Genomic DNA, 271,724 nt, shown 5'->3' with positions numbered 1-271,724 from the left:
ACTTTCTCTGTTACCCTCGACATCATGGTACCTGCAATACCTGGTCCTACCATGCAAAAGGCGACAGTAACACTGGCCGTCACCCCACTGGGTTCTCTTTTTAACAGGGGGTGAATGTGGTATTACCAGGTATTGCAGTACCTGAGAGGTGGATGTCCATTGGCTAGACCTAGGAGTCTACCGTAGGCCAACGTATGTAGCTCCGCCCTGAGAGGCGGGGTATAAGAACCCATGCCGTCCCAGCAGCCTTCACTTTCTGCATCAAAGCTGCTGGGTACAGTTCTAGCTGATTAAAGCCGATTAGTATGACTCCCCTTGTCTCACGAGTAATTGATTGTGCATCACCACTATGCTACCATGTTGCCCTTTAGAGACCATTGCTATGGGGAAAGAACAAGGCAACGGAATTATTACTGATATTTCAGCAAAGAACTGGAACAGATAGAATTGGCTGAATAGCCTCCATTAGTGCTGGGAATATTTCTGGTTCTTTCCCCCTCAACATTATTATCGCATTTTCACAGCAAAATGGCAGTTTCCATATATATCTCCAATTAATTGAAACTTTAAGCCTTGTGTGTGACATGAATGGGACAGTATGCACCAGGTCTAACAATTGCATAACAGATAAGTGTGAAGTTATCCACTACGGATGGAGAAACAGAAGGGCAGATTATTGTTTGAGTGGTGATAGATTGAGAAGTGTTGATGTAGAAAGTGACCTGGGTGTGCTTGTACACCAGTCACTGAAAGCAAGTATGCAGGGATGACTAGCAGGTATGGAGGCAACTGGTGCATTGGCCTTCATTGCAAGAGGAGTTGGGTACAGGAGCAAGGCTGTCTTACTGCAGCTGTACAGGGACTTGGTGAGGCCACTCCTGGAGTACTAAGTGCAGTTTTGGACTCCTTATCCAAGAAAGGATAAACTTGTCATAGAGGGAGTGGAGCAAAAGTTCACCAGATAGATTCCTCGGTTGGCAGGATTGTCATATGAGGAGAGGTTGGGTCAACTAAGCTTGTATTCGCTGGAGTTTAGAAAAATGAGAGGGGATGTAATTGAAAGGGTGCAATTCTGACAGGTTTGGACAGACTAGATACAAGGATGTTGTCTCTCCTGGCTGGTGAGGCCTAGAACAAAGGATCACAGGATACAGGACAGGCAATTTGTGATTTGGAAATTCAACCTAAAACAAAGTCAAATTTATTTCCAAGTGAGATAACACTGAAGCAGCAATATATAATAAGAAACTAAGAATAGTATATTTGGCTTAATTAATACATAAATTGTTCAGAGTAATAAAGAGATTCTGAGCGTGATTCAACCACAGCGTTGTGCCCAGTGCCGGTCTGGGCACTCTGGGTGAATAGCGGCAATGGCCTAAATTGTGCGCGAATCATTTTGCAATTCACTGGGCCCGCTCCTGATGGCGAGTTCTGGATCATGGCCAACAATGGAGAGAATATCATGAACCCACATTTGCATTAATTTCAATCTCATCAGCGAGATTGAAGTCGAATGCAGCGGCCTCGTGGGAATTACCCGAATCGCTAGCAGGAAGTCACACGGGTCGTTTATACTCCTTTTCAAAAATGTGTAGCTGGCGCAATGGCTACTGAGGGGAAGTGAGGCGAGTAGCCATTTTCTTTTTCCAACAGGGGCAGCACGGTAGCCTTGTGGATAGCACAATTGCTTCACAGCTCCAGGGTCCCAGGTTCGATTCCAGCTTGGGTCACTGTCTGTGCGGAGTCTGCACATCCTCCCCGTGTGTGCGTGGGTTTCCTCCGGGTGCTCCGGTTTCCTCCCACAGTCCAAGATGTGCAGGTTAGGTGGATTGGCCATGCTAAATTGCCCTTAGTGTCCAAAATTGCCCTTAGTGTTGGGTGGGGTTACTGGGTTATGGGGATAGGGTGGAGGTGTGGACCTTGGGTACGGTGCTCTTTCCAAGAGCCGGTGCAGACTCGATGGGCCGAATGGCCTCCTTCTGCACTGTAAATTCTATGAACATGTAGCTCAAGGGCAACAGATGAAGTCTGTGACGGTGGTGACATACTCATTTAAGTTGGTTGCTGAGTTCTTAAATATGGACCAGTCCACTGTCTCTAAACAGTCACGTAGGGGCAGTACGGTAGCACAGTTGGTTAGCACTGTTGCTTCGCAGCGCTAGGGACCCGGATTCCATTCCACGCTGGGTCACTGTCTGTGCGGAGTTTGCATGTTCTGCCCGTGTCTGCGTGGGTTTCCTCCGAGTGCTCCGATTTCCTCCTACAAACCAAAGATTTTCTTTTAATAAATTTAGAGTACCACATTTTTGTTTCCCAATTAAGGGGCAGTTTAGCATGGCCAATCCACCTATATTGGTACTGAGGGGAGGGTACCCTGTTTCTCCAATACAAAATTAGTGTTTGTACCGTTTGGCCTTGTATATATTTTTACTGTTTTAATAAAATGATATGGTCAATCCACCTAACCTGCACATCTTTGGGTTGTGGGGGTGAAACCCACGCAGACACGGGGAAAATGTGAAAACTCCACACGAACAGTGACCCAGGGCCGGGATTCAAACCCAGGTCCTCAGCGCCATAGGCAGCAGTGCTAACCACTGCACCACCGTGCCACCCCTACAGTCCATGATGTGCAGGTTAGGTGGATTGGCCATGCTAAATTGCACGTAGTGTCCAAAGGTTAGGTGGGGCTCCAGGGTTACGGCAGGGGTGGGGTGTGGGCTTAAGTGGGCTCTTTTTAAATAAACATTTTTTTGAGGTTTTTATGGTTTGCAACAACAAAATAAACAATATACATGAATTTACATACACAGTGTGAAAAGCTGTCTTCCTCCCTTACAGGTCCCACCTTTACTAACCCCCTACTCTGAACTAAGCTAACCCCCCCCCCCCTTCTGCTGATGATTAATTTTCCGCAAAGAAGTCGACGAACGGTTGCCACCTCCGGGTGAACCCTAACAGTGACCCTCTCAAGGCAAACTTAATTTTCTCCAAACAGAGAAAGCTAGCCATGTCAAATAGCCAGGTCTTCGGGGACTTTGAATCCCTCCAAGCTAATAATATCCATCTCCGGGCTACCAGGGAAGCAAAGGCCAGAACGTCTGCCTCTTTCTCCTCCTGGATTCCCGGATCTTCCGACACTCTGAAAATCGCCACCTCTGGACTCAGTGCCACCCTTGTTTTTAACAGCGTGGACATGACATCTGAAAACCCCTGGCAGAATCCCTTAAGCTTTAGGCATGTCCAGAACATGTGGACATGGTTCGCTGGCCCTCCCGCACACCTTGCGCCCCTATCTTCTACCCCAAAGAACCTGCTCATCTGGGCCAGTGTCATGGTGAACGACCTTGAATTCTATCAGGCTGAGCCTGGCACATATTGTGCATGCGTTGACTCTACTCAACGCGTCCACCCAGAGACCGTCCTCTTTTTCTCCTCCCAACTCCTCTTCCCACTTATGCTTCAGCTCCTCAGTCTGCGTCCCCTCTGACCCCATGAGTTCCTTGTAAATGTCAGAGACCCTCTCTTCTCCCACCCACACTCTAGAAACTACCCTGTCCTGTGTGGTGATATGCATCACTGTAAATACACAAGGGGTTAATGTAAATACACAAAGACTAAGGAAACACTAGAGGGAGCACTGGAGACATCATGACATGCAGACATACAGCTAATGAACACATAGAATAGAACACGACCAATGGGCAGTCAAGACACCCAGAGGTGACACTACCACAAGGGGACAACCCATATAAAAGGACAGGGCACACATGCTCTTTCTCTTTCCACAGGCGACACTCAGAGAGAAGGACAGGGGCAGATCAGAAGCATCACACCCACCGCATGGCTTAAAGCAGACTGGTTAGTTAGACTGAGTTACTATAGCAAGATTAGCAGGAGAGTCGAACTCAAGTAGGAGAATTGTTAACTGTTCAATAAATGTGTTAAACCTATCTCCAAGTCTGAACCTTCCTTTGTCAGAGCATACATCAAGGAAGCAGCTTAACACAACATCCTGTATCCCCCTTGGTGGTAGGAGCGGGAAGGTTGAAACCTTCTGACTAGGAAGTCCCACACCTGCAGGTACCTAAATTTGTTTCCCCTCACCAATCCAAATTTCTCCTCCAGCTCCCTCAGGCTAGGAAAGCTCCCCTCCATAATCATATCCCCCACACTCTCAATCCCTGCTCTCAGCCATTTCCGAAACCCCCCCATCCTTCCCGGGGCGAACTGGTGATTATTACAAATTGGAGACCACACCGATGCTCCCTCCGCTATCACATATCTTCTCCATTGCCCCACAGACCCGCCACCACCACGGGGCTGGTGGAGTACCGTGCCGGCGGGAATGGCAGAGGCGTTGTTATCAATGCCCCAAAGCTGGTGCCCTTGCATGAAGCCACCTCCACACACTCCCATACCGACCCACTCCCACCACCCACTTCCTGATCATGGCTATATTTGCCGCCCAATAGAATTACTGAAGTTCGGCAGCGGGAGCCCTCCCCCCGACTCCGCTCAAGCATCCCCTTTGCCCGCCCATACAAAGCCAGTGATTAGCTTATTGACTCGTTTAAAAAAGGACCGCGGAATAAAGATGGGGAGACATTGAAACACGAACAGGAATCTTGGGAGGACCGTCATTTTCACTGTCTGCACCCTCCCAGCTAGTGACAATGGGAGCGCCTCCCACCTCCGAAAATCGTCCTTCATTTGGTTCACTAGTCGGGCCAGATTTTAAGTGGGCTCTTTCAAGGGCTGGTGTAGACTTTTAAAAAAAAAATATTTATTAAAGTTTTTTAACACAATTTTTCTCCCTTTCTCCCCCCGTAACAAAAAAAAACGAGAAATCGCGCAGAGCAAGATATATACATGGCAAGATGATATATTTACACAGCTTTGTACACTGGCCCTCACCCGTACATGCCAGTTCCCCCAACCCTTCATGTTATCTCTTGCTCATCCACCCTCCCAGGCAGTCCCCCCCCCCCCCCCCCCCCCACCCCCGCCCAGGACGTGTGTGGTGTGTGTCCCCCCCCACCTGAGGTTGCTGCTGCTGCTGACCGACCTTCCTCTAACGCTCCGCGAGATAGTCTAGGAACGGTTGCCACCGCCTGTAGAACCCCTGCGCAGACCCTCTCAAGGCGAACTTAATCCTCTCCAGCTTTATGAACCCAGCCATATCATTTCTCCAGGCTGGGGGGGCTTCGCCTCCTTCCACATTCGCAAGATCCTTCGCCGGGCTACTCGGGACGCAAAGGCCAGAATGCCGGCCTCTTTCGCCTCCTGCCCTCCCGGCTCGTCCACTACTCCAAATATTGCTAGCCCCCAGCTTGGCTTGACCCGGACTTTCACCAACTGAGATATTGCTCCCGCCACTCCTCTCCAGAACCACTCCAGTGCTGGGCATGACCAAAACATATGGACATGGTTCGCCGGGCTCCCTGAGCACCTTCCACATCTGTCCTCTACCCCAAAGAACCTACTCAACCTTGCCCCCGTCAAATGCGCTCTGTGGACCACCTTAAATTATATCAGGCTGAGCCTGGCACACGAGGAGGAGGAATTAACCCTACCTAGGGCATCAGCCCACAGAACGTCCTCGATCTCCTCCCCCAGCTCCTCCTCCCATTTAACCTTCAACTCTTCTACCAGCGCTTCCCCCTCTTCTTTCAACTCCTGGTGTATTTCCGACACCTTGCCCTCCCCGACCCATACACCCAAGATCACCCTATCTTGAACTTCTTGTGCCGGGAGCAACGGGAATTCCCTCACGTGTCGCTTCACAAAAGCCCTCACCTGCATATATCTAAAGGCATTTCCCGGGGGTAGCTCGAACTTCTCCAGTGCCCCTAGGCTCGCAAACGTCCCATCGCTGAACAGGTCCCCCATTCTTCCAATCCCCGCCCGATGCCAGCTCTGGAACCCCCCGTCCATCTCCCCGGGACAAACCGGTGGTTACCCCTGATCGGGAACCACACCGATGCTCCCATTGCACCCCGGTGCCATCTCCACTGGCCTCAGATCCTTAGCGTTGCCGCCACCACCGGGCTCGTGGTATACTTTGGCGGCGAGAGCGGCAGCGGTGCCATCACCAACACCCCCAGGCACGTTCCTTTACAGGACGCCATCTCCATCCTCTTCCATGCCGCCCCCTCTCCCTCCATAACCCACTTGCGGATCATCGCCACATTTGCTGCCCAGTAGTAGCTCCCCAGGTTTGGCAGCGCTAACCCTCCTCGGTCCCTACTACGTTCCAGCAACCCTCCCCTTACTCTCGGGGTCTTATTTGCCCACACAAACCCCATAATACTCCTGCCTACTCTCTTATAAAAGGCCTTAGTGATCACGATGGGAAGGCATTGAAACACAAACAGAAACCTCGGAAGGACCACCATTTTGACCGACTGCACTCTACCCGCCATGGAGAGCAGTAACATGTCCCATCTTTTGAAATCCTCCTCCATTTGCTCCACCAACCTCGTCAGATTCAGTTTATGAATTCAATTTATCCCCAGATACTGAAAGCTCCCCTCCACCCTCCTCAGCGGTAGGTCCACTATCCCTCTTTCTTGGTCCCCCGCCTGCAATACAAAGAGCTCACTCTTCCCCACATTGAGCTTATAGCCCGAAAACTCCCCAAACTCCCTTAGAGTCTGCATGACCTCCACCATCCCCTCCATTGGATCCGCCACGTACAGCAACAGGTCATCCGCATATAGCGACACCCGATGCTCTTCTCCCCCTCGGACCACCCCCCTCCATTTATTAGACTCCCTCAATGACATGGCCAATGGTTCGATCGCCAATGCGAACAACGGGGGACAGGGGGCACCCCTGCCTCGTCCCTCGGTACAGTCGAAAGTACTCCGACCTCCGCCGGTTCATCACTACACTCACCATCGGGGCTCTGTAAAGGCGCTTAACCCAATTGATAAACCCTACCCCGAACCCAAACGTACGCAGCACCTCCCAGAGGTACTCCCACTCTACTCAGTCAAAGGCCTCCGCGTCCATAGCTGCCACTATCTCCGCCTCTCCCTCCTCCGATGGCATCATTATCACGTTTAAGAGCCACCGCACATTGGTGTTTAGTTGCCTGCCCTTTACAAATCCCGTCTGGTCCTCGTGGATTACCCCCGGGACACAGTCCTCGATCCTCGTGGCCAGCACTTTTGCCAGCAACTTTGCATCCACATTGAGGAGCGAGATCGGCCTGTACGATCCACATTGCAGTGGGTCCTTGTCCCACTTTAGGATCAAAGAAATTGTCGCTTCCGACATTGTCGGGGGCAGGGTCCCCTCCTCTCTTGCCTCATTAAAGGTCCTCACCAGTAGCGGGGCCAACAGGTCTGCGTACTTCCTGTAGAACTCCACCGGGAATCCGTCCGGTCCTGGGGCCTTCCCCGCCTGCATGCCCCCCTAAACGTTTTTAAGAAAAAGATAGATGCCTTTCTAAAGAATAAAGGGATTCGGGGATATGGAGCTGAGTCCACAAAGACCAGCCATGATCTCATTAAATGGCGGAGCAGGCTCGAGGGGCCAGATGGCCTACTCCTGTTCCTAGTTCTTATGTTCTTATGTTGTTCTTATGTTCAAACCCTTGCTCAGCTCCTCCAACCCAATTGGTACCCCCAAACCAGCCACCTCTTGCTCCTCCACCCTCAGGAATCTCAGCTGATCTAGGAATCGTCTCATCCCCTCTTCCCCCGCTGGGGGCTGGGATCTGTACAGCTCTTCATAAAAGGCCTTAAATACCTTGTTTATTTTCGTCGCACTCCGAACCGTGGCTTCCCTTCCATCTTTGACTCCCCCTATTTCCCTCGCTGCCATCCTCTTACGGAGCTGGTGTGCCAGCATCCGACTAGCCTTTTCCCCATACTCGTAGGTCGCCCCCTGTGCTTTCCTCCACTGTGCCTCCGCCTTCCCTGTGGTCAACAGGTCAAACTCCGTCTGGAGCCTTCGTCTTTCCCCAAGTAATCTTTCCTCCGGGGCCTCTTTCATTTCATTTCATTTCTGCGTATCTCCTGTCCACTCTCAAAATCTCCCCCACTAACCTCTCCCTTTCCATATCCTCTGTCTTCTCCCTATGAGCCCTAATGGAAATGAGCTCTCCCCTGATCACCGCCTTCAACGCCTCCCATACCACCCCCACCTGCACCTCCCCGTTGTCGTTGGCCTCCAAGTACCTTGCGATACACCCCCTCACCTTCCCACACACCACCTCGTCCGCCAGCAGTCCCACATCCAGCCGCCACAACGGGCATTGGTCCCTCTCCTCTCCCAGCTCCAGTTCCACCCAGTGCGGGGCATGGTCCGAAACGGCTATAGCCGAATACTCCGTCCCCTCCACCCTCGGGATGAGCGCCCTACCCAGAACAAAGAAATCTATCCGGGAGTAAGCTTTGTGTACATGGGAGAAGAAAGAAAATTCCCTGGCCTGCGGCCTTGCAAACTGCCATGGGTCCATTCCCCCCATCTGATCCATAAACCCTCTAAGGACCTTGGCCGCCGCCGGCCTCTTTCCAGTCCTTGATTTGGAGTGGTCCAGTGCTGGATCCAACACTGTATTGAAGTCCCCTCCCAATATCAGGCCTCCTATCTCCAGGTCCGGAATGCGCCCCAACATGCGCTTCATGAATCCTGCATCATCCCAGTTCAGGGCGTATACGTTTACCAACACCACCCACGTCCCTTGCAGCCTACCGCTCACCATTACATATTGCCCTCCATCGTCCGCTACAATAGTTTTGGCCTCAAATGACACCCGCTTCCCCACCAATATTGCCACCCCTCTATTCTTCGCGTCCAGTCCCGAGTGGAATACTGTCCTACCCATCCCTTTCTTAGCCTGACCTGATCCGCCACCATCAGGTGTGTCTCTTGGAGCATGGCCACGTCCGCCTTCAGCCCTTTAAGTGCGCGAACACGCGAGCCCTCTTCACCGGCCCATTCAGGCCCCTCACATTCCACGTTATCAGCCGGATTGAAGGCCCCCCCCCCCCTCCCCCTCCCCGCCGACTAGCCATCTCCTTTTCTGGGCCAGTCCCGTGTCCACGCCCCCCTCACACTCCAGTCCCCCAGAGGGGGGACCCCCGTCCCGACCACCTCTTCTGTGTCCCATTCCCTTTCGGCCAGTGCAGCAGCAACCCTTCCCCCCCCCCCCCCGCTTCCCCCCCTCCCCTCCCCCCGCTAGACCCCTGTCTTGCTTTTTTGCTCCCCCCATGTCATTCCCGTAAGTCAGCTGACACCTGCTGACCCCGCCGTCCCATTGACCTCACCGCGTGGGTGTCTCCCAATCCATATGCATTCCTTCGTTCCCCTTCCCGCCTTTCTTCCCGCACGCGGGAAAACACCCCGCGCTTTCCAAAGCCCGCTCCGCCCCCTCTGGCACAGCTCCTGCCTTGTCTCTCTCTCCCAGCCCATGTAACATTTCCTGCGTGTGATTGACCCCTATATACAACAACCATCACACATCAAACCCCAAAACATCCCCCCCACCCTCACAAACCCTCAGTTAGAGTCCAACTTTTCGGCTTGTACAAAGGTCCACACCTCTTCAGGCGTTTCGAAGTAATAGTGTTGGCCCTTGTATGTGACCCACAGTCGCGCTGGCTGCAGCATTCCGAATTTCACTTCTTTCCGGTACAACGCCGCTTTGGCCCGGTTGAAACCCACTCTCCGCTTTGCAACTTCCGTGCTCCAGTCCGGGTATATTCGGATCTCTGCATTGTCCACTTACTGCTCCGCTCCTTCTTGGCCCATCTCAGGACCCACTCGCTGTCCGTGAACCGGTGGAACCTCACCACCATCGCCCTTGGCGGCTCATTTGCCTGGGGCTTCTTCGCCAGCACCCGATGTGCCCCGTCCAACTCCAGCAGCCTCGAAGGGGGCTTCATGCCCATCATCCCCTCGAGCATCGTGCTCGCGTATGCCCCGGCATCGGCCCCCTCCACTCCTTCAGGGAGACCCAGGATTCGCAGATTCTTTCTCCTCGATCTGTACTCCAGGTCTTCGAGTCTTCCCGCCCACCTCTTGTGTAGCACCTCGTTCTGCTCCACTCTCACCGCCAGGCCCACGAGCTCGTCCTCGTTCTGACTGACTCTTTTCTGTACCTCCTGGATCTTAGCTTCGTGGGCCTTCTGGGTGATCCCAAGTCCTTCAATTGACGAAAGCATAGGCGCCAACATCTCCTTGCGCATCTCTTCGCGCTGCTCCTCAAAGCAGCGCTTGATAAACTCCTGCAGCTCCCCTTTGTCCCTGGCCGCCACCATTTTGTTTTCTTTCCCTCGCTTCTCCCATTGCTCCAGTGCCGCTCCTTTGGCCGTTACACTTCTGGTCCGTTTCATAGAAGTTGGAGGGGACCTCTCTCTTCCCTTCTCCACAGGTTGCGTCAAAAAAAAAAAAAGTTCAGTTGGGGCTCCTCTAACAAGCCCGAAAGTCCGTGGTAGCGGGAGCTGCCGAATCGTGCGGCTTAGCTCCGCATAGCCGCAACCGGAAGTCGAGTGGGAATCCTTTTGGCAGTGTTCGCTTCACCAGTCTGCCCCAAAAAGTCTATGGAAACTCCTGAAAAGGGTCTGAGAGTCGGTTCCAGACGGGAGCTGCCGAATGCGCGACCTACTCCTCCATGGCCGCCACCGGAAGCCTCGTCCCCACTTCTTCAATGGCCTTGGTAGATCTTTTCACAGTTGTTCCCTCTGCTGCTAGAATTCACCTTTGATAGAGGCCCTCAAGTCAGATTGCTTTAAGCTTTAAGCTTGCCCTTCCCCTGCCTGCATGCTGGAAGAGGCTTTTGTCTATTCCTGCAGCACAAGCCAAATCCTTTACTGTTTCTGCCGGGTCTGGTAGCCAAAAGACATAACATTCCTGGTGGACACTGTCAGGGGAATGCTGCAGTCTTCTTCCCACACCGGGAAATGTCAAACAAATGCCGTGGGGGCCCTGTAAAAGAGCCCAAAAGTCTGTTCCAAGCGGGAGCTACCGAATATGCGACCTAGCTCTGCATAGCCGCACCCGGAAGTCGGCTGGTGTAGACTTGATGAGCTGAATGGCCTCCTTCTGCACTGTTAATTCTATGAGCTGGGAGGCCAGAACATTGTTCCCAGTTGATCCTAGCTGCAGGTTTACAGGGTAACCCTGTTGATAGTCACACATCCTCTACAGAACTGCAGGATCTGTGACCATGTGAAGTGTGTAACCTGGCAAAAGCAGAAAAGACGAGCTCCATGCACAGCCCACACACCCCAGTCCCTGTAGTGTCCATCGATTGCTAAACCCCGCAAGCATTTCATATTATTAAGAGAAAATGATAGGGTAGATAAAAACTATTTCTGCAGTTGAGAAATCTAGGACAAAGGGACATGGTAAAACCAGGCCTTTCAGGAATAAAGTGGCCACTACAAACCACTACAGCACTGACTTCTGTGCTGATGTGAACCATCCATAATGTGCCATCTCACAAACCCCCACCCAATATTCTGGAGTCTTTGTGCGTCTACTTACAAAGTCCTTAGACCACTTTGTTGTCAGCGTGTCATGCATCCGTGTCGGGGTCCAGCTTCCTAGACCTCTGCTTTCCCTTTGCCGTCCATTGTTCGTGATCCTCAATCACCTTCTTCCCCTCTGCTTGCCATCATGCCCCCTTGCCCTCCCTGCTGCATTCTACGTTGTTTCTCATATCTTTGTCAACAACCCCCAACCTCTCACCCACCCCATCACCTCACACCCCTGGTCAAACCTCAGTTAATTGTAGTTAAGGCTGTATGAGTCCAGACAGATAATGGTGTGTGATACCAGAAGCAGAAGACCCCTGTACTCTCCAACCCCAGGTTCCGCACTGATCTGAGTCAATGAAACGCGAGGGTCCATGAGTCCAGCGACACAGTGCTGTCCAGCATGGAATCGGAGGGTATGAGCCGGTCTGCCACAGCATTGTGACATTTAGCACAGCAGGAACAGCGCAGTGCTATAGCAGGTAAGCTGTGTATGTTGCATTCGCCGCAAAGTCTCGAAGGAACTGAGGTCCACTCACATAATTTCAAAGAGATTTGAGGCCTACATGATGCATGATTGTGAAGGCCTGAAGGAATTCCGGCAAGCAGCTGTTTTAATTAGCATTCATGAGATGTAAATTAATTCAATTGCCGATCATGCCACCTGGCAACGGGAAAACTGACCTGCCATTAAACTGGCACTGGGAGAGCTTCAAACTATTTTTACGCCAGCGGGTTTCCGGCTTTTCGGCTCTTGCTGGATTCTCTGCTCCCACCCGCCTCCAAACTCACTGCGGGCGGGTTGGGAAAATTCATCCTTAGTCACAAGCACTCTTCTGGTCACTGCAGCGCTGTGGCTGGAGAGCTGCCGACCATTCTGATCGGCTCTCCAAGTCGGGACTGTCTCCTGGTGTTGGATGGAAGTCGCGTCTACTGCCAATCAGTGCTTATTAGAGCTTGAAATAGCAGAAGGCCTCTTGGAATCAGCAGCCAAGCCCCTGCCATTTGGAAAATTCAGGCCACATTGTCGTTCTTTCGACCAAAATGAATCATTTTACACTTCCCTGTATTAAATTGCATCTGCCGCTTGTCTGCCCAATTCACCAACCTGCCTGTCTTTTTGGGGTTCTACATTATTTTCCTCACAGTTCTCGATGCTTTCCAGGTTATATTGTCTGCAAATCATGAAATTGTGCTTTCTACACTAAGGTCAATAATATATATCAGGGAGAGCAAGAGTCCCCTGGGTTACTCCACTGCAAACCCTCCGCCAATCTGAAAATCATCTATTAACCTTTATTCTGATTCCTGTCACTCAGCCAATTTTGTGGTGCTGCTGTACCTTTTATTCCATGAGCTATAACTTTGCCGATAAGGCTGTTATGCGCCACTTTATCAAATACCTTCTGGATGTCTAGGTACACCACATTAACAGCATCATTACCTTCATCAACTTCCTGTTACCTCATCAAAAAACTCCAGCAAGTTTATTAAACATGAATTGCCGTCAACAAATCTGTGTCAGTTTTGTTTAATTAAACCCCATTTGTCCAAGTGGCAATTTTGTTTCAAATGATTGTTTTTAGAAATTTCCTCACCACCAAGCTTAAACTGACTGGCCTGTATTTGCTGGACTTACACTTATATTCTTTTTCAAAAAAGATGTAACATTTGTAATTCTCCAGTCCTTTGTTCATAGTATATGTAAATAATTTGTAGGAAAATGTAACTGGTCCGATTAGTAAGTTTGCGGACGACACAAAGGTTGGTAGAAAAGCGGATAGTGATGAGAACTGTCAGAGGATACAGCAGGACATTGATCGTTTGAAGACTTGGGCGGATAGATGGCAGATGGAGTTTAATCTGGACAAATGTGAGGTAATGCATTTTGGAAGGTCAAATACTGGTGGGAAATATGCAGTAAATGGCAGAACCCTTAAGAGCATTGATAGGCAGAGGGCTCTGGGTGTACAGTTCCACATGTCACTGAAAGGGGCAACGCAGGTGGAAAAGGTAGTCAAGAAGGCATACAGTATATTTGCCTTCATTGGCCGGGTCATTGAGTATAAAAACAGGCAATTCATGCTGAAGCTGTATAGAACCTTATTTAGGCTACACTTGGAATAAAGTGTTCAATTCAAATCGCCACACTACAAGAAGGATGTGGAGGCTTTGGAGAGGATACAGAAGAGGTTTGCCAGGGTGTTGTTGCCTGGTATGGAGGGTATTAACTATAATTAGCTATGAGGTTGGGGGCAGCACGGTGGCGCAGTGATTAGTGCTGCTGCCTCACGGCGCCGAGTTCCCAGCTTCGATCCCGGCTCTGGGTCACTGTCCCTGTGGAGTTTGCACATTTTCCCCGTGTTTGCGTGGGTTTCGCCCCCACAACCCAAAGATGTGCAGGCTAGGTGGAGTGGCCATGCTAAATTGCCCCTTAATTGGAAAAAATGAATTGGGTACTCTAAATTATTAAACAAAGCTTGAGGTTGAATTAACTCTGTTTGTTCCCACTGGAACAATGGAGGTTGAGGAGCGACCTGATACAAGTCTACGAAATTATGATGGGCATGGACAAAGTGGATAGACAGAAGCTTTTTCCCAGGGTGGAAGAGTCAATTACTAGGGGACATAGGTTTAAGGTGCAAGGGGCAAAATGTGCGAGGGAAGATTTTTACACAGATCGTTGTGGGTGGCTGGAACTCGCTGCTGGAAGAGGTGATGGAAGCAGGGACGATAGTGACGTTTAAGGGGCGTCTTGACAAATACATGAACAGGGTGGAAATAGAGTGTTATGGGCCCCGGAAGTGTAGAAGGTTTTAGGTTAGGCGGGCAGCATGATGCAGGCTTTGAGGGCCGAAGGGGCTGTACTTTTCTTTGTTCTTTGTTCTAATACCTCAGCCATGCCTCCTTGCATAAACCCCCTTTTTGGACCCTAATCAACTCCACCTCCTTTTACCACTCTTTCACTATTTATGGAAGACTTTTCAGAGATTCTCTTTTATCAGCACATTTGAAGCTCTTGCTTTCCTTCTCTTACATGTTTTTTTGTTTAGTCTCTCATCCTTCTATATTCAGCCTGGTTCTCTGCTGCATTGGCCACCGGACATCTGTCATAAGCAAACTTTTGCTTCTTCATCTTAATCTCGATCTCTTTCGTCGTCCAGGGATTCCGGATTTATTCATCCTGCTTTTCCACTTCACGGGAATAAAGGCAGCCCATTGTTTAGATGCTGTTTTGCCTGCCAATTTTAATTCCAATTTGCCTGAACTAGCTCCATTCTCACTCCACTGACGTTGATTTTCTCCCACTTAATTGTTCTTCGTCTGGTTTGTTTCTCGAACTTTTCCATAACCAACCTAAACCTTATGATACAATGATCATTGTCCCCTAAAACATTTTGCTACAGAAGCGTGATCCACTTATCCATCTAATTCCCAAGAGCCAGTTTGAGCTGTGCCTCATTTCCCATTGGATTGTGTGGTAAATACCACTAGTGATATATTATATGTATTACGGCACTGCCTGTGTATTACAAGTACTACGGTAAATCCCTGCCTGCTGGCTCCTCCCAGCAGGCGGCGTATAAAAGTGCATGCTCTCCTGCGCTGCTTCCATTCTGGTTCCAGCTGCAGGAGGCACAACATCTTGTGCAATAAAGCCTCGATTGTTTCACCATCATTCTCGTCTCGTGGTAATTGACGTTACATCAATTTATTGCACAAGATTTTAAAAGATGGTCTTCCTAATCAAGCTTGATCGCCTGCAGCTGATCCCTCACGCAGCCAACGCCACGTCCACCTTCGACCACTGGCTAGCCTGCTTCGAAGGCTACCTCAGAGCAGCCACTGAATAACTCTCAGACCCACAGAAGCTCCAAGTCCTCTACTCACGGGTGAGCCCTGAAATGTTTCCCCACATCCGGGATGCGCCCACCTACACAGAAGCGATGACGCTCCTAAAGGGACATTACGTTAAACCAGTGAATCAAGTGTACACCAGGCACCTCCTGGCCACGAGACGGCAACTCCCGGGGGAGACTCTGGACGATTTCTTGCGGGCCCTACAGATTCTCGGTAGGAACTGTGACTGCCAGGCAGTTTCGGCAGTCCAACACACCGAACTATTAATCAGAGACGCTTATGTCACGGGCATGAAGTCTACTTACGTCCGCCAGCGACTATTGGAAGGGGGTTAGCTCGATCTTGCGGAGACTAGGCAGCTTGCTAATTCATTAGAAGTGGCCTCCCGTAACCTGGAGTCCTACACCCCCGACCGTGCAGCACCCTCGTGGGCATCATGGGCCCCAACAGCTGCCGACTCCAGCTCACTGCAAGTCTGCGTCGCGCAGCAGCCAGCCAACTCCGGGGGGCCCAAGTGTTATTTTTGTGGACAGAGCAAACACCCCAGGCAGCGCTGCCCGGCGCGGAGCGTGACCTGCAACGGGTGTGGGAAGAAGGGCCATTTGTTTCTGTCTGCCAGGCCCGGTTGGTCGCCGTTGATTCCATGCCCGGCATTTCTACACCCCCCCATGTGCGATCCAGGGGCGCCATCATCTTCTCCACCGCAAGCCACGTGCTGCCCATGGGCACCGCCAACTTTGATGCCGCCCACCATGTGCGCCCACCATGTGCGAATGTGAGCGCCGCCACATTCGGCGCCATTTTGGACCGCGCCTCAGGACCTCTGCTCGTCTGGCCGTTCGCTGCCTACTGATGCCTCCGCCACCACTGATCAGCCCGGGACCTCCCAACATCTTCCGCAGCTCACCTCCATCACCCTGGATCAGTCTCGGCCCCGAAACCTCGCGACCGCTACAATGACGGTGAAGATCAACGGGCACGAGACGGCCTGCCTCTTTGACTCCCGGAGCACAGAGAGTTTCATCCACCCCACTACGGTAAGGCGCTGCTCCCTCACGGTACTCCCCGTCACCCAGAAAATCTCCCTGGCCTCCGGATCCCATTCCATTGAAATCCGGGGGTACTGTGTCGCGATCCTCACCTTTCAGGGCATAGGATCAGCAGCTTCAGGCTCTACGTTCTCCCCCACCTCTGCACTGCCCTGTTACTAGGCCTTGATTTCCAATGCCATCTCCAAAGCCTTACTTTGAAATTCGGCGGACACCTGCCCCCCCCCCCACTCACCGTCTGCGGCCTCACGACCCTCAGGTTGATCTACCTTCACTGTTTGTAAACCTCATCACAGACTGCAAGCCCGTCGCCACTAGGAGCAGACGGTACAATGCGCAGGACAGGACCTTTATCAAGTCGGAGGTCCAACGGCTTCTGCGGGAGGGGATCATTGAGGCCAGCAACAAGAGAGCTCAAGCGGTGGTAGTGAAGACTGGGGAGTAACACAGGATGGTCATTGACTACAGTCAGGCCATCAACCGGTACACGCAGCTCGACGCGTACCCCCTCCCATGCATATCTGACATAGTCAATCAGATTGCGCAGTATCGAGTCTTCTCCACAGTAGACTTGAAGTCCGCCTACCACCAGCTCCTCATCCGCCTGGAGGACCGCCAATACACTGCGTTCGAAGCAGATGGCCGCCTCTATCATTTCCTCAGAGTTCCCTTTGGCGTCATCAATGGGGTCTCGGTCTTCCAGCGAGAGATGGACCGAATGGTTGACCAATACGGGCTGCGGGTCACCTTCCCGTACCTAGATAACGTCACCATCTGCGGCCACGATCAGCAGGACCACGACGCAAACCTCCAAAAATTCCTCCATACCGCCAAACTCCTTAACCTCACCGACAATAAGGAGAAATTCATGTTCCGCACAAACCGCTTAGCCATCCTTGGCTACGAAGTGGAAAATGGAGTCCTAGGGCCTGACCCCGACCGCATGCTCCCTGGAACTCCCTCTCCCCCACTGCCCCAAGGCCCTGAAATGATGCCTGGGGTTTTTCTCATATTACGCCCAGTGGGTCCCTAATTATGCGGACAAGGCCCGCCCACTCATCGTCCACAGTATTCCCCCTGACGGCTGAGGCCCGCCAGGCCTTCAACCACACCAAGGCGGACATCGCCAAGGCCACGATGCACACGGTCGACGAGACCCTCCCCTTTCAGGTGGAGAGCGATGCATCAGACGTCGCTCTGGCCGCCACCCTCAACCAGGCGGGCAGGCCCGTGGCTTTCTTCTCCCGCACTCTCCATACTACCGATATTCGCCATTCCTCGGTCGAAAAGGAGGCCCAAGTCATTGTGGAAGCTATGCGACAATGGAGGCATTACCTGGCTGGCAGAAGATTCACTCTCCTCACTGACTTTCATGTTTAACAATACGCAGTGGGGCAAGATAAAAAATGACAAGATCTTGAGGTGGAGGATTGAGCTCTCCACCTATAACTATGAGATCTTGTATCGCCCAGGGAAGCTCAATGAGCCCCCTGATGCCCTATCCCGCGTTACATGTGCCAGCGCACAAGTGGACAGACTCCGGGCTCTCCACTATGACCTCTGCCACCCGGGGGGGTTACCCGGTTCTTCCATTTTGTCAAAGCCCGCAACCTGCCCAACTCCATTGAGGAGGTCAGGGCCGTCACCAGAGACTGCCAAGTCTGCGCAGAGTGCAAGCCGCACTTCTACCGGCCAGATAGAGCGCACCTGGTGAAGGCCTCCCGCCCCTTTGAGCGCCTCAGCATGGACCTCAAAGTGCCCCTCCCTTCCACCGACCGCAACGTGTACTTCCTCAACGTAATTGACGAATACTCCCGGTTCCCCTTCGCCATCCTGTGCCCCGACAGGACTACTGCCACGGTCATTGAAGCCCTGCACAGCATTTTCACTCTGTTCGGTTTCCCCACCTACATCCACAGTGATCGGGGATCCTCTTTCATGAGTAATGAGCTGCGTCAGTTCCTGCTAAGCAAGGGCATCGCCTCGAGCAGGATGACCAGCTACAACCCCCGGGGAAACGGTCAGGTGGAGAGGGAGAACGGGACGGTCTGGAAGGCCGTCTTGCTGGTCCTTCGGTCTAGAAATCCCCCGGTCTCCCGCTGGCAGGAGGTACTCCCCGAAGCGCTCCACTCCATCCGATCGCTCCTCTGCACCGCGACTAACGAGACTCCTCACGAACGTGTGTTTGCCTTCCCGAGGAAGTCCACCTCCGGGGTCTCGCTCCCAACATGGCTGACAGTTCCTGGCCCGTCTTCCTCCGGAAGCATGTGAGGAGCCATAAATCGGATCCCTTGGTCGAGAAAATCCACCTCCTCCATGCAAACCCGCAGTACGCCTACGTGGCACACCCCGACGTGCGCCAGGACACAGTCTCCCTCCGGGACCTGGCACCCGCTAGGTCCCCACCCACGACCCCCGACCTGACACTGCTCCTCCCCCCTGGTTGCCTCATTCACCCCTGCGCCACCCCCTTCCCTCCAGCGAACCTCACCGCAGCCCCCACCCCAGCAGGATCTGTCCTCCCACTGGATCCACTCAGGGGTGACGAAGAGGAGGACAACACGCTCCCGGAGTCGCAGGTGACGTCGGCGCCCACATCACCACCAGGACTGAGGCGATCGCAGCGGAGGGTAAAAGCCCCCAACAGACTTGATCTGTAATGTTTTCGTCACCCCCGTCACTCTTTTTAAACAGGGGGTGAATGTGGTAAACATCACTAGTGATATATTACATGTATTACCTCTGTCCGTGTATTACAAGTACTACGGTAAATCCCTGCCTGCTGGCTCATCCCAGCAGGCGGCGTATAAAAGTGTGTGCTCTCCTGTGCTGCTTCCGTTCTGGTTCCAGCTGCAGGAGGCACAACATCTTGTGCAATAAAGCCTCGATTGTTTCACCATTCTCGTCTCGTAATTGATTGTACATCAGATTGGAAATAAATTGCTGGAGAAAGATTTCCTGAACATACTCCAGGAACTCTTTCCCATCTCTGCTCTTTACACCACTACTATCCCTGTCTACATCATGATCGGTAAAATCTCCCATTGCAACTATTGTATAATTGTTGCCCCTCTATAATTCCCTTAAAATGTGTTCCTCTACAACTTTCACACTTATTTGTAGCCTATAGACTACACCAGGCAATGTAGTTGCATATTTTTTGTTACTTAGCTCTTGCCATATTCTGTCCTTCACCCCTCTGGGACATCCTCTTTCCCCAGAACTGCATCCTACATACCCCCCCCCCCCCTCTCTTCCGCCCACACTCCTTCCTTTCCAATCTTTCCTAAGCACCTTGTATCCAGGAATACTTAGTGCCCAGTCCTGCCTTTCTTTGAGCCGGCTCTCTGTTATAGTCACAACATCATCATTCACACAGGCTACTATTAATGTCCCCAGGAATAAACATCTTGCACCTTTCTCAGCAAAGCAAACCGGGCCCCCTTCAATCTCTAACAATCCCTCCCCGGCTTGCTGTCAGGCAGACTTCAGAACAGGTCATCATAAGTTAAAAGACACAGTCCCCAAATTGTAATTGTAACAGTCTTCATTGCAGAATGCTGCCTGTCTTTGAGACATCGGCAAAGTTGGATATGTGACTTTCTCTCACATCATCTAAGCAGGTTAAGAATTGCAGTATGGTAAATAATTGAGGCTACAAGACTGACTCCTGTGGGAAACTACGGGAGAGGAATTGGGCTATTACCCATTTTATACCCATAGTCTCCATGGTGTATCTGCTCACTTGTGAGACGAATTGCAGCAGATGCCATTCTAGGACATCCTTTTGCAATATTTATGACAGGAAATTAAAATATCCCTCCTCATCCTTCTTGATCTGTATGTAACCTTTGACATGGTTGTCCTCCTCCAATTCCCCTCCACTGTTATCCAACTGGACAAGCTCCATTGTTATCTACCTAATCATGGCCATGTCTTCTCATTCTGTTCTTACATTGCTACCATTGGCAGCCTCCCATTGACCCCACCTATTTTTCACTTACGGGATATCCCTCAGCAACACCATCCGAAAGCAGTGTTAGCTTGCACATCGACTCGAATGACACTGTTCCACCTCACAGCCGCTTGTCTTCACTCTCCCGCTATTGCTAGATTATCAGACACTTACCTGACACCCAGTACTGGGTGAGCAGACGTTTTCTCCAGTTAAATATCAGGGAGATTGAAGCCATTGCTTTTGCTCCCCAATCCAAATTCTGTTCCCTAGCTACCAACTCCATCCCTCTCCTGGCAACAGTCTGAGATTAAATCTGTTTGTTCACAACCTTGTCAAATCTTTCAGACTTGACACTGAGAGGCGCTACGGACTGCACATTCACACCTTCACTAAGACTGCCTATTTCCACCTCCGTGAAGTTGCCCAACTTCACCCTGTTTCAGCTCATCTCCTGCTGAAACTCTCATTCGTGCTTTTGTTACATCTAGACTACACTATTCTTGGCTGGTCTCCCACATTTTACCCAATGTAAAAGTCAGATCATCCAAAACTCTATTGTCCATATCTTAATGTGCACCAAATCCCATCCACGTATCATCCCAGTACTCACTGCCCTACACTGGTTTCTGGTCTTGATTTTCAAATTCACATCCTTGTTTTCAAATCCCTCCATGGCCTTTCAATCACTGTATTCTCATCTAGCCCCACAACCCTAAGATTCATTTAGTTCTGGTTCTGACCTCTTGAACATTCCTGATTTTAATCACTCCAACAGTTGCCTTGGCCCCAAGCTTTGGAATTTAATTTTTAAAAAAAAATTAATTTATGGAATGTGGGCGTCGCTGGTTAGGCCAGCATTTATTGCCCATCCCTAGTTGCCCTTCAGAAGGTGGTGGTGAGTCGCCTTCTTGAACTGTTGCAGACCCTGAGGTGTAGATACACCCACTGTGCTGTTAGGGAGGGAGTTCCAGGATGTTGCTCCGATGACAGTGAAGGAACAGCGATATATTTCCAAGTCAGGATGGTGAGTGACTTGGAGAGGAATCTCCAGGTGGTGGAGTTCCCAGGTATCTGCTGCTCTTGTTCTTCCAGATGATAGTGGTCGTGCGTCTGGAAGGTGCTGCCTAAGGAACCTTGGTGAGTTACAGCAGTGCATCTTGTAGATGGTACATATGGCTGCCACTGTTCGTTGGTGGTGGAGACTTTGAATGTTTGTGGAAGGGGAGCAATCAGGCGGGCTGCTTTGCCCTGGATGGTGTCGAGCTTCTTGAGTGTTGGAGCTGCACTCATCCAAACAAGTGGAGAGTATTCCATTACACTCCTAACTTGTGTCTTGTAGATGGTGGACAGGCTTTGGGGGGGGGGGGGGGGGGGGGGGGGTGGAAATCAGGAGGTGAGTTGCTCGCCGTAGGATTGCTAGCCTTTGACCTGCCATGGTAGCCACAATATTAATATGGCTATTCCAGTTCAGTTTCTGATCAATGGTAATCCCCAGGATGTTGATTGATTCCATTCCTATGCCTCTCTGTTTCTCGACCTTGACGAAGCTTTGGCCATTTGATGCAATGGCCTGGATTTAATTTCCTCGAGGCACGTAGGGGGAAGCAGGACATTTTCCTGTTCGCCTCACTGCCTCAAGAGAAAATATCTATCAAGACAGGATCTTCATTGCTGGGGCCGGATGCGAGCTGGAGTCAGACAAACCTATCTGGAAAAAGGTCTGAAGGAAGCAACAGGGCTGCCAGGTTCCAAGGTGGGCTGTCAAAAGGCCTACTTCAGTACCCTGCGACTTTGTCCCAATACAAAAAACACGTTTCTGCAGTCTTGATCCCTCACACCCCCTTCACTTTCCAATACTCCCCATACCTCATCCATGACCCCTCATGCCCACCCCTCTTCATCGCAGGCTCCTCATGACCGCTCTGCCAGGTCAATTTCACGATGATTGTTGACATAAGTCAATGGTTTCATGTGTTTGTGGTTCTTCAAATTTCAAAGGACCTGGACAACTTTTATGAGCTTGATCTTTATTTTTTTTTTCAAAATAAGGGAAAGTGATCAAAGGATTACATTTTTTTCAAAACATACACCTCCCACTTTATACTGTGGTGGACATTGGTTGTTGAAAGCATAGTGGGTCAATGGGCATGGAAATGCCAGAGCCTGGCATGGGGGCATAAAGGGACTTGTGGGTGAGCGGAAGGGCTGAGCCTGGCATAGGGTGCATGCAGGAGACCTTTTGAACTAACCTTTAGAGTTTAGAGACTAGATTTCATGATTCTTCTGGGGGGTTGAGAATCACAACTCCTTCAAAACCTGGCCCGACTTCATGAAAGTTGTGGAGGAATAGGAGTTACCTATCGCTGCAATGGAGCTGGCGAGGTCAGGAGTGCCCGGAAGCAGCCAGTATTCTTTAAGGGCACTCATGAAAATTGCAGTCAGGGAATGAGGTCAGGAATCTCGGAATCGGGACCCACCTGCCATTTTTATCGGGTACATGAGTCAACCTGACTCAGGGCAAATCCAGGTTCTCCTACGTGTCCTCAGTGTCATATTTTATTTTATAATGTCCCTGTGATGGCCCTTGAGATGTTTGGTTCTCTTAAAGGTAATATATAAATAAATTGTTATTGTTGGTTGAATGATAAATGTTGGCCAGAACAATGGGATAACTCCCCGTGCTGTTCCTCAAACTAGTGCCATGGGACCAGTTATATCCACTGGCGTGGGCAGCCAGCTCATCCAGAGTTTTGGGGGAGGGGAACGTTCCTCACCTACATGCTGGTGCCGGCAGCGGGATTCTCCATTCTCGCAACCGGCCAAAGGGATTTTCCATGCTGCCGGGAAACCTGTGGGCGGGGGTGCGCTGCCAGCGGAACAGAGAATCCCTTCGCGGAGAATTCACCCCTTGGTGTCTCACCCTCTTGGCACTGGACCAGCTCCTTGTCAAGTTTTTACTGAAAGTCTACCCCTTCAAATTTAGAGATCAGAACAAATGATTGCCCTTCGTACAATTTAGGTTCCTTGTAAAATATAATACATTCATCGTAATAAAACTGGATTTCTGAAATCCATTGGACGGAAGTCTTTGTGAATTTCTCAGCACATCATTTAATGTGTAGGGGAATAGTTCCAACTTCAATTTAGCGAACATGCTCAAATTAACTGTAGGTTTGATCATTGAGACCGATCTGCCAACACTCAAGTTTTCCTGATGTTCTCAGAGATGTGAAAACAGCCCTGAATTCAGCTATTTAGATCACTCATTCCCAAATCAAGTGGGGCACGGTGACTGCGGTTTCTCCTCTCCCACACCCAGAGCGTTATAAGTGCTGCGTCCCCAGTTCTTTCCAATGGCAAACTGATGACCTGCAAGGTAATAAAAAATAATCGATATATATTCATGAGTCATAACAACGCTCACACCTGGCATTGCTTGGTAACAAATTAATACTTCAGAGAAGTTAGGAACACATAAACATGAGCAGGCCATTCCATTCTCTAGCCTGCTCCACCATTCAACTAGGTCGTTGATAAAGATCCCACAGATGGCACCAGAATGGCTCTGCTGAGTTACTTTTATTCCCTTATTTATATATTTATTGTAGCCTCTTGCTTTTATTGTACTTAACATCTTTCAACTGAATCTCCAATCTCACCAGAACTCCCATTGCTACTCAACTTAGCAGATTTTTCAAACACTGCATGCACATGTTTGATAAATCTAATAGTTTCTTTTAATGAAATGGCCATTTGGTTGGATAAGGAAAACACTAGGGGCTGGAATCCCCCTTTCTGAGGCAAAGTGCCGGCGCGAACGGAGAATCCGCGGCAGGTTCACAACAGGAAAATTCTGGTACCGTGAAACTCCCGCAGATCGCCCCGTAAATGGGCAGAGCATGACCGGGTCCTGGGCCGCGCATGCGCACGACTGACGACCTACACCAGTCGCGCGTAAAACGCGGTGCTCAAACCCACCAACCGCGACCCCACAGCCCACCCCCTGGCCAACCCCCACCAGTCCCCCCCAGCCTGAGCAGAAGCCCCTCCGGCCAGCGGCACGGATCCCGGCTGAGTGTGATGGCGCTGGGTTATTGTCCGCAGCCGGTATGCCGGATTCCCGATCGCTGGGACCACACGCGGCTTGCGCAGTCGGGAACTCGGCCCATCAGGGGCGGAGCATCATGGGTGGGCTGATGCGGCAACGGCGTACAAACTACGCGCGGCGCGCGTCACAATGACGCGGGTTTGGAAGGGGTGGAACATGGCAGACCGGCGTCAAACTGGTGCCGGCCCCGATTTTGACGTTGGGCTCCGGAGAACACACCCCATAGTGTAGAACATAGAATTGGACTAGAAGAACATAGAATTCCTACAGTGCAGAAGGAGGCCATTTGGCCCATTGCAAGGTAGCACAGGGGTTAGCACTGTTACTTCACAGCGCCAGGGTCCCAGGTTCGATTCCCAGCTTGGGACACTGCCTGTGCGGAGTCTGCATGGGTTTCCTCCGGGTGCTCCGGTTTCCTCCCACAAGTTCCGAAAGACGTGCTTGTTAGGTGAATTGGACATTCTGAATTCTCTCTCAGTGTACCCAAACAGGCCCCAGAATGTGGCGACTCGGGGCTTTTTTCAGTAACTTCATTGCAGTGTTCATGTAAGCCTACTTGTGACAATAAAGATATTATTATGATTAAACAGCTCCCTAACTAGGCCCACTCCCCTATCCCCATAACCCCACATAACCTACACATCTTTGGTCACTAATGGGCAATTTAGCATGGCCAATCCACATAACCTGCACATCTTTGGACTGTGGGAGGAAACTGGAGCACCCGGAGGAAACCCACGCACACACGGGGAGAAAGGGCAAACACCACAGTCACCCAAACCTGGATCTCTGGCACTTTGAGGCAGCAGTGTTAACCACTGTGACACCGTGCCATCCTATATCAAGAAGAAAAAAATAATGGCACTAATATATGTTGATTATAAGCAGTGTGTTTATTGAAGGGTCGTATGAGGGGTCGGTTTGAAAAAGCAGGCATATGTTAACAGGAAATGTGGTAATCTAGATGGAAGGCCGGTTGATGGACAGATATGAGAGATTTAGGGTAAACAAGATGTTGCTGTGATTGGTGACAATTTTCAAGGGCTTGGGGTTGTGGAGCTGGAATTATAACCCTCAGGGTGAGACGTTGCAATTTAAAATATTTTTAAACAATGCCCAAACCCACAATTCTGGTTTTAACTAAACTGGATGTCGGACAATAATCTGATCTCAGGAGTTGGGTTGGTTGCTAAAAGATTTGAAGGAAATTGCACACCTCCATTTTAACGGTAATTTTATTTCCCAATCCATCACCATTTAAAGAATACTCTGCCATTCTGTTTCTTCATCCGAAGTGGATAACTTCACATTTATCCATGCATTTGCCCAATCAATTTGTCTAAATCATCTTGATTTATATCCCCTCAATAAACCCTCACAATACACCCCCACTTCAGCCTCTCAACTAAAAACCCATCTTTAGGTGAATGAAGAGGTGCGTTCCACAGCCACATATACAGACAAAGTCAATAATGCAAGATGGTACTTTGATCTTGGATTCATATCTCATTACATTTACCCCCCCATCATCTGGCCTGGGCTTGTGAAATCCTACCAACTGTCCTTGGTTGTGACAATTCACACCTCTTTAACCTGTGATTATCCCTCTCTCCAGTCGTTCCGTCTGGACCTGTAAAGACTTAATTACCTGCGATGACTCGCATTCAAAGTATCATCTTGCATCATTGACTTTGTCTATATATGTGGTTCACGAACATTGTGGAACCCACCTCTTCACTGACCTGATGAAGGAGCTGCGCTCTGAAAGCTAGTGATTCGAATCAAACCTGTTGGACATTAACCTGGTTTTGTAAGACTTCTTACAGTGCCCACCCCACTCCAACGGCAGCACTGGATAGAAAACTGGTTGGCAGAGAGGAAACAAAGAGTAGGGATTAATGGGACCTTCTCAAACTGGCAGGCAATAACTAGTGAGGTACCTCAGGGATCGGTGCTGGGACCCCAGCTATTCACAATATATATTCATGATTTGGATGAGGGAACAAAATGTAACATCTCAAAGTTTGCAGATGATACCAAGTTAGGTGGGAGGGTGAATTGTTAACAGGATGGAGGGATCTTACAGCATGATCTGGACAGGTTGGGCGAGTGGGCAAATCAATGGCAGATGCAGTATAATTTGGATAAGTGTGAGGTTATTCACTTTGGGAGCAAAAACAGGAAGGCAGATTATTACCTGAATGGTTGTAAATTGGGAGAGGGGAGTGTGCAGCGGGATCTGGGTGTCCTTGTGCACCAGTCCCTGAAGGTAAGCATGCAGGTGCAACAGGCGGTAAAGAAGGCTAATGGTATGTTGGCCTTCATTGCAAGAGGTTTCGAGTATAGAAGCAGGGATGTGTTGCTGCAATTATACAGGGCCTTGGTGAGGCCACATGTGGGAGTATTGTGTGCAGTTTTGGTCTCCTTCTCTGAGGAAGGATGTTCTTGCTCTCTCTCTCTCTCTCTCTCAAGTGCAGCGAAGGTTTACCTGACTGATTCCAGGGATGGCGGGACTGGCATATGAAGAGAGATTGACTAGGTTGTGATTGTTCGCACAGGAGTTCAGAAGAATGAGGGAATCTCATAGACTTATAAAATTCTAACAGGACGAGACAGGGTAGATGCAGGGAAGATGTTACCAATGATGGGGGTGTCCAGAACTAGGGGTCACAGTCTGAGGATTCAGGGTAAACCATTTCGGACAGATATAAGGAGAATTTCTTCACACAAAGAGTGGTGAGCCTGTGGAATTCATTACCACAGGACGTAGTTGATGCTAAAACTTTATATTCAAGAGGTGGCTAGATATAGCACTTGGGGAGAATGGGATCAAAGGCTATGGGGAGAAAGCAGGATTAGGTTATTGAGTTGGATGATCAGCTACGATCGTGATGAATGACGGAGCAGACTCGAAGGGCCAAAAGGCCTCCTCCTGCTCCTATCTTCTATGTATCTATGTATCTCCACATCACCGTGGCAGGTGGCAGAGGGCATGCCAGGGTGCCACCCTGTCCTGTCCCCGACTACCCAGGGGTCTCTGTTGGCATTGGAGACTCCCCCAGGAACTATTACGACTGGTTCATGTTCGTGGAAACCAGTACTAAACGCCGCCTTGTTAAGGTCTCTCAGGCATGGCCATTGGGTCCCGGGTGCTGGGAGAATCCTGCGAACGCCTACTTAAATGAGCTCATTTAAATCTATTGATCTGGATCTCACCAGTGAAAGCGAGATCCAGCTTGCGACGTCTTGCGAGACTCCATTAAATCTCGCGAGGCGTTTTGAATGTCACAAATCTCGCGAGATGCCTCTAGCGAGATCCAATGGCTTTGGCCAATACCAAGTCGGATGCGACGAGGACGTTAAATTATGCCCCTCGTCTTTCTGAAATTTATTCATTAGCCCCTTGAGTGAGAAAAAAAATGAAATGTGGATCCCTGCCCCCCTTATGAAAAGGATGGAGAAGCCTGCATTACATTGATCGGTATTCCAAGCCAAAACCTAATATTATTAAAAATCTCTTCCAACAGGGGACAGGAGTGCTCTCCTATGAGGTAAGGTAATGTAGAATGATATGTATCATTTGAAACATCATGGAGCTTAATTGAGATATGCCTGCTGTCATGCGAGAGTGCTTTTAAGAGCTGGATGTTTAAGCAATGTACCTTTAAGAAGACAGTGATGTCATAGAGTGGGTAGAGTGGTAAAGGAAGGCCCAAGGGAAGCGAAGGAGGTGCAAACGATTGTACAGCCTGTTCAAGAAATAATTGTTATGAAGGTGCCAGATGTATTTAAAGAATTTACTTGTGTGGCTAAAGTTTACTCATGTGTATCAGGAGGCGCAGGTAAAGAAGCCACAATTTTAAGAGATACAGGGGCTAGTCAATCTTTAATGATAAGAGATGAGGAATTATGTAGTTTGGGAAGAATGTTGCGAGGAAAGGTGGTGATATGTGGAATTCAGGGTGAGAGGAGTAGCGTTCCATTATATAAGGTAAGGTTGGAAAGTCCAGTGAAGAGTGGTGAAGTGGTAGTTGGCGTAATCGATAAACTATCTTGTCCAGGAATACAGTTTATCTTGGGTAATGATATAGCTGGATCTCAGGTGGGAGTGATGCCTACTGTGGTTGATAAGCCAGAGGAAAATCAATCAACTGAAGTGTTGAAGTACGAATATCCTGGGATTTTTCCGGATTGTGTAGTAACAAGGTCGCAAAGTCACAGGTTGAGACAAGAGGAGAAATCAAAGAGTGAAGATGAAGTTGAAGTGCAATTATCAGAAACGATTTTTGATCAGCTGGTTGAAAAAGAACGAGAACAGGTGGAGGATGAGGCGAATATTTTTAGTTCAGGAAAATTGGCGGAGTTACAACAGAAAGATGTAGAAATAAAACGGATATATCAGAAAGCATATACGGAAGAGGAATCTGAGAGTATACCAGAGTGTTTTTACCGTAAAAATTATGTCTTGATGAGAAAATGGAGACCTGTACATATGCAGGCGGATGAAAAGTGGGCAGAAGTTCATCCAGTAGTATTGCCGGTAGGGTATTGAAAGGAGGCGTTGCGAGTTGCACATGAGGTACCAGTGGGAGGTCATTTGGGAATAAGGAAAACTCAAGCTAAAATCCAGAAACATTTTTACTGGCCTGGACTACATAAAGATGTAGTTACATTTTGTCAATCATGTCACACATGTCAAGTGATAGGGAAACCTCAAGCAGTGATAAAACCAGCACCCTTAATACCCATTCCAGCATTTGAGGAATCTTTTACAAGGGTCCTAATCGATTGTGTAGGACCGCTTCCTTAAACAAAATGTGGGAATCAATATCTTTTGGCTGTAATGGATGTGTCTACTAGGTTTCCAGAGGCCATTCCAGTACGTAATATTACAGATAAAGTGATTGTGGAGGAGTTACTTGAATTCTTTACTAGATATGGACTACCCACAGAAATTCAATCGGATCAAGGAACAAATTTTACTTCAAAGTTATTCAAAGAAGTTATGGATAGCTTAGGAATAAAACAATTTAAATCAACTGCGTACCATCCAGAATCGCAGGGAGCGTTAGAAAGGTGGCATCAGACATTAAAGACAATGTTGAGGGCTATTGTCAAGATTATCCAGAGGATTGGGATAAAGGAATCCCATTCATATTGTTTGCAATTAGGGATGCACCTAATGAGTCTACCAAATGTAGTCCTTTTGAACTAATTTTTGGTCATGAGGTACGAGGACCATTTAAATTATTAAGGAAAAATTGGTGGGTGAGAAATCGGAAATTACACTATTGGATTACGTGTCAAATTTTAGGGAACGATTAAATAGAGCAGGTGAATTGGCTAGACAACATTTGAAAGTTGCACAAAATGTGATGAAACGGGTAGCGGACAAGAAATCCAAAGTTTGTCGTTTTGCCAGTGGGGATAAAGATTTAGTGTTGTTACCAGTGGTAGGGGAGCCTTTAAAAGCTAGGTTTTGTGGACCGTATCAGATTGAAAGGAAATTAAGTGAGGGGAATTATGTGGTATAAACACCAGATAGAAGGAAGACTCACCGAGTGTGTCATGTGAATATGTTTAAAAGGTACTTTGAAAGGGAAGGAGAGAAAAAGGACGTTTTAATGATTCTAACTCAAAGTGACGAACCAAATCCAGATGACTGTGAATTTGACAAGTTTGTAGAGATAAATTGGGAAGTACTCAAATGGCTATACATGATGTAGATGTGGGCAATGCTGTTCCTATCAAACAACATCCATATAGACTTAATCCTTTAAAATTGGCACAGGTTAACAGAGAGATTGAGAGTATGCTGAAGAATGGCTTAATTGAAGTGGGTTGCAGCCAATGGAGCTCACCCATAGTGATGGTACCTAAACCAGACGGTACCCAACGGTTGTGTGTGGACTATAGAAAGGTGAATGCAGTTATAAGAACGGACTCTTATCCTGTCCCACCATTGAAGGATTGTTTGAGCAATGTATCTTTAAGAAAACAGTGATGTCATAGAGTGGGTGGAGCTCAGCTCAGTTCAGCCATTTTGGGAGTTTTTGCAGTTTTGTTTGGGTTTTGCAGTTTAAAAAAATGCCTGGCTGGTTTTGCTGAGAGCAGCTTCAAAGTGCCTGGCTGTTTTGCTGTGAGCTCGATTAAAAGGAGAAAGCCAGTTTGAAAAGAGCTTGGGAGTGTCTGTGTGTTTCCAGAGAGCTGCAAGTTTGGAGGAAAAGAGCGGGGGGTGTGTCTGTGTTTTGCAGTGTCCATAATTGTAATCCCACACCTAGGAAAAAAGCCGTGTGCTAGGAAAAGCAACAAATACATTAAAGGGAGAGGTTGGTTGAAGTCCATGATACATTTTGGGGTTCTGAAAACGCCTCGCCCATAACACTGCCATGGTATGAAGAGTAAAATATACAATGAGATCTATTGTGAAAGGACTATCATCAATAAACATGTATTAATTAATTTTAACTACAATGTACAAAACCCAAGCCGGTCAAGACAGCATGAAGCAAACTAAATTATATTAATATGAGAGTGAGAGAAAGAGTTGAAGAAAGAATGGTCATACCTGGAACAAAACCATTATAAGTGGGATGGAGTGACGAATCAGGTCTATAAATGATCCTGCTATTCTGCTCCAATGGATTTTCATCTGGTGTTTGGAACGTATTCATTCTTCTTGGGTAACAAGGATCAAAAGGTGGTTCACATACCATGGGGATGAAAGTACAACTATCTGGTGGTCTTATTTCACCTGTTGGCTAAGCAAATAGAACGGAAATTGCATTATGTGTTACTTCAGACATCATGAACATATCTGTGCATCATAAAAACCCCACAGAGTCTTACAATAGCAGATGGAGGCCTTGATGACATATTTGGTGCAATTAGATCACTCCTTTTGCACTCCATCATTTCACGTTGTTTCAGCTCTTCTATCGTCTGAATGGCAGCTGTTGCTTCAGGATTGTTGTCATAGACAGAATGCTTCAGAGCAAAATGATATTTTCCATCTCTCGGATAGAAATAGCCTACAATTAAAGGTGACACAGTTATTTTCTTTTACTTAGTGAGGAAAGCACATTCATGATTTGTACATTCAAACAACACAATGGGGAATGGGGTGTGGAAATAACTGTTTACTGTTGTAACAATAATGATGTACCATTAATTGTAAGCCCTTTGCAATTTGCTGAAGAATGAATAAGGTAAAAGGCATATAATATAAAATAAAAACAGAAAATGCCAGAAACACTCAGCACGTCTGGCAGCTTCCGTAGAGAGAGAAACAGAGTTAACGTTTTGAGTCCATATGAATTTTCTTCAGCGTTGAAGAGGGAGACAAACGTGGTGATTAAGAATGGTGGAGCAGGCAGAGCAGAGTAGAAGGACAAGTGTTAAAACCCACCCCCCCATAATCAACCGATGCGTATCCAAATCTGGTGTCCTCGCTAAGACCTTCTTTACCACTGTTGCTTCACAGCGCCAGGGGCCTGGGTTCAATTCCCAGCTTGGGTCAGTGTCTGTGCGGAGTCTGCACATTCTCACCCATGTCTGCGTGGGATTCCTCCAGGTGCTCCGGTTTCCTCCCTCAAGTCCCAAAAGACGTGCTTGTTAGGTGAATTGGATATTCTAAATTCTCCCTTCGTGTACCCGAACAGGCGCACTCATGTGGCGACTGAGGGATTTTCACAGTAACTTAATGGCTGTGTTAATGTAAGCCTACTTGTGACACTAATAAAGCTTATTATTATTCATGTAGTCCACATCGTCCCAGTTAAAGGCATATACATTCACCAACACCATGGACGCTTCCTCTAACCTTTCACTAACCATCACATAGCTACCCCCACGGTCCCCTATTACATTACTCGCCGAGAAAACCACCCTCTTACTAATCAGCACCGCTGCCCACCTCACCTTCACATCCAAACCCGAATGAAACACTTGTCCCTTCCACCCTTTCCACAGCCTCATTTGATCTTCAACCCCCAGGTGGGGTTCCTGCATAAAAAACACATCCGCCGTCAAACTTTATAAATGGAAGAATACCCAAGGCCTCTTAACCAGCCCATTCAATCCCCTCACATTCCTTGAGAGCAGTTTGGTCAGGGGACTCCAAGAACCCCCCCCCGGACCAGCCCGATCAACCATATCCAATCCGAATGGACTGCACCAGACCCGCATTTCACCCACCTCCCAGGTCCTCCTAAGGTGGCCGTCGTCCCCCACCCCACAAGTCTATTAATGAACCTTCCATGTCAGCAACCCAATCCAACACCCCATCCCCTCTCCAAACATAGAAGTCTCCACCACTCCAGGCTCGCTGCCCCAACCCACACAAAGAACAAAGAGACCAGAAAAAACAACCCTCCCCTACTTCCGCACGCACCCCCCACCCCCCCTTCCCCAAAGCAGCCAGCGGCAAGTAGAAGGACAGTGACAGGTAGGAACTATGACAGACTGAACAACAAATGTTTAGGGCACCAGACAAAAGGAAGTTTAATGGGAGTGTTAAGGACCACAGAAGACGCTAATAGTGACATAAAGGTAAGAGAGCATAACGTGTTAATAGGAGAACAAATGTCAGTGAAAACAAAACTGAAGAACAAGTGACAGATGGCCCTGTGATGAGTGTGTGTGTGTGTGTGTGGGGGGGGGGGGGGGGGGGGGGGGTGCGGAATTGCATTGGGACAAAAATATTTTTGAATTTAAAAGGAGAAAGTTCACAGTCTAAAGTTGTTGAACTCAATCATGAGCCCAGAAGGTTGTAATGTGTCTGATCGGAAGCTGAGGCGTTGTTCCTCAAGTTTGTGTTGGAACATTGCAGCAGGCCAAGGACGGAAATGTGGGCATGGGAGGAAGATGGTGAGTTGAAATAGCAAGTGACGGGAAGCAGCCAGTACAGTAGACCAAATTAACAGTGAGGAGGGAGGTAAAGGGGCAGGCGTTGCACCTTCTGCGGTGGCATGGGAAGGTGCTGAATAAGAAACAGTTGATTCTCACTTCATTGAGCCCTGATAGTCAAATTTCAACCGTTGTTCAGTGTCTCTAGACAATCATCTGTTAGTCAAGATAACGGCAGTATGAGTAAAAACATCGACCGATTCTGCTCTGGCTCAGTGATTTTTTAAAAAAAAATATTTTATTGAAAATGTTTGGTCAACCAACACAGTACATTGTGCATCCTTTACACAATATTATAACAACACAAATAACAATGACCTATTTTATAAACAGAAAATGAATAAATAATAAACAACAAAAATGAAAACTAACCTAATTGGCAACTGCCTTATCACAAGTAACACTCTCCAAAAATATAATTTAACAGTCCAATATATAATTATCTGTAGCAACAACCTATACATATTATACAGTATATATTAACAACCCTGAGAGCCCTTCTGGTTCCTCCTCCCCCCCCCCCCCCCCCCCCCCACCCCCCCGATCCTGGGCTGCTGCTGCTGCCTTCTTTTTTCCATTCCATCTATCTTTCTGCGAGGTATTCGACGAACGGTTGCCACCGCCTGGTGAACCCTTGAGCCGACCCCCTTAGGACGAACTTAATCCGCTCTAGCTTTATAAACCCCGCCATGTCATTTATCCAGGTCTCCACCCCCGGGGGCTTGGCTTCTTTCCACATTAGCAATATCCTGCGCCGGGCTACTAGGGACGCAAAGGCCAAGACATCGGCCTCTCTCGCCTCCTGCACTCCCGGCTCTTGTGCAACCCCAAATATAGCCAACCCCCAGCTTGGTTCGACCTGGACCCCCACTACTTTTGAAAGCACCTTTGTCACCCCCATCCAAAACCCCTGTAGTGCCGGGCATGACCAAAACATATGGGTATGATTCGCTGGGCTTCTCGAGCACCTCGCACACCTATCCTCCACCCCAAAAAATTTACTGAGCCGTGCTCCAGTCATATGCGCCCCGTGTAATACCTTAAACTGAATCAGGCTTAGCCTGGCACACGAGGACGACGAGTTTACCCTGCTTAGGGCATCTGCCCACAGCCCCTCCTCGATCTCCTCCCCCAGCTCTTCTTCCCATTTCCCTTTTAGTTCATCTACCATAGTCTCCCCTTCGTCCCTCATTTCCCTATATATATCTGACACCTTACCATCCCCCACCCATGTCTTTGAGATCACTCTGTCCTGCACCTCTTGTGTCGGGAGCTGCGGGAATTCCCTCACCTGTTGCCTTGCAAAAGCCCTCAGTTGCATATACCTGAATGCATTTTCCCTTGGGGCAACCCATATTTCTCGGTCAGCGCTCCCAGACTCGCGAACTTCCCATCCACAAACAGATCTTTCAGTTGCGTTATTCCTGCTCTTTGCCACATTCCATATCCCCCATCCATTCCCCCCGGGGCAAACCTATGGTTGTTTCTTATCGGGGACCCCCCCCAAGGCTCCAGTCTTTCCCCTATGCCGTCTCCACTGTCCCCAAATCTTCAGTGTAGCCACCACCACCGGGCTTGTGGTGTAGTTCCTCGGTGAGAACGGCAATGGGGCTGTCACCATAGCCTGTAGGCTAGTCCCCCTACAGGACGCCCTCTCTAATCTCTTCCACGCCGCTCCCTCCTCCTCTCCCATCCACTTACTCACCATTGAAATATTAGTGGCCCAATAATACTCACTTAGGCTCGGTAGTGCCAGCCCCCCCCTATCCCTGCTACGCTGTAAGAATCCCTTCCTCACTCTCGGGGTCTTCCCGGCCCACACAAAACCCATGGTGCTCTTTTCAATCCTTTTAAAAAAAGCCTTCGTGATCACCACCGGGAGGCACTGAAACACAAAGAGGAATCTCGGGAGGACCACCATCTTAACCGCCTGCACCCTCCCTGCCAGTGACAGGGATACCATATCCCATCTCTTGAAATCCTCCTCCATTTGTTCCACCAACCGCGTTAAATTTAACCTATGCAATGTGCCCCAATTCTTGGCTATCTGGATCCCCAGGTAACGAAAGTCCCTTGTTACCTTCCTCAACGGTAGGTCCTCTATTTCTCTACTCTGCTCCCCTGGATGCACCACAAACAACTCACTTTTCCCCATGTTCAATTTATACCCTGAAAAATCCCCAAACTCCCCAAGTATCCGCATTATTTCTGGCATCCCCTCCGCCGGGTCTGCCACATATAGTAACAAATCGTCCGCATACAAAGATACCCGGTGTTCTTCTCCTCCTCTAAGTACTCCCCTCCACTTCTTGGAACCCCTCAACGCTATCGCCAGGGGCTCAATCGCCAGTGCAAACAATAATGGGGACAGAGGGCATCCCTGCCTTGTCCCTCTATGGAGCCGAAAATATGCAGATCCCCGTCCATTCGTGACCACGCTCGCCATCGGGGCCCTATACAACAGCTGCACCCATCTAACATACCCCTCTCCAAAACCAAATCTCCTCAACACCTCCCACAAATAATCCCACTCCACTCTATCAAATGCTTTCTCGGCATCCATCGCCACTACTATCTCCGTTTCTCCCTCTGGTGGGGGCCTGTGGCTCAGTGATAGCGCTCTCCCCTCTGAGTCAGATCACAGTGCAAGTTCCACTTCAGAGACTGAAGCACAATATCTAGGCTGACACTTCAGTGCAGTACAGAGGGAGTGTTGCACACCCAGAGGTGCCACCTCTCAGATACAACATTAGATTATCTTTTTGCTCATTAAGTGATCTCCAAATTTACCCCTCCGGGTGGACATAAAATAGCCCACAACATCATTCAAAGAAGAACAGCAGAGTTCTCCCAATAGCCTGGCTAACATCTGTCCCGCGACCAAAACTACCAAAACTATCAGATAATAGTCACATTGCTCTTTATGGGATCTTGCTGTGCTCAAATTGGCTGCAGCATGACCTACATTACATCAGTGACTACACTTCAAAATTACTTCATTCACTGTACAGGAACTCAGGACACCCCGGGGTTGTGAAAAATGTTATATAAATATAAGTTTTTTGCTTTTTTCACCCCATCTGCCTATTCTCGGAATGTCCTTAAACATTGTCCTGAATCCATCACCACAGACTGGGGATACAACCAGGTCTGTATGTCCCACACCATACAGTGGGCAGCACGGTGGCACAGTGGTTAGCATTGCTGCCTCACAGCTCCAGAGACACGGGGTCCATTCCGGCCTCAGGTGACTCTCTGTTTGGAGTTTGCACTTTCTCCCCGTGTCTGCGTGGGTTTCCTCTAAGGTGTTCCGGTTTCCTCCCACAGTCCAAAGGTGTGGAGGTTAGGTGGAATGGTCATGGTTAATTGCCCTTTCCTGTCCAAAAGGTTAGGTTGTGTTACAGGGATAGGGTGGAGGTGTAGGCTTAAATAGGGTGCTCTTTCCGAGGGCCAGTGCAGACTCAATGGGCCGAATGGCCTCCTTCTGCACTGTAGGGATTCTATGAGTGTATTTTCCCAGTGAGCCACTCATGGGATCCTGTTAGCACTTCTACAAAATTGTATATAGATCTCTCAAACGTCCAATTTGCTATAATAAAGTACAATGAATGTAGAAATCTGACCCAAGGTGATTGACAACTGCAAGGTGAGTAAAAATAGACCTGGCGTCAAAGGAGAGAGTTGGAGGGGTGGGAGGGCTTGATGAATGAAGTAGGTTTAGAGAAGGGTCTTAAGAATAGAGAGGGTGGTGGAGAGATCGTAAGACGGGTGGGAGGGGGAGCGTTTATAGATACATAGAAAATAGAAGCAGGAGGAGGCTGTTTGGCCCTTCGAGCCTGCTCCGCCATTAATTGTGATAATGGCTGATCATCAAGTTCAATACCCTGATCCCGCCTTTTCCCCATATCCCTTGATCCCTTTAGCCCCAAGAGCCAAATCTAATTCCTTCTTGAAATTACACAACATTTTGGCCTCAACTACTTTCTGTGGTAGTAAATGCCACAGATTCAGCACTCTCTGGGTGCAGAAATTTCTCCTCACCTCAGTCCGAAAAGGTTTATCCCTGTAATGACCTCCAATTGGCATTATTGGTTGGCCAATTGGAGTATGAGCTCCCTCAATGATAGCTCATTGAGGGGGCTCATATAAGCACCTGTGTAGGCTTTGTGAGGCAGTCTTAAGTTGACTGGAATGCTAGCAGCACTGTTTGGAGCTGCTCCTGTATATAAGTTATTGCAAATAAATACTGGTGTGGTGACGGAACCCCTGCCTCCTGTGGATTATTACAATCCCTTATCCTCCAAACCAGGACCCCTAGTTCTGGACTCCCCCAACATCGGGAACATTCTTTCTGAATCTGCCCTGTCTAATCCCAGTAGACTTTTATAAGTTTCTATGAGATCCCCCCTCAATCTTCTAAACCCCAAAGAACCGATTTAGTCTCTCCTCATATGACAGTTGCGCCAAAGGCATGATGTATGGCGTAAAGAAAGGAAAGGGAGGAGTATGGGTAAGTGGTCTGGGTCAAGGTAATGGCGAGTTCAGAGCTGGGAAATGGAGGACAGGAGCAGTTTACAAAGGCAGAGAGGCCAAAGGGGTTCTAAACACGGGATGAGAATTTTAAGTAAAAACCAAAAAGCAGTTGAACCGAATCAGATGTAATGTTCCTGCATAACCAATATCAAAAATGAACTAGCTGATGATTATCAGTACTTAAACACATGCAACAGTGAACTCAAGGAACATTTTTATAACATCTCAGGCAGTATTTTGGAGCAAATCTATACTATGGATAAGGCAACTAGGAAGCAGCAATAAATGCCAGCATTGCCAGAGATGTCTCCATCCCAAGAATTATTTTCATAACAAATTCAACTCTCCTTTGTATTTTCAGTTGTCTTGTTTGCAAATATATGCAAGCAACACGCGATCAGCAATCGGAGACTAATTTCAGAAGTATCTTCTTTCTAGAACTTGTAAAAGAAAAGAAAATCTTTTTCTGATACTTTGGAGCATTATTTTTTTTTACAGCATGAGATTACATTAAACTAAACATTCCTTGTGCCTCTTATTCATCTGTGAATTATTATAAAACAAGCCTCACAAAGACAGGGTCAACATCACCGTTTTTAATGTTTGTATTCTGCACCTGTCCCGCATACGTGGTAATTTCTGGGTGCCCGTAGGTCCTATTCAGCAGATGCCTTGGGACCTGGGGATTGTACAGTGGTTTTGTTTGGGTTAGGGTTAAACGCGGTGACTTGGGTTGCCCAGGTTCATATGACAGCAGTCCCAAAGTAGCGTTGCCATAGGTCTCCCCGAAGTGGCTTCGTAACTTTGGAATGTACCCTCCATACCTGCAAAATGAACAGAGGTTTCAAATCATTTCTACTGAGGTGGGGAGGGCAGATATTTCAGCCCCAATCTGACTATATCACAAAACACAGGAATTACTACATGAAAAAGATTACGACCCACCTAAATCATCTTCTACCATCGGTATGTTGAAACATGGGGACATTCAGCTATTCCTACCCTTCAGTTTGATCATGGCTGATCTGTATCTTAACTTCATCTCCTGGTTCCGTAACCCTAAATACCCTTGTTAACAAAAATCCATCAACCACAATTACATGAATAACTAATGATAATAACAGTAAATCTCTATCAATTAGCCCACAATGGACCCAGACATGGCAAGAGGAAAACTCCAATAGTGGGACAGCTTTTGGAACCATGGTCAAACGTCGCCCATTCCTCCCAAAATACTACACATACCAGGATGTCAGGTCTCCAATTACCTATTTACAGTATCGTAAAATGTTATGTTCTGAAAAGAAATTATCTAATGCTACACTCAGATACTCTTAGATTCATACATATATAATTTGTAGTAAAAAATAAATGGATAAAATATTCCCCTTCCCTACTGAATCAGCCAGGTATTAATTTTCACTGCTTAGGGCGCCGAGGACCTGGGTTCGATCCCAGCCCCGGGGAACTGTCCGTGTGGAGTTTGCACATTCTCCCTGTGTCTGCAATGGGTCTCACCCCCACAACCCAAAGATGTGCAGGGGAGGTGGATTAGCCACGCTAAATTGCCCCTTAATTGGAAAAAGAAATTGGGTACTCTAAATTACTTTTTTTTAACGTTTCCTCACTTGCTGTTGTTACATAGAAACATGAAGAGGCCATTCAGCTCCTCAGACATATTCCATCATTCAATTAAATCGTAATCTATCTCATTTCCATTTACTTGTCTTCATTCTATATCCTTTGACAACCTAACTTAATGCAAATAGGTTAGCCACAACAGCCTTTTGGTGGAAGGGAGCTGCAGATTTCCACTATCTTTTGTGTGACAAAATGCTTCCTAATTTCACCCTTGTTTCTTCCAGTTTTAGTTTTAATACTATGCCCGTTGTACTCGACAAAGTAGTTTCTCCGCATCTATCATATTGAATTCCTTTATCATTTTAAATACTTCCATTCAACCACCTCTCAACCTTCCAAAGCTGTCTACCTTTTTTTTTCTTCTTTTGTCCAGATTTCCCCCCAATTTTCTCCTTTCTTCTGAACATGGAGACTCATTTTGGGGTTTGTTTCCAAAAGCTACCGCTAGCACTTCTTCTACACTGGGTAAACACATTAACCAGGAACATCATTTGCAGTTAATGGGACCTTAGTGGCTGTGTTTGCCTAGATAATAATTTCAAAGTAATTAATCACTTTGGGATTCCTTGAAGATGAAAAATGCCACATAAAAATCTACTTTCCATTTTTGTTCCTCATAGTTTTATACCACTTAATAAATCCTATTTGTTGTTTTTGGCAGACGATGTATAATCTTTCAGGGTGTTGTTTGTCCATTTATTGAAGAGAATCCAACGTTGTGAAGCAGCTCATAATAGATTCAGTGCCCCTAACCTTATCAACAGTATACTACAACCAAAGATTGTCCTGAGGTGCTTCACTGATACATAATCAGATAAAAATGTCCACCAAGCCAAATAAGGAGATGTTAACTGGGGCAACCAAGGGTTGTATGAAGAGGTTGGTTTTAAGGCTTTCTTAATGGGGCGAGGCAGATAGATATAGAGAGAAAATTCCAGAGAATGCAGCTTAGGTGGCTGCGGGCCCAAATTCCAAAATGAACGAAAGGCCAGAGTGGGAGGAAGAAAAAGTTCTTGAGGGGGATTATTGGGATGGAGCAGATTACAGAAATAAGGAGGAATGAGATCATGAAGAGGGTTGAATGGATGAGAATTTTAAATTTGGATAACTTTGGTCTTCCCGGTGTTTAATTGGAGGAAACTGACTCATCCAAAATTAGATTTGGATAGTTTGACAACAAAACGTAGTGGAGAGATGAGTTGGTATGTGGAAACTAGCCTGCTTGGCAGTTTTAAAATTCCCCAGCAGGGGGTACCTGTCAATTACCTTTCCCCAACCTCGCCACAATTTTCACTTGGACAGCCGAGGCCGAGGCTGGTCCACCTGCCCTTGCCCTTTGGAGGTCCTTAAGTGGTCAGTTACCGACAACTAGTATGGGCAGTGATCTGTTCACCGCAAACTCTTTGGATGATGGTGGGGAAACCCCGCCATCCGAAAAATCCTGGCCCATGTTTGTAGACGTTGTTATGAAGAAACAGCAAATCGCTGTGGAAGAGCAGGGGGAACGTTGTGAAGGGTATATCCAGAAGTAATGGCGAAGGCGGAAAGAGAGGTCCTTGCTGGAGATGCACTCCCTCAGTAGAGCAGCAAAGTGTAATTTTAGGTTATGTGAGCAAGCCCCTGGAGTAGTACCTAAACCCACAACTTTCTAAAACAGCAGTAAGTGCTCTTCCACTGAATCATAAGAACATAAGAACTAGGAGCAGGAGTAGGCCATCTGGCTACTCGAGCCTGCTCCACCATTCAATAAGATCATGGCTGATCTTTTTGTGGACTCAGCTCCACTTACCCGCCCGCTCACCTTTTTAGTATTCAAAAATCTATCCACCTATGCCTTAAAAACATTTAATGAGGTAGCCTCAACTGCTTCACTGTGCTGGGAATTCCACAGATTCAGTCCTAGTTTCACCCGCCAGTGGAAAGAACCTCCCTGCTTCTATCCTATCTATTCCCTTCATAATTTTATATGTTTGTATAAGCTCCACCCTTATTCTTCTAAATTCCGAAATCACACAGCTCAGCATCTAATCTGACTCCATTTTTAAAGCTATTTTTCCCTGCCATCTCTTCTGATTGCCTCATCCCGAGCAAGTGGGTGAATTGGGGTTGAGTGTTCCCAAGCCCCACATTGTGCTCCTGTGTGGTGCTGGTTTGAGTTGACCTGGGCCCTGGTCTGGGGAAGTGGCAGTCAGGACTCAATGCATGTGCGTGCATCAGCCAGACCTGTGCCACTGCCATTTGGGGAGGAACATTGGATCAGTGCACAAACATACAGGGCTGCCTCAAAATGCAGCATCTCCACAACTTACTTTCAGAAAATAATATTTCTCAGATCTTACCCAGGCATGAAGTTCGGATCAAACGTACTGAATACATTCTCTGCTTTGAGAGGTAATGGGAACGGCATCTTAGATCAATCAATAAATAATGAATCTAAAAAGCAAAATCCTTGAAGTGATCGGTTAAGCAAAGGGTTGGCGTATCCCAAATTGCTCCTGGCTGTTAATCTGTAGTTGGGCTGAGGTGCAGCAGTAACCAGGCAGCGGCATCAATGTTACTTTAACAACGGCGTCACGGGACTGGTCACAAACATCCCGGGAGCTTGCAACAGAGGTCGCTAACTTTTACACCGAGAGCCCTGGACTGTCACTGCAGTCTGCACTGTGCTCCCAGTGTGAAGAGGAAGCCGCACTGAACATGCCAGTTTGTTTTGCTGCATCTAGTTATATTTGGTTATTGTTGCTAAGGAAACATCAAGTGCCTGGCGCTGTGTATCGAAAACCAAACACGCTGCACTTTAGAGAGTCCCATTAACATCCAGTCTGTGCACACAAATGAAAAGTTAGCGGTTTGTTTACATGATCTGCATATTGTTGTAATGCTCCGAAGTTAATTTACGTTTGTAAGGTGGCTCTCTTTAAAAAGTTCCAGCATGTGTGATAATGCAGGTTGTAAGATGTGAGGCAGACAGAGTAGGAATATAAATTAGGAGAGCGAGAAAGACGCCTTTTTACTCATCAGGTCGTTTCCTTGAATGAATTTTACTCTTCGATAGTCCAATAAACAATGTAAATGACTGGCAGTGTTGCCATTTGAATGCACTTTTTGACTGGCCAGCTGCACCTTTTATTTGCTTCCCTCTCTCACTCCATATTCTTACATGACAAAAATTAGTCACTCCCAGTCTTGATCATTTCAATGGACTCATTTACCAGAAGCCTTTTCGGGAAGAGCGGACCATATTGCCATTGGATTTAATGTGAACGAGCTGCTCCACATTTCAATCTTGGATGGCCCAGTTCTAATTTTAAGCCTACCCCATGGCCGATATTCCCCACACATGAAAATAGTCTCTTCATGTTTACCCCTTTCAATTCTTTGATCACCAAGCACATCAGGTTGACTCTTGTGCCCCCCTCCCCCCCTCCCGCGTGGTGAGTTTGTTGACAGGGTAGCCTCTGTCACCTTCCTGCTTACACGGCAATTAAGTCTGGGATGTGAATGCCCACAGACGGTTTTCCCACCCCAAGGCCAATTGAGGCCCTGAAGTGGAAACTTAATGCCCAATGGAAGGCCTCATCCCACTGCCGCTGAATCGTGGTCATGTGGGTGATTATGACATATTTTTAATATAAATTTAAAGTACCCAATTTTTTTTCCAATTAAGGGGCAATTTTGCGTGGCCGATTCACCTACCCTGCACACCTTTGGGGTGTGGGGGTGTGACCCACGCAGACACGGATAATGTGAAAACTCCACGCAGACAGTGACCCAGGGCTGGGATCGAACCCACTCCTCGGCACCGTGAGGCAGCAGTGCTAACCACTGCACCATCATGCCCACCTGATTATGACTCACGTGCCAGAGTTATAACATCTACAGGCCAATTGACCAGAGTGTGTACTCAGGTGATATCTATTCCAGAGGGGTCTATCGAATGGAGAGATGCAAATATTGTTGGACACACTGGGGAAGCTACAGGCAAGTTTAAATATTGCTTAAATGTTCAGGTGTGATGACCAAGAAGGAAGGTCCATGGGCTGACTGAATGGGGTGAAAGAGGAAATTAAGCAAGTGCTGACATTGGATCTAGACTCGATTCTTGCATCAGAAAACTATCACACACCAGAGAAAGATAGTGTAGGAGGTAGATCCATGCAGCAGTTGTCCCAGCACACTTAGATGTAAAAGTAAATGCTGTAGATTGAATAGATTATACAATGAAATAAAGGCCATAGAACCACCATGGAACGGAACTAGAAGCGTCAGTTCTCAGGATTGTGAAGTTTTGGTGGCTACCGATAAACTGGTGACAAACTAAAAAGATCGGCAAGGCAAAGGGAGTTTGATAGTTGGAGAGAATTTGGAATTTGTTCTGAGATATATCAATCAAACAGCTTTGCCAGTTTGGTGGACGAGTACTGAAAATGACGTTGCAGGTGGAACTTATAAGGCTGCTGCTCGAGGTTTTGAAACGTGAAAGGCTAGGATACACTAGTCTGCTGATTAACATCCGACCAGCAGGCCACACAGAAGCCAACTCTGGCCAGGTTGGACAACTGGCCCTTATTTAACCTGATTTTGCAGGGAAGAACTTGTACTATCTGTGAGATCTACCATGCGGATTTAGTGGCACTTGCGAACACTAAAACTCAGTAGCGAGTTGAGTTAAAACTTCTCAGGTACAAATAAGAATCTGTTTTATTTGTCTCTATTAATTACAATTGAGAATCATTTAAAGTCTTATTCTCTAATAAGTCCAGCTAGCAAAGGACTCAATAGAAGCAATCTTGTAGACAATTCAACTTTCAAGTAATACAGAAATGATTTTCTTGCTTAGGGCAAACAGCTTACAATAACTTCAAAATGTCAAAGTCAGAAAATGAAATATGAAAGATAGAGAGACAGGGAGTAAGTTAGATCAAAGTATAGATGATTAATGAAGTAGAAAATGGCCGTACGATTGATCACGGTTATGCTAAATCATATCAGACTTTAGCCATCTAGCTATACCCCAATGTAACCCTAATTGGTTTGGGTTAGAATCAAATAAGTTTGATTCGACGCTCAGCCGTCTGTCATTAATAGGGAACATTAACTTAAAATGTATTCTTGTATGAGCTATGGAATGCGATTCGGCTTCCTTATCGCATAAACTTGCTTGTTAGGACAATGGTCTCTATGCTGTTGCCATGGAGCTTGCCTTGTCCTTGGGTTACTTTATCTTGCAAATGTATTTGTTAGTTGCATAGGAATTTTGCTGTTCTGTGTTCTGTTTGCAGCTATGTTCTGAAATGCAGAATGTGTGTTTTGAAATGACCTGAGGTTATGAGTGAGGTTTTTAAATGTTCAATAGACCAGGGGCTTAATGCTAAATAACTATCTTTTACCTATCACTTTTACCTATAGAAAATAGCTGGCTTCTACAGTCGGCCCTTTTGATAAATCGAAAGAATAAGTGAGATATTATCACAATAAGATAAAAGACACTATTAATGCAATAGGATCGGTCATTCATATTGTCACTGCAGTTTTGATCAATAGAATGGATAAGCATTGCATTACAAGCATTTCAGCAATAATTATTATAATTCTTAAAGAATCATTATTATAAAATTACAATTAATAAATTAATCAAATTTGATTCTACTGGTTCAGTATTAATAAATTATACAATATGTTAATAAGACAGTCAAATAATTGATTGATCAGTAACATTTGAACAATAATATCTCATTTCAAGTTCATCTAATGGTGATGCAGTTGGGTTAGTGTGAATTATTCTGATATTTAGTCCCCTGCGCTTAGTGATTAGTTCTTTGATGCACTTAACACATTGGTATGTTATGTAAATGATGAATCCAGCTACACAGGAGAATAAGATTATTCTTACTATGGACATTCCAGTGTGTCCCAACCACCCACAAAGTTTATCCCAGAGAGGGATAACTGGGGGTGGATCAAGTTTCTTGATTTCTTATTGGATATGTGATGCAAGGTCTTTAACTTTTTTGAGTTATCTGGAATGAAGGTGCAACACTCCGCACCGCGCAGGTGCCACCTTTTTCAGATAGCACATAGTCAAGTGCCATTCGATTTTGTAATGCCATGGTTCGAATTGCTCGCATTTTGTCAGAGATTTTACCTAGGGCAGTGGCGGTGTAATCGGCTACATTTTGTATGATGATCGTTAGTTTATTCAATTCATTGCCCATTCTTATTTCCCAATAGAAAGGAATAATTCTAGCATAAATTGCATCTCTTCAGGTAATGGAACGTTTATTTCTTCGAGTGACTGGTTCTGAAACATAAGGGAGATGAGGAAGATGACAGATGGCAGGTGCTAAGTATTCTAAATAGCAAGATCCTGACCAGTATTTTGGGAGCCAGGGATATGCTCTATCATCACAAATAAAATAAGTCCCATTATAAGCAGAGTATAAGTAAATATCTTCTAAGTACCACTGATCTGAGAATGTTTTATTATTTGTGAGGTTACGTATGCCTGTTATTTTAGAGGACCGTTTAGTTCTTTGTAATGCATTTTGTTTACATTTATAAGCTGAGTAACATCTAAATAATTAGTACAAACACTATTGCCTACTTTCATCCCTTCAGAGTGATTACTAATGAGGCATATTGATCCTTTTTGTTTAATATTAGTTGGGAGGCTAATACATTGAGGATTTTTGTTAGGATTATATATGAGTTGGTGCCATCCTGAAAAGGTTTTTAGTGGATAGCCTGCATATTTCCATAAGTTGATGAATTTCTATAAATAAATTTTGTACCTTCCTTTTTCACATGAATATGCTCCAGAATGGACTACTATAGAGCAAGGGACGCTTTGATAGGTGTACCATTCTGCTATTTCTGAAGCATTAAAGGGAATAGTTAGAAAGGGAATACCCTCTCCTGAGTTAATAGGGGTTGCAATGCATATCCAACAATTGGAAATGTTGAAATGTTTAGCATATACCTTAGATGTGTAAAGGAATGTGTTCTTATTCAGTTCTGGTACAACATTTACAAGCCAATCAAATAACTGAAAATGAATATTACGGTAAACATTTTACAGATCTTAATATTTATACGCGTGCTTCACATGTGATGCGTGAATCCAACTTTTCTTTCCTCTTAACTTTACAGCGGATTGGGTGGTGAGAAGGATTACGAAAGGACCTTCCCACTTCGATCCTAAGTTTTGCAGCTTTTTGACGTATACTTCTTCACCGGGCACCAGTCGTGCCCACCTTCTGGAGGATCTCCCCACGCAGCTAACACCTGTTGAGAAGCAGAACTAACAGCATTTATTAGATTTTGACAGTAAGTCAGCAAATTATCACTCATTAAATGACAGTCTGCTTTCCCCAAATCTATAGTTCCTGGCAGAGACATTGGTCTGCCTGTGATGATTTCAAATGGACTCAGTTCATGCCTTCCTGGTTGTATTTAGACAGTCTTTCTTTCAAAGTTCGATTTATACCTTCCACTTCTTCTGATGATTGAGGATGATAAGGGCAGTGTAAATTCCAGTCAATGTTTAGTCGTCTACAGGCTTCCTTACAAACAGCACCTGTAAAATGGGATCCATTGTCTGAGTCAATGCTAGCTGGTACTCCCCATCTGGGGATAAAGTCTTTGCATAGCACTTTGGCTGTATGGGCAGCTATCCCTCTTTTAGCTGGAGCAGCTTCCACCCATCTGGAGAATTTATCCACTATTACAAGGACGTCATTGTATTGACATTTAGGAAGGGTGATGTAATCTACCTGTATATCCTGGAATGGACCTGCAGGAGCTCTTAATTGAGGCATTGATGTTTTGGACCCATTATTCTTTTGGCAGGGTACACAACGGTTTGCTACTAATTGTGCATGTTTTTTGAATCCTTTACCACATCAACTTTTATGGAATCGATCCATCATTTGTTGAGGGGATATGTGTCCCCATGAATGAATTTGTTGAGCTAAAAAGGGCATTAGTGATTGTGGTGCGACTGGTTTACAAGTTTGAACTTCTCTCCAAATTTCATCATCATAAGGTTGAATCCCTGATTCTAACCATGTCCATTTTTCTTCTATTGTACAACCATTCTGCATTTCACATAAATCATGTAATAAGGTGGTTACTCCCAATTTGTAAATGTGACTGGATTCCTGATGCCATTGAGAGGCACAAAGGGAGGCAGCTTCCCTTGCTGCTTGGTCCGCAAGAGCATTTCCTCTTGCTTCCATAGTGTCCTCATCAGTATGGGCTTTACATTTTAGAACTGATACTACTTTTGGTAAGGCCATAGCTTCTAGAAGATCTCGCACTGCCTTTCCATTTTGGATAGGCGTATCTGCTGTTGTGAAAAATCCTCTTTTTCTCCACAGATGGCCAAAATCAGGTGCTACTCCAAAACCATATCTGGAGTCAGTGTAGATGTTAGCAGTTTTATCTCTTGCCACATGACATGCTTCTGTTAGTGCCTTTAATTTGGCCTGCTGAGCTGATGTACCTGGGGGCAAACTTCCTTCAGCTAATACTTTGTATGGGCTTGTGACTGCCCACCTAGCTTTGCTGATACCCTTGTCAATAAAAGAGGAACCATCAGTGAATAGGATTAAATCTGGATTCTGTAGTGGCTCTTCTTCTACTTAGCGTATTTCTTCCATTTCCCCTATTATTTTCACACAATTATGCCCTTCTCTGTCCCCTCCCTTTTGTTCCTCTGGAAGCGGGAGCAAAGATGATGGGTTTACAGGACTGGCTTTGTGAAAATACAGGTTGAGAGCTTCCAAAACTGCTGTCCATCTAGCCCATCTAGCTGATGTAACTTGTGACACTCTGTTCATGGATAGGAGAGAATGGACTGAGTGTGGACATTAATAGTTAACTTCTGGTTTAGGACAAGCCTTGATGTTGCCATTACAGCTTGACATGTGGCTTCCATGGCTCGTAAACAGCTGCCAAATGCTAGTGTCACGTTGTCAATTTTTTTTTAATATAAATATTTTATTGAAAATTTTTGGTCAACCAACACAGTACATTGTGCATCCTTTACGCAATATTATAACAACACAAATAACAATGACCTATTTTATAAACAAAAAATGAATAAATAATAAATAACAAAAATGAAAACTAACCCTAATTGGCAACTGCCTTATCACAAGTAACACTCTCCAAAAATATAATTTAACAGTCCAATATATAATTATCTGTAGCAACGACCTATACATATTATACAGTATATATTAACAACCCTGAGAGTCCTTCTGGTTCCTCCTCCAACCCCCCTCCCCCCCCCCCCCCCCCCGATCCTGGGCTGCTGCTGCTGCCTTCTTTTTTCCATTCCATCTATCTTTCTGCGAGGTATTCGACGAACGGTTGCCACCGCCTGGTGAACCCTTGAGCCGACCCCCTTAGGACGAACTTAATCCGCTCTAGCTTTATAAACCCCGCCATGTCATTTATCCAGGTCTCCACCCCCGGGGGCTTGGCTTCTTTCCACATTAGCAATATCCTGCGCCGGGCTACTAGGGACGCAAAGGCCAAGACATCGGCCTCTCTCGCCTCCTGCACTCCCGGCTCTTGTGCAACCCCAAATATAGCCAACCCCCAGCTTGGTTCGACCCGGACCCCCACTACTTTTGAAAGCACCTTTGTCACCCCCGTCCAAAACCCCTGTAGTGCCGGGCATGACCAAAACATATGGGTATGATTCGCTGGGCTTCTCGAGCACCTCGCACACCTATCCTCCACCCCAAAAAATTTACTGAGCCGTGCTCCAGTCATATGCGCCCTGTGTAATACCTTAAACTGAATCAGGCTTAGCCTGGCACACGAGGACGACGAGTTTACCCTGCTTAGGGCATCTGCCCACAGCTCCTCCTCGATCTCCTCCCCCAGCTCTTCTTCCCATTTCCCTTTTAGTTCATCTACCATAGTCTCCCCTTCGTCCCTCATTTCCCTATATATATCTGACACCTTACCATCCCCCACCCATGTCTTTGAGATCACTCTGTCCTGCACCTCTTGTGTCGGGAGCTGCGGGAATTCCCTCACCTGTTGCCTTGCAAAAGCCCTCAGTTGCATATACCTGAATGCATTTTCCCTTGGGGCAACCCATATTTCTCGGTCAGCGCTCCCAGACTCGCGAACTTCCCATCCACAAACAGATCTTTCAGTTGCGTTATTCCTGCTCTTTGCCACATTCCATATCCCCCATCCATTCCCCCCGGGGCAAACCTATGGTTGTTTCTTATCGGGGACCCCCCCAAGGCTCCAGTCTTTCCCCTATGCCGTCTCCACTGTCCCCAAATCTTCAGTGTAGCCACCACCACCGGGCTTGTGGTGTAGTTCCTCGGTGAGAACGGCAATGGGGCTGTCACCATAGCCTGTAGGCTAGTCCCCCTACAGGACGCCCTCTCTAATCTCTTCCACGCCGCTCCCTCCTCCTCTCCCATCCACTTACTCACCATTGAAATATTAGTGGCCCAATAATACTCACTTAGGCTCGGTAGTGCCAGCCCCCCCCTATCCCTGCTACGCTGTAAGAATCCCTTCCTCACTCTCGGGGTCTTCCCGGCCCACACAAAACCCATGGTGCTCTTTTCAATCCTTTTAAAAAAAGCCTTCGTGATCACCACCGGGAGGCACTGAAACACAAAGAGGAATCTCGGGAGGACCACCATCTTAACCGCCTGCACCCTCCCTGCCAGTGACAGGGATACCATATCCCATCTCTTGAAATTCTCCTCCATTTGTTCCACCAACCGCGTTAAATTTAACCTATGCAATGTGCCCCAATTCTTGGCTATCTGGATCCCCAGGTAACGAAAGTCCCTTGTTACCTTCCTCAACGGTAGGTCCTCTATTTCTCTACTCTGCTCCCCTGGATGCACCACAAACAACTCACTTTTCCCCATGTTCAATTTATACCCTGAAAAATCCCCAAACTCCCCAAGTATCCGCATTATTTCTGGCATCCCCTCCGCAGGGTCTGCCACGTATAGTAGCAAATCGTCCGCATACAAAGATACCCGGTGTTCTTCTCCTCCCCTCAGTACTCCCCTCCGCTTCTTGGAACCCCTCAACGCTATCGCCAGGGGCTCAATCGCCAGTGCAAACAATAATGGGGACAGAGGGCATCCCTGCCTTGTCCCTCTATGGAGCCGAAAATATGCAGATCCCCGTCCATTCGTGACCACGCTCGCCATCGGGGCCCTATACAACAGCTGCACCCATCTAACATACCCCTCTCCAAAACCAAATCTCCTCAACACCTCCCACAAATAATCCCACTCCACTCTATCAAATGCTTTCTCGGCATCCATCGCCACTACTATCTCCGTTTCCCCCTCTGGTGGGGCCATCATCATTACCCCTAGCAGCCTCCGTATATTCGTGTTCAGCTGTCTCCCCTTCACAAACCCAGTTTGGTCCTCGTGGACCACCCCCGGGACACATTCCTCTATTCTCATTGCCATTACCTTGGCCAGGATCTTGGCATCAACATTTAGGAGGGAAATAGGTCTATAGGACCCGCATTGTAGCGGGTCCTTTTCCTTCTTTAAAAGAAGCGATATTGTTGCTTCAGACATAGTCGGGGGCAGTTGTCCCCTTTCCTTTGCCTCATTAAAGGTCCTCGTCAATACCGGGGCGAGCAAGTCCACATATTTTCTATAGAATTCGACTGGGAATCCATCCGGTCCCGGGCCCTTTCCCGCCTGCATGCTCCTAATTCCTTTCACCACTTCTTCTACCTCGATCTGTGCTCCCAGTCCCACCCTTTCCTGCTCTTCCACCTTGGGAAATTCCAGCCGATCCAAGAAGCCCATCATTCTCTCCCTCCCATCCGGGGGTTGAGCTTCATATAATTTTTTATAAAATGTCTTGAACACGCCATTCACTCTCTCCGCTCCCCGCTCCATCTCTCCTTCCTCATCCCTCACTCACCCTATTTCCCTCGCTGCTCCCCTTTTCCTCAATTGGTGTGCCAGCAACCTGCTCGCCTTCTCCCCATATTCGTACTGTACACCCTGTGCCTTCCTCCATTGTGCCTCTGCAGTGCCCGTAGTCAGCAAGTCAAATTCTACATGTAGCCTTTGCCTTTCCCTGTACAGTCCCTCCTCTGGTGCTTCCGCATATTGTCTGTCCACCCTCAAAAGTTCTTGCAGCAACCGCTCCCGTTCCTTACTCTCCTGCTTCCCTTTATGTGCCCTTATTGATATCAGCTCCCCTCTAACCACCGCCTTCAGCGCCTCCCAGACCACTCCCACCTGGACCTCCCCATTATCATTGAGTTCCAAGTACTTTTCAATGCACTCCCTCACCCTTAGACACACCCCCTCATCTGCCATTAGTCCCATGTCCATTCTCCAGGGTGGGCGCCCTCCTGTTTCCTCCCCTATCTCCAAGTCTACCCAGTGTGGAGCGTGATCCGAAATGGCTATAGCCGTATACTCCGTTCCCCTCACCTTCGGGATCAACGCCCTTCCCAGCACAAAAAAGTCTATTCGCGAGTAGACTTTATGGACATAGGAGAAAAACGAGAACTCCTTACTCCTAGGTCTGCTAAATCTCCACGGGTCTACACCTCCCATCTGCTCCATAAAATCTTTAAGTACCTTGGCTGCTGCCGGCCTCCTTCCAGTCCTGGACTTCGACCTATCCAGCCCTGGTTCCAACACCGTATTAAAATCTCCCCCCATTATCAGCTTTCCCATCTCTAGGTCAGGAATGCGTCCTAGCATCCGCCTCATAAAATTGGCATCATCCCAGTTCGGGGCATATACGTTTACCAAAACCACCGTCTCTCCCTGTAGTTTGCCACTCACCATCACGTATCTGCCCCCGTTATCCGCCACTATAGTCTTTGCCTCGAACATTACCCGCTTCCCCACTAATATAGCCACCCCCCTGTTTTTTGCATCTAGCCCCGAATGGAACACCTGCCCCACCTATCCTTTGCGTAGCCTAACCTGGTCTATCAGTTTCAGGTGCGTTTCCTGTAACATAACCACATCTGCCTTAAGTTTCTTAAGGTGTGCGAGTACCCGTGCCCTCTTTATCGGCCCGTTCAGCCCTCTCACGTTCCACGTGATCAGCCGGGTTGGGGGGCTTCCTACCCCCCCCCCTTGTCGATTAGCCATCACCTTTTTCCAGCTCCTCACCCGGTTCCCACGCAGCTGTATCTCCCCCAGGCGGTGCCCCCCCGCCCATCCCCTCCCATACCAGCTCCCCCCTCTCCCCAGCAGCAGCAACCCAGTAATTCCCCCCTCCCACCCCCCCCCCCCCGCTAGATCCCCCGCTAGCGTAATTACTCCCCCCATGTTGCTCCCAGAAGTCAGCAAACTCTGGCCGACCTCGGCTTCCCCCCGTGACCTCGGCTCGCACCGTGCGACGCCCCCTCCTTCCTGCTTCTCTATTCCCGCCATGATTATCATAGCGCTGGAACCAAGCCCGCGCTTCTCCCTTGGCCCCGCCCCCAATGGCCAACGCCCCATCTCCTCCACCTCCCCTCCTCCCCCCATCACCACCTGTGGGAGAGAGAAAAGTTACCACATCGCAGGATTAGTACATAAAACTCCTCTTTCCCCCCTTTTTAACCCCCCTCTTTGCCCCCCACATTCGCCCCACCACTTTGTTCAAACGTTCTTTTTAATAACCCGCTCATTCCAGTTTTTCTTCCACAATAAAAGTCCAAGCTTCATCCGCCGTCTCAAAGTAGTGGTGCCTCCCTCGATATGTGACCCACAGTCTTGCCGGTTGCAGCATTCCAAATTTTATCTTCTTTTTATGAAGCACCGCCTTGGCCCGATTAAAGCTCGCCCTCCTTCTCGCCACCTCCGCACTCCAGTCTTGATAAACGCGGATCACCGCGTTCTCCCATTTACTGCTCCGAGTTTTCTTTGCCCATCTAAGGACCATTTATCTATCCTTAAAACGGAGGAATCTCACCACTATGGCTCTGGGAATTTCTCCTGCTCTCGGCCCTCGCGCCATCACTCGGTATGCTCCCTCCACCTCCAACGGACCCGCCGGGGCCTCCGCTCCCATTAACGAGTGCAGCATCGTGCTCACATATGCCCCGACGTCCGCTCCCTCCACACCTTCAGGAAGACCAAGAATCCTCAGGTTGTTCCTCCTTGCGTTGTTCTCCAGTGCCTCCAACCTTTCCACACATCGTTTCTGATGTGCCTCATGCGTCTCCGTCTTCACCACCAGGCCCTGTATGTCGTCCTCATTCTCGGCTGCCTTTGCCTTCACGACCCGAAGCTCCCGCTCCTGGGTCTTTTGTTCCTCCTTTAGCCCTTCGATCACCTGTAGTATCGGGGCCAACAGCTCTTTCTTCATTTCCTTTTTGAGCTCTTCCACACAGCATTTCAAGAACTCTTGTTGTTCAGGGCCCCATGTTAAACTGCCACCTTCCGACGCCATCTTGGTTTTTGCTTGCCTTCCTTGCCGCTGTTCTAAAGGATCCACTGCAATCCGGCCACTTTCTCCTCCTTTTTTCATCCGTATCCAGGGGGGATTCCCTTCTGGTTTACCGCACAGAGTTTTTAGCCGTCAAAATTGCCGTTGGAGCTCCTATCAAGAGCCCAAAAGTCCGTTTCACCGGGAGCTGCCGAAACGTGCGACTCAGCTGGTCATCGCCGCACCCGGAAGTCCACGTTGTCAAGTTTAAGGGAATAGTATCCAACCGGTCTTAACTGATCACCATGTGTGGTGATACATCACTGTACTTCCCTACCATTGTACATAGTATATAATAGTTGTGTGTAACGTGGCCCTGTAATACTGTGTATTGTACTGTAGCTCTGTAGAGGTTCGGTCACCGGTAGGTAACCCGACCTGGCCACGGAGAGCTCCGCCTTAGCCACTCCCCCGGGAGTTAAGTATAAGAACCCGCTTCTGGGACCGGCCCCATTCTGTCTGGGGTCGTCTGTGTCGGGTAAGCCTCCCATGTAGTATATTAAAGCCTTAGTTAAAGTCTCACATGTCTTTGTGGTTCTTGACGCTTAGTGCATCACCATGTTCCTGAGCTAATACTGCAGTCATGTAACCATCTCTTTCATGAACAAACTTGGTAAAAGGTTTCCCGTTGTTTGGAATACATAAGGCTGGTGCTGAACACAGGGCCTTTTTCAAATTTAGAAATGATTGCTTCTGTTCTAAATTGAGATTAACTAGATCCTCTGATATTCTGTTTCCATTTCAAAGATCATTCAATGGCTGGGATAACTGAGTGTAAGAATCAATCCAATTTCTGTTAAAATTACAGTCCAAAAAGGATCTGACTACCTGTACAGTTGAGGGTTCTTTAGCTGCTTTGATGGCAGCCGTTCTGTCCTGAGTAAGTTCCCTTTTTCCTTTTGGATATTTTCTGATCTAGGTAGACAACTTCTTCTTGGGAAATCTGGGCTTTGGCAAAGCTAGCTTTGTGACCATTAGTACTGAGGTGGTTCAGGACCACTCATAGATCTTTCTCATGACCATCTTATTGATGGAGGCTATCAGAACATCATCTACATACTGGATAATGGTGGAAGGCAGATCAGGCAGTTTCCTGAGATGATTCTGTAGAGCCATGTGGTAAACAGTTGGGCTATTGTGAAAACCTTGCGGTTGTCTAGTCCATGTGTACTGTTGTTGATTAACTGTAAAAGCAAACCATGGTTGTACTTAGCTAGTGGTACTGACCAGAAACCATTTGCCATATCAATGAGTGAAAACCATTGAAGGTCAGGAGTTAAAGAGTTAAAGATTGTAGATGGATCTGCTACTAAAGGATCTTTTCTGACAATGGATTGATTTGCTCTTATGTAGTCAACAGTAAGGCGCGATGTGCCATTAGCCTTTTTTACAGGCCATGCAGGGATGTTTGATGAGCTGTGAATGCGCACTAAAATACCCCTTTCTTCAAGTTGTTTTATTATAGGTAGAATGCCTTGAATTGAAGTTTTATTAATAGGGTATTGTTTGATACAAGGTGGAGCGGATCACGTGAAAGTGACTGGTTCCATTTTCAAAAGGCCACAATCATTTTTGTCAATTGCCCAAATTGGATGATTTTGTATTTCATCTTTTTTGATGTGTCTAATGGATTTTTCCATTATTGAAACTCAGTGAATAATTTAGTTGTGATAAGATGTCCATACCTAGAAGTGCTTGTGTTAACGGACCTACCCAAATTGATGTCATCAGTTGATGTGGTCCAAATTCTAAAAGTGGTTTAGTCTTCCGAAGAGTAATAGAATCTCCTCCTGTGGCAAAAACATTAATTTTTCCTGCAGTTAGGGGAAAGAAAGCAGCATTCTGTTCAGTAACACAGGTAAGTTCAGCTCCAGTGTCAAATAAGAAATCGATATGAATACCTCCCACTCTTAGTGAAATATATAGTCCATAATTTTTCTGTTCCACGAGTGCATGGAGAGAAAAATGGAGAGAATCATCAAGAGTGGGGTCTCATAGTTTTTTGAATTATCATACAGAGAACGTCTTTGAGCTGGAGGACAGCTGTTTAACATTTCATTCATAGCATTGTCATCATCGTGTACGTCCCTACGTGGGTACGACTTGTCCCTACGTGGGAAAGGCTCCCCCTTGCGTGGAAACGGCTGGGAGGGTCTAGAATCCCTGTATGCAAGTCTGGGTGTGTCTTGTTGGAATGTAACCCTAGGTGTGTCTTGTTTGACCACGAGGTGGAAATGTATTGTAGTGAACATTGTCTACTTCATTATAATCTCTCGAATCCATCCGTTGTTTATGATAGCATGTTGCCATCCAGTGTCCTACTCTACCGCAGAAAAGACATTGTGGTATTTTCTTATGTGATTTTAATGGAGCAAGGGTACATGTTTGCCCTGATGCTTGTGGTGAAATTGTAGTAACTGCTGATATTCCTGCAGGCGCTGCAACTGCCGCCGCTGGAGCAGCAGGTAGAACAACACCTGCTGTTGGAGCAGCAGGTAGCATAGGCTGAAATTGAGCAACGGGTAACATAGGCTGAATTGGAACAAAAGGTACCATGGGCTGGATTTGAGCAATAGGCTGCATTTGAGCAGGTACCATAGGCTGCATTTGAACAAGTACCATAGGCTGCATTTGGGCAGGTACCATGGGCTGCATTTGAGCAACTGAAGTGTGAAAGATTGCCTGATTGTGCAGACCACGATCTATCTGAATGCATTGGTCAACTATGTCGCGACATGTACCAGCTGTGGCCCAAACCGGTAAAACCAAATTCAAGGCAGCAGAAACTTCAGTGTTAACACCAGCTATAAAAGCCGTTTTAATTGGACCTAAAGTGCTTGTGTCCCACATGTCAGTTTCATGTTCAAGTGCCATTCCTGAGTATTCCATCCAAGTATGTAAAAAATCTTTCTTCAAAATCCTGAATATCTTCAGTATATTTTTGAATGCAAGATGTGATCTTAGACCAATCAGTTCTCGGGGGTTAAATTGTAATAGCCAATTCTTGAGTGCTAGCCAACCAGCTTCTAAATTTTGCAAATCACTTCCAAGGACAACTTCTACCTCTGTACCAAGAGTTGCACTGACACGAGTGCCTACCATAATAGTCAGAATTTGTACTCCATCAAATGGGTGGAGATGGTAAATGGATTGTAATCAGTGAAGTTCATCCCATGTGGTCATACCACCCTTTTTAGGGTTGGAAGATCTTTGGACCAACCGTCTATTTTTTCAGGGTCTGCTGGTTCATGAATCCAATGGTGGTCAAATATGTTTTTAGTGACAGTTTCACCTTCCTCTTCTACTTTCTTCCAAATCTGATCAGTTTGCGTTTTAAAGGGGCCAGTCAAATTAATTTAGTATTTTGCATTGTAGGAAAACTTGTTGCATCACTATCTTCATCTGATTCAACTGGCAAATGAATTTTAGATTTTAATTTATTCCTGCCACTTGATCTCGGCTGTGCAATTGCTGATTGTGTCACTGGGGCTACTTGCTGAATTTGAGATGTTTGTTCAGCTGCTTGTTGAATCTGAGCTGTGCTTTGGTTTAAATTATGAGCTGCAAGACTGTCTGTCAGGAACTTGCAGTGTCCTTTAAAATTGTTAATTTCTCGTCCTTAAACACATCTTTCTTCGATTAATTTTCAATTTTCAATTTCAACTCGTCCAGATTTTGGTTGCAACTGTTGGTTTTTTGACTTCATTTCAAGAACTTAATGTTGCAATTCCTCAATTTGAAAAGATTGTTGCTGGACTTTAAAGGATTCGTTTTCCAATTCTGTTCCAATTTCATCACAATGCTCAAGTTTGGAGTATGCATCTCGTAATTCATCAACAACTGCAATTAGTTGATCTTTAATGGACTTAAGCTCATGATCACTTTTATTTTTAATAGTTATTTCTTGCTGCCTGTGTAGCTGTCCCATAATTGCAAGGGACCATTTTGCATGTTATTCACCGTGCAATCAGAGGGATTACTGCCATCTGGGGATATAATATTTTGATTCAATTTTTCTTGAGATTTCACATAATCTAAATTGTCTGCGAATGAAAGAACAAAAATCTCCCAATATATCTTCAATAGAGACATCCGGTACAGCACTACCACCCTTGGACGTTGTGGGGAGTAGTTCTCTGCTGGTTAAAGGTTCTGAATCTATCTTAGGATTTGTTTCAGCCATAAATTCAACTTTTCACCTAATATGTTTGGTCGCCGACTGTGTGTAATCTGTGTACACTACCGTGACTATTCTTTCAGCCCCGTTTTATAGTCTCAACGACCGGCACCTGATTGATTTAACACAGTCTATAAAAATGTCCTTTGCAGGGATCGAAGCACTGATTGATGCGGCTTTAGGCCTTTTTTAAATAAATATTTTTATTCTCCTTTTTCACATTTTCTCCCGAATATACACCCACCAACAATAAACAATAATCAGCAACAGATATGTCAATCCCCATAACAATAACAACGATCCCATCCTCCCACCAACCCCCAAACATCAGCCCGCATGTTTACATAAACAAATGACAAAAAGGAATCAGGGATTACCCGTAGTCATCCTTAATATACACAACCCCCCCCCCCCCCCCGCCCCCCCCCCCCCCCATACCCCCCAACTAATGTTCGATGTTATCCAGTTCTTGAAAGTGCATAATATATAATGCCCATGACATGTAGAACCCCTCTGAGCTTCTCCTCAGTTCGAACTTAACCTTCGCAAGGGTCAAATATTCCAACAGGTCCCCCCGCCACACAGGGCGCAGGGTGGAGAGGCTGCTCTCCATCCCAGCAGGATCCTCCTTCGGGCGATCAATGAGGCGAAGGCTATGATATCTCCTCCGCACCCTTTTCCAACCCTGGCTGGTCCAACACCCCGAATATGGCCTCCCGGGGACCCAGGTCCAATTTCACGCGCACCACCTTGGAAATTACCCTAAAAACCTCCTTCCAGTACTCCCCTAGCTTTGGACAGGACCAAAACATATGAACATGATTAGCGGGGCCTCCTCCACAACGCTCACACACATCTTCTACTCCTTCAAAAAATCGGCTCATCCTCGCCCTCGTGAGGTGCGCTCTATATACCACCTTCAGCTGTATCAGCCCCAACCTCGCACATGAGGTGGAGGCATTCACTCTCCGGAGACCCCCTCACCAGACTCCCTCCTCTTTAACCTCTCCCAGCTCTTCCTCCCACTTTGCTTTGATCCCTTCCAGTGGTGCCTTATCCTCTTTCAGAATAGCTCCGTACACCGCTGACACTGCCCCCTTCTCCAGTCCCCTTGTCGTCAACACCTCCTCCAGCAATGTGGAGGCCGGTTCCTCCGGGAAGGTCTGTATCTTCTTGCTGGCAAAATCCCGAACCTGCATGTACCTAAACACTTCTCCCTGCTCCAGCCCATACTTCGCTTCCAGCTCCCTCAATCCTGCAAACCGACCCCGAAGAAACAAATCTTTTAGCGTCTTAATCCCCTTCTCTTCCCATTTCCGAAAACTTCCATCCCACCTTCCTGGCTCAAATCTGTGGTTCCCCCGAATCGGCATTTCCCTTGACACTGCCCGCAACCCGAAGTGTTGGCGAAATTGCCTCCAGATTTTCAATGAAGCCATTATTACCGGACTCCCTGAGTATTTCCCCGGAGCTATCGGGAGTGGCGCTGTTGCTAGTGCTTTCAGCTCCGGCCCCTGCACAAACTCTCCTCCATTCTGACCCACTGGGAATCAACCCCTCTGACCCAGCTCCGCACCTTCTCCACATTCACCGCCCAGTAGTAGTACATTAGGTTCGGGAGAGCCAAGCCCCCTGCCTGCCTTCCCCTCTGTAGCAGCACCTTTCTCACTCTGGCCACCTTCCCTCCCCATATGAACGAGGTAATCATTCCCTCAATCTCCCTGGAAAAAGACTTTGGCAGGAAAATCAGTAGGCATTGAAAAATAAACAGAAATTGCGGCAACACGTTCATTTCAACCACCTGTACCTGACCCGCCAGTGACAGAGGAAGACCATCCCACCTTGCCAGATCAGCTTTCACTCTCCCCACCAAACTGTTGTACCTGCGAAGCCTCCCCCACTCCCGGGCAACCTGCACCCCCAGATACCTAAAGTGAGTCCCTGTCCTACGGAATGGCAGCCCCCCCACCCCTGCCCCCAACACTGGCCGAGACACCACAAAGTACTCACTCTTGTCCAGGTTCAGCTTGTACCCCGAGAAAGACCCAAATACTCGCAATAGCTCCAATATTCCTCCTAACGACGCACTCGGTTCCGATACATACAGCAGCAAGTCGTCGGCATATAAGGACACCCTATGCTCTATCCCCCCTGCACTATTCCTTTCCATGCTCCTGAACTTCCTAATGCGATGGCCAATGGCTCAATCGCAAGCGCAAACAGCAGGGGGGACATAGGACATCCCTGTCTCGTCCCACGGTGGAGAGAAAAGTATCTGGAACTGATATTGTTTGTGCGGACACTCGCCTTCGGCTCCTTATATAATAGCTTTACCCAGTTCACAAATTTTGGTCCAATCCCAAACCGCTCCAGCACTGCCAACAGGTACCCCCATTCTACTCGATCAAATGCTTTCTCGGTGTCCAATGCCACAACTACCTCTGTTTCCTTCCCTTCCGCCGGTGCCATAACGACGTTCAAAACCCTCCTAATGTTCAAAAACAGCTGCCTCCCTTTCACGAACCAAGTCTGATCCTCCCCTATCACCTTCGGGAGGCACTCCTCCAGCCTACCCGCCAGTACCTTCGGCAACACTTTTACGTCCACATTCAGAAGCGACATAGGCCTATACGACCCACACTCCATCGGATCCTTATCTTTATTTTAGCAACAGTGAAATCGATGCCTGCCCCAAGGTTTGTGGCAGCACCCCCTTCCCTATCGCCTCCTCCAACATCCCCACCATCAGGGGTGCCAACTTATCCTTAAATTTTTTATAATATTCTACCAGAAACCCATCCGGCCCCGCCACCTTCCCCGACTGCATCCTCCCAATCACATCCTTTATCTCCTGCTCCCCTATTGCTCCTTCTAATGTAGCCTTGTCCCCCTCCCCTAGCCTCGGGTACTCCAACCCATCTAGAAATTCCTGCATCTCACGGTCTCCCCCGGGTGGCTCTGACCTGTACAACCTCTCATAAAGCTCCTCAAAAACCTTGTTAATCAGCTCCGGAGCCACCACCAACTTCCCTGCCCTTTCTCTCACCTGAAGAATTTCCCTTGCCGCTGCCTCCCTGTTGGAATCTGTAATTGAAAGAATCTTAACTCCTGGCTGGCTCGCCAATGTTAGAATCTTGTATTTGAAATAATGTTAACTCCTGGCTGGCTCGCCAATTGTTGAGAATCTTTAATTTGAAGGGATCTTAACCTGCCGAACTACGCCAAGTTTGGGGGAAGCTTAGTTGATGAATCAAAGTCCTGGCGCAATACGACAAGTTGTAAGATTTGTAATATTTTTGGACTATGCCAAGTTGTTGGATTCCTAGTATTATTCGACTGTGTAAAGTTGAAGGAATTTATATCATTTCTACTATTCGGTTACCAGTAGCACTTTGCGAATACTGGGACTCAGCAGAAACTTCAGTTAAAACTTCTCAGGTGCCAAAAAGAATTGTTTTATTTGTAGTTGCTTGATTACAATTTGAAAGTCATTTAAAAGGCAATTCGTAGACAATTCGAAGCTTTCAGAGAATTACAGACATTATCTTTTTTGCTTAGGCAGACAGCTCGAAAGTAACTTTTAAAAGGTCAAAGCCTGGCAATGAAACATGAAAAGAGAGAGAGAGCTAATCTTCAGCTAAACTCAAACTCAAAGTCAAAAGTACACTACATCACTGACACAGACTAACACAAAGACAGAACCCCCAAAAGACAAAAACCCCAAAATGGCGGGCGGAAACGTTTCAGTTATACACTTTCATATCTGTCTTAAGTCATCTAGTCACACCCCAATATAATCCTAATTGGTTTGGGTTAGACTCAAACACATTTGATTTGATGGCAAGCCGTCCATCTTCAATGTGCAACATCAGCTTTTAATTGTTTCATGTCTACATGTTTTGGAATGTGATATTCTGCTAATCTTTACCAGCAATAGACTGGTTTTAAGCTAGCTTAGCTGTTATCTGCATTGTGAACAATGGTGCCTTCATGTTGCTATTGTATTCAGTCCTTGCCCTTGACAATTAGCACAAGCAGTGTCAAATTGTCTTGCAACTGTGCTGTTTTAATGTCACACTGACTTTGAAAATATGAATTTGCCAGAACAACGAACCTCAGTAAAAGTGAATTATGCTGTATAAATGGGTATTTAAAACTGGGGCTTAATATTTATGCTTAAACATAATCGAAAAATTAAGTGAGATCTATCACCATAAGATAAAATACATCATTAATGCGATAGGATAGGTAAAAGCGCAAAGAATAACTCATTCATATTGTCATTACAGTTTGTTAGATTGACTGAAGACCTATGCCTAACCTGACCAGCCTATACTGATAGCACATGGTGGATGTTTGTGCTACTGACTGCAGGCTCTGTCTATCTCAGAGGCTGCATCCCGAACGAGCGAGAAAACTAGTGCCCTTTATCTTTATAGTGACCGTGCCCTAACTGGTGATTGGCTGCTGTGTTGTGTGTGTTGATTGGTCTTGCAGTGTGTCAGTCAGTGTGTATCTCTGCACCATCATACACTGAGGTGTATATTATGACACCCCTAATCAGCATCTCCCCTGACCCAGCCCCCAGCTTAAAATGCTGCCTCAACTGCCTCCAAATCTTCAGTGTTGCCACCACCACCGGACTCCCAAAGTACTTGCCCGTGGCCATCGTGAGCAGTGCTGTTACCAGTGCCCTCAACCCCGACCACCTACACAGACCCTGCTCTATTCTAACCCACTGGGAATCCCCCCTCCCAACCCAACTCCTCACCTTTTCAGCAACCACCGCCCAATAGTAATATAATAAATTTGGAGGCCCAACCCCCCCCCCCCCCCCGCCTCCTGCTCTCTCTGCAGGACCACCTTTTAACCCTGGTTACCGCCCCGCCCAAATAAACAAAGTGATCAACTTGTCCACTTCCTTAAAGACTGTCTTTGGCAAAAAAAAGCACTGAAATAGATACAAAAATCACGGCAATACATTAATTTTCATTGCCTGCACCCGACCTGCCAGTGACAGAGGGAGACTATCCCACCTTGCCAAATCCACTTTCATCCTCCCCACAAAGCTAGTAAAATTATACCCATGGTGCCCCCCCAGTCCTGCACCACCTGCACCCCCAAATACCTAAAGTGGGTTGCCGTCCTGCGAAATGGCAGCCCTCCCACCCCCGCCCCCACTCCTGGCCGGGACACCACAAAATATTCACTCTTTTCCAGGTTCAATTTATATCCTGAAAAAGACCCAAATTTTCAGAGAAGTTCCATTATGTTCCTCACTGACGTACCTGGCTCCAATTTATACAAAAATAAATCGTCTGCAAAGGTTTTATGCTAATACAAATAGCAGAGGGAACATCCCTGCCTGGTCCCCCGGTGTGGAGCAAGGTACCCTGAACTCATGTTGTTTGTGTGGATACTCGCCATCGGTTCCTTATATCATTGCCATACCCACTCCGTAAATCCCAAACCTCACAAGAACCGCCATCAGATACCCCCACTCTACTCGATCAAATGCCTTTTCCGCGTCAAGTGCAACCACCACCTCTGACTCCTTTCCCACAGCCGCCGTCATTTAATAACCTCCTAATATTTGAGAATAGCTGCCTTCCTTTTGCCAACCTCCCCTATCACCTTCGGGAGGCACCCCTCCAGCCTAGTCGGCAGTACCTTCGCCAGTATCTTTGCGTCAACATTCAGTAGCGAGATAGGCCTGTACGATCCACACTCCATCGGGTTCTTATCTTTCTTTAACAGCAAGGAGATCGAAGCCTGCCCCAATGTTTGTGGTAGCACCCCCTTCCCTATCGCTTCCTCAAACATCTCCACCATCAGCAGTGTAACCCTCCTCTGGGAACCCATCTGGCCCCTGCCACCTTCCTCGATTGCATCCTTTACGTCCTGTCCCCCACCGACTTCTCGGGTGTAGCCCTGTTTTCCTCCTCCAGCCTCGGTTACTCCAATCCCTCCAGTAACTCCCGCATCCCCTGATCCTACCCCGGTGGCTCCAACCTATGCAGATATTCACAAAATATGGGGGCGGCACGGTAGTAGAATGGTTAGCACAGTTGCTTCTCAGCTCCAGGGTCCCAGGTTCGATTCCCGGCTTCGGTCACTGCCTGAGCGGAGTCTGCACGTTCTCCCCGTGTCTGCTTGGGTTTCCTCCAGGTGCTCGGTTTCTTCCCACAGTCCAAAGGTGTGCACGTTTGGTAGATTGGTCATGATAAATTGCCCTTAGTGTACAAAAAGGTTAGGTGGGGTTACTGGGCTATGGGGATAGGGTGGAGGTGTGGGCTTAGTAGGATGTTCTTTCTAAGGGCCGGTGCAGACTTAAATGGCCTCTTTCTGCATTGTAAATTCTATGGTGCCTCAAACACATTATTAATCTGGTCCACACCTGAACAATTTCCCTCTCCGCCGTTCCCTCCAAAGTTGGCCTGCCAGCAAGTTGGCCTGCCAGGCTTCTCCCCATACTCATAAATCGCACCCCTCGCCCGCCTCAGTTGGTGCACCTGCTTCTCCGTGGACAACCGATCAAAGCCAGCCTGAAACTTCCCCTTGCTGTCTAAAAGTGCCGGACCTGCAACCCCTCGAACTTCCTGTCCACTTCCAACATCATCTCTATAAGCCTTTGATGCTCTTCCCTGTCCTCTTTTTTTTTAAATTTAGAGTACCCAATTCATTTGTTCCAATTAAGGGGCAATTTTAGCGCGGCCAATCCACCTAGCCTGCACATTTTTGGGGTGTGGGGGCGAAACCCAAGCAAACACGGGGAGAAAGTGCAAACTCCACATGGACAGTGACCCAGAGCCGGGATCGAACCTGCGGCCTCGGCGCCGTGAGGCTGCCGTGCTAACCCACTGCCCCACCGTGCTGCCCTTCCCTGTCCTCTTTATCCATGTTGGCCTTAAGCGATATCACCTCCCCTTTCACTACCGCCTTCAGGGTCTCCATACTACCTGATGAAGTCACACCTGATGAAGGAGCAGTGCTCCGAAAGCTAGGAATTCCAAATAAACCTGTTGGACTTTAACCTGGTGTTGTGAGACTTCTTACTGTTCCCATACCACCGCCTGTGACACTTCCCCTATGCAGTTAACGCCCACGTACTCCTCAATCACCTTCCCGATTTTCTTACAAAAACTTCAGTCTCCCAGCAACCCCAAATCCATTCTGCACCCTGGTCTCTGCACTACCCCCTTCTCCAGAACCATGTCCACCTGATGCGACCATCAATTCACACAAAACGATTAGTAGAAGTGAACAGTGGTTTTAATAAGCGAGATCTGTGCCTGCCTGCGACTGCTCTGTACTGAGATCCACCTACAGGCTGCAGATCTATATACCACTCCTGAGGGGGCGGAGTAACAGGCGGAGCCCACAAGGGCATCGACATAATACAATACAGTGGTGAATTGTAGCAGCAATACGTTCACCACATTCACCCCCTGTTTAAAAAATTGAAGTCCAGCGGGGGTGAAGTGGTCTTACAGATCGAGTCTGTCCGGCGCCTTGATCGTTCTATGTGATAGCCTCAGCTCTGGCTTCGCTGCGGGCACGGGTGTTGGGCTCGTTGACTCTGGGAGCGTGTCATCTGGAGCTTCATCACGGTGGGTCGGCGATGGGGGGGAGGGGTGGTGTAGGCCGTGTTGGGGCGGGGGCGGTGTTCGGTGTAGGGGGGGGCGTAGGTGATGGTCACTGGGGAACCGGCGGGTGCCAGGTCCCGGAGGGAGACTGTATCTTGTCGGCCGTCGCGGTGTGCCACGTAGGCATACTGAGGGTTGGCATGTAGGAGCTGGACCCTCTCTACCAGGGGGTCAGGCGTAGGGCTCCTCACGTGCTTCCAGAGGAGGACAGGCCCCGGTGTTGTCAGCCAGGATGGAAGCGAGACCCCGGAGGTGGATTTCCTGGGGAAAACAAATAGACGGTCGTGAGGGGTCTCATTCGTGGCTGTGCAGAGGAGCGACTGAATGGAGTGGAGCGCATCGGGGATGACCTCCAGGAGACTTCTAGACCATATGGCCAGAAGGACGGCCTTCCATACCGTCGCGTTCTCCCTCTCCACCTGTCCGTTTCCCGGGGGTTGTAGCTGGTAGTCCTGCTCGAGGTAATGCCCTTACCGAACAGATACTGAGGCAGCTCATCGCTCATAAACGAGGCGCCCCGGTCACTGTGGACGTAAGTGGGGAAACCGAACAGGGTGAAGATACTATGTAGGGCCTTAATGACATTGGCAGCGGTCATGTAGGGACATGGGATGGCAAAGGGGAAGTGGGAGTACTCGTCAACGACGTTGAGAAAATACACGTTGCGGTCAGTGGAGGGGAGGGGCCCTTTGAAATCGTGCTGAGGCACTCAAAGGGGCGGGATGCCTTCACCAGGTGGACCTTGTCTGGCCGATAGAAGTGCGGTTTGCACACCGCACAGACTTGGCAGTCCCTGGTCATGGCCCTGACCTCCTCGGTGGAGTAGGGCAGGTTGCGGGCCTTGAAGAAGTGGAGAAGCCGGGTGACCCCTGGGTAACAGAGGTCATTGTGGATGGCCTGAAGTCGGTCATCGTGCGCGCTGGCGTATGTGCCGTGGGACAGGGCATCTGGGGCTGATTGAGCTTCCCAGGACGATACACAATATCATAATTATAGGTGGAGAGTTCGATTCTCCACCTCAAGATTTTATGATTCTTGATCTTGCCCCGCTGTGTGTTGTTGAACATAAAGGTTACCGACCGTTGGTCGGTGACGAGGGTGAACCTCCTACCGGCCAGGTAATGCCTCCAGTGTCGCACAGCTTCCACAATGGCTTGAGCTTCCTTTTCGACAGAGGAGTGTCGAATCTCGGAGGCGTTGAGGGTACACACTGATGGTAAGATGGGCCGTATGAGGGGGAACGAGGCGTAAGTGGACGGGGTACAAACTGCTGCCACTGTGTGACCGTGGCGGAGAGAGTGAATGATTTAACCAAAATGTTTCCAAGTGCGGCAGCGAGCAGCACTGCCGTGAGCTTCCTGACGATCGGCCCGGCGAGGCCGTGACCGTTGTACCAGCCACCTGCCAACAAGAGAAAGCAGCAGTTAAACCGCTCCTGCACAGCCAAACCCACACAGCTCACAGCCGCCGCCGAGACCACCAGCCCCACAATGCCGACCTGGCCAGATTGTTGGATGGGGTGGAGGCCAGACAGGTTGCCCTGTTCCCTTGAGGGTTACGGAGGGTCAGTCACAGGGCAGCCACTGCTGCCTGGGAGGAAGTGGCAGCGGCAGTCAGCTCGGGGAACGTCACAGGACGACTGGCACCCTGTGCCATAAGAAGGTCAACTACCTCCAACAGGCCGCTCGGGTGTGTTCGCACTGGACCCCCGACCATCCCCGTGCCCTTCCGCCTCATTCCCCCTCTTACGGCCCATCTTACCAAACCCCCTCCCTAACCCCCAACCCCTCCCCCACCATCCCAAGTAACTACGCAAGCGGCTAATGATGTGTCCCCGGGGGAGAGGTTGGCCCACAACCGATGGGAGAGGGCCCAGACAGGAGATGGGGTGCCAGATACCAGGGGCGGGATTCTGTGACAGCCGGTAGGGCAGACAAATCCGGCGCGAAGGAGTGGCATGAATCACTCCGGCGTCAGGCCACCCCGAAGGTGCGGAATCCTCCGCACCTTCAGGGGCTAGGCCGGCCCCGGAGTGGTTTGCACCGCACCAGCCGGCGCGGAAGGGGCTTGGCGCCACGCCAACCGGCACCGAAGGGCCTCCGCCGGACGGTGCAAGTTGCCGCATGCGCGGGAGAGCATGAGCAGGGGGGGTTCATCTCCATGTCGGCCATCGTGGACTGTTACAGCGGCCGACGCGGAGGAATAACGTGCCGTGGATCGGTGGGCCCTGATCGGGGGCCAGGCGACTGTGGGGGCACGCCCGGGGCCAGATTCCCCCCGCGCCACCCCCGAGGACCCTGGAGACCGCATGCGGAGCCAGGTCCCGTCGGTAAGTACCTGTAATTTACGCCGGCGGGATCGGCTGTAAACGGGCGGCCACTCGGCCCATCACGGGCTGGAGAATTGCCAGGGGGGCCACTGCCAACGGCCCCTGACCGGCGTGGCATGATTCCCACCCCCGCCAAATCCCCGGCGCCGGAGCAAATACAATTGTAGGAACCCACGTATTCGAGACTCGTTAAGTTGTGGGCCCTTATTATGGGCAGAGAGATGTTTGAATGGAGAGATTGAAAAATGATTGAGGAGATTTGGGCAATTGCATTTACGAAACTAGCTCGGTAGAGAGGATGAAGGAAGGTTATGGGATGATTTGATAGAGGTGTTCAATGATTTGAGATAGTGATAGAGTAACTAAGGAGAGATTGTTTTCAGCAGCAGAGGAATCAGTAATCAAAAGAAACAGATTTAAGGTAATTGGATTGCACAGATTGAAAAAAATCACATTCAGTGTTACCTTTTAAAAGAAAATTGGATAAAACTTGAAGGGAAGGTATTTGCTGGGCTTTGGGAAAACGTTGAGGCAAACTTCCCGATTACAAAGTGGACACTTTGCAAAGATTGCAGGGAAAATGGACAGTACTGAGAAAACAAGTAGGTTCAGGGTTTGTCTGCAGATTGGAGCCGCAGCTCCCAGACAAGACCAAAACTGTAGGCTCATTAGCATACTAATGGCCCATCTCCGGGAACAAAAGAGTAACATTTGAGTAACCAATACTAAGGCAGACACCCCGGCGCCAGAGGAGACCAGAACAAAGCAGGCCAACGGCCACCTAGGACCCAGCCATCAGGGCACCCACCCCTTTATTGGAGGAAATCGATAGGAAGGATCGAGAAACGGCCCAATTAATTGGGGCCAAGTTCAAGGCCCGCCCAAAAGTGCACAAAGCCCCTTTTGGGTATAAGAAGGATCCCCCAAGAGAGAATCGTTTTCTTGGCTCCGGCTCTCACCGAGGAGAGACCTGCCCAACAGCCGCACCAGAACAAGTCCAAGGTCAACGCTCGCTACCAGATAGACAACCTTAGCTGTTCCCCTTCACCACTTCGACCCCAGCAGCCTCAGAACCGAACAACGGCCATTGTTCCTCTGACTGAGTGGGCGCCCGAAGCTAAGTATAGGCTTTAGCAGTAATGATAGTTTAGTCTGTAGTATTTGTGCATGAGTATATTGAACTGTGTGTGTAAATAAATAAGCATTTGACTTTGAACTAACTAACTGGTGTATCGAGTCTTTGATCAGTATTCGGTTTGAACCTGGTGGCGGTATCGAAAGATACCTGGCGACTCTAGAGCAACACGTAATTAGAATTAAGGAAGGCGACCATATTAACCGTCATAATCAGAGCCAAATAAAGAGAGAAAACAAATAGCAACATTTACTGGCGACCTCTGACGGGATTCGACCTAGAAGTGGTCTAGTCACTCTGAGAGAACCCAAATTTGAATTGGAATCCAATTGGAAACAGAAAAACCACAAGTATGAGAATGATACTGATCTAACCTCCGAGATTCGGAAGTGTGTTAATGCATGCGTACTAACAGGGGTATAAGGTAAACCTGAGAGATTTTGTTGCATAAAACTGTCGGGAGTTTTGCAGGCCGGAAAATATCATAAGCCGTACTCGTGTTTACATCACCACTTTATCACCCCCTGTTCCAAATTCAGTAGAGAACCCAGAGATAGAGAGAAAATGGCAATGAAGGCAATGGAACACCTTATGAACCCCCAAGAATTTGAGGTTGCAGCGACCAGTTGAGTAGGACATTGTCCCGTATGGGAAGAAGAGATCAGAAAATATCTCAAAGGGAAAGGATGGCCCCTTTGGAGTGAATTCTGCGCCAATGGCGAAACAGGTCCCGGGAGTATAGGACATACTTGGTGGGAGAACCTGTCAGAGATTCATAAGAAGAGCTTGGGGAAAGCTCGCAAGCCGATGGCAATCGTGTCCTGCTTGGCACAGAGGAGGTCGTTAGGACGCTCCGTAGAGAGATTGAGGAAAGAGACAGAAATAGTGAGGGAGATATGAGCAAATTTGAGAAGGAGAATAAGGAATTAAGAGAACAGTTAGCAGCGAGGGACAGAGAGGTGGATGATACCAAGTGGGCACACCAGTCTTGTCTCGCCCATTTGAGTAGTTTTCAGACCCAGGACGATAAGGCCTACCAGGACACGCAACGCGCGGTCTTGGTAAGACAAGAAACCGAGCAACAGGTAGAGCAATTGCAGAAACAGTGCAATGATTTAAAAGCAGCCCTACGAACGCTCCACACTTCCACGATGGAACAAAGGCAGAGCTCCGTAATCACGCAAAGTGCCGGAAGCAAATTGCAGAATTGCAATCTCTGCTTTCTGTCCAGAATGGGTTTCAAAGTATGTTTGGACCCCAGTTAGACCAGGAAAACGGCCCCGATTGGCAGGAGTTAAATGAAACTGCCCACAGATATGTACATGGGACATGTACGCAAGAAAACCCCCAGAAAAGGAAAGCACCCCAACCCCCGACTGAACAGGCAGAACACACCCCCATGAACCCTGTAACCACACACCGCAGGGCCGCAGCAGAAGGAAACGCAGATTTCCTATGTACAATCCCGTTAACCGTGACCCAATTACAGGACGTGTATGGAAAAATTACACCGTTCCTTCCGACATCAGACCCCCACCAGTTTATCGCTAGAGTTAAACAGCAGGCTACCATGTACGACCTGGACGAAAAGGAGCAAGTGAAGCTCACAGTTTTAAGCCTCGACCCTTCAGTCGTGGCAGCCCTTCCCGACCCACAGAATGTAGGAGGAGGCACACTCCAAGAAATACACACAGCGATCCTGGATGCGATCGGCTATAACAGAGGAGACCCCGTAGAAGGCCTAAATAAGTGTAGGCAAAAGGAAACAGAGCACCCCACACCGTTTGCAGGACGCTTGTGGATACATTTCACAGCAGTATTTGGAGAGTTGGCCGCGCCCATTTGTCCGCGGATAATATGGCCAAATGGACTCGCATCCTAGTCTCTCATGCGACAGAGGCAGGACAGGGAGCTTGCGCAAATTATGACCCCTCAGCGAGGGCCACAACGAGAAATGGGTTTTGAAAAGATTGTCGCGCTTTTGGGAACAATCCGTCCAAGGCAAAACCGCATTTGCAAAACCAGAGGAAGAGCAGGCAGACATGAATCCAGTTAGGACGCACCAGAACCCCGCATGGGTAAATGAGGGCAGGAACAGCACACCGCAGCCTAAATCCCAGGAATGCTACAAATGCGGACAATTAGGACATTACGCACGAGAATGTCAAGCCCCCTGAAACAGCAACAGAATCAGCCCACAAATGCCTCCCGAACCAGCAACGACTCCAACAGCCCCAACCCCCCACCCAGGGAACCATGCCCAAGGGAGCAATACCCAGACATCCTGCTCCACCTTACGTGCCCCAGGGGTCATGTTACAACTGTGGGCAGTCAGGACACTTCGCCCGAGATTGCAGGAGACCCCCACCAGCTAGACTAGCCCCCAGATATGAAACAGAACACCCCCCCACAGCAGCTGCAAGGTCCCAGCTGCCCCATGCAAGCTGTGAGTGCTTACCCACCACTTCTCCTGGCAGGGACACCTCAGCAATGCCACTTCATTTTTGTTCACACTACACTGACTCCATATGCTAGTTACACCCCAGTCCAAATGTGATTTACTCTCTGATGGAACCTGCACCATGTTTGTCTTATGTTTGTTTGTTTAATGTACATGTTAAATGTTGTTTGTGAATTTAAAAGTTTTCATGGCCCCACGCCACCACTCTTTTGACTCCCACTGGCAATTAATGGAACAAGTTTGTCAACAGACAACCGTTCAGAGGAACTACTCTCCTGATTTGAAGGTAATCACGAGAGGAAGCCCCCACGACGACCACATTCTTACCCGTTCTTGCCGGTCGCTCAGGCAGTAGAGAAACGGCACTGGTCCCTGCCCTGCCTGAGGACCCCCCTCTGGTCAGCTTCGCTCGGGTAGAGCACAAACAGCACTGATCACCGTCCTACCGGGGATTCCACCCAGTCTTACCCGCCGCGGCCCATACGCACCTCATTTTGGCACTTTCAGTTCAAAATTCTTTTGTTTGTTTCTGGCGACCCTTAGGTTGATTTTGTAAGCTATTTACATCCTCAGACACTGGGATGGTAGATCGCACAGCCTGCGAGACGGCTCGCACTGTCAGTATTTTTCTCCGATGTCTTGTCCAAAGATTCGGTTAAAATTTTTTTTTTAAATTAGAATTAGAATGGGTAATTAGAATGGGTAATTGGCAACAAAGGACAGACAGACAGCCATACGAGATCTTAAGCAAGATAATAACAGATATTATGCTTGTGTCCATAGAACTCCGGAACCTCAGGAACCCCAGAGGACAAGAAAGAAGAAGACCGACAAAAGGAAAGCTGAAGACAACCTTCATGCTTTTCACCTGGATCTTAGCGGGATCCCTTCAGTTGCGCGCGGACGCTACCCCCCTGAGCCCTACCATACAGGCCGTGAATGATTCCCACCCCTGCCATACACTGTACCCCGGGATAGTTAACCCCGAGATAGTTAACCCCGAGATAGTTACCCCCGAGACAGTTACCGACACCCCGACCTGGTGTGACAAGTTTATAATCTGGAATTCACTATCTTACACAGTAGAATCACTCTTAGTATTGGCGATACTCTGCAGTGTCGTGCAGGCACTTAGATTCAGAAAGTGGCGAAGGAGAGCCTCCCACTCTCGCACACCGGTATACACGTTTAGGTCCCCTATTTTCAGACTTCACCAAACCCCCCAACCCCTCGAGTGAATTAAAGTGCATCCGTTTTTCTTTGTGTGTGTTTTGTTCGTTCAATAAAGAAATGTAAACCTCTGTGCTTGACTGCCAAGCCAGAGAAACTTGTATTGCTGCTATTTGTACAGTTTAAAGTGTTGTAGATTATTTTTGATTGTTTGAGTGAGGATAGTTTATTGAGGATAGTTAGAGGTTCCAGTTTTTTTATTTTGTAATGCATGCCTGAATGTCATAGCGCCCCGTAGAGTTTTATAATGATGTATGTATGTAAAATGATTTTAGGTAAAAAATTGTGATTCATAGGATAGGGCAGTGTAGAGCCCGTGAAGTGCTTATGGATGCCCCGCTTGGTCAGAGAACGAAGACAACGCGGTAATGTGATCCTTCACGCTTCGCGTTGAGGATCACAAGGAGGGCATGCAGCCATCTGGGATGGCCACTTCCCGATTACAAAATGGACACAAAGATTGCAGGGAAAATGTACAGTACTGAGGAAACAAGCAGGTTCAGGGTTTGTCTGCATATTGGAGCCGCAGCTCCCATACAAGACCAAAACTGCAAACCCATTAGCATACTAATGGCCCATCTCTGGGAATAAAAGAGTAACATTTGAGTAACCGATGCTAAGCGGACACCCCGGCACCAGAGGAGACCAGAACAAAGCAGGCCAATGGCCACCTAGGACCCACCCAGCCATCAGGGCACCCACCCCTTTATTGGAGGAAATCGATAGGAACGATCGAGTAACGGCCCAATTAATTGGGACCAAGTTCAAGGCCAGCCCAAAAGCGCGCAAAGCCCCTTTTGGGTATAAGAAGGATCCCCCACGAGAGAATCGTTCTCTTGGCTCCAGCTCTCACCGAGGAGAGACTTGCCCAACAGCTGCACCAGCACAAGTAAGTCCAAGGCCAATGCACGCTACCAGACAGATGACCTTAGTTGTTCCCCTTCACCACTTCGACCCCAGCAGTCTCAGAACCGAACAATGGCCATTGTTCCTCTGACTGAGTGGGCGCCCAAAGCTAAGTATAGGCTTTAGCAGTAGTGATAGTTTAGTCTGTAGTATTTGTGTATGAGTATATTTAACTGTGTGTGTAAATAAATAAGCATTTGACTTTGAACTAACTAACTGGTGTATTGAGTCTTTGATCAGTATTCGGTTTGAACCTGGTGGCGGTATCGCAAGATACCTGGCGACTCTAGAGCAAAACGTAATTAGAATTAAGGAAGGCGACCATATTGACTGCCATAATCAGAGAAAAATAAAGAGAGAAAACAAATAGCAACACTACTAATTGGATAACTCTTTTAATTAGCCAATGTAATGGATGAATAAGCTCCTTCTGGGTGATATTCTATGAAACAGATCATCTGATTAAGCCAAAGAATTGGAGGAAATGACCCAAGTCACCCAAGACTGGAATTGAACCCGGGACCCTGGTGCTGTGTGTTATATTACGTGATCGTAATACGTCGTTACTCTTTGCTTTACTCCCAGAATGGTCTGATGGTTACATTTCAATGAAACTACCAAATTTCAATTTAATGCAAATTATATTTAATGAATAATGAATATTAAAACTAATGGCCGGGATTCTCCCTTCTGGGGACTAAGTCCCCCGCCGGCTGGAAAACCGGCGCCTACCTCTCCGGCGTCAACAGCCCCTGAAAGTGCGGAATTCTCTGCATTTTTGGGGGGCTAGGTGGACGCCGGAGGGGTTGGCGCTGCTTCAGCCGGCGCCGGAGGGCCAGCATGAGTTAGCTCATGCGCGGAACAGCCGGCGTGATCTCGCGCATGGGCAGACAGTCCAGCGGCTCGGCCCATCAGGGCCCGGAGAATCACCATAAGAAATATTAACTATGTTTAACTACATATGCCAACTAAGCTATATCTCTTTAACACTCTGCTACCTAGTCACTCCTGGTTCGAAGAGAGGGAGGATCGTCCAGGTTCAGTTTATATACCTTTTAAAAAAAAAATTTAGAATACCCAATTCATTTTTTTCCAATTAAGGGACAATTTAGCGTGACCAATCCTCCTACCGTGCACATCATTTGGGTTGTGGGGGCGAAACCCACGCAAACACGGGAGAATGTGCAAATTCCAACAGACAGTGACACAGAGCCGGGATCGAACCTGGGACCTCGCCACCGTGAGGCCACAGTGCTAACCAACTGCGCCACCGTGCTGCCCCAGTTTATATACCTGAATCTAGTGCTGCCATCTGGTGGTTGTCTAACACTATGGTGCAGTTGTTAACCATCCATTTACCATCAGATATACAGATCACTACACTGTGACGCAACAATGTTAACCACTGTGCCAATGTGCCAACCTCCTGGTTGTCGGTATCTCACTTCATCGATGTTTAGTCATTGTTGCCAACCATCTGTTTTTCACATGAACAACCTGCCTTTGGAGCTTCTTCTGACCTCCTTCTCCTCAGCCTGTGTCATCATGGGGAAAGCTGATTGTCAACACCCCTCTTCTGAAAAGAAAAAAAGTAGGTCAAAAAGTTATAAAGAGAAATAAAAGGTGGTAACTATTAAGACCCAGGAAACCCAATGGTAAGATGAACGTTGATTTATTAACGGTCAATGAAAGTCAGCCTGTTGCAGCGAATATATTTAAAGAGTACAACGGACATGACGGTCCCTGTCTGGGCTGGCCTTTATACTAAGTTCTTCTGATCCACAGCTGGGCAGGCCTCTGCCCAGTAGCAGGGAAGCTCATATTCCATGAGTCCCAATGAGAGATTTACCAGGGTGCCTGGGTGGCAGTGCCAGGCTGTGTTATGGAAAATATGGAAAGATGTGTCATTTGAAACATGGAAGTCTGGGCACTATCTGGTCTGAGAGAAACATGAGAGGATACAGGAAAAGATTCCACAAAGGGTTAACAGCAGCTGCAAAGAGCAGGATTGTAAAATGCAGATATCCTTGGTCAAGCAGGCTTAGCAAACACACAAGATTTTGAATGAAGCCAAAAACAATGGCTCACACTTTCCTTGAAATTAACTATCTTAGTAAGCAGCTGGAAAGGAAAGGAGGAGGTTCAGTTGAATTTGGTGATAATTCTAGGTGTGAAATTTTGCTAATACCAGGTAAATTAAAGAAAACTGGAGACTATCAGTCTACGAGAAACATAATTCAAAGCCAAAATCAAAGTCAAAATTATGAGCTGAGGACACAATTGGAAAATAAAACTATAGAAATGACAGGAACTAAACCAAAATTCACACCTCTTGAAACCAAAGGATTTTTGAATATTCCAAAGGAACTTTGAACATCACAAAGGAAACAATGTAATCAGAGACCTGAGAGGTGAGGTTATGTCAAAATGAATACTTAGTTGGATTGGAATGTTTAGATCAAAGATACTTTTTACAATCAAAGTGAAAAAAGTTACTTTACAATAAAGTCATAAAAACGTAATAACTGTTAGAAAGAGAATATAAACCTAGAGACCAGAGCAGGAACTACCAGAACCAGGTCTCAGAGGGAGAGAGGGGAGAAGCAGCGAAGGAATAAGCAGCTCGGAGTCAGATTACAGTCAGCTCGACCATGGGAAAGATAAGACATAGCAGCCGAGCTAAAACAGCTAATACACCTAAGGAAGACTAGAATTTAAAGAGTAGGCAGACTCAGCTCAGAGTCAGCTCAGAGACAGCCAGCAGAGCCAGCTCTCACAGCTCGGTACATGGGAAAGATAGGACACGGCCACCGAGCTCATCAGCAAATACATCTAAAGAAGACCAGATTTTAAAAAGAAGATTGATTGTCAAGTTGGGCCTGAAGGTCCCTTCAACCAACCAGAAGGATCCAGAAGCAAAATCTTTTTACCTTTCTGTAAAGACAGTAATTGCAGCTTTTAAAAGAAACAATATAATAATAAAATAATTTAACCTGAAATAGTGGTTATTCCAAAGTCTACTTTACTTACTTACCAATGTGGGACCCAGGATTGATGCTACTAAGTGGTAAGTAGATGAAATCTTCGGTGAAGGTATGGTTATACCGGGGGATAACTTGAAAACATAGTTTGACCTGAATAGCACCCACTGAAGCCTGCATCGGAGTCAGGGAGTGAGAATCCCTATTCACCATTTAGAATGTCGGCCCTTTTTGGTATAGGGGGACTTCTAAGAATAGTGGTGAGTTTTCAACAACAGCTGGCAGGGGCACTGCCAGGGTTCCCAAGTTCCCCTTAACCTCTCTCCCAATGTTTAAGACACATTAAAACCTGCGTTTTTAATTGAGGTTTTGGTCACCTCTCTAGCTCTCATTGGCTTGATGCGCATTTTGTGCATCTGATTAATCCATTGTGAATTGCTAGGATGTTACCTTTAAAAACGCTATATAGGACAGCACGGTGGCGCAATGCTGCCTCACAGCGCCGAGGTCCCAGGTTCGATCCCGGCTCCGGGACACTGTCCGTGTGGAGTTTGCACATTCTCCCTGTGTTTGCGTGGGTTTCGCCCCACAACCCAAAAGATGTGCAGGCTAGGTGGATTGGCCACGCTAAATTGCCCCTTTATTGGATAAAATGATTTGGGTATTCTAACTTTTAAAAAAATAGTAAAGGCGCTATAAATGTAAGTTATTGTTTTCATGTAGTTTGTTTTATTTCTGAGCCCATGTAAACCTGCTTGAAACTGTTCATCAAAGTTCCCGGGTTTTGTAGCTTGATATGTCAGGGTGGGTCTTCCTTGCAGATACCCCCCTCACACAGCAAAGCCTCAACCTCAACAGCCATTAAACAGGTCAGATCATGGACTGCACTGTCTGTGAACTTCATCCCTCCACAATCACTTTCATTTGCCTCCATTTTTGGCTGGCTCTTTTTGCTGCCATTCCCTACTGCTGCAGCTAAGACTGCTATTGGATTAACCCAACTCCTGGGACCTCTATTGGTTTTAGACTCGACTCTCCGGCCCCCGTGGGTTTCTTGGCAATGGGAGGCGTGCACCATTCGCTGGCGGCGGGTTTCTCATCTACTGCAGCTGTCAATGGCAATTCCCATTGAAGCCACCTCACCCAGCCGGGAAACCCACGGCCAGGGGTGTGCTGCCAGCGAACGACCAGCACATTCCACCCTTTGTCACTCTGATCTAAACGCAAGGAAAATGGGTTGCCAGTCGGTGGGGTTATTCATAGCTCTCACCTTCCTCAAATGCGGTTCCCGGTGTATGGTAGCACAGTGGTTAGCACTGTTGCTTCACACCTCCAGGTTCAATTCCGCCTTGGGTCATGTGGTAGTCTATGTTAGGAGGATTACGATACCTGATAATGCCGGAACACCATTGGTGGAGAATGTACTTGTTCCCATTGGTTAAGCTTGCATGTTAGCTCCGCCCTGCAAGGCGGGGTATAAGAGCCCGTGCCGCCCCAGCAGCTTTCTTCTTTACCTGCGCTGCTGGGGGAAACAGCTAGCGTATTAAAGCCTTCAATTGTCTCCAATCTTGTTTCTGAGGTTATTGATTGTGCATCAATTTAATACGCTAGATTTAAAAGAATGGAGCTCCGAATCAAGCCGGAGTGTCTGCAACTCATCCCCCAAGCGGCAAACTCAGCGGCAAGCTTCAAGCACTGGCTGGCGTGTTTCAATGGCTATCTCGGAACGGCCGAAAACACACCCACGGGAGAACAGAAACTACAAGTTCTGCACTCGAGGGTGAGCCCAGAAATCTTCACCCTCATCGAGGACGCGGACGATTTCGATGCCGCAATGGAGCTGCTGAAATGACATTATATTCGCCCTGTAAACCAGGTCTATGCCCAACATCTACTAGCGACGAGGCGACAAATCCCTGGGGAATCACTGGAAGAATTCTACCATGCGCTCCTGGTGGTGGGGAGAAACTGCAGCTGCCTGCAAGTTTTGGCGAGCGACCACACAGAACCTTTGATCCGGGACTCTTTCATTGCAGGTATGCTGTCCTCCCAAATCCGCCAGAGATTGCTGGAGAAAGAGACACTAGGCCTCAAGGAGGCATGGGCCCTTGCCGGCTCCCTGTAAGTGGCCTCCCGAAACGCCCGCGCTTACGTCCCCGACCGCGCGGCAGCCCCCTGGGCAGCGTAGAACCCCCCCCGCGGCCGACCCCGAGGCACCTACCATCCCCCCACAAGCTTGTGCTGCAAGACGGCCTGGCAATTCCGGGGGACCCCGCTGCTAATTTTGCGGGCAAGCCAAGCACCCCCGACAGCGCTGCCGGCCCGTTCATCCACCTGCAAGGGATGTGGTAAAAAGGGCCACTTTGTGGCGGTATGCCAGGCCCGGCGGTCGCTGCGGTCTCCGGAGGCGAATACGGACCGCCACCACAACCCTCTCCATGGTCCCCGTGCGGCCAGCGGGCACCGCCATCTTCCTCCTCCAGGGCCACGTGCGGCCTCTGGGCGCCGCCATCTTGTCCCACGGACGCCATGTGCAATGGATGGGCGCCGCCATTTTGTGCACCCCCAGCCATGTGCGACCAATGGGCGCCGCCATCTTGGATGGACTCCCAGGACCCCAGCTCGGCCGACCACACACCGCTCAAAGAAAACATTCAACTGCTGCCACGGGTAGCTCGGTGACCCTGGCCCCAAACACTATTAACTGCTACGACAACGGTGCTTATCAATGGGCATGAAACGCCCTGCCTAATCGACTGTGGGAGCACGGAGAACTTCGTACACCCCGACACGGTAAGACGCGGTTCACTCCCCGTCCACTCCGTTAATCAAAAAATCTCTCTGGCTTCCGGATCTCACTCAGTAGAGATCAAGGGGTTTTGTGTAGCTAACCTCACAGTCCAGGGAAGGGTGTTCAGAAACTACCGACTCTACGTCCTTCCCCACCTCTGCGCGGCCACACTCCTAGGGTTGGATTTTCAGTGCAACCTCCAAAGTCTAATTTTCAAGTTCGGCGGCCCTATACCCCCCTCACTGTCTGCAGCCTCGCAACCCTCAAGGTCGATCCGCCTTCCCTGTTTGCGAACCTCACCCCGGATTGCAAACCTGTCGCCACCAGGAGCAGACGGTATAGTGCCCAGGACCGGATCTTTATTAGGTCAGAGGTCCAACGGTTACTGAAGGAAGGTGTCATTGAAGCTAGCAACAGCCCCTGGAGAGCTCAAGTAGTGGTTGTAAAGACCGGGGAGAAGCATAGGATGGCCATCGACTACAGTCATACCATAAATAGGTTTACGCAGCTGGATGCGTACCCTCTCCCCCGCATATCCGTCCTGGTCAACAGGATCGCGCAATACAAGGTCTTTTCCACGGTGGATCTTAAGTCCGCCTACCACCAGCTCCCCATCCGCACTAGTGACCGCAAATACACTGCCTTCGAAGCAGACGGGCGGCTCTACCACTTCTTAAGGGTTCCTTTCCGTGTCACTAGCGGAGTCTCAGTCTTCCAACGAGAGATGGACTGAATGGTTGACCGGTACGGTTTACGGGCCACATTCCCGTACCTCGATAATGTCACCATCTGCGGCCACGACCAGCAGGACCACGACACCAACCTCCGAAAATTCCTCCAGACCGCAAAAATCCTTAACCTCACGTATAACAAGGATAAATGCGTGTTCAGCACCAACCGCCTAGCCATCCTCGGCTACGTAGTGCGAATGGAGTTATAGGCCCCGACCCTGAACGCATGTGCCCCCTTATGGAGATCCCCCTCCCCCACTGCTCCAAGGCCCTGAAGCGCTGCCTAGGTTCTTTTTCCTACTATGCCCAGTGGGTCCCCAACTATGCGGACAAGGCCCATCCCCTGATCCAGTCTACAGCTTTTCCCCTGTCGATAGAGGCCCGCTAGGCCTTCAGCCGCATCAAAGCAGACATTGCAAAGGCCACGACGCACGCCATCGACGAGTCCCTTCCCTTCCAGGTCGAGAGCGACTTGTCCGACGTTGCTCTGGCGGCCACCCTCAACCAAGCGGGCAGACCCGTGGCCTTCTTCTCACGCACCCTCCATGCCTCCGAAATCCGCCATTCCTCAGTCGAAAAGGAGGCCCAGGCCATAGTAGAAGCTGTGCGACATTGGAGGCATTATCTGGCCGGCAGGAGATTCACTCTCCTCAGTAATTAACAGTCGGTTGCTTTCATGTTTGATAATGCACAGCGGGGCAAGATAAAAAACGACAAGATCTTATGGTGGAGGATCGAATTCTCCACCTACAACTATGAGATCTTGCATCGTCCTGGGAAGCTAAATGAGCCTCCTGATGCCCTATCCCACGGCACATGTGCCAATGCACAAGTGGACCGTCTCCGAGCCCTCCACTAGGACCTCTGCCATCCGGGGGTCACTCGATTTTTCCACTTCATCAAGACCTGCAACCTGCCCTACTCCATCGAGGAGGTCAGGACAGCCACCAGGAATTGCCAAATCTCCGCAGAGTGCAAGCCACACCTCTACAAGCCAGAGAAAGCGCACTTGATAAAGGCTTCCCGTCCCTTTGAACGCCTCAGTATGGATTTCAAAGGCGCCGTCCCCTCCACCGACCGCAACACGTACTTCCTGAACATGATTGACGAGTACTCCCGGTTCCCATTCGCCATCCCCTGCCCCGACATGACCGCAACCACCGTCATAAAAGCCCTCCATTGTATCTTTACGCTGTTCGGTTTCCCCGCCTACATACACAGTGATAGGGGGTCCTCCTTTATGAGCGACGAACTGCTCAGCAAGGGCATTGCCTCGAGCAGGACGACCAGTTACAATCCCCGGGGAAACGGGCAGGTAGAGAGCGAGAACGGAACGGTCCAGGAATATCCCAGTCTCCCGCTGGCAGGAAGTCCTCCCGGATGCCCTCCACTCCATCCGGTCACTGCTCTGTACCACGACCAACCAAACACCTCACGAACGTCTCTTTGTCTTCCCCAGGAAGTCCTCCTCTGGGACCCCGCTCCCGACCTGGCTGGCAGCTCCCGGACCTGGTGGCGGGGGTATGTGTGGGGATCCAGCGGGCGCACAAATCGGACCCATTGGTCAAGAGGGTCCATCTCCTCCACGCTAACCCTCAGTACGCCTACATGGCGTGCCCCGACGGCCGACAGGATACGGTCTCCCTCCGGGACCTGGTGCCCGCTGGATCCCCACACATACCCCCGCCACCAGTCCCATCCTCCCTCCCACCGGCGCAACCCACAGCCACCCCCTTCCCAGGTAGATCGGTTCTTCCGCCGGCCCCATCTAGGCCCTGCCCAACGGCGCACCCACAGTCGTCCCCTTCCCAGGTCAGTCGGCCCTTCCACCGGCCCCGTCTAGGGGTGATGAAGCTGCCACAGAAGCCGAAACCACGCTCCCGGAGTCACAGACGCCCGAACCTGCACCGGCATCACCACCAAAGCTACGACGATCACAGAGGACGACCAGGGTCCCCGATCGACTAATTGCTTCATTTTGAAATGTACATTACTGTTGTAAATAGGTAAGATGTAATGAGGCAAAACTCTGTACGGAGGCATTACGGTACCTTCATAACTGTAACATCTACCACTTTTACCACGGTGTAATACGAAGCCACCACCCCCGCCGGACTCTTTTTTTAACAGGGGGTGAATGTGGCAGTCTGTGTTAGGAGGATTACGGTACCTGGTAATGCCAGAATACCATTGGTGGAGAATGTACTTGTTCCCATTGGTTAAGCTTGTATGTTAGCTCCGCCCTGCAAGGCGGGGTATAAGAGCCCGAAGCCGCCCCAGCAGCTTTCTTCTGTACCTGCGCTGCTGGGGGAAACATCTAGCGTATTAAATCCTTCAATTGTCTCCAATCTCGTTTCTGAGGTTATTGATCGTGCATCAGGTCACTACCTGTGCGGAGTCTGCACGTTCTCCCTGAGTTTCCTCCGGGTGCTCCGGTTTCCTCCCACCAGTCCCGAAAGACGTGCTTGTTAGGTGAATTGGACACTCTGAATTCTCTCTCTGTATACCCGGACAGTCGCCGGAGTGTGGGGACTCGGGGATTTTCACAGTAACCTCATTACAGTGTTAATGTAAGTTTCCTTGTGACAATAATAAAGATTATTATTAACTTAATAAAAAACTCCACATAGTCTTTCTTTACTGCACGGTGGCACAGTGGTTAACACTGGTGCCTCACGGCGCCGGGGCCACCTGGTTTGATCCCGGTCCCGGTTCACTGTCCGTGTGGTGTTTGTACATCTCCCTTTGTCTGCGTGGGTCTCACCCCCACAAACTAAAGAGGTGCAGGGCAGCTGAATTGACCACGCTAAATTGCCCATTAATTGGAAATTTTTAATTAAAAAAAAGTCCTTTACATCTAAAAATTAATTAAATTTAATAATTTGTGAGAAAAAGATGTACTGTCTTATTACACATGTCTATTCTGATGAAAGATTGTCTGAAACGCTATCTCTGTGTTTTCTCTCGCCACACATGCTGCCTGACCTGCTAAGAATTTCCTGCACTTACTGTTTTTAAATCAGAAAAAGTCATTCTGTTGCACCTGAAAACATGGTTGTGATATAAAGAGAGGCTCTGAGCTCGTGCCATTGCAGGAACTCGGTAAGGTGAGGCGCTGTAACTTAGTAACATTATGGGAGGAGAGGTGTTTGCATCGAGGGATCAAAAAGCAATTAGAATCGAGGAGCTTTGGGTAGACTGTATTTATGAATGTAACTCAGTCATGCACAAATCCCAAGACCTGTATGCAGTGTATTTCCTTTGCACCCAGCCCTTGGTTATAAATACCCAGGAAATTCCAGACTGTTAACTTGTTTTCTAATCTCTCATTGCTCAGTTTTAATACCGAGTCACATAGGATAAACCATGACTTATTAATAAAAGCCTCCACTGAACAACCACAGGCAAAACCCCACATTTCTGCCCGAATCTTAAATGGTTCAACTCAAACACCCTCAGGATTTAATTGCCACCCTTAAACTATTTTTAAACCTCAACCCAATATCCCTCGGGTTTGACTGATTTTTACAACTCCCACGTGATGTGTTGGGTGCTCTGGATCCGTGGAACACACACAGGCCACCAACACTTAAAATAGTGCAACACTATTTTATTAAGTTAGAAACTGTTGAACATACTTTCACTGTGGGTTAACACGATGTTAGATTAAACAAAAGATCTATGCCTGTCCTAACCAGTCTATGCACTCAGCACATGGTGAAGATCTGTGCTGTAAGCTGTAAGCTCTGTCCTTGTAGGAGGCTGCATCCCGAATGAGCGGGAACTCTGATGCCCCCTGTCTTTATAGTGAGTGTGCTCTAACTGGTGATTGGCTGCGGTGTTGTGTGTGTTGATTGGTCTTGCTGTGTGTCCATCAGTGTGTGTGTGTCTGCACCATGATATACTGGTGTATATTATGACCCCACGCAGTTGGTCTTTCCAGCACGAACTGTAGGTCCATGAATCAGGTTGACCCTTCCCGATCCTCCTTGGTGACTGCAGTGCCAGGTCCTACTGCCTTAGCCTTTTTTTAAATCAAAAATATCCAAGCATATTTCCTGGGGAGATCTGTTTGGATGGTCAGTGCTTTTTAAAAATCTCTTTAGCCTGGTTCCTGCCTTGCCCCAGACAAGTCCATTCACTGCGATGTTGCTTCCTGGACCGAAACAATGGACCCATTCAGGTGAGGTGTCTCTGGCTCCCAGATTTGTTTGTACAATGGCTCCTGACTGGGACCATTAGCTCTGAAGTCCTCCCCATTTCTTCAGTTGGATTGTCTGAGGTCATAATCTCCCAGTGTCTTTACATAGTTTCGACTTGGTTCCTGTTTTTACATGCTTTGAAGGTTAACCCCTTACAGTATGTGGCACAATCAATTACTCACGAGTCGAGAAGTGACGAAGTCAATCGAGGCTTTATTAAGCAAGACTTGTTCCCCAGCAGCTCAGTTACAGAATGCGGCTGCTGGGAGAACCCGGGCTCTTATACTCCGCCTTACTGGGTGGAGCAAGCAGGCGGCAGATCCAATCAGGACCCAGTGTCTGTCTACCAATAGCCTCTCAGCATCACAGGTACCATACTACCCCTAATACGTACCACCACACAGTACAACCTGCCTATGTGTTGAGATTTAGCCTGTTTGTTTGCAAGTTTATGCCCATGAAGCTTTTGGGTGTTAAATTTAATTAAAGTCCAGTTGGAAGGGATTCCAATCCTACAACCACTGGAGCCATCAAGCCTGTGTCAGTTCTTTAAAAGAACAAGCAATTCGTCCCACAGCCTTTTGCTTTCTCCATAAACTTGCCTATGTTGCCTTTTCCAGTATATATTGAACCCGGATCCAATATTTGTTTAATGCCAGACCTGGCTTTTGAATTTGCTGCCGTTTCATGAAGCAATGGTGAACTTTATTCCCTGAAGGGCCAATGTCCTGCAGGTAAATTGAGTTGGTTTGTTCTCACCCCTGAATAGGAGTGGCTTTCTGCTGTGAATATAGAGGAGTGATTTAAGGACTCAGTGTATATCTGCTATACGGAGCCATTCCTGGTGGACATCATGCAGCTCAGGCATCTGTTTGCAGTGTTCCTCTTTCTCCACGGTGTTGCTGGTGACAATGTGCTGATCTGGCCGGCAGAAGGCAGCCACTGGATAAATTTAAAATTCATCATTGAGGAGCTGATCGAGAGGGGCCATAATGTTACTGTGGCTGTACATACAGCTGCACTCTACATAAACTATTCTGAACCCTCAGCCATCAAGTTTGCTGTATTTGAAGTACCGTTTAAGAGTGAGACATACGAAGGATTTCTGAAGAACATTCTCCAGTTCTGGATCCATGAGAAACATAATTTAACCTATTGGGGCAGATACACAGCATTAACTGCGGTAATGACAAATGGAACAATAATGGCCCGACAGATCTGTGATGGAATAATAAAGAACCAGAAATTGCTGCAAAAACTACAAGAATCGAACTTTAAAGTTCTGCTGGCTGACCCTGTACATTACTGCGGTGACCTTTTGGCTATAAAGCTGGGAATTCCCTTCATTTTCACTCTGAGATTCTCTCCAGGATTTGCCGTGGAGATGCTTTGTGGACAAATCCCAGCTCCTCCTTCCTATGTACCAGTAGCTCTGTCAGAGTTTACCGATAAGATGACCTTCACTGAGCGATTTCAAAATGTTTTTTACTCCTTTATGTACGCTTGGGTGTGCAAACAGTTGTGGCGCAAGTGGGACTCGTATTACAGTGAAGCTTTAGGTGAGTTGAACAGTTTCACTTCCTGATGTCAAATGGATTGAACTCGCATTAGCAATTTTGAATGTACATGATCTGTCTCTTTGCTAGCTGCTTTAACAATATGGTTAATGTTATCCTTGGCATTCTTAACTCATGTTTTCTCGCTGAATGCAACCCAGGGATTCCTCCTTCCCCATGCTCAAGTTATGTTCAGATTTCCAGCAAACAACATTAGATGATGGCTGAACATAAAACATGTGGAAATCAGCAAAAAATTTGGTCCCAAGGAAATTCTGCAAACCACACCATATATCCCTTCTTTAAGTAGGAAAATTAATTTCAAAATGGAAAATGGCTTTACCAACCTTAATTGAATACTTCGAAGAGGTAACAGAATGAGTGGACAGGGACAAAATAGTACATGTGATTCATCTAAATTTCCAAAACGTCTTCAATAAGTTGTCACTTGACAAATGGATTGGGTTAGTCCATGTGGAGTTAATGGACAACAAGCACAAAGGATAAGCTACGTGTCAGCAAAGGATGAACATGGTGGGTCTCTTTTTCTCTTGTAAAGAGATGATAATGACCTAATTATGGAAGGTTTCATGAAGTAGATACCGAAACAGCGTTTCCACTTGTGGGGACGTGCAAAATTGGAGGTCTTCATATATAATAGCGACACTAAGAAATCATGCAGAAAGTTCAGAAGAAGCTTCTTTGCACAGAGTGGCGAAAATACAGAACTCACTTCCACAGGAATTAGTTGCAGCAAATAGTATCGACACATTCAAAGGGAGCTTGATGTGCCAAGGAAGGGCGTGGTTAACTCAGTTGGCTTGACAGCTCGTGTGTGATTCAGCAGCATGGAATTCAAACCCTATTCTGGCTGAGGTAGACTTGGAATCTGCCTCCTCGTAAAACTCGTGACAAAGCCATGGTTTGGCAGCCCTCGAACAATCAAGAATACTCTCTGGAGAAGTTGTACCATATGGGAGAAGAGAATAAAGTGTTATTTGGAAAGAGTCAGATGAGGAAGGATAGGATGAAGCTTCACTGGAACATAAAGGTTAAGTGCCCAATTCTATGTTATATATAATTCTCTGTACAGTTTAAACTCATTTCACCATCACTTATGCATACTAGCCACAGTACAAACGTGCAATCTGGGAAGCTCTCCAATTTTTTACTTGACTTATATCGTAGACCATTAAATAGCCTCATTAAATATAGTATTCAACATTCTTTATTTTGGACATCATTTGAAAATAAGGAATGTTTAGATACTATCTTTAATGAGTGTAACTGCTCAAATGGACACAATAATATGACACTGATGTTAATATAAAGGAGACTTGCGAGTGGGAGGGTTGAATTACATGGGCGATTGTTATGGGTCAGGGTTTAGAGAATCCCAAAGTGTATCATGGAGTTCACCTGACCCACAACTTTTAATAGATTGTGGTATGGGGAGCACATGGCCCACTCTACAGGTGTGGTACAGCAGAAAATGGACCAGTGGTTTTTAAAACAAAACAATGTTTATTCTATGAACTCAAGTTAGCCTTTCTAAAACAAAGTGAACATCTTAGCAACCAGTAAATCAAATACACCCCCAAAGAATACAACACTATGTTATCTGTATGCTGTTCTTTTAACGTCCAAAAACTTAACAAACCTCTAAACAGGAGCATATTAGGGTTTACATTCAATACTGAAATCATTTATAATTCTGAATTCACCAAATGATTAAGATAGTCTTTGGATGGCAGACTTCAGATGCAGCTCCCTGAAAAACACAGACACACCCAAGCTCTTCTCAAACTGAAACTAAAAAAAGCAGTGTAGAGCTCAGCTCCACCCACACTCTGACATCACTCCAGTAACATGAGCAACTCCATTTCTTAAAGGTACATTTCTTAAACACCAATTTCTTAAAGGGTACTCTCACATGACAGCGATATCCAGAAATCAATTAGGGTGCCAGCTGAAGCTCAGTGGGGTAGAACCCTCCCACCTGAGTCGTATGGGCTTTGGTTAAAGCACCACCCCAGATACTTCAGTGCAAAATCTAGGCCAACCTTTCTGATGCAGCATTGAGGGTGTGCTGCACAGTGGAAGGTGATGTTTTTGCATGAGTCATTTAGAGAAGTGCCAACGGCGAGCAGTGTGGCAGATTTAAACAGAGTCTTCAGTGGCTAAGCCATTTGGAAACAGAGCGGCAGAGTTTAAACAGTGTATTGTGTTGGCAGCCGTCTATCGTGATGTGGTACAGGCAAGCTGAAGAAGGCAGAGGCCAGATTCAGAAGTTGAGTAAAAACCATAACTGTTTTGGTTACTTTGAGATAACGTTGGTGGATCGGGGCCAGCCAGACCAAGTTGAGAGGTTCAGCTTTCAGTCAAGAGTATTTCTGAAAAAAGAGACATGCTGTCAAAGCTTTTTGTCATGCACTCATCAGGACAGAAGGAAGAATTAAAAATCTCAAAGGGAGCAACAATTTATACTGCATGAGAAAATGGTGCTGATTGGCAGGCAGGTCAACCTGGATTGGTCATTGTGTTACCATGGAGAATGTACCTGGGAGATATTGTCCCCCATGCTTTTGATTAATTCAAGTGTGCACAATGATTGGATGAAGTGGTGAAGACCATTCCCATGGAACTTGGGTTGATTGTGCTCTGCTGCTGGCCGGGGATCAGACTATCTCCTAGAAAGCGAGGAGCTGAAATTCTTCAAAAGGAAGACAGAGTTTTAGAGGACCAGGTGACGGAGTTTGATGACAGATATGCAGTGGGCTGCCATGCCATAGGTTAAGGCCCCTCTTAGTTTTATCTGCCAATTAATATGTAATAGTTCATAATCAACAGCAATGTGTCTATTGATTCAGATTTAACTTGTAATGATCCTGGATTTGAAAGTATAGGAGATGTCTACGATAATATTTATCGTTTCTTTTGTTTGACTCTTAGTAAAAATTCTTCTGTTTTGAATCGTGGAATCTTGTGGCTTCATTCTTTCAGTAAATACCTTTTGATTTTAAAAATAGATACTGGTCTCTACAGAGATTGTAACATAAAGTATTGATCTGTAAGTCTGAGAATTACGTCAATACCAGGTTTCAGGAGGTGGTCATCCCGCAATTTAAGAACATGCTATTGACATGCTAATGTACTAAAGGGAGGTTCCCGGGCTCCTGCCATGTTTTTCATGTTACTCCACCAGTGAGGGGGGTTTGAAATGGGAAATCACCACCTCGCCAATGAGATTCAAGATTTCCGATTCTCTTCAGATTTTGCGCCTGTGTTGATGATGCCGCGCCCGGCTATTGCAGGCTCAAAACCGCCCCCTTCTTTTTTTTTAAAATTTAGATTACTCAATTATTTTTTCCAATTAAGGAGCAATTTAGTGTGGCCAATGCCCTACACTGCACATTTTTGGGTTGTGGGGGCGAAACCCATGTAGACATGGGGAGAATGTGCCAACTCCACACGGACAGTGACCCAGAGCCGGGATCGAACCTGGGACCCCAGCGCCGCGAGGCAGCTGTGCTAACCACTAGTCCACCATGCTGCCCTATAACTGCCCCCTTCTTGGTGTCTTGGCCAACATTCAGTGCTCAACCAAGCTTACTAAAATAGATTTGAACTAGATCAAGCCCACCATGATGCCCGGGCTGCAGGATTCGCCACCATCGCCAGGATACCCCAGGGCCAGGGGGTAATTGATGGCTTGCATGTTGCCTTGCGCACACTGGGGTGTTAGGGAGTGCCCTTCATTAGCAGGAAGGGGTTCCACTCAATGCATGTCCTTCCACCCTCGTAGGGTCTGTGTAGCATTACTCCAGGGTGATGGGTCTGTGTTAGCACTGTCAGCGGGTCAATATACAAGGCAGGAGAGTGATGACCAGGTGCTGTGAGGAAAGCTCTGGTGCTCCTCGGTTTCTGCCAAAATTTCTGCTGACAGTGTGCTCACACCCATCCTCTGAACAGGGTCTGCATCGGGGGGCAGGTGGGGGGGGGGAGAGGAGATCAACAGGGGGTGGGAATACAAGTAGGCTCGCTGTGAAGATGAACATTACAGAGGTTTCACATGTATGAGGTGTTACAGGGTCTAATTGCGAACATTTGACATTTCCATTCCCCCTAGCTACAGATAGGGAAAGGGAGTGTGGGCACTATCGGTGAATCTCAATCTTCTTGATCTTACGTGGTCTACTTCTATGTCTAGGTGTGTCCCCAGGAGGCACCTAGAGGTGGAGGCAGTTTGCTGCTTTTCGTATCCTGTGGTCTTCGATGCTCTTGGCGGACGTCCTCTGAAGGGCCCCGGCTTACTTACAGGTGTCACAGGCGTTGTTGTGCCACCTTGATCTGCCCGCTGCCCTTGAGATGCGCTGGTATCAGGAGGAGGGAGTTCAGAAAAACTTAAGACCACCATCGCCTCCTTGGTGGCAGGCCCCTCGTTGGCCTCTAGTGCTTCCTCCTCCCTGATGGTACCTATAACACCCTGGGGGTCTCCATGGGATAGAGGGGCAGCTGGAGTGAGCTCCAGAGGCCTCTGCGTCAGCTGGTTCTGCCAGTCCTGGCGGCTCCCTATTGGCTACACCATGGTGTTGACGCCCTCAGCGATGCTCTGCAGGGCCTCGGCAATGTCCACCTGCGTATGGGGCGTCCCTCAGTGACTGAGACGTGATGCCGAGGCCCTCAGCCATGGTCATCACAGACTGAGCCATGCATTGGGCACCACCACTCAAGACGCTGACCTCGTGCTCCAGGCCTCCACTATAGTTGCCACCATAGCAGTGCTGGACTCGGTGCCAGGCATTTACAACATCATCTCCTGCACCCATAATCTTTGGAACTGCTCCAATCGGCTATGCACTCGCTGGAATGTTGCTGACACAGTAGCACAGTGGTTAGCACTGTTGCTTCACAGCTCCAGGGTCCAAGGTTCGATTCCTGGCTTGGGTCACCGTCTCTGTGGAGTCTGCACATTCTTCCCATGTCTGCGTGGGTTAAATGTGCAGGTTAGATGGATTGGCCATACTAAATTGCCCCTTGGTGTCCAAAAGGTTAGGTGCGGTTACTGGGTTACAGGGATAGGGTGGAGGCATGGGCTTGAGTCGGGTGCTCTTTCCAAGGGCTGGTGCAGACTCGATGGGCCAAAATGGCCTCCTTCTGTACTGTAAATTCTATGATTCTATGATTCCCTCCTGAATCTCATGGCTGTGTCCTAGCATCTGGATCAGCTCTGGGATAACCTTGTCCAGGAGCTCGGCATCTGACTAGGACTCAGCAGAGTCCTGGGATGCAGAGGATCTCCGACTATTGTCTCTCTTGGATGTTCCTGCCTCCACCTGATGTCCATCGGCAACTGTATGGTGCTCATCAGATTGTGCCCCAGAAGCCTGTCCACTAATGTTGTCCACCGAGGTGTGTGTCTCTGCGCAGGTGGTAGGTCGGGCTGATAACTTTGATGCCTTGATAGCGGTCTCCTCGGAACTCTCCTCCAAAGTGGTCTCTTGGGTGGCAGGAGGGGAAAGACTCTGAATGGCCTGACCCCATCAGATGGAGATCCTGTGAGACAATGGACATGTGGTCAGTGAGAGGGAAGGACCATTTTGTCTATCATGAACAACTCACACGAGACAGGTTATCTGGGTGAAGGGATAGTGGATCCTCACATCTATGGCGCAGGCCAACCCATTCCTCATAGGCGGTGAGACTCCAATTCTATCGTACTCTTCCCCCCCCCCCCCCCCCGTCTTGGCCCTTTCCCGCTTATTATGGGCTGTCTTCTTCTGCGGGGACAAAGAGAGGGCTTCGTGAGCCGCGCGCTTGTTGGATGAGGGGATGGAAAGCAGGTGACATGTGGGCACCACAACTGGACATGATGGGGTTGTGCTGGTGGGTGCCAGGAGGTGCTGAGGAGCAAGCACGAAGATCGTTTGTGGGGAGGGTGCGAGGGGTCAGCCAGAGATTTGATGGGAGACGGGGAAGGGGCAGGGGGGGTGGGGGGCAGTTGGGAATTTGAGGGGTGGTAGGCAGAACTGATGCCAGGACGGAGGTGGTAACTTACCCTTGCAGCTTGGTGGAGGTCGTTGGCCTTCTTCCTACATTGGATGCTGGTCCTCTTGATCATGCTGCCCACACCGACTGCTGCTGCCGCTGCCTCCCAGGCTGTATTGGTGGCCCTGCTGCTGGCCCTCCAACACCTTCAGGGGAACAGGATGCCCTGTCTCTCATCTACGGTTTCCAGAAGCCTGGCCAGATCGGCATCCCCAAAAGTGAGGAGCAGGATTTGCGCTTTGCCATGCTTGTGTGTTGACTGAACCCCAAGGATCTGTTTTGGGGCCACTGCTGTTTGTCATGTTTATAAATGACCTGGAGGAGGGCGTGGAAGGATGGGTGAGTGAATTTACAGGTGACGCTAGGGTCGGTGGAGTTGTGGACAGTCCGGAGGGATGTTGCGGGTTACAGAGGGACGTGGATGGGCTGCGGAGCTGGGCTGAGAGGTGGCAAATGGAGTTTAATGCAGAAGGGTGTGAGGTGATTCATTTTGGAAGGAATAACAGGAAGACAGAGTACTGGGCTGATGGTAAGATTCTTGGTGGTGTGGATGGGCAGAGGGGTCTCGGTGTCCATGTACATAGATCCTTGGAGGTTGCCACCCAGGTTGAGGGGGTTGTTGGGAAGGCGTACGGTGTGTTGGCTTTTATTGGTAGAGGGATTGGGTTTCGGAGCCATGGGGTCATGTTGCAGCTGTACAAAACTCTGGTGCGGCCGCATTTGGAGTATTGCGTGCAATTCTGGTCGCCGCATTATAGGAAGGATGTGGAAGCATTGGAAAGGGTGCAGAAGAGATTTACCAGGATGTTGCCTGGTATGGAAGAAAGATTTTATGAGGGAAGGCTGAGGGACTTGAGGCTGTTTTCATTAGAAGAAGGTTAAGAGGTGACTGAATTGAGACACACAAGATGATCAGAGGATTAGATAGGGTGGACAGTGAGAGCCTTTTTCCTCGGATGGTGATGTCTAGCACGAGGGGACATAGCTTTAAATTAAGAGGAGATAGATATAGGACAGATGTCAGAGGTAGGTTCTTTACTCAGAGAGTAGTAAGGGCGTGGAATGCCCTGCCTGCAACAGTAGTGGACTCGCCAACATTAAGGGCATTTAAATGGTCATTGGATAAACATATGGATGATAATGGAATAGTGTAGATGGGCTTTAGATTGGTTTCACAGGTCGGCGCAACATCGAGGGCTGAATGGCCTGTACTGCGCTGTAATGTTCTAATGTTCTAAAAAGAAAAGCACAGCACAGGAACAGGTCCTTCGACCCTCCAAGCCTGCACTGACCATGCTGCCCGTCTAAACTAAAATCTTCTACACTTCCGGGGTCCGTATCCCTCTATTCCCATCCTATTCATGTATTTGTCAAGGTGCCCCTTAAACATCACTATTGTCCCTGCTTCCACCACCTCCTCCGGCAGCGAGTTCCAGGCACCCACGACTCTCTGTAAATAATTTGTCTCTCCATCTCCTCTAAACCTTGTCCCTCGCACCGTAAACCTATGCCCCCTAGTGATTGATCCCTCTACCCTGGGAAAAAGTCTCTGACTATTCACTCTGTCTATGCCACTCATAATTTTGTAGACCTCTATCAGGTCGCCCCTCAACCTCCTTCATTCTAGTGAGAACCAGCCAAGTTTATTCAACCTGTGTAGATGGGCTTTAGAGTGGTTTCACAGGTCGGTGCAACATCGAAGGCCGAAGGGCCTGTACTGCGCTGTCATGTTCTATGTTCTATGTGAGGGAGCATTTAAAACAGCTCCCCTTATTAGAGGCGAGACACTGAGGTGAAAATCTGGCGATTCAGGTGGCGAGACAGCCAAGGCCCTAAAAGTGCTCGGTCAACCTCCCTGGAAATAGAAGGTATATCAAAAATTTGTTGAATGCATGATGAAAATCTTCAGCAGCATGCCTCTTTCCACAGCAATAATCAAGTTGTTTACTCTCAAACAACTGTTCGCATAATGAAGTCCTGCATTATCCAATCGTGGCATTTCTAAATCCAGTCCTGGATTTTGAATTTGCCGTATCCTTATCACATAAAACTGAACTTTATTCCCCCTCATGGCTTCATGTCTGATAGGTGAATGGGTTTGATTTATTCTGATTCATTCTGATAGGAGCAGTGATCTAAATCTAAATATGTAATTTGACAAGTCAGTGTTGGTTATTTATGACTCTACACCATTCTGGATCAGCAATAATGCAGCTCAGGCATGTGTTTATAATGTTCCTCTTTTGTCAAAGGGTTGCCAGTGACAATGTGCTGATCTGGCCTGTGACAGACAGATATGTGACAGAATCATCAAGAACCACAAACTGCTGCAAAAACTGGAAGAATCAGAGTTTACAGTTCTGCTGTGTGATCCCGTACATCCTGTGGTGAGCTTCTGGCTACAAAGCTGGGAATTCCCTTTATTTTCACTCTCAGATTCTCCTTCGGATCTGCATTGGAGCGGCTCTGTGGACAACTGCCAGCTCCCCTTTCCTAGGTACCTGTTTCCATGTCAGAACTTTCTGATAAAATGACATTTGCTGAGAGAATTCAAAACATCAATCACACGAGCATGTACAACCTGATGAGCAACTGGTTCTGGTGTGAATGGGACTCGTATTACAGTGAGGTTTTAGGTGAGTTTGAACAGTTTCTTGTACTGGAGCAAAAAGGAGTTGAAATTTTGATTTATTCCGTGAGGTGCGATTGTGAGCTCTGTCATTACCGAAAGATCTCACCAAAGAAGGATCAGAATAGTGGAGACTCTGGAAAAACAAGACGTGCCCCTTGGTGTGCAAGCACTTACACATTTTCAAAAAGTTCAAAAAGCGCTTTAGAAATTAAATCTCTTGCTTTGCAGACAAATGCTGCAGCCAATGGGAATTCAATGCAACATTGCCATCAAAGCTTAAACCTGCAGTTAGTGTGGGAGAGTGGCGTTTCCTTTCCCATTTCAAGAGGGAATTATGGGGGAAGTGTCATGATATTCAGGTGAACATCACAGCACATACATACATACATAATGATGGACAGATCAACGGACCAATCAACACACACAACACGACAGCCAATCACAGACAAGAGCTTACACAGTGCAAAACAGGGAACACAACACTTCCTGGCACTCGAGCAGGAGACGGCTCAGGGCACAGACCTCATTGCCAGCCACTCAGACATTCACCATGTGCTGAATACCAGAGTTTACTATGTTCATAGTTGATTGAAATAAAACTGCGTTGTACCATTCGCAACCGTGTTGGTTCGTCTGTGTACCAGAGTACCCAACACTTCAGGAAGTTCATTAGTATCCCCAGGGATTTACTCCCTTTAGGACCTCAGTGGTGATCCCAGCCAAATTCATTTGGGGCATAGTGACAGCCTACAAAGTTAATTTGATTAACTTATTCCGTCCTGAAGGTCATTGCAGTTACCTTCTCTAATCAGAATTACTCCAATGGAAGCCAGGGTGCTTTGGAAGATATTTTCCTTTGGCCCTTTTGAACTTTGTTAAGTTTCTGCTGTACCTTAGAAGGGTGTAAATAAGATTGGTGACCTGCCCTGGCTTTGCAAATGGCTCTTGACCCTGAAAGTTATTCTCTGTGACATTTATCGACATCCAGGGCAGGGTACCAGATAATTCATGGGCATTATCTTAATTAACAGTCTGTTAATGATCAGTGTAAAACATTGAGAAGCATAAAAGGTGAACTATGGCCAGAGCCTGGATGTTGATACACAAACTCTGGCACTGAGTTTGTTGAATTGTTTGATGGCTATTGTGTTAATTGCTCTCCAACTGAAATAATTTTTTTATATTTCCAGTAATGGGCAATTTAGCGTGGTCAATCCACCTACCCTGCACATCTTTGGGTTGTGGATTGAGACCCATGCACACATGGGGAGAATGTGCAAACTCCATATAGACAGTGACCCGGGGCCGGGATTGAACCTGGGTCCGTGGCAATGTGAGGCAACAGTGCTAACCACTGTGCCGCCATACCACCCTCTCCACCTGAACCATAACTTCATTTTAGTTATTTTTGCTCAATTCTTTGAACAAACCTGGATTTTCTCTCAATATTCCTAGTTTCCTGAAGTATTTTGGCAGTGTTTAACTCCAACAGAAATGTATAGCAGCACGGTAGCACAGTGGTTAACACTGTGGCTTCACAGCACCAGGGTCCCAGGTTTGATTCCCGGTTGGATCACTGTGCGGAGTCTGCACATTCTCCCTGTGTCTACGTGGGTTTCCTCCATGTGCCTCCCATTAGTCCCGAAAGACGTGCAATTAGGTAAGTTGTACATTCTGAATTCTCCCTCCGTGTACCTGAACAGGTGCCGGAATGTGGTGACTAGGGGCTTTTCACAGTAATTTCATTGCAGTGTTAATTTAAGCAATAAAGATTATTATTATATATGTTGCTTTACCTGTTGATTCACCCATATTTTTAAATCTTCTTTATCCATTAATGTCTAAAAATATTGCAGCTCCACATGTTTCCCATGAGTTGCCATGTTTTGAGTGATCAGCATCAATAATGTGCGACTTCTGTATTTTCTTAGGATTTGAATGATGACAGGCTGCATTTCTTGCCCATTCCTAGTTGCCCTTGGGGTAATGGGGATAGGCAACCTACATGGGGTTTAGATCGTTTAAATCTAGGAGAGTTAAAGGTCATAGAACATACAGTGCAGAAGGAGGCCATTCGGCCATCGAGTCTGCACCGACCCACTTCCACCCTATCCCCGTAACCCAATAACCCCGCCTCACCTTTTTGGTCACTAAGGACAATTTAGCCTGGCCAACCCACCTAACCTGCACGTCTTTGGACTGTGGGAGGAAACCGGAGCACCCGGAGGAAGCCCACACAGACACGGGGAGAACGTGCAGACTCCGCACAGACAGTGACCCAGCGGGGAATCGGCTTGCTCTCATACAAACATAGAAAATAGGAATCGGAGGAGGACATTAGGCCCTTCAAGCCTGTTCCGCCATTCATTATGATCATGGCTGACCATCCAACTCAATAGCATGATCCTGCCTTCCCCCCCTTATCCTTTTATCCCCTTTGCCTCAAGAGTGATATGTAACTTCTTCTTGAAAACATACAATGTTTTTGGCCTCAACTGCATCCTGTGATAGCGAATTCCACAGGTTTACCACTCTCTCGGTGAGGAATTTCCCCCTCATCTCAGTCCTAAAAGGTTTATGCGTGTTTTCAGATCTATAGCAAGAACATCCTTCCTCATATAAGGAGACCAAAACTGCACACAATATTCCATGTGTGGCCTCATCAAGGCGCTGTATAATTGCAGCAAGACATCCCTGCTCCTGTTCTTTAATCCTCTCTCTATGAAGGCCAACATACCATTTGCCTTCTTTACTGCCAATATATATTGAACCCGGATCCAATATTTGCTTCATGTCAGACCGGGCTTTTGAATTAGCTGCCGTTTCACCAAGCAAAGGTAAACTTTATTCCCTGAAGGGCCAATGTCCTGAAGGTAAACGGAGTTGGTTTGCTCTGACACATTTAATAGGAGTGGCTAGAGGGCAGCACAGCGGTGCAGTGGTTAGCATTGCAGTCTCACGGCGCCGAGGTCCCAGGTTTGATCCCGGCTCTGGGTAACTGTCCGTGTGGAGTTTGCACATTCTCCCCGTGTCTGCGTGGATTTCACCCCCACAACCCAAAGCTGTGCAAGGTAGGCGGATTGAACACGCTAAAATTGCCCCTCAATTGGAAAAAAATGAATTGTGTACTCTAAATTTATTTTTTAAAAATAGGAGCGGCTTTCTGCTGTGAATATAGAGGAGTGATTTAAGGACTCAGTGTATATCTGCTATACGGAGCCATTCCTGGTGGACGTCATGCAGCTCAGGCATCTGTTTGCAGTGTTCCTCTTTCTCCACAGTGTTGCTGGTGACAATGTGCTGATCTGGCCGGCAGAAGGCAGCCACTGGATAAATTTAAAATTCATCATTGAGGAGCTGATCGAGAGGGGCCATAATGTTACTGTGGCTGTACATACAGCTGCACTCTACATAAACTATTCTGAACCCTCAGCCATCAAGTTTGCTGTATTTGAAGTACCGTTTAAGAGTGAGACATACGAAGGATTTCTGAAGAACATTCTCCAGTTCTGGATCCATGAGAAACATAATTTAACCTATTGGGGCAGATACACAGCATTAACTGCGGTACTGACAAATGGAACAATAATGGCCCGACAGATCTGTGATGGAATAATAAAGAACCAGAAATTGCTGCAAAAACTACAAGAATCGAACTTTAAAGTTCTGCTGGCTGACCCTGTACATTACTGCGGTGACCTTTTGGCTATAAAGCTGGGAATTCCCTTCATTTTCACTCTGAGATTCTCTCCAGGATTTGCCGTGGAGATGCTTTGTGGACAAATCCCAGCTCCTCCTTCCTATGTACCAGTAGCTCTGTCAGAGTTTACCGATAAGATGACCTTCACTGAGCGATTTCAAAATGTTTTTTACTCCTTTATGTACGCTTGGGTGTGCAAACAGTTGTGGCGCAAGTGGGACTCGTATTACAGTGAAGCTTTAGGTGAGTTGAACAGTTTCACTTCCTGATGTCAAATGGATTGAACTCGCATTAGCAATTTTGAATGTACATGATCTGTCTCTTTGCTAGCTGCTTTAACAATATGGTTAATGTTATCCTTGGCATTCTTAACTCATGTTTTCTCGCTGAATGCAACCCAGGGATTCCTCCTTCCCCATGCTCAAGTTATGTTCAGATTTCCAGCAAACAACATTAGATGATGGCTGAACATAAAACATGTGGAAATCAGCAAAAAAAAATTGGTCCCAAGGAAATTCTGCAAACCACACCATATATCCCTTCTTTAAGTAGGAAAATTAATTTCAAAATGGAAAATGGCTTTACCAACCTTAATTGAATACTTCGAAGAGGTAACAGAATGAGTGGACAGGGACAAAATAGTACATGTGATTCATCTAAATTTCCAAAACGTCTTCAATAAGTTGTCACTTGACAAATGGATTGGGTTAGTCCATGTGGAGTTAATGGACAACAAGCACAAAGGATAAGCTACGTGTCAGCAAAGGATGAACATGGTGGGTCTCTTTTTCTCTTGTAAAGAGATGATAATGACCTAATTATGGAAGGTTTCATGAAGTAGATACCGAAACAGCGTTTCCACTTGTGGGGACGTGCAAAATTGGAGGTCTTCATATATAATAGCGACACTAAGAAATCATGCAGAAAGTTCAGAAGAAGCTTCTTTGCACAGAGTGGCGAAAATACAGAACTCACTTCCACAGGAATTAGTTGCAGCAAATAGTATCGACACATTCAAAGGGAGCTTGATGTGCCAAGGAAGGGCGTGGTTAACTCAGTTGGCTTGACAGCTCGTGTGTGATTCAGCAGCATGGAATTCAAACCCTATTCTGGCTGAGGTAGACTTGGAATCTGCCTCCTCGTAAAACTCGTGACAAAGCCATGGTTTGGCAGCCCTCGAACAATCAAGAATACTCTCTGGAGAAGTTGTACCATATGGGAGAAGAGAATAAAGTGTTATTTGGAAAGAGTCAGATGAGGAAGGATAGGATGAAGCTTCACTGGAACATAAAGGTTAAGTGCCCAATTCTATGTTATATATAATTCTCTGTACAGTTTAAACTCATTTCACCATCACTTATGCATACTAGCCACAGTACAAACGTGCAATCTGGGAAGCTCTCCAATTTTTTACTTGACTTATATCGTAGACCATTAAATAGCCTCATTAAATATAGTATTCAACATTCTTTATTTTGGACATCATTTGAAAATAAGGAATGTTTAGATACTATCTTTAATGAGTGTAACTGCTCAAATGGACACAATAATATGACACTGATGTTAATATAAAGGAGACTTGCGAGTGGGAGGGTTGAATTACATGGGCGATTGTTATGGGTCAGGGTTTAGAGAATCCCAAAGTGTATCATGGAGTTCACCTGACCCACAACTTTTAATAGATTGTGGTATGGGGAGCACATGGCCCACTCTACAGGTGTGGTACAGCAGAAAATGGACCAGTGGTTTTTAAAACAAAACAATGTTTATTCTATGAACTCAAGTTAGCCTTTCTAAAACAAAGTGAACATCTTAGCAACCAGTAAATCAAATACACCCCCAAAGAATACAACACTATGTTATCTGTATGCTGTTCTTTTAACTTTCCAAAAACTTAACAAACCTGTAAACAGGAGCATATTAGGGTTTACATTCAATACTGAAATCATTTATAATTCTGAATTCACCAAATGATTAAGATAGTCTTTGGATGGCAGACTTCAGAGGCAGCTCCCTGAAAAACACAGACACACCCAAGCTCTTCTCAAACTGAAACTAAAAAAAGCAGTGTAGAGCTCAGCTCCACCCACACTCTGACATCACTCCAGTAACATGAGCAACTCCATTTCTTAAAGGTACATTTCTTAAACACCAATTTCTTAAAGGGTACTCTCACATGACAGCGATATCCAGAAATCAATTAGGGTGCCAGCTGAAGCTCAGTGGGGTAGAACCCTCCCACCTGAGTCGTATGGGCTTTGGTTAAAGCACCACCCCAGATACTTCAGTGCAAAATCTAGGCCAACCTTTCTGATGCAGTATTGAGGGTGTGCTGCACAGTGGAAGGTGATGTTTTTGCATGAGTCATTTAGAGAAGTGCCAACGGCGAGCAGTGTGGCAGATTTAAACAGAGTCTTCAGTGGCTAAGCCATTTGGAAACAGAGCGGCAGAGTTTAAACAGTGTATTGTGTTGGCAGCCGTCTATCGTGATGTGGTACAGGCAAGCTGAAGAAGGCAGAGGCCAGATTCAGAAGTTGAGTAAAAACCAGAGTTTCGGCAACTGTTTTGGTTACTTTGAGATAACGTTGGTGGATCGGGGCCAGCCAGACCAAGTTGAGAGGTTCAGCTTTCAGTCAAGAGTATTTCTGAAAAAAGAGACATGCTGTCAAAGCTTTTTGTCATGCACTCATCAGGACAGAAGGAAGAATTAAAAATCTCAAAGGGAGCAACAATTTATACTGCATGAGAAAATGGTGCTGATTGGCAGGCAGGTCAACCTGGATTGGTCATTGTGTTACCATGGAGAATGTACCTGGGAGATATTGTCCCCCATGCTTTTGATTAATTCAAGTGTGCACAATGATTGGATGAAGTGGTGAAGACCATTCCCATGGAACTTGGGTTGATTGTGCTCTGCTGCTGGCCGGGGATCAGACTATCTCCTAGAAAGCGAGGAGCTGAAATTCTTCAAAGGGAAGACAGAGTTTTAGAGGACCATGTGACGGAGTTTGATGACAGATATGCAGTGGGCTGCCATGCCATAGGTTAAGGCCCCTCTTAGTTTTATCTGCCAATTAATATGTAATAGTTCATAATCAACAGCAATGTGTCTATTGATTCAGATTTAACTTGTAATGATCCTGGATTTGAAAGTATCGGAGATGTCTACGATAATATTTATCGTTTCTTTTGTTTGACTCTTAGTAAAAATTCTTCTGTTTTGAATCGTGGAATCTTGTGGCTTCATTCTTTCAGTAAATACCTTTTGATTTTAAAAATAGATACTGGTCTCTACAGAGATTGTAACATAAAGTATTGATCTGTAAGTCTGAGAATTACGTCAATACCAGGTTTCAGGAGGTGGTCATCCCGCAATTTAAGAACATGCTATTGACATGCTAATGTACTAAAGGGAGGTTCCCGGGCTCCTGCCATGTTTTTCATGTTACTCCACCAGTGAGGGGGGTTTGAAATGGGAAATCACCACCTCGCCAATGAGATTCAAGATTTCCGATTCTCTTCAGATTTTGCGCCTGTGTTGATGATGCCGCGCCCGGCTATTGCAGGCTCAAAACCGCCCCCTTCTTTTTTTTTTAAATTTAGATTACCCAATTATTTTTTCCAATTAAGGAGCAATTTAGTGTGGCCAATGCCCTACACTGCACATTTTTGGGTTGTGGGGGCGAAACCCATGTAGACATGGGGAGAATGTGCCAACTCCACACGGACAGTGACCCAGAGCCGGGATCGAACCTGGGACCCCAGCGCCGCGAGGCAGCTGTGCTAACCACTAGTCCACCATGCTGCCCTATAACTGCCCCCTTCTTGGTGTCTTGGCCAACATTCAGTGCTCAACCAAGCTTACTAAAATAGATTTGAACTAGATCAAGCCCACCATGATGCCCGGGCTGCAGGATTCGCCACCATCGCCAGGATACCCCAGGGCCAGGGGGTAATTGATGGCTTGCATGTTGCCTTGCGCACACTGGGGTGTTAGGGAGTGCCCTTCATTAGCAGGAAGGGGTTCCACTCAATGCATGTCCTTCCACCCTCGTAGGGTCTGTGTAGCATTACTCCAGGGTGATGGGTCTGTGTTAGCACTGTCAGCGGGTCAATATACAAGGCAGGAGAGTGATGACCAGGTGCTGTGAGGAAAGCTCTGGTGCTCCTCGGTTTCTGCCAAAATTTCTGCTGACAGTGTGCTCACACCCATCCTCTGAACAGGGTCTGCATCGGGGGGCAGGTGGGGGGGGAGAGGAGATCAACAGGGGGTGGGAATACAAGTAGGCTCGCTGTGAAGATGAACATTACAGAGGTTTCACATGTATGAGGTGTTACAGGGTCTAATTGCGAACATTTGACATTTCCATTCCCCCTAGCTACAGATAGGGCAAGGGGGTGTGGGCACTATCGGTGAATCTCAATCTTCTTGATCTTACGTGGTCTACTTCTATGTCTAGGTGTGTCCCCAGGAGGCACCTAGAGGTGGAGGCAGTTTGCTGCTTTTCGTATCCTGTGGTCTTCGATGCTCTTGGCGGACGTCCTCTGAAGGGCCCCGGCTTACTTACAGGTGTCACAGGCGTTGTTGTGCCACCTTGATCTGCCCGCTGCCCTTGAGATGCGCTGGTATCAGGAGGAGGGAGTTCAGAAAAACTTAAGACCACCATCGCCTCCTTGGTGGCAGGCCCCTGGTTGGCCTCTAGTGCTTCCTCCTCCCTGATGGTACCTATAACACCCTGGGGGTCTCCATGGGATAGAGGGGCAGCTGGAGTGAGCTCCAGAGGCCTCTGCGTCAGCTGGTTCTGCCAGTCCTGGCGGCTCCCTATTGGCTACACCATGGTGTTGACGCCCTCAGCGATGCTCTGCAGGGCCTCGGCAATGTCCACCTGCGTATGGGGCGTCCCTCAGTGACTGAGACGTGATGCCGAGGCCCTCAGCCATGGTCATCACAGACTGAGCCATGCATTGGGCACCACCACTCAAGACGCTGACCTCGTGCTCCAGGCCTCCACTATAGTTGCCACCATAGCAGTGTTGGACTCGGTGCCAGGCATTTACAACATCATCTCCTGCACCCATAATCTTTGGAACTGCTCCAATCGGCTATGCACTCGCTGGAATGTTGCTGACACAGTAGCACAGTGGTTAGCACTGTTGCTTCACAGCTCCAGGGTCCAAGGTTCGATTCCTGGCTTGGGTCACCGTCTCTGTGGAGTCTGCACATTCTTCCCATGTCTGCGTGGGTTAAATGTGCAGGTTAGATGGATTGGCCATACTAAATTGCCCCTTGGTGTCCAAAAGGTTAGGTGCAGTTACTGGGTTACAGGGATAGGGTGGAGGTCTGGGCTTAAGTAGGGTGCTCTTTCCAAGGGCTGGTGCAGACTCGATGGGCCAAAATGGCCTCCTTCTGTACTGTAAATTCTATGATTCTATGATTCCCTCCTGAATCTCATGGCTGTGTCCTAGCATCTGGATCAGCTCTGGGATAACCTTGTCCAGGAGCTCGGCATCTGACTAGGACTTAGCAGAGTCCTGGGATGCAGAGGATATCCGACTATTGTCTCTCTTGGATGTTCCTACCTCCACCTGATGTCCATCGGCAACTGTATGGTGCTCATCAGATTGTGCCCCAGAAGCCTGTCCACTAATGTTGTCCACCGAGGTGTGTGTCTCTGCGCAGGTGGTAGGTCGGGCTGATAACTTTGATGCCTTGATAGCGGTCTCCTCGGAACTCTCCTCCAAAGTGGTCTCTTGGGTGGCAGGAGGGGAAAGACTCTGAATGGCCTGACCCCATCAGATGGAGATCCTGTGAGACAATGGACATGTGGTCAGTGAGAGGGAAGGACCATTTTGTCTATCATGAACAACTCACTCGAGACAGGTTATCTGGGTGAAGGGATAGTGGATCCTCACATCTATGGCGCAGGCCAACCCATTCCTCATAGGCGGTGAGACTCCAATTCTATCGTACTCTTCCCCCCCCCCCCGTCTTGGCCCTTTCCCGCTTATTATGGGCTGTCTTCTTCTGCGGGGACAAAGAGAGGGCTTCGTGAGCCGCGCGCTTGTTGGATGAGGGGATGGAAAGCAGGTGACATGTGGGCACCACAACTGGACATGATGGGGTTGTGCTGGTGGGTGCCAGGAGGTGCTGAGGAGCAAGCACGAAGATCGTTTGTGGGGAGGGTGCGAGGGGTCAGCCAGAGATTTGATGGGAGACGGGGAAGGGGCAGGGGGGGTGGGGGGCAGTTGGGAATTTGAGGGGTGGTAGGCAGAACTGATGCCAGGACGGAGGTGGTAACTTACCCTTGCAGCTTGGTGGAGGTCGTTGGCCTTCTTCCTACATTGGATGCTGGTCCTCTTGATCATGCTGCCCACACCGACTGCTGCTGCCGCTGCCTCCCAGGCTGTATTGGTGGCCCTGCTGCTGGCCCTCCAACACCTTCAGGGGAACAGGATGCCCTGTCTCTCATCTACGGTTTCCAGAAGCCTGGCCAGATCGGCATCCCCAAAAGTGAGGAGCAGGATTTGCGCTTTGCCATGCTTGTGTGTTGACTGAATCCCAAGGATCTGTTTTGGGGCCACTGCTGTTTGTCATGTTTATAAATGACCTGGAGGAGGGCGTGGAAGGATGGGTGAGTGAATTTGCAGGTGACACTAGGGTCGGTGGAGTTGTGGACAGTCCGGAGGGATGTTGCGGGTTACAGAGGGACGTGGATGGGCTGCGGAGCTGGGCTGAGAGGTGGCAAATGGAGTTTAATGCAGAAGGGTGTGAGGTGATTCATTTTGGAAGGAATAACAGGAAGACAGAATACTGGGCTGATGGTAAGATTCTTGGTGGTGTGGATGGGCAGAGGGGTCTCGGTGTCCATGTGCATAGATCCTTGGAGGTTGCCACCCAGGTTGAGGGGGTTGTTGGGAAGGCGTACGGTGTGTTGGCTTTTATTGGTAGAGGGATTGGGTTTCGGAGCCATGAGGTCATGTTGCAGCTGTACAAAACTCTGGTGCGGCCGCATTTGGAGTATTGCGTGCAATTCTGGTCGCCGCATTATAGGAAGGATGTGGAAGCATTGGAAAGGGTGCAGAAGAGATTTACCAGGATGTTGCCTGGTATGGAAGAAAGATTTTATGAGGGAAGGCTGAGGGACTTGAGGCTGTTTTCATTAGAAGAAGGTTAAGAGGTGACTGAATTGAGGCACACAAGATGATCAGAGGATTAGATAGGGTGGACAGTGAGAGCCTTTTTCCTCGGATGGTGATGTCTAGCACGAGGGGACATAGCTTTAAATTAAGAGGAGATAGATATAGGACAGATGTCAGAGGTAGGTTCTTTACTCAGAGAGTAGTAAGGGCGTGGAATGCCCTGCCTGCAACAGTAGTGGACTCGCCAACATTAAGGGCATTTAAATGGTCATTGGATAAACATATGGATGATAATGGAATAGTGTAGATGGGCTTTAGATTGGTTTCACAGGTCGGCGCAACATCGAGGGCTGAATGGCCTGTACTGCGCTGTAATGTTCTAATGTTCTAAAAAGAAAAGCACAGCACAGGAACAGGTCCTTCGACCCTCCAAGCCTGCACTGACCATGCTGCCCGTCTAAACTAAAATCTTCTACACTTCCGGGGTCCGTATCCCTCTATTCCCATCCTATTCATGTATTTGTCAAGGTGCCCCTTAAACATCACTATCGTCCCTGCTTCCACCACCTCCTCCGGCAGCGAGTTCCAGGCACCCACTACTCTCTGTAAATAATTTGTCTCTCCATCTCCTCTAAACCTTGTCCCTCGCACCGTAAACCTATGCCCCCTAGTGATTGATCCCTCTACCCTGGGAAAAAGTCTCTGACTATTCACTCTGTCGATGCCACTCATAATTTTGTAGACCTCTATCAGGTCGCCCCTCAACCTCCTTCGTTCTAGTGAGAACCAGCCAAGTTTATTCAACCTGTGTAGATGGGCTTTAGAGTGGTTTCACAGGTCGGTGCAACATCGAAGGCCGAAGGGCCTGTACTGCGCTGTCATGTTCTATGTTCTATGTGAGGGAGCATTTAAAACAGCTCCCCTTATTAGAGGCGAGACACTGAGGTGAAAATCTGGCGATTCAGGTGGCGAGACAGCCAAGGCCCTAAAAGTGCTCGGTCAACCTCCCTGGAAATAGAAGGTATATCAAAAATTTGTTGAATGCATGATGAAAATCTTCAGCAGCATGCCTCTTTCCACAGCAATAATCAAGTTGTTTACTCTCAAACAACTGTTCGCATAATGAAGTCCTGCATCATCCAATCGTGGCATTTCTAAATCCAGTCCTGGATTTTGAATTTGCCGTGTCCTTATCACATAAAACTGAACTTTATTCCCCCTCATGGCTTCATGTCTGATAGGTGAATGGGTTTTATTTATTCTGATTCATTCTGATAGGAGCAGTGATCTACATCTAAATATGTAATTTGACAAGTCAGTGTTGGTTATTTATGACTCTACACCATTCTGGATCAGCAATAATGCAGCTCAGGCATGTGTTTATAATGTTCCTCTTTTGTCAAAGGGTTGCCAGTGACAATGTGCTGATCTGGCCTGTGACAGACAGATATGTGACAGAATCATCAAGAACCACAAACTGCTGCAAAAACTGGAAGAATCAGAGTTTACAGTTCTGCTGTGTGATCCCGTACATCCTGTGGTGAGCTTCTGGCTGTAAAGCTGGGAATTCCCTTTATTTTCACTCTGAGATTCTCCTTCGGATCTGCATTGGAGCGGCTCTGTGGACAACTGCCAGCTCCCCTTTCCTAGGTACCTGTTTCCATGTCAGAACTTTCTGATAGAATGACATTTGCTGAGAGAATTCAAAACATCAATCACACGAGCATGTACAACCTGATGAGCAACTGGTTCTGGTGTGAATGGGACTCGTATTACAGTGAGGTTTTAGGTGAGTTTGAACAGTTTCTTGTACTGGAGCAAAAAGGAGTTGAAATTTTGATTTATTCCGTGAGGTGCGATTGTGAGCTCTGTCATTACCGAAAGATCTCACCAAAGAAGGATCAGAATAGTGGAGACTCTGGAAAAACAAGACGTGCCCCTTGGTGTGCAAGCACTTAAACATTTTCAAAAAGTTCAAAAAGCGCTTTAGAAATTTAATCTCTTGCTTTGCAGACAAATGCTGCAGCCAATGGGAATTCAATGCAACATTGCCATCAAAGCTTAAACCTGCAGTTAGTGTGGGAGAGTGGCGTTTCCTTTCCCATTTCAAGAGGGAATTATGGGGGAAGTGTCATGATATTCAGGTGAACATCACAGCACATACATACATACATAATGATGGACAGATCAACGGACCAATCAACACACACAACACGACAGCCAATCACAGACAAGAGCTTACACAGTACAAAACAGGGAACACAACACTTCCTGGCACTCGAGCAGGAGACGGCTCAGGGCACAGACCTCATTGCCAGCCACTCAGACATTCACCATGTGCTGAATACCAGAGTTTACTATGTTCATAGTTGATTGAAATAAAACTGCGTTGTACCATTCGCAACCGTGTTGGTTCGTCTGTGTACCAGAGTACCCAACACTTCAGGAAGTTCATTAGTATCCCCAGGGATTTACTCCCTTTAGGACCTCAGTGGTGATCCCAGCCAAATTACTTTGGGGCATAGTGACAGCCTACAAAGTTAATTTGATTAACTTATTCCGTCCTGAAGGTCATTGCAGTTACCTTCTCTAATCAGAATTACTCCAACGGAAGCCAGGGTGCTTTGGAAGATATTTTCCTTTGGCCCTTTTGAACTTTGTTAAGTTTCTGCTGTACCTTCGAAGGGTGTAAATAAGATTGGTGACCTGCCCTGGCTTTGCAAATGGCTCTTGACCCTGAAAGTTATTCTCTGTGACATTTATCGACATCCAGGGCAGGGTACCAGATAATTCATGGGCATTATCTTAATTAACAGTCTGTTAATGATCAGTGTAAAACATTGAGAAGCATAAAAGGTGAACTATGGCCAGAGCCTGGATGTTGATACACAAACTCTGGCACTGAGTTTGTTGAATTGTTTGATGGCTATTGTGTTAATTGCTCTCCAACTGAAATAATCTTTTTATATTTCCAGTAATGGGCAATTTAGCGTGGTCAATCCACCTACCCTGCACATCTTTGGGTTGTGGATTGAGACCCATGCACACATGGGGAGAATGTGCAAACTCCATATAGACAGTGACCCGGGGCCGGGATTGAACCTGGGTCCGTGGCAATGTGAGGCAACAGTGCTAACCACTGTGCCGCCATACCACCCTCTCCACCTGAACCATAACTTCATTTTAGTTATTTTTTCTCTATTCTTTGAACAAACCTGGATTTTCTCTCAATATTCCTAGTTTCCTGAAGTATTTTGGCAGTGTTTAACTCCAACAGAAATGTATAGCAGCACGGTAGCACAGTGGTTAACACTGTGGCTTCACAGCACCAGGGTCCCAGGTTTGATTCCCGGTTGGATCACTGTGCGGAGTCTGCACATTCTCCCTGTGTCTACGTGGGTTTCCTCCATGTGCCTCCCATTAGTCCCGAAAGACGTGCAATTAGGTAAGTTGTACATTCTGAATTCTCCCTCCGTGTACCTGAACAGGTGCCGGAATGTGGTGACTAGGGGCTTTTCACAGTAATTTCATTGCAGTGTTAATTTAAGCAATAAAGATTATTATTATATATGTTGCTTTACCTGTTGATTCACCCATATTTTTAAATCTTCTTTATCCATTAATGTCTAAAAATATTGCAGCTCCACATGTTTCCCATGAGTTGCCATGTTTTGAGTGATCAGCATCAATAATGTGCGACTTCTGTATTTTCTTAGGATTTGAATGATGACAGGCTGCATTTCTTGCCCATTCCTAGTTGCCCTTGGGGTAATGGGGATAGGCAACCTACATGGGGTTTAGATCGTTTAAATCTAGGAGAGTTAAAGGTCATAGAACATACAGTGCAGAAGGAGGCCATTCGGCCATCGAGTCTGCACCGACCCACTTCCACCCTATCCCCGTAACCCAATAACCCCGCCTCACCTTTTTGGTCACTAAGGACAATTTAGCCTGGCCAACCCACCTAACCTGCACGTCTTTGGACTGTGGGAGGAAACCGGAGCACCCGGAGGAAGCCCACACAGACACGGGGAGAACGTGCAGACTCCGCACAGACAGTGACCCAGCGGGGAATCGGCTTGCTCTCATACAAACATAGAAAATAGGAATCGGAGGAGGACATTAGGCCCTTCAAGCCTGTTCCGCCATTCATTATGATCATGGCTGACCATCCAACTCAATAGCATGATCCTGCCTTCCCCCCCTTATCCTTTTATCCCCTTTGCCTCAAGAGTGATATGTAACTTCTTCTTGAAAACATACAATGTTTTTGGCCTCAACTGCATCCTGTGATAGCGAATTCCACAGGTTTACCACTCTCTCGGTGAGGAATTTCCCCCTCATCTCAGTCCTAAAAGGTTTATGCGTGTTTTCAGATCTATAGCAAGAACATCCTTCCTCATATAAGGAGACCAAAACTGCACACAATATTCCATGTGTGGCCTCATCAAGGCGCTGTATAATTGCAGCAAGACATCCCTGCTCCTGTTCTTTAATCCTCTCTCTATGAAGGCCAACATACCATTTGCCTTCTTTACTGCCAATATATATTGAACCCGGATCCAATATTTGCTTCATGTCAGACCGGGCTTTTGAATTAGCTGCCGTTTCACCAAGCAAAGGTAAACTTTATTCCCTGAAGGGCCAATGTCCTGAAGGTAAACGGAGTTGGTTTGCTCTGACACATTTAATAGGAGTGGCTAGAGGGCAGCACAGCGGTGCAGTGGTTAGCATTGCAGTCTCACGGCGCCGAGGTCCCAGGTTTGATCCCGGCTCTGGGTAACTGTCCGTGTGGAGTTTGCACATTCTCCCCGTGTCTGCGTGGATTTCACCCCCACAACCCAAAGCTGTGCAAGGTAGGCGGATTGAACACGCTAAAATTGCCCCTCAATTGGAAAAAAATGAATTGTGTACTCTAAATTTATTTTTTAAAAATAGGAGCGGCTTTCTGCTGTGAATATAGAGGAGTGATTTAAGGACTCAGTGTATATCTGCTATACGGAGCCATTCCTGGTGGACGTCATGCAGCTCAGGCATCTGTTTGCAGTGTTCCTCTTTCTCCACAGTGTTGCTGGTGACAATGTGCTGATCTGGCCGGCAGAAGGCAGCCACTGGATAAATTTAAAATTCATCATTGAGGAGCTGATCGAGAGGGGCCATAATGTTACTGTGGCTGTACATACAGCTGCACTCTACATAAACTATTCTGAACCCTCAGCCATCAAGTTTGCTGTATTTGAAGTACCGTTTAAGAGTGAGACATACGAAGGATTTCTGAAGAACATTCTCCAGTTCTGGATCCATGAGAAACATAATTTAACCTATTGGGGCAGATACACAGCATTAACTGCGGTACTGACAAATGGAACAATAATGGCCCGACAGATCTGTGATGGAATAATAAAGAACCAGAAATTGCTGCAAAAACTACAAGAATCGAACTTTAAAGTTCTGCTGGCTGACCCTGTACATTACTGCGGTGACCTTTTGGCTATAAAGCTGGGAATTCCCTTCATTTTCACTCTGAGATTCTCTCCAGGATTTGCCATGGAGATGCTTTGTGGACAAATCCCAGCTCCTCCTTCCTATGTACCAGTAGCTCTGTCAGAGTTTACCGATAAGATGACCTTCACTGAGCGATTTCAAAATGTTTTTTACTCCTTTATGTACGCTTGGGTGTGCAAACAGTTGTGGCGCAAGTGGGACTCGTATTACAGTGAAGCTTTAGGTGAGTTGAACAGTTTCACTTCCTGATGTCAAATGGATTGAACTCGCATTAGCAATTTTGAATGTACATGATCTGTCTCTTTGCTAGCTGCTTTAACAATATGGTTAATGTTATCCTTGGCATTCTTAACTCATGTTTTCTCGCTGAATGCAACCCAGGGGTTCCTCCTTCCCCATGCTCAAGTTATGTTCAGATTTCCAGCAAACAACATTAGATGATGGCTGAACATAAAACATGTGGAAATCAGCAAAAAAAAATTGGTCCCAAGGAAATTCTGCAAACCACACCATATATCCCTTCTTTAAGTAGGAAAATTAATTTCAAAATGGAAAATGGCTTTACCAACCTTAATTGAATACTTCGAAGAGGTAACAGAATGAGTGGACAGGGACAAAATAGTACATGTGATTCATCTAAATTTCCAAAACGTCTTCAATAAGTTGTCACTTGACAAATGGATTGGGTTAGTCCATGTGGAGTTAATGGACAACAAGCACAAAGGATAAGCTACGTGTCAGCAAAGGATGAACATGGTGGGTCTCTTTTTCTCTTGTAAAGAGATGATAATGACCTAATTATGGAAGGTTTCATGAAGTAGATACCGAAACAGCGTTTCCACTTGTGGGGACGTGCAAAATTGGAGGTCTTCATATATAATAGCGACACTAAGAAATCATGCAGAAAGTTCAGAAGAAGCTTCTTTGCACAGAGTGGCGAAAATACAGAACTCACTTCCACAGGAATTAGTTGCAGCAAATAGTATCGACACATTCAAAGGGAGCTTGATGTGCCAAGGAAGGGCGTGGTTAACTCAGTTGGCTTGACAGCTCGTGTGTGATTCAGCAGCATGGAATTCAAACCCTATTCTGGCTGAGGTAGACTTGGAATCTGCCTCCTCGTAAAACTCGTGACAAAGCCATGGTTTGGCAGCCCTCGAACAATCAAGAATACTCTCTGGAGAAGTTGTACCATATGGGAGAAGAGAATAAAGTGTTATTTGGAAAGAGTCAGATGAGGAAGGATAGGATGAAGCTTCACTGGAACATAAAGGTTAAGTGCCCAATTCTATGTTATATATAATTCTCTGTACAGTTTAAACTCATTTCACCATCACTTATGCATACTAGCCACAGTACAAACGTGCAATCTGGGAAGCTCTCCAATTTTTTTACTTGACTTATATCGTAGACCATTAAATAGCCTCATTAAATATAGTATTCAACATTCTTTATTTTGGACATCATTTGAAAATAAGGAATGTTTAGATACTATCTTTAATGAGTGTAACTGCTCAAATGGACACAATAATATGACACTGATGTTAATATAAAGGAGACTTGCGAGTGGGAGGGTTGAATTACATGGGCGATTGTTATGGGTCAGGGTTTAGAGAATCCCAAAGTGTATCATGGAGTTCACCTGACCCACAACTTTTAATAGATTGTGGTATGGGGAGCACATGGCCCACTCTACAGGTGTGGTACAGCAGAAAATGGACCAGTGGTTTTTAAAACAAAACAATGTTTATTCTATGAACTCAAGTTAGCCTTTCTAAAACAAAGTGAACATCTTAGCAACCAGTAAATCAAATACACCCCCAAAGAATACAACACTATGTTATCTGTATGCTGTTCTTTTAACGTCCAAAAACTTAACAAACCTCTAAACAGGAGCATATTAGGGTTTACATTCAATACTGAAATCATTTATAATTCTGAATTCACCAAATGATTAAGATAGTCTTTGGATGGCAGACTTCAGATGCAGCTCCCTGAAAAACACAGACACACCCAAGCTCTTCTCAAACTGAAACTAAAAAAAGCAGTGTAGAGCTCAGCTCCACCCACACTCTGACATCACTCCAGTAACATGAGCAACTCCATTTCTTAAAGGTACATTTCTTAAACACCAATTTCTTAAAGGGTACTCTCACATGACAGCGATATCCAGAAATCAATTAGGGTGCCAGCTGAAGCTCAGTGGGGTAGAACCCTCCCACCTGAGTCGTATGGGCTTTGGTTAAAGCACCACCCCAGATACTTCAGTGCAAAATCTAGGCCAACCTTTCTGATGCAGTATTGAGGGTGTGCTGCACAGTGGAAGGTGATGTTTTTGCATGAGTCATTTAGAGAAGTGCCAACGGCGAGCAATGTGGCAGATTTAAACAGAGTCTTCAGTGGCTAAGCCATTTGGAAACAGAGCGGCAGAGTTTAAACAGTGTATTGTGTTGGCAGCCGTCTATCGTGATGTGGTACAGGCAAGCTGAAGAAGGCAGAGGCCAGATTCAGAAGTTGAGTAAAAACCAGAGTTTCGGCAACTGTTTTGGTTACTTTGAGATAACGTTGGTGGATCGGGGCCAGCCAGACCAAGTTGAGAGGTTCAGCTTTCAGTCAAGAGTATTTCTGAAAAAAGAGACATGCTGTCAAAGCTTTTTGTCATGCACTCATCAGGACAGAAGGAAGAATTAAAAATCTCAAAGGGAGCAACAATTTATACTGCATGAGAAAATGGTGCTGATTGGCAGGCAGGTCAACCTGGATTGGTCATTGTGTTACCATGGAGAATGTACCTGGGAGATATTGTCCCCCATGCTTTTGATTAATTCAAGTGTGCACAATGATTGGATGAAGTGGTGAAGACCATTCCCATGGAACTTGGGTTGATTGTGCTCTGCTGCTGGCCGGGGATCAGACTATCTCCTAGAAAGCGAGGAGCTGAAATTCTTCAAAAGGAAGACAGAGTTTTAGAGGACCATGTGACGGAGTTTGATGACAGATATGCAGTGGGCTGCCGTGCCATAGGTTAAGGCCCCTCTTAGTTTTATCTGCCAATTAATATGTAATAGTTCATAATCAACAGCAATGTGTCTTTTGATTCAGATTTAACTTGTAATGATCCTGGATTTGAAAGTATAGGAGATGTCTACGATAATATTTATCGTTTCTTTTGTTTGACTCTTAGTAAAAATTCTTCTGTTTTGAATCGTGGAATCTTGTGGCTTCATTCTTTCAGTAAATACCTTTTGATTTTAAAAATAGATACTGGTCTCTACAGAGATTGTAACATAAAGTATTGATCTGTAAGTCTGAGAATTACGTCAATACCAGGTTTCAGGAGGTGGTCATCCCGCAATTTAAGAACATGCTATTGACATGCTAATGTACTAAAGGGAGGTTCCCGGGCTCCTGCCATGTTTTTCATGTTACTCCACCAGTGAGGGGGGTTTGAAATGGGATGAGATTCAAGATTTCCGATTCTCTTCAGAGTTTGCGCCTGTGTTGATGATGCCGCGCCCGGCTATTGCAGGCTCAAAACCGCCCCCTTCTTTTTTTTTTAAATTTAGATTACCCAATAATTTTTTCCAATTAAGGAGCAATTTAGTGTGGCCAATGCCCTACACTGCACATTTTTGGGTTGTGGGGGCGAAACCCATGTAGACATGGGGAGAATGTGCCAACTCCACACGGACAGTGACCCAGAGCCGGGATCGAACCTGGGACCTCAGCGCCGTGAGGCAGCTGTGCTAACCACTAGTCCACCATGCTGCCCTATAACTGCCCCCTTCTTGGTGTCTTGGCCAACATTCAGTGCTCAACCAAGCTTACTAAAATAGATTTGAACTAGATCAAGCCCACCATGATGCCCGGGCTGCAGGATTCGCTACCATCGCCAGGATACCCCAGGGCCAGGGGGTAATTGATGGCTTGCATGTTGCCTTGCGCACACTGGGGTGTTAGGGAGTGCCCTTTATTAGCAGGAAGGGGTTCCACTCAATGCATGTCCTTCCACCCTCGTAGGGTCTGTGTAGCATTACTCCAGGGTGATGGGTCTGTGTTAGCACTGTCAGCGGGTCAATATACAAGGCAGGAGAGTGATGACCAGGTGCTGTGAGGAAAGCTCTGGTGCTCCTCGGTTTCTGCCAAAATTTCTGCTGACAGTGTGCTCACACCCATCCTCTGAACAGGGTCTGCATCGGGGGGCAGGTGGGGGGGGGGAGAGGAGATCAACAGGGGGTGGGAATACAAGTAGGCTCGCTGTGAAGATGAACATTACAGAGGTTTCACATGAATGAGGTGTTACAGGGTCTAATTGCGAACATTTGACATTTCCATTCCCCCTAGCTACAGATAGGGCAAGGGAGTGTGGGCACTATCGGTGAATCTCAATCTTCTTGATCTTACGTGGTCTACTTCTATGTCTAGGTGTGTCCCCAGGAGGCACCTAGAGGTGGAGGCAGTTTGCTGCTTTTCGTATCCTGTGGTCTTCGATGCTCTTGGCGGACGTCCTCTGAAGGGCCCTGGCTTACTTACAGGTGTCACAGGCGTTGTTGTGCCACCTTGATCTGCCCGCTGCCCTTGAGATGCGCTGGTATCAGGAGGAGGGAGTTCAGAAAAACTTAAGACCACCATCGCCTCCTTGGTGGCAGGCCCCTGGTTGGCCTCTAGTGCTTCCTCCTCCCTGATGGTACCTATAACACCCTGGGGGTCTCCATGGGATAGAGGGGCAGCTGGAGTGAGCTCCAGAGGCCTCTGCGTCAGCTGGTTCTGCCAGTCCTGGCGGCTCCCTATTGGCTACACCATGGTGTTGACGCCCTCAGCGATGCTCTGCAGGGCCTCGGCAATGTCCACCTGCGTATGGGGCGTCCCTCAGTGACTGAGACGTGATGCCGAGGCCCTCAGCCATGGTCATCACAGACTGAGCCATGCATTGGGCACCACCACTCAAGATGCTGACCTCGTGCTCCAGGCCTCCACTATAGTTGCCACCATAGCAGTGTTGGACTCGGTGCCAGGCATTTACAACATCATCTCCTGCACCCATAATCTTTGGAACTGCTCCAATCGGCTATGCACTCGCTGGAATGTTGCTGACACAGTAGCACAGTGGTTAGCACTGTTGCTTCACAGCTCCAGGGTCCAAGGTTCGATTCCTGGCTTGGGTCACCGTCTCTGTGGAGTCTGCACATTCTTCCCATGTCTGCGTGGGTTAAATGTGCAGGTTAGATGGATTGGCCATACTAAATTGCCCCTTGGTGTCCAAAAGGTTAGGTGCAGTTACTGGGTTACAGGGATAGGGTGGAGGCATGGGCTTGAGTAGGGTGCTCTTTCCAAGGGCTGGTGCAGACTCGATGGGCCAAAATGGCCTCCTTCTGTACTGTAAATTCTATGATTCTATGATTCCCTCCTGAATCTCATGGCTGTGTCCTAGCATCTGGATCAGCTCTGGGATAACCTTGTCCAGGAGCTCGGCATCTGACTAGGACTCAGCAGAGTCCTGGGATGCAGAGGATCTCCGACTATTTTCTCTCTTGGATGTTCCTGCCTCCACCTGATGTCCATCGGCAACTGTATGGTGCTCATCAGATTGTGCCCCAGAAGCCTGTCCACTAATGTTGTCCACCGAGGTGTGTGTCTCTGCGCAGGTGGTAGGTCGGGCTGATAACTTTGATGCCTTGATAGCGGTCTCCTCGGAACTCTCCTCCAAAGTGGTCTCTTGGGTGGCAGGAGGGGAAAGACTCTGAATGGCCTGACCCCATCAGATGGAGATCCTGTGAGACAATGGACATGTGGTCAGTGAGAGGGAAGGACCATTTTGTCTATCATGAACAACTCACACGAGACAGGTTATCTGGGTGAAGGGATAGTGGATCCTCACATCTATGGCGCAGGCCAACCCATTCCTCATAGGCGGTGAGACTCCAATTCTATCGTACTCTTCCCCCCCCCCGTCTTGGCCCTTTCCCGCTTATTATGGGCTGTCTTCTTCTGCGGGGACAAAGAGAGGGCTTCGTGAGCCGCGCGCTTGTTGGATGAGGGGGATGGAAAGCAGGTGACGTGTGGGCGCCACAACTGGACATGATGGGGTTGTGCTGGTGGGTGCCAGGAGGTGCTGAGGAGCAAGCACGAAGATCGTTTGTGGGGAGGGTGCGAGGGGTCAGCCAGAGATTTGATGGGAGACGGGGAAGGGGCAGGGGGGGTGGGGGGCAGTTGGGAATTTGAGGGGTGGTAGGCAGAACTGATGCCAGGACGGAGGTGGTAACTTACCCTTGCAGCTTGGTGGAGGTCGTTGGCCTTCTTCCTACATTGGATGCTGGTCCTCTTGATCATGCTGCCCACACCGACTGCTGCTGCCGCTGCCTCCCAGGCTGTATTGGTGGCCCTGCTGCTGGCCCTCCAACACCTTCAGGGGAACAGGATGCCCTGTCTCTCATCTACGGTTTCCAGAAGCCTGGCCAGATCGGCATCTCCAAAAGTGAGGAGCAGGATTTGCGCTTTGCCATGCTTGTGTGTTGACTGAACCCCAAGGATCTGTTTTGGGGCCACTGCTGTTTGTCATGTTTATAAATGACCTGGAGGAGGGCGTGGAAGGATGGGTGAGTGAATTTGCAGGTGACGCTAGGGTCGGTGGAGTTGTGGACAGTCCGGAGGGATGTTGCGGGTTACAGAGGGACGTGGATGGGCTGCGGAGCTGGGCTGAGAGGTGGCAAATGGAGTTTAATGCAGAAGGGTGTGAGGTGATTCATTTTGGAAGGAATAACAGGAAGACAGAGTACTGGGCTGATGGTAAGATTCTTGGTGGTGTGGATGGGCAGAGGGGTCTCGGTGTCCATGTACATAAATCCTTGGAGGTTGCCACCCAGGTTGAGGGGGTTGTTGGGAAGGCGTACGGTGTGTTGGCTTTTATTGGTAGAGGGATTGGGTTTCGGAGCCATGGGGTCATGTTGCAGCTGTACAAAACTCTGGTGCGGCCGCATTTGGAGTATTGCGTGCAATTCTGGTCGCTGCATTATAGGAAGGATGTGGAAGCATTGGAAAGGGTGCAGAAGAGATTTACCAGGATGTTGCCTGGTATGGAAGAAAGATTTTATGAGGGAAGGCTGAGGGACTTGAGGCTGTTTTCATTAGAAGAAGGTTAAGAGGTGACTGAATTGAGACACACAAGATGATCAGAGGATTAGATAGGGTGGACAGTGAGAGCCTTTTTCCTCGGATGGTGATGTCTAGCACGAGGGGACATAGCTTTAAATTAAGAGGAGATAGATATAGGACAGATGTCAGAGGTAGGTTCTTTACTCAGAGAGTAGTAAGGGCGTGGAATGCCCTGCCTGCAACAGTAGTGGACTCGCCAACATTAAGGGCATTTAAATGGTCATTGGATAAACATATGGATGATAATGGAATAGTGTAGATGGGCTTTAGATTGGTTTCACAGGTCGGCGCAACATCGAGGGCTGAATGGCCTGTACTGCGCTGTAATGTTCTAATGTTCTAAAAAGAAAAGCACAGCACAGGAACAGGTCCTTCGACCCTCCAAGCCTGCACTGACCATGCTGCCCGTCTAAACTAAAATCTTCTACACTTCCGGGGTCCGTATCCCTCTATTCCCATCCTATTCATGTATTTGTCAAGGTGCCCCTTAAACATCACTATCGTCCCTGCTTCCACCACCTCCTCCGGCAGCGAGTTCCAGGCACCCACTACTCTCTGTAAATAATTTGTCTCTCCATCTCCTCTAAACCTTGTCCCTCGCACCGTAAACCTATGCCCCCTAGTGATTGATCCCTCTACCCTGGGAAAAAGTCTCTGACTATTCACTCTGTCTATGCCACTCATAATTTTGTAGACCTCTATCAGGTCGCCCCTCAACCTCCTTCATTCTAGTGAGAACCAGCCAAGTTTATTCAACCTGTGTAGATGGGCTTTAGAGTGGTTTCACAGGTCGGTGCAACATCGAAGGCCGAAGGGCCTGTACTGCGCTGTCATGTTCTATGTTCTATGTGAGGGAGCATTTAAAACAGCTCCCCTTATTAGAGGCGAGACACTGAGGTGAAAATCTGGCGATTCAGGTGGCGAGACAGCCAAGGCCCTAAAAGTGCTCGGTCAACCTCCCTGGAAATAGAAGGTATATCAAAAATTTGTTGAATGCATGATGAAAATCTTCAGCAGCATGCCTCTTTCCACAGCAATAATCAAGTTGTTTACTCTCAAACAACTGTTCGCATAATGAAGTCCTGCATTATCCAATCGTGGCATTTCTAAATCCAGTCCTGGATTTTGAATTTGCCGTATCCTTATCACATAAAACTGAACTTTATTCCCCCTCATGGCTTCATGTCTGATAGGTGAATGGGTTTGATTTATTCTGATTCATTCTGATAGGAGCAGTGATCTAAATCTAAATATGTAATTTGACAAGTCAGTGTTGGTTATTTATGACTCTACACCATTCTGGATCAGCAATAATGCAGCTCAGGCATGTGTTTATAATGTTCCTCTTTTGTCAAAGGGTTGCCAGTGACAATGTGCTGATCTGGCCTGTGACAGACAGATATGTGACAGAATCATCAAGAACCACAAACTGCTGCAAAAACTGGAAGAATCAGAGTTTACAGTTCTGCTGTGTGATCCCGTACATCCTGTGGTGAGCTTCTGGCTGTAAAGCTGGGAATTCCCTTTATTTTCACTCTGAGATTCTCCTTCGGATCTGCATTGGAGCGGCTCTGTGGACAACTGCCAGCTCCCCTTTCCTAGGTACCTGTTTCCATGTCAGAACTTTCTGATAGAATGACATTTGCTGAGAGAATTCAAAACATCAATCACACGAGCATGTACAACCTGATGAGCAACTGGTTCTGGTGTGAATGGGACTCGTATTACAGTGAGGTTTTAGGTGAGTTTGAACAGTTTCTTGTACTGGAGCAAAAAGGAGTTGAAATTTTGATTTATTCCGTGAGGTGCGATTGTGAGCTCTGTCATTACCGAAAGATCTCACCAAAGAAGGATCAGAATAGTGGAGACTCTGGAAAAACAAGACGTGCCCCTTGGTGTGCAAGCACTTAAACATTTTCAAAAAGTTCAAAAAGCGCTTTAGAAATTTAATCTCTTGCTTTGCAGACAAATGCTGCAGCCAATGGGAATTCAATGCAACATTGCCATCAAAGCTTAAACCTGCAGTTAGTGTGGGAGAGTGGCGTTTCCTTTCCCATTTCAAGAGGGAATTATGGGGGAAGTGTCATGATATTCAGGTGAACATCACAGCACATACATACATACATAATGATGGACAGATCAACGGACCAATCAACACACACAACACGACAGCCAATCACAGACAAGAGCTTACACAGTACAAAACAGGGAACACAACACTTCCTGGCACTCGAGCAGGAGACGGCTCAGGGCACAGACCTCATTGCCAGCCACTCAGACATTCACCATGTGCTGAATACCAGAGTTTACTATGTTCATAGTTGATTGAAATAAAACTGCGTTGTACCATTCGCAACCGTGTTGGTTCGTCTGTGTACCAGAGTACCCAACACTTCAGGAAGTTCATTAGTATCCCCAGGGATTTACTCCCTTTAGGACCTCAGTGGTGATCCCAGCCAAATTACTTTGGGGCATAGTGACAGCCTACAAAGTTAATTTGATTAACTTATTCCGTCCTGAAGGTCATTGCAGTTACCTTCTCTAATCAGAATTACTCCAACGGAAGCCAGGGTGCTTTGGAAGATATTTTCCTTTGGCCCTTTTGAACTTTGTTAAGTTTCTGCTGTACCTTCGAAGGGTGTAAATAAGATTGGTGACCTGCCCTGGCTTTGCAAATGGCTCTTGACCCTGAAAGTTATTCTCTGTGACATTTATCGACATCCAGGGCAGGGTACCAGATAATTCATGGGCATTATCTTAATTAACAGTCTGTTAATGATCAGTGTAAAACATTGAGAAGCATAAAAGGTGAACTATGGCCAGAGCCTGGATGTTGATACACAAACTCTGGCACTGAGTTTGTTGAATTGTTTGATGGCTATTGTGTTAATTGCTCTCCAACTGAAATAATCTTTTTATATTTCCAGTAATGGGCAATTTAGCGTGGTCAATCCACCTACCCTGCACATCTTTGGGTTGTGGATTGAGACCCATGCACACATGGGGAGAATGTGCAAACTCCATATAGACAGTGACCCGGGGCCGGGATTGAACCTGGGTCCGTGGCAATGTGAGGCAACAGTGCTAACCACTGTGCCGCCATACCACCCTCTCCACCTGAACCATAACTTCATTTTAGTTATTTTTTCTCTATTCTTTGAACAAACCTGGATTTTCTCTCAATATTCCTAGTTTCCTGAAGTATTTTGGCAGTGTTTAACTCCAACAGAAATGTATAGCAGCACGGTAGCACAGTGGTTAACACTGTGGCTTCACAGCACCAGGGTCCCAGGTTTGATTCCCGGTTGGATCACTGTGCGGAGTCTGCACATTCTCCCTGTGTCTACGTGGGTTTCCTCCATGTGCCTCCCATTAGTCCCGAAAGACGTGCAATTAGGTAAGTTGTACATTCTGAATTCTCCCTCCGTGTACCTGAACAGGTGCCGGAATGTGGTGACTAGGGGCTTTTCACAGTAATTTCATTGCAGTGTTAATTTAAGCAATAAAGATTATTATGATATATGTTGCTTTACCTGTTGATTCACCCATATTTTTAAATCTTCTTTATCCATTAATGTCTAAAAATATTGCAGCTCCACATGTTTCCCATGAGTTGCCATGTTTTGAGTGATCAGCATCAATAATGTGCGACTTCTGTATTTTCTTAGGATTTGAATGATGACAGGCTGCATTTCTTGCCCATTCCTAGTTGCCCTTGGGGTAATGGGGATAGGCAACCTACATGGGGTTTAGATCGTTTAAATCTAGGAGAGTTAAAGGTCATAGAACATACAGTGCAGAAGGAGGCCATTCGGCCATCGAGTCTGCACCGACCCACTTCCACCCTATCCCCGTAACCCAATAACCCCGCCTCACCTTTTTGGTCACTAAGGACAATTTAGCCTGGCCAACCCACCTAACCTGCACGTCTTTGGACTGTGGGAGGAAACCGGAGCACCCGGAGGAAGCCCACACAGACACGGGGAGAACGTGCAGACTCCGCACAGACAGTGACCCAGCGGGGAATCGGCTTGCTCTCATACAAACATAGAAAATAGGAATCGGAGGAGGACATTAGGCCCTTCAAGCCTGTTCCGCCATTCATTATGATCATGGCTGACCATCCAACTCAATAGCATGATCCTGCCTTCCCCCCCTTATCCTTTTATCCCCTTTGCCTCAAGAGTGATATGTAACTTCTTCTTGAAAACATACAATGTTTTTGGCCTCAACTGCATCCTGTGATAGCGAATTCCACAGGTTTACCACTCTCTCGGTGAGGAATATCCCCCTCATCTCAGTCCTAAAAGGTTTATGCGTGTTTTCAGATCTATAGCAAGAACATCCTTCCTCATATAAGGAGACCAAAACTGCACACAATATTCCATGTGTGGCCTCATCAAGGCGCTGTATAATTGCAGCAAGACATCCCTGCTCCTGTTCTTTAATCCTCTCTCTATGAAGGCCAACATACCATTTGCCTTCTTTACTGCCAATATATATTGAACCCGGATCCAATATTTGCTTCATGTCAGACCGGGCTTTTGAATTAGCTGCCGTTTCACCAAGCAAAGGTGAACTTTATTCCCTGAAGGGCCAATGTCCTGAAGGTAAACGGAGTTGGTTTGCTCTGACGCATTAAATAGGAGTGGCTAGAGGGCAGCACAGCGGTGCAGTGGTTAGCATTGCAGTCTCACGGCGCCGAGGTCCCAGGTTTGATCCCGGCTCTGGGTAACTGTCCGTGTGGAGTTTGCACATTCTCCCCGTGTCTGCGTGGATTTCACCCCCACAACCCAAAGCTGTGCAAGGTAGGCGGATTGAACACGCTAAAATTGCCCCTCAATTGGTAAAAAATGAATTGTGTACTCTAAATTTATTTTTTTAAAATAGGAGCGGCTTTCTGCTGTGAATATAGAGGAGTGATTTAAGGACTCAGTGTATATCTGCTATACGGAGCCATTCCTGGTGGACATCATGCAGCTCAGGCATCTGTTTGCAGTGTTCCTCTTTCTCCACAGTGTTGCTGGTGACAATGTGCTGATCTGGCCGGCAGAAGGCAGCCACTGGATAAATTTAAAATTCATCATTGAGGAGCTGATCGAGAGGGGCCATAATGTTACTGTGGCTGTACATACAGCTGCACTCTACATAAACTATTCTGAACCCTCAGCCATCAAGTTTGCTGTATTTGAAGTACCGATTAAGACTGAGACATACAAAGAATTTATAAAGTACAGTCTCCAGTTCTGGATCCACGAGAAACCTAATTTATCCTATTGGGGCAGATACACAGCATTATCTGAGGTAATGAGAAAAGGAACAAAAATGGTCCGACAGGTCTGTGATGAAATAATAAAGAACCACAAACTTTTGCAGAAACTACAAGAATCTAACTTTAAAGTACTGCTGGCTGACCCTGCACAGTATTGTGGTGACCTTCTGGCGATAAAGCTGGGAATTCCCTTCATTTTCACTCTGAGATTCTCTCCAGGATTAACAGCGGAGAGACTCTGTGGCCAAATCCCAGCTCCTCCTTCCTATGTACCAGTAGCTCTGTCAGAGTTTACTGATAAGATGACCTTCACTGAGAGATTTCAAAATGTTTTTTACTCTCTCATGTACGCTTGGGTGTGCAATCAGTTCTGGCGCGAGTGGGATTCGTATTACAGTGAAGCTTTAGGTGAGTTGAACAGTTTCACTTCCTGATGTCAAATGGATTGAACTATCATTAGCTGTTTTGGATGTACATAATCAATCTCTTTGCTAGCTGCTTTAACAATATGGTTAATGTTATTCTGGGAAGAGGTGCAGGAGGGGTGGTAGGAGAGAATGTCCCGCTGGGTGGATGGGGTCGTGGACCATAAATGGCTGATAAATAAGGGAGCAATCGGAATTAGCTGGGGTTGAGCCTGCAATAGATTAAAATATGGCTGAGGGTCAGGGATCGGCCCTGCCAGCTCAGTGGTCGACAGAGCAGCTGGTGGGCTTCCTTAACGGGAAGTTCACCCAGCAGAGGAAGGAGAATCTGGAGGACATGGCTAGGGCGGTGGACCCGACCGCATGGAGGTGAGGCTGAAGGCCCAGGGCCAGGTGGTCCAAAAGGTGGGGGAGACGGTGGGGGAGCACGAGGAGCAGCTTGCCTCAATGGCAGCGGAGATGGAGATGATGCGGGACCAACAGAAGCGGCTGCAGAAGAAAGTGGTGGACCTGAGACTTGGTCTCCCAGGCAGAACTTGAGGATCTTGGGAATGTGGGGGGCAGCGAGGGAGCGGGTGCCGGCATGTATGTTGCTCAAATGTTTGAAAAGCTGCTCGGAGAGGCGGCATTTGAATGATCCTTGGAGGTGCACCGGGCGTACAGGGCGTTGATGAGAGCCGTAGGGTAACGAGCCGCCAAGGGTGATGGTGGTGCACCTGCACCAGTTCCTGGACAAGGAGCGGATCCTGAGGTGGGCCAGGCAGGCGAGGCGCTGTACTTGGGAGGGGAATGATCTGCGGGTGTACCAGGACCTGGGTGCGAAGCTGGCCAGGAGGAGAGCGGGGTTCAATAAGTTGAAGGCGGCCCTCTTCAAGAAGGGTGTGACGTTTTGCATGCTGTACCTGGCGCACCTGTGACTAACCTATAAGGGCCGGGAGCTGTGCCTCGGGACGCCTGAGCAGGCGATGGTTTTGTCCGGGACAATGAACTGGCAGGAGATGGTGGACACTGAACTTTGGAGGAGATGTTCGCTTTCTATCCCTTTGGGTGTGTTTGGGGTATTTTCTTTGTATGGGGTTTGGGGCCATTGCTCTGTGTTTGTATTTGGTGGGGGATGGGTTGCTCTTTTCTTTGTGTTTGGTGGGGCTTGTTAAGTTTGCACCGGGGCTTTGTTTGAGCGGGGGAGAGGGGAATCAGTGGGGATAGGATGCAGGACACCACAGGTTGATAATGTGGGGGAATACAGAGCTATGACTATTAATACAGTAATCTATAATCTAATATTAACTAATGATGAACTCGTGCTACTTCTTTCTCTAACATAAACTACTCCTAGAGCTGTGATCAATTCCTCTGCTAACACTGAACTACCCAAGATTCCCTGAGCTCTGATATTTATACCGGGAACTGGTGGTGACCTCTAGTGTTTGAATTACACTGAGATGTAGTAATTAACCCTTCACTGGTATAGCTATATACATATCATTACAGAGAGCGAAGGCATTTTAATTCTTTCCGCATATGCACAGGGTGTTCTCTCAAATTGACTTTTTCATCTTGGATAGATCGCTGTTAGCGGGGGTGGGCGATGTGGAGTACTCGGCGTAAGTGGTGTCAGATCGTGCTCCGCACCTGGGTGGACATGTGGGTGAATAAGTGTGGGGACCAGCACCCGCAATGGAGGCTGGATGTGGAGCTTTTGTCAGACGAGGAGGTGTGTGAGCGGGTGAGGGAGGCCATCCGGAGGTATGTGGAGCTAGACGACACAGGGGAGGTTTCGCCGGCCACATTGTGGGAAGCATTGAAGGCAGTGGTGAGTGGTGATCTGGGCACACCGGGAGAAGGCGGACGGGGTGGAGATGGAGAGGTTGGTGGAGGAGATCCTGCAGGTGGACAGGAGGTACTTGGAAGCCCCGGAGGCAGGGCTGTTGAAGGAGCGGCAGAAGCTGCAGATGAAGTTTGGGTTGGTAATCACGGGAAAGGTAGTGGGGTAACTAAGGAAGGCGAGAGGGATGGTCTAGGAATATGGGGAGAAGGCGAGCAGGATGCTGGCACACCAGTTGAGGAAACAGGGGACAGCGAGAGAGATCGGGAAAGTAAAGGACAGATGGGGGAACGCGGTTCAGGACCCGGTGGGGGTGAATGGGGTGTTTAGGGATTTCTACAGCAAGCTGTATGAGTTGGAGCCCCTGGCCGGGGTGGAGGGGATGAGACGCATTTTTGGAAGCGTTGGAGTTCCCGAGGGTGGAGGAGGACCTGGTTGAGAGATTGGGTGCCCCATTGAGCTGGTAGAGGTGGTGAATGGGCTGGAGGCAATGCAGTCGAGCAAGGCCCCGGGTCCGGATGGGTACCCAGTGGAGATTTATAATAGGTTCTCGGGAGTGCTGGGGCCCTTGCTGGTGAGGGCTTTCAATGAGGCAAGGGAGTGGGGGGTGCTCCCCCGACGTTGTCACAAGCCTCAATCTCCTTGATCGTGAGGCGGTTAAGGACCCAGAGCAGTGTGTCATATAGGCCGATCGCTATTAAATATAGCTGCCAAGCTATTGGCCAAGATCCTTGGCTCAAGAATTGAGGACTGTGTGCCAGGGGTGATAGGGGAGGACCAGACGGGGTTCATGAAAGGGAAGCATCTGGCGACTAATATTAGGAGGTTGCTAAATGTGATCATGATGCCTCCTGACGAGAGGTAGAGGTGGTGATCGCCATGGACGCGGAGAAGGCCTTTGATCGGGTGGAGTGGGACTATTTGTGGGAGGTCCTGGGGCGGTTTGGGTTTGGTCAGGGCTTTGTGAATTTGGTCTGGTTGCTGTATCAGGCGTGTTTGTGGCTGAACCGGGTGAGTTTGGGCTATTTTAGGCTACACTGGGGGATGAGGCAGGGATGCCCACTCCCCCCACTGCTGTTTTTTGCCTTGGCTATAAAGTTGATGATGGTGCTGAGAGCGTCGAGGGATTGGCAGGGGATAGTGCGAGAGGGGGTGGAGCATAGGGTCTCGCTTTACGCGGACGATCTGCTACTGTATATTTTGGACGTGTTGGGGGGGTATTGGAGGGATCATGGGGATTTTAGAGGGATTTGGCCAGTTTTCGGGGTACAAATTAAACCTGGGTAAAAGTGAGGTCTTTCCGATCCAGGTGAGGGTATGGGAGAAGAGGCTGGTGAGATGCCGTTCAAGGTGGAGGGGTGGGGGGTAGCTTTTGGTACTTTGGTATACAGGTAACGTGGGTGTGGGAGCAGTTACATAAGTTAAATTTGGCACGTTTGGTGGAGCAGATGAGGGGGGCCTTTATAAGGTGGGATGCTGTCATTGGCAGGGAGGGTTCAGAAGGTGAAGATGACAGCCCTTCCGAAGTTCCTGTTTGTCTTTCAGATTTTCCCAGTCTTCATTCCCAAGGCGTTTTTTAGGAAGGTGAATGCGGTGGTCTCTGGGTTAATGTGGGTCGAGAAAACCTTGCGACTGTGCTGCTGGAACGGGGTCGAGGGATGGGTGGCTGGTTCTCCCGAACTTTATGAATTACTGCCAGCCGGCGAATATTGCGATGGTCGGAAAATGGATAGTGCGGGAGGGGTCGATGTGGGAGCGGGTGGAAGCAGCCTGATGTAAGGGTACGAGTTTAGGGTCACTGCTAGAGGCGCGTTTGCCGTTCTCGCAGGCCAGGTACTCTACAAGCCCGGTAGTGGTGGCGGCCTTGAGGGTGTGAGGACAGTGGTGGCAGCACATGGGGCTGGAGAGGGCGTCGGTTCGGGCACCGATATGTGGCAACCATCGGTTTGCTCCGGGGCAGCTGGATGGGTGGTTTCGGGGGTGGCAGCGGACGGGGATCGAGCGGTTCAGGGATATGTTGATAGATGGGGGCTTTCCGAGCTATGAAGAGTTGGAGGAGGTGTTTGAGCTGCCCGCTGGGAATGGGTTCCGTTACTTGCACGTGAGCGACTTTGTGCGGAGGCAGGCATCGACTTTCCCGCAACTGCCGCCCCAGGGGATACAGGACCTCCTGGTGTTGATGCCCTCAGCGCTGCTCTGCAGGGCCTCAGCAATGTCCACTTGCGTACGGGGCGTCCTTCAGTTCCTGAGCCGTGATGTCGAGGCCCTCAGCCATGGTCGTCACAGACTGAGCCATGCCTTGGGCACCACCACGCAAGATGCTGACATCGTGCTCCAGGCCTCCACTGTAGTTTCCACCTTTGCAGTGTTGGACTCGGTGCCAGGCATTTTCAGCATCATCTCCTGCACCCATAACCTTTGGGATTCTTCCAATCAGGTATGCACTTGCTGGAATGTTGCTGACACGGTAGCAGAGTGGTTAGCACAGCTACTTCACAGCTCCAGGGTCCCAGGTTCGATTCCTGGCTTGAGTCACTGTCTGTGTGGAGTCTGCATGTTTTACCCATGTCTGCGTGGGTTTCCTCCGGTTCCTCCGGTTTCCTCCCACATGTCCCGAAAGATGTGCAGGTTAGGTGGATTGGCCATGCTAAATTGCCCCTTAGTGTCCAAAAGATTAGTGGGGTTACTGGGTTACGGGGATAGGGTGGAGGTGTGGGTCTGAGTAGTGCTCTTTCCAAGGGTGCAGACTTGATGGGCCAAAATGGCCTCCTTCTGCACTGTAAATTCTATGATTCGATGATTCCCTCCTGTATCTCATGGCTGTGTCCTGGCCTCTGGATTCGCTCTGGGATAACCTTGTCCAGAGGCATTGGACTGGGACTCAGCAGAGTCCTGGGATCCAGCAGATCTCCGATTGCTGTCTCGCTTGGAATGTTCCTGCCTCCACCTGATGTCCATCGGCAACTGTGTGGTGCTCATCAGATTGTGGCCCAGAAGCCTGTCCACTAATGTCGCCCACCGAAGTGTGTGTCTCTGCGTAGGTGGCAGGTGAGGGTGCCAGCTCTGATGCCTCGATAGTGGTCTCCTCGGATCTCTCCTCCAAAGTGGTCTCTTGGGTGGCAGGAGGGGAAAGACTCTGAATGGCCTGACCCCATCAGATGGAGATCCTGTGAGACAATGGACATGTGGTCAGTGAGAGGGAAGGACCATTTTGTCTATCATGAACAACTCACTTGAGACAGGTTATCTGGGTGAAGGGATAGTGGATCCTCACCTCTGTGGCGCAGGCCAACCCATTCCTCATAGGCGGTGAGATTCCAATTCTCTGGTACTCTCCCCCCTTCTTGGCCCTTTCCGCGTATTTTGGGCTATCTTCTCCTGCGGGGACAAAGAGAGGGCTTTGTGAGCCGTGGGCCTGTTGGATGAGGGGATGGAAAGCAGGTGACGTGTGGGCGCCACAACTGGACATGATGGGGTTGTGCTGGTGGGTGCCAGGAGGTGCTGAGGAGCAAGCACGAAGATCGTTTGTGGGGAGGGTGCGAGGCGTCAGCCAGAGATTTGATGGGGGATGGGGGCAGGGGCCGCTGCCTCCCAGGCTGTATTGGTGGCCCTGCTGCTGGCCCTCCAACACCGTCAGGGGAACAGGATGTCCTGTCTCTCACCTACGGTTTCGAGAAGCCTGGCCAGGTCGGTATCCCCAAAAGCGAGGAGCAGGATTTGCGGGTTGCCATACTTGTGTGTTCATAGAATCATAGAATTTACAGTACAGAAGGAGGCCATTCAGCCCATCGAGTCTGCACCGGCCCTTGGAAAGAGCACCCCACTTAAACCCACACCTTCACCCTATCCCCGTAACCCAGTAACCCCACTTAACCTTTTTGGACACTAAAGGCAATTGTTATCATGGACAATCCACCTAACCTGCACATCTTTGGACTGTGGGAGGAAACCGGAGCACCCGGAGGAAACCCACGCAGACACGGGCAGAACATGCAGACTCCGCACAGACAGTGACCCAAGCCGGGAATTGAACAGCGGACCCTGGAGCTGCGAAGCAACTGTGCTAACCACTGTGCTACCATGTTGACTGGGTGTGAGTGGTGAGGGAACGTTTAAAAACAGCGCCCCTTATTAGCGGCAAGGCAGTGAGGCGCGAATCTGGCGATTCAGGTGGCGAGACAGCATTAATGGCGAGAAGCTCGTGAGGGCTCATTTCTGCCACTAAGTGCCGTTGAATATGGGCCACGATCTCGCCAACGCGATCGTCGAGAAACACCCTGCCAATCGTGCCCAAAATGACACGTAGAAATGTTTCAATTAAATTGCATCCCAAACATCTGTCCAATTCAGCCTTGAATATATTCAATGACCCAGCCTCCACTGCTATCTGGGGAAGATAATTCCAAAGACTAACGACCCTCTGAGATTATCATAGAATTTACAGTGCAGAAGGAAGCCATTCGGCCCATCGAGTCTGCACCGGCTCTTGGAAAGAGCACCTTACCCAAGGTCAACACCTCTACCCTATCCCCATAACCCAGTAACCCCACCCAACACTAAGGGCAATTTAGCATGGCCAATCCACCTAACCTGCACATCTTTGGACTGTGGGAGGAAACCGGAGCACCCGGAGGAAACCCACGCACACACGGGGAGGATGTGCAGACTCCGCACAGACAGTGACCCAAACCGGGAATCGAACCTGGGACCCTGGAGCTGTGAAGCAATTGTGCTATCCACAATGCTACCGTGCTGAGAGAAGAAATTCCTCATTATCACCAGCTTACATAGAAGGCCCCTTATTTTTAAGCAGTGATCTGCTCCAGATAACCATTGCCTTGCAGGATAGCTTTGATGCATTTATTTCAGCGCCAAGCTTTCAAGGTGAGTGTGGTAGTATGCATTAGGGGTCATGTGGGACTGTGAAGCCGTGATGCTATTGGCTGACAGATCCCGGGTCCTGGTTGGCTGTTGATCCCTAGCTCCGCCCTGAAGGCGGAGTATAAGAACCTGGGCTTCTCCCCGCAGCTCCAGTCTGTTGCTGAACTGCTGGGAACAAGTCACGCTTAATAAAGCCTCATCGACTTCACCTCTATTCGTCTCTCTCGTAAGTCATTGTGCGCTACAGTGAGCAAATGACTCGACATGTATCACATGTGCTCACGAATGGGATCAAGGCGGTGACCTTTGGTCCTGAAAAGTGCTCGGTCAACCTCGCTGGAAATAGAAGGTATATCAAAAATTTGTTGAATGCACAATGAAAATCTTCAGCAGCATGCCTCTTTACACAGCAATAATCAAGTTGTTTACTATCAAACAACTGTTTGAATAATGAAGTCCTGCATCCAATTGTAGCATTTCTGAATCCAGTCCTGGATTTTGAATTTACCATCTCCTTATCACGTAAAACAGAACTTTATTGCCCCTCATGGCTTAATGTCTGATATGCGAATGGGCTTGATTTGTCCTGATTCATACTGATAGTGATATGCCATCAATGAACACACGACGAGTGGTAAACGTAACTGAGGCTTTAATAAACTAAACAGGAAGCCTCCTGGCCTCCGATCCCGAACTGGATCAGAGGAGGAGACCAGCCACCTTTACACCGAGGGGAGGCGGAGCCATCGGCAGTGGTTTACCACATTACATATAATACAGTGGCCATTTACCACAATACACATATGATACACTACAGTGGTTTACCACATTCACCCCCTGTTAAAAAAAAAGTCCAGCGGGGGTGAAGTGGCCTTAAAGATCAAGTCTGTCGGGGGCCTTGACCTTCCGCCGTGAACGCCTCAGTCCCGGCTGTGGTGTGGGCACCGGTGTCGAGACCTGCGTGTCCGGGAGCGTGTTGTCCTCTTCTTCACCCAGTTGTTGAGTCGGTGGAGGGGGGGCGGTGTATGGGCGGGGGCGGTGATGATGGTCGCCGGTGGGCCTGCGGGTGCGAATTCTTGAGGCAGGTGGGTAGAGGTGGGGGGGAGACGGTTTAGGGTCGGGGGTGGTGGTGATGGTCGCTGGGGAACCTGCAGGTGCCAAATCCCGGAGGGAGACTGTCCTGATGTGCCACGTAGGCATATTGTGGATTGGCATGGAGGAGCAAGACCTTCTCGACGAGGGGATCTGATTTATGACTCCTCGCATGCTTCCGGAGGAGGACGGGCCCTAGGACTGTCAGCTAGGACGGAAGCGAGACCCCGGAGCTGGACTTCCTGGGGAAGGCAAACACACGTTTGTGAGGGGTCTCGTTGGTGGCAGTGCACAGGAGCGACCGGATGGAGTGGAGCGCATTGGAGAGGACCTTCTGCCAGCGGGAGACTGGGAGACCTCTAGACAGTAGGGCCATGAGGACGGCCATCCAGACCATCGCGTTCTCCCTCTTCACCTGTCCGTTGCCCCGGGGGTTGTAGCTGGTCGTCCTTCTGGAGGCGATGCCCTTGCTGAGCAGGAACTGACGCAACTCGTCGCTCATGAAGGAGGATCCCTGATCGCTATGGATGTAGGTGGGGAACTCAGACAAGGTGAAAAGACTGTGCAGGGCCTTGATGACGGTGGCAGAAGTCATGTCAGAGCAGGGGATGACAAAGGGGAATCTTGCGTATTCGTCACAATGTTGAGGAAGTACACGTTACGGTCAGTGGAAGGGAGCGGCCCTTTGAAGTCGATGCTGAGGCGCTCAAAGGCGAGAGGCCTTTACCAGGTGTGCCCTGTCTGGCCGATAGAAGTGCGGTTTGCACTCCGCGCAGACCTGGCAGTCCCTGGTCACGGTCGTGATCTCCTCGGTGGGGTGAGGCAGGTTGCAAGCCTTCATAAAGTGAAAACATCGGGTGGTCCATGGGTGACAAAGGTCATTGTGGAGTGCCCGAAGACGGTCTACATGTGCGCTGGGCCATGTACTGCGGGATAGAGCATCTGGGGGCTCATTGAGCTTCCCAGGTCGATACAAGATATCGTAGTTATAGGTGGCGAGCTCGATCCTCCACCTCAGAATCTTGTCGTTCTTGATCTTGCCCCGCTGTGTATTGTTAAACACGAAGGCAACCGACCGTTGGTCAGTGAGGAGAGTGAATCTCCTGCCGGCCAGGTAATGCCTCCAATGTCGCTCAGCTTCTACAATGGCTTGGGCTTCCTTTTCGACGGAGGAGTGTCGAATTTCGGAGACATGTAGGGTACGGGAGAATACATCCACGGGCCTGCCCGCCTGGTTGAGGGTAGCGGCCAGAGCAAAGTCCGATGCATCGCTCCCCACCTGGAATGGAATGGACTCGTCCACAGCGTGTATCGCGGCTTTGTCAATATCTGCCTTGAAGTGGTTGAAGGCCAGGCAGGCCTCAGCTGTCAGGGGAAAAGTGGTGGATTTAATGAGTGGAGGGGCCTTGTCCGCATAATTGGGATCCAGTGGGCATAGTAAGAGAAGAACCCCAGGCATCTCTTCAGGTCCTTGTGGCAGTGGGGAGGGGGAGGTTCCAGGAGGGGGCGCATGCGGTCGGGGTCGGGCCCAGGACTCCGTTTTCCACAACGTAGCCAAAGATGGCTAGGTGGGTTGTGCGGAAAACGCATTTTTCCTTATTGTAGGTGAGATTCAGGAGTTTAGCGGTGTGAAGGAAGTGCCGGAGGTTTTCGTCATGGTCCTGCTTGTCATGGCCGCAGATGGTGACATTATCTAAGTACGGGAACGTGGCCTGCAGCCTGTACTGGTCAACCATTCGGTCTATTTCTCGTTGGAAGACCGAGACCCCATTGGTGACACCGAAGGTGACCCTGAGGAAGTGGTAGAGGCGGCCATCTGCCTCGAAGGCAGTGTATTGCCGGTCCTCCGGGCGGATGGGGAGCTGGTGGTACGCGGACTTCAAGTCAACTGTGGAGAAGGCTCAATACTGCACAATCTGATTGATCATGTCAGATATGTGGGGGAGGGGGTACTCATCGAGCTGCGTGTACCGGTTGATGGTCTGACTGTAGTCGATGACCATCCAGTGCTTCTCCCCAGTCTTGACGACCACCACTTGGGCTCTCCAGGGGCTGGTACTAGCCTCAATGATCCCCTCTCGTAGGAGTCGCTGGATCTCTGACCTGCTAAAGGCCCTGACCCGGGCACTGTATCGTCTGCTCCTAGTAGCGACAGGCCTACAGTCCGGGGTGAGTTTAGTGAAGAGCGAGGTTGGGGCGACCTTAAGGGTCGCGAGGCTACAGACGGTGAGGGGGGGGCAGTGGACCACCAAACTTTAAAGTAAGGCTTTGGAGGTGGTACTGGAAGTCAAGCCCCAGTAATAGGGCAGCGCAGAGATGGGGAAGGATATAGAGTTTGAAGTTAGCGTACTCTACGCCTTGTACAGTAAGGGTCGCGACACAGTACCCCCGAATTTCTACTGCATGTGATCCGGAAGCCAGGGAGATTTTCTGGGTCGCGGGTAAGATTGGGAGGGAGCAGCGCCTTACTGTATCTGGGTTAATGAAGCTGTCTGTGCTCCCGGAGTCGAAAAGGCAGGCCGTCTCGTGCCCGTTGATCCAGACGGTCATCGTAGATTTTGTGAGGTGATGAGGCCGGGACTGATCGAGCGTGATGGAGGCGAGCTTCGGAAGGTGATGGGTAGGCCAGTCAGAGGTAGCAGCGGCCAGCGTACGATTGGGTGAGCAGGCCTCCCAGGAGGCTGCAGTGTGGTCCCAAATGGCGGCCCCCATGGGTCGTGCGTGGCGGGTGGCATCGGAGATGACGTCAAAGATGGCGGCCCCCATGGGTCACATGTGGCGGCCAAAATTGAAGATAGCGACGAAGATGGCGGCGCACACAGGTTGCACATGGCGGGTGGCGCGGCAGCTGGGGGCGGCCCCGACAGGCAGCAGGCAGCGCTGCTGGGCCTAGAAGTTTTAGGGAGCGATCGGGCCTGGCAGGCTTTCGCAAAGTGGCCCTTCCTCCCACACCTGTTGCAAGTCGCGTTGCAGCGCAGGGCAGCGTTGTCTGGGATGATTACCCTGGCCGCAAAAGTAGCACTTCGGGCTTCCGACGTTGGCGGGCTGCTGCGCGGCACAGGCTTGCGCCGCACCCGGGTCGGATGATGGCGGCGCCCACGAGGGTGCCGCGCGGTCGGTGGTGTAGGCCTCCATGTTCTGGAAGGCCACCTCCAGCGAGTTTGAGAGCTGCAGTGTCTCTGGGATGCCGAGTGTACCCCCTTCTAGCAATCGCTGGCAGATGTAGTTTGAATTCATGCCTGCGACATAAGCGTTCCTGACCAACAGCTCCGCGTGTTGGGTAGCCGATACCGCCTGGCAGTCACAGTTCCGGCAGAGTACCCGCAAGGCACGCAGGAATTCTGCTCGTGATTCCCCAGGGCATGTCGTCTCGTGGCAAGAAGGTGCCTAGCATACACCTCGTTTACAGACTTCACATATTGTCCCTTCAGCAGCATTATCGCCTCCGTATACGAGGGGGCGTCCCTGATGAGAAGAAAGGCTTGCGTGCTCACCCGTGCGTGGAGGATCTGCTTCTTTAGGGGGTCGGTGAAGTCTTCGGTGAAGGATCAGAGGTACGCTTCGAATCAGCTTAGCCAGTGCTCGGATGTTGCAGTGGCGTCGGCTGCCTATGGGTCCAGCTCCAGGCGATCAGGCTTGAATGATGAATTCATCTCAGATGTTTAGTTTATTAAATTGATATGCCATCAATGAACACACGACGAGTGGTGAACGTAACTGAGGCTTTAATAAACTAAACTGGCAGCCTCCTGGCCTCTGATCCCGAACTGGATCAGAGGCGGAGACCAGCCATCTTTATACCGGGCCCGAGGGGAGGCGGAGCCATTACATCTAATACAGTGGCCATTTACCACAATACACATATGATACACTACAGTGGTTTACCACAGATAGGAGAAGTGATTTACATCTAAACATGTAATTTGACAAGTCAGTGTTGGTTATTTATGACTCTACACCATTCTGGATCGGCAATAATGCAGCTCAGGCATGTGTTTATAATGTTCCTCTTTTGTCAAAGGGTTGCCAGTGACAATGCGCTGTTCTGGCCTGTAGACGTTAGTCACTGGATTAATTTAAAATCCGTCATCGAAGAGCTGATCGAGAGGGGCCATGACATTACTGTGGCTGGACATACTGCTGCACTCTACATAAACTATCCTGAACCCTCACCCACGGAATTTGAAGTATTTGAAGTACCGTTTACCAGTGACACATACAACGATCTTCTGAAGAGCTTTCTGCACTACTGGCTCTACGTGAAACTCATTTATCCTCCTGGGATGGATATGGGAGATTCGCAAAAATCGTCGCAGATGCAACAAAACTGAACAGTCAGATATGTGACAGAATCATCAAGAACCAAAAACTGCTGCAAAAACTGGAAGAATCAGAGTTTACAGTTCTGCTGTCTGATCCTGTACATCCTGTGGTGAACCTCTGGCTGTAAAGCTGGGAATTCCCTTTATTTTCACTCTCAGATTCTCCTTCGGATCTGCATTGGAGCGGCTCTGTGGACAACTGCCTGCTCCCCTTTCCTATGTACTTGTTGCTATGTCAGAACTTTCTGATAAAATGACATTTGCTGAGAGAGTTCAAAACATCCTTTACATGAGCATGTATGACCTGATGTACCACTGGCTCTGGCGTGAATGGGACTCGTATTACAGTGAAGTTTTAGGTGAGTTTGAGCAATTTCTTGTACTGGAGCAAAAAGGGGTTGAAATTCTGATTTATTCCGTGAGGTGCGATTGTGAGCTCTGTCATTACCGAAAGATCTCAGCAAAGAAGGATCAGAATGGAGGAGACTCTGGAAAAACATACATGCCCCCTGGTGTGCAAGCACTTTAACATTTTCAGAAAATTCAAAAAGCGCTTTAGAAACAATTTAATCTCTTTGCTTTGCAGAGAAATGCTGCAGCCAATGGGAATTCAATGCTACATTGCCATCAAAGCTTAAAACTGCAGTTAGTGTGGGAGAGTGGCGTTTCCTTTCCCATTTCAAGAGGGAATTATGGGGGAAGTTCATTAGTATCTCCTGGGATTTACTCCCTTTAGGACCTCAGTGGCGATCCTTTGGGGCATAGTGAAAATGTAGTCTCCTGTAGCACACGCTGTCCATCATCTGTTCGAAAGACCAACAACGCCAGTATACCTTGGGCTGTCTCCAGCCTTCCCTTCCTGGCCTGCTGTGCAGCTGGGTCCACAGGGTGTGGGGCGGGGCCCAGAACATGGACAGCCGTCTCGAGCCTCTGTCAACACTGCTGCCGCCATCTTCTCTGGAGTCTGGCTGCCTGGCCTGCCAGCAGCACCACGGGAGCAGCTTCCGCTAGGTCCAGGATGTCATTAATTCAGGGTAACATCTGTAAGGAATTGGGAGAGGGTGTGAGACTGACAGCCAGCAGTGCCTTCCCCCCCGGGACCCTCCATGTCCCCCATCGCTCACCCCCACCCTCCACTCCCAACCCCCTCCCATCCGACAATTCCTGCCTCCGCACGAAAGGCCGCAGCATGGGCCCCTGCTCACCAGACACCACACCCTGTACCCCAGTCACCTACATGTAACGTTACCTGGACCGCGCACTTGTCCTCTCCCTTGTGCAAACACCCACCCTCAGGTCGCCGATATGACACCAGTGCTGGGTCCAGCCACTGGGTGTTCGGATGTTGGCCGCTGCGTCTGTGGTGTTGCCTCCAGCAGTGTTCAGGCACAGTCCAGGCATCACAATCTGGTTGGGATACAAGGCAATAACCCCCACATGCTATATGGCCGGCCCACCCATGTGGGTCCACTTGGAAGGTGTGAAGTGATCTCTTAACTGTGATTGTCAATTCCCTATTAACAGTAGCCTTCAGCCGGGCGACCAGAGGCCTCCACGGTCAGTGGACATTGGATGGTCAGTGGGGCTAGAGCTGAGGTTGCTCCCGGAATGGAAACACACAGTCCAAGGGTCCCAGAGATTGACATGGCGCACACGTGGGTGCTGAGACCCCCCCCCCTCCAATGGCAGGCCACCTCAACAGGGATAGGCCCCACGGGACTCCACCTCCGAGCACAGGGGCAGCAACCCAAGTGCCCCCGGCTTCTTTGCCTGGGAGCAAAGATGGCTACTCACCTCCTCGGGTCACCGCAGCAGACCTTCTGCCACGTTTTTAAAAGGTGTACTAATCGGCGCCCGCGTGACCACTTGCTGTGGAGTTGGTTAGATCACTGGAGACAATGAGATAGTGGGTCGCTCCTGTTAATTGTATGGAGATTTTTTTTTTTTTTAATTTGCTTTTATTAAAGCTTTTTTCAAACAGAATTTGTACATAACCAATCACAGAAATATAAATGAAAAATATTTAACAAAACTAGGTGGCTGTTATAATTATACAAAATTGAAAATATACATTAAATAGACAGTTCCCCCACCTGAGCCCTCCGACCCCCCCCCCCTCCCCCCCCCCCCCCCCCCCACCCCTCTCCTATTGCTGCTGCTGACATCTTACCGCTCGCCTAGAAAGTCAAGGAAAGGTTGCCACCGCCGGGAGAACCCCAGCCAGGATCCTCTCAATGCAAACTTTATTCTCTCCAGGCTGAGGAACCCCGCCATGTCACTAACCCAGGTCTCCGCACTCGGGGGTTTTGAGTCTCTCCACGTTAACAAGATCCGTTGCCGGGCTACCAGGGAGGAGGTGGTGATTATTGGTTTCTCACCACGCTATGGCGGGATCCGGATTTCGCTAATGGGGGAGGGCCCGTGAAAACCACAAACAGATCGGTGCCCAGCGTGGTTCTCAATTTTGGCCCCTCCCACGATTTAACGGCCTCGTCGCGCTCACGTTTAAGCGCAACATGGCCATTAAATTGTGCCTTGAATGGAGAACATGTGATTAAGAGGTTTGCAGATGACACAGACATTGGCCATGTAGTTGATAACAGGCAAGCAAGCTGTAAACTGCGGGAGACATCAATGGATTGGCCAAGTGGGGCTAAAATGGAAAGTGGAATGCTATCAGGAGAAATCTTTTTAAAAATAAAATTAGAGTACCCAATTCATTTTTTCCAATTAAGGGGCAATTAAGTGTGGCCAATCCACCTACCCTGCACATCTTTGGGTTGTGGGGGCAAATCCCACGCAAACACGGGGAGAATGTGCCAACTCCACACAGGCTGCGACGCAGAGTTATCAGGAGAAATCTTAAGTAATGTATTTGCGGAAGGCAAACAAAGTAAGGGAATACCTAATAGGAAATGGAGAAGTAGAGAAGAGGAAATTGTGCATGACCACAGGTCACTGAAGGTTATAGGACTGGCCATCATCTCTTGTTCAGAAGCCGCCACGCCCAATACTTCACTCTATTATGAGTGACTCTATGGTTCCCGGGTGTATCTGCTGATACTGCTGACAGCAATAGTTCAAAAGGTAAAGTCACCATAGTCCCAGATGACCATAGGGTGACTGGTGGTGATTAAACCTGAGGATCACCACACCTTAGGCAAGTGACAGAGTTGAGAAGGCGGGACCTCAACTGGTATAGGAATTGAACCCGCTCTGCTGGCCTTGCATCATGAACGAGCCGTCTAGCCAACTGAGCTAAACGGATCGCCAACAGTAATAGCAGCACCTTGTTATAGTTCAGCGTCCTTCAGTCAGGCCACATTTGGGTCTGTATTTGTGCCCCATTTGATGTAGATTTCTTTGGATTGTCACAGTCCGTGCCAAATGTACGGTGTCACAAGCGGTTTGCGGTTGCTCCAGAGCAGTCGGTGTTTAAAAGGAGCCACAATAGAGCGTTTGGGCAGCAAGTCAGCCATATTACTTGCCCCAACTGATTAGCTATCGAGTGTACCGGCAGGCAGGAAGGTGGTTTAAAGTGTGTCTTCTTCAATGCCAGGAGCATCCGGAATAAGATGGGTGAACGTGCAGCATGGGTTGGTACCTGGAACTTCGATGTTGTGGCCATTTCGGAGACATGGATAGAGCAGGGACAGGAATGGTTCTTGCAGGTGCCGGGGTTTAGATATTTCAGTAAGCTCAGGGAAGGTGGTAAAAGAGGGGGAGGGGTAGCCTTGTTAATCAAGGATGTTTGATGAGGACTCGTCAACTGAGGTAGTATGGGCTGAGGTTGGAAACAGGAAAGGAGAGGTCACCCTGTTAGGGGTTTTCTATAGGCCTCCGAAAAGTTCCAGAGATGTAGAGGAAAGGATTGCAAAGATGATTCTGGATAGGAGCGAAAGCAACAGGGTAGTTGTTATGGGGGACATTAACTTTCCAAATATTGACTGGAAACGCTATAGATGGGTCCGTTTTTGTCCAATGTGTGCAGGAGGATTTCCTGACACAGTATGTAGATAGGCCAATGAGACGCGAGGCCATATTGGATTTGGTACTGGGTAATGAACCAGGACAGGTGTTAGATTTGGAGGTAGGTGAGGACTTTGGTGATAGTGACCACAATTCGATTACGTTTACTTTAATGATGGAAATGGATAGGTATATACCGCAGGGCAAGAGTTATATCTGGGGGAAAGGCAATTATGATGCGATGAGGCAAGACTTAGGATGCATCGGATGGAGAGGAAAATTGCAGGGGATGGCACAATGGGAATGTGGAGCTTGTTCATGGAACAGCTACTGCGTGTCCTTGATAAGTATGTACCTGTCAGGCAGGGAGGAAGTGGTCGAGCAAGGGAATCGTGGTTTACTAAAGCAGTCGAAACACTTGTCAAGAGGAAGAAGGAGGCTTATGTAAAGATGAGACATGAAGGTTCAGTTAGGGCACTCAGAGTTACAAGTTAGCTAGGAAGGACCTAAAGAGAGAGCTAAGAAGAGCCAGGAGGGGACATGAGAAGTCTTTGGCAGGTAGGATCAAGGATAACCCTAAAGCTTTCTATTGATATGTCAGGAATAAACGAATGACTAGGGTAAGAGTAGGGCCAGTCAAGGACAGTAGTGGGAAGTTGTGTTTGGAGTCCAAGGAGATAGGAGAGGTGCTAAATGAATATTTTTCGTCAGTATTCACACAAGAAAAAGACAATGTTGTCGAGGAGAATACTGAGATTCAGGCTACTAGACTAGAAGGGCTTGAGGTTCATAATGAGGAGGTGTTAGCAATTCTGGAAAGTGTGAAAATAGATAAGTCCCCTGGGCCGGATGGGATTTATCCTAGGATTCTCTGGGAAGCTAGGGAGGAGATTGCTGAGCCTTTGTCTTTGATCTTTAAGTCATCTTTGTCTACAGGGATAGTGCCAGAAGACTGGAGGATAGCAAATGTTGTCCCCTTGTTCAAGAAGGGGAGTAGAGACAACCCAGGTAACTATAGACCAGTGAGCCTTACTTCTGTTGTGGGCAAAATCTTGGAAAGGTTTATAAGAGATAGGATGTATAATCATCTGGAAAGGAATAATTTGATTAGAGATAGTCAACACGGTTTTGTGAAGGGTAGGTCGTGCCTCACAAACCTTATTGAGTTCTTTGAGAAGGTGACCAAACAGGTGACTGAGGGTAAAGCAGTTGATGTGGTGTATATGGATTTCAATAAAGTGTTTGATAAGGTTCCCCACGGTAGGCTACTACAGAAAATACGGAGGCATGGGATTCAGGGTAATTTAGCAGTTTGGATCAGAAATTGGCTAGCTGGAAGAAGACAAAGGATGGTGGTTGATGGGAAATGTTCAGACTGGAGTCCAGTTAATAGTGGTGTACCACAAGGATCTGTTTTGGGGCCACTGCTGTTTGTCATTTTTATAAATGACCTGGAGGAGGGTGTAGAAGGATGGGTGAGTAAATTTGCAGATGACGCTAAAGTCGGTGGAGTTGTGGACAGTGCGGAAGGATGTTACAAGTTACAGAGGGACATAGATAGGCTGCAGCGCTGGGCTGAGAGGTGGCAAATGGAGTTGAATGCAGATAAGTGTGAGGTGATTCATTTTGGAAGGAATAACAGGAAGATAGAGTACTGGGCTAATGTAAGATTATTGGCAGTGTGGATGAGCAGAGAGATCTCGGTGTCCATGTACTTAGATCCCTGAAAGTTGCCACCCAGGTTGAGAGGGTTGTTAAGAAGGCGTACGGTGTGTTAGCCTTTATTGGTAGAGGGATTGAGTTTTGGAGCCATGAGGTCATTTTGCAACTGTACAAAACTCTGGTGCGGCTGCATTTGGAGTATTGCGTGCAATTCTGGTCGCCGCATTATAGGAAGGATGTGGAAGCATTGGAAAGGGTGCAGAGGAGATTTACCAGAATGTTGCCTGGTATGGGGGGAAGATCTTATGAGGAAAGGCTGAGGGACTTGAGGCTGTTTTCATTAGAGAGATGAAGGTTAAGAGGTGAATTGAGGCATACAAGATGATCAGAGGATTGGATAGGGTGGACAGTGAGAGCCTTTTTCCTCGGATGGTGATGTCTAGCACGAGGGGACATAGCTTTAAATTGAGGGGAGATAGATATAAGACAGATGTCAGAGGTAGGTTCTTTACTCAGAGAGTAGTAAGGGTGTGGAATGCCCTGCCTGCAACAGTAGTGGACTCCCCAACACTAAGGGCATTCAAATGGTCATTGGATAGGCATATGGACGATAAGGGAATAGTGTAGATGGGCTTTCGAGTGTTTCACAGGTCGGCGCAACATCGAGGGCAGAAGGGCCTGTACTGCGCTGTAATGTTCTATGTTCTATGTTCTAATTAGACCCACTCCTCTGTACATTAACCTGCCAACCAATGTTTCCTTGTCAGATTCACTTTTGAAAGTTAATGATTGAAACTAGACTCAATCCCAATAATTCATAATCCAGTCCAGGATTAACCATTTGCCTTAACCACATAATGCAGAAGTGAACATTATCCTCCAAATGGTTTTGTTTTGTTCTGACTTGTACTGCTAGGAGCAGCTTCCTGTTGTGTTCGTAAAGGTGGTTTTGAAGGACTCGGTGTCTGAGCCATTCCTGGTGGACATTATGCAGCTCAGATATTTGGTTACAGTGTTCCTCTTTCTCCAGAGCGTGACCAGTGACAATGTGCTTATCTGGCCTGCAGAAGGCAGTCACTGGATTAATTTAAAACCTGTCATTGAGGAGCTGATCGAGAGGGGTCATAAAGTTACTGTGGCTGCATATTCTGCTGCACTTTACATTGATTATTCTGAGGCCTCCGCCACGAAGTTCAAAGTATTTGATGTCCCATTTGACCCTGCATTATATGAAGATTTTTTGAAGGAATCGGTGGCATTCTTCATGTACGAGAAACCTTATTTATCTTACTGGGCCGGGTATAGAAGATTCTCAGCGATCATGGCAAATGGAATAAAACTGAACAGACAAATCTGTGAGGGAATATTACAAAATCACAAACTGTTGCAAGACTTACACGATTCAAAGTTTAAAGTTCTGCTGGCTGACCCTCTCCATTACTGCGGTGACCTTCTGGCTCTGAAGCTGGGAATTCCCTTTATTTTCACTCTGAGATTCTCTCCAGGATTTGCCATGGAGAGACTCTGTGGACAACTCCCAGCTCCTCCTTCCTATGTACCTGCAACTCTGTCAGAGTTTACTGATAAAATGACCTTTACTGAGAGATTTCAAAATGTTCTTTACTCTCTCCTGTACGCTAGGGTGTGCAATCAATTGTGGCACGAGTGGGACTCGTATTACAGTGAAGTTTTAGGTGAGTTGGAAAGTGCATTTCCCCTTATGAATGTGATAGTAAAATTATACTTGTAGCTTTTTGAATCTCAACCATTTCTGCTAACCAGTCCCATAAATTCACCAGTTTTAAAGGCTTGTGATTATTATTGTTGATGTTAGCAGAGAGGGGGCAGTCACCTGGTTACTTTAAAATGGATTTAAGAACGATATCAATAAAGCATATGCATGTTTTCAATATGTAAATAATTAACCTTTTGACAACCTCAGGACATCGCAAAGCATTTTACAGCCAATTTAGTACTTCTGAAGTGAAGTTACTGTTCTAATGCAGGTTAGATTGCAGTAGGTTTGAGTGTAATGCCAGAATTTCAAAATAACTGGGGAGATTAAACACAGGCTGGGTGACTGTTTTGTGGAACACCTTCGCTCAGTCTGCAAGCATGACCCCGACATTCCTGTCGCTTGCCCTTTCAACTGTGGCTCTCATACCCACATATCTGTCCTTGGCTGGTTATAGCAAAGCCTAACACAAACTGGAGGGACAGCACCTCAGCTTCTGATTAGGTACGGTATAGCCTCTGAACTCAACAATACTTCCAGCAGCTTCAGACCATGAACTCTCTCCTCTATCTTTTTAATCCGACTTTTTTTCCTCAGCGCCCTCAACCATATAACCGTGGAAACCATCCATGCCAGCCTGTGGACACGCAGGTTGCCTTTCTGCACCCGGTCCATAGTCCTATAGTTTATAGCACCAAAGGTGCACACCCAGGTACTATTTATATAAGGGTTTAGGGTCTCTGCCTCCATCACCAACTCGGGCAGCAAATTCCAGACACCTACTATCTGCATTAAAAAGTTCTTCCTCATGTCCCCTCCACATCTTCTCCCACTTATCTTGAATCTGTGCTCCTTGGTTCTAGAATTCTCCGCCAAGGGAAACAATTTCATCCTGTCCACTCTATCTCTTTCCCTCATAATTGTGTACACCTCAATTAAGTCACCCCCTCAGCCTTCTTTGTTCCAAGGAAAATAACCCACCCTATCCAATCTCTCCTCATAGCTACACTGTTCTAGCCCTGACAACATTTTTGTAAACCTTCCCTACACTCCCTCCGGACAAATTAGGTGTTCCTGTAATGTGGTGACCAGAATTGCACGCAATACTCCAGTTATGGCCTCACCGGTGTTTTGTACAATTCCAACATTATTTCCTTACATTTATATTCTATACCAATGAAGGAAAGCATTCCATCTGCTTTCTTTACAACCTTGTCTACTTGAACTGCTGTCTTTAGGGACCTGTGTACTTGTACACCAAGATCTTTCTCACTTCATCTACCCCTCTTAGTATATTCCCATTTATTGTGTACTCCCTAGAACGGGTTGACCTCCCTAAATGCATTATCTCACACTTCACTGTATAAAAAACCATCTGCCACTTTATCACCCACTCCAGCAAACCATCTATATCATTTTGAAGATTATAGCTATCCTCTACACTGTCCAGCACTCGGCCAATCTTTGTGTCATCTGCAAATCTTGCTCCACACGGTCATGTCCAAATCGTTAATGTATAACACAAACAATAAGGGTCCCAACACCGAGCTCTGTGAAACACCACTTGAATCAACATTCCATTCGCAAGGCCATCCTTTGATCATTACTGTTTGTTTCCTGTCACTCAGCCAACTTTTTATCCAGTTTGCCATATTACCATGTATCCCATGGGCTTTGATTTTGTTGACCAATCTGTCATGTGGGACCTTGTCAAATGCCTTGCTAAAATGCATATACACAACATCCACTGCACTACCTTAATCAACCCTTCTTGTTTCTTCCTCAAAGAATTCAATCAAATTTGTGAGCAAAACCGTCCTTTAACCAGTCCATGCTGTTCCTCCCTGACTAGTCCAAACCTTTTGACCTGACAGTTAATCCTCAGGATTGATTTTACCAATTTGTCCACCACTGACATAAGACTAACTGGCCTATAATTGTTTGCCGTTTTCTTTGATCCCTTTTTAAACGATGGAACTACATTTGCATTTCTCCAGTCCTCCGGTACCTCTCCTGTATCTGGGGCGAAATTCTCCCCCAACGGCGGGATGTTCGCCGGCTGGCGCCAAAGACGGCGCCAATCAGACGGGCATCGCGCCGGCCCAAAGGTGCGGAATGCTCCGCATCTTTGGCGGCCTAGCCCCAACATTGAGAGGCTAGGCCGACGCCGGAGGGATTTCCGCCCCGCCAGCTGGCGGAAATGGCGTTTGTTGCCCCGCCAGCTGGCGCGGAAATGCGGCGCATGCGCGGGAGCGTCAGCGGCCGCTGTCAGTTTCCCGCGCATGCGCAGTGGGGAGAGTCTCTTCCGCCTCCGCCATGGTGGAGGCCGTAGCGGAGGCGGAAGGGAAAGAGTGCCCCCACGGCACAGGCCCGCCCGCGGATCGGTGGGCTCCGATCGCGGGCCAGGCCACCGTGGGGGCACCCCCCGGGGTCAGATCACCCCGTGCCCCCCCCCAGGACCCCGGAGCCCACCCACGCCGCCTGGTCCCGCCAGTAAATACCAGGTTTGATTTACGTCGGCGGGACAGGCAATTCCTGGGCGGGACTTCGGCCCATCCGGGCCGGAGAATCCAGCGGGGGGTCCCGCCATCCGACGCGGCCCGATTCCCGCCCCCGCCCAATCTCCGGTACCGGAGACTTCGGCGGGGGCGGGGGCGGGATTCACGGCGGCCAACGGCCATTCTCCGACCCGGCGGGGGGTCGGAGAATGACGCCCCTGGTGAGGATTAGAAAATCAATCTCAAAGCGTCTGCTACCCCCTCCCTGACCTCCTTCAGCAGCCTCGGGAAACAATCCGTCTTGCTCTCGGGACCTATCAACTTTCAAGGATTCCAGCCCTTTGAGTACTTCCTCCCTGGGGTTGGTTTAGCACAGGGCTAAATCGCTGGCTTTGAAAGCAGACCAACGCAGGCCAGCAGCCCGGTTCAATTCCCGTACCAGCCTCCCCGAACAGGCGCCGGAATGTGGCGACTAGGGGCTTTTCACAGTAACTTCATTTGAAGCCTACTTGTGACAATAAGCGATTTTCCTTTTCCTTTCCTCTTTATGATTATCATGTCGAATATCTCAGTGTTCCTCCTGGACCATTATATCTGCATCATCCCTTTTCTTTGTAAATACAGAGACAAAATGTTCATTTAAAATCCTTCCCACAGCCTCTGCATCTACACACAAGTCCCCTTCTTCATCTCTAATAGGTCCCACTTTTTCCTTCACTAACTTTTTACCATTAATATATTGGTAAAACATCTTGGGTTTTCTTTAACTTTACTTACTAATTTTTTTTCATGTCCTCTCTTTCATTTCCTTATTTCCTTCTTTGCCTCTTCCCTGTACTTCTTATACTAGTCTGGGCTATCTCAGTTCATTGTGCCTATCGTATGCTTTATTTTTCTGTTTGATTTTTCCCTGTATTCCTCTGGACAACTAGGCTTGTCTAGACTTGGTCGTACCACTCTTATTTTTGAAGGGGACATGTTGACTTTGTACACTTAGGATCTCATTTTCTAGTGCTTCCCACTGGTTTTCCACTGATTTAGCCTCGAGCAGTGCTGGCCAGTCCACCTCAGCCAAGTCCCTTCTCATTCCTGCAAAAAATCTGCCTTCCCCCTGTTCAAAACTTTTACTTCTGCTTTATCCCTATCCTTTTCCATGGTAATACTGAATCGAACTGTGATCACTGTCCCTGATATGGTCGCCAATTATCACTTCACCCACTTAGCCTTCTTCGTTCCCCAAGACTAAGTCTGGAAATGAATCTCCTCTCATTTGGTTTCTCACTAATTGGTTGAAAATTATTTCCTGGACACACTGCATGATTTTTTCTCCCTCCTTGCCCCTTATAATGTTTGAATCCAGTTGATATTGGGATAGTTAAAGACTCCAACTATTTTTGCCCTCTTCTTCTTACAGGCAGAACTTTGCCTACATATTTGATCTTCTATCTCCCATTCACTATTTGGGGGTCTGTAGTACACTCCCAGTAGTGTCACTCCCCCTTTTTTATTTGTAAGCTCATCACAGAAATCCTCATTTGTTGACCCATTTAGTATATCATCCCTTTTCACAACTGGAATGAATTCTTTAACCATTAGTGCTACTCTCTACACCGAGTATTTTTTATCTCCCACTCTATCCTACCTGAAAACTCTGTATTCAGGGATATTGAGCTGCCAATTTGTCCCTCCTTTAACTAGGTTTCCGTTATAGCAACGGCATCCTGCTGCCATTTGTCTACCTGTGCCCTTGACTCATCTATCTTGCTTGTAATACTCCTTTCATCTGATTTGATTTATTTCTTGTCTCATGTACCAAGGTGCAGTGAAAAGTATTGATCGCTCCATACATTAATACATAGAACATACCATAAATACACAATGTAAATTCATAAACATAAGACAATGGGTGAAGCATACGGAATATATTGCTACAACTGTAGGGAAGATGCGTAGAAAGATCAGTTCAGTCCTAAAGAGGTCTATTTAGGGGTCTGGTAACAGCAGGGAAGAAGCTGTTTTTGAATCTATTGGTGCTTGTTCTCAAACTTTTGTATCATTTGCCTGATGGAAGAGGTTGGAAGAGAGAATAACCCAGGTGCGAGGGGTCTTTGATTATGCTGCCCGCTTTCCCAAGGCAGTGGGAGGTTTAAACAGTCAATGGATGGGAGGGGGGCTTGCATGATGGACTGGGCTGTGTTCACGACTCTCTATAGTTTCTTGCGGTCTTGGGCTGAGCAGTTGCCAAACCAGGCTGTGATGCAGCCAGATAGGATGCTTTCTACGGTGCATAATAAAAATTGGCAAGAGTCAATGTGGACATGCTGAATTTTCTTAATTTCCTGAGGAAGTACAGGCGCTGTTGTGTTTTCTTGGTTCTAGCATTGATGTAGGTGGACCAGGACATATTGTTGGTGATGTGTACACCAAGGAATTTGAAGCTGTTAACCATCTCCACCTTGGCACCATTGATACAAACAGGTGTGTGGACAACACTTGGCTTCCTGAAGTCGATGACCAGCTTCTTAGTTTTGCTGACATTGAGGGAGAGATTGTTGTCATTGCGCCATGCCACTAAGTTCTATATCTCCCTTCTGTACTCTGATTCACCGTTGTTTGAGATCTGACCCACTACGGTCGTAGATGGAGTTGGAGCCAAATTTTGCCATGCCGTCATGTGTGTATAGGGAGTATAGTAGGGAGCTAATTACACAGCCTTGCGTGGCCCTGGTATTGAAGACTATCGTGGAGGAAGTGCCGTTGCTTATTCATACTGATTGCGGTCTGTGGGTCAAGAAGTTGAGAATCCAGTTGCAGAGGGAGGAGCCAAGTCCCAGGTTTTGGAGTTTGGGTTTGAGCTTGGCTGGGATTATGGTGTTGAAGTCAGTGAACATGAGCCTGACATAGGTATCCTTGTTGTCTAGATTCTCCAGGGATGAGTGTAGGGCCATGGAGAGAGCATCTTCTGTGGACCGATTGTGGTGGTATGTGAATTGCAGTGGATAAAGACAAGTTGGGAGGTTGGATTTGATGTGTCTCATGACTAACCTCTCGAAGCACTTCATAATAATAAATGTCAGGGCCACTGGGCGGTAGTCGTTGAGGCACATTGCCTGTACTTCTTGAAGTACTTCTTGGTCGTCTTGAAGTAGGTGAGAATCTCGGAACGGAGAGGTTAAAGATGTCCACGAACACACCCGCTAGGTGGTCCACTCATGGTCTGATTGCACGACCGGGGACTCCGTCCGGACCCATTGAAGTACAAACAGTTTAACCCCCACCATTTTGCCTTCTGGACACTTTTTAAACTTTGCTTCTCCCGTAATTTGAAGTCTATCACTGCATCTTCTACATCACTGGCTATTGTTCTACCTCCATTTTCCTGATCTGACCTATCTGATCCTACTCCTGGGATCCCACCCCCTGCCACACTAGTTTAAATACTCCCCAATTGAACTAGCAAAAGCCCCCGTAAAGACATTGGGCCCAGCTCTGCCTAAGTGCATCTTGTCCGGTTTGTACAGGTCCCACCTTCCCCAGAACAGGTCCCATTCAAGAATCTGAATCCCTCCCGGCTACACCATCTCTCCAGCTATGTGTTCATTTAGTCTATCCTCTTATTCTTGCCCTCGCTAGCATGTAGAACTGGGAGTAATCCCGAAATTACTACATTTGAGATTCTGCATTTTAGTTTATCTCCGAACTTCCTGTGCTCAGCTTACAGGTCCTCATCCTTCAGTTTACCCATGTTATTGGTACCGATGGTACCAATGCTCCTCACCTTAGCAGTGTGAAGGTACAATAAGCTTCTGGGTGTACGTACAAAAATCATTGAAGGTGGCAGGACAGATTGAGAAAGTGATTAATAAAGCATATGGGATCCTGGACTTTATAAACAGAGGAATAGGGTACAAAAGCAAGGAAGTTATGTTGAATCATTGTAATACACTGGTTCAGACTCAACTGCATTGAGTCCAATCCTTAGGAATGATGTGAAGGTATAAAAGAGGATTCAGAAAAGATTCATAATTAGCTACAAAGACAGATTGGATAGACTGGGGCTATTTTCCTTGGAGCAGAGGAGGCTGAGGGGGGACATCATAGAATCCCTAGAGTGCAGAAGAAGGCAATTCAGCCCATTGAGTCTGCAGCGGGCATTGGAAAGAGCACCCCACTAAAGCCCATGCCTCCACCCTCTCCCCGTAACCCCACCTAATCTTTTGGACATGAGGGAGCAATTTAGCATGGCCAAGCCGCCTAACCTGTACTTCTTTGGGCTGTGGGAGGAAATCAAAGCACCCGGAGGAAACCCACGCAGACATGGAGAGGACGTGCAAACTCCACACAGTCACCCGAGGCTGGAATTGAACCCGGGTCACTGGAGATGTGAGGCAGCAGTGTTAACCATTGTGCCACCATGTGAGGGGCATAGATAGACAGAAAGAAACGCTTTCCCATGGCGGAGGGATCAGTGACCAGGGGATATAGATTAAGGTAAGGGGTAGGAAGTTTAGAGGGGAAGTGAGGAAAATCCTTTTCACCCAGAGGATGGTGGGAGTCTGGAACTCGCTGCCTGAAAGGGTGGTGGAGGCAGAGACCCTCATCACATTTAAGAAGTATTTAGATGTCCAGTTTGTACTAGTCCCACCTTCCCCAGAACCGGACCCAGTGCCTCAAGAATCTAAATCCCTCCCTGCTACACCATCTCTCCAGCCAGGCAATGCCAAGGCTGTGGGCCAAGTGCTGGAAAATGGGATTAGAATAGTTAGGTGGTTGTTTTGGACTGGTCTAGATGCGATGGGCCAAAGGCCCTTTTCTGTGCTGTAGACCTCCATGACTATAATGGTTCCAGGGATGAGGAACTTCAGTCATATGGATTAATTGGAGAAGCAACGGTTGTTCCTCTCGGGGAAAAAGGATGGCTGAGAGATTTGAGAAGTGTTATACAAAGTCATGAGGGGTCTGGACAAGAGTAGAAGAGGAGAATCTGTTCCCATTGGCAGAAAGGTTGAGAATCAGAGAACACCAATTCAACGTACGATGAAATGACCATTAAAATGATTTGTTTGCCTGTGTTTTTCAACCTTAGCATCAGGTAATGGCCATTGGTTGATTGGAGATTGTAACCTTTAGGCGACAGAATGCACCAAGTGTTGTTGTATTCGTTCCTGCCCGGCAACAGAGGCAGCACCGTGTTGGCAGATGTCACCGGTCAGTTCAAGGGTCAGTGAACAGTGAGTTGGGAGCAGATGGACAGGAGAATTGGCTCCATGCAGTTGAAGTGCTGTCATTAGCTCTCTGCTGTTGAGGGGGCTGGGGCTCAGAGGAATCCCAGGAGCAGTATTTTCAGGGTAAAAGTTGGATAGTTGTGGATCAGTGAAGCCCAGGAGCAAGACTGAGAAGCTGGGACTGTGCCTGCGTTTAGACGCTAGAACGTGTAGCCTGGCCAACCCAAGGGATGTAGTCTAGGTGCAGGGTCAACTGGAAAGGAAGAAATAGAAGGCTGGATCTAGAAGTAGCTGCAAGAAAGATGTGGAAATATGTGCCCCCTGGGTTCTGATTGTATCCTGTGGAACACAAGTGGAGTAGAGCTGCTGTCAGCGGTGGATCAGACTCGCTCTTGGAAAAAGAGAGGTGGAAGACCCATCCCCAGCAAATGAACACTTGTTGGAGCTTTAAATGGTTGTGGGGCAGGCAGTATGAGCAGGAAGATGTTCTGCTGACTCCTAGGATGGTGGGAAGAGAAACCCCTCTGTCCTCAAAATCCTGGCCCAAAAGTTCAATGAGGACATTTAAATGTGTTTGCAAAAGAAAAAGTAATTGACTTGTTGGGTGCCTTTGTTGAGGTTATATTTGGTTCTGGTTTTTTGTAAGCAAAATAAATAAATTTAGAGTACCCAATTCATTTTTTCCAATTAAGGGGCAATTTAGCGTGGCCAATCCACCTACCCTGCACATCTTTGTGTTGTGGGGACGAAACCCATGCAACCACGCAGAGAATGCCCAAACTCCACACAGTCAGTGACCCAGAGCCGGGATCGAACCTGGGACCTCAGCCCCATGAGGCAGCAGTACTAACCACTGTCCCCACTTGACAGGTATAGTTAAGTATGACTAGTTAATAGAGTCTTACAGTTAAGTGTCAGTTCTGGCTCAGTAGTCACATACCTCTGAGCCTGACGGGTATGAGTTCTAGTCCCACTCCAGAAAGTTGAGCATGAAACCTAGGCTGGCACGAGTGGAATACTGAGGGAGTGCTGCACAGTTGGAGGTTGTGGGCTCGATCGTACGGGGCTCGGTGACGCGACAAAGCCTATAAATCTGCCGAGAGGCCCCTCGTGAGATTTACGATGCCGGGGACAATCTAATGATATCTCGCAAGACGCCGCGATTTGGATCTCGGCCTCACTGGGCTGGATCCAGATTTGCAGATTTAAGTGAGCGGTTATCTTCCCTTAAATATGTTTACTCCGGAGCCTCCTAAAGCCTAGGATTGACCGCCCGTGCCTGGGAGACCTCGCCATACCACTATTTAGCACCAGCTTTCACAAATGTGGACTAGGCATAACAGCATTTGGAGAGGAGGGGTGATCGCCCAGGTCACCAGAGGCTCCTGGATGGTGGGACTCTGGACGGGTGGTACCCTAGCATCCCTGATGCCTCCTGGGCACTTTGGCACTGACAGCCTGGCACCTTGACACTACCATTTGACATCCTGGCACCATGGCATTGCCCGGGTGGCACAGCCAGGCTGGAAGGGGCATTGCCAGGGCACCAGGATGGCAGTGCCAAGATATCTTTTTTAAAAAATAATTTAGAGTGCCCAATTATTTTTTCCAATTAAGGGGCAATTTAGCATGGCCAATCCACCTATCCTGCACATTTTTGGGTCGTGGGGGTGAAACCCACGCAAACATGGGGAGAACGTGCAAACTCCACACGGACAGTGACCCAGGGCTGGGATTCGAACCCGGGTCCTCAGCGCCGTAGGCAGCAATGCTAACCACTGTGTCACCGTGCTGCCCTGTGCCAAGATAACTGGGTGCCAGGTAGCCCGTGCCGGGGATTGGGCCTGGGGGTGCTCTGCGCTTAGGAGGTGGGGTGAGGGGGGACTCAAGGTCCCCCTAATCGGTAGGTCAGGTGCTGTGATGGGGGTCAAGAGTTCAGGGCGGCATTTACAAATGGTCCCCCAATCTCATTTTGTGTGCAAGAAATTAATTTAAGTGCGGCCTCGTCGGGGCTTTCCTCACCGAGGCCCCCCAAAAACCCCAGAATCCCGTTTAATAGCGGGGTGATTCTCGGCGCTGCATACATCAAGAAACACCCCTCTAAACACACCCAAATTGGGACTCTTTTTTTCCCGTTAAATTGCGCCTCTGTCTTTTGGGTCAGACTATAAATAGAGACCTTGTGTACGATTCTCCCAAAAAATGAAGTGTCATTTTGGGCGGAATTCGTGGGGGATTGTCGCTGGACGTTTGGGCGCGATCATGATCACAATTCACTCAGAGTTGTTTTTTAAAATAAATTTAGAGTACCCAATTATTTTTTTTGCAATTAAGGGCAATTTAGCGTGGCCAATCCACCTAACCTGCACATCCTTGGGTTGTGGTGTGCCACACAGGCACAGGGGGAATGTACAAACTCCACATGGACAGTTGTTATGGGTCCGGGTTTACAGAACCCCAAAGTGTTTCATGGAGTTCAACCGACCCACAACTTTTAATAGATTGTGGTGTGGGAAGCACACGGCGTACTCTCCAGGTGTGATACAGCAGAAATGGACAAGTGGTTTTTAAAACAAAACAATGATTATTCTATGAACTCAAGTTAACCCTTTTAAAACAAACATTGAGTATCTTAACACCCATTACTTCAAAGATAACCCCAAAAGACTACAACACTAAATAATCCTTCAAACTGTTCCTTTAAACATCCAAAAGACTTCAAACCTTCAAAAATAGGAGCACATTAGGTTACATTCAATATATTAGTCTTTGCATTGCAAAAATTAACAGACCAGCTCTGTGTTTCTTCATGCAGCTCTCAGCAAAACACACAGACACTCCCAGCTGCCTTCTCAAACTGAAACTCAAAAAGCAGAAGTGAGCTCTGCTCCCCCCACCCTCTGACATCACTGCAGTAATATGATCACTCCATTTCTTAAAGGGAAATTGCTTAAACATCCATTTCTTAAAGGTACTCTCACATGACACAGTGATCCATCGCTGGGATTCGAACACGGGTCCTCAGATCTGTAGGCAGCAATGCTAGCCATTGTGCCACGTGCCGCCCATTCAATTCACCCAGTGTTAGTCATTTTTTTTGGAGTTTGGGGAGATTCTCTCTGAATTATCCAACACTTAGGGGGCGGCTGACGCCGAAATCAGGAAATGCGATTGAGCGGAGAATCGGTTCCACTGGGGCGAATTCCCGAAGGCGAGGTTCACTTGTGCTTTCAAAAATTGAGAAACAGGTGCTGTGGCTGATGAGGGAGAGAGTGGTGGTAGGACATGGAGAGTTGCGACCGTGGGCTGCCGTTTCTGGCTAGACTGCCTGGGGGTGGGGCCATGCCAGGGTCGGGGAGGGGAGATGCACTGGACGGGGGCCACAGAGCATACTCTAGCATGGGCATGCCAGCCGATGGCACCCCTGCAACGGGGATTGGCGCCAGGGCCCCCATGGTGCCAGACATCGATGGTTCTTAGAGACCGACTTCTTGGAGATCGGTGCGCCCTTTTTTAACAGTGCCCAGATGTCAAAAATAAATCGAGGAACCCCCCACCCCCCACCCATGGACATCACAACCCCCAGCAGATGGGCAACATCCTCAACCCCGGAGGGCCAACCTTTCCCCACTGTTATAACCTGCCTGCTTACCATTGGCTGGGGACTAATGACAATCCCACAATCCTGTGGGAGTATGAGCTTCCCCAATGAGGGGGGGGGGCGGAGAAATCATTAGTAAACTCCAAGTATAAATAAAGCTGGCCAGTTTGGAACCAGCAGGAAGGAGTGTGCAGCAAGGGAAGTTATTGCTGCTGTTATATATATATATGTTATTGTAAATAAATGTTATTACTTTGTATCCTTAAAACTCGTGCTGGATTCTTCGTGGCCCTCACAAAACTGGCGACGAGGATGGGATTCGAACCCACGCGTGCACTGCACAATGGATTATCCAGGTGTGATCAAAATGAAAATGTTGGCCCGTAGTTATGTCTGGTGGCCAGGCCTCGACACCGACATTGAGAAGGTGGCCCAAAACTGCTCCATTTGCCAGGAGCATCAGAGGCTTCCGCCGGCCGCGCCCCTACATCACTGGGAATGGCCAGGGCGGCCTTGGGCACGCTTGCATGCAGATTTCGCAGGCCCTTTTCAAGGATCCATGTTCCTTCTATTAATCGACACCCAGTCGAAATGGCGAGAGGTGCATAAGATGCAGGGGACAACGTCCTGCGCAACAATTGAAAAGATGCGTTTGTCCTTTAGTACGCATGGCCTCCCCGAGGTGCTGGTCACGGATAATGGCACTCCATTCACGAGTGAGGAGTTTGCGAGGTTCATGAAGATGAACGGCATACGCCATATCCACACTGCCCCTTACCACCCGGCTTCAAATGGGTTGGCAGAGCGCGCAGTGCAGACATTCAAAAGAGGCCTAAAGAAGCAGTCTTCCGGATCAATGGACACGAGACTGGCTCGCTTTTTGTTTACGTATATGACCACCCCCCATGCGGTGACTGGGGTAGCTCCCGCAGAACTCCTAATGTGCTGGAGACTTCGCGCCCGCCTTAGTATGGTTTTCCCGGACATTGGCGCAAAGGTACGTCGCACACAAGAATGGCAGGGACAGGGATTTTCTCGCCATCGGCCGATTCAGCAGTTTGCGCCCAGTGACCCAGTGTTCGTTTGGAATTTTGCTGGTGGTGCCCAGTGGGTTCCTGGCGTAATCTTTCGCCAAACGGGCCCTATATCTTACCAGGTGCAAGCCCAGGGTCGTCTCCAGCGCAAACATGTAGACCACGTTCGGTCCAGAAGACTATCCCCTCCAAAGATTCCCCGCCCCCGGAGGTCATTTCTACAGCCGCAGAGACCAGAGACAAGGGAAGGTAGTCCTCACAATCTTCCACTGGTTCCTCACTCAAAGCCTGCGCAGGTCGCTACAGAACCGAATGGAGGTAGAGACGCTGACATGACGGAGGCAGCGGACTCTGACTCCGAGATGGAGACACAGGATGCATCAGAGGGGGAATCCTCGGGTCCAGGGGCCGTGGATGTACAACCGTTACGCCGTTCATCACGGAAGCGCCTGTCTCCGTCTCGTTACACGCCGCCTGATCCAGCGCCGCGTGCAAATGGTGTCCGGCCTGCGGCAAAATGAGTCCGACGACCTCCTTCGCCAGGGTTTTCGGTGGATTCCTTGGACTTTGGTGGGGAGGGATGTTATAACCTGCCTGCTTACCATTGGCTGGGGACTAATGACAATCCCACAATCCTGTGGGAGTATGAGCTTCCCCAATGAGATGGGCGGAGAAACCATTTGTAAACTCCAAGTATAAATAAAGCTGGCCAGTTTGGAACCAGCAGGAAGGAGTGTGCAGCAAGGGACGTTGCTGCTGCTGCTATTATATATATGTTATTGTAAATAAATGTTATTACTTTGTATCCTTAAAACTCGTGTTGGATTCTTCGTGGCCCTCACAAAACCCACCATCCCCATTGAACCTCGCATCGAGGCATCATCCCTCTCCCTCTGAAGTGAGCGTACCTTATGGGGGTATGGGGTCATTGACGGACCCCCCCCCCCTTTAAGGTCAACCCCACTTTTCAGACCTCCCTCTTTCAGGCTCCCCTCCACCCCTACCCCCCCATGCGCCCGCACAGCTTTCTTTCTTTGTGTATTCCCAAGCATCAGTTCTTTCCACAGTGTTCAAATTCACACCAGACAACAGGGTTTTAATGTTGTAGATTTAACTTAATGTCAAGTGGTGAATAATAAAACTTGGATTCAATCACATCATTTCTGAATCCAGCCCGGGATTTCGAATTTGCTGTTACTTTATCACGCGGAGCTGAACTTTAATCCACAAAGGCTCGATGTCCTCTTGGCGGACTGATTTTATTTGTTCTGACTCGTATGGATAGGAGCAGTGGTGTGAGTATAAAGTTTGTGATTTGAGCTGTGGGTTTTGGTTTCCAGCTCTGCACCATTTTGCATGGACAATATGCAGCTCAGGGTCGTGTTTACGGCGTTCCTCTTTCTCCAGAGCGTGTCCAGTGACAATGTGCTGATCTGGCCGGCAGAAGGCAGTCACTGGATTAATATGAAACATATCATTGAGGAGCTGTTCGAGAGGGGCCATAATGTTACTGTGGCTGTACATACTGCTGCACTCTACGTAAACTATTCTGAACCCTCAGCCATCACATTTGAAGTATTTGAAGTACCGTTTACCAGGGACACATACAAAGATTTTATGACTGACATTCTGCACTTCTGGATTTATGAGGAACGTAATTTATCCTACTGGGATAGATACAAAAAATTCAGCGCCATCATGACAACAGGAACAAAACTGCACAGACAGATCTGTGATGGAATATTGACGAACCACAAACTGCTGGAAAAACTGGAAGAATCGAAGTTTACAGTTCTTCTGTCCGATCCTGTACAACCTTGTGGTGAGCTTCTGGCTACAAAGCTGGGAATTCCCTTTATTTTCACTCTGAGATTCTCCTTCGGATCTGCATTGGAGCGGCTCTGTGGACAACTGCCAGCTCCCCCTTCCTATGTACCTGTTTCCATGTCAGAACTTTCTGATAGAATGACATTTGCTCAGAGAGTTCAAAACATCCAGTACTCGATCATGTACGACCTGATGAGCAACTGGTTGTGGCGTGAATGGGATTCGTATTACAGTGAGGTTTTAGGTGAGTTTGAACAGTTTATTGTACGAGAACAAAAAAGGGTTAAAATGTTGATTTATTCCAAGGTGTGAGTGTTCGCTCTGTCAGATTTCACCAAAGAAGAGTATTTAGAATGGATCAGAACAATAGAGGAAGCATTGGAAAAACATACATGTCTATTGGCATGCGAACGCTTTCATCATCACGTCTTCACAAAGTTCCAAAGCCCTTTAGGACCAATGAAATCACTGTCGCTTTAAGGGCAAATGCTGCAACCAATAGGAATTCAATCTGTATTCCAGCCAATGCCCTAAATCCCAGGCACTGGCAGCGTGTCAAGATGGTATTATGGATAATTTCAATGGGCATTTCTGGGACTTCACCCTCTTTAGGACCTCAGTGCAGACTTCAGCAAAGTCCGAAATAGGCATATTCTTAAAGCCTTGAAAATGTAACCGTATTAACCTACTTCGCCCCAGTGGTGATCAATTACCTTCTCTAATCAGAATGACGCCACTGGAAACCACGGAGTTTTTGGTAGGTTTTTGCTCTTACCTTGGGAGGGAATGAATGGGGTTGGTGGCCTAACATGGCGATGCAATCAAGCCTTGACCCTGGCTTTGAGAGATAACTTTCCCCTCTGCTGCACTCTCTGCCAATAAGGCAGGATGCCACGTAGTTCATGGGCATTATCTTAATTAATCAAAGTGAACATCAGTCTGTTAATAATAATCTTTTATCGTCACAAGTAGGCTACATTAACACTGCAATGAAGTTATTGTGAAAATCCTATAGTCGCCACACTTTGGCGCCTGTTAGGGTACACAGAGGGAGAATTCAGAATGTCCAATTCACCTAACCGCATGTCTTTCGGGATTTGTGGGAGGAAACCGGAGCACCCGGAGGAAACCCACGCAGACACGGGGAGGACATGCAGACTCCGCACAGACAATGACCCAAGCCGGGAATCACACCCTGTGAAGCAACAGTGCTACCCACTGTGATACCATGCTGCCCTGTTATGATCAATAAAAATTTTGAGAAATAAACGGGAAAGTGAACGATACCCAATGTTTGGTAGATCACCCCCGCATTCTGGCAGTGAGACTGTGGAGTTACTCCGATAGCTTATGTAATAATTGCTTCCCCCCTGCAATACATTTTTGCGTCACTTTCTTTTAACTCTGTTCTTTGAACAAACCTTTTTTTTAAAATTTAGAGTACCCGATTATTATTTTTCCAATTAAGGGGCAATTTAGTGTGTTCAATCGACCTAGCCTGCACTTCTTTTGGGTTGTGGGGGTGAGACCCACGCAAACACGGGGAGAATGTGCAAACTCCACACTGACAGTGATCCGTGGCCGGGATCGAACTTGGGACCTCAGCGCCATGAGGCAGCAGTGCTAACCACTGCACCACCGTACGCCCCTCTTTGAACAAACCTGTTTATATTTCCTGACAGCTTGTGAGAGTGTTCAACTCCAGCAGCCATTTATGTAACCTTACCTGTGATTCACATTCATTTTAAAATGTTCTGATTCATCTTTTATCCATTAATGTTTAAAATTATTTTAACCTCCTATATGTTTACGTGGGTTTATGGTTTTATGTGATCAGCATCAAAATAGTCAAATTTCTGTATTTACTTAGGATCTGAATGATGTTGGCAAGGCTGCATCTATTGCCCATCCTTAGTTGCCCATTGGGGTAAAGGGGATGATCCATCTTTTGACAATAAAGTGGTGCTTAGTTCACCCTTTTGTCTAAGTCTAGGAGGAATAATGAAATGGGTCTTCTCTTGTCCAACATACCTATTGGTCAAGTTTGTTATGTTTTGTTGCAATTTTTGAATAAGAATGTTGGTATCTGATTCATTTATCTGGCAGTAGAGTGCAATACTTCATTAGCATTAATTGACTTTAAATCCTTCCTGGTGTTGCTAACTTTTGGTTGGCTCTTAATTCGTAATTTGCTCTGTTTGTTTAACCACTGCTCTAGAGTCGCCAGGTATCTTTTTTTAAAAAAATAACTTTTATTAAAGGTTTTCATAAAATGTCAATAACAAAATGAAAAAGAAACCCAACAGGGTTAAGTACAAAACACAGTCCAGAAAAACAACCCTCCATACCTCCCTTCCCCCCCCCGTAAATAAATAATAAATTAACATTAATACCCCGACTTAAGACAACAAATATATACACCCCCTCAGACCCTCCAGTGTACATAACAAAAACAAAAAAAAATAAAGTGACCCCCCGAGTTGCTGCTGCCATTGACCAATGTCTACCGCTCTGCCAGGAAGTCTAAGAACGGTTGCCACCGCCTAAAGAACCCTTGTACCGAACCTCTCAAGGCGAATTTCACCCTCTCCAACTTAATAAACCCCGCCATATCGTTGATCCAGGATTCCACGCTTGGGGGCCTCGCATCCTTCCACTGAAGAAGAATCCTTTGCCGGGCTACCAGGGACGCAAAGGCCAGAATACCGGCTTCTTTCGCCTCCTGCACTCCCGGCTCCTCTGCCACCCCAAATATTGCGAGCCCCAGCCCGGTTTGACCCTGGATCCTACCACCCTCGACACCGTCCTCGCTATGCCCTTCCAAAATTCCTCCAGCGCTGGGCTTGCCCAGAACATATGGGTGTGATTTGCTGGGATCCCTGAGCACCTAACACACCTGTCCTCACCCCCAAAGAACCGGCTCATCCTTGTCCCGGTCATGTGTGCCCTGTGCAGCACCTTAAACTGTATGAGGCTGAGCCTCGCGCATGATGAGGAAGAGTTCACCCTCCCCAGGGCATCTGCCCACGTCCCTTCCTCAATTTCCTCTCCCAACTCCTCCTCCCACTTACCTTTTACCAAGATCTTCCCCACTCTCTTCCCCCCCCCCCCCCCGCCCCCCGAGAGCACCCTGTCCTGTACTGTGTGTGGCCATAGCCGCGGGAATTCCACCACCTGCCGCCTGGCAAACGCCCTTACCTGTAAGTACCTGAAGGTGTTCCCCGGGGGGGAGCCCGTACTTCTCCTCCAGCTCACCCAGGCTCGAGAACTTCCCGTCCACAAACAGGTCCCCCAACTTTCGTATCCCTGCCCTGTGCCACCCCGCAAACCCTCCACCTGTTCTTCCCGGGGCGAACCGGTGATTCCCCCGTAATGGGGTCCCCGCCGAGAACCCCACTTCCCCCCTGTGCCGCCTCCACTGCCCCCAAATTTTGAGGGCAGCCACTACCACCGGGCTCGTGGTATACCTCCTTGGAGGGAGCAGCAGCGGCGCCATTGCCAGCGCCCCCAGACTCTTCCCCACACAAGACGCCGTCTCCAGCCTCTTCCATGCAGCCCCCTCCCCTTCCATCACCCACTTGCGCACCATCGTTGCATTGGCGGCCCAGTAGTACCCACAGAGGTTGTCCAGCGCCAGTCCCCCCCTATCTCTACTCCGCTCCAGGAACACCCTCCTCACCCTCGGAGTCCCTCGCGCCCACACAAACCCCATTATACTCCTGTTAACCCGCCTGAAAAAAGCCTTTGGGATAAACACGGGGAGGCACTGGAACAGGAACAAAAACCTTGGGAGCACCCTCATTTTGATTGACTGCACCCTACCCGCCAAAGACAGTGGCAACGCGTCCCACCTCTTGAACTCCTCCTCCATTTGTCCCACCAGCCTTGTAAAATTAAGCCTATGTAGGGCCCCCCAGCTCCTGGCCACCTGGACTCCCAAATACCTGAAGCTCCTCTCCGCCTTTTTTAGTGGGAGCTCGCCAATCCCCCTCTCCTGGTCTCCTGGATGAACTACGAACAGCTCGCTCTTCCCCATATTGAGCTTGTACCCCGAAAAGTCCCCGAATTCCCTAAGAATCCTCATTACCTCCGGCATTCCTCCCACCAGCAGGTCGTCTGCATAAAGTGACACCCTATGCTCCTCCCCACCACGCACCAACCCGCTCCAGTTCCTTGACTCCCTCAGTGCCATAGCCAGGGCTTCAATCGCCAGTGCGAAGAGCAGGGGGGACAAGGGACACCCCTGTCTCGTCCCTTGGTGCAACCGAAAGTACTCAGACCTCCTCCTGTTTGTGGCCACACTCGCCATCGGGACCTCATACAGCAGCCTAACCCACCTGACAAACCCCTCCCCAAACCCGAACCTCTTCAGCACCTCCCACAGGTACCCCCACTCTACCCTATCGAAGGCTTTCTCAGCGTCCATCGCCACCACTATCTCCGCCTCCCCCTCCGTTGCCGGCATCATGATAACGTTCAAAAGCCTCCGCACATTCGCGTTCAACTGCCTCCCCTTCACAAACTCCGTCTGGTCTTCATGGATGATCTGCGGCACACAATCCTCAATCCTCGTGGCTAAGACCTTCGCCAGCACCTTGGCATCTACATTTAGCAAGGAGATCGGTCTGTAAGACCCACACTGCAGGGGATCCTTGTCCCGCTTCAGGATCAAGGAGATCAGTGCCCGGGACATCGTCGGGGGAAAAACCCTCCCCTCCCTTGCCTCATTGAAGGTCCTAACTAACAGCGGGCCCAACAGGTCCATATATTTTTTATAAAATTCAACCGGGAAACCGTCCGGCCCTGGTGCCTTCCCCGCATGCATGCTTCCTATCCCTTTGATCAGTTCCTCCAGCCCAATCGGGGCCCCCAATCCCGCCACCAGTCCCTCTTCCACCTTTGGAAACCTCAATTGGTCTAGGAAGTGGCCCATCCCTCCCTCCTCCCGTGGGGGCTCGGATCGGTACAATTCCTCATAAAAGTCCCTGAAGACCCCATTGATGCCAACTCCACTCCGCACCACACTCCCTCCCCTGTCCTTAACTCCCCCGATCTCCCTAGCTGCGTCCCGCTTCCGAAGCTGATGCGCCAGCATCCGGCTTGCCTTTGCCCCATACTCGTAGATCGCCCCCTGGACCTTCCTCCCCTGCACCTCCGCCTTCCTGGTGGTCACCAGGTCGAATTCGATCTGGAGGCTACGCCTCTTCCTCAACAATCCTTCCTCGGGCTCCTCCGCATACCTCCTGTCTACCCTCACCATCTCCACCACAAGCCTCTCCCTCTCCCTCCGCTCCCACCGCTCCTTGTGGGCCCTAATGGAGATCAGCTCTCCCCTCACCACCGCCTTCAGTGCCTCCCATACCATCCCCACTCGGACCTCCCCGTTGTCGTTGGTCTCCAAGTACCTCACTATACTTCCTCGGACCCGCTCGCTCACCTCCTCGTCTGCCAACAGCCCCACCTCCAAGTGCCACAGCGGGCGCTAGTCCCTCTCCTCCCCCATCTCCAAGACCACCCAATGTGGGGCGTGGTCTGAAATGGCTATTGCCGAATACTCGGTATCCTCTACTCTCGCTATCAGCGCCCTACTCAAGATGAAAAAGTCAATTCGGGAATAAGCCTTATGGACATGTGAGAAGAATGAAAATTCCCGAGTCCCCGGCCTTGCAAATCTCCAAGGGTCCACCCCTCCCATTTGGTCCATAAATCCCCTCCGCACTCTAGCCGCCGCCGCTTCCTACCCGTCCTAGACCTGGAGCGATCCAGTGCCGGATCCAGCACCGTGTTAAAGTCTCCCCCCATTATCAGGCCCCCCACTGCCAAGTCTGGGATCCGACCCAACATACGCCGCATAAAACCCGCATCATCCCAGTTCGGGGCATACACATTGACCAGTACCACCCTCTCTCCCTGCAACTTACCACTTACCATTATGTACCTACAGCCATTATCTGCCACAATGCTCAACGCCTCAAACGGCACCTTCTTTCCCACCAAGACCGCCACCCCTCGATTTTTGGCATCCAGCCCCGAGTGAAACACCTGACCTACCCACCCTTTCCTCAATCTTACCTGGTCTGCCACCTTCAGGTGTGTCTCCTGAAGCATAACCACATCCGCCTTGAGCCCCTTCAGGTGCGCGAACACGCGGGCCCGCTTAACCGGCCCATTCAGTCCCCTTACATTCCAGGTTATCAGCCGGATCAGGGGGCTACCCGCCCCCCTCCCCCGCTGACTAGCCATGACCTCTCCTCAGCCAGCCACGCGCCCGCACCCCACACCCGGCCCGTTCCCCACAGCGGCATACCCCTGTCTCGACTCCCCCCCCCACTCGCTCCAGCTCCTCCTTGACCATAGCAGCAGCAACTCTAGCAGGTCCATTTTAATCTCTCTGAAGCAGCGCTGGATACCCTCCTGCTGCTCTTCCGCCCACTGCATCCATGCTGCCTGGTTTCCGCCCGCCGCCATTTTGTCCTTCTTCCCTCGCACCTTCTTCGGGTCCACCACCACCTTTTTTGTCGCCCCGCTCCTAGTTGAAGCCATATACTGACGGGGAGCTATTGTAGACTCCTTCCCACAACGGGAAACGTCGAAAAAGTGCTGTTGAGGGCCCTGAAAAGAGCCCAAAAGTCCGTTCTTGCGGGAGCCGCCGAATGTGCGACTTAGCTCCGCAAAGCTGCAACCAGAAGTCTCTCGCCAGGTATCTTTATGATACCGCCACGAGGTTCAAGTTCAAGTAATGATCAATAACCCAACACACCAATTAGTCAGATTCAAACCAAAACACATTTATTATACACAGTAAATCACTACTCATGCATAAACTCTACTTTCTAGACTATTCTCTATCACTAAAAGGCCTATACTTATCTTTGGACTGGCCCACCAGATAAGGGGAACAAATAGCTTTTCATTCAGGTCCTGAGTCTGTGGGATTCAAAAGCTGGTATGGACTGGTAGCTAGGAGCACCTATCTCGTAGCGAGCGTTGACTTGAGACTTACTTGGTTGAGGCGGCAGCTTGGACAGGTCACTCTCACGGGTTGATTCAAGTTGCTGAGTGACCCTGCCAAAGAAGGACGATTTGAACTTGGGGGCTTAACTTTATAGTCCCCAGGGGTTTCCCGCCCTTCGGGTCGGACCCCGCACCTGGTTCCAAGTGATTGGACTGCATTATGATCACTTGGATCGATTTCTCCAATACTGGAGTTGTTCCCTGATCGTTGGGCGGTCCCTAAATGTCCGTTGGCCTTCCTTTGGCTTGGCTCCTGCTGGCACCGAGGAGTCTGGCTTGGCTTTATTCACCTTAACTGTTGCCATTGTGCCTGGGAATCGCTCATTACTATGCAGATGACTGCTGGTTTCAGTGCTGTCTGGTTGTTTTGCAGGTTTCAATGTACATGATTTCTGCACTTGTTAGTCTTTGCCTGTGTTGGCTGAATTTCCCTTCAACCTTTGCTGTTCTCCATTTTAAGTCGTGAAGTGGCCAACCCAGGTGGCTACACTCCTTCCTTGTGATCCGTAATGCGAAGCATGAAGGATCACATAACTGCGTTGTCTTCATTACCTGACCCGGCGTGCACTCTTCTATGGCCTCTACACTGACCATAACTATGCAAGAAAAATTTTAACTAACAATTTCTAAGTGGCTTTATGTCAAAACAGGGACATGCATTACAAAATAAAAAAAACGGTACCTCTAACTGTCCTCAATAAACTACACTCATGAAACATTCAGTCATATTAACTTCTGAAACAATACAAAATAAAAACAGCATTTACATTTTTCCTGGCTTGGCAGTCAAGCACAGGGGTGTACAATGTTTCCATTTCTTTATTTACAAAAGAATGCAAACGAATGTCCTATATTATAGATCGAGGGGTTCGGGGTCCTGGGGATAACTGAACATAGGGCATCTTATTCTGTATACCGGGGTGCGAGAGCGGTAGACTCTCCTTCTCCATTTCCTCATGCGGATAGTCTGCACGATGCTGCAGAGTATCACCAACACTAATAGGGATTCGACTACTTAGGAAAGGGAGTACCACGTTATGAGCTTATCACACCATGATGGTGTATCGGAGACTATCTCGAGGTTCTGTGTGCTGTGAAGAAGTGAATCATTGACGGCTGGGGCGGTTGGGGTCAGGGGGTTCGCGTTCGCGCGCAACCGGGTACACATTATGACAAAAAACAGGTATGCCGTCTTCATTGTTGTCTTCTTTCTCTTCCTTTCCGTTTTGTCTCTTTTCCTGGAGCTTCTGGAGTTCTGTGGGATCAAGCATAGTTTCTGTTACTATCTTGGTTAATATCTTGTGCGTTAGTATGTCTGTCCTTCAGTGCCAATTCTCCCTTTACAATTTGTCACCATGTGTGACTCCCTCATTTAAAAAAACCCCGAATATTCAGGACAAGACACACTTAAAAATACTGAAACAGTGCGAGCCGTCTCGCAGGCTGTGCGATTTACCATCCAAATGTTTGAGGATGTAAATAGCATAGGAATGGCACCCTAAGGGTTGCCCGGAAACAAAATAAAACTTTTGGAACCAAGAGTGCCGAAATGAGGTGCGTATGGGCCGCGACGGGTACGATTTGGATGGAATCCCCGGGTAGGATGGCAACCAATGCCGTGTGTGCTCTACCCGAGCGTAGCTGACCAGAGGGGGGAGGGTCCTCTGGCAGGGCGGAGACAAATGCCGTTTCTCCACTGCCTGAGCAACCGACAAGAACGGGCAAGAAATGTAGTCATCGTGGGGGGTTGCCGTATTGGTTCTACCTTCGAACCAGAAGGGCAGTTACGAACGGGGGTCTGGCAAGCTCTCAGCGGCTTCTGCCGATGAGCGTGCCGGCAAGTTCTCATAAGTTTCGGCCGAAAAAAATATAGTGTGGGGCCGTGGAAAAACAAAATTCCGATCTTACAAACAACATTAACTAACAGTAACAAACAACATTAAACAACATGCTGCAGGTTCCATCAGAAAGGACACCGTTTCTCCCAAGCGGTTCCTTTTTAAAACATCATCTGGACACCTCAGTTATCGGTTGCGAACTGGGTCACAAAGGTGTTCTCGCTTTGGGAATCAGACTCAAAGTCGTCATCTTCTCCCAGATGCCATACTCTCGAATGTATAAGGGCTGATAGGGCTGCATGGTGCGATTTGGGGTCCATCTCATCGTTCCGGACGAGCCTGTATGAGTTGTCGCGGTGCCAAAAGGTGGTGTCTAGTTCTGTGGGGACGGAATCGTCATCGTAGGGCGGTGGTGTTTGGTGGGGTTTGTTGAGGAAAGTGATGAGGAAGGGATCACTCGAATCGTGGTCAGATTCACTGGGTGTGGGTCCTATTGCCTGGGGATAGTAAGGAGGCGTGCTGCGGCTATTGTCTGAGTCACAGTCGCTGTCGCTGCTGCTGTCTGTGGGCATTCCGGGGCGGAGACTAGAGGTTGGGGATGGAGACGAGGGCGAGTCCATGGATGTGGTGGGTGTGTTGGGGGAGGGTAGGGATACGTTGGCTGTGGGCGGGGTGTGGTCTACTGCGTCGAGCATGACATGGTGTGCGTGGTTGGACTGTGGGCCATATGTCTTAAGCTGGTTAATATAGAACCACGCAGTCTTTCCGTTGGGGTACTTAATCTTATAGACGGAGGGGCTTACTTTGTCCGCAATGGAGTACGGACCCGAATATTTAGGTGACAGGAATGTGCTGGGGTTATAGATGGAGAGCATGACCTGCTGTCCTACCTCAAACTCCGTCGCATGCACTGTCTGGTCGAAACAGGCCTTGCTCTGTTTCTTCAGTGTGCCTAATCTTACTGCGGCTGTTAGCTGAGCCGTTTTTACATTCTCAACTAGTTGTTTTACTGCGTTCTCGTGTGTGAGGGCCGTCACTTCGGGGCTGGTCAAGTCCAATCCTAATAAAAATTCTGTGCCTTTCATGGGGCGTTTGGTCATGAGAGTGTGTGGGGTGTAACCTGTGGAAGTTGAGATAGTATTTCTCAAAAACATCAGCGCAAAAGGGAGGACTGAATCCCAAATGGTGTTGTTCTGTTGGACCGTTTTTCGGAGTGTTGATTTTAGGGTCCGATTCATGCGCTCCACGATACCACTTGACTGGGGGTGGTATGCGATGTGGAATTTTTGGGTAATGCCAAATATTGTGAGGACGTTCTTCATGACATGTCCCGTAAAATGGGAACCTTGGTCAGATTCAATGCTGCGGGGGAGTCCCCATCTCGTAAAGATGTGGTGGGTTAAGATCTTGGCTGTGGTCTTTGCCGTGTTCGTTCTGGATGGGAATGCCTCTACCCATTTCGTAAAAGTGTCTATGACGACTAATACGTACTTGTAACCATTCCTGCAAGGGGGCAATGGTCCTATAAAATCGATCTGGAGGTTAGTCCAGGGGCCGTTAACGGGACGGGTGTGGCTAAGTTGAGCTTTCTTTGCATACCTGTCCGGATTGTTCTGGGCACAGATAAGGCAATTCCCCACGTAATGTGTTACGTCTTCTTTGAAGCCTGGCCACCAACAGAGCTGCCTGAGGTGGGCTGTTGTTGGATCAATTCCCTGATGCCCATGACTGTCATGGAACAAACAAATAAGTCGATTCCTGTCCTGTTCAGGAACCACATAAAGGGTGTCTTTTAACACCACTCCGTCATGTGTGCTCAGTGCATTTTTAAATCTAACGTAAGGTGCTGGAAATTGTCCTTTCAAAATCTCCCTGAGATTGCTATCCTGCTTCTGGGCCTGCGCTAAATCCTCGATATTAGTCTGCGAGACCTGAAGTGCATTCACTGGTGCGCTCTCGGGGGGTGTCCAAAAATATCCATGCCTGGAACCTGCTTTGGCCAGTTCGTCGGCTTTTACATTTCAAGGGGGGGGGGGGGGGGGAGGAACGGTGGTGACTTTGAACTTTAACGATTCTGAATGTCCTGTTCTGTGCCTTTTCTAAAATGTGGCGGAGCAATGGGGCTGAAGGGAGAGGTTTTCCATCTGCGGAAACAAATCCTCTTGCTTTCCACAGGGATAGGAATTCCGAAAGGCTGTTGCAGACATAGAGGCTGTCCGAGTATATGTCTGCTGGGCTGGGGAAGGAATCTGGGTGATCCACAATGTACGCAACGGCTGCTAGTTCTGCCGCCTGTGCGCCTAAGTGTCCTGGTAGTTTTAGTGAGATTTCTTCTAGGGCGCGTCCCTGCGCGTCCTTGACATATATGCCGCATCCTGTAATGCGGTTCCCTTCTAATATAGTGGAAGAACCATCCACATATATTCTTAAAGGTTTGCAAGTGTTTGTGTGCTGGGGGCTCTGGGGTGAACTACCTTTCTTTCTGGGGGGTGTTTTCGCAATAAAGGGGCCTGTGTTGTGGTGCGGTGAGATGATTTCACATTCATGGGTGGTGCCTGGGTACTGAAGGTTATCGGCTAGGAAAGTGTGGGTCTTGGTCCTTTTAACAGTGATGTCCCGTCCCTGCAAAAGAAGGGTCCATCTTGCTGCTCTAATTTGTCTGACTGTACCGTCCTTAAATCGTCCGTCCAGTAAAAGTTGGGTGGGGGTGTGTTCTGTGAGGATTGTGATGGGGTTTAGTCCAGTTATGTAGGAGAAATACTGAACTGCCCAGAAAACTGCGAGCAGGTGCCTTTCACAGGCTGAAAATCCCTGCTCCACAGGATCTAAAAGTCTGGAGGCATAAGCCACGGGTCTTAACTGTTCGTGCCGTTCCTGGAGGAGCACGGCCGAAAGGGTGCGGTCGGTGCTAGCTATCTCCATAGCGTAGGGGGAAAGCGGGTCTGGAACCTGTAGTGCGGGGGCTGCAATGAGGGCTCTTTTCAAAGCATCCACAGCATCCGTATGCTGCGGACGCCATTACCAAGGGGCTCCTTTCTTTAGGAGTACCGAGAGGGGTGCTGCCTTGCTGGCGAAACCGTCAATGTGGTTTCGGCAGTAGCCAACCAGTCCTAAAAATGACCGGAGGGCTGAAACATTCTGGGGAAGGGGCAATTTGGCAATCGAGTCAATTTTTTTGTGCTCGATCTCGCGTTTACCGTGCGTGATAATCGTACCCAAGTATATCACCTTGTTTTCCAAAATCCGGGCCTTTTTTGGGTTTACTTTACAACCAATTTTCTGTAGGAGTTCCAGGAGCTCGGACAGAAGCTCGATGTGCTCTTCCTTGGTGTCTGTCTGCAGTAATCGGTCGTCCACATACTGGACCAGACATTCGGGGCGAGAAAAATTTGATTATCCATTTGCCAGCTGTCGGTGGAAAATGGAGGAGGAGTTGTGGAATCCTTGTGGAAGGCATGTCCACGTGTACTGCTGATTTTTAAAGGTGAAGGCAAATTTGTAATGGCACGCTTTTGCCAATGGAATGGACCAGAATCCATTACTGATGTCCAAAACCGTAAAGTATTGTGAGTTGAGTCCCTGTTTGAGCATCGTCTCGGGACTTGTGGCTACCGTGGGGGCTGCTGCGGGGGTGACTTTGTTGAGTTCCCGGTAATCGATGGTCAGTCGCCATGATCCATCGGGCTTTCTCACTGGCCAAATCGGAGCATTATTAGTGGAGGCTACTGATCTGAGTACGCCCTGCTCTAATAAGCTGTCGATAACTTTTGCGATTTCTCCCTCTGCCTCTTGGGGAAATTTGTATTGCATTTGGGGTCTAGGGTCAGGTCCTGTGATTTGAACGGAACCAGTCATCCGGCCACAGTCGTGTTTGTGGGTCGCGAATGCTGTCCCGTGCTTCTGCAGAACTGCCCTAACCTGCTTGTCTGTGCTAATCGTGGTTGGGTCAAACCAAAATTCGCCAACTGCGCTAATCTTGTTGGCGTATTCGCCTATTGTGAGCATTGCGGGGGCTCTTGCGGATTTTGCCATTTTCCAGACACATTTGTTGACTGGATCAAAGGACAGGTTGTGGGAATTCATAAAATCGATTCCCAAAATGTGTTCTGCTGTGTGGGGCAGGTCGACTAAGACTATGGGGTGCTTGGTGGTGATGTTGCCGATTTGAATGGGTACAAAGGCGGTGATGTGTCCCTGTTGTGAGTGGCCTGTAAAGCTGCTGAGGGCGATGGTGGCTGTAGTGGGCCACCTGTCTCTCTGGAATATGGTGGAGGAATTAATTGTGGTGCGGGACCCTCCTGTGTCCCAGAGAAATTTGATGGGCTGTCCCGTATCTTTGCTGCAACTACTGGTCGGCCGGTCCTATCCCAAAGGGTGTTGCAGACCCAACTGGGGGAGCACGAACACCGTCAGTCCGTTCCGTTCAGGTCCGTCTGGTCTGAACGGGTGCTCACACTATGTATGGGCTCTGTCCTATTCTTATTCAGAGTGCCTGCCTGCTGGGCCCTCTGTGGCTTTCGTGGGGCATTGCATTCTCGTGCAAAGTGTCCTAACTGTGCACAGTTGTAATACTCCTGTGGCTTTTGTGGGGGGCTGTTCCTGCCTTCGTTCACCCATGCGGGGTTCTGGTGCGTTTTCACCGCTTGGATGTCTGCTTCTGCCTGCTGTTCCTCGAGTTTCCTAACTGCGGGTTTGTTTTGTACAGACTGCTCCCAGGCGCGGGACAATCTTTTAAAAACCCATTTCTCATTGTGGGCTTCCTCTGAGGGGTCATAATTCGTACAGGCTTTTTGTCCTGCCTCTGTGGCATGGGAGATAAGGGTGCGGGTCCATTTGGCCATACCTTCTTGGGACAAATGGGCGCGTTCTAAATTTCCAAAAACTGCTGTGAAATGGATCCACAGGCGTCCAGCAAACGCTGTGGGGTGTTCCGTCTTTTTCTGCCTGCATTTATTCAGGCCTTCTACGGGGTCACCTCTGTTGTAGCTGATCGCGTCTAGGATCGCTGCGTGCATTTCTGCAAGGGTGCCTCCTCCTACATTCTGTGGGTCGGGAAGGGCTGCTACGACCGAAGGGTCTAAGCTCAAAACTGTGAGCTTCATGTGCTCACGCTCGTCCAGGCCGTACATGGTCGCCTGCTGCTTTACTCTGGAAAAGAAGTGGTGGGGGTCTGAGGTAGGGAGGAACGGTGTGATTTTCTCGCACGCGTCCTGTAATTGGGTCACGGTTAAGGGGGTCGTGTACAGGAATTCCGTGTCTCCTTCCGATGTGACTGTGCGGTGGGTGGTTACTGGATTCATTGGTGCCTGAACTATCTGCTCTGTGGGGGGTTGGGGCGCCTTTCTCTTCTGGGGCTTTCCTTGCGCACATGTTCCCTGAACATATCTATGCGCGGTCTCATTTAATTCTTCCCAATCCGGGCCGTCTTCTGTATCTAACTTAAAGTTACTGGAACGAGGAATTGACTCAAGATCCAGTCATGGAAAATGTAAGACTGTTAAAAGAGGGAAAAGTTACAAATTATTACATTGCCATAAACGATCATTTTCCGGAATACAAACTCCCGATAGTTTTTTCGCAACAAAAATCTATCAGTTTACCTTATAGCCCTGTTAGTTATGCATGCATTAACACACTTCCGAATTATGAGGATTGATCAGAACTGCTTGAACACTTGTGGTTTTTCTGTTCCCAATTGGATTTCTAATTCAAATTTTCGGTTCTCCCGGAGTGGTTAAGCCACTTCTAGATCGGGTCCCGTCAGGATGGCGCCAGTAATATGGTGCTAACTTTTGGTTGGCTCTTAATTCGTAATTTGCTCTGTTTGTTTAACCTTTGCTCTAGAGTCGCCAGGTATCTTTATGATACCGCCACAAGGTTCAAGTTCAAGTAATGATCAATAACGCAACACACCAATTAGTAAGATTCAAATCAAAACACATTTATTATACACAGTAAATCACTACTCATACATAAACTCTACTTTCTAGACTATTCTCTATCACTAAAAGGCCTATACTTAGCTTTGGACTGGCCCACCAGGTCAGGGGAACAAATAGCCTTTTGTTCAGGTCCTGAGTCTGCGGGATTCAAAAGCTGGTATGGACTTGTAGCTAGGAGCGCCTATCTCGTAGCGAGCGTTGACTGGAGACTTACTTGGTTGATGCGACAGCTTGGACAAGTCACTCTCACGGGTTGATTCAAGTTGCTGAGTGACCCTGCCAAAGAAGGACGATTTGAACTTGGGGGCCTAACTTTATAGTCCCCAGGGGTTTCCCGCCCTTTGGGTCGGACCCCGCACCTGGTTCCAAGTGATTGGACTGCATTCTGATCACTTGGATCGATTTCTCCAATACTGGAGTTGTTCCCTGATCGTTGGGCGGTCCCTAAATGTCCGTTGGCCTTCCTTTGGCTTGGCTCCTGCTGGCGCCGAAGAGTCTGGCTTGGCTTTATTCACCTTAACTGTTGCCACTGTGCCCTGGGATCGCTCATTACTATGCAGATGACTGCTGCATTACTCTACAGATGGCTGCTGGTTTCAGTGCTGTCTGGTTGTTTTGCAGGTTTCAATGTACATGATTTCGGCACTTGCTAGTCTTTGCCTGTGTTGGCTGAATTTCCCTTCAGCCTTTGCGGTTCTCCATTTTAAGTCGGGAAGTGGCCAACCCAGGTGGCTACACTGGACCCCAAAAATTAGCATCTTAAAACATAACCCCAATTGTAACAGCTGATTGACAAGACTATTAAATAAATCTGTAAGTATATTCACCTCAAACAAAATCCCCCTTTTCTGGAATAAAGTGGCTGCAATGAGCATTAGGGAAAATAAACCTTGATGTGGAACTTGCCTGAATGTTGTTCTGAAAGGTTTCCTTGAGGGAAATTAAAAGATTGTTAAAAATTGCATTTTGAAGCAATCTGAGGCCGCACTGCTCAGTAGACACCAACTCAACTAAAAAAAACCTTGCCATCTCAACTTTGTACGTGAACAAGAGTGGGTGGCAGAGGAGGATTGGCGGCAAAGGAGCGGGTGAAGAGGATATTGCTTCTCAGTTGTGTCTTCAACATTACAAACCTCCAGTTGCACATTTGACTGATTTCAATTGACACATTCCACTCTTAATGGGGAAATAAGCCGCCTTTTCTTGTACAACACTGATGAACAGATTGAACAACTTTCAGCTCAGAAAGCGAATGGTTGAATCAGCTTCAGTATGTGTGGAGTAAGGACAGCAAGAATCACTCAGAATTCTTACTTCTCCTGGGTTTCGCCCCCACAACCCAAAAGATGTGCAGGCTAGGTGGATTGGCCACGCTAAATTACCCCTTAATTGGAAAAAATGAATTGGGTACTCTAAATTTATTTTAAAAAAAGAATTCTTACTTCTGATGGCTATGTGGTGACATTGTGTAGGATGGAATCTAACATGCCAGTTGATCACCTTGGGGAGGTGGCGGCGGAGTGGTATTGTCGCTGGACTAGTACACCAGAGACCCAGTGTAATGCCCTGGGGACCCAGGTTCAAATGCCGCCACTGCAGATGGTGAAATTTGAATTCAATAAAAATCTGGAATTAAGGGCAGCACGGTGGTGCAGCGGTTAGCACTGCAGCCTCACGGCACCGAGGTCCCAGTTCGATCCCGACTCTTGGTTACTGTCCGTGTGGAGATTGCACATTCTCCCCGTGTTTGCGTGGGTTTCGCCCCCACAACCCAAAAATGTGCAGGGTAGGTGGATTGGCCACGCTAAATTGCCCCTGAATTGGAATAAAAAGTGAATTGGGTACTCTAAATGTAAAAAAAAAAGAAAATCTGGAATTAAAAGTCGAATGATGACCATTGGTGATTGTCGTTAAAAAGCCATCTGGTTCACTAATGTTCTTTTGGGAAGGAGATCTGTTGTCAGGCCTTCTCGTGACTCCAGACCCACAGCAACGTGGTTGACTCTTAACTGCCCTCAGGGATGGTCAATAAATGCTGGCGCAGCCTGCTTGCCAACGTCCCATGAACAAATTTAAAAAAAATTATCAGCATTCTGTAGAACGTCTACATTTCAGATTCAAACTCTTGAGATTTCACAGAGGTCATTCATATAGGTATGCCACATCATATGATTATCGCCTTGACAAAACAGATTGAAGTCAAGGTGAAAGTTTAGCTTTCTGTGGACTTTGCTTAATCTTCAGCATAGCTTAGTGGTGTATAATTGCTACGGTACTGTTAGGGTTCATCAAAGGAAGGCCCCTAACATTACTCGGTGATAAAGTTTAATAAGGGAATTTGAATAAGGGAAGTTCCAGCACAGATTTAAGCCGTTCAGCCTCTCCAAATTAGTTCCATCTCCTGTTCTTCTTAGCCCAACAAATTTCTGTTTCAAATATACATGTCCAGCTCTCTTTTAAATGTTGCTAATTGACCTACTTCCATCACTCTTTCAGACAGGACATACCAGATTATATTAGCTCACTGTGTATTAGCTACTCCTCGTCTTGCCCTGCTCCATTACGTCTGTATGCATCACATTGTGTATTTATGCATGCCCTCTTTTTTTTCATGTATGGAATGATCTGTCTGTGCCATACGTAGAACAATATTTTTCACTCTACCTCGGTACACGTGACAATAAACAAACACAAACCAATTATTTTCATTCTATGACCTCAGACGAGCATGCCTCCTGTCAGTGGAAACTACTTCTCCTTATTTTATTCTGTCAAAGTCTTTCATAATTTTAAACACCTCCATTTAGTTTCCCATTAATCTTCACTACTCCAAGGAAAACAATCTTGGTTTCTAGTTTAATGTGGGTCTGGCCTCAAGACAGCAGTCATTCTTGTATTTCTCATTTTCTTTGGTTACTAGGGTATTGAGATAGACTTGTCTGTGAGTTTGTATTTTTATTGTTTGTCTGTTTCTTGTTTCAGCTTTGAATCCATTTGCTGAGTAATTAAATCCTGGCTGTTCTATATTGCTGCGGAATCTGGGTGAATAATACCTAAAACCTTTTACTGATACATATAATCGTAATTTCTTTGTTTCCTGTTTTACCAAAGCCATAAATCGGGCAAGAAAATGTCACCCGGTGGCACAGTGGTTAGCATTGCTGCCTAGGGCGCTGAGGACCTGGGTTCGAATCCTGGCCCTGGGTCACTGTCCGTGTGGAGTTTGCACATTCTCCCCGTGTCTGCGTGGGTTTCGCCCCCACAAACCCAAAGATGTGCAGGGTAGGTGGATTGGCCACACTAAATTGCCCCTTAATTGGAAAAAACAATTGGGTACTCTAAATTTTAAAAAAAAGTCACCCAAATGCATTAAATGATTCACTAAAAATAGGGATGAGGGATCATATAATTCTTTTAATGTCAATGCTTTACATAACACAAGATGCAATTTTTCTACATTATGGTAGGAATATCACATAGCATAAGTTCAGGCAGGTGAATTCTAGAACATTCCTTGCCAACAAATAGTGTTGTTAATTTGTTGTTCATTCCTAAAAAGTACTTGTGTTCAAGTGGTGCTGATGGCTCCTACTCAAGGGCACAAGCCAATGGACAAACTAAGCTATTTTCTCCTTTATACATGTGGTATTATCAGGTATTGCAGTACCTGAGAGGCTGAAGACCATTGGTTAAACCTAGGAGTTTACCATTGGCTGTTTTGTATGTAGCTCCGCCCTGACAGGCAGGGTATATAAGAACCGGTGCCGTCCCAGCAGTCCTCATTCTGTACCAAAGCTGCTGGGGAACAGTTCTAGTCTATTAAAGCCTTCAGTTATGCTTAACCTTGTCTTTGCCGTAATTGATCGTGCATCAATTGAATAGACTACGACTACGAAGGATGGATCTCCAAATCAAGCCGGAACAACTCAGTCCCCACGCGGAGAACTCGGCGGCGATTTTCAAGCACTGGCTGGCGTGCTTCAAAGGCTACCTCGAGACGGCCGGAGGCACGCCCTCGGGAGAGCAGAAACTCCATCTCCTGCACTCAAAGGTAAACCCTGATCTCAAGCTCATCGAGGAGGCGGAGGACTTCGATGCAGCGATTGAACTGTTAAAAGGACATTATATCCGCCCTGTAAATCAGGTTTATGCACGTCACCTGCTTGCACCAAGACGGCAAAGCCCCGGGGAATCGTTGGAGGAGTTCTACCGCGCGCTACTGGTGCTGGGCAGAAACTGTGGCTGCCCGCAAGTTTCGGGGAGCGAGCACACGGAACTCCTAATCCGGGATGCCTTCTTCGCAGGTATGAGCTCCTCAGAGATCCGCCAGCGGCTCTTAGAAAAAGACACCCTGGGACTTAGAGAGGCACGGGCCCTGGCAGGGTCCATGGATGTTGCCTCCAGAAACGCGCAATCCTATGTGCCCGACCGCACGTCAGCCCCCTGGGCTGCGTGGCACCCCGCAGCGGCAGCCCCGCAGACTTTCCCCATGTCCCTGCAGGCCTGCGCTGTAAGACGGCCCGCTAACTCCATTGGACCCCGCTGTTTCTTCTGCGGGCAGGCGAAGCACCCCCGCCAGCGCTGCCCGGCCTGCACCTCCACCTGCAAAGGGTACGGCAAGAAGGGCCACTTTGTGGGGATCTGCCAGGCATGAGCGGTGGCCGCGGTCTCCAGCGGCGACTCCGGACCGCAGCAGCAACCTTTTCTCCGGGCCATGTGCGGCCCACAGACGTGGCCATCTTGTCCCTCGGACACCACGCTGGACGGATGGGCGCCGCCATTTTGTCCATCCCCGACCACCATGTGCGACCTATGGGAGACGTCATCTTGGATGGGGTCCCAGGACCCCAGCACGGCCGACTACACACTGCCCGACCAAAACCCGCAACTACTTCATCTGGCCTCGGTGACTCTGGACCAAAATCGACCTCGGACACTCTCAACAGCAACGACAACGGTCTTCATCAACGGCCACGAGATGTCCTGCCTGATCGACTCTGGGAGCACGGAGAGCTTTATACACCCTGACACGGTAAGGCGCTGTTCACTTGTTACCCACCCTGTAAAGCAAAGAATCTCCCTGGCGTTGGGTTCACACTCAGTGGAAATAAAAGGGTTCTGCCTAGCTAACCTCACGGTCCAAGGCAGGACATTCAACAATTTCCGCCTTTCTGTCCTGCCGCACCTCCGTGCGGCTACACTTCTGGGGTTGGACTTCCAATGTAACTTGCAAAGCCTGACTTTCAAATTCGGGCCTTAAGGTCGACCCGCCTGCCCTGTTTGAGAACCTCACCCCGGATTGCAAACCCGTCGCCACCAGGAGCAGAAGGTACAGTGCCCAGGACCGGACCTTCATTAGGTCAGAGGTCTAAAGGCGACTGAAGGAAGGGGTCATTGAAGCTAGCAACAGTCCCTGGAGAGCTCAAGTAGTGGTGGTAAAGACCGGGGAGAAACATAGGATGGCGATTGACTGCAGTCAGACTATCAACAGGTTTACGCAGCTGGATGCGTACCCACTCCCCCGCATATCCGACCTGGTAAACAGGATCGCGCAATATAAGGTCTTCTCCACGGCGGATTTCAAGTCCGCCTACCATCAACTACCCCTCCGTACTAGTGACCGCAAATACACTGCCTTCGAAGCAGATGGGCGGCTCTTATAATTTTTTAAGGGTTTCCTTTGGTGTCAACCAAACGGAACGGGGTTTCGGTCTTCCAACGCGAGATGGACCGAATGGTTGACCGGTACGGCTTGCGCGCAACTTTTCCGTATCTTGATAACGTCACCATCTGCGGCCATGACCAGCAGGACCACGACACTAACCTCCGAAAATTTCTTCAGACCGCTAAAATCCTTAACTTAACGTATAATAAGGATAAATGCGTATTTAGCACCGTCCGTCTAGCCATTCTCGGCTACGTAGTGCGAAATGGAGTTATAGACCCCACCCTGAACGCATGCGCCCCCTCATGGAGTTCCCTTTCCCTCACTGCCCAAAGGCCCTGAAGCGCTACCTCGGCTTTTTCAACTATTACGCCCAGTGGGTCCCTAACTACACAGACAAAGCCCGTCCCCTAATCCAGTCCACAACTATACCCCTGTCGATGGAGGCCCTCCAGTCCTTCAGCCGCATCAAAGCAGACATTGCAAAGGCCACGATGCGTGCCATCGATGAGTCCCCCCCCTTCCAGGTCGAGAGCGACGCGTCCGACGTAGCTCTGGCCGCCACCCTCATCCAAGCGAGCAGACCCGTAGCCTTCTTCTCCCGTACCCTCCGTGCTTCCGAAATTCGCCAACTCGGTAGAAAAAGAGGCACAAGCCATAGTAGAAGCTGTGCGACATTGGAGGCATTACCTGGCCAGCAGGAGATTCACTCTCCTCACTGACCAGCGGTCGGTGGCGTTCATGTTTGATAATGCACAGCGGGGCAAGATAAAAAAACAAGATCTTGCGGTGGAGGATAGAACTCTCCACCTACAACTACGAGATCTTTTATTGTCCCGGGAAGCAAAACGAGCCTCCTGATGCCCTGTCCCGCGGCACATGTGCCACCGCACAAGTGGGCCGCCTCCGAGCCCTCCACGAGGACCTCTGCCACCCGGGGGTCACTCGCTTTTTCCACTTTATCAAGACCTGCAACCTGCCCTACTCCATCGAGGAGGTCAGGACAGCCACCAGGGACTGCCAAATCTGTGCGGAGTGCAAACCGCACTTCTACCGGCCAGAGAGGGCGCACCTGATAACTCACAGGAGGGTCAGTCCTCCCGCCGCTCCTGCCTAGGCCCCCGCCAACCACAGACGCCCCCTACACGCGCCCCCCTCTCTTGTCAACCTTTTGCCCCACCAGCGCCGTCTAGGGGTGACGAAGCTGCCATGGAGGCTGAAGCCACGCTCCTGGAGTCGCAGACGCCCGGACCCCCGCTGGAATCACCACCGAGGCTCAGACGATCCAGGAAAACGACCAGGCCACCCGACCGACTGATTGCTTCAGTATAACCGATCTGTAACTGTAAATAAACGCTGAATGTATATATCTTCCACGATTGTAAATATTCTCTACAACCCTGTAAGGAGGTATCACGGTACCTCCATATCTGATCATACCATGTGAAATGCAATTGTAACCACTGGCCACCATCCCCGCCGGACTCTTTTTTAACAGGGGGTGAATGTGTTATTATCAGGTATTGCAGTACCTGAGAGGCTGAAGACCATTGGTTAAACCTAGGAGTTTACCATTGGCTGTTTTGTATGCAGCTCCGCCCTGACAGGTGGGGTATAAGAACCGGTGCCGTCCCAGCAGCCCTCCCTCATTCTGTACCGAAGCTGCTGGGGAACAGTTCTAGTCTATTAAAGCCTTCAGTTATGCTTAACCTCGTCTTTGCCGTAATTGATCGTGCATCAATACACTGACTGTGACCAGTGTTGTTAAGATCGGCCAAATCCTAATACATTTCAGGGGCCTGTGTTTCAGCTTCTGTGCAGTGGGTTTCAGAGCACTGTTTGTATGCACCTGTGGGAACCAGAGTTGACGGTGTATGCCAATATTTTATTGCTTAAAACCCATCACTGAATTGTGTGGAAAGCAGAGAAACTGGAGGAGTCTTGACAAAGTATGATCAATAACAACTATTAAGCACCAATGGTTAGTTGGTAAGAAGGAAAAAACACCAAGGGCAAAAATTTCCATGGCAGGATCTTCTGGTCTGCTAAAGGTGGGGCTGGCAAACAATGCACATTGCCGTTGACTTCGGCGGGACTGGGAGACCCCGCTGGCAGCCAAAGCTCATTGCTTCTACCATGGGGAAACCTGCCGCAGGAGGACTGGAAAACTCCAGCCCAAGCATTGACTTCTTCCAAACAGAGCTTTGTTCTGACTCCGATAAAACTCCCCACCTGTTTCACCTCGATATGCATCCAGTGGTATCCAGCTTAAACAATTAACCTAGAATTGATGTTTTAATCACTTGTTAATTGTTTCCTATCCTATCCACAATCCAAGCCCCATATTACATAATACGTTATTATTTGTTGATGTTTGTAAGGTGTCTCACTGGGGGACTATTAGGCAAAAAAAGCAGTTTGGATCGAAAGCTGGTTGATGAACAGGAAGTAAAGTTACAGTAAATGGTTGCTGCTTCGGGTGGTGAAGTGGTTGAAATGGATTGCAGCTGTGGCAATTTTTGTTCTCGGAGTATATATTTGATTTGGAATTGGGTTTAGGCAACACAAAATCTGCTGGGGACATATTGAAGGGAGGTAAACAATGAATATGCAGGATGTTAAAAGACTTCAGAAAGACAGGGATGGGTTAAGAGATTTGGGGAGACAGGCAGCAGAAATTATTTAATATAGATCAATGTGTGGCACATATTGGGTAGATGAAAAAGAAACAATGGAATATCATGAAAAGGAAACTAAAATTGCTGACATAATTCCAATAATGCTGGCATAGGTAGATTAAGTCATAAAAGAGCCAATAGCATTTTTGAATTTGTCACAGCAGTAGGGAATACAAAAGTAAAAAAGTAATGATAGATTACGAGAAAACATTGGTTGAGTCACAGTTCGAACATTGTTGCAGTTTTTGTGATGATATGTGAACTATCATCTGTGTATATAATATAATAACCAAACTGTGTATAAACATTAGTACCTGTTTGTACAGATTACAATTCTAGCATCCGACCACAGGTGGCTTAGTGACAGGAGAGCGTTACTGGAACACAGACACATGTGCCTGCATGTATAGATTACAATTCTTTTTTTTTAAATTTAGAGTACCCAATTCATTTTTTACAATTAAGGGGCAATTTAGCGTGGTCAATCCACCTACCCTGCACACCTTTGGGTTGTGGGGGTGAAACCCACGCAAACACGGGGAGACTGTGCAAACTCCATGCGGACAGTGACCCAGAGCCGGGATCGAACCTGGGATCTCAGCGCCTTGAGGCAACAGGGCTAACTCACTGCGCCACCGTGCTGCCCTATATTACAATTCTAGCAGCCGGCCACAGGTGGCGTGGCGACAGGAGAACGTTACTGGAACACAGACACATGTAAGGCAGAATGTGGATTGCAGGCGTAGAGTCCAGTCGCATATCAAGTAGCTCCTTAGTCAATAGTAATTAATACTAGTTAATGGTTATTTGTATTTAGCTATAGTATCCAACTGTAATCATAGAAGACATCATAGAAACCCTTCAGTGTTTTAGTTAGTTAATAAACAGTTTTATTCATTTACAAAGCCGTATGTTCTCAGATCACTTCAACTAAAAAAGACATTGCCGTCCATGCATACAGCGAACATTACAGTTTTGGGAGTTCCATTATAGAAAATACATGAAAGCAGTAGTGAACATAAAATCATCAGCATTAAGTCAGAAAGGATAAGATATATTTATTAGGATGGATTTGAAATATTGGGACTCTTTTCCTTGGAGAAAGGCGAACAGGAGAAAAGAGGATTTTAAACTTCTGCAGAGTTTCGATAGAGTAAAAAGAAAAAGGCTAATGAGTCAAGGCTAGGGAGAAAGAGAACGTCAGTGTGGTTCATCTTTGAACTGCTTGTACAAAGAACTGGCACAGACACAAGAGTCGAATGGCTTCTGTTGTTGGGCGTACAATGTGCAGTAAGCCCAAGTACATTGAGATATGAATAGATTAGCTTCAATGATTTAATCTTATTGGAGATAACATTACTAATAACGGGCGTCTGAAAAATAATTCATATAATACACACTCTCATTGTTCTAATCTCCTGTTTGTTCTGCTGCTATTTATAAAGGTAAACCAACCACATTCTGTGAAACAATGGGCAAGGCTGAAATTTGGCTGATTCGAACATATTGGGATTTTGAATTTCCCCGACCATTTCTACCCAATTTCGTATTCGTAGGAGGGCTTCACTGTCGGCCAGCAAAACCCCTGTCTCAGGTAAGACTGAAGAAACAATGGAATCTACAATTTGCCACCATATCAAATGGCAGAACCATAAGAAGGAATGTAATACCTTTGTGGGTGATTTCATAAGATCAATTGGACATCTATAACCCAGGATTCTGAGAGGAACATGTAATTTCATCCCGTCAGGCTTCAAACAGATATTCACACTATTCAATATGCCTTCATTTTAAAAAAGGCATCGCCTTCATTGAGGGCTTTCATGTCTGTTTTAACAGTATCCTTGAGTTGGATGGAGATTTGGGTGCCCTGCTGGTCTCTTTGCCCATGCAACATAATCTTGGGGATGCAGCCATCTTCCATTTTTCACACATGCCCCATCCAGTGAAGTCTTCTTTGTTTGATTAACATTAGCATGCTTGGCATGTCTGATCAGTGGTAAACTTTTACTTGATTGACCCAAATGGCGACATCAGCTGAGGGCTGGAATTTGCCACCATGGTATGTGGTTCCAGAAGCTCCAAAGCAGATACCTGCCCAGCAAACAAAGATGTCAGTGGAGATCTTCCCACACAAGGTACAACCTCGTGTGTGGCGCTGTGGATTACTTTTCTAGAATCTGCTTGTTCAGCCATCAAAGCAAGTTCAGTGGGTTATTTATGTCATCTGTCCTCAACGAAAGTCTGATGCTGCATTCCCGTCATCTCTTGCAGATGGAGGGAGGGATGTTAATCATCCAATCAATCAATCCTTCATGGAAAAATGCATTTGAGGATTTTTTAAAAATGTGGCTGGGTATGGGCCTGTACTATTTTTGATTATGGTGGTAAGAACGACATATATATATCGTGCCTCAGAATGACCAAAACACTTTTCAGAAAATTAAGTCATTTTGAAGTGTAGTCATTAATATAATTTAGACAATGTGGCCTAACTACTCTTTCAAGGTCCAACTAGGCCTTTAGTTCAACTCTGAATTGGTTAGGCATCACAAGTGTCTTTGGCTACTGGAATTCTTGCAGTAATGAATGTGAATGTACCTCGCCCACACCCCAAGTTCTGTAACCAACGTGACCCAGATTTGGAACGGTTAAGAATTGGGGTGTGGTACCTTCGAATTTGTTATGCAATGCTGTTCCAACATTGTATGAGGGTGGGGGGGGGAGGGTAGATTCTGCTCTTTCCCATCACCATTAAATCAGATGCAAGTGGTCTCAGGAGGATTTTGGTAAGAATTTTGTGATTGTGTTGTGATTGTAAGGAAAGTGCAAAAGGCTTATGAAGCACTTTCTCGCCTCGAAAAGTAATGGTATCCATTTAAGCCATTTATATGTGCTCTCTTTCTGAATTCTCTGAACTCATTCCAAGCTCAATCAGGTAATTGCAGTGAATGTTGGAGGAAAAGGGAGACAGCTGAACGAGAGGAAGCCACTCTACTGAGCCATTAATACGATGAGGGGTTCTGCCACCTTTTTTTAAAGTATTTTAATTTAAATTTTAACATTTTTACATTTAAAGTACATAACATTACAAAACAAAATAAACCCAACACCAACCCTTAAACCCGTCCCTCCCCACCCCAACTAAACCCCCCACTCGCAAAATCCTTGGTCTGTTAACAATGCCATATCCAACTTCCATGGCGAGTGCTAAGATGGACCAAGTCAACAAAGTGTGGAGCATGGCCAAAATCGCAATCACCAAATAGCCTGTCCTCTTCACCCAAGGAAGAAGAGATCTACCCATCAGAAAAAAGTCAATCCGTGAGTAAACCTGATGGACACGGGGGAAAAAAAAGAAAAATCCTTACACCTCAAGTGCAAAAACCCTCATCTGCTTGATAAAAGCCAACAACGCCTTTGCCACGGCTGATGGAGCCAGCGATTTTGGGTTAGATCGATCCAACTTCGAATCTAGAACAAAATTTAAGTCCCCGCCCCTCCCCAAGATTAGTTGATGCGAGTCCCAGTCAGGAATGGAGGCCAGCAACCTCTTAACAAACCCCATATCATCCCAATTTGGTGCACAGACATTGACCTGGACCACCAAAGTGCCCGCCAAAGACCCACTTACAATCACATATTTACCATTAGAATTCACCACAATTTTAGTGGCCAAAAATAGAACCCGTTTATTAATTAAAATCGGCACTTCCCGAGCCCTACCACCAAAGCCCAAATGAAATACTTGACTCACCCACCGCTTCCGCTATCTGGCCTGCTCCCTTATGTGCAAATGCGTCGCCTGTAGAAACACCACATCAGCACTCAAACTTTTCAGCTGAGTGCACACCCTCAACCTTTTCAGTGGGCCTACATTCCAAGTGACCATCTGAATTGGGGGCTTCTCATCCCCCTTTGACCCAGAGTCAGAGAATACAGGCACAAGGCCAACCCAAATGGCCACCAAACCCAACAGCAAGACAAAACAGAGAAATCTGTAGTCACCTCCCCTGGTTCTTCTCGTGGAGGTGGTTGAACCATACAATAACAGTCCATGGTGGTTTGTTGGGTGGGGGCATCTACTGGATTGTCGATCCCGCTTGTGAGGACGTGTGAATCCACCCTACCTCAACATCTTCCCAAACATTTTAGAAAAGGATTATGTGGGAGTTGGGCCTTTCTTACCCACAGTCAACCCTACGATTCTGACATTCTGCCTTCTATAATGATTCTCCAGATCATCTACCTTGGCTCTCAGTGCTTTATGTATACCGACCGTCAGAGAGGTATCTGCCTCTAGTGGGGCAATTTGGTCACTATGTTTTGAAAGAGCTGTCTCCACACCCATAATCTCTGCACCATGCGCTTTTACCGTCTCATTGGTCTTTTCTAACCCGACCGAATGGTCAGCCTCCATCGACTTAAAAAGGTCCCCAGACACAATCCTCCATTGCTTCTCAAGTTTCACCGCCAAGACGCTGGCAAGCATCTCGGCCGTTATTGGAGTGGCAGGAGTCACAGGAGCAGCCTCCACCATATTCCCCACTGAGGAGCCTTGAGAAGCCTTTAAATCTGTTGAAAATTTTCTTTTTTTTTTAACAATTTAAATGAGCTATTTTTGGCATTACAAGCAACAACAGTATAAAAATAGTGTACAAAGAACAATAATCATAGTGCAAACACCGACACCCATCCCTCCAAGGCCCGCCTATTTAACCCCATACTCTATGCTTCTATGCTACCTTAGCCCCCCCGCTGATGATTAATTTTCCGCAAGGAAGTCGACGAATGGTTGCCACCTCCGGGCGAACCCTAACACTGACCCGCTCAAGGCAAACCTAATCTTCTCTAGGCCGAGTAAGCTCGCCATGTCGGTTAACCAGGCCTCTGACTTCGGGGGCTTTGAGTCCCTCCAAGCTAGTAATATCCGTCACAGGGCTACCAGGGAGGCAAAGGCCAGAACATCTGCCTCTTTCTCCTGGACTCCCGGAACTTCCGACACCCCAAAAATCGCCACCCTGGACTCATTTCCACCCTTGTCTTCAATACCCTGGACATGACGTCTGCAAACCCCTGCCAGTATCCCCAAAGTTTTCGACACGCCCAGAACATGTGGACATGGTTCGCTGATCCACCCGCACATTTTACACCCCTGTCTTCCACCCCAAAGAATCTGCTCATCCGTGCCACTGTCATGTGAGCCCGGTGTACCACCTTGAATTGGATCAAGCTAAGCCTTGCGCATGTAGCGGTCGCGTTGACTCTGCTCAACGTGTCCGCCCATAGGCTGTCCTCCATCTTTCCCCCCCAGTTCCTCCTCCCACTTACACTTCAGCTCTTCGACCTGCGTCTTCTCTCCTCCCATTAGTTCTTTGTAGATGTCCGAGACGCTCCCCTCTCCCACCCATCCTCTAGACACTACCTATCCTGGATCCCTCTTAGTGGCAGGAGTGGGAAGGATGATACCTGCCTGCGAAGAAAGTCCTGCACCTGTAAATATCTGAAGTTGTTCCCTGTTGCCAGCCCAAACGTCTCCTCCAGCGACCTCAAGCTAGGGAAGCTCCCTTGCAGAAACAGGTCCCCCATTCTCTCAATTCCCGCCCTTTGCCATACCCGAAATACCCCATCTAGGCTCCCAGGACAAACTGATGGTTGTCACATATTAGGGACCAAACCGATGCACCCACTGTTCCCACATACCTCCTCCACTGACCCCAAATCCTCAGGGCCGCCACCACCACGGGACTGGTGGAATATCTCGCCGGCGGGAACAGCAGAGATGCCGTTATCAGCGCCCCCAAGTTGGTGCCCCTACATGAAGCTGCCTCCATCCGCTCCGTAACCGACCCCGTCCCCACCACCCACTTCCTTATCGCAATATTGGCCGTCCAGTAGTAATTACTGAAGTTTGGCAGGGCAAGCCCCCCTCCCCCCGATTCCTCTCGAGCATCACCTTCTTCACCCGCGGGGACTTACCCACCCAGACAAAGCCCAAAATGATTTTGTTAATCCTCTTAAAAAAGGACCGCGGGATGAAAATCGGGAGGCATTGGAACACAAATAAAAATCTCGGTAGGACTGTCATCTTAACCGTTTGCACCCTCCCAGGCAGTGACAGCGGTAGAGCATCCCATCTCCGGAACTCGCCCCTCATCTGCTCAACCAGCCGGGACAAGTTCAACTTGTGTAACCGGCCCCAGTCGCGCGTCACTTGTATCCCTAAGTACCTAAAACTGTCCCCCATTAACCTAAACGGTAACTTCCCCAGCCGACCCTTCTGACCTCTTGCCTGGACTACAAACGCTCTTTGTCATATTCAGTTTGTATCCCGAAAACCGGCCAAATTCCCCCAGAATCGCCATGATCTCCCTCATCCCTGCATCTGGATCTGCTACATATAAGAGCAGGTCGTCCGCATACAGCAAGACCCTATGTTCCACCACCCCCCTAACCAGCCCTTTCCAGCCCCTAGAAGCTCTCAGAGCAATTGCTAGCGGCTTTATGGCTAACGCAAACAGCAGTGGGGAGAGGGGACATCCCTGTCTTGTCCCCTGGTGTAGCCTAAAATAGTCTGAGGTCGTCCTGTTGGTCCTTACACTAGCCTCCGGGGCTTGGTACAGCAGCCTAACCCAGTCAATAAAGCCCTTACTGAACCCAAATCGTCCCAACACCTCCCACAGATAGTCCCACTCCACCCGGTCGAACCCGGTGGGACACCCTGCTGACGATTAATTCTCCGCGAAGAAGTCAATGAATGGCTGCCACCTCCGGGCGAACCCCGATAGTGAACCTCTCAAGGCGAACTTAACCTTTTCTAGACCGAGAAAGCTCGCCATGTTCGACAGCCATACTTCGGTCTTTGGGGGCCTTGAGTCCCTCCATGCCAACAGTATTCGTCGCCGGGCTACCAGGGAAGCAAAGGCCAAGACATCAGCCTCCTTCTCCTCCTGGACTCCCGACTCCTCCGACACCCCAAAGATTGCCACCTCAGGACTCATTACCACCCCAGTTTTCAAAACCCGGGACATGATGTCCGCGAATCCCTGCCAGTACCCCCTGAGTCTAGGGCACGACCAGAACATGTGCACGTGATTAGTCGACCCATCAGCGCATCTGGCACACGTCCTCCAGCCTGAAATATTTACTCATCCGCGCCACCGTCATGTGGGCCCGATGCACAACCTTAAACTGGATCAGACTGAGCCTGACGCATGTTGCGGTTGTGTTTACTCTGCTCAGAGCTTCTGGCCAAATACCGTCTTTCACCCCCACCCCCCCCAAGCTCCTCCTCCCACTTAAGCTTCAGGTCATCAGTCTGTGTATCCTCTGCTCCCATTAGTTCTTTGTAAATATCTGAGACTCTACCCTCACCTACCTCTCCCCTCGATACTACCCTGTCCTGCCTCCCCTTTGGCGGGGAGGCGTGGGAACAGCCTGCACACGAAATCCCGCACCTGTAAGTATCTAAAGTCATTCCCTCCCGCCAGCCCAAACTTCTTCTCCAATGCCCTGATGCTTGGAAAGCTCCCTTCCAGGAACAGATCACCCACCCTCACAATTCCCGCCCTCCGCCACAGTCGATACCCACCGTCCATGTTCCCCGGGGCAAATCGGTGATTGCCGCAGATTGGGGTCCACACCGATGCCCTCACTTCCCCTATATGCCTCCTCCACTGCCCCAGATCCGCAAAGCCACCATCACTATAGGGCTGGTGGAGTACCGTGCCGGCGGGAGCGGCAGAGGCACCGTAACCAGGGCTGCCAAATTGGTGCCCTCGCACGATGCAACCTCCATCCGCTCCCAGACCAACCCCGTGCCCACTATCTATTTCCTCATCATCGCTATGTTGGCCGCCCAGCAGTAGTTGCCAAAGTTCGGCAACGCCAGCCCCCCCTCCCCTCTGTTCCTTTTAAGCATCACCTTCCTCACCCGCGGGGACTTCCCCGCCCAGACAAATCCCAGGATAATTTTATTCAGCCTCTTAAAGAAGGTCCTCGGGATGAAAATGGGGAGACACTGAAATATGAACAAGAATCTCGGGATAATTGTCATCTTGACAGTCTGCACCCTCCCCACTAGTGACAGAGGGAGCGCATCCGAACTCCGAACCTCCTCCCTCACTCATTCCACCAGTCGGGACAGGTTGAGCTTATGCAACCTGCCCCAGTCCTGTGCCACCTGTATCCCCAAATATCTAAAGCTTTCCCCTACCAGCCTGAACGGCAACCCCGTCCGCCTACTCTCCTGCCCCCTCGCCTGAATTACGAACAACTCGCTCTTAGCCATGTTCAATTTATATCCTGAAAACCGGCCAAATTCCCTCAGGATTTCCATGATGCCGTCCATCCCCGCCATTGAGTCCGCTACGTATAACAACAGGTCATCCACGTATAACGAGACTTTATGTTCCACTCCCCTCTGGACCAGCCCTTTCCAGTCCTTTGAAGCTCTCAGAGCAATTGCCAGGGGCTCTATCTATGGCCAGCGCGAACAGCAGTGGGGAGAGTGGGCAACCCTGTCTTGTCCCGCGGTGTAGACTGAAGTAATCTGATGTCCTTATACTCGCTTCTGGGGCCTGGTATAACAGCCTAACCCAGTCAATGAACTCCTCCCCGAACCAAAACCGGCCCAGCACCTCCCATAGATAGTCCCACTCGACCCGGTCAAAAGCCTTTTCCGCATCCATAGCTATCACTATCTCTGCCTCCCTGCTCTCCGGGGGCATCATTATCACATTAAGCAGCCTTCTTAGATTGGCCGCCAGTTGCCTACCCTTTAGGAACCCAGTTTGATCCTCCGCAATTACATCCGGTACACAGTCCTCAATTCTAGTCGCCAAGATCTTGGCCAGTAATTTAGCGTCTGCGTTGATCAAAGAGATCGGCCTATAAGACCAACAGGCCTCCGGGTCTTTATCCCGTTTCAGAATAAGCGAAATAGAGGCCTACGACATCGTCGGGGGTAGAACCCCTCTGTTCCTTGCCTCGTTAAAAGCCAGCACCGGCCCCACTATCTCGGCAAACGTTTTGTAAACCTCCACCGGATACCCATCCGGCCCTGGGGCTTTAACCGACTGCATGACCTTAAGGCCCCCAGAACCTCTTCGATCCCAACCAGGGCCGTCTATCAACCCCCTACCCACTCTTGGGCAGGTCAGTCTGTCCAGGAATCGTCTCATCCCCTCTGGTCCCCTGGGGGGTTCTGAAGTGTACAGCTTACTATAAAAGTCCCTAAACACCTTGCTCAGCCCTGCCGGATCCCCCACCAGATTTCCCTCCCCATCCGCTATCCTTCCTATCTCCCTAGCCGCTTCTCTCTTCCTCAGTTGTTGCCTCGTTAAAAACCTTGACCAGCAATGGCTCTAGTATCCCCGAGAATTTCTTGTAGAATTCCACTGGGTTATTGTATATGGGGGAAATCCAATGTATAATTTCTGCTTGTCGTGTTCTTGTTTCTTTCTTCTTGTCGGGGGGGGAGGTTGTTGAAAATTTGTTGAAAAATTTGAATAAATATATTGAAAAAAAAAGAATTCCACTGGGTACCCGTCTGGCCCCGGGGCTATACCCGTCTGGCCCCGGGGCTTTTCCCGTCTGGCCCCGGGGCTTTACCCGTCTGGCCCCGGGGCTTTACCCGACTGCATTGCCTTCAAGCCCTCAGCTATTTCTTCGGCCCTGATCAGAGTCCCCAACCCATCCACCAGCTCCCTGCCCGCCCTTGGGAAGGTCAGTCCGTCCAAAAAGTGTCTCATCCTCTCGGGCCCCGTGGGGGATTCCGAGCGATAGAGTCCACTGTAAAAGTCCCTGAATGCCCTGTTTAACCCAGCCGAGTCCCCTACCAGGTTCCCACCCCATCAGCCACTTTTTCTATTCCCTGGCCGCCTCCCTCTTCCTGAGCTGCTGTGCCAGCATTCTGCTGGCCTTTTCCCATGTTCATAAAACGTCCCCCTCGCCTTTCTAAGCTGCTCCACTGCCTTGCCTGTGGACAACACCTCAAACTCGGCCTGCAGCCTCCGACGCTCCCTTAACAGTTCCACCCCTGTTGTCGCCGCATACCTCCTATCTGTCTGTAGAATCTCCTTAACCAGTCGGTCGGTCTCTGCCCTGTCCGTCCTGTCCCTATGAGCTCGGATCAAAATCAGCTCCCCTCTCACCACTGCGTTAAGCACCTCCCATACCACCGCTGCTGAGACTTCCCCCGTGTCGTTGACCTGCAGGTAATTCTGCATGCACGTCCTTACTCTCTCGCACACCGCCTCGTCTGCCACCAAGCCCACGTCCAATCGCCATTGCGGGCGCTGGAAGCTCTCCTCACTAACCTGCAGTTCCGCCCAATGTGGGGCATGATCCAAAATAGTGATGGCTGAGTACCCCGTGTCCACCACCCCCACCAGCAGATCCCCGCTCAAAATGAAAAACCAATCCGGGAGTACACTTTATGCACATGCGAGTAAATGAAAACTCCCTCCCCGTCAGCTGCCTAAACCTCCATGTGTACGCTTGGCCCACTGGAGAACACACTCCTTATCCAAAAATCTGTGGAACCGGACCACCATCGCCCTTGGGGGTCCCCCGGCCGTGGTTTCCTCGCCATCGCACTGTACGCCCTGTCCACCTCCAACGGTTGGGGAAAAGCCCCCTCCCCCAGAAGCTTCTGAAACATACTCGCCACAAACGTGCCAGCATCAGCCCCCTCAGCCCATTCAGGGAGACCGACAATTCTTAAGTGCTGTCGGCGAGCTCTGTTCTCCAGATCCTCCACCTTCTCCAGCAGCCTCTTTTGCTGATCCTTCAGCATCCCCACCTCCAGCTCGACCACCGTTTGGTGCTCCTCCTGGTCCGCCAGCGCTTTCTCCAACTTCTGAATCGTCCGATCCTGGGCACCCAGCCTGCGCTCCAGCCAATCGATGACTCCTTTATCGGGTCAAGACAATCTAGTTTCTGTCTGGCGAAGCCCTCCTGGATGACCTGCATCAGCTCCTCCGTAGATGGCTGGGCCGTCGCAGCAGGGGTCCGAACATCAGCCATGTTGTCTTCAGCAGCCACCTCTACCCAGCCCTTGCTTATCTTTTTATTTCTTCCTTTACGGTCCCTTGGGGTTCTCCGTTCCATGCACCACTATGTGGGTCCAGCGCCTAAATGTCTGCACCTTCAAAGCCAAAACTCAAAACCACAAAAAAGTCGGGGAAAAAGGTCCAAAAGTCCAGCCAGAGCGGGAGCCACCAAGTGTGCGACTTACTCCCTCAAAGCTGCCACCGGGAGTCCCCCGCCACCGGGAGTCCCCCGCCACCGGAAGACCCCCACCACCGGAAGTCCCCCGCCACTGGAAGTCCCCCGCCACCAGAGGTCCCCCGCCAACGGAAGTCCCCCACCACCGGAAGTCCCCCGCCACCGGAAGTCCATCTGTTGAAAAATTTCTAGCTACAATTTTCTTTGCCCTGGTCCTTCTTGGCATTTACCTTATGTGGACACCTTATAACATCGATTAGGTAGAGTTTACTCAAAGATCGCCCCAGAAACTGAGCAAAAAGGGGGAGCTACCTCATGTGTGACTTCTCCCTACATGCAGCCAGAAGGAAGGAAGTCCCAATGTCACCGTTTTAATCACACTATCATTTGTGTTATTTATTCTTTATTTGGCAAATCCCAAATTTTTTGTCAGCTCTGCCCGACTTGAAACTGAGAGGTTGCTATGATTTCAGGCAAGTGGTCTGACCTAAGATTCTGGAGATGTTTCATTTTAATATAATCTACATGACAATGGCTCATTTCATGTAGTGATCAAATGAGCCACTGAAAGGGAGGTGGCAAATCCAGGGCAAGGTAGATTGTTCCCAGATAGTACACCGTCCACCGCCGGGAAACCTGCCGCGGGCTCACCATCGATGGGACCAGAAGGTCCTGCAGGTGGAAAGGGCCGGAATATTCCACCTTGAGTTTAAAATAAAAGGCCCAATGCCAGAATTAGCACACTGGCACCATCAATGTAAGATTCTATGTTCAGAGGTTTGGCTCACTGGTGTGTGCCCAGGCTTGGGCAGTGGTTGGTCTTTGCAAACCCAACCTTACTTTTGGTAAGAGGTCAGGAATATGGCATCAGGAGGCAGGAGACCAGTGGAATGTTTCCTTCCCTGATTTTCCTCCCTCTGCTCCCTGGGCAACGAAATATCATAATTCCGATTAAGCAATGACCACTTTCAATATAATTTGATAGCCAATGTAAACTCCATTCTAGATTAATTAACCATGTCTGTTTGTTTTACAGGAGTTGGAAGAGTTTGTTCAGAGTTCTGGAGAGCATGGCGTTGTGGTGTTTTCTCTGGGCTCCATGGTTAAGAACCTTACAGCTGAGAAGGCCAACATGATTGCTGATGCATTGGGACAAATTCCACAAAAGGTTTGTCTCACCTTGCAAACGTTTATTATTTGTGCATTCTCATCAGGTCTTACAAAAAAGCCATTTTTAACATTGGTGAAGATAACCTTCACATGCCTCCCAGTATTTAGTAAGTTGGTGTGCTAAAGACCAGGCCCAATTTGAAGTTGTCTAAAATTCATCAGTGGAAAGGACTTTTCCACTTCTAGCAGAGGTACTTAATGATCATTACTTAATGATCTGTGGAGCTGCTCACAGAAAAATACTTTTCACTGTACCTCGGTACACGCGACAATAAACCAATCCAATCCAATCCAATCCAGGTATTCAATTGTCAAGGCTGATGCTTTTCCTTTATTTTATGCAGAATGTGACAATTCTAAGCAATGTTTTCAGTGAGGACCCATCTAGGGCAAGTACATTAAGTACAAAGAGATGGGACAAGGGTCTGCATATGTAACGTAGTTCCTTCAAAAGTTGAGCTCCCCTTTCCAAACATGTCACCCTGGTGAGTTGCCAGGTACAAGCCACACACCTTTTAAAATCTTGCTTGAAATGTAAGCATCGCTGGCAAGGCCAGCATGTGTTGGCCACCCTAATTGCCCTTGAATAGGTGCAGTGAGCTGCCTTCTTTAACTGCTGCAGTTAGGGAGGGATGTACAGGATTTTGACCCAGCAACAGTCAGGATGGTGTGTGACTTGGAATGGTGTGTAACTTGGGATGGTATGTGACTTGGAGGACAACTTGCAGGCACTGGTCTCCTCATGTGTCAGCTGCCTTTGTGATTCTAGGTGGGAAAGGTTACAGGTTTTGAAGGTGCTGTATCTGGGTACAGACTGCTGCTGTTATGCAACAGTAGCAGATAGCAGGCAACAACAGGGGCAAACGGCTCATTTAAATATGCCTGGCCCAATTCTCTCGAGGCCCGGGAACTAATGCCTGTACCTGGGAGTCCTTGCCATGGCACCCTTTAGCAGGGGTCCACAAAAATGTGGGCCTGGTGCAAAGGCACCTGAAAGGGTCTCCCCAGGCCATCGGAGGCCCCTGGGTGGTCAGGCTCTGGGCAGGGTGGTTCCCTGACACTCCCGCTGGCACCCAGGCACATTGGTACTGCCTGCGTGGCTCCCTGGAACTGCCAGGCTGGCAGAGTCACTGCCAGGGTGCCAGACTGGCAGTGCCCAGAGACGAAGGTGCCAGATTGCCTTTGCCAGGGAATGGAACAGGGCTGACCTGCCCTTAAGACATGGGGCGAGGGGGAGCTCAAGGTCCACCTAAGAGGTAAGTTGGGGCAGTGGGAGGGGTCCCGAAACTGAGGTGGGGTGTCCGAGGGGGGTTGAGAGATCGGGGCGGCGTTTTAAAAAGACACCCCGATCTCTTCCTGTAGTGCTGAGCTGTGCTCGCTGCTCCATATTATGAACATTACAGATGGAGGCTAGCCTTCACTCACCTATAACCTGTTATTGGTTTTCACCTATATCCTGAAGAACGCTGAATTGAAATGCTGGTCTGATAGTTCAGTGGCAATTTTTCAGGCTGAACACAGCCCTTTATGCTATATGTTTCAAAGGCTACTTTCCAGTAACGAATCTTGCCAAGTCCTGTTTTGTTGTTTTACACTAAAATGAGCAAAATACTGTGGACGCTGGAATCTGAAACAAGAACTAAGGATTCCGGAAAAACTCAGCAGGTCTGTCAGCATCTATCAGGAGAGAAACAGAGTTAACATTTTGAGTGCATAGTCTCTTCGCAAGAACTGAAAGGAGGGAGAATGTGTTAGAATTGTAGAAACTGCAACGAAAGACAGCAACTTTAAGAATAAGAGACAGATGGCTGGTGTGAGAGACGGGGGTGGGGGGGGGGGTTGGTGTTTGCATTGAGGCAATCCAAGTATGGGATATTTTTTTAAGAAGGGGCGTTTCATTTCATTTCATTTTCATTTAAGATGGAGGAGAAAGGTCAAAAATCGAAAGTTGCCAAACTCAACGTGTCCAACCAGAAGATGAGGTGCTGTTCCTCCAGCGTGTGCTAGCCTTCACTAGAGCATTGCAGCAGGCCAAGGACAGACATGTGGACATGGGAGAAAGATGCTGAGTTAAAATGACAGGCGACAGGAAGATCAGGGTCATGTTTGCATATACAATAAACATTCCAATTTGGTCTCCTTTACACTGGGGAGACTAAACGCATACTGAATGACTGTTTTGCAGAACACCGTCACTCAGTCTCATCTCAGTCCTAAATGGTTTACCCCGTATCCTCAGACTGCGACCTCCGGTTATGGACTCCCCCGTCATCAGGAACATACGTCCTGCATCTACCCTGTCTAGTTCCGATAGAATTGTATAGGTTTCTATGAGATCCTCCTCATTCTTCTAAAATCCAGAGAATATAATCAAAACCAACTCAATTTCTCCTCATACGTCAGTCTGGTAAATCTTCACTGCACCCCCTCTGTAGCAAGAACATCTTCCTCAGATAAGGAGACCAAAACTGCACACAATATTCCAGGTGTGGTCTCACCAAGGCCCTCTATAATTGCAGCAAGATGTCCCTGCTCCTGTACTCTGATCCCCTCTCTATGAAGGCCAACATACAATTTGCCTTCTGTACCGCCTGCTACACCTGCCTGCTTACCTTCAGTGACTGGTGTACAAGGAAGGACACCCAGGTCTTGTTGCACATTCCCCGCTCTCAATCTGTAGCCATTCAGAAAGTAATCTGTTTTCCTGTTTTTGCTACCAAAGTGGATAACCTCACATTAATCCATATTATACTGCATCTGCCATGCATTTGCCCACTCACTCAACTTGTCCACATCAGACTAAAGTATCTCTGCAACCTCCACACAGCTCACCCTCCCACAACTTTGTGTCATCTGAAAATCTGGAGATCTTACCTTTAGTTCCCTCATCCAAATCATTTTTTTTTTTTTTTAAATAAATTTAGAGTACCCAATTCCTTTTTTTTCAATTAAGGGGCAATTTAGCATGTTCAATCCACCTACCTTGCACATCTTTGGGTTGTGGGGGCGAAACCCACGCAAACATGGGGAGAATGTGCAAACTCCACACGGACAGTGACCCAGAGCTGGGATCGAACCTGGGACCTCGGCGCCGTGAGGCAGCAGGGCTTACCCACTGAGCCATCGTGCTGCCCTATCCAAATCATTAATTTGTATTGTGAATAGCTGGGGTCCCAGCACCGATCTATGCATTACTCCCCTAGTTGCCGTTTGGAAAAAGAGTCGTTCATTAATACTCTTTGTTTCCTGTCTGCCAACCAGTTTTCTATCCATCTCAAAACACTACCCCCAATCCCATGCATTTTAGTTTTACACACTGATCTGGACTTGTCAAAAGCCTTCTGAAAGTCCAAATAAACCACATCCACTGGCTCCCCCTCATCAACTCTGTGAATTATACCCTTGAAGAGTTCTCCCAGTGAACCAGAGAAGACACAGCCAGAGTGAGACAGCAAAGAGTGAGTTTGGGAATTTGAAGCTAGGTGGGAATTGAATCCAATCGGTAAGACTGTTCCTTTTTAAATTTCAGGAGTTGAAATTAATCTAGAATTGTGCAGTGAAGGTTAACAAGGGCTGCCCCACCCACTGACATAACTGGTTGGCAGATAAGTGTCAGTCACCTTAATCTACTTTGATCTAAAAGCAGATGGGGGGGGGGGGGGGGGGGAGTCAACTCAGGCCAATTTAAAAGAGCAACTTGTAACTCACTCCTAGTGAGTTCTCCCAGTGAGCCAGAGAAGACACAGCCAGAGTGAGACAGCAAAGAGTGAGTTTGGGAATTTGAAGCTAGGTGGGAATTCAAAGCTGGGTAGGGAGGAGTTGCTTTTTAACCCTGGTAAGTGACTGGTCAGTAGTTTTTCTTTTCATTGTCTAATTTATTTATTTTTTGTTTTGTTTTTTGGAATTGTAGCTGTATAAGTTAACCTAAGGTTTAAGACATGGCAGGAGATCCCAGACCTGTGTCATGCTCCTCGTGTGCGATGTGGGAGCTTAGGATCACATCCACTGTCCCTGGCTCCTTCACGTGCAAGAAGTGTGTCCAGTTGCAGCTCCTGTTAGACCGCTTGACTGCTCTGGAGCTGCGGATGGACTCACTTTGGAGCATCCGCGATGCTGAGGACGTTGTGGATTGCACGTTTAGCGAGTTGGTCACACCGCAGGTGAAAGTTACTGAGGGAGATAGAAAATGGGTGACCAAAAGACAGAGCAAGAGTAGGAAGGCAGTGCAGGTGTCCCCTGCGGTCATCTCCCTGCAAAACAGATATACCGCTTTGGATACTGTTGAGGGAGATGACTCACAAGGGGAAGGCAGCAGCAGCCAGGTTCATGGCATCGTGGCTGGCTCTGCTGTGCAGCAGGGCAGGAAGAGGAATGGCAGGGCTACAGTGATATGGGACTCAATCGTAAGGGGAATAGACAGGCGGTTCTGTGGACGCAATCGAGACTCCAGGATGGTATGTTGCCTCCCTGGTGCAAGGGTCAAGGATGTCTTGGAGCGGCTGCAGGACATTCTGGGGGGGGGGGGGGGGGGAGGGTGAACAGACAGCTGTCGTGGTGCACATAGGCACCAACGATATAGGTAAGAAATGGGACGAGGTCCTACAAGCTGAATTCAGGGAGTTAGGAGTTAAACTAAAAAGTAGGACCTCCAAGGTAGTAATCTCAGGATTGCTACCAGTGCCACGAACTAGTCAGAGTAGGAATGTCAGAATAGATAGGATGAATGCGTGGCTCGAGAGATGGTGCAAGAGGGAGGGATTCAAATTCCTGGGGCATTGGAACCGGCTCTGGGGGAGGTGGGACCAGTACAAACCGGACGGTCTGCACCTGGGCAGGACTGGAATCGATGTGTTTGCTAGAGCTTTTGGGGAGGGTTCAAACGAATGTGGCAGGGGGATGGGAACCAATGCAGGACGTTGGAAGGTAGTAAAACAGGGACAGAAACAAAAGGCAGTAATGGGGAAAGTGTAAGGCAGAGAAGCCATAGTCAAAAATCAAAAAGGGCGACAGTACAAGGTACAGTGAATGAGGGGAGCTCAGTGAATAGGACCAGTAATACTAAAAGGAATATAACGGGAAGGAAAAACATCAATGGTAAGCGATGCGGCAGGTTGTTACATGAAGATATGGGTTCAACGACAAGGAAAACTAGGCGAAAGGTTGAGAGGAAATATAACTTAGGAGAGGTTACTGATCGAGGTGTTAAGATTCAAAACAGAGGTATAAAAGCCAACATAAGTGTACTTTACCTGAATGCTCGTAGTATTCGGAATAAGGTAAATGAGTTGATGGCGCAAGTCATCGTGAATGACTATGATTTAGTGGCCATTACTGAAACATGGTTAAAGGATGGTCACAACTGGGAGTTAAATATCCAAGGGTATCGAACTAATCGGAAGGACAGAGAGGATGGTAAGGGAGGTGGTGTAGCTCTGTTATTTAAGGATGACATCCGGACAATGATGACATCGGTGTTATGGAGGATAAGGTTGAATCCATTTGGGTGGAAATCAGGAATAGTAAGGCTAAAAAGTCACGGATAGGAGTAGTCTATAGGCCACCAAATAGTAACATTATGGTGCGGCAGGCAATAAACAAAGAAATAAATGATGCACGTAGAAATGGTACAGCAGTTATCATGGGGGATTTTTATCTACATGTCGATTGGTTTAACCAGGCCGGTCAAGGCAGCCTTGAGGAGGAGTTTATAGAATGTATCTGTGATAATTTACCAAAATTCACTAGACTCTGGGATGGTCCCGGAGGATTGGAAATAAGCAAACATGACACCACTGTTTAAAAAGGGAGGTAGGCAGAAAGCGGGTAATTATAGGCCAGTGAGCTTAAGTTCGGTAGTAGGGAAGATGCTGGAATCTATCATCAAGGAAGAAATAGCAAGGCACCTGGATGGAAATTGTCCCATTGGGCAGACACAGCATGGGTTCATAAAGGGCAGGTCGTGCCGAACTAATTTAGTAGAATTTTTTGAGGACATTACCAGTGCGGTAGATAACAGGGAGCCAATGGATGTGGTATATCTGGATTTCCAGAAAGCCTTTGACAAGGTGCCACACAAAAGGTTGCTGCATAAGATAAAGATGCATGGCATTAAGGGTAAAGTAGTAGCATGGATAGAGGATTGGTTAATTAATAGACAGGAAAGAGTGGGAATGAATGGGTGTTTCTCTGGTTGGCAATCAGTAGCTAGTGGTGTCCCTCAGGGATCAGTGTTGGCCCCACAATTGTTCACAATTTACATTGATGATTTGGAGTTGGGGACAAAGGGCAATGTGTCCAAATTTGCAGACGACACTAAGATGAGTGGTAAAGCAAAAAGTGCAGAGGATACTGGAAGTCTGCAGAGGGATTTGGATAGGTTAAGTGAATGGGCTAGGGTCTGGCAGATGGAATACAATGTTGACAAATGTGAGGTTATCCATTTTCGTAGGAATAACAGCAAAAGAGATTATTATTTAAATGATAAAATATTAAAGCATGCTGCTGTGCAGAGAGACCTGGGTGTGCTAGTGCATGAGTCGCAAAAAGTTGGTTTACAGGTGCAACAGGTGATTAAGAAGGCACATGGAATTTTGTCCTTCATTTCTAGAGGGATGGAGTTTAAGACAAGGGAGGTTATGCTGCAATTGTATAAGGTGTTAGTGAGGCCACACCTGGAGTATTGTGTCTCCTTACCTGAGAAAGGACGTACTGGCGCTGGAGGGTGTGCAGAGGAGATTAACTAGGTTAATCCCAGAGCTGAAGGGGTTGGATTACGAGGAGAGGTTGAGTAGACTGGGACAATACTCTTTGGAATTTAAAAGGATGAGGGGGAATCTTATAGAAACATATAAAATTTAAAAGGGAATAGATAGGATAGATGCGGGCAGGTTGTTTCCACTGGCGGTTGTAAGCAGAACTAGGGGGCATAGCCTCAAAATAAGGGGAAGTAGATTTAGGACTGAGTTTAGGAGGAACTTCTTCACCCAAAGGGTTGTGAATCTATGGAATTCCTTGCCCAGTGAAACAGTTGAGGCTCCTTCATTAAATGTTTTTAAGATAAAGATAGATAGTTTTTTGAAGAACAAAGTGATTAAGGGTTATGGTGTTCGGGCCGGAAATGGGAGATGAGTCCACAAAAGATCAGCCATGATCTCATTGAATGGCGGAGCAGGCTCGAGGGACCAGATGGCCTACTCCTGCTCCTAGTTCTTATGTTCTTATGAAGAATTCCAGTAGATTTGTCAAGTATGATTTACCTTTTGTAAATCCACGCTGATACTGTCCGATCCTACCACTGTTTTCCAAATGCTCTGCTATTAATTCTTTTATAACGGACCCGAGCATTTTCTCTACTACCGGTGTCAGGCTTACTGGTCTATAATTCCCTGTCTTCGCTCCACCTCCCTTCTTAAATAGTGGAGTTACATTCGCTACCCTCCAATCTGTAAGAACTGTTCCAGACTCTATAGAATCTGCGAAGATGACCACCGATATATCCACTGTTTCTAGGGCCATTTCGATAAGTACTCTAGGATGTAGATTATCAGACCCTGGGGATAATAATAATAATCTTTATTGTCACAAGTAGACTTACATTAACACTGCAATGAAGTCACTGTGAAAAGTCCCTCGTCGCCACATTCCGGAGCCTGTTCGGGTACACAAAGGGAGAATTCAGAATGTCCAATTCACCTAATCGTCCTTCAATCCCATCAATTTCCCCAACACCATTTCCTTACTAATACTGATTTCCTTCAGTTCCTCCCTCTCATTAAACCCTGTGTTCCCCAACATTTCTGGTACATTATTTATGTCCTCTTTTGTGAAGACAGCACCAAAGTATGTGTTTAGTTGGTCAGCCATTTCTTCCTTGGATCTAATACTGTCTCTAATTTTCCTTGTGAGCTTGGTTTGGCCACCTTTCCCGATTTGATTTTGAGCCAGACAGGAATGAACAATTGTTGCAGTTCACGCATGTGTTCTTTGAATGTTTGTCATTGCCTATCCACCGTTATTGTTTTCAGTTACGTTCGCCAATCCATCATAGCCAACTCGCACCTCATACCATCGTAGTTTCCTTTATTTAGTTTCAGGACCCTAGTCTCAGAATCAACTACATCACTCTCCATCTCGATGAAGAATTCTATCATATGATCGCTCATCCCCAAGGGGCTCGCACAACTAGATTGCGAATTATTCCTTTCTCATGACACAATATCCAGTCTAGCATGGCATGTTCTCGGGAGATATGGTGTTGCAGTGGTTAGCACTGCTGCCTACGGCGCTGAGGTCCCAGGTTCGAATCCCGGCCCTGGGTCACTGTTCATGTGGAGTTTGCACATTCCCCCTGTGCCATGCGTGGATTTTACCCCCACAACCCAAAGATGTGGATAATCTTAAAAGTAGAGCTAAGTTATTCAAGAGTGAAATCACTCTTTCAGTCAGAGAGTAGAAGAGATCTAGAACAATCAAAGGCAGAGGTTGATAGATTATTGGTAGGCAAGGTTATCAAAGGTTATGAAGCACAAGGTAAATGGAGTTGAGGTGCAGATCAGCCAGAATCAAATTGAATGGTAGAACAGGTCTGAAGGGCTGAATGACCTACGACTTAATGTTCCCATGTTCCTCATCCTCACACACTGATGCAGCTCAGCTCAGGACGTGGCATCTGGGAGATGTTAGGAAATTGGATCGAAGATGTAGTGGACATTTTGTGGGTAACAGCCTGAGGATAAAATTGCTAGCAACTGGCCGGAGTGACATTGTCCCATTCAGACTTAACCTCTTAATGGGAATAAACAAGATACCCCTATTCAGCTGGGGTGATTCACTCAAGATCCATTGTCATCTGGGACACTCTCCTCTGTCAGCCAGTAGCCCATTATGGAGTCTGATGTCCCCTTTTCTCTGTAAATTGGAGGTTAGTTGTATTTTCTTTTTTAAAAAAATATATTTTATTGAAGTTTTTCGATCAAAAAGAATTTTCCATTTTTACAACTTTGTAACAAAATGTACATCGACCGTTATTTAAACAATACATTAAACTAACAACAAGTGCAGAAAAAGAACAAGAAAAGAGAAATAATAATACTGAAAAAATAAATATAAACAACTAGCATGGAAAGAAAGAAAAGAACAAAAAAAAACCCCAAACACCGAATACACCCTCCCCCTCCCCCCTGGGTTGCTGCTGCTGTCTTTCCTGTTTTCCCTTATCGCTCTGCGAGATAGTCAAGGAACGGTTGCCACCGCCTGGTGAACCCTTGAGCCGAACCTCTTAGTGCGTATTTTATTCGCTCCAATTTTATAAACCCTGCCATGTCGTTTATCCAGGCCTCCACGCCCGGGGGTTTGGCTTCTTTCCACATAAGTAGAATCCTTCGCCGGGCTACTAGGGACGCAAAGGCCAAAACATCGGCCTCTCTCGCCTCCTGCACTCCCGGCTCTTCTGCAAATCCCAAATATAGCTAACGCCCAGCTCGGTTCGACCCGGACCCCCACCACCTTTGAGATCACTCTTGCCACACCCACCCAGAACCCATGCAATACCGGACATGACCAAAACATGTGGGTGTGGTTCGCCGGGCTTCCCACGCACCTCCCGCACCTATCCTCCACTCCAAAAAATCTACTCAGCCTTGCTCCCGTCATATGCGCCCTGTGTAGAACCTTAAATTGGATCAGGCTAAGCCTGGCACACGAGGACGAGGAATTTACCCTACTTAGGGCATCTGCCCACAGCCCCTCCTCAATCTCTTACCCCAGCTCCTCCTCCCATTTACCCTTCAGCTCCTCTACCATCGTCTCCCCCTCGTCTCTCATTTCCCTGTATATATCGGACACTTTACCTTCACCGACCCATGCCCCCGAAATCACTCTGTCCTGGATCCCTTGCGCCGGGAGCTGCGGAAATTCCCTCACCTGTTGCCTCGCAAATGCCCTCACTTGCATATATCGGAAGGCATTCCCAGGTGGCAACCCGTATTTTTCTACCAATGCTCCCAAACTCGCGAACGTCCCGTCCAAGAACAAGTCCTTCAACTTCCCAATTCCTGCTCGCTGCCAAGATTGGAATCCCCCATCTATCCTCCCCGGGACGAACCTGTGATTGTTCCTTATTGGGGACCACACCGAGGCACCCGTCACTCCCCTATGTCGTCTCCACTGCCCCCAAATCTTCAAAGTCGCCACCACTACTGGGTTTGTGGTGTATTTTTTCGGGGGGAACGGTGACGGCGCCGTCGCCAGTGCTTTTAAACTTGTTCCCTTACAGGACGCCATCTCCAGCCTTTTCCACGCCGCCCCTTCTTCTTCCCTCATCCACTTACATATCATAGACACGTTGGCGGCCCAATAATAGTCACTCAGACTCGGCAGTGCCAGTCCCCCTCTGTCCCTACTGCGCTGCAGGAACCCCCTCTTTACCCTCGGGGTCTTTCCAGCCCACACAAAGTTCATAATACTCCTGTCCACTTTCTTGAAAAAGGCCTTTGTAATCAGTATGGGGAGGCACTGAAACACGAAAAGAAACCTCGGGAGGACCACCATTTTAACCGCCTGTACTCTGCCCGCCAATGACAGGGGCACCATGTCCCACCTCTTAAAGCCCTCCTCCATCTGCTCTACCAGTCGCGTCAAGTAACGTTTATGCAAGGTTCCCCAGTTCCTGGCCACCTGGATCCCTAGATATCAAAAATCCCTTGCTACTCTCCTCAGCGGCAGATCATCTATCCCCCTGCCCTGTTCCCCGGGGTGCATCACAAAAAGTTCACTCTTTCCCATATTCAATTTATATCCCGAGAACTCTCCAAACTCCCTGAGTGTCTGCATTATCTCTGGCATCCCCTCCACTGGGTCCGCCACATATAGCAGCAAATCATCCGCATATAATGACACCCGATGTTCCTCTCCTCCTCTGAGCAGCCCCCTCCACTTCTTAGAGCCCCTCAGCGCTATGGCCAATGGCTCGATTGCCAACGTGAACAGTAACGGGGACAGGGGGTACCTCTGTCTTGTGCCCCTATGTAATTGGAAATAGTCGGATCGTTGCCTGTTTGTAACCACGCTTGCCACCGGGGCCCCGTACAGGAGCTGAACCCATCTGATGAACCCCTCTCCAAATCCAAATCTCTTCAGTACCTCCCACAGGTAGTCCCACTCCACTCGATCACATGCCTTCTCTGCATCCATCGCCACCACTATCTCCGCCTCCCCCTCCGGTGGGGGCATCATCATCACCCCCAGCAACCTTCGTATATTGGCATTCAATTGCCTCCCTTTAACAAACCCTGTCTGGTCGTCATGTACCACCCCTGGGACACAGTCCTCTATCCTTGTCGCCATCACTTTGGCCAGTAACTTGGCATCTACATTTAGGAGGGAGATGGGCCTGTATGACCCGCACTGCAGCGGGTCTTTGTCTCGTTTCAGGATCAACGATATCGTCGCCTCCGACATTGTCGGGGTAGTGTCCCCCTTTCCTTAGCCTCATTGAAGGTTCTCGTCAGGAGTGGGGCCAGTCGGTCCACATATTTCCTGTAAAATTCCACCGGGAACCCATCTGGGCCCGGGGCCTTTCCTGCCTGCATGTTCCCAATTCCTTTAATCACCGACTCCACCTCAATCTGCGCTCCCAAACCTGCCACCTCCTGCTCCTGAACCCTCGGGAAATCCTGCTGGTCCAGGAAGTGTATCATTCCCTCTTTCCCCCCCGGGGGTTGGGACTTATACAGCCTCTCATAAAATGACTTAAACACCCCGTTCACCCTCCCCGCTCTCTGCTCCATCCTTCCCTCCCCGTCCCTAACTCCTCCGATCTCTCTCGCCGCCCCCCTCTTCCTAAGTTGTTGGGCCAGCAATCGGCTCGCCTTTTCCCCATATTCGTATTGTATTCCCTGTGCCTTCCTCCACTGCGTCTCCGCCTTACCCGTGGTCAGCAGGTCAAACTCCGTCTGTAGTCTCCGTCTTTCCCTGTATAGCCCTTCATCCGGGGCCTCCGCATATTGACTATCCACCCTCAGAATCTCCCCAATCAGTCTCTCCCTTTCTTTACCCTCTTGTTTCCCCCTGTGGGCTCTTATAGAAATCAGCTCCCCCCTAACCACCGCCTTCAGCGCCTCCCATACTACTCCCACCTGGACCGCTCCATCATCATTGACCTCTAGGTATCTTTCAATACATCCCCTCACCCTTCCACATACCCCCTCGTCTGCCAACAGTCCCATGTCTAATCTCCAAAGTGGGCGCTGCGCCTTCTCCTCTCCTAGATCCAGATCCACCCAATGTGGGGCGTGATCTGAAACGGCTATAGCTGAATATTCCATTCCTACCACTTTCGGGATCAGCGCCCTTCCTAGGACAAAAAAGTCTATCCGGGAGTATACTTTATGGACGTGGGAGAAGAAGGAAAACTCTTTACTCCTCGGTCTATCAAATCTCCAGGGATCTACTCCTCCCATCTTCTCCATAAACCCCTTAAGCACCTTGGCCGCTGCCGGCCTCCTCCCGGTCCTAGATCTGGACCGGTCCAGCCCTGGGTCCAGCACCGTGTTGAAGTCCCCCCCCATTACCAAATTTCCCATCTCTAAGTCCGGGATGCGCCCCAACATACGCTTCATAAAACCCGCGTCATCCCAGTTCAGGGCATATACGTTCACCAGCACCACCGCCTCACCTTGCAATCTGCCACTCACCATCACGTACCTTCCCCCACTGTCTACCACTATGGTCTTAGCCTCAAACGATACCCGTTTCCCCACCAGTATTGCCACCCCTCTATTTTTCGTATCTAAGCCTGAGTGGAATACCTCTCCCACCCATCCTTTCCTTAATCTGACTTGATCCGCCAATTTCAGGTGCGTCTCCTGAAGCATAACCACATCCGCCTTCCGTCTCTTTCGGTGCGCAAATACCCTTGCCCTCTTAATCGGCCCATTCAGCCCTCTCACGTTCCACGTGATCAACCGGGTTGGGGGGCCCTTTACCCCCCACCCCCCCATCGTCGACTAGCCATCCCCTTTTTTAAACCAGCTCCTCACCCGGGTCCCACGCACCCGTTTGTCCCCCAGACAGCGCCCTCCCGTCCCGACCATCCCATCACATATCAGCTCCCCCTTAACCTCAGCAGCAGCAACCCAGTTAATTCCCCCCCCCCCCGCTAACTCTGGCTAACCTCGGCTTCCCCCGTTTACCCTTGGCCTCCCTGCGTGTGAGCCCCCTTCCTTCCTGCGCCCACTTTTCCCACCGCAATTTCCATAGCGCGGGAAAAAAAAACGCGCTTCCCTCTCGGCCCCGCCCCTAGTGGCGCTGCTCCCTCTCCCCTTCCCTGTCCCCTTCCCCACCGGCGCCCCCATTTCTTTGTGTCCCCCCCCACTCAGGGGGTGGGGGGAGAAAAATTCTCCCGTCTAACATTTTTACAGATAAACCCTCCCCCTCTCCCCCCTTTGCATTTCTTTGCCACCACCTCGCTACTTCTTTACAAACATCAATTCCTCAAATCTAGTCCAACTTCTCTTCTTGAATAAATGTCCACGCCTCCTCTGCCGTCTCGAAGTAGTGGTGTTTGCCCTGGTGTGTAACCCACAGTCTTGCCGGCTGCAGCATTCCAAATTTTACTTTCTTCCTGTGGAGCACCGCCTTGGCCCGATTGAAACTCGCCCTCCTTCTCGCCACCTCCGCACTCCAATCTTGATACACGCGGATCACCGCGTTCTCCCACCTGCTACTCCGTGTCTTCTTAGCCCATCTCAGGACTATCTCCCTGTCCTTGTAGCGGTGGAACATCACCACTATTGCTCGCGGTATTTCCCCTGCCTTTGGTCTTCTCACGAGGACCCGGTATGCTCCTTCCACTTCCAGGGGGCCCGTCGGGGCCTCAGCTCCCATTAAAGTATGGAGCATCGTACTCACATACGCCCCAACACCAGCTCCCTCTGTCCCTTCGGGAAGACCCAAAATCCTTAGATTCTTCCTCCTCGAGCTATTTTCCAGGACTTCCAGCCTTTCTATGCACCTCTTATGTAGTGCCTCGTGCGTCTCCGTCTTCACCACCAAGCCCTGTATCTCGTCTTCATTCTCGGCTGCCTTTGCCTTCACTCCACGGAGCTCCATCGCCTGGGTCTTTTGCGTCTCCTTCAATCCCTCAATCGCTAGCAACATCGGCGCCAGCACCTCCTTCTTGAGCTCCTCCACACATCATCGGAGGAACTCCTGCTGTTCCGGGCCCCATACCATCTGGGCTCCCTCAGCCGCCATCTTGCTTCTCCCTTCTCTTCTCTGCCGCTGCTCCAGAGGATCCTCCGCAATCTGGCCACTACTATCGCTTCTTTCCATCCACACCCGGGGGGACTCCTTCCTTTGTCGCCTCACACTGGGTTTGGCCGTAAAAAATTTCCGTTGGGGCTCCCGATAAGAGCCCAAAAGTCCGTTGAAATGGGAGGTGCCGAAACGTGCGGCTTAGCTGGTCGTCGCCGCAACCGGAAGTGTTAGTTGTATTTTCATAGCATGGCCTTGTTATTGTGTGTAAACAAGAGTGTGGAATCAAAAGTCCAGGGAGCAATGATGAGTTCAAGTCTGCATATGTCTGGACAGAACAATCTTTAAGGGGCTGAGGGGAGCTCAGAGAGATAAAAGAATCTTGTTTGAACAGGTGGGAGCAGAAGGATTTGGAGCACCATCGGAGGAGGCCATGAAAAAGCTACTACAGAAACAGGCTTTCGGACAGGGTCTAAAAGATACTCACTACCAGCAGGAAGATGTTCTCTAATGCAACTGTCGTTTTTGCCTGTCTGTGTCAGTGGAGTTGAGAGGTGAACGTTCATTTTCCATGCTGTTTAATAGGAAATCATCTGTGAGGGTTAAAATATACATGTAAGCGGTTTTTGTTATTATAAAGTTTTGTTTGTAAAAATAACTAAGCCCTATTTCGCATAGGGGCTGGCTTAGCACACTGGGCTAAATCGCTGGCTTTTAAAGCAGACCAAGGCAGGCCAGCAGCATGGTTCAATTCCCGTACCAGGCGCCGGAATGTGGCGACTAGGGGCCTTTCACAGTAACTTCATTGAAGCCTACTTGAGACAATAAGCAATTTTCATTTCATTTCATTTTTCATGCAATCACTCCTGGAGTGAATCAGTCTTTCTGCACAGTGTTAAAAACAAATGTTGTGGTTCTGGTCCAGTATCATAGCCACTGTTGGGGATATGGTCTGGTATCTGTAACATCAGGAAGTGACATCTGGATTCTTCCTAAAAAGGGAGTCACTTTTAAAAAATCAATTTCCTCCCATCACCCATGGGTTCTGGCCCCATCCCAGTCTGAATGCCAGGAAGACGCTACGCTGGCCCCTATCGCTAAGATATGCACGGTGAAACTAGACATAACTTTGGCCAACACTACGCCAGCTTCGGATTGATTGTCGAGGCATGGATCTCTAAATTATGGACGTCCTGCCCATGGTCCAGCCCACTTACCACCATCGCGACAAGGAAGTTGGTCTAATTCCATTCCCACAAGGCCCCACAAAGACTTGTGATCTTGCGGCCTTTCCGACAGACCTCCATCAACGTTATACTAGAACATCTGTGCACTAACTTCCTCAAATTCCTGAGGACTCAGCACCATGTTTTGTTGAGCTTGTCTATTTAATCCCAGTGCTGATATCTTTCAGGTCCTTTGGAGCTATTCCGGTGATCAACCGAAGACGCTGGCACCGAACACAAAGCTGTATAAATGGCTGCCTCAAAATGACCTGCTTGGTAAGAGCCCTAGTCCATTATTTTCTCACCAATATTCTTTCCACCATTGCCTTAATTTGGTTCGAAGGTTTTGATTTCTTCTTGGGATTGGGTTTTGTGGTAGCTAACTGCCCTCCGCTTCTTTATCTGCATGGCCATTTTGCATGTATGGTAAGAAAGTGAATTTTGGAAGGCTCTTTGGCTGTAAGCGGCATCATAACAGAGCCTGATCACTGCTCATCCAAAGTCTACAGGGATGCACTTGCAGGATGAAATTACTGGATAGTAATCACAAGTGGAACTTCCGGGTGATCTCCCTACTCCAGGAATGCTATTGTAGTGCCTTACAGCTACCAAGGCCAAGATCAACCAACTCAACGCCCATTGGGGCTGAACCTTAGTCTTTGTGGCTCCTCTATTACCTTGGGAAACTTACCATCAGTGGGATAGATACCTGTTGCATGTTTTAATGAAAAGGAAATTGTTTTAAATGTGAATTTAATAAGGCACAAGTAATAATAATAATAACAACATTCTATTCAATGTTTTAGCAAATGTCCTTTTTTTTAAGCTGGATGCTAAACGATATTAACAACTGTTAAATCAATTTACAGCTTTTCTTTGCAAACTGCTACAAATGCTAAACTGTTATGAGGTTACTAAACATTTTGGTGAATAAGTGTGATAAATATTCTTTCAAATACATGGGTCCAGTCTTTGGGGAAGCTCATTTTTATTCAGCAATTTTTAACATCGTAGAATCATAGAATATCTACAGTGCAGAAAGAGGCCATTCATCCCATCGAGTCTGCACTGACCCTCTGAAAGAGCACCCTCCCCAGGCCAACTCCCCCGCCCTATCCCAGTAACTCCATAACCCCATCTAACCGTTGGACACTAAGGGGCAATTTGGCATGGCCAATCCACCTAACCTGCACATCTTTGGACTGTGGGAGGAAATCGGAGCACCCGGATGAAACCCACACCGACACCGATTGCAGGTCAAGTGTTAAAATAAATCAAGGTTGATTTTCCATTATTATTTACCTACTTTTTTGAAGAATACTGATTGCTAAAATTGTCCGGGTTTCAGATTTCGCTGAGTATATGTTGGAGTGCTTTTACATGGAGTTGTTATCAGTGGATTTCTGATGTTGCAATCCTTTTGCGACCTGCTATAAACTTAGTGCAAAGCTGCAAAGAAATCTCTATGGCTGCTCGTCTTTATTGGGTGTGGTTCCATGGGGGTTCCCTAGGTTGACTGCTGTAACTTTGGCGGAATCCACTTTGGTAGGAAAACAGAATTTCTTAAATGGCGAGAAGCTGATAAGTGTTGAACCCCAAAGGAACTTGGTATCCTTGTTCATGAGTCACTAAATGCTAGCGTGTAGGTACAGCAAGCAATTAAGAAGGAAAATGGTATCTTGGCATTTATTACAAAAGGATTTGAGTGCAGGATGTTTCAATGTAATTATGTTTTAAATATAAATTTAGACTATCCAATTATGTTTTTCCAATTAAGAGACAATTTAGCATGGCCAATCATTCTAATCTGCTCATCTTTAGGTTGTGGGGGTGAAACACACGCAGACACACGGAGAATGCGCAAACCCCACACAGACAGTGACCCGGGGCCAGGATCGAACCCGGGTCCTCAGCACCTTTGGCAGCAGTGCTAACCACTGTGCCACCATGCCACCCTGTTTTAATGTAATTATATAGTGACTTGGTGAGGTGACACCATTGTATTGTGTGCAGTTTTGGTCTCCTTACCAAAAGAAAGATATTCTTGTCATAGCGGGAGTGCAACGAATGTTCACTAAATTAATTCCTGGAATGAAGGGATTGTCCTTTGCGGAATGATTCAGTAGATGAGGCCTCGACTCTCCATGAGCTTAAAAGAAGCACCGAGTGCAGGGCTTGACCGGGTAGATGCAGGAAGGATGTTTCCTCTGGCCCGGGTCTTTAGAACCAGGGGCCACAGTCTCAGAATGGTGGGCAGGCCATTTAGGACTGACATGAGGGGGAATTTCTTCACTTGGAGTGTGGCAAATGTTTGGAATTCTCTGCTCCAAAGATCCATGTAGGCTCAATCATTGCGTATGTTCACGACTGAGATTGATAGATTTCCACATGTTGAAAACATCGAGGGACACTGGGCTGGTGTTGGAACATGGTGTTGAAGTAGAAGATCAGTGATGATCACATTGAACGGCAGAGCAGGCTCGACGAGCTGAATTGGCTACTTCTCCTTTTTCTTATGTTCTTACGTAAAAGCTGCAGAAATTCCACATAAATATGTTTGATATGTATGTGTGTATTGAAGGGTGCAGCTGTTCAGAATGACTTTAAATTCTGGATAACAGTTCATTTGTGGTATCAGCCCTTAGCTCAGTGGTCCCTTGTCTCTGAGTTGAAAGGTCATGGGTTCTCAAGTTCCTCTCCAGAGGGCTAAGCGTGTAACCTGGGTCGACATTTTAATTCAGTACGGTAAATCCTTGATTAAAGACGACTAGCTTAATGTTGTTTCATTTTAATGCCATTAACCTGATGAAGGAGCGGCTTCGAAACAAAACTGTTGGTATTTAACCTGGTGTTGTAAGATTTCTTACTGTTCCCAACTCAGTCCAACGTTGGCATCTCCACAGCATGATGGAAGTTGTGTCGATCTATCCATTTAATGTTGTCATCTTCACTTCAACGTTGCTTACCAGACTTCCTCTTCAGTCTTCACCCCCCCAACGCCCCCTTTCCCCACCCTACCGATTTTCCTCTCCTGGCCGTGGCTCTTCCACTTCTTCCTGCCTTCCTTCTTTCCCCACTCATTTTGCTGACTCCTCCACCCACCTTGCCAGCGCCTCCACACCCTGCCAATTCCACCCTCCTGTCCTTGCCTCTTTCACCTCCCTCCCCTCCCACCCATTTCCTTCTCCCAGTCTTGCATCTCTCCCACCCCCATCGCCTCACCCTTCAGTCTCCCGGTCTTGCCTCTCTCCCCACCCTCTCTCCCCACTTTCCAACTACCCCCAGTTACCTCTCAGCTTCTGTTCTTAACTGAGTCCTCGGCACCTGTTCTTCACTGGCTCCCCTGCCTCTGGCTGTGCTCCTGAAGTCACATTAAATCCTGTATCCATCTAGTGGCAGACATTGGTCAGTGCAGGAAGCTGCTTTCATTTTTGCCACTGGATGGAGCCCGGTGTTTCTCAAACTATGGGATTTACCAACCACCCCGCCGCGTGTTTTTCGGTGGCAGAGACGGCCCGCCAACGGCATCTACCGACCCCGCTGTTGTCAACGGAATTTCCCAGTGACAGCACTCCTTGCAACCGGGAAACCGGCGCGCCAACATGCGAAAATCCAACCATCACATGAAGGTTGTTATGAAGGGCAACAGCAACAAAATGCTTGGTTTACTCAGCACTGGATGCTCTTCGGAGACACTGCTCCAGAATGCTGGCAGCCTCATGGACTGGTGCCGTGTTTTTAATGTGCTGTCACAGGTGAGGCGCAGAAGTTCAGTCTCTTCATTTGGACTCCGCAGTAAGCCAATAGTTGACTCTGGGGTCTCAAACTCAAAAGGGCTTTTCGCCCACCTCTTCTCTTTCAAAATCTGAAACCTTTCCTCTGGAAAGTAGCAACAGAAGCTGTTGATCAGCGCAGCCAGATGCCAGTCTATTGACTGTTTCCATACGAACACACTGTTTTCTTTGATGGGTTGTAGCAGTGTGGGGAACATGTAGTAGTTTTAGCTTTGTACTCTCACTTGCCAAACTTTCAATGACTTTTGGAAAGCATCTATTTCTTCACTGTGTCAAAAGCAATCATTATCCTTCCCTTGAATTTGAAGTTCAGTTCATTTAGAATTGAAAAGATTAACAAATTGAAAAATTTAACATAGCCGTAACTCAAGGAATCATCTTTATTCTGCTTTGTTACCAATTTCAGTTTTTTCTTTGTTGGCTTTTCACCAGAGGCCCTGTAGCTCCGTACAGAGTGTCGAGCAGCGCTTTGTCCTGCCGTGGACTCTCCTGAGCAGTTCTCGCCAGCAGATTCAGTTGTGGGATCCTGGTCTGGTTGTGTCTCTGGCCCTCTCTTTCTTATTACAAAATGACCCATCTTCACACCTGTTGCCTTGCTTACTTGCTGCTAGAAAATGGAGCAATCGCAAATAATGACGAGTCAGAATACAGGAGGGAGATAGAGAACCTAGTGGAGTGGTGCAGCGACAACAATCTCTCCCTCAATGCCAGCAAAACTAAAGAGCTGGTAATTGACTTCAGAAAGCAAAGTACTGTACACACCCCTGTCAGCAGCAATGGGGCCGAGGTGGAGATGGTTAGCAGTTTCAAATTCCTAGGGGTACACATCTCCAAATATCTGTCCTGGTCTACCCACGTTGACGCTACGACCAAAAAAGCACAACAGCGCCTTTACTTCCTCAGGAAACTAAGGAAATTCGACATGTCCACATTAACTCGTACCAACTTTTACAGATGCACCATAGAAAGCACCCTAGCTGGCTGCATCACAGCCTGGTATGGCAACTGCTCGGCCCAAGACCGCAAGAAAGTTCAGAGAGTCATGAACACAGCCCGTTCCATCACACAAACCTGTCTCCCATCCATTGACTCCATCCACACCTCCCGCTGCCTGGCGAAAGCCGGCATGATAATCAAAGACCCCTCCCACCTGGCCTACTCACTCTTCCAACTTCTTCCATCGGGCAGGAGATACAAAAGTCTGAGAACACACACGAACAGACTCAAAAACCAGACTCCTAAACGATCCTCTTATGGACTGACCTGATTAACACTACACCCCTGTATGCTTCACCCGATGCCGATGTTATCACGTTGCATTGTGTACCTTGTGTTGCCCTATTGTGTATTTTCTTTTATTTCCTTTTATTTTCATGCACTTAATGATCTGTTGAGCTGCTCGCAGAAAAATACTTTTCACTGTACCTTGGTATACGTGACTATAAACAAATCCAATCCAATCTCTCCTCCTTGATTTTGCACCAAAAGCACGGATGTAAAGGACGTGTGACGTCAGTGCACATGCTGGGCGTGTGACCTGATCTCTGGCGCCACTTCTGGCTGGAAGACCGCACCACTCCATTTAAAAGCCGGTCACGGCCAATATTCTTAATTTAAAAAGCTGTCACGGCGGGCATTCTCAATATAAAAGCCGGTCATGGCCATTCGGCGCTTCTCCTTCCAATCGGGAATGCTGCGACCAATCACTCTGTGACCCGCCCGCGACCCACCTGCGGGTCGCACCCCGCAGTTTGAAAAACCCTGGTCTATTCTATACCGTGTACTGATTTGAGAACAGGTACTGTACTGCCATTTTTAAAACAAATTTCATTTGTTTATTATATTTCTTTAAATTTAGTGTTGTATTTTGTTTTACAAGGTATTTCAACCAGGGATACACAATGCTGTACATGTATGCTACAATATTTCAACTTATACATTTATTTTCTGGGTGAAAAAAGTCTGAAGGAACCTAGCTCCGGTTTTAACATTGATTCATATGGAAGCCCATGATTCACTTAAAGGTGTTTCACTTCACGTTGCCATTTTCAGAAACACAATCACAATTTTAAGTGAAGACTTACTGTTAAATCAAATGTTGAAGTGCGGTGGTTAGCACTGCTGCCTCACGGCGCTGAGGACCCTTGTTCGATCATGGCCCTGGGTCACTTTCCGTGAGGCGTTTGCACATTCTCCCCGTGTCTGCGTGGGTCTCACTCCCACAACTCTAAACGATGTTCAGGGTAGATGGATTGGCCACGCAAAATTGCCCCTTAATTGGAAAAAAACGATTGGGTACTCTAAATATTTAAAAAAATCAAATACCTCTTCTCTCAAGTGAAAGTAAAGATTCCATGGCACTACTCAAAGAGAAGCACATCTTGATCAACCATTATCATTTAGCCATCATCACTAACACATTATTTAGTCAATGTTTTCATTACTGTTTGTAGAACCTTACTATGCACAGATAGACGGCCACGTTTCCCTACCGTGACCAGTGACAACACTTCAAAATTAATTGGCAGTGATGTCATAAAGTTTTACAGCACACAAAGAGGCCCTTCAGCCCATCGGATCTGTGCCAGCCATCAAACACCTACCGATTCTAATCCCATTTTCCAGCACTTGGTCCGCAACCTAGTAGGCTATGGTGTTTCAAGTGCTCAATTAAGTCATTTGGAACGTACTGATAATATGATAGGTCCTTTATAACTCAATTTCTCATTTTCTTTCTTTCTATTTAAAATACCCTTTGGTGATCAACCTGATGTAATCACAACTGAAGCATGATGCCATCCTTAGTTCTCCTTTAACAATAGTACAAGAAGAGTTTTGTTGTTCTTAGAACAATACTCCATTTTGCAGAAGAAGAGCAATACAGTGACACAGTGGTGAACACTGCTGCCTCTCAGCTCCAGGGACCCAGGTTCAATTCCAGCCTCGGATGATGTGCGGGTTGTCTTGTTATGCTCTAGGTGTAGCATAAGCGGCTTCCTTGCGGTGCACTTGACAAAGGAAGGTTCAGACGTGGGGATAACTTCAACACGTTTATTAATCTATTTACACTTCTCCTACTCGGGTTCGCCACTACTGTTAATCCTTCTATAGCTACTCAGACTGACTAACCAGTCTGCTACAATCCACGTGGTGGGTGTAATATTGAATCAACCCTGTGTCTCTACTCACTGACTGTCTCCACTGGAAAGAGGAAGATCATGTGTGTGGTATCCTTTATATATGGGTTGGTGTAATACCCTCCTGTGGTCGTGTCACCTCTGTGTGTATCGTGAATGCCCATTGGTCGTGTCCTATCTAACTGTTCTATTGGTTGAGTGTCTGTGTGTCATGTCTCTGGAGCTCCCGCTAATGTCCAGCTAGTCTACACATTAACCCCTTGTGTCTTTACAGTGATGCATATGACCACACGGGTTAGGTGGATTGGCCATGCTAAATTGCTCCTTAGTGTCCAGGGATGTGCAGGTTAGGTTATGGGGATAGGGTGGGTTGTGCAGTGGAGTGGACATTTGTAGGGTGTTCTTTCGGAGGGTTGATTCAGACTCAATGGGCCGAATGACCTCCTTATGCACTGTAGGGGTTCTATGATTGAAGGGGGTTTGGAGTGGAAAAAGAAAAATGTTGAAATTCATCATCATGTGCCTAGGTGCCCCTGAGTTACAAGTCGATAGATGAGAAATGCACAAATTTAATAAGTAGTTCTTATTATTTTCACTTAATAAGTTTCACCACACTGAATTATGGAATGCTAAGCAACAAACGAGTGATTAATTTGTGTTGTGAACATGTGTGGCAACATGGCGCGGAATGTTATTAGACACAAAAAGTCCTTGCAAGTGCGAGTTTTTATAGAAAGTATAAAGTAGAAATGTAAGCTTGTGGCAAATTGTGACTAAGGAAAGGCTCCCTTATCTGCACTGTCATGCAGCCAGCCTTAATGATCTTATTTGCCCTAGATATGTTATTCAAGTAACCATTGGTGTCAATCACAGGTACATGTTTTCAAACATTATCTTTTATACCCAGAAATTAGATAAATAACCTGGTGCTAGCAGAAAATGTGCAATTTCTAGTGTTTGAAAAGTAATATTCACGGAGCTCTAACAGATGAATACAGTTTGACTTGTTACGTTAGGGAGATGTTAGGAAATTGGATCAAAGATGTAGTGGGCAATTTAGGGGTTAACAGACTGAGGGTAAAATTGCTAGCACTGAGTCAGAGGTATACACCTACACCTTGCCTGAGAGCTACATTGTCCCATTCAGACTTGAGCTCATTCATGGAAATAAACAGTATACCCCTGTTCAGCCGGGGTGATTCTCTCAAGGTCCATTGTCCTCCAGGACACTCTGATCTGACCAATCATTAGCCCATTGCAGAATCTGATCGCCTACTTTGTCTGTAAATTGGAGGTTAGTTGCATATTCATAGCATGGCCCTGTTCTTATGTGTAAAAGGGAGTGGGCAATCAAAAGCCCAGGTAGTGATGAGTTCAAGGGGCTGGGCGGAGCGCAGATAGAGAAAAGGAATCCTGTTTGGACACTTGGGGGCAGAAGGATTTGGAAAGCCATCGGGAGAAGTCACGAAAAGCTGGCAAAAAGGCCAAAAAGGGGTCTGAAGGAGCCGCACTAATAGCAGGAATATGTTCTGTAAATGCAAATATCATTTTTGCCTGCCTGCATAAGTGGAGTTGAGTGCTGTATGTTCATTTCTCATGCTGATTAATGGGAAATTGTGTGTTTGTGTTAAGGGATACATGTAAGCTGTTCTTGTTAGGTTTCAAATTTTAAAGTTTAAATGTTGTATTTTGTCTGTTTTAATAGAGTAATGTTTGTAAAAATAACCAATTTCTCATGCAAGCGCTCCTGGAGCTAAACGGTCTTTCCGCACCGTGTTAAAAATAAAAAATTGTTGCATTTCGGGTCCAGATTCTTAGCCACTGTTGGGATCTGGTCTGGCATCCGTAATAGACTGTTTTAGTAAAAAAAACTCTCACCTCTATACATTTCATAACCAAAAGATATCGAAAGTAATTAATTACATGTTTTTGAAGTGTGCTCGCTCTTTTCATGTCGGGAATGTGCTAACTGATTTGTACACCGCTGAATCCCACAAACAGCTCTGAGATATCAATCGGTAATCGGCTATAGTGATGTTGATTGAAGAATAGATATTGGCCAGGGCAATGGAGCAAACTCCCTGCTCGGAGTGGAGTGATCAGATCTTTTTCCCACCTGAGAGGGAGAACGGTGCCTTAGTTTAACATCGTTCCGAAAAAGGTAACACCTCCACCAGGGCAGCATTCCTTCAGTGCGGCACTGGAATGTCAGCCACGATTGTGTGCTCAAGTCTCTGAAGTGAGGCCTGAAATCAGAACCTTCTGATGTAGGTGTCATTTCTGTTAAATCGCGCCCGAGATCTATATTAAATGACTGGATATTCAAAGCGCGACCACTTAGCTACCACAAACTTTATTATATTCTAATATATACCATCTCTTCTCTTATAATTTTGAATATCCAGTCATTAACATAGATCTCGGGCGCGATTTAACGAAGATGACACAGAGTCCCGTGTCGAGTGCATTCAGCCAAGTGTTTCCCAGCACTCACAACGCTGAGAAAGACCCCGCTATCTAACAGGACTCTGTTTCATTTTGGAGCCTCAGCGGGGAACGCCCCGCCGAGACCGCACTTAATCCCATTTCCTACACTGAGGAGCTCTGCTAAATGTTGCCCCGATCTCAAGACTGCCAAAGAGACCACAGAGACGGCAGTGCCAGGGTTGACCCCCAATCCCCTGTGAGACTCCCTCCCAAGTGCCAGTACATCTGGTCCCCATTTCTAGAGACTAGTACAAACTCGTACACCGACATCGGAAGGTTCTGATTTCAGGCCTCACTTCAGAGACTTGAGCACAGAATCGTGGCTGACATTCCAGTGCCGCACTGAAGGAATGCTGCCCTGTTGGAGGTGCTGCCTTTTTCGGAACCATGTTAAAGTGAGGGGCCAGTCTCCCTCTCCAGTGGGGAAAAAGCTCACTCGTGGGGGTGAGATCCCGCGCATTGGGTAACTCAAGGTGCTGCTTACTGCAGAAACTTCTGATGTCGGTGTATGAGTGCCACCACTTGGCCACAGCTGGTACCACAAACTTTATTATATTCTAATATATACCATCTATTCTCTTAGAATTTTGAATACCAATCATTTAACATAGATCTCGGGCGCGATTTAACAAAAATGAAACAGCATTTTAATATGCAGATTAGCTAAATCTGGATTGTGGGCGGAATCCACATTGCGATGTCTCATGATATCCTGTTAGATCTTGCAAGATGTGGTGTGCGATTGAACCTCGTGAGAGGCCTCGCGTGCGATTTACTGGCCACGTTGTGCCCCGATCTTGGCGCCGCGGCCATTAGATTTTGCCCCTTAGCTTAGTTACAACCACGGCTGATCAAAAGCTGATCATTTTTATTTTCTGAAAATATAATTGCAGGGCATCCCAAGACGAGAGTATTTATCACTCACGGTGGTACAAATGGGATATATGAAGCTATTTACCATGGGGTGCCCATGATCGGAATTCCTCTATTTGCGGATCAACCTGATAACATGGTTCACATGAAGGCAAAGGGAGCTGCCGTGGTCCTCAATTTTATCACGCTCAATACGCAGGATTTAGTTGATGCCCTCAACACGGTGATCAATGACAAAAGGTAAGAGAAAACTCTTCAAAGGAAGCAGAACAGAACCATGAACTCCTTAAAAAAGGCTGGGTTCCCAGTCATGTTAAAGGTTAAATGGCAAAGAATTCTGGAACGGCATTGAACAGGCATGGAACTCATGCACATCTGGTTTTAATAAAGACGGGCAAGGGGTGTACCCCAAACCCGCTGGCAGGAAGTGAGGTGCTCATTACAATATTACATTGAGGTTGCATGTCTTCAATTTTAATAGTCATTTGATTTTTATTAAGTAGCAGCCTGCTTTTCCTGGTCTTAAACAGCCTATAGGAGGCAAGACGAGCCAAACCTATGAATCTTTACAGCAATGCTTGTGGGTCGGGGGAGCAGGAGTGTTTTCACTCCGTTCACTCAGTCACCTAATCAGTAAATCACCATCCATTTTATGATGTGACCCCAGCTGACCACAGTCTGATTTCCATTCCTGTCCCCCCCAACCACCCCTCCCCCCACTGCACAGACCACCAGTGGACCCTTCCCTGGAATTGGGATCCCTGTACCACCATGTAATCACCCCCTTCCCCTAAGATTGGGATCCCCTGTTCACCATAAAAAAACCCATATTCTGAGATCAGGACACTGCTGGGCCATCAACCAACTCGGCTCCCGCAATCCAGACCCTGGCCTGGATTTTCCAGTCCTGCCAACAGCCAGTATCATTACATGGGGGACTGGAAAATTACACTTCAAATGTTCCCATCCCGACCGCGACAACGTCCTTGGTGAGACCGGAAAACCCCATCCCCTGTGATCCTGACGTGCCCCCACACATGCCCAGACTCCCCATGATCTGGCCCAGCCCCACAATTTCTCTCACTCATCCCAAGATTGTGAAATTTTCTCTTTAAAGTTTTACAGACATCCCAAAAAAATTCCAATGCGTTTAAACCCAAAAAATTAACTCATAACATTAAATGGAGACATTGAGGGGAATTTGTACATGTAGTTGTGAGTGGTTTTGAGAGGTGGGGTGGGGGGCAGGGTTGGGGGTGTGGAGTGGTAGTTGGGGCAGGGGTGTGTGAGATTTGTGGTGGGGCAGGATGTGGGGTGGGGCAAGGGGTGTGAGGGGTGGGGCAGGGGTTGAGTGGTGGGGCGGGGTGGGGGGTGTGAGGGGTGGGCGGGAGGTGAGTGGTGGTGTGGGGTGGGAGTTGGGGCAGGGGGTGTGAGAGGTCTGATAGAGCAGGGCATGGGGGTGGGTTGAGGGGTGGGACAGGGGGGGTGGGGTGGGGGTTGTGAGGGGTGTGGCGGGGGGGTGAATGGTGGGGGTGGGGGGGGTGACTGGGGGTAGGGAGGTGGGTGTTGAATGCACTGGAATTCACAGTGCATCTGGAAGCCAGCTGCAAACCTCAACCTCTATATTTCACTCAGCAATTTTAAACTGCAAGCAAGCAGCCATTTAGGGGAAGGTGGGCTATTCATTTGAAAATGTTGATCGCTGAGTAAAAATGATATTTGAATGTGGGTTTCGGTATTTTAACAGAGAATTGATTTGTTATCATGAAAGAATAGGCATGCCCCCATTAAGAGGAAATAACAAAGTGGAGGAAGAGTTGCAGTGAGGGGGAGCAGGAGGAATGGCAATGAGAGTGGGGAAAGTGGTAAAGTGGGCGAGGGGGACAGGGGCAAGCGACAAAGTGGGTAGGGGAGGGGGTAGGTGCCAAAATGGATTAGGGGGAACAGCGGACCGAGCAGATGAAGGAGGGGAGGCAATGAAATGAATACGGGGATGCAGCAGTGGGAACAAGAGAGTAGCAGGGTGAGAATAGAGAAACAGGAGAGAGCAGCAAAAGGAACAGAACATAGAATATAGCACAGTACAGGCCCTTCAGCCCACGATGTTGTGCCGACCATTTATCCTAATCTAAGATCAACCTAACCTACACCCCTTCAATTTACTGCTGTCCATGTGCCTGTCTAAGAGTCGCTTAAATGTCCCTAATGACTCAGGCTCCACAACGTCTGCTGGCAGTGCATTCCACACACCCACTACTCTGTGTAAAGAACCTACCTCTGACATCTCCCCTATACCTTCCTCCAATCACCTTAAAATTTTGTCCCCTCGTGACAACTATTTCCACCCTGGGGAAAAGTCTCTGGCTATCTACTCTATCAATGCCTCTCATCACCTTGTACACCTCTATCAAGTCACCTCTCTGCCTTCTTCGCTCTAGTGAGAAAAGCCCTAGCTCCCTCAACCTTTCTTCATAAGACATGCCCTCCAGTCCAGGCAGCATCCTGGTAAATCTCCTCTGTACCCTCTTCAAAGCATCCACATCCTTACTATAATGAGGCGACCAGAACTGGACACAATATTCCAAGTGTGGTCTAACTAGGGTTTTATAAAGCTGCAGCAAAACCTCGCGGCTCTTAAACTCAATCCCCCTGTTAATGAAAGCCAACACACCATATGCCTTCTTAACAACCCTATTAACCTGGGTGGCAACTTTGAGGGATCTATGTACATGGACCCCAAGATCCCTCTGTTCCTCCACACTTCCAAGAATCCTGCCTTTAGCTCTGTATTCAGCATTCAAATTTGACCTTCCAGAATGAATCACTTCACATTTATCAAGGTTGAACTCCATCTGCCATTTCTCAGCCCAGCTCTGCATCCTGTCAATGTCCTGTTGTAACCTGCAACAACCCTCAACACTATCTACAACTCTCCCAGCCTTTGTGTCATCAGCAAACTTACTAACCCACCCTTCCACTTCCTCATCCAAGTCATTTATAAAAACCACAAAGAGCAGAGGTCCCAGAACAGATCCTTGTGGGACACCACTGGTCACCGACCTCCAGGCGGAATACTTTCCATCCACTACCACTCGCTGTCTTCTTTCGGCCAGCCAATTCTGTATCCAGGCAGCCAAATTTCCCTGTATCCCATGTCCCCTAACTTTCTGAATGAGCCTACCATGAGGAACCTTATCAAATGCCTTACTGAAATCCATATACACCACATCCACTGCCCAACCTTTATCAATGTGTCTCGTCACATCCTCAAAGAATTCAATGAGGCTTGTGAGGCATGACCTGCCCCTCACAAAGCCATGCTGACTATCTTTAATCAAACTATGTTTTTCTAAATAATCATAAATCCTATCTCTCAGAATCCTTTCCAATATTTTCCTCACCACAGACGTAAGACTGATGGGTCTGTAATGCCCTTTCTTGAACAGGGGAACAACATTCGCCTCCCTCCAATCATCCGGTACTACTCCAGTGGAGAGCGAGGACGCAAAGATCATCGCCAACGGCGCAGCAATCTCCTCCCTCGCTTCCCGTGGTAACCTTGGGAATATCCTATCAGGCCCAGGGGACTTATCTATCCTGATGCTTTCCAAAATTTCCAGCACATCCTCCTTCTTAATAGCAACCTGTTTGAGTCTATTAACCTGGTTCACACTGTTCTCATGAGCAACAAGGTCCCTCTCTTTAGTGAATACTGAAGCAAAATATTCATTTAGGGCCTCCCCATCTTCCTCAGACTCTAGGCACAAGTTCCCTCCACTATCCCTGATCGGCCCTACTCTCACTCTGATCATCCTCTTATTTCAAGTGTAGAACGCCTTGGGGTTTCCCTAATCCTTCCTGCCAGGGCTTTTTCATGCCCCCTTCTAGCTCTCCTATGTCCATTTTTGAGTTTCTTCCTGGCTACCTTGTAACCATCTAGAGCCGAGTCAGATCCTTGATTACGTAAGCTTCCTTCTTCCTCTTGACTAGAAGCTCCACTTCTCTTGTCATCCAAGGCTCCTTCACCTTACCATTCCTTCCTCGTCTCAGTGGGACAAAACTATCCTGCACTCGCAGCAAGTGCTCCTTAAACAACCCCCACATTACTGTTGTGCATTTCCCCAAGAACAATTGTTCCCACTTTATGCTCCTCACCTCCTGTCTAATGGCAGAATAATTTCCCCTCCCCCAATTAAATACCTTCCCATACTGGGGAAGGTGGGACCTGTACAAGAAGGACGGATTGCACCTAAACTGGAGGGGGCCCAATATCCTGGGGGTGGGAGGTTTGCTAGAGCTCTTTGGGAGGGTTTAAACTAGTTTGGCAGGGGAATGGGAACCAGAGCTATGGATCAGAGGATAGGGTAGCTGTTGAACAGGCAGAAATAGTATGCAGCAAGTCTGTGAGGAAGGATAGACAGTTGATAGGGCAAAGTTGCACTCAGTGGAATGGGTTAAAGTGCGTCTGTTTCAACCTATAGTAAAGGTCAAGGAGTTGTGGTCACTCACCGAAATGCTCTCCCACCGAGACATCTGACACCTGGCCTGGTTTGTTGCCAAGTCCAGTATGGCCTCCCCCCTAGTCGGCCTATCTACATATTGAGTCAGGAATCCTTCTTGTACACACCTGGCAAAATCAGCTCCATCTAAACCATTGGCACTAAGGAGGTTCCAGTCAATATTAGGGAAGTTTAAGTCACCCATGACAAAACTCTGTTACTTCTGCACTTTTCCAAGATCTGCCGCCCAATCTGCTCCTCTAGCTCTCTGCTGGTATTGGGGGATCTATAGAAAACTCCCAATAAAGTGACTGCTCCTTTCTTGTTTCTGACTTCCACCCATACTGACTCAGTAGACAAACCCTTCTCAACTACCTCCTTTTCTGCAGCTGTGGTGCACTCCCTAATTAACAATGTCACACCCCTCCCTCTTTTACATCCCTCCCTATTCTTCTGAAAACATTTAAACCCTGGAACATCTAACAACCATTCCTGCCCCTGTGAAATCCATGTCTCCGTAATGGCCACAACATCGTTGTTCCAAGTACTGATCCAAGCTCTGAGTTCATCTCCCTTATTCCTGACACTCCTTGCGTTGAAACAGATGCACTTCCACTGAGTGCAACTTTGCCCTATCAACTGTCTAGCCTTCCTCACAGACATGCTGCTTACTATTTCTGCTTGTTCAACAGCTACCCTATCCTCTGATCCATAGCTCTGGTTCCCATCCCCCTGCCAAACTAGTTTAAACCCTCCCAAAGAGCTCTAGCAAACCTCCCACCCAGGATATTGGGGCCCCTCCAGTTTAGGTGCAATCCGTCCTTCATGTACAGGTCCCACCTTCCCCAGAAGATATCCCAATGATCCACATATCTGAAGCCTTGCCTCCTGCACCAGCCCTGTAGCCATGTGTTCAGCTGCACTCGCTCTCTGTTCCTTGCCTCACTTGCACGTGGCACCGGTAGCAATCCTGAGATCACTACTCTGCTTGTCCTGCTCTTTAGCTTCCAACCTAACTCCCTAAAATCACTTTTTAGATCCTCATCCCTTTTCTTAGCTATGTCGTTGGTGCCTATGTGCACCATGACTTCTGGTTGCTCCCCCTCCCCCTTAAGAATCCTGTAAACTCGATCGAAGACATCCCTGGCCCTGGCACCCGGGAGGCAACATACCTTCTGGGAGTCTCGTTCGCGACCACAGAATTTCCTATCCATTTCCCTAACCATTGAGTCTCCTATCACTATTGCTTTTCTATTCTCCCCCCTTCCATTCTGAGCCACAGAGCCAGGCTCAGTGCCAGAGAACTGGCCGCTTGGGCCTCCCCCCGGTAGGTCATCCCCCCCAACAGCATCCAAAACGGTATACTTGTTTTGAAGGGGAATGGCTACGAGGGATCCCTGCACTGTCTGCCCCTTTGGTTCCCTTCCCCTGACTGTAACCCAGCTACTCTTTTCCTGTACCTTGGGTGTGGCTACCTCTCTGTAACTCTTCTCTATCACCCCCTCTGCCTCCCGGATGATCCAAAGTTCATCCAGCTCCTTTAGGTTCTTTAGTTTCACTTTGAGTTCAGGGTGCCCTTTTTAAAGGGAACCCCGATGTCTGTGAAGCCTGGCTTGTTGGCGTGCCACTCACAATGACAATGCAAAACGTGCCCCCCTTCAAAAAGAAATAGCAAAGCGTGGGAAGATCTCATCAAAAAACACTCTGGTTTTCTGACTGAACCTGCTATTTTCCAATTTTCCACCCTAAATCTTTAGCCTCACAAGTAATCTGCTAACAGACTAACATCCAACTGTTGAACCACCAAGGAACAGCCCTTCATGCACAACAAGCCTATCTCTGTTGGAACATCTCTTCCACCGCCTGCAGAACTGACACAGTCTCTATGTACCTTGTAGTATCAGCACTAATTTTAAAAAAATTCTACAAGTTTGGTGTTCAGCCTGCTGATGTCGAACTCCAGTAAGGGTCTTTCCCCTTTCTTTAATTTTTGCCATTACCTTTTTGATTCATGGTTGATTATTGGACATGTGTCTTTAAGGCAAGTGGCCTGTGCCTTTAATTCAAGCAGAGGATTTCAGCAGTGGAAGAGATCAGTGCGCTACTCTGTGCTGGTTCAACTGGAGCCATAGACTGACCTGCACCAGTGACAGAGATTGGCTCGGACTCGGTTTAATTGATTTGGCTGGTGGCCGATGATAGGCTGTGCTCTGCCCAGTAACAGGTTGTGATTGGATCATATCCAATGGTTCTGAGTCCCATGGTTTTCAGCTTGGTTTCAGTTTGACTTCAGAAAAGGTCCTGCTCCATTTTTCTCCAGAAAGCTGCTGCTAAGCCTCTTCAAAAATATCCAGTTACTCTCTCCAAAAAACCTGCTGTGAGGGCTGTTGCTCTCTCCAAAATGAACCAACTCTCTCCACTGAGTCTGAGGGTGTTGGATTCCTGAAGACAAGGCTTGATATAGGTACTTATTAATACTTAACCAACTGTGTTTGCTTTGTGTTTCATTCTAGTTATTCTTATAAATAAACAGTAACTGTGTTTAAACTCCCAACCTGGTGACTGTAATTATTGGGCAGCCAAGGGCCAAGACTGAGTATTTTTATAAGAATTATTGATTAATTCACTTGTGCTGTGACACCGGGGCACGTGGGGCTAGAATTGACCGTGCACTTGCCCACATTGTCGTAACGCTCCTATGTGAAAGAATTCCTCATCGATCTCTGGAAATCACGGGGACTAATCTTAATTTCTGTGGTTCTTGTACTGTTTCTATCCGTAGTTGTAAAACTCCTTTTTCTATTGTGTGTGTGTCAAATAAACTAACTTTCTGAGTTAATCATAAGAGTAAATTGGATCACACAAACTTGAGTGTTTAGAGGGCAGCACGGTGGCGCAGTGGTTAGCACTGCTGCCTCATGGCCGAGGTCCCAGGTTAGATCCTGGCTCTGGGTCACTGTCCATGTGGAGTTTGCACATTCTCCCTGTGTTTGCGTGGGTTTCGTCCCACAACCCAAGATGTGCAGGGTAGGTGGATTGGCCACGCTAAATTGCCCCTTAATTGGAAAAATGAATTGGGTACTCTAAATTTATTTTTTTTAAACTTGAGTGTTTGGGAAAACACGCCACCACGTACTTTAAAAATAATTCAAAATATATTCTGTCTGCAGACAGGTGGTGAAAGGAATTAAGTACAGGTTGCATGTCTCTCTCCTGTCTGGAACACAATTCTGGCCTCTTGTGTGACCCTGAATTGCTTCATCTCACCATTGGTAGCTAAACCTTCAGTTGTCTCGGTCCTAAGCTCTGGCCTTGCCCTTCACCTCATTCTCCTCCTTTAGGACACTTCCTCCTTAAAACATACCTTTTTGACAAAGCTTTTGGTCACCTGTCCAAATGTTTCCTTCTTTAGCCCTGTGTCTGATTATTCTCATGTGAAGCACCTTGGGAAATGTTATTATGTCGAAAGTGCTACATGTGATGCAAGTTTATTGTAGATTCATGTAGTGTTGGGAGTTAAATGGAACAAAATAAAGAACGATTGTGAAATAAACTGTTTTGTTTTCTTAGGTACAAAGAAAATGCTGAGAGGTTATCTCGAATTCAGCGTGACCAGCCAATGAATTCATTGGAGCAAGCTGTGTTCTGGATTGAGTTTGTAATGCGCCACGGAGGAGCTCAACATTTGCGCCCTGCAGCACATTCCTTGTCCTGGTACCAGTACCATTGCCTGGATGTGATAGCATTCTTGTGTGCCTGTGTGGCAGCAGTCGTATTTCTCCTCACAAAATGTTGCATGTTTTGCTGCAGAAGATGCAGGGGTACAAGGGGAAAGAAAAACAAAACTGAATAACAGCCGGCATTGCAAAGTATTACCGTAAATTTATAACACCATTTGATTACCTTGGAATGTCCAATGTAGCAGTTTAAAATTGCACTGCGCCTCAAGCCAATTAATGCTTTTGTCAAAATGGAGTGCGGAAAAAATTCACTGGAATGCATGATTGTGTTTTATTGCAAAAAGTGTGATTTCAAATCCTTGCTGAATCTTTCATTGCAGCCTCAAAATTTAAGTTCTGCTTAAAGAATGTTGTACCTTTATACTTTTTAAAAATATTTACTTTCGGGGTGTAGGTCACTCAATTTATTGGCTATCCTCCATTGTCCTTGAAAAGCTGTTGCTGGTCCTTCTTGCTGCAGATCGTGTGGTGAAGGTATTCCCATATTGCTGTTAGGCAGGAAATTTAAGGATTTTGACCCAGCATCTATGAAGCAATGGGTGATCCATGTTCAAGTCAGGATAGTGTATGACAGTTTATGGATACAAACTAATGTGAAAATGTCTGTCCATTTATTAATGTATCTCTACATTGAGGCAAAGCGATTTGCAAAAATTATGTAAGATGTACGCTTTGTGCCTCATCGATTGATTGGTTGATTGATATTTATTGTCACATGTACCGAAGTACAGTGAAAAGTATTTTTCTGCGGCCAAGGGAACGTACAGAGTACGTACATAGTAGACAAAAGAATAATCGACAGAGTACATTGACAATGGTACATCAACAAATAGTGATTGGATACAGTGCAAAACAAGGGCCAAACAAGAGCAGCATAGGGTGTCGTGAATAGTGTTGTCCGGCAGCTGTGGGGATGAAGCTGTTCCTATGTCTGGATGTGCGGGTCTTCAATCTTCTGTACGTTCTGCCTGATGGAGGGGTCTGGAAGAGGGCAAAGCCTGGGTGTGAGGGGTCTCTGACAATGCTGTCTGCCTTTCTGAGGCAGCGGGAGCTGTATACAGAATCAATGGGAGGATGGCAAGCTTGTGTGATGTGTTGGGCTGTACCACACTCTGCGGTTTCTTGCGATCTTGGGCCGAGCAGTTACCCGAGCTGTAATGCAGCCGGATAGGATGCTCTCTATGGCACATATGTAGAAGTTTGTGAGAGTGGATGCCGAATTTCTTTAGCTTCCGTAGGAAGTAGAGAAGTTGTTGGGCTTTCTTGACTGTTGCATCGTGAGTGGACCAGGACAGACTGTTAGAGATGGTGACCCCCCAGGAACCTAATGCTATCAACCATCTCACCTTCGGAGCCATTGATGTAGACCCGGGGGCGGGGGGGGGGGGGGGGGGGGGGGGGGGTCGTGCTAGGCTGCCTGAAGTTGATGATCAGTTCCTTGGTCTTTCCAACAGAGAGAGGTTGTTTTCAGTACACCATGCAACCAACTGCTCTATCTCCCTTCCGTAGTCTGATTCGTCGTTGTTTGAGATACAATCCACCACAGTCGTATCATCTGCAAACTTATAGATTGAGTTCGAGTTGAATCTTGCCACACAGTCGTGTGTGTATAGAGCTTCAAATAATGCTTCAAATATTGATAACATGGTAACTTGACATCGTACATCGCCACAGATCAAAATGTTGTGCCGAATTTGCCAGATTAGGACTCCCACTTAGTGTCTCATTAGAAAAGTCCCATTCAAGTATCTTGGTTAGTTCCCTACCTGTCATGACATCTGTTCGTGGTTCAGATTTTCACAGCCAAATAACTAACTGTGTGCTGCAGATGACAGGGTTTCCTGATTTGGTGATTGTTGTATTGCAAGGCAAGCAAGAAGGCACTGTTAAATCCGAACGATAATTTATTTAACTAAGAACTAAGACTTGTTTAACTAAGTCCAGAAGGCAAGGGTGGGGGGAATTTCGCCACTCAAGCAACCTGCCTTGATAGCCAAACTCCAGCCCCTAGCATCTCCCTTCCAGTAACTGGATAGATCTACCACATTCCTCTTTTCCTACAGAAATTTAAAAAAATAGAAGCAGACATTTTTTAAACACGACATGGAATCCAAAAAGGGCGGTTTGCCGATTCCTCAAAGGACGATTGCAAGTGGACGGTATATTATTTTGGATCTTAATTGCTGCACTGTTTGGCTGAAAACCACTCTTGCCAATGATGTTTACTGTCTCAGGTATATCTTAAAGGAGTAATTGCGTCACATAAATCTCAACATATCGTGCAGAGCACAGGGACAAAGGATTTAATCGAATGTCTTTTGAGTTAGTTAAATAGAAAGAAAGATGCACATTTATATGGCAAATATAGATGTGCAGACATTTTTAATATTCAATGAATTTGTTGGAATAGAGGGAAATGGGACAGTCAATCTGCACACAGCAAGGTCTCACAAACAGCAGTGATAATTATTGTGTGAACTTTTTTAATGGTGTTGCTTTGGGGATGAATGTTGGCCCAGAGAACTCTCCTGCTCTTTAAATAGTGGGATCCTATAAATCACCTGGCAGACAAGTTTGCAGCCCCATCGGTGTGGCACTCCCTCAGCAGTGTACTGAATGGTCAGCCGTGAGTCAATATGAGACCACAAACCTGTATCTGGGGCCAAGATGCTACCACTGAATTAATATTGCAGCAGCGTCTGCGAAACATGGTGTGGTTATTAATATTCATCACTCGTTATTTTTCATTGGGCCATATTCATCAATATTGATTTCCTAGATTGGGCATGATCCTATCAATCACTTTGCCAGGTATTGTGTGTTCAGTTTTAATGTTATTTTTTAACATCATACTCAATTGGTGCCTTATTAAATTCCTATTGACGCAGCTTAATAACTCGGGGTATTTTAACAAGTAGGAAATAACTATCACTTTTTTTAAAGTATGTTTAGTCAACTTTCAACAGTTTAAACATTTAAAACGTACATCATTACAAAGTAAACCCAACACAAAACTCCAAACCTGCCCCACCCCCCTGACCAACCACCTCACCTTGCCCCTTCCACTTCCCCATAGCAGTTGGCATAACCACCTCTTTGAAATGTACTTTCAAGCTCTTCAAATAAGAGAAGACTCTTGTTCGCTTCTCCGGTCCCCCCAGCCTTCGCATGTTTCATGTTACCACCCGGAGGTCTCTCACTCCCCCGTCACTCCTCTCAGTCATAGCCGCTATTCCTGGCCCTGCCAACATGCGGGATCCAGCCCTACCCCTAGTCATCATCAGCCACCCACTCTCAGACACCTCCTAGTCACTTCCTCTCAAAACCACGTCTCGCAGTATCGCCCCATCCCCCCACCATCCACATCTCCCAGGCCCATTCTGTTCACTAACCAACCTACGTTTGTGAGCTAGGTGGCCCCCACCAGAGCCCCTCCCCCACATAGAGAAAGGAAATAAGTATTACAATGGGGCTTGCTGCATTGCCAGCTGAACTTTGAAACATGTTTGAAGAGTACCATAGTCTGGACTGTGCTATCATGTCACTAAGGCAACAGATCTAATCGAGCTGTAATCTACTGCAGCGTCAAGTAATGGGTTTTGTGAATCTTTTAATATTTTTAAAAATTCTTCAAGAATGAGGCAGTGGGTGGGGGAGGAGGAGATTGGGCCTCTGCCACTAGGTGAAGCAACTGCTGTCCTCACTGTAGAAATGGAAGTAAATTAAGTTTTGTATACACATTCAGCATTGCAAATTGTTCTTTAAAATAACAAATAAAATTAAAGATCTTTCCAAGTTCTGCCTGTTATTTGCTTTTTTTTCCTGTTTGAGTTTATTGTGTTTTATTGACTATCGTGCTTTCTGTGGCAGAATGGAATACCTTGAATGCCAATTATTTTATTGATGTGGAGATGCCGGCGTTGGACTGGGGTGAGCACAGTAAGATGTCTTACAACACCAGGTTAAAGTCCAACAGGTTTGTTTCGATGTCACTAGCTTTCGGAGCGCTGCTCCTTCCTCAGGTGAATGAAGAGGTATGCTCCAGAAACACATATATAGACAAATTCAAAGATACCAGACAATGCTTGGAATGCGAGCATTAGCAGGTGATTAAATCTTTGCAGATCCAGAGATGGGGTAACCCCAGGTTAAAGAGGTGTGAATTGTGTCAAGCCAGGACAGTTGGTAGGATTTTGCAGGCCAGATGGTGCGGGATGAATGTAATGCGACATGAATCCCAGGTCCCGGTTGAGGCCGCACTCATGTGTGCGGAACATGGCGAGAAGCTTCTGCTCGGCGATTCTGCGTTGTTGCGCGACCTGAAGGCCGCCTTGGAGAACGCTTACCCGGAGATCAGAGGCCGAATGCCCTTGACTGCTGAAGTGTTCCCCGACTGGAAGGGAACATTATTTTATTGTTAGATGACAAATACACTTAGTCCCAGTTATGATAGTATCAAAACTATAGAGAGAGTGAAGTATTTCTTTTTAATATAATGTCCCTGCTTAAAGAAGGATTCTGCTGGCATCTATATGCGATGTTCCCTTATAAGGAAGCCACTTACCAACGATGTCAGTGTGGTGCACCTTTTTAAATAAAATCACTACATGCAGCCCCCACTTCTGACAGCTCCTGTTAAACAGGCCGTATGTAGTGAGACAATTATTCCGGGCAATAAAGTGATGATGGAGGTAACCCTCCCCTGCCAATCACGCTTGGAGACTTCCATGCTGCAAGTGACAGAGATTAAATTAATGCACATAAATGGTATTATGTAACTGCATTCGCTGCATTTTGTTTGAGAAATCACCCTGCTTTTATCTGGAGAATTTGCAGCTGCTTCGATCATGAGTTCTGTTTGCTGCAGACATTTTCTTTGAAATAAACTCTGCAAATAAATGTTTGTTTTGCTATTTGCTGAGTATATTGGATATACTGAATATACTTTGTATATTGGGAGCTGGTTCAGCTCAGTTGACTGGCGAGCTGGTTCATGATGCAGAGCAAGGCCAGCAGCGCAGGTTAAATTTCTGTATTGGCTGAGGTTATTCATGAAAGCCTTGCCCCTTGCCTGAGGTATGTTGATCTTTAAAGGGGAAAGCAGCCTATGCTCATCTGGGACTATGGCGACTTTACACAAGTATATTGGGCTGGATTCTCCATTTGAGAGACTAAATGGTGACTCCAGGACTGAATCACGAGTGTTCTACGTTCACGATAGTGCCGCTGGTCCTGCAGCGATTCAGGACATCCTTTTCTTAAAAATATTTTTATTAAGGCATTTTTAAATATATACATAAAACACAACCAAAACCGAGAAAAAGAGGACAAAAAGGAAATCTTATAACCAGTAAATAACACCGTATCAGCCCACCCTCCCTGCATTCCGCTCCATCCATCCTGCCTATCCATTTTTACCCCCAATATCCCCCCATTGCTGACGTCCTAACTATCTTGAAGAAGTCAATAAACGGCTTTCTTCTCCGGCAAACCCCACTCACGACCCTCCCAAGGTGAACTTGATTTTTTCCAGCTTCAGGAATTCCGTGAGATCACTGACCCACACCCCAGTGTTGGCGACCCCAAGTCCCTCCATTCCAACAAAACCCGTCTCCGGGCTACCAGGGAGGCAAAGGCCAAGACATCTCTCCCCCCCTGGACTCTCGGGTCTTCTGACACTCTGAAAATCACCACGTCTGGACACAGGGCAACCTTCACCTTCCTTACCTCAGACATAACATCAGTGAACCCCGCCAGAATCCCTCCAGCTTCGGACAAGCACAAAACATGTGGACATGGTTCGCAAACCCCCACCCCCGCACACCGCCCACACCTATCCTCCAACCCCTCAAACAACCTGTTCATTCTGGCCACCGTCAGATGCGCCCTCTGATCCACCTTAAATTGAATAAGGCTAAGCCCAGCACACAGAGGTTGCGTTCACTCTCCTCAGAGCTTCCTCACACTTCTGTTTCACTTCTCCTATCGGGCCCCCCTCCCAATCTATTAATTCCTTATCAATCTCCGACTTCCTAACCATTGTTACATTAGCTGCCCAATAGTGGTTCATTAAGTTCATCAAGGCCAGTCCGAACCACTCGCCCCCCCACCCCCTCATGTCCCCGTTCCATCAGCACCTTCTTTACATGGGGGGATTTCCCCGCCCAAACAAATGCCAAAATCAGTCATTAACTTTCCTAAAAAAGGGCTTTGGGATAAAAATCGGAAGGTTCCGAAAAACGAATAGGAATCTCGAAGCACCGTCATTTTCATGGTTTGCACCAGCCTGGCCAACGACAGCGGGAGCACATCCCAACTCTTAATAAATTTAACTTGGGCAATTGTTCCCATCCCCGCGCCACCCTAATGCCCAAATATCTAAAGTTCATCCCCACTACTTTAAAAAGCAGCTCACCCAACCTCCCCTCCTGCCCCCTTGCCTGAATTGGGAAGACCTCACTCATCCCCATTTTAAATTTATACCCGGAGAACTGGCCAAATTCCTCCAAGATGTTCATGATCCTCCCAATGTCTCCCAACGGTTCCGAAATGTAAAGTAACAGATCATCCATGTACAGCGAAACTCTCTTCCACTGCCCTGCACTATCCCTTTCCAACTCCTCGACGTTCCAAGCACCATTGCCAGTGGCTCTATCGGCAAGGCAAAAAGCAACGGGGAGAGTGGACATCCCTGGCTTGTCCCACGATGCAATCCAAAATATCCCGAACTCACCCAATTCGTCCTAACACGTGCTACCGGTGCCTGTACAGCAACCGGACCAATCCTCAAACCCCTGTCCAAACCCAAACCATCCCAGTACCTCCCACAGATATTCACATTCTATCTGATCAGAGGCCTTCTCCGTATCCATAGTGACCGTCGCTTCCACCTCCTGTCCCACCGGGGGCATCATGATCACATTTATTAAGCGCCTAACATTCGCTGATAGATTCCTCCCCTTTACAAACCCCATCGATTCAGGACATCCTAATAGGCTAGCACCGGCGCCACGTGGAACTAGTGCAGTTCCAATGTATGCCGGCGTGTGATACAACAGGGTCGGGATTGACGCTGGAGAGCCTGACAAGTAGGAGTTGCATATAGGCACTCCACTCCCCACACACCCTCCTCCCAGCCAAGAAGGTGGCACTTGTTGGCATGCCTATCCCGTTGATGGGTCTGGTGCCAGAGGATACCTAAGGGGGGTGGCTTGGGGAGGCAGCCATATGAACCGTGAAGCTAACTTCACAGTGGGCAGTCAGTGGCATGTGCAACGGTATGGCTGCCTTGCAAGCTGCAGCAATGGTGAACTGTGCCCATCCACCCCGACCCCACGGACCACCTCCTGGCTGCTCCTCCGGACCCTGGCAGAGGCCTCCCGGCCAGCGGCACACTATAGCAATATTGGACATTTTACGGACCCCCCCTCCTCCATCAGCAGCCACAGCGTCTTCCCCAATTTTACATACACAGGTGAACTTCACTGTTTGATAATTCCTCCTGGTGTGGGCGGAGCATCGCGGCAAGCCCAGAAATTACCGGATCAGGTCTGATAGTGATATGCCAATGGTTTTTACTGTACAATTTGCATGCCCATGCCGGCCAGGCACTCTGCTGGGCGCCCATCACCCGCCTCGATTCTCCGCCTGATCGCGTGTCAGCCGATTCTGGCGTCGCTGGACAGAAAATCCAACCCATTATCTTTGCTGCTAACAGTGCAGGAACCTCTGCATTTAAGACCACTTTACAGATCACCTCTGTGTGCGCCACAAGCTGGACTCTGGACTTCCAGTTGCCAGTCATTTTAATTCTCTGCCATATTTCAATGCTGACCGCTCTATCCTCGGCCTCCTACCCGGCTCCAGTGAAGCTCAGCATAATCTTGAGGCACAGGACCTTAAAGTTGGATTCGGCACTTTGCAACCATACATACTAAACATTGAGTTCAACAATTTCAGATCATAACCTCTGCCCCCATGTTTTTGGATGGTGGTGTTTGGTCATGGTTCTGACATTCCCATTTTTTTGTTTCTTTTCTTGACCTTTTACCAGCTTCTTTTGCTTGGTACCAATATCTCTTTTGTCATTTAATCCCTCCTGCCATCCATCCTTTTTGATCTTACCCACACACCAACCCGGCCCCCAAAACCCCAACCCCACAACTACCCTTTACTGCCTCTGAAGCTGCTTAAAACACTCCTTTAACTTTTTTCCGGACCCTAGAAAAGGTCATGGACCCGAAACACTAACTCTGGCCGGAATTCTCTGTCCGTTCGCGCCGGCAGGATTCTTCAGTCCCGCTGCAGGGAATGGGATTTTGGCTGAGTGCCAAATGCTCCGTCCTTGCTGGCAGCGGTGGGCGGGGAAAATTCGGATTGGAGAATCCTGGCCTCCGTTTCATCTCCACAGATGCTGCATGGCCTGCTGAGTTTTTGGAGAATTTCTTTCTGATTTTATTTCAGATTTCGAGCATTTGCAATATTTTACTTTTATTTAAATAAATTTGGCTGTAAACTACACCGTTTGTGTTAAGTCTTGTATTAAGTCCCAACCCATTGGCTGACAGACATGTGTATGGATGCAAGGTGAGAATAGCATTGAGCTTGGCAGCATGTCATGGAGCAGGGCCATTGCGGTTCATGGAAACACAGCACTAACTTACATTTATAGACCACTTTTAGCATAATGAAAGGTCCCAAGTTGCTTCACAGGGGCATTATAAAACAAAGAATGACGCTAAATCTCATAAGGAGCCATTAAGTCAGACGACCAAAAACGTAATCAAAGAGGTACGTTTGAAGAATTGTCTTAAAGGAGAAAAGTAAGGTAGTGAGGCAGCGAACTGCAGGCAAGGTATTCCAGAACTTGGGATCTAGGCAACTCCACCAATGGTGGAGCAATAAATAATGGGGATGCACCGGGTGTTCCGGTTTCCTCCCACAAGTCCCGAAAGACATTCTTGTTCGATGAATTGGACATTCTGAACTCTCCCTCTTTGTACCCTTTGTGTACCCTTTCAGGCGCCGTAGTGTGGCGACTAGATTTTCACAGTAACTTCATTTCAGTGTTAATGTAAGCCGACTTGTGACACTAATAAAGATTATTATTACCTTGTCAAAAGCTGCAGACAAGCCGACAAGGATGAGGAGGGAAAGCTCCTCCCTTTATCACAGTCATATAGAAATGTCACTTTTGACTTTGCTGTATTGGTACTGTGGCAAGGGGTGAAAACCAGATTGGAGGAATTCATCATGGATCTTTGAGAAAGATGGGAATGGATTTGAGAGGTAACATCATGTTCAAGAACTTTGATGAGGAAGGGAAGTTGGAGATGGGATGTAGTTGACAAAGATGGTGGGGTGGGGGGGGGGCGTCAGGGTTGGTCTTTTGAGGAGAAGGGTGATGTTGGCACATTTAAATGAAAAGGGGAACAGCAACTGAGGAGAAAAAGTAATTTACAATATAAGTTAACGTGGAGCCAGTCGGGGAAGTTGGATAATTAGCAGATTAATAGCAGTGGTACAGAAGAGGCAGTTGATCCGATTGCCGCAACTTTAGTGCCAAAAATGTCCATTAGTTCCTCACACTTGTTGGAGGCGAGGGTGGAAATAACAGCAGTGACGGGTTCAATTAAATGGCATGCAGCACAGATAAAGAAGCAGGGATTATCTTTGCAATCCAGAATGATCTAGGAACAGTGAGCAGTTTTAGCCGATGAGAGCAGGAATTGATAGTGTTTTAAGTCAGGGCTTTTCAAACTGCGGGAGTCATGGACGGATGTCGGGAAGGTCACAGAGGTTGAAGCATTTCCGATCATGGGACAGGAGCCCAATAGCTGTGACTGGCTTTTAAATTGAGAATGTCAGCCGCAACCAGCTTTTAAATTGAGAATGTCAGCCGCAACCAGCTTTTAAATTGAGAATGTCAGCCGCAACCAGCTTTTAAATTGGGAATGCCGGCCGCAAGGGCAACACTGTGGTGCAGTGGTAAGCGTTGCTGCCTCACGGCGCCGAGGTCCCAGGTTCGATCCCGGCTCTGGGTCACTGTCTGTGTGGAGTTTGCACATTCTCCCCGTGTTTGCGTGGGTTTCGCCCCCCACAACCCAAAGATGTGCAGGGTAGGTGGGCTGGCCACACTAAATTACCCATTAATTGGAAAAAATGAATTGGGTACACTAAATTTATATTAAAAGAAAGAGAATACCGGTCGCAACCGGCTTTTAAATTGAGAAAGTCGGCCGCAACTGGCTTTTAAATTGAGAAAGTCGGCCGCAACTGGCTTTTAAATTGAGAAAGTCGGCCGCAAGCAGCTTTTGAATGGAACGATGCAGACTTCCGGCCAGAAGCAACAGCAGCAATCAGGTCATGTGCCCTGTATGTCCGTGCTTTTGGCGTGAAATCATGGAGGAGAGATTCCTCCATTTTCCAGCTGTGAGCACAGTACGAAGTCTTACAACACCAGGAGCAAGCAAGGCATCAGGGCTGTGAAGACCTGAAGATGGATCGTTTCGTTATAAGGAAGAGAGGGCCAAAGACACAAGCAGGCCAAGATCACACAACTGAATCTGCTGGAGAGAGCTACTCAGGAGACTCCATGGCAGGACAACGCATTGCTCGTGTTCGCTGTGTACAGAGCTCCAGGGCTTCTGTGTACAGCCAACTAAGAAAAATCGGGAGCAAAGCCGTATAAAGACAATTTCTTGAGATATGGCTTTATCAGTTGTGCTAATGAAAATGCAAAGCTCATGTGTGTTATGTGCAGGGAAGTACTGACAAATGGAAGTTTAAAACACTCAAAATTTCAAAGGCATTTGAAGGCGAGTTTGAGGAAAAACCTTTATTTTTTTCAAAAGATGCAGCCAGAACTTAAATCATTAGTTCAAGTCCTTAGCAGAAATATAACATTGAATGACAAAGCAAGTGAGATCGTGAAGACCAGCAGTGCTATCCACTGAGCCACCGTGCTGCCCGCATCCAAGCTAGAGTTGAGGGTACAGTTGATTAAATCAGTATCTGCAGAATTGTGTATTGTGTCCAGTTTTGGTCTCCTTATTTGAAGAAGGCATTGGAGGCAGTTCAGATTGATTCCAGGGATGAAATGGTTGATGTATGATTAAACAGTTTGGGCTTATACTCGTTGGAGTTTAGAAGGATGAGAGGGGATCTTATTGAGGTATACAAGATACAAAAAGGGATTGATAAAGTAAACCTAGACCAAATGTTCCACCCTGTAGGGCAATCTAGAATGAGAGGTTACAGACAAAGGTTGTGAAGCGGTAGATGGAATAATAATCTTTATTAGAACATAGAACATACAGTGCAGAAGGAGGCCATTCGGCCCATCGAGTCTGCACCGACCCACTTAAGCCCTCACTTCCACCCTATCTCCGTAACCCAAAAACCCCACCTAATCTTTTTGGTCACTAAGGGCAATTTATCATGGCCAATCCACCTAACCTGCATGTCTTTGGACTGTGGGAGGAAACCGCAGCACCCGGAGGAAACCCACGCAGGCACGGGGAGAACGTGCAGACAGTGACCCAGCGGGGAATCGAACCTGGGACCTTGGCGCTGTGAAGCCACAGTGCTATCCACTTGTGCTACCGTGCTGCCCTAGAGTGTCACAAGTAGGCTTACATTAACACTGCAATGAAGCTATTGTGAAAATCTCCTTGTCGTCACACTACGGGTACACTGTGGGAGAATTCAGAATGTCCAATTCACCTAACAAGCACATTTTTCGGGACTTGTGGGAGGAAACCGGAGCACCCGGAGGAAACCCACGCAGACATGGGGAGAACGTGCAGACTCCACACAGACTGTGACCCAGCCGAAAATGGAACCCGGGTCCCTGGTGCTGTGAAGCAACAGTGCTAACCACTGTGCTACCATGCCGCCCATTTAGAACTGAGATGAGGAGGACCTACTTCTCGCATAGGGTGGTAAATTTGTGGACCTCACTGCACCATAGTACAGTGGAGTCTGAGTCATTAAATGCTTTCAAGAAGGAGATGGATATATTTCTGATTTTAAAAATGGGTTAGAGGGATATGGACAACAGGCACGAGGTGGATTTGAGACCAGGAAAAGATGAGCCGGGATCTGATTGAATGGCGGAGCAGGCTTGAGGGGCTGAATTGCTACTTCTGCTCCTAATTCCTGTGTTCCTTAATGTGGCAAATGGAAAGGATTGTGAAAATGCAGATGTAAGTAACTTGGGGGATATTTGTTTCCCCAGGTGTATATGCAAAAGAAAGCAGAATTAGGCACAAAAGGAGGGCATGGGTGGTGAGTGGTATAAGTAAGGGATCATAGATAGACTTACCTTTGAATGTTACGATGGAAGATGCTGTGAGTTGGCAAGGTCATTAGGGGTGGCTTATGGGCTGGGAAGTTTAAAGGAAGGATAAGAGAAAAGTGAAACATGAAGAAAGAAAATAAGATGTGTTGAGATGGAGGTTGAAATCACTGAATGAAAAAAAATGAAAATCGCTTATTGCCACAAGTAGGCTTCAAATGAAGTTACTGTGAAAAGCCCCTAGTCGCCACATTCCGGCGCCTGTTCGGGGAGGCTGGTACGGGAATGAGGATGATGAGTCCTTGAATTCAGAGACTGAGCAAGGAAAGCAGTGAAGATATCTCGGTGATAAAAAATTAATGGTATTTCAGAGTAGTACAGAACAATGATTTTGAAAGAGAGATGCGAGGGATGAAACAATGTGCAATGCTCGAAGGAGGAGAAAGCGGCAGGTGAGTAGGGAATCAGGCCAAGGTGTGATCTGGTACGAAGCGCCACACCTTGTTCTTGGCAGGAAAATGGTGGAAGATGTAACCAGGCCGCGGGATGGGGTTCATTAAATGGAGGAAGGTGTTATCAAAAGCAATACTTCAGCTTCCTGAGCTGCTCGGCCTAACTCGACAGAGTGTGTGTGAAGAACCACCCTGCAAGCCCCTTCGAAAATTGTTATCCAGACACAAGATGGGAGCAGTCTGAGAGTGCAAATTTCAATTTGAGACTCCCTGTAGCACCCAAACGCTGGGCATGTTTTGCTTGAGGCACCAGCCATCAGGCACTATCATGGATGGATCCACAAATGGAGTGGACCAATACTTTCAGGCTGGAGAGAATGGATTCCGAGTTCTGCACAAAACTCGGAACCAAGTTGGAGCCAAATTCCTCCATGCTCCCTTGATATTGACCGATGCCTTCTTGAACCATTGCAGTCCATGTAGTGTAGGTACACGCAGAGTGCACTTAGGAAGGGTGTTCCAGGATTTGACCCAGTAACAGTGAAGGAATGGCGATATACTCCCAAGTAAGGATGGTATGCGGCTTTGTGGGGAACTTGCAGGTGGTGGTATTCCCACGCCTCTGCTGACCTTCAGTGTTTTTCAAACTTTTTTCCTGGCAACCCACTTTTACCAAATGGCTGTCCCTTGCGACCCACACCTTGTGTCACTTATTACTCAGGTGAGCCTGTCCTCACTTTTTAAAATTAATATAATTGATCTTCCTCACTTATAACGGTCAATTGCATTCAGTTCTGCATACTTAAAGCCAAGATGTTGCATGGCAACAAAATAATTCCACCTTGTATTTTGCAAATTTATCGTGCCAACAGTTTTACATCCCCAACACTGAAATCGCAGGTTTTGTTCAATCGGACATTTCCAACTTGAAGCCGAGATTTAACTCTGGGTTGTAAAGTACCAAAAGGCTGCTTAATTGTTCTGAGGTTTTGACGTGACGTGTGCCATCCCACCAACGTGAACACATTCACTGATCTGGTCACGCTGTATCACTGCGAATTCAGCTGCAAGGAAAAACGATCAATCTTATTCTTCTCGTCAACATATAAATTCGAAATAAATGTCTGACATCAGACAATACACTCATTTACAGTGCATCAGCCATCCACGTTTCTCAGACGTCATCTCATTTTGAAATTGATTCAAGCGCAAAATATCTCAATGAACATGGGGAGAAATAATGAGTTGGATTGTGAGATAATGGCAATGCCGTTATCATTATGGCAATACCAATATCAAATTCAAATTCTGAAGCCATAACCTGCCTTCATGGCGGGAAATTTGAGACTCGGGCAGAGTCCACTGACCAGGCAAGCTGCAATACTGCTCCTACAGTCGCAATCTAGACGGGATCGCGGAACATTTAAAGTACACCTCCCTCCCAATTGTTACCTTTCCTTTCATAAAGTGGACGTAACTAGTAGGAGTCAGTACTAAGCTTTTCCTCCAGATCAAAAGATCTCATATACTGGCTATGTCATCGTCTGAGAAGTCCTTATTGTAATACTGCCTTCTTCAAAATGCCGCTATAAACAGAACAGAACCACATCTATGTGTAATGCTACACCAGTCTTAATCTCACAGCCATTCCAAACATTAGGTTTCATAATAAAACATTATATTTATGTATTGGCTAGGTATAAAATTTAATCTTATGAATGTGAACTTTACTTTCGAACAGGATCAAACAAAGGCAGCAAAGGTTTACCCAGAGAGAAAACGTAAAAAGAGAATCAGGTGATCTTTGGGGATCATTTTTGGTGACCCAATTTCAAACACCCACGATCGCGACCCACACTTTGAAAAACTCTGTTCTAGGTGATAGAGATCTCAGGTTTCGAAGGTGCTGTCGAAGGAGCCTTGATGAGTTTGGTGACAGAGATCTCAGATTTCGAAGGTGCTGTCCAAGGAGCCTTGATGAGTGTGGTGGTATGTATTAGGGGTAGTACGGTACCTGTGAAGCCGAGAGGCTATTGGCTGACAGGTCCCGGGTCCTGGTTGGATCTGCCGTCTGACGGCTCCGCCCAGAAAACGGAGTATAAGAGCCCGAGTTCTCCCAGCAGCCGCATTCTGTAACTGAGCTGCTGGGGAACAAGTCTTGCTTAATAAAGCCTCGGTTGACTTCATCGCTCCTCGACTTGAGTGAGTAATTGTTGCGCTACAATTTATTAAGCAAGCTTAAAAAGACTATGGAGCTCCGGATCGCCCCGGAGTGTCTGCGAATCAGCCCCCATGCAGCAAACTCGGCGGCCGTGTTTAAACACTGGCTAGCATGTTTCGAAGGTTACCTTCGAACGGCCCCCGGCCGGACCACGGAAGATCAGAAAATGCAGGTCCTGCATTCCAGGGTGAGCCCGGAGATCTACACGCTCATCGAAGACGGGGAGGATTTCCCGACGCCGCTCGCCATGCTGAAAGGAGTCTACATTCGGCCCATAAACCAGGTCTACGCACGCCACCAACTCGCGATGAGACGGCAAATCCCCGGAGAATCGCTCGACGAGTTCTACAGCGCACTGTTGATTTTGGGAAGGAACTGCAACTGCCCGTCGGTGAGTGCAAACAAGCACACGGAGTTCCTAATCAGGGATGCTTTTGTGGCAGGTATGACTTCTTCTCAAATTCGCCAAAGACTGTTAGAGAGAGACTCGTTAGAACTCACAGAGGCACGGGCCCTTGCGGCCTCCCTCGACGTGGCCTCACAAAATGACCGCGCGGCAGCCCCTTGGGCTCCGTGGACCGACTCCCCAGCACCCCCAACCTGCAAGCCTGCGCGGCTAGAGCACCAGACCATCCCGGTGGGCCCTGCTGCTATTTTTGCGGGCAGGCGAAACATCCCCGGCAGCGCTGCCCGGCCAGCTCAGCTATTTGTAAGAGCTGCAGCAAAAAGGGGCATTACGCATCGGTGTGCCAGTCCCGGGGGGTCGCCGCAATCTCCGGGGGAGAATGGGGACAGCAGACTCAACCCACCCAGCGATCCATGTGCGGCCAGCGGACGCCGCCATTTTGGGTCTCGGACACCACGCGGGGAGGATGGGCGCCGCCATCTTGTGATACCCCCAGCCACGTGCGATCCATGTGGGCAGCCATTTTGTCCACCACCGACTGCGTGCGATCCATGGACGCCGCCATCTTGGCTGATAGCCAAGGACCCCAGCATGGACGGCTCCACGGGGTCGGAAGAGAAGCGCCACGATGCAACAACCAAGACTGGCTTCGGTGACCCTGGACCAATCGCGGCCCCGGGCGCTCCAAACGGCAACAACAACGGTGCTGGTCAACGGGTACGTGACGCCATGCCTAATCGACTCTGGGAGCACGGAAAGTTTTATCCACCCGGACACGGTAAGATGCTGTTTTCTTTCCATTCGTCCGAGCACCCAAAAGATTTTCCTGGCAGCGGGATCCCATTCCGTAGAGATCAAAGGATTCTGCATCGCGAACCTAACGGTGCAATTGAGGGAGTTTAAGAATTATAGGCTCTATGTCCTTCCCCAACTCTGCGCTCCCACTCTCTTAGGGTTAGATTTCCAGTGTAACCTCCAGAGCCTAACGTTCCAATTCGGCGGCCCTATACCCCCCCCTCACTATCCGCAGCCTCGCGACCCTCAAGGTTGAACCGCCTTCCTTGTTTCCGAACCTCACCCCGGATTGCAAACCCGTCGCCAGTAGATGATACAGCGCCCAGGAACAGATGTTTATCCGGTCTGAAGTCCAGCGGCTGCTGACGGAAGGCATAATCCAGGCCAGCAATAGTCCCTGGAGAGCCCAGGTGGTAGTTGTGAAGACCGGGGAGAAGCAGAGGATGGTCGTAGACTATAGTCAGACCATCAATAGGTACACGCAGCTCGATGCGTACCCTCTCCCCCGCATATCCGACGTGGTCAATCGGATTGCACAGTACAAGGTCTTCTCCACCGTGGACCTCAAGTCCGCATACCACCAGCTCCCCATCCGCCCGAGTGGCCGCAAGTACACGGCCTTCGAGGCAGACGGGCGGCTCTACCATTTTCTAAGGGTCCCATTTGGCGTCACGAACGGAGTCTCGGTCTTCCAACGGGAGATGGACCGAATAGTTGATCAGCATGGTTTACGGGCCACGTTCCCGTACCTCGACAATGTAACCATCTGCGGCCATGACCAGCAGGACCACGACGCCAACCTCCGAAAATTCCTCCAGACCGCTAACGCCCTGAACCTCACCTATAATGAGGAAAAATGCGTTTTTAGCACCAACCGTCTGGCCATCCTGGGATACGTAGTGCGCAATGGCGTGGTAGGCCCCGATCCCGAACGCATGCGCCCCCTTCTGGAATTTCCCCTCCCCCACTGCTCCAAAGCCCTGAAACGCTGCCTGGGCTTCTTTTCGTATTACGCCCAGTGGGTTCCCCAGTACGCAGACAAGGTCCGCCCGTTAATCCAGTCCACTACCGTCCCCCTGTCGACAGAGGCCCGCCAGGCCTTCAGCCGCATCAAAGCGGATATCGCAAAGGCCACGATGTACGCAATCGACGAGTCCCTCCCCTTCCAAGTCGAGAGCGACGCATCCGATGTAGCTCTGGCGGCCACTCTCAACCAAGCGGGCAGACCCGTGGCCTTTTTCTCCCGGACCCTCCACGCCTCAGAAATCCGCCACTCCTCAGTGGAAAAGGAAGCCCAAGCCATAGTGGAAGCTGTGCGACATTGGAGGCATTACCTGGCCTGCAGGAGATTCACTCTCCTCACTGACCAACGGTAGGTCGCCTTTATGTTCGATAATGCACAGCGGGGCAAAATCAAGAATGACAAGATCTTGAGGTGGAGGATTGAGCTCTCCGCCTATAACTATGAGATCTTGTATCGTCCCGGAAAGCTGAACGAGCCGTCCGATGCCCTATCCCGCGGCACATGTGCCAACGCCTCCAAGCCCTCCACGAGGACCTCTGCCACCCGAAGGTCACTCGATTCTACCATTTTGTGAAGTCCCGCAACCTCCCCAACTCTGTTGAGGAGGTCCGTACAGCCACCAGGAACTGCCAAATCTGCGCAGAGTGCAAACCGCACTTTTACAGGCCAGATAGAGCGCACCTGATAAAGGCTTCCCATCCCTTTGAATGCCTCAGTTTGGATTTCAAAGGCCCCCTCCCCTCCACCGACCGCAACGCATACTTCCTAAACGTGGTGGACGAGTACTCCCGTTTCCCCTTCGCCATCCCCTGCCCCAACATTACAGCGGCGACAGTTAGTAAAGCACTCGGCACCATCTTTACACTGTTCAGTTTCCCCGTGTACATCCATAGCGACAGCGGGTCCTCCTTCATGAGCGACGAACTGCGTCAGTTCCTGCTCAGCAAGGGCATTGCCTCGAGCAGTACCACCAGCTACAACCCTCGGGGGAATGGTCAGGTAGAGAGGGAGAACGGTACGGTCTGGAAGACCGTCCTACTGGCCCTACGGTCGAGAAATCTCCCAGTTTCCCGGTGGCAGGAAGTCCTCCCGGATGCCCTCCACGCCATCCGGTCGCTGCTGTGTACCACCACTAACCAAACGCCTCACGAGCACCTCCTCGTCTTCCCTAGGAAGTCCTCCTCCGGAACGCCGCTGCCGACTTGGCTGGCAGCCCCAGGACCCATCTTGCTCCGAAAGCATGTGCGGGCACACAAATCGGACCCGTTGGTCGAGAGGGTTCACCTTCTCCACGCAAACCCTCAGTACGCCTACGTGGCGTACCCCGACGGCCGACAGGTCACGGTCTCCCTGCGGGACCTTCCGCCCACCGGAAACACACACACACTCCCAACACCAATCACCCCCTCCCTCCCACCGGCGCACCCCACGACTGCTCTCTTCCCGGGTGGATCGGTCCTCCTCCCGTGCACGCCCAGGAGTAAAGAAACAGGGACGAACAGCGCAACGCTCCCAGAGACGACAGTGCCCGAGCCAGCACCTGCACCACCACTGGGGCTGAGGCGATCGACAAGGACGACCAGGGCACCCGCTCGACTCGTGGAATCTGCGTGAAAGAAAATCTGCAAATAATTCTGACAAAACCTGTACATAGTTAACTGTGGGGCTAAATGCATAGCCACTGTATGAAATTAGTTCTAGGACCAGCCTTGTAAACCCCTACCACCATGCGAACCACCACCCCGCCGGGTTCTTTTTTAACAAGGGGTGAATGTGGTGGTGTGTATTAGGGGTAGTATGGTACCTGTGAAGCCGAGAGGCTATTGGCTGACAGGTCCCGGGTCTTGGTTGGATCTGCCGCCTGATGGCTCCGCCCAGAAAGGCGGAGTATAAGAGCCCGAGTTCTCCTGGCAGCCGCATTCTGTAACTGAGCTGCTGGGGAACATGTCTTGCTTAATAAAGCGTTGATTGACTTCATCGCTTCTCGACTTAAGTGAGTAATTGTTGCGCTACAATGAGTTTCTGCAGTGCATCTTGCAGATGGTACACATTGCAGCTACTGTGTGTCAGCTGTGAAGGGAGTAAATATTTAAGGTCATTGGTGGGGTGCCAATCAAGCAGGCTACTTTGTCTTGGATGGTATGAAGCTTCTCGAGTGCTGGTGGAGCTGCAAATGGAGAGTAGTTCATCACACTCCTGACTTGTGCCACTTAGATGGTAGACAGGCTTTGGGGAGACAGGAAGCGAGATGCTCGCTGCAGAATTCTCAGCCTCTGATTTGCTCTTGTAGCCGCAGTATTTATATGGCTAGTCGTTTAGTTTATGGTCAATGGTAACTCCCAGGATGTTGATAGTGGGAGATTCAGCGATGGTAATGCCATTGACTGTCAAGGGGGGATGGTGAGACTCGCTCCTGGTGGAGATGGTCATTGCCTAGTGCTTGTGTGCGGTGAATGTTGCCATTATCAGCACAAGGCTGTATGTTGTCCAGGTGTTACTGCATATGGACACAGACTGCCTCAGTATCTGAGCCGGCGCAAATGGTGCTGAACTTGATGCGATCTTCAACCTAAATCGCCACTTCTGATCTTATGATGGAGGGAAGATGATGATGAAGCAGCTGAAAATGGTTGGGCCTAGGTAATTTCCAAAAGAATTCCTGCGGGTGAGATGATGGACTTACGCTTCACTACCCGGGAGAGTAATCTGGAGATGACTAATTTGGATCTAATCTACAGTAGTGGTCTGCAAATTAATAAAGGAACATAAAGGAATCGAGTGACCATGATAGCTCTACAGCCAACATACAGGGCCAGTATAATAAAGTAACACAAGTAATCCAAGTTTAAACAAAGTCAACGTAAGAGAAATAAACCAAAAGAGAAAATGCTGGAAAATCTCAGCAGGTCTGGAAGCATCTGTAAGGAGAAAAAAGAGCTAACATTTCGAGCCCAGATGACCCTTTGTCAAAGCTCCATTATGGTATGTTGCTTCCTTGGTGCCAGGATCAAGGATGTCACAGAGCGGCTGCAGGGAATTTTTCTGGGGGAGGGTGAACTGCCAGAGGCTGTGGTCCACACTGCTACCAATGACTTAGGTAGGAAGGGGAATGTGGTGCTGCAATCAGAATTTAGGGAGCTAGGTATACAATTAGCAAGCTGGACCTCAAATGTAGTCACCTCCGGATTGCTCCCACTGCCATGTGAAAGCGAGTACAGAAACAGGAGGTGTGCAGGCGATAATTTCAAAGCATGCAGATGATACAATACTTGGAAGCATTGTAAACTGTGAGGAGGACAACGTGGAACTTCAGAAGGACATAGACACTTAGTGGAGTGGGCAGATAGACGGCAGATGACGTTCAATGTGATGCATTTTGGTAGGAAGAACATGGACAGACAATACAAAATAAGGGGTACAATTCTTAAAGGGGCAGATTTTGGTGTTTATGTGCGTAGATCATTGAAGGTAGCAGGACAGATGGAGAGCACAGATAATAAGGCAAATAGCATAATGGGCTTTATTAATAGGGGCATAGGGTACAAGAGGAAGGAGGTTATGCTGAACTTATACAAGACACTAGTTAGACCTCAACTCGAATATTGTGTACAGTTCTGGGCGCCACACTTTAGGAAGGATGTGAATACATTGGAGAGAGTGTCGAAGAGATTTACAAGAATGGTTCCAGGGATGAGAAACTTCAGTTATAAGGATAGATTTGGGAAGTTGTAACTGTTCACCTTGGAGGGAAGAAGGCTAAGCGGAGATTTGATAGAGATGTTCAAAACCATGAGAGGGTTGGACAGAGTAGATAACGAGAAACTGTCCCCCTCGTAAAACAATCGAGAACGAGAGGGCACAGATTTAAGGTGATTTGCAGAAGAAGCAAATGTTATTTGAGAAAACAGCTTTTCCACACAATCAGCAGTTCAGGTCTGGAATGCACCACCTGGAAGTGTGCTGGACGCGCTTTCAATTGAGGCATTCAAGAGGGCATTTGATCATTATTTGAATAGAAACAAGTGCAGGAGTATGGGGAAAAGGCAGGGGAATGGAACTAAGTTACAATGCTCATTTGGAAACCCAGTGCAGAAACGATGGGCCGAATGGCCTGCATCTGCGCCTCACCATCCTGTGATTCTGTGAAGATATTTGGTTAAGTCACTGAGCTACTTAGAATAGGAAGGTTTAAGGATAGTCCCCAGTCTGTGCTGAATTATCTGTTTTCAGGTAAAGGAGTCCTGTGTTTATACAATTAGCTTCAGCAACCTATAAGACCATAAAACCATAAGATGTAGGAAGAGAAGTAGGTCACTTGACTCATCGAGTCTGCACCGCCATTCAATGAGATGATGATTGATCTGATGTGGTAATCCTCTACTCCCACTTTCCCGCCTTATTCCCATAACCCTTGATTCCCTTCCTGATTAAAAATCTATCTATCTCAGCCTTGAACACACTTAATGACCCAGCTTCTGCAGATTTCTTCGATAAAGTGTTCCACATATTCACTCCCCTCTGAGAGAAGAAATCCCTCCTCAACTCTGAACAGGCGACTCCTTACTCTTTGATTATATCTTCTGGTCCAAGACTCTCCCACAAAGCGGAACAACCTCTCAGCATCTACCCTATCAATATCCTATTGTCTCAATAAGGTCACTTCTCATTCTTCTAAACTCCAATGAGTACAGGCCCAACCTACTCAACCTCGCCTCATAAAAATATTCCTCCATATCTGGAATCAACCTAGTGAACCTTCTCTGGACTGCCTCCAATGTCAGGAAATCTTTCCTTTGATATGGGGACCAAAACTCTTCACAGTATTCCAGGTGTGGTCTATCTAGTGCCTTGTATAGTTTTAGCAAGACTTCCCTATTGTTATACTCCATTTCCTTTGAAATAAAGACCAACATTTTCCGACATTATATTCCATCTGCCAAGTTTTTTCACACTCACCTCACCTGTCTATATCCCTCTGTAGATTCTTTGTGTCGTCGTCACCACTTACCTTCCCACCTATTTTTGTGTTATCCGCAAATTTGGCAATTGTACATTCCTTTCCCCCGTCCAAGTCATTAATATATATTGTCAATAATTATGGCCCAAGCAAGAATCCTTGTGGCACTTCACTAGTTACATGTTGCATTCAATCATGGCTGATATTGTTCTCATACTCTCATTAATACTATCCTTCACTTCTTTGGTTGACCATAGTTGATTTCCCCCCTTCCTAGAATCCTTCTTCCTCACTGGGATATATTTTCTCATGAGAAATGAAACATCTGCCATTGCTGATCAACCATCTTTTCTGTAAAACCCGTTTCCCTGTCCACTCCATCCAACTCTGCCCTCATTCCTTTACAATTACCCTTATTTATGTGTAGCACAGTTGTTTCTGATCCAAGTTTCTCACTCTCAAATTGAATGCTAAATTCTACCATGTTATGGTCACTACTTCCTAGGAGATCTTTTACTCTCAGATTGTTTATTAAACCTGCCTCATTACACATTACCATTTCCAAAATAGCCTGATTCCTGGTTAGATCCACAACATATTGTTCTAGGAAACTGTCCTTGAATACACTCTATGAATTCTTCCTCATGGCTACCTCTGCCAATTTGCTTGTCCCAATCTAGTTCAGATGGAGGCCATTCCAACGGTACAGCCCCCACCTTTCCCGGTACTGATGCCAGTGCTCTCGTACTGAAACCCACTTCCTCCACACCAGGCTTTGAGCCACCTATTCATCTATCTAATTTTATATACTCCATGCCAATTTGCACATGGCTCAGGTAATAATCCAGAGATTATAACCTTGGAGATTCTGTTTGGTGCCCGGCTCTTCCAATTCACAGTGCAGGACCTCTTTCTTCATTCTCCCTATGTTGTTGGTATCCACATAGGCCATGATAATACGATCCTCGACCTCCCACTGCAAGTTCCTCTCCAGCCTGGAGCAAATGTCCTGAACCCTGGCACTGGACAGGCAACACAGCCATTGGGACTCTTGATCTTGGTTACCGAGAACAGTGTCCATTCCCTTAACTATACTATCTCCGGTTACATTTCTATTTTCTCCCCCCACTTGAATGGCTCCCTGTACCAGTTTGCTTATCTCCCCAACAGTCCCCACTCCAGTCCACACAAGGAGCACAAATCTCAAACCTGTTGGACAAGGGTAGGGGCTGATGCTCCTGCAGTCCTACCTCTAGGGTCCCTCTAACTACTCCACTTGCAGTCACACCCTACAAGTTTGCTGATTCCACCTACATGTTTGCTGATGACATGATCATCGTGGGTCGGATCTCAAACAATGATGAGTCAGGGTACAAGAGGGAGATAGAGAACCTAGTGGCGTGGTGTAACGATAACAATCTCTCCCTCAATATCAGCAAAACTAAGGAGCTGCTCATCGACTTCAGGAAGCGAGGTGTTGTACACACCCCTGTCTGCATCAATGGTGCCGAGGTGGAGATGGTTTACAGCTTCAAAGTCCTAGGTGTGCTCATCACCAGCAACCTGTCCTGGTTCACCCACATCGACGCTTCCAAGAAAGCACAGCAGAGCTTTACCTTCCTCAGGAAACTAAGGAAATTCAGCATGTCCACATTTACTCGTACCAATTTTTACAGCTGTGCCATAGAAAGCTTCCTATCTGGCTACATCTCAGCCTGGTATGGCAACTGCTCGGCCCAAATCTGTAAGAAACTACAGAGTCGTGAACGCAGCCCAGTCCATCACGTAAACCCGGCTCCCATCCATTGACTCTGTCCACACCTCCCGCTGCCTTGGGAAAGTGGATAAAATAATCAAAGACTCCTCCCACCCGGGTTATTCCCTCTTCCAAACTCTTCCATCAAACAGAAGATATAAAAGTCTGAGAACACGCACTAACTGATTCAAAAACAGCTTCCCTGCTTTTACCAGACTTCTGACTGAACTGATCTCTCTACACATCTTCTCCAGTGTTGTTAGCACGACACTTGTATGCTTCACTCGATGTCTATGTATTTATGTTGTGTATTTATCGTATGTCCTATGTTTTATCATGAATGAAATGATCTGCCTGGACTGTAGTTAGAAAAATATTTTTCATGTACCTCGATACACGTGACAATAAATCTAAATCTCCTGATTAATAAGGGGATCAGGGGTTATGGGGAGAAGGCAGGAGAATGGGGATGAGAAAAAAAAAGCCATGATTGAATGGCAGAGCAGACTCGATGGGCCGAGTGGCCTAATTCTGCTATGTCTTATTGTCCCTGACCACTATACAATTCAAAGTAGTTAATCTAAGGGGTGTCACCACCTCCTGAAACACAACGTTCAGGTAATTCGTCCCTCTGTGATGTGTCATAATGTCTGAACCTCAGACTCCAGCTCATTAACTCTGAGCCGAAGTTCCCTGAGCAACCAACATTTGCGGTCTCTATGAACCACAATGGGATCCACCGTCTCCCGCATGCTGCAAGTACAATGCATCACCTGGCTCTCCATCCTTATTTTATTTAATTAGATTTTCAATTTGTTTTTAATTTTACTACTGATCTTTAGTTTTCGCACTAACCTTTTCAACCTAGCCTTCAATTTCAAAGCAAGTCCTAAAAGGTAGAAGAGAGAAATACTTACTGTTGTGTTCTGTGACCTTGCCTTTGCAATGATTCATACAGAACTGCTGGTGACTTAACTAGAATGATGATTTATTGGTTAACACGTGGTAAGGTAACAATCAGAATGTTATACAGACTAAGATACTATTTGAGTTACATGGACTCTCCTAGAACTACCTGTATGTGTGACTGTCCTGTTGTATGCCAACAACCATCTGGCGAGAGTCAATGTCACATGATCGATGTCTGATGCTACCTGCTGGTTGGAGGTTGCATTGCTAACTATATACAATATTATTCACAGGCATATCACCACATCCCCTTTCCTTTGGAGCTGTTGACCTTTATATACAAAACATTATTGGTAGCATTATTTAACACATATGGCTTATGTATATACAGATTTAACTAATGCGTCCATTGACATGATATGCCTGCTAAGTGTGTCCTTGTGCACAGCACATTGTGCCTCCCCCAACAGGATCACCCTGCTGATCATCTGGGTTCTTGTCAGCTTTTTGGAAGACTAGTTTCCATGCCAGTCTTTTGCATCTTATCCTTTTGACACAATGCTTTTTGAAGGCCTGTTTCTTTGTTGGCCACACCTGCGTCATCAGCTTTTCTCGTATCCTTACGTGATGCTTTTTGCTGCTGATTGTTGTGTACTCTCTGGTGCCACCAGCTTTTTCCGTGTCTTTACGCGATGCTTTTTGCTACTGCTGCGTCGTTGTGTATTCTCTGGCCTGTCGGCCACATTGTCGACATCTTCTCGCTCGGTGTCATCAGTGGGACTCACGGTATCTCCCACTCTCCTTCTCTTCCTCTTTTTGTTTTGAGAATGATTTTGTGACTGCTCCTCTTTTTTTGGCTTGAGTTTGGTAACCCCCATCTTGCCGCTGGCCTGCGAGTGGATCGTGTGTGTGTGGATCGTCGGTTGGGACTTCTCGTGTTGGCGTGCTTCCGAGGGACTGTGGGGTCGTGGCCAAATCTGTGCCTTCAATGGCTGTCTGCAGAGCCTCACACTCTGGTGGTTGGGTTGGAGCCACACCCTTAACTCTGGGCACCGTGTTTGAACCCCAAGTGATGACTTCTCGAAACCACAATACATATGTTCTCTGGTCCTGAAGAACCAAGTGTTGGGCTCATCCTGGTCTTGCAATATTATGTACGTATCATCCGTCGTCGTAGAACTACATACTGACAAAGCCATCTGCTCCTCTAACTCATCTTTCGGTGGAGTGGCCTCAAGTGTTGGAGAGTCCACGAACGGAATCATTTCATAGGCCTGAGACAATTCACCATATGCCTCTGGAGCCAGTTTCTCCAGGACTGGTATTATAACTTTAGTTATTAGTTTGTTCGCAGCTGAGTTCTTTTCCTCTGAGGTGTCGGCTACTGCAATCTCACTTTCCATCTCTGCATGCGCCATCTTAGAGCTTTCACACTTCTTGGTGTCCTGCGTAGCCTGGGCATCCTTTGTGACCACCTCGTCGCTCTTGCCAAACCAACGGAGCAGCGCTGCACTGGCTTCCTCTTCTAGTTTGCCATCGTTCCCGCGAAATAACCTCACTGGCGTTTCATAATTGTCTTCATCTGGCTCACTCTCCGAGCCTTTACTTTCTTCATCGTATTCATGGTTTTCCTAGTACTCCTCATCGAAGTCAGCATCATCTGCAAAGTCTGTAAAATACGACATTGCATATGGAATTATATGTTCGTGCAGGAATCGACCAGCAGCGGGTTTTGCTGCAGAACCTTTGTTTAACATTCTATGCTGTGGAACTTCAGGAGAACTGAAGAAATTGAAGAATGAGTCATTTGGTACAGTTTCCGTAACTGTTTTGCGAGTACTCCGACCCTTATACTTCAGCTTTGTTTTAATGGTTTTCAGTGTGACATTTTCTTCTTTCTTCCAGTTGATCAGGCACACGATATTTCTGGTTCGTCAAAGAATGAAAGTTCAAGCTTGTCAGGCCGTGATTCAAGCTAGTATACTTTTGTAATTACCTCATTTGTAAAATACTCATTAGGCTCAAACTTAAACTCCAGAGTGAAGTTCATTGGCTAATCACGGTCTGAACATTTAACGTTCACATCTTGTAGATGCTTTAATATGGGCTCACGTGCTCCTGTATCATGCCACTGAGTATGCCACCTTCTTGAAGACTGTTAACCAGAAGTCTGAAATTCCCTTCGGCTCTTCCATCTCTTCATCCGATTTATCGTCCTCCGCCTGGACTTTCGCTTGTTTCTCATCGAATGACTGTGCAAGCATATCTCGTTGAGATTTGTAGAATGTGGCTGGCCACCTGCTGTCTGGTATGTACAGCCGCTCAACTAAGTTCAGGGCCTCACACGCTCCCCCTCCTATGATGGACGCGCTTTTCATGTCCACAATTGAAAATGGTAACATGTACGTTGGGTCGTGCATCCTTAACTCAAGCTCACATTCATCCAGCGTCTCAATTTCCTTCCCACCATAGTGTATCAGCAGTCTCGGTTGATCCACAACTTTCGGCTTAATGTTCAGCCAGTGCAAAGCGGACTGACTGATGGAGTTGGCCCTCATTCCCATGGCGAGGTCGCATTATATCAATGCGTCGTTCATCCACACAAAAGTCTTCCATCTGGTTTTGGTGGCATCAGGTTTGTCCTTACTGTCGTCACGACCTTTCAGAGGGACATCGTCACTTTTATTGGTCGGACTCTTCTGGTCCTTGGTTGAAATGAGACCAATGAAGCGCTGTTCGGCTCATCTCATCACGGTAGCACAGTGGTTAGCACAGTGGTTAGCAGCGCCAAGGTCCCAGGTTCGATACCCGACTGGGTAACTGTCTGTGCAGAGTCTGCATGTTCTCCCCGTGACTGCGTGAGTTTCCTCCGGTTTCCTCCCACTAGTCCCGAAAGACACGCTGTTAGGTAATTTGGACATTCTGAATTCTCCCTCTGTTTACCCGGACAGACACCGGAATTTGGCGACTAGGGGCGTTTCACAGTAACCTCAATGCAATGTAAGCCTACTTGTGACAATAAAGATTATTATTATTATCAACCCGTTAACTGATCTGATTTGGTCCACTGTAGGACACAAAAAATATTTTTCCGCAAAATGCTTTGTGTGGCCACACCTGGAATATACTTTTCCACATGCTGGACATTGCCATGGGCCATGTCGGTTGCCACATTTCTGGCATAAGATGGCGGCTCCTGTCGGCTGCTTAAAATGGCCGCCCACACTGAAACCAGGTTTCTTATTGACCTGCGTCACAGTGCTGATGGCGCTGGTGTCCTGTTCCATGTTGGCACCAAAATGTTTCAAACTGAGTGTATTGATCTGCTGTGCAGCCAACTCACTCGCATGACAAATCTTTCTCGCTCTTTCCAATTTCAGGTCTTCTTCCAGTAACAATCTCTCACGGAGCTTATCATTCGATATGCCAAATACTATTTGAGTCGCGGATCATCGATGATTCTAGATCACTGAAATTGCAGGACTGGGCCTTCAGCCTCAAGTCGGTTACAAAACTGTTGAAAGATCCGCCTGGTTTCTGGGTACGCCTACGAAAAATATATCTTTCAAATGTTTCATTTATTTCAGAGTGCAATGCCGATCTAAGTACTTTATCACATCATCGTAGCTCTTGCTTTCCTCTTCGCTATCAAAGGCAAATGTATTGTAGATTTCAATTGCTTGTGGACCTGCCACCATGAGCAGCAACACAATGTGCCTCTCGTCAGGCTGTGCCTGCAGGCCAAGGGCTGAGACATAGAGTTTACATTGGTGTTTGAAAACGTGCCAGTTTTTGTCTACGTTACCTTCCATCTCAAACTTCAATGTCTTTTGTTGCACTGAGTCGTCAATGGCCGTAGTTCACCAGGTCGATGGAAGAATCTTCTCTTTTTTGTTCTTCGGCCAGTTTCGCTATGTTTCTTCTGCTGTTACCTTCAAATGTTCAACACTCCTGGTACGATGTTGTGTTCTGTGACCTTGTTTTTTGTTATGGGCCAGGGCTTAGAAACTCCAAAGTATATTATGAAGTCCACCTGACCTGCAACCTTGATGTTGAATTTGGCTAGGATGAGCACAAGAGCCTTCTCTTCAGGTGTGATTCATCTGTCTTCCTAGTCACTTTAATCAAAACTTAGTTAACATATATAGGTAAACACACAGCAAGAATGTATATCAATTACAAACATAAAGACACCCCACAGCTACAGTAATCTATGTATAACACTTAATGAATTCCACCTTAACTGTTCCAATTCAAAAAGAAAATACCAGAGGGCAGCACGGTGGCGCAGTGGGTTAGCCCTGCAGCCTCACGGCACTGAGGTCCCAGGTTCGATCCTGGCTCTGGGTCACTGTCCATGTGGAGTTTGCACATTCTCCCCGTGTTTGCGTGGGTTTCGCCCCCACAGATGTGCAGGCTAGGTGGAATGGCCAGGCTAAAATTGCCCCTTAATTGGAAAAAATGAATTGGGTACTGTAAATTTATTTTTTTTAAAATACCAAAAACCTTTTCAAGGGCGTGGCCCTGCAGTCTGCATTCTCACTTGAATGAGACTGGCTTTTCCTGAGATTCGGATCCCGTCTCACCAGCAGGTTTAAACCCTTCTGGAAAGCAAATTAGATCTTTTAAGTTACCAAAGTAGGTAGCTATAATCAATGTTTTTTTCTGGAATAACTCTTTCAAATTAAAATAGAGAAAGACTGGCCAAAACACTTACTTCCTCTGTCTGTAGTCCACAGCAGTTGCAACCTGAAAGTGAACCCAAAAACAGCTCACAGAGCCACAGCCCAGCTCCATCCACACAATGACATCACTGAAGCCATGTGATAAAACAAAAACCTTTCTTAAAGGGACACTCCCAAGACATTTTGCAATGATTCAGACAGAACTGCTGGTTACTTAACTAGAATGATGATTTATTCATTAACACGTGGTAAGGTAACAATCAGAATGTTATACAGACTAAGTTACTATTTGAGTTACGTGGACTTTCCTAGAACTACCTGTATGTGCGACTGTTGTACGCCTAACAACCATCTGGCGAGAGGCGGATGTCACATGATCGATGTCTGATGCCATCTGCTGGTTGGAGGTCACAATGCTAAGTATATACAATATGATTCACAGCCATATCACCATACTCACCTACCAAATACTTACCGGTGGTATTACATGGATGTGTTCACTCGATGTTGTAGGACTGTTGCAATATATCTGTGGCCTTGGTCTCCTCCTGCCCCCACAGACATGTGGACATAGTAAGGGAAACAAGACACAGCAATACCTCCCTCTCCCAATTCACTAAACTCCCACACTGACCTCAACTCCAGAGCCTCACTCACTGCAACTAGAACTCCCACTCACTACACTTTAAAATTTTTTTTTAAGAATACTCAATTATTTTTATTTTCAATTAAGGGGCAATTTAGCTTGGCCAATCCACCTAACCTGAACTCACTACACTTTTGAGATCTGTTTTTATACTCTCAGCCTTTCCTGACTCAGGAGCCAGTCTTAGCCAGTTACAAAATGCCCTAATTAACTCCCCTGGCTTGCCCCACTAGGAGGCTTGGGCAAGATCTATCCGAGTCCCGTGAGGAGTTGAGATAAGGAACCTGCCCATAATGGACCTACTCAGGTCTAAACACCCAGTATCACCCGGTATCTAATGGTCTCCCCAGGGAATCCTCAGCTGGCCGTCATTCAGTACTGGTCCATGATGTGTTGGGTGTTCTGGATCACATACAGGTCACCAACACTTGAAATAGTGCAACACTATTTTATTGAAACATTAACTGTTTAAACATACTCAGACTGTGGGATAATACGATACTAGCTTTAACTAAAGACCTTTGCCTTGTCCTAACCAGTCGATGCACTCAGCACATGGTGACTGTCTGTGTTGCAGGCTGTGAGCTCTGTCCTCCTAGCTGGCTGCAACTCGAATGAGCGGGAACTTTGATGCCCCTGTCTTTATAGTGCGTGTGCTCTCACTGGTGATTGGCTGCGGTGTTGTGTGTGTTAATTGGTCCCACTGTGTGTCCATCAATGTGTGTCTGCACCATGATATACTGGTGTATATTATGACATCTCCCATTTATAAAAAATGTACCTGCGTGACAATAAATAGTGTATGGTGAATGTTCCTGACTACGTGTGTGCGAAATATTTACAGGACTATGTACATAAAAACTAAGCTATTTATATGGGAAGGTGCCTGGTGCAGAAAAACAGTGAGTCACAAGAATAACGAGATGAACACTATATACAAACCACTTGAACGATTAAACGGAAGAACAGAACAAATCAGAAAGTCCATAAGTCCACAAAGTTCACAAATTAAGTCTCTGAGGTGGGCGACGAATTCTGGTTGACCGCCTCAAGGGTGGGTCAGGAGCCGCTGGCTGAGGAGTGGGCTGGACTGTCAGAGTGAGGAGGATGCAGAGTGACCGGAATCTCTGCATAGTCCAGGTCAGGGTCAACAGGAGGGCGTGGCAATGGTGGAGGATCACGTAGCGAGCGCGGAGCGAGGCGAAGGGCACGCCGATTGCGGCGCAGAATGGAGCCATCCGGTAGACGAACCAGGAACAAGCGGGGAGCCACCTGCCGAAGAACCACAGTGGTTGAAGACCAGCCACCATCCGGAAGATGGATGTGGACGTTGTCATCTGGAGCCAGAGCCGGGAGATCAGCTGCACGGGCGTCATGAGCCGCTTTGTGCTGTGCGCAAGACAGTTGCATTCGTTGAAGGACCGGAACGTGGTCGAGGTCTGGGACATGAATGGATGGCACCGTCGTCCTCAGGGTGCGACCCATGAGCAGCTGGGCTGGCGACAGGCCAGTGGACAGTGGGGCCGAGCGATAGGCCAGCAGGGCGAGGTAGAAATCGGACCCAGCATCGGCAGCCTTGCAGAGGAGCCGTTTGACTATGTGGACGCCCTTCTACGCTTTACCGTTGGATTGGGGGTACAGGGGACTGGATGTCACATGCACAAAGTTGTACCTCCTGGCAAAGTTGGACCATTCCTGGCTTGTGAAGCAGGGGCCATTGTCCGACATCACAGTGAGTGGGATGCCGTGTCGAGCAAAGGTGTCCTTACAGGCACGGATGACTGCAGACGATGTGATGTTGTGTAAACGTACCACCTCTGGGTAGTTTGAAAAATAGTCTACAATCAGGACATAGTCCCTGCCCAGCGCATGGAATAGGTCGATGTCGCCCTTGGACCAAGGTGACGTGACCAACTCATGGGGCTGTAGGGTCTCACGTGGTTGGGCCGGCTGGAAGCCCTGACAAGTGGGGCAGTTGAGCACTGTGTTGGCGATGTCGTCATTGATGCCGGGCCAGTAACTGCCTCTCGGGCCCGTCGGCGGCACTTCTCCACGCCAAGATGGCCCTCGTATAGCTGTTCCAAGACGAGCTGGCGCATGCTGTGCGGGATGACAATGCGGTCCAGTTTCAGGAGGACACCATCGACTACCGCCAGATCGTCTCTGATGTTGTAGAACTGCAGGCATTGGCCCTTGAGCCACCCGTCTGTTAGGTGGCGCATGACACGCTGTAGCAAAGGGTCAGCCGCTGTCTCGTGGCGAATTTGGACGAGGCGTTCATCCGTGGCAGGTAGATTGGAGGCCGCGAAGGCCACATGTGTGTCAACCTGGCAGACGAATCCCGCTGGGTCACACGGAGTGTTGACTGCCCTGGAGAGAGCGTTGGCGATGATTAGGTCTTTGCCCGGGGTGTATACCAGCTGGAAGTCATATTGCCGGAGCTTGAGCAGAATACGCTGGAGGCGAGGCGTCATGTCGTTCAAGTCTTTCTGTATTATATTGACCAGCGGGCGATGGCCGGTCTCGACGGTGAATTGGGGAAGGCCGTACCCATAATCATGAAGCTTGACGACACCGGTCAAAAGGCCCAGGCACTCCTTTTCTATCTGCACGTAGCGCTGTTCCGCGGAGGTCATGGCGCGTGACGCATATGCAACGGGAGCCCATGATGAGGCCTCATCGCGTTGCAGGAGCACTGCCCCAATGCCAGATTGGCTGGCATCGGTCAAAATTTTTGTCTCTTTCGCTGGATCAAAAAAAACTAAGACCGGGGCCGTGGTGAGTTTGGTTTTGAGTTCTCTCCATTCGCTCTCGTGGGCAGGAAGCCATTGGAAGTCTGTCGTCTTCCTGACCAGGTTCCTGAGAGCCGTGGTATGAGAGGCGAGGTTAGGGATGAACTTCCCTAGGAAGTTGGCCATGCCCATAAATCGGAGGACCGCCTTCTTGTCCTCTGGCGTTTTCATGGCTGTGATAGCAGCCACCATGTCCGCATCCGGCCGCACACCCAACTGGGAGATGTGGTCCCCTAGGAACTTCAGTTCCGTCTGACCAAAGGAGCATTTGGCTCTGTTGAGGCTCCCGTATGCGTTTGAACACACGCTGGAGGCGACTGACATGCTCCTGCGGGGTGGTGGACCAAATTATTATGTTGTCGACATAAACGCGAACACCTTCAATGCCTTCCATCATTTGTTCCATGATCCTGTGGAACACTTCTGAACACGATATGATCCCAAACGGCATCCTGTTGTAACAGTATCTGCCAAAGGGGGTGTTAAAGGTACACAGTTTCCTGCTGGATTTGTCGAGCTGTATTTGCCAGAATCCTTTCGAGGCGTCAAGTTTGGTGAAGAGCTTGGCGCGAGCCATCTCGCATGTGATCTCTTCGCGCTTGAGAATTGGATAATGCTCCCTCATGATGTTGCGATTCAGATCCTTGGGATCAATACAAATTCTCAGCTCGCCGGAAGGCTTTTTTACGCACACCATGGAACTGACCCAGTCGGTTGGTTCCGTAACTCTGGAGATCACTCCTTGGTCTTGGAGGTCCTGCAGCTGCTGCTTGAGGCGGTCCTTGAGGGGTGCTGGGACTCTGCGAGGTGCATGCACCACAGGCGTGACGTTCTGTTTGAGTAGGATCTTGTAAGTATATGGGAGCGTGCCCATGCCTTCGAAGACATCGCGGTGCTGGTCGATGATGGCGTCGAGTTGCGCCCTGAAGTCAGCGTCCTGGAAGGCGGGTGTGTCATCAGGAGAGAGAGAGTGAACTCTTTGAACGAGGCTCAACAGCTTGCACGCCTGTGCGCCAAGCAGGGAGTCCTTCGAGGAGCCCACGATCTCGAAAGGAAGGATGGCTTTCCGTGACTTGTGCATCACTTCAAGTTGGCACGAGCCGGTAACAGGAATGATGTTGCCATTGCAGTCCAATAGCTGGCAGGCCGATGGAAGGATGACTGGTTTGACACGACGGCTTTGGAAAGCAGACCACGTCATGAGATTGGCGGAGGCACCAGTGTCCAGGCGGAACCATATTTGGGACCGGTTGACCGTCAGGGTGGCACACCATTCATCGTCTGGATCGATGCTGTATACCGTCAGCGGCTGATGTCTTTGCTTCAGGGACAGCCTGTTTTTCGTTACGACAGCGACTCGAAAAGGCGCCTTCGGGTGCTCGGTGTCACTGCTGTGTGGGAGGTCTGCATCGGACTCGGTGACCGTGGGTTGAATTGCCCGAACATTCCTGCGAGGCTGGCTGAAGCAAGATGAGTTGGCAGGCTGAGCTGCTCGACAGCAGGCAACATAGTGGCCAGGTCTTCCACATCGTAGACATTGTCGAGATTTTGCGGGGCATTGCCGCTTTAAATGGGCGGAGCCACAGTTGCCGCACGTCGTGACGTCAGCACGTTCGCTGCACCACCGTGCATGCGCAGTGCGGTCGTGCGTGGTGCGCGCCTGCGCATTACGTTTCTCAACGCGCGAAATGGCCGCCCTCATCCAGGCTGAGGCCCTGGAGGTCCTCAATCACTTGGATCCGTTCCGCCTCATGGGGACCTTGCCGCGTCATTTCAGCCGCTTGTATATGGGAATACCGACTCCTGGCATTTTCATGTAAGACACAGGTCTCGATGGCGGTCGCTCGGGTGAGTTGCTTTACTTTGAGGAGCTGCTGACGTAGGGGGTCCGACTGAACACCGAAAACGATCTGGTTGCGTATCATGGAGTCGGAGGTGGGCCCGTAGCTGCAAGACTGCGCAAGGATGCGGAGGTGCGTAAGAAAGGATTGGAAAGGTTCATCCTTACCCTGCAAACGCTGCTGGAACACGTAGCGTTCGAAACTTTCATTCACCTCTATGCTGCAGTGAGTGTCAAACTTGTGGAGGACCGTCTTGAACTTCGTCTTGTCTTCATCATCTGCAAAGGTGAGAGAGTTGAAAATGTGGATGGCATGGCCCCCGGCCGTGGAGAGGAGAAGAGCAATCTTTCTGGTGTCCGAGGCGCTCTCCCTGTCCGTGGCTTTGAGGAAGAGCTGGAAGCGCTGTTTGAAAATCTTCCAGTTGGCCCCGAGGTTGCCGGCGATGCGGAGCGGCGGCAGCGGGCTGATGTTGTCCATGTCGCAGAAAGATGGAATGCTGGCGGAAGGCAGATCACTTGCAGGTATGTCTAAGAAGGGCTAGTATCTCACCACTCCTGGTATCATGATGTGTTGGGTGTTCTGGATCACATACAGGTCACCAACACTTGAAATAGTGCAACACTATTTTATTGAATCATTAACTGTTTAAATTTACTTAGACTGTGGGTTAATACGATACTAGCTTTAACTAAAGACCTTTGCCTTGTCCTAACCAGTCGATGCACTCAGCACATGGTGAATGTCTGTGTTGCAGGCTGCGAGCTCTGTCCTCCTAGCTGGCTGCAACTCGAATGAGCGGGAACTCTGATGCCCCCTGTCTTTATAGTGAGTGTGCTCTAACTGGTGATTGGCTGCGGTGTGTGTGTTGATTGGTCCCACTGTGTGTCCATCGGTGTGTGTGTCTGCACCATGATATACTGGTGTATATTATGACAGTCCACACAAACGTGGAGCATGCGGAACGCTACCCGGGAGGTCTCCTGTGCCCCTGGATGTTCAGGGCTAGGGCAGGGTGGCCCCCTGGCCCTCCACCTGGAATGTAGGCACCTTGGCTCTGCCACCCTGTCACTGCCAAAGTGGCCAGGTGGGATTGCTAAGCTGGTAGCACTGCCGGAGTGCCCGGGTGGCAGTGCAAAGGTGCCAGAGTGGCACTGCCAAGGGTCAAGACCCGAGGGTGGGCCATATTCATGAAAGGAGGATGGAGGAGGGGGAGGATGGAGGGGTACGGGGCTGGTAAAAAAGGGGCTTCTGGGAGGTTGGAGGTGTGACAGGTGGGATTCCTGGAAGGGGGCCTGTAAGGGAGTGAGGGGGGCATGAAGAGGGGGGGCTCCAAGCACCCCTCATAGCAGGGTGCCCTCACTTGAGGAATGTGGGGTAATGCCCATGTGTGTGTGGGGTGACATAGCTCATGGGTGGGGGAATGTGGGAGACCCACAAGCTCACTTAGAGATCGGGCACCCTATCAAAATGGTGTCCCGATCTCTAAGTTCAGCCACCCAGTGGAGAAAAAACAATTCTAAGTGTGGGCTAAACCGGTGAGAAACTCCCCAGGGCCCCAAAAAAGTGAAGGGTGCGATTCAACTAAATGGGAACAAAGTGTTATTGCAAGCTTGCAAGCGTGTTTAGCCGCGTGGTTCCAGGCACTCGCAGCGTTCCCGGCTGTACAATGCCACTCAAGTTAAATAAGGGGCCTCTGCGGGGAAAGCCTGGCCAAGGCCATACATAGCTCCGTTTTCTACACTGAGGAGCTCCACTCTTCAACATAGCAAGAGATCGGGATTATCTTTTAAATGGCGTCCTGATCTCTGAGGCCCAGACGTGACCACCAACCCCCCACCCCCCCAGCCCCAATGCACTATGGAAGGGCCCCCAGCCCCAATGCATTATGGGAGCCCCCCCCTCGCAGCGCCCCAAACACATGCGCCGGGCCGCCCCGGCCCAATTGCCAGCATACAAAAAAATGCCAGCTTGGCACCTTGGCACTGCCAATCTGGTCCACCCAGGTGGCCCTGCTAGGGTGCCTGATTGGCACTGCAGGGTGTCAGGCTGGCATGCCAGAGTGCCTGGGTAACACCAACAGTGCCAGGGTGCCACACCGCTCAAAGGGCATGCACCTGGGGGCCTCCAATCCTTTAGAAAATCTCCACGAGTGCCATTGCGCCTGGTCCCCGTTTGTGGGGACCTCCCAGAAACTCCAGAAAAACCGACCACAAATGACACTTAGAAACATTTCTGTAAGACCAGGCCCCTCGGCTTTACTTTCTTAGGCCTGAAAAGATGCTTAAATGTCTCCCTTCAACTACCAGCAATTTGTGTTGGATTTTAAGAAGGTAAAACATTAAGATTAAGACCTGGGTTAGGACGGCTGATATAACAATGATTATCATCTGATTCTAGTCATTAGAAAACAACATTAGCTGATAATTATGTAAGGATGCAGGATTAAGCTATTGAGTTCGATGATCAGTCATGATCCTGATAAATGGCAGAGCAGGCTCAAAAGGCCAAAGGTCTCCTCCTGCTCCTATCTTCTATGTATCTATGTATCTAAGTGTGGAAAAATCAGTTTATCTGTTTAGAGTATGATAGCACTTATCCCCACTCCCACCAACCCCCCGCCCCACCCCCACCCCATCGCATCCTATGGCTGAATATCTTCAGCACTCAGGATCCTGAAAGGGTAAAGTAAGGCTTAATAACAAGATATAAATAAAAGTGTATTATAGGGACTCAAGATGAATAAATAACGGAATAAAGGGTTATGGTGTTCGGGCGGGAAAGTGGAGCTGAGTCCATAAAATATCAGCCATGATCTCATTGAATGGCGGAGCAGGCTCGAGGGGCCAGATGGCCCACTCCTGCTCCTAGTTCTTATGTTCTTATGCAGCTGCATGATCCTGTGGGAACTGCTGGGTGGGTGTTTTCTGACAAAGATACAAGATGCTGCTTTGTCCATTGTAACACAGTGCTGAAGGTTGTAGCTATAGTGTAAACGTGATAGTGAGGTGCTTTGCAGGAGAATAATCAGGCAAGAATTGATCTGCTTGCAGAAAAATACTTTTCACTGTACCTCGGTACACGTGATAATAAACAAATCCAATCCAATATCATGTCATATAAGGAGACATGATAGATAACCAGAAGCTTGGCCTAAGATGCAGATTTTAAGAAGCATCTTAAAGTAAGAGAGAGCGCCGTAAAGCCTGAGAAGGAATTTCAGAGTTTAGATATAGCTTAAAGCTATTGCAAATGAGGGTAGCTGTATGAGGCCAGAATTGGAGTTGCACAGGGTGTGGTAAACCACTGTATTATATTGTACTTACTGTTCTTACTTATTGTACTTACTGTTCTTACTGTTTGTTACATGTCTGGGTTTATCCCTGCTGGCTCCGCCTGTGGCTCCGCCCCTTGTGCTCAAGTATAAAGGTGGCTAACCTCCAGCCCTGCCCTCATTCTGGGACCGGCTGCCAGCAGGTATCTTTTAGCTGATTAAAGCCACAGTTTACTCTTCCGACTCTCGTCTGTCGTCATTGATGGTACATCAATTTAATCAGCTAAAAGATACCTGCTGGCAACCGGTCCCAGAATATCACAGGGATCTCGGATAGTTGTAGGACTGGAGGGGAAAGGAGCAATATAAATGAATATTATTTTTGTAATGCTTATGCTGTGCCATAATAAATTAAAACTGTAAGGCCTTGCACCAACCATCCCCCAAATCAGATTACATTGCTAAAATGCACTACTTGTTTTGACAAATCTCAACATTTAAACATTGTTCCACTGCCTGTTTTGGAATTGTTATTTTTACAGAAAACAAAATGTCCCTCTAAAAAAAACCAATAAACACACCTGTATAATGTATTCCCATGGCACAACAGCAATTGTTAATTGTTATCTTTAAGCTTGCTAGCAAGGTATGGGAAAAGTCAGACAGATGGTTGTTTTGGATGGCAAGGGGGGGAATGGTCATCTTTTAAGTTTTTTAAAAGAATATATTTTTTTTGAAAAATTTTTCCAAACAAAATTTTTTTCCCTCTTACAAAGCAAACGTAACAGTAAAGAAATTTTAACAATAAACAAATAACTAAACCCCATAATCGTTTAACATAAACTAAACCCCCCCCCCCCCCCCCCCCCCCCCGGGTTGCTGCTGCAGGTCGTCTGTCTTCCCTCTAACATTCCTCTAGGTAGTCGAGAAATGGCTGCCACCGCCTGGTGAACCCTTGAGCCGATCCTCTCAGGGCAAACTTTATCCGCTCCAGTTTAATGAACCCTGCCATATCGTTTACCCAGGCCTCCAGTCCGGGGGGTTTCGCCTCCTTCCGCATGAGTAGGATCCTACGCCGGGCTACGAGGGACGCAAAGGCCACAACGTCGGCCTCTTTCGCCTCCTGCACTCCCGGCTCATCCGCAACTCCAAATAGAGCTAGCCCCCAGCCTGGTTTGACCCGGGCCTTCACCACCTTTGAAATCACTCCCGTCACTCCCTTCCAATACCCCTCCAGTGCCAGGCATGCCCAAAACATATGTGCGTGGTTTGCCGGGCTTCCGCCGCACCTCCCACATTTGTCCTCCACTCCAAAGAACCTGCTCAATCTTGCTCCCGTTATGTGTGCTCTATGTAGCACCTTGAATTGAATCAGGCTAAGCCTGGCGCATGAGGAAGAGGAGTTTACCCTGCTTAGGGCATCAGCCCACATACTTTCCTCAATCTCCTCCCCTAGCTCTTCTTCCCACTTTCCTTTTAGTTCGCCCACCAACTCCTCCCCCTCTTCCCTCATCTCTCGGTATATCTCTGACACCTTGCCCTCTCCGACCCACACCCCTGAAAGCACTCTGTCCTGAGTCCCCTGTGTCGGGAGCAGCGGAAATTCCCTCACCTGTTGTCTAGTAAACGCCCTCACCTGCATATATCTCAGGAAGTTTCCCCGGGGCAACTTATACTTTTCCTCCAATGCTCCCAAGCTCGCAAAAGTCCCATCTATAAATAAATCTCCCACCCTCCTAATTCCCAACTGGTGCCAGCTCTGAAATCCTCCATCCATTCTTCCTGGGGCAAACCTATGGTTGTTCCTGATTAGGGACCCCACCAGGGCTCCCCGCACACCTCTCTGTCGCCTCCACTGTCCCCAGATGTTCAATGTTGCCGCCACCACCGGGTTCGTAGTAAACTTTTTTGGTGAGAACGGTAGCGGCGCCGTCACTAGCGCCTCTAAACTCGTCCCTTTACAGGACTTTCTCTCCAGTCTTTTCCACGCCGCTCCCTCACCCTCCATCATCCATTTACGTATCATTGCCACATTGGCGGCCCAATAGTAATCGCCCAAGTTCGGTAGTGCCAATCCTCCTCTGTCCCTGCTACGCTGAAGGAACCCCCTCCTTACTCTCGGAACTTTCCCTGCCCACACGAAGCTCGTGATGCTCCTGTCTATTTTATTGAAAAAGGTCTTAGTGATTAGTACAGGGAGACATTGAAATACAAATAAGAACCTCGGGAGGACCATCATCTTAATTGCCTGCACCCTGCCCGCCAGCGACAGAGGCTGCATGTCCCACCTCTTGAAGTCCTCCTCCATTTGTTCTACCAGCCGTGTCAGATTAAGTCTGTGCAAGGTTCCCCAGCTCCTAGCGATCTGAATCCCCAGGTATCGGAAGTTTCTTTCCACTTTCCTTAGAGGCAGGCCTTCTATCTCTCTGCTCTGGTCCCCTGGATGTATCACAAATAATTCACTCTTCCCCATGTTTAGCCTATACCCCGAGAAATCCCCGAACTCCCTCAATATTCGCATAACCTCTATCATCCCCCCGCTGGGTCCGACACGTATAACAATAGGTCATCTGCGTATAGCGAGACTTGGTGTTCTTCTCCCTCTCTAATCACCCCTCTCCATTTCCTGGAGTCCAACGCCATGGCCAAAGGTTCAATTGCCAACGCGAACAACAATGGAGACAGCGGGCATCCCTGTCTTGTTCCCCTATATAGTCGGAAATACTCGGATCTTTGTCAACCCGTAACTACACTTCCCGTTGGGGCCCCATAAAGAACTTTGACCAAGCTAATAAACCCGTTCCCGAACCCAAACCTCCTTAACACCTCCCATAAATAACTCCACCCTATCAAATGCCTTCTCTGCATCCATTGCCGCCACTATCTCTGCCTCCCCCTCCACTGGGGACATCATTATCACCCCTAATAGTCGTCGCACGTTAACATTCAGTTGTCTCCCTTTTACGAACCCTGTCTGGTCTTCGTGCACCACCCCCGGGACACAGTCCTCTATCCTCGATGCCAGTACCTTTGCCAGCAATTTGGCGTCCACGTTCAATAAAGAAATAGGTCTATAGGACCCGCACTGCAACGGATCTTTATCCCTCTTCAAAATTAGCGATATCGTCGCCTCCGACATTGTCGGGGGTAAAGTCCCTCCTTCCCTGGCCTCATTGAACATCCTCACCATCAACGGGGCCAACAAGTCCACATATTTTCTGTAAAATTCCACCGGGAACCCGTCTGGTCCCGGAGCCTTCCCTGCTTGCATGCTCCCCAGTCCCTTAATAACCTCGTCCACCCCAATCGGTGCCCCCAGTCCTACCACCTCCTGCTCCTCCACCCTCGGGAACCTCAATTGATCCAGGAACTGCCGCATCCCCTCCTCTCCCTCTGGGGGTTGAGACCTATACAGTCCCTCATAAAAGGTCTTGAACACCTCATTTATCTTCCCTGCTCTTCGCACCGTGGCTCCCTTTCGTCTCTAATTCCCCCTATCTCCCTCGCTGCTGTCCTCTTTCGCAACTGATGAGCCAGCAGGCGACTAGCCTTTTCCCCATATTCATACCTCCTCCCCTGTGCCTTCCTCCACAGCACCTCCGCCTTTCTGGTGGTCAGGAGGTCAAACTCCGTCTGGAGTCGTCTCCTCTCCCTGTACAGTCCCTCCTCCGGGGTCTCTGCAAATTCCCTATCCACCCTTAAAATCTCCCCCAGTAATCTTTCCCTTTCCTTGGCCTCTGTTTTCCCTTTGTGGGCCCCAATGGAGATCAGCTCTCCTCTGACCACCGCTTTTAGTGCTTCCCATACCACTCCCACAGGGACCTCGCCGTCGTCATTGACCTCCAGGTATCTCTCGATACACCCCCGCACTCTTGCACACACTCCCTCATCCGCCATCAATCCCACATCTAATCGCCAGAGTGCTCTCTGCTCCCTTTCCTCTCCTAGTTCCAGGTCCACCCAGTGTGGGGCATGGTCCGAAACCGCTATGGCTGAGTACTCAGCTTCTTCCACCCTAGAGATCAGCGACCTTCCTAAAACAAAAAAATCTATCCGGGAGTACACTTTATGGACATGGGAGAAGAAGGAGAACTCCCTCGCCCTTGGTCTAAGAAATCGCCATGGATCCACTCCCCCCATTTGGTCCATAAACCCCTTAAGCACCTTGGCTGCTGCCGGCCTTCTTCCGGTCTTTGAGCTGGATCTATCTAGTCCCGGGTCCAGCACCGTATTGAAGTCCCCTCCTAAAATCAAGTTTCCTACCTCCAGGTCCGGTATACGCCCCAGCATCTGTCTCATAAATCCCGCATCGTCTCAGTTCGGGGCATATACATTAACCAACACAACCTCCATTCCCTCCAGCCTGCCACTCACCATTACATATCTACCTCCGCTATCTGCTACGATGTTCTTCGCTTCAAATGCTACCCGTTTCCCCACCAATATGGCCACCCCTCTATTCTTTGCGTCTAGTCCTGAGTGGAACACCTGTCCCACCTATCCTTTCCTTAACCTAACTTGGTCCGCCACCTTCAGGTGCGTCTCTTGGCGCACAACCACGTCTGCCCTTAGTCCTTTCAAATGCGCGAGCACTCGGGCCCTTTTAATCGGTCCGTTCAGGCCTCTCACGTTCCACGTGATCAGCCTCACTAGGGGGCTACCTGCCCCCCTCCCGTGTCGACTAGCCATTACCTTCTCTAGGCCAGTCCCATATCCCGCCTCCGCGCTCCAACTCGCTCCCCCAGCGTCGCATACCATCCCCGTCCACCCACTCTTTAGCCATTCCCTTTTGGATTTCCGCAGCAGCAACCCAGTTGTTCCCCCCCCCCCCCCCCGTCCCCCGCTAGATCTCTTTCTAGCGTGATTGCTCCCCCCATATTACTTCCGTAAGTCAGCTGACTTCAACTGACCCAGGCTACTCCTGCTCACTCCATCGACCCCCCCCCCGTGTGGGGAACTCCCATCCGCCTTGCGCCTGTCTTCCCGCCATATTCTTTCTGGCGCGGGAACATCCCTTTACCTGACCCGCCTCTTGTGGCGCAGCTCCCTTTCCCCTCCCCCTCCCCTTCCCCATTCTCCATCTATGTCCCGTCTTTCCCCCCTCACCGGCGCCCACATTTCCCAATGTCTCCCCCCCTTCCCAATTTACTTCTCTATTAACATCAACCATAACATTAACAATAACATTTCCTGCAGTATCAGTCCCTCAGTTCCGATCCAATTTCTCCTCTTTAATAAAGGTCCATGCTTCCTCCGCCGTCTCGAAATAATGGTGTCTCTCCTGATACGTGACCCATAGTCTTGCCGGCTGCAGCATCCCGAACTTCACCTTCTTTTTATGCAACACCTCCTTGGCTTGGTTAAAACTCGCCCTCCTTCTCGCCACCTCCGCACTCCAATCCTGGTACACCCGTACCACTGCATTCTCCCATCTGCTACTCCGCACCTTTTTAACCCATCTCAGGACCTCTTCTCTATCCTTAAGGTGGTGAAATCGCACGATTATCGCCCTGGGTGGTTCTCCCGCTTTTGGTCTTCTCGCCGGGATCCGATGTGCCCACTCCAACTCCAAGGGGCCCGCAGGGGCCTCAGCACCCATCAGTGAGCTCAGCATCGTACTTGCATAAGCTCCACAGTCCGCTCCTTCCACACCCTCAGGGAGACCCAGTATCCGAAGGTTCTTCCTTCGTGCTCCGTTTTCTAGGGCCTCGATCCTTTCAGTACACTTTTTATGAAGTGCCTCGTGCGTCTGTGTTTTGACCGCCTGGCCCAGGATCTCGTCCTCATTATCCGTCACCTTCTGCTCCACCACGCGGAGCTCTGTCTCCTGGGTCTTTTGTGTCTCCTTGAGCCCCTCAATTGCCTGCAGCATCGGGGTCAGCACCTCCCTCTTTAGTAGCTCCACACACCGTCTCAAAAATTCGTCCTGCTCAGGCCCCCATGTCGCTTGAGTTTTCTCCGCCGCCATCTTGTGCTTCTCCCTTTCTGTCTCTTTGGTCGACGATTCCTCGCGCTGCAGCCGCCGCCGCCGTTTTTTTCCTCCTTCGTTGGGGGGGGGACTCCCTTCTCACTCACCCCACACCGGGTTGCGTCGCCCAAAAATTTCCCGTTGGGACTCTTAAAAGAGCCCAAAGGTCCGTCGGAGCTGGAGCCGCCGAAACGTGCGGCTTGCAAGGCATCACCGCAACCGGAAGTCCTTCATCATCTTTTAAGTTGTCCCCTAAATGGGTAAACAACTTGCATTTATATCGCACCTTTAATGTAAGAAATACTTGCCTCAGTGCTTCACATACAAAACTGACATCGAACCAAAAAGGGAGATGTAACTTCTAAGTGGTGAGACCTGTGGAAGAGCAGAATCATTTACAGTAATCACTTAAAAACTAGTGGACAAACATAATTTGAAAGGCTCATGGAG

General features: G+C 48.2%; 3 protein-coding genes and 1 long non-coding RNA gene across 12 annotated transcripts; 2 read left to right on the top strand and 2 right to left on the bottom strand.

Annotated features, from left to right (window-relative positions):
- Positions 1-23,450: 23,450 nt before the first annotated feature.
- Positions 23,451-42,234, bottom strand: LOC140429738 (ciliary microtubule inner protein 2B-like). Its single transcript, XM_072517092.1, has 5 exons — positions 41,892-42,234; positions 38,503-38,735; positions 31,321-31,502; positions 31,040-31,232; positions 23,451-23,732 (listed from the first exon to the last, which is right to left on the bottom strand). The coding sequence occupies exons 1-5, from the start codon at positions 41,957-41,959 to the stop codon at positions 23,638-23,640; spliced, it is 771 nt and encodes a 256-aa protein (XP_072373193.1). The 5' UTR covers positions 41,960-42,234; the 3' UTR covers positions 23,451-23,637.
- A 43,156-nt stretch (positions 42,235-85,390) lies between these two features.
- LOC140429735 (UDP-glucuronosyltransferase 2A1-like) lies at positions 85,391-107,467 on the top strand. 2 transcript variants are annotated; one of them, XM_072517091.1, is made up of 4 exons: positions 85,391-86,166; positions 94,464-94,847; positions 98,125-98,786; positions 107,089-107,467. In XM_072517091.1, the coding sequence occupies exons 1-2, from the start codon at positions 85,461-85,463 to the stop codon at positions 94,484-94,486; spliced, it is 729 nt and encodes a 242-aa protein (XP_072373192.1). In that variant the 5' UTR covers positions 85,391-85,460; the 3' UTR covers positions 94,487-94,847; positions 98,125-98,786; positions 107,089-107,467. The 2 variants fall into 2 exon arrangements, with proteins under 2 accessions (XP_072373192.1, XP_072373191.1); XM_072517090.1 differs by lacking the exons at positions 85,391-86,166; positions 94,464-94,847 and adding an exon at positions 97,788-97,914 and having other exon boundaries at positions 97,997-98,786.
- A 2,945-nt stretch (positions 107,468-110,412) lies between these two features.
- ugt2a5 (UDP glucuronosyltransferase 2 family, polypeptide A5) lies at positions 110,413-228,639 on the top strand. Of its 8 annotated transcripts, none has more exons than XM_072517086.1 (7): positions 110,425-110,539; positions 110,622-111,411; positions 182,291-182,439; positions 193,111-193,242; positions 208,912-208,999; positions 219,035-219,254; positions 227,084-228,639. In XM_072517086.1, exons 2-7 carry the CDS (start codon positions 110,706-110,708, stop codon positions 227,364-227,366), a joined length of 1,578 nt encoding a protein of 525 aa, XP_072373187.1. In that variant the 5' UTR covers positions 110,425-110,539; positions 110,622-110,705; the 3' UTR covers positions 227,367-228,639. The 8 variants fall into 8 exon arrangements, with proteins under 8 accessions (XP_072373183.1, XP_072373187.1, XP_072373188.1 ...); XM_072517083.1 differs by lacking the exons at positions 110,425-110,539; positions 110,622-111,411 and adding exons at positions 123,028-123,148; positions 123,231-124,020; XM_072517089.1 differs by lacking the exons at positions 110,425-110,539; positions 110,622-111,411 and adding exons at positions 142,699-143,482; positions 157,326-157,952.
- Positions 135,544-143,328, bottom strand: LOC140429737 (uncharacterized). Its single transcript, XR_011949179.1, has 3 exons — positions 143,186-143,328; positions 137,952-138,074; positions 135,544-137,198 (listed from the first exon to the last, which is right to left on the bottom strand). It is a non-coding gene; the product is annotated as an uncharacterized lncRNA (long non-coding RNA).
- Positions 228,640-271,724: the final 43,085 nt, after the last annotated feature.

Source organism: Scyliorhinus torazame, chromosome 9 (genome assembly GCF_047496885.1).
Source record: "Scyliorhinus torazame isolate Kashiwa2021f chromosome 9, sScyTor2.1, whole genome shotgun sequence".
In the NCBI taxonomy this organism is placed as follows: Eukaryota; Metazoa; Chordata; class Chondrichthyes; order Carcharhiniformes; family Scyliorhinidae; genus Scyliorhinus; species Scyliorhinus torazame.
This window is presented reverse-complemented; position numbering and strand designations above follow the sequence as displayed.

Excerpts from the sequence above, each read along its gene's own strand:
- LOC140429738 (XM_072517092.1), bottom strand. The coding sequence starts at position 41,959 with ATGCCGTTCCCATTACCTCTCAAAGCAGAGAATGTATTCAGTACGTTT. Across the intron at positions 31,503-38,502 it reads GAATACAAACATTAAAAACG|GCTATTTCTATCCGAGAGAT; the intron begins GTGATGTTGACC and ends CTTTAATTGTAG. Across the intron at positions 23,733-31,039 it reads TTATAATGGTTTTGTTCCAG|GTCATCAGTTTGCCATTGGA; the intron begins GTATGACCATTC and ends ATTACCTTGCAG.
- LOC140429735 (XM_072517091.1), top strand. The coding sequence starts at position 85,461 with ATGCAGCTCAGGCATCTGTTTGCAGTGTTCCTCTTTCTCCACGGTGTT. Across the intron at positions 86,167-94,463 it reads GTATTACAGTGAAGCTTTAG|GGTTGCCAGTGACAATGTGC; the intron begins GTGAGTTGAACA and ends CTTTTGTCAAAG.
- ugt2a5 (XM_072517089.1), top strand. The coding sequence starts at position 142,777 with ATGCAGCTCAGATATTTGGTTACAGTGTTCCTCTTTCTCCAGAGCGTG. Across the intron at positions 157,953-182,290 it reads GTATTACAGTGAGGTTTTAG|GTAAACCAACCACATTCTGT; the intron begins GTGAGTTTGAAC and ends CTATTTATAAAG. Across the intron at positions 209,000-219,034 it reads GCCTCAAAATGACCTGCTTG|GGCATCCCAAGACGAGAGTA; the intron begins GTAAGAGCCCTA and ends ATATAATTGCAG.